Source organism: Patella vulgata, chromosome 3 (genome assembly GCF_932274485.2).
Source record: "Patella vulgata chromosome 3, xgPatVulg1.2, whole genome shotgun sequence".
Lineage (NCBI taxonomy): Eukaryota > Metazoa > Mollusca > Gastropoda > Patellidae > Patella > Patella vulgata.
The window spans coordinates 6,763,167-6,987,612 of NC_065881.2; the positions used below are offsets into that span (position 1 = coordinate 6,763,167).

The following is a 224,446-nucleotide window of genomic DNA, read 5'->3' on the forward strand; positions in this document are numbered from 1 at the left end:
ATTGAGTTATACGGTTAAATTAAACACTTTTCTCATGCTAAATTTTCAAAGTTTAATATTAGAAATATGAAACTATTTTAATATGGGAACTTTTATTGGTCTATTTTTGGAAAAATATGTGTTGCAATAGTGTTAGATATAGGCTTACTGTACCATGTGGATTAATATATCTGCGATTTTATTGTCAACATAGCTTTTATATATCATACTGTCAGTGAAGCATTGTGTTAATGAATTTAAACTTTAATAATCGGCATCTAAAATAGGAGGGAACTCGTTTTACGAATAGTGATGTAAGACAGGCCATCTGGGACAGTGGTTTTGATTCCCCAGTTGTATGTGATACGGAGTAGGGTCGCCTGTCCAACCTCGTAGGGTTTTCTCCGGGTCCTACGGTTTCCTCCCACTGCTAAAGAACCCTACACTCAAACGAATTATTGAAATACAATCCAAGACTGTGACAAATTGACCCCTTACTGAAAGTTCACTCATCATGGGATGAAGAAACCCCTTTATAGTTCATCAAATTAGATCAAAACTTGTTATAAAAATGTACTTACATACATTTATACTGTTCAATATCAAAAATTATGTTTTCCAAATTTAGCCAACCCCACACTTTGTCTATTTTACTGTCTAACTTTTCTGAATATTGTGCATTTTGTGTAATATATAAGATATGAAGAGCCCCAGGGAAGAACGATTTAAGTCACTTTTTCAGCGTACCCCATCTGGTAGCAAATTGTATAAGCTGTCTGTGGAAAAGTTGATTGAACGTAAAAACGATCGGACAAATACGTCCATCGTACCCTTTATTTAACCTTAATTTGCCTGAAAATTTGAAAACAGTTGTACCGGAAATTATGATTCGTATTAAACATCATTTCGAAGTTGTAATTAAACCCACTCGTTGTTCTGTTCATGTCAATCATTCTCATCCAAAAGTCTGTTTTGCCTTTTATGCAAAAAGACAAAAATGTGACTTAGATCGTTCTTCCCCTGGACTCTTCAAATATTTAAGCTTCAATATAATATAGGATTATGTGTGCGAGTCTGATAATCAAACCCACCTAAATTACACTTTTATAATATTCCACATTCTTTAGCATGTCATGAATTTGTAAATTATTTTGCCAAATTGAATATAAAAGGTGTTTTGTTTTTTGTTTTAAATCAGGAATTGTGTAAAATAGATTGTGGAAATATATGGTTAAATGTTGAATGAAATATTTTATATATGAGTGTGCAAGTGAAAAGAAAATGTCTATTAATAAACTTTAGTAAAAATATAATTCTAGGACTATGTTATTTTAATCTTTAGCAAATTTTGTCTGTCATAAATACATGTGTGTTAATAAACGTATGTAAGAATATTCTTACAATTCCGAACATGATGTGACTACATTATTTGAATCTTTGACTGTCAAAAACGTTTTTTGAAGTTCCAAATAAGACATTTTAAATCCTGTTCAAGGCCCCTTTACCATGTACGCATTTCCGCTGGCAAAAAAGTCGATCTAATGCAAATGTAATTGGACCGTTTCCACGTAACCAGCGAAATTGCGGACATGAAAAACGTGCCTAATTGTTTAAAATGTATGGTTTTTGTTCCTAGTATAAAACTTCAACAAACACGCCTTGTCTTAAAGTTACAATTTCATATTTTTAAGTTATATTTTTAAAATTTATTAAAATAAAGCCCTAAAATAGATGGTATCTATAAACAATCCTACCCTGTTAAAGAATTATCCTATTAATCCTATAATTCACTATTACCAGTTGAGAAATTGACAAAAATATCATTTTCAACTTTAAATTCAAAAGTTTGAAGATAGCTATTCCATGGGGGGGAATAGAAAAACAAGGGAGTTAATTGTGTTATTATTTCTGGGGTCAAAGGATTTTTAAGTGGGAGAATAATACCTATGATCGTATAATAGTGAGTTGACAACCTATTGAGCAAAAGACATAGAAATAATTATGTTTTGGCTTTCTTAGAAAATATGAAATTATCGCTTTAAGATAATTATGTGTGTTGTTACGATAGATATATTAAATTTGATTACTGGATTAATTCATGAAATAAATTGAATCAGATTATCATTATCTATGGTTATTTTAACATGTATATTTCATAAAAAAATTGAGATTCGTTTTGGTTTTTTTAAAATACAATTGTGATATTTAGGCTATACAAAAGAAATATTCTGGTTCTCCAACAATCCCCAACCTCGTGGGTTTTCTCCGGGTCCTCTGGTTTCCTCCTACTGCTAAAGACCCCTACGAGCAAGCGAATTATTGAAATAAAATTAAACCATATGTTAGTCCCAAAATGACCTAGTTTGTGTCGAGTGGACTTTAAACCCCATTTCTCTCTCTCTCTCTCTCTCTCTCTCTCTCTCTCTCTCTCAAACAATCCTTTAAGAAAGGGGGTGGGTGGAGGATGGCCGAATTGTTAGCGCATGCGCGTTGTATCATAAAGTCTGTCATTGAGTCAACTGGCGTGATTTCGATTCCTCGGTTTTACGTGACAAGGAGTAGAGTCGCCTGTCCAACCTCGTGGGTTTTCTCCAAGTCCTCCAGTTTCCTTCAACTGCTAAAGACACCTACACGCAAGGGAAATATTGAAATAAAATTGAACCATGTTAGTCCCGAAACGACCTAGTTTGTGTCAGTGGATGTTAAACACCATTTCTCTCTCTCTCTCTCCCCCTTCAAGAAAGATATTTCAAATATCTACATTTAATTCATCATCTGTTTATGATTATCCAGTATGTTTTTTTATGAATGTCAATAACATTTATTAAGATTGTATACTTGATAACTGGGGCTACAGTATACATTTGATTTCAACTAGACATGTTTTATATAATATCTTCCCTTTACGTGGGGAAATATGATTGTATGATAATTAATACTAATGTTTTTATTTATTGCCTCTTTTAAAAGACATAGCGTATTCAGAGAACTGGAATATTTTTTTTAATATAACCTTATTTGAATCTCTTTATGATCTCGGCAATAATTTGTTTCATATGCTCACATATGTTTTTTTCGTTATTTTATGTAGATCTGTAATCAACAATCCATTTCTCTGCCTTAGGGGCCATCGCAAAAATTCAACACTTGTGTCAAATCGAATAACCCACAGGACTGTGTGGGTAGGCCGAATGACACTACGGATAGAAAATGATATATTGAATGTTGAGGGGGTTTTTGTTGTTTTTTTTGATATTGGATCACCATCAAAAATATGTCAACATTTTTTTTACTCAGTCGACGCAGGTGGGTGGTGTTGAGATCCATCTGCAGGCTGTTTACTTCAACCTAAGTGTTAAATTTTTATGACTGTTCCTTAACATTAAACATATATTATAGGAGATTAGATAAAAAGCTGGTTAAAAACTAGATAATGTAAAGACAATTTGCTGAAAATTTCAGTCAAATTGATCCATTCTGAACCAAGATTTTAGCGATTGAATTTTCGGTCTAGCCTCGGTCATCATTACTAAAGTCGGTACGATAAAAAAACACAGTCTCAATCATCCACTTTTTGATTTAATCAGCATCAGCAGACCGGGTTCTAATCCAGTAAATATCACAGGCTAGTGATGACATCGAGAGTTGATTATGGTCTGGATAAGTTAAATAATGTCTAATTAATAACTTAGATAACATTTCAGGCCTAAAGAAAGACCTGCAACAGGCAGATTTAGCTCTTGCATAATGCATGTTTAAATTATTGTATATTAATAATGCTAAAAACACTAATCATTACCGTTCTCATTCATTTCTTAAAGGTGCAGCCCCAGATTACAATTTGTAAATCAAATGCCAAGATCTGACGATAATACGACAGCCTATTAAACTTGTCGAGTCAAAAATATTCATACAATTTGAAATGATAGCTAGAATTGCCTAATCAAATTTTATTTTACCATTGTATGGACAGTTTGATTATTATTATTACCAGGATTTCAAAACATTTATACAGCTCTTGTCGTGACCAAAGTTATGTGATGCACTTTAAATACCTTTGGATATATTTTAAAGATGGATGGTTTTCAAAACTTGGTTATTGTGTAAATTAAAAGGAAGACTGTTTGATTATTTTGGAGCTTATGCATGGGTTGCTCCTTTAAGCCTATCATAGGTTCATTAAAAATATTTGATTTTGCAGTCATATCTTGTTTTATGATCATTCATTGGTTGATTCTTTCATATCTTGTTTTATGATCAGTCATTGGTTGATTCTTTCATATCTTGTTTTATGGTCCGCCATTGGTTGATTCTTTCATTTTCATATCTTGTTTTATGACCAGCTATTGGTTGGTTCTTAATATAAACTTACAAGTACAATTAATTATTCCTGATTGATTTTATAATTTATTTAATGTTGACTTGATAGAATATTTTGTATTTTGTCTTGTTTTTATTTTGTCTTCAACTTCAGTCTCAAATTTGTCACTGTCCATATCCGTTTTCTTTTTCTTACTGCTAAATCTATTTGTTAAGGCCAGCTGAATTTTTTGTCAAGGTCGTTAAGATGTAAATAAGGTTAGGGCACGTAATTGTGGGTTAGGAAAAGCATTGTACCTAGATCCAGGGTTAGGATTTAGGGTTTGGATTAGCACTAGCCCTATTTACATCTCATGACCTTTGACGAAAAATTGAGCTGGCCTTATCATTTAGCCGTAACCCTGATGATACACCAGATGGACTTGTACCACCATATGAAATATTATTAACTTACTGTTTGTATATAGAAAGTGTATAGCTTATGTCTGTATGATATGTATCTATGTAATTTGACTGTGTTAATATATGTGGTCATTAAAATCTTATAAAATAAGAATACCAGGTTTCTTGCTAATTTGGAGAGAGAGAGAAATGGGGTTTAAGTCCACTCGACACAAACTAGGTCATTTTTGGAATAACATATGGTTTAATTTTATTTTAATAATTCGCTTGCGAGTAGGGGTCTTTAGCAGTGGGAGGAAACCGGAGGAACCGGAGAAAATCCACGAGGTTGGACAGGCGACCCTACTCCTTGTCACATACAACCAGAGATTCGAAACCACGCCAGTTGACTCAATGACAGGCCTTATGATACAGCACGCACGTGCTAACCATTCGGCCATCCAACCCCTCTTGCTAATTTGGGAGCAGTGTGATGTTATTTCCTACAAGGAGCTACGGTGGCTCAGTGACTGAAATGGGGGATTGGATGGCTGAATGGTTAGCGCATGTGCATTGTATCATAAGGTCTGTCATTGAGTCAACTGGCGTGGTTTTGGTCGCCTGTCCAACCTCATGGGTTTTCTCCGGATCCTTAAAGACCCCTACGCGCAAGCAAACTGATGAAATAAAATTGAACCATATGTTAATCTCTCTCTCACTTGATCTGCAGGGGGGTTGGATAGCCAGATGGTAACGCGTGCGCGTTGTATCGTAAGGTCTGTCATTGAGTCAACTGGCATTGTTTCGATTCCCCGGTTGTACATGACACGGAGTAGGGTCGTCTGTCCAGCCTCGTGAGTTTTCTCTGGATCCTTTAGTTTCCTCCCATTGCGAAAGACCCCTACGCACAAGCGAACTAATGAAATAAAATTGAACCATATGTTAATCTCAAAATAACCTAGTTTGTGTCCAGTGGACGTTAAACTCTCTCTCTCTCTCTCTCTCTCTCTCTTTCAGTAAAATGTTTGCTTGCTGACATGGATGTCCCATGTTCGTAAATTTTGGCATGGTTCCGATTTGACAGGACAGAGGACCTGGCAAGAAACAACGTATAGTCATTCGGATGGGACAGAAAAACGAGATGAAATGAAATGAAATGAAATGGGGTTTAACGTCCTACTATTCTGCTCATATACTGGGCTAATGAAGACGGGCATACGCCATACAGTGTGCTATGAGGGAAATTTTGCCTGGATAGCGGCGCTATCGCCTACTCTTATATCGAATTCCAACTGCCAAGGGATCTTTTACGTGCATTCCAATGTATACACGGGACCTCGGTTTTTCGTATCATCAGAAGGACTAGACAGCTGTCCTTGTCAGGCCCTCCGTTCTGCACCACTGACAAGGGGAAACCACGTGAAAAACGAGATCTCTTGAACTCATTGGAGTGCACACGTAAAAGAACCCTTGACAGTTGGAATTCAAAAATTCCCTCATGGGTATAGTGTAATCAAGATATTTAAAGATACATTATGGGAGATAGGATAAAGAGCTGGCAGTTCTCGCTATAATAGTTAAAAACTAGATAGTGTAAAGGTAATTTGCTGAAAATTTCAGTCAAATTGATCCACTATGAGCCGAGAAAGAAGCGGGTGAAATTTTGGCATAGTCTCGGTCATCATTACTAAAATCATTAATATAAACAGCATGGTCTCGATTATCCACTTTTTTTTTATTTAATTATCAAATTAGCGGCATATAGGAATCTAATCCAGCCAACATCGAAGGCTAGCCTTGACATCGAGAGTTTATTATGGTCTGGATAAGTTAATTAATGTCTAATTGATAATTTAGATAACATTTCAGGCCTAAAGAAAGACTTGTAATAAGCAGATTTTGCTCTTGCATAATGCATGTTTAATTGTGTGCTTTATAAGATCTATCTTGAAGTAATGTTCTACAGTTTCGATTTAATCAGGAACAATGCGCCCCACACCCCTTACAGGTACCCTTATCCAAGGTCCGTGAGCCAATGTTTCTCCTTTCAGATCGACGCTAAGATGTCTGTTGTGTTCCTTCTACCGGACATAATCCAAATCTCTCTATGTTTTTCGTTGAAAGATACATTATGGGAGATTAGATATAGTACTGGCCGTTCTCATTATAATAGTTAAAAACTAGATAATGTAAAAGGAATTTGATGAAAATTTCAGTCAAATTGATCCACTCTGAACTGAGATTTAGCGATTGAATTTTCGGCCTAGCCTCGCTCATCATTACGATTACCCATCTGATAAAAAACATAGTCTCGATTATCCATTTCATGATTAAATCATGAATGGAAGTCGAACAGCAAATTGGAACCTAATCCAATAAACATTGCGGGCTAGCAATGACATCGAGAGTTGATCATGGCCTGGATCAGTTAATTAATGTCTAATTAATAATTTAGATAACATTTCAGGCCTAAAGAAAGATCTGCAATAGGCAGACTTAGCTCTTGCATAATGTATGTTTAAAGAAAATAAATTTGGTAAAATTGTTGACGGGTTATATGGTAAAGTCTTCACCTGAAATACGTACACTCTTAAAGTTGAGCGCATCCTGGACGTGTCAACCTTGCAAAACCTTGCAAACAAGCAAATTAATCAACAGAAAGAATTGCCATATTATGTTCTGCTTGAAATGAATAACAGTAATTGATGTTGAAAGGAATTACCTTTTCTTCTAATTATTAATCAAGATCATATTTCTCTCCGGGTGTTGGTCGAGATAGTTTATTGTCAGTGGTGCTGGACGGAGGCTTGACAAGGACAGCTGTCTAGTTGTTCGGAAGGGATAAAAAACTGAGATCCTGTGGACATATTGGCATGCCCGTAAAAGAACCAATGGCAGTTGGAATTTGATATAAAATTAGGCCATAGCACCGTTTCCCGGGCAAGATTTGCCTCATAGCACATTGAGCCAAGTGGAGTGGTTTTGATTGCCCGCTTGTGGGCTATGTGTGAAAGAGTAGGATGGCCTGTCCAACATCGTGGGTTTTTTCCAGTCCTTCAGTTTCCTCCCACTGTAAGTGAGATACTGGGAAAAAAATTGTACCATATGTTAGTTCCAGATTTACCTAGTTTGTGTCGAGTGGACGTTACCCAACCCCCACCGCCACCACTCATTTCTGACATAACCTTGTGGGTGTCCTCTGCCCCGCCCCCCTGCTGAAGAACCGTAGGATCATGTGAATTATTGACATAAAAAATGAACCATGTTAGTTCCGAAATGACCTAGTTTTTGTGGAGTAGACGTTAAAAAAAACCCTCTCTCTCTCCCTCTCTCTCTCTCTCTCTCTCTCTCTCTCCCTCTCTTTCTTTTCGTTTCTAGCTGTACAGTTATCGGACATCTATGATTAAATACAGCTGTAAAATACACGTTTTCAACTTCATACAAATTACATGTAGACCAGACTCGATCAATTTATCAATGACACTTTATAAGGCGTAGATTTATCGCTCTTCGGATTCAGTCATTTTCCCGCCAATTCCCACGAGACTATTTGCAATGACGTAAAACATAGATGAAAGATGAGCTATTATCGGTTAGATCTGGAAGCGGCTGTATTCTAGCTAAATCTATTTGTTAAGGCCAGCTCAATTTTTGTCATGGTCGCTGAGAGAGAGAGAGAGAAATGGGGTTTAACGTCCACTCGACACAAACTAGGTCATTTCGGGACTAACATATGGTTTAATTTTATTTCAATAAATCCCTTGCGCGTAGGGGTTTTTAGCAGTGGGAGGAAACCGGAGGACCCGGAGAAAACCCACGAGGTTGGACAGGCGACCCAACTCCTTGTCACGTACAACTGGGGATTCGAAACCACGCCAGTTGATTCAATGACAGGCTTTATGATACAGCACGTACGTGCTAACCATTCGGCCATCCAACCCCCCCGTCTTGGTCGCTGAGATGTATATTAGTGCTAGTCCTGTTTACATCTCGTGACCTATGAAGAAAAATTGAGCTGGCCTTATCATTTAGCACTAACTCTGTATTCTCGTCGACACGAAGTGTGTTTTTATAATCCCAAGTGGTTGAACATTTTTATAACCACTTGCACTTCAGCGAAACAGCTTTGAATTTTTTAAATCGCGTTTTTAAGGCTCATATTGTTATTTTAATGGATGATTTTAAACCTTGACTAGTTTTTCAACATACGTAGGCTAAGATGTGACCAGTGCCGGATTTAGTTTCCATTTTTTTTTTCTTAGCTATATGGCTAGTGTAGGGCCCTTGAGAGGAAAGAAATGTGCTGAGGCGAGACCTTTTTTTGCCCAAACCCGATCCGTTTCTTTCCAACACGAGTCATATCTCATATCTAGACGATTGCGATAAAGTGAAAACTTTTGTACATACTTATATAAGCTTCAAAGGAACAATAAAAAATTCATGCATAATTGCCCATTTCAATTTTGACCTTTGATATTCGTGGGCCCTGGACGAAACGTGTTTGGGGACGACCTGGTACGAACTTGTGATAGTTGGAATACGCTGTGTTCTGATTGGTTGTTGTGTGCATGCTTTTGATAATCCCATAAATTGTACACTCGGCAAATCTCGACAGATTCCGGTACCCTACATCTAATCTCGGCTGTATGACAGTAAGTGATATATGCCTACGCCCATACATTTGCGATGCGGCTACCGGTTTACTTTAAACAGGAAAACGTGTCGATTTTACAAAAAAGTCCCAAATTGCGTCTTTTGTAGAGTGTATATACCTAAATGAGCAGAGATATTGTCTCAAGGCTGCTGGTTTGATAAAATTCCCTGGTAATTCCCCAAACCCAATGCCAAACGTGACGTTTGTTGATATAATACACTCTCCACAGAAATCTCCATGGGGGCAGCCATTTTTAATTCAAAACCTTTAAAATAGTTCAAATATGGCGGAAATGGTCACACAGCCGAGATTAGATGCGTAGAATCTGTCGAGGTTTGCCGAATGATCAATTGTAATTACTTGAATAAAATCAGATTGTCCACCGAAGTCGTTGTTGTTGGTTGTTTTCTCTCTCCCAGACTTCCTATCGCATCGAATGTTTTGTTCATCGCTTTATAGGCCATGATATGGAGAGCTATTAGAATGTTTATGGGCTCAGCCTTTGCATCGTCACCAGGTCCCATAGACTCTTATGGGCCCTGGGGTGGCGCACCGGCTGCACCCCTCTTGTCACCAGGCCCCATAGATTCTTATGGGCCCTGGGGTGGCGCACCGGCTGCACCCCTCTCGTGAGGCCTGGGCTAGTGAGTGTTCGTGACGGCAGAGATTGAAGATAATATCATGACGATTGTAATCAAAAATGCCAAGTTTTCAATGTCCCTTGCATAAATATTTAATACAAAGTGGTGTTACCCGGAATGTGAGGAATCCTTCAATTTCCTCCATCAAACTGAAATGAAGGCCAGAAATGTCACAGAAGTTGTCTTATTAATAATGGTGATGGGAATTCGGATATTTGTTTCGAATTAAATCGCTAACCTCAGGAGAATCAACAGATACCATCCGAAAGAATGGCGCAAATGCTTATTATATTCATGGGCACAGATCGTCAGGTCAATAACCCAAAAAGGGGGATTGGATGGCCGTATGGTCAGCACGTGCGTGCTGTATCATAAGGTCTGTCACTGGGTCAACTGGCGTGGTTTTGAATCGCCGGTTGTGTCGAGTGGACGTTAAACCCCATTTCTCTTTCTCTCTCAGCAACCCAAAAAGATCACCAGTGGAGTGAGGTAAACGGATGAGCACTGCGCCCTCCATGCAAGACAATAAAAAGAAACTTTGCATAAACGGAATTATACCTTCTAAGGGCTCGTGGAAATGAAATGAACTGGGGTTTATTGTCCTACTTTTCTATGGCTAATGGAGACGCCATGCGACGGGAATTTTTGCCCAGATAGCGGCGCTACGGCCTACTCCTATTTCGAATTCCAACTATATCAAGTGTCCCTTTACGTGCACACCAACGATTACAAGCACAGTGCTTTGGAATTCTCTCCCATATTCACTTAAAAATATTAAAAATCTTCATTTATTTAAGAAAAATATCACTATAGGCATGTTATTTCTTCTTCTTAACCTGTAGCCTATATTTAATATATCAACTACTTACTACATATTATCTATCATATTACTTTTAGTTTTAAAGTTAAACTATTAAGCTTATCAGTATATATTTGAATGTTTTGTGTGTGAGTATTTGTTAAGTGTCTTGTTCTGTTACTGTCTTTTTCATTTCTTTGTTATAAAGGGCAAAATTGTAAACAGGCTCTAAGCCTAATTTTTCACCTTTGAAAATAAAGATATTATTATTATTATTATTACAAGAGAGAGAAATGGGGTTTAACGTCCACTCGACACAAAATAACCAAGACTGCCATTCAATTTGGACTATTCGCGTATTTCGCCGAACAGAACTGTAAAATAGAAACGATTGAATGTGAATCAGTTTATATCCATTCATATTACATTATTATATGCGTTGCGACCCATCCATTTGAGTCAATTTCTAGATGCCAAAGAATAGCGATTGAGTTCATTTAAATCGACAGTTAGTATAATAACAATCTAATCATGCTGTTAATAAATACCCTTAAGGTAATGTTAAAAATACGATGGTCATGTGATCAATCATATTCACAATCTATAATATACCATTAGGCAGTCACATGACAATATCAATTACTGTCTCTGTAAGTATAAGATTCGTTCCAACACAATGACGTGTATACGCTCTTTTGGAACGCTAAATACTCTTTTTTAGAACACACGGGGGCCACGATGGCTAAAGCGGCGTTTACACGATACAATCAATCCATACAACCGTCGGATGCAACATATTGGCGCGACCGTTTACACGATACAATGGTTCTAGGCGGTTGTATGGATTGATTGTATCGTGTAAACGCCGCTTAAGTGAGTAGGACGTTGACTCGCTAAAGTTGGCCGAGAAAGTTCATCGATCAATTTTTGAGTCAAGTGTTGTGCTTTCGATTCCCATTTTATGCGTGACAAGGAGTATGGTCGCCTGTCCAACTCCGTGGGGTTTCACCGTCTTCATTAGCCCACAGTGCTGGACAAACTATTAAAGAAAATAAGCACGTGCATAGGCATCATATGGTAATGGGGGCACCACAGAATGTCTGCTTTGTTAGATGCCCAATTTAGAATATTTAATTTAAAATTATGACAGTCACGACATGCGCTAGTTTCTGTTGGATGCTGTACGTGACAAGGAGTATTGTCGCCTGTCCAACCTCGTGGGTTATCTCCGGGTCCTCCGGTTTCCTGCCACAGCTAAAGACCCCTACGCGCAAGCGAATTATTGAAATAAAATTGAATATGTTAGTCCCGAGATGACCTAGTTTGTGTCGAGTGGGCGTTAAACCCCATAAAACTCGACAAGCTTGTTCCTTGGACATTGCGCATCGGTTGACGGACTTGGATTTTCAATTACAAGATGGTTGTGATGACGTCATACCCAAGATGTTTTGGTCATACCCAGTTTCTGGCCCATTATACATGTATAGTATGCTGGTACTCGTTTTCATAGACTGGATAGGGGCAATAGAAATCAATTCCAAGGTGGGGATCATGGTGGCTAAGTGGGTAAGACGCTGGCTCGCTAGTCTGGAGATCGGGTGTTCGATCCCTGCATTGGCCGAGAAAGTTCATCCCATTTTTCCGGCGTGGTTCTCCCTTGTCAGTGATGCAGGACGAGAGCCTGACAATTACAGCTGCCTAGTCGTTCGGGTGGGACGAAAAACCGAGGTCCCGTGTATTCTTTGGCGTGCACGTAAAAGATCTCTTGACAGTTGGAATTCGATATAAGAGTAGGCCGTAGTACCGCTGTCCGGGCAAAATTTCCCTCGTAGCACACTGTATAGCGTATGTCCGTCTTCATTAGCCCAGTTCGGGGCAGAACAGTAGGACGTTAAACCCAATTTCATTTCAATTCCTGGGTGGAGTTTTCTATAGTTGACTGAGTGTTCGAGAGCAGAACGGTCTAAAGATATAACATCACTTTTTACACTAACGGAATACGTAAAATCAATAGTTCTATTTACTGTTAACCTGTGACATTTATATATCAATAGCTGTTTATATATATATATGTTAATTATATCAGGTAAACTGGTGTAAGTACATATATATATTATATACATATATTATATACATTATTTCAATGCTTTTTTATGTTGTTAGTGACTACCACATTGTCTCTTGAAGGGTGTCCTACGACACGATTAATGTCGCTAATATAAACAACTTATATAAAAATATATACACATTTCTTTTGATAACTTTACCAGCTTGTTGTTTATTGTTGTTTGGGGAGCTTTGTTGTAAGAAGTCCAACAAACGTCTCCAGAGGACTAAGCCCCCGGGAAAGTTTTGAGATTTTGCTGTTACAATTTCTAGCTGTGTGCAAACCTTTCTAAGGAATCAAATATTTATCACCTTGGCGCACCTGCTGAAAACTATACCCAATGGAATTTTGGCGCCCCTGTTAATTACTTTACAAGGGGGGGGGGGGCACTGCCCCCCCCCCCAGCCCATGCTCCCGCAACACCCTGAAGAGAAAGGATAAATAACAAATTAGAATTATATTAAGAATGAAAATGAATTGAAAGAAATTAAAATTAATTGAAAGACAACCACTAGAAGCCGGGGGTGGGTGGGTGGATGGTTGAATGGTTAGCGTCCGCGCACTGTATTATAAAGTCTGTCATTGAGTCGACTGGCGTGGTTTCGAATCCCCGGTTGTACGTGACAAGGAGTAGGGTCGCCTGTCCAACCTCGTGGGTTTTCTCCGGGTCCTCCGGTTTCCTCCCACTGCTAAAGACCCCTATGCGCAAGCGAATTGCTGAAATAAAATTGAACCATATGCTAGTCCCGAAATGACCTAGTTTGTGTCGAGTGGACGTTAAACCCCATTTCTCTCTCTCACCACTTGCTCGCTAACCAAGAAGTCTCGGATTCGCCCCCGGTGTTGTCAGTGATGCAGGTTGGAGGGACTGGCAAGGACGAAAATTTGAGGTCCCATGTACACAAGTGCGTGCACGTAAAAGAACCGTTGACAGTTGGAATTTGAAATAAGCACACTGTATGGTGCAGGACCGGGGGCCTGGCAAAGGACAATGTATATAGTCTTTCGAATGGGACGAAAACTCGAGGTCCCAGGTACATATTGGCATGCACGTAAAAGATCCCTTGACAGTTGGAATTCGATATAAGAGTAGACCGTAGCGCCGCTGTCCGGGCAAAATTAACCTCATAGCACACTGTATGGCGTATCCCCGTCTTCATTAGCCCAGTCGGTGCAGAACAGTAGGACGTTAAACCCAAGTAGAATGTTAACCCCTAGTCCTTCTTTAGAAAGTTTTAAGAAGACTTTAAAAACGTATCTATTTCAAAGAACGTTCGACAAATAACAATTTGGATTCTGCGTTTATTTAATTTAATTTATGTATGTATGTGTGTGTGTGTGTGTATATATATATATATTGTTCATGTAAAGCGCCATTGAATACATCAAAGATGTAATAATAAGCGTTATATCAAATTCAATAAACATAAACATTGTATTTGGCGATAAAAGATTTCCTTAACAAGTCAAATTCTTCTACCTTAAATGCATAGGAAGCTATTTTTTAAATGTGCATGTATTTATTTTGGCGCTAGCGTCATGGAGATCAACATTCATATAACGACATCAATTTGACATCTATAATATTCGTTACTTTTTTTCTGTCTTAAATCGGACATATTTAGGGGGGTTGGATGGCTGAATGGTTAGCGTGTGCGTTGTATCATAAGGTCTGTCATTGAGTCGACGGGCGTGTTTTCGATACCCCGGTTGTACGTGGGGTTTTCTCCGGGTCCTCCGGTTACCTCCCACTGCTAAAGACCCCTACGCGCAAGCGAATTATTGAAATAAAATTAAACTATATGTTAGTCCCGAAATGACCTAGTTTGTGTCGCGTGGACGTTAAACCACAACTCTCTCTCTCTCTCTCTCTCTCTTTGCCAGAGATATTTACTATAGGCTGAACCTCCTCGTTTACATAATTGTTCTTCTATTTTTCGCGTCACTGTGATGATAAGGACAAACAACTTATCCCGATATTAAACCAAACTTAGAAAAGAAGAAAAATTGCCGACTGCACCCATTCTTCAAACAATCTTCTTCGGCCTAAAATTGATTTCTTTCTCAAAAATGTATACAAATGAACTGAGAAATTTGTTGAATGTGTGTAAGTTCAACAAATAACATAAATTCAACATGAGAAAAACGGTGTGAAACACGAAATATCTCGACATTGGGAAATTTATGGATTTATGTGTTTCTACGATGAAAGCTAACTTTAATATATATTTCAACATCAAATATTGACTGGTGGATATTATCATCGGTTGCGTGTGAACTTCAAGTTTTATATTAATGGGAAAATGAAATGAAATGTAGTTTAACGTCCTACTTTTCTGACCCGACTAGTCAAATTAAGAGGCACATACGCCATGCAGTGATGCTACGGCTTACTCTAATTCCGAATTCCAACTGCCAAGGGTTCTTTTACGTGCACGCCAATCATAAATCAACTGAACACATAATTTGTAAATGAGGGAAGAATGTCATATATATAAGATATGAAATAAAACTTTTCGGTTTGTCGTCCCATCCGAAGGACTAGACAGCTGTCCTTGTCAGGCCCTCCGTTCTGCACCACTGACAAAGGGAAACCACACCGGAAAACCCCGATGAACTTTCTCGACCAACGCAGGGATCGAACGCGTGACCTCCGAGTTAGCGAGCCTAATGAAAATGAAATGGGGTTTAACGTCCTACTGTTCTGCTCCGACTGGGCTAATGAAGACGGGCATACGCCATACAGTGTGCTATGAGGGAAATTTTTGCCCGGGCAACTGCCAAGGGATCTTTTACTTGCATTCCAAAGTATACACGAGATCTCAGTTTTTCATACCACCTGAACGACTAGACGCTGTCATTACCAGGCCTTACGTCCTGCACCACTGACAAGAGGAAACCAAACTTTCTCGACGAACACCGGGATCGAACCACCTGGTTGGCGAGCCAGTTTCATAATTACTGAGTCACCGCGGCTCCCGACATTATGAGGAAGAAAGGCTGAAAATGTAGGCCTAGTATTAATATACCGATGTGACGTCATCCTTTGATGTTGGCATACCATTATTTCAAAAAATGGTACGGACAATGTGCCAAGCGTACATTATTTATACTAGTTGAAATTTTGGACCCGCGTGACGTATTTCATTGCAAAGCACGTGCGAGTGTCTGTATTTTAAGTTGTTTAATGTTGTCAAGCTCAAGGGGGGTTGGATGGCCGAATGGTTAGCACGTGCGCGCTGTATCATAAGGCCTGTCATTGAGTCAACTCGCGTGGTTTCGAATCCCAGGTTGTACGTGGCAAGGAGTAGGGTCGCCTGTCCAACCTCGTGGGTTTTCTCCGGGTCCTCCGGTTTCCTCCCACTGCTAAAGACCCCTACGCACAAGCGAATTATTGAAATAAAATTAAACCATATGTAAGTCCCGAAATTACCTAGTTTGTGTCGAGTGGACGTTAAACCCCATTTCTGTCTGTCTGTGTCAAGCTCAAGCCATTGCGACCATTAAACAACTTAAAATACAGACACTGGTCTCAAGCCATTCTGAACATCTGAGACACGCTACCTGCGGAGAAGTATCTCAGACACAGTCAGTAGCCATGATATCCATAATATGTAACAGGCATTGCCTGAGTAGAGCTAAGCTGATTATATTGTCAAATATAAAACCTTCATAATTAATTTTCTCAACTGATACAAAAAATGTTAAATAATTTAGTTTTTCCAAATTGATTTTCATTTAGATCTAAATTGTAAAGATTAATTTTGTTTTTAAAAAAAGAACAAGAAAGTGTGAGAATATGCGAGATTTGGTAAGTTGACATGCGCATTGCCTGTTTTGCCCAGTGTATCCGGTTCCGGTCTGAATTTTTTTTTAATCAACAGTCTGTGGGTGACAATTTCAGTTACGCTCCTGTGTTACCGGAAAAGAGCTTTGCTCAAGCACCGCGCTTCGCGCGATGCGTTAGAGCTTCGCTCTATATCACGTGATCTACACATCACAGGTCACGACATTGGCGTCAATGGGTCATGAGGTCAACATTATAGGTTTATATCCAGCATTGTGTCCGTTGCACCCATAAAGACTATATAATTCGTACAGTCCCAACATGTTCTCTCTTCTTCCAATGATTTTTCACAAAAATAACATCTACAACTCATAGAATTGACGTTGTCTTCAATGACAGCGTCTGCGAGGGTTGTTCATAGAGGCCGCCATATTGCACTATTTTGTGCGTCGGTCGGGTCTATTTCAGATATACACAATCAATTCTGTTGATGTTTTTAGCGTTGGGATTGACTAATAGTTAATGTGTTTCAGTTCTAAAACAAATATTTTAAACTTTAACGCAAATTTAGAAAATAGCCAAATTCTGGCTGGGATTACTGAGCAAAATGGCCATTCACTGTATACGTGCGAAAAAAAAGCTAGCCACCAATTAATTTTCGTACGTTAGTTACGTACGGTCTCAAGCTCAAGCAATTGGGGGATCACGGTGGCTAAGTGGGTAAGGCGCTGGCTCGCTAGCCTGGAGGTCGGGTGTTCGATCCCTGCATTGGCCGAGAAAGTTCATCCAGATTTTCTGGCGTGGTTTCCCCTTGTCAGTGATGCAGGACGGAGGGCCTGACAAGGACAGCTGTCTAGTCATTCGGATGAAACGAAAAACCGAGGTCCCGTGTACACATTGGCGTGCACGTAAAAGATCCCTTGACAGTTGGAATTCGATATAAGAGTAGGCCGTAGTGCTGCTGTCCGGGCAAAATTTCCCTCATAGCACACTGTATGGCGTATGGCGTATGCCCGTCTTCATTAGCCCAGTTCGGAGCAAAACAGTAGGACGTTAAACCCCATTTCATTTCATTTCTCAGCCATTGCGTAATATAATGAAACGTCCCTCGTGTTATTTCAATATATTAGTTAATGTCTCGCTCTCGACCATTAAACTACACTTATTGTCAATCATTGATCTAAGATGAGACAACTAACTCAATATTCGCCAGTGTCTGAAACCTAGTAAACAATAGATAGTAAACATTGGAAATCGGTTAAATTTGAGGAATTCCTCTTGCAATAATAACTACAATTGGTATTGTCATAAGAAAGTATTTTGAGGATAATTGCACTAATAACCCTTTTTGGTGTTTGATACTGTTGAAAATCTATTAATGAAGAGAGAAATAAAATGGGGTTTAACGTCCTACTGTTTTGCTCCGACTGGGATAATGAAGATGGGTATACGCCATACAGGGTTCTGTGTGGTTTAATTATTGCCCGGACAGTGGCGCTACGGCCTACTCTTATATCGAATTCTAACTGTCGAGGGATCTTTTACGTGCACGCCAATATGTACACGGGACCTCGGTTTTTCGTACCATCCGAACGACTAGACGTTTTCCTTTGCTAGGCTCTTGGTCCTGTGCCACTGACAAGGAGGAACTACACCGGAAAATCCCGATGAACTTTCTCGACCAACGCCGGGATCGAACACGTACAACCGGGGAATCGAAACTACGCCAATTGACTCAGTTACATGTAGACCTTATGATACAATGCGCACACGCTAACCATTCGGCCATCCAATACCCTCGTTCTTAGGAGATCAAAATGGCTTTACCCCCCCCCCCCCACAAATAGACACACGATTATCAATATTATAGGCAGGAGGTATCTACAAGTAAGCGGCCGTCATTCTGTTTGAAACTAAAGTAGTAAAATTACCTCGCACGCACCCAAATGAACGCACCCCTTGTGAAACTGAAAAGATTGCATGAGGAAAGTTAAACATACATTATGCAAGAGCTAAATCTACCTATTGCAGATCTTTCTTTAGGCCTGAAATGTTATCTAAATTATTAATTATACATTAATTAACTGGTCCAGGCCTTAATCAACTCTCGATGGCATCAGATTTCTCCGATATTAGATAGATTAGAAAGGTTCAGACATATTTTGATTCAATTTAAAAATGAGGAGGGAGACTTAGCTTCGAACAACCAGTACGGTGGTTGAAATTATTGCACATGTCTTGTCAAACCTTCAAAGGCTAATATTTTCGCTCGCAATAGAGTAATTTGAATGAAATTTTCAAATTATTCATTGGACATTATCTATTTCCGAACTATTGTAGCGAGAACGGCTAGTTCTTTATCTAAATCTTACATAATGTATCTTTAAATATTGTTTTATTTTTTTTCCTAATCATTGAGATAATTTATCATCAAATAATCAAAGATAGAATGATAATATTTTTTTTAAATCTTCGAGATAATATTTTTCATTAAGTAATAACAAATGATAACATGATTTATTTTATGATCAGTAGTGGAATACCGCGTATAGAAACATTATGTAAGATTTAGATAAAGAGCTGACCATTCTTGCTACAATAGCTCAAAAACAGATAATGTAAAATGAAAATATTGAAAATTTCATTCAAATTACTTCATTCTGAGCCCAGTTATCACTGTTTGTAGTTTTGACAAGATGTGTGAATTGTGGTAACCAGTGCACTGGTATATTCGAGACTATAAAAGTGTAAGCGTGGTGATAATTCAGGAAGTTCTTATTCCACTTCTGGCGATCCTTTGTTTGGTCACAACTAATTGGTCACGATTTCAGAAGGATTATTCTGAAATAGTAGTGCTGATAAAAGTGATTTAAGAAGCTAAATCAAGTTTTGTGTGGGAAATCGTGAGTCACGTTTTGAAAATTTTTTCGGAACCCAAAAGGGGCAAATACCTATCAAAAAACCTCCGGAAACCGTACTTCGTCATTAAAACCTTAAAATAGGCCCTGCAAAAAGGCCTTTGATACGTTATCTAAAGTTAAATTTCAATTCATTGGCAAACAATTGAACTCATTCATTGACTCTGCATACTTACCATTGAATTTTGTATTTTTAAAACAATTATTCAATTGTGTCCCGAACATTTGGCATTTATTTACATTTAACGCCTAGAACACATTTATAGAGAGAGAAATGGGGTTTAACGTCCACTCGACACAAACTAGGTCATTTCGGGACTAACATATAGTTTAATTTTATTTCAATAATTCGCTTGCGCGTAGGGATCTTTAGCAATGGTAGGAAACCGGAGGACCCGGAGAAAATCCACGAGGTTGGACAGGCGACCCTACTCCTTGTCACGTACAACCGGGGATTCGAAACCACGCCAGTTGACTCAATGACAGGCTTTATGATACAGCGCGCACGTGCTAACCATTCGCCCCCCCCCCCACACACACACATTTATAGAACGTATTGTTCTTTTTAGAACACTCTGGTTATTCTGGTTATGTCTTATGGATACTGGAACACGTTAAAGAATTTCAGAACACATTTAAAAAACAAAACAAAACAGAACGCAGTTGACGCGTCCGGGATGCACCTAGTTCAGCTCTGAACGTAGGTGTCATTACACTCGGTTCAGAGTGGACCAATTTGACTGAAATTGTCAGCATATTCTCTTTAAGTTATCTTTAACAATTATAGCGAGAACTGTCAGCTTTTTATGTAATCTACCATAATGGCATTAAAGGCATTAGAAGGCTTTAAAAGGCATTAAAACCTGGCATTTTGGCGCGGAATCTATGTCGACTACAAGCAAGTTAAAAATAAACTAAATATAATATAAATGTATAGCGACCATATATTATTTTATATGGTGGCCATTTGACCCAAGTTTCCCCTCGACATAATCAGGTATCGGGTTTTGAAATCAAAGTCCAAAATTTAGCTGGAGACCTTAAAGGGCTAATCCCGATAATTTTTTGGAGAATAAAACTGTTTAATTTTGTTTCAAAATCCCTTAAAATCCTCTACCTAAGGGCCTAGCAACTAACTCAATATTTGTGATAAGATTAAAAATAACTGAAACCCGTCAATCTTATCTGGAAATGGAGACCGGTGTCCCAAGCTGTATTATGTGGTGTCTAGATAAAACCAGACATTTTTTGTATAAAAATAATGTGTAGGTGAAATTTACCTTTCGTTATGAAGTACAGCATTTGGGTTATTCACTGTATAGACCTCTCAATGGACGGGAATCGATTATCAGGTCTCCCAACGAAAAAATTGACTCGAAATCTTAAAAGGGTTACGTGCCCGGATAAGCACTTTTGACGGTCACGTCCAAACGACTCAATATTTTGAGCTGAAATTTTGAGATAAGGTCAATAAACCATTCATCTATATTTTGGCGTTTAAATTTCATACATACTCAGACTTTTATTTTTGAGACTGTTCAAATAAGGGAAAGTCCCTTTAAGTAGGATTCAGCAACCACCGACTCATAAGAAGTTGAATAATAAAAATTGGGTTTAACGTCCTACTTTTCTGCACCTACCGGGATAATGAAGACAGGCATACGTCATACAGTGTGCAATGTGAGAGAAATATATAGCCCGGACAGCAATTGAATTCCAACTGTAGAGGGATCTTTTATGTGCACGCCAATGTGTACACGGGACCTCGATTTTTCGTTTCATCCGAACGACAAAGCGCTGCTTCTTGTCAGGTCCTACGGCTGGCACTTCCCCGGCCAGGAGGAACTACACCGGAAAATCCCGATGAACTTCCTCGGCCCACACGGGATCGCCAGTCAGCCAGTGTCTTATTCACAGAGCGCCACGTCCCGTCCCGTCTCGCCCACTCGCCCCGTCCGTCCCGCCCCGTGAAGACCCCAATAGGGAGGTTATTCTTTGACATACCCTTTTATTTAACTTAAAGTTAGTGTAAATTAATTTTTTTTTTAAATTTTTAAATCTTTTTTATCTTCGATTAATATACAAACCAACTCTATTCAATGCAGTAGATTTTTACATTATACATTAATATTACAGGTGTTCCAATGTTTCAATTTCATTTTTTCCAATGCTTCAAATTCATTTGTTCCTATGTTTCAATTATATTTGTTCCAATGCTTCAAATTCATTTGTTCCAATGTTTCAATTATATTTGTTCCAATGCTTGAATTTTGTTTGTTTCAATGTTTCAATTTTATTTGTTCCAATGTTTCAATTTTATTTGTTCCAATGTTTCAATTTCATTGGTACAAAAAGCCATTTTTGTAATTCTATACTAATCTCATTTAAAAAAAAAAATAAGGTGCGGCAAAACTAAATTAGGAAAAATAACAAAGTAGAAAAAAAAAACCAAACCAAAGATAAATGTTATTTTCTTATGTCGTACATTTTCGGCTGACAACCCCATAGACCAATTTAAAAAAAAAACAAAAACAAATGTCGCTTTGATATTAATTGATTGATGACCCAAAAAAGCGACAGGCGGGTCGAATAGTCGAAAATTTTGTTTTTCTTAATTAATGTAATTTCATAACAGTCCTAAAAAAAAGATTTAAAAATATTTTCTTATTAAATTATGTAATGTCCAATATACAAATACGATAATACTTCCATCTCTCTGTTAAAAATCGCGGCTTGAATTTTATCGAATCGGTCTACTTTCGATTTCCTTTTGGTCCAGGAAATGATTTTAGACATTGGCGGGTTTTCCCATAATTCCCTATCACGCATGCGCAACTTCCGTTTCGCGTGTGTGAAGTCGCCATAATGTCGAAACAGGTACAATACTTTTTAACTTTACTTGGTTAGTTTTTGGCCAATTGAACTTTACACTAACTTTATTTCTCTCTTTTCAGATGTACACAGAAGAAGTTAATCCCCGCACTTTGTAAGTATATCGTTAAATATTCTACTTTTAGAATGTAAAGTTTTCCTCGACACCGGATTGTTCTTCCGTTTTACGATTTGTGTGCATTTACCTCGCTTCAACAACTATGCCGATCTTCACAGAAATTATTTGTTTTATTTGATCGATTTCAGATATGTGGGTAATTTAGACCCAGCGGTGACAGAACAACTGATTATTGCTTTATTCGGACAGATTGGCCCGTGTAAAAGCTGTAAAATTATTCACGAGGTAAGTTTGTGTTGCTAAAATTTACACCGGAACTTGTGGCAGGGAATGTTTATCAGTTATGATTGATTCGTGAAACCACGTTGTCTAATCTCACTGGCTCTCATCATTTCTCAGGGTTTCATTATTAATATAAACACTTCAGTTCAATAGTTTTGTACACTTTAGATTGATATGTAACCTGCTTGATTCTTTACATTTTAAAAAGATCCAAGCTAGGGCATTGATTGTTGCAAATTTTTTTTGTTTCATTTCATTTGGAAAATGTCAATTTGTCAGACAATAAGCCCCTCAACTCACAATAATGGGGTGCTGTGATTAAAGTTAAGTATTAACAGAGCAGAAAATTTGACACACATACAGGAACCTTTGTTAATTTTGGTTGATTTTAGGTAAAGATTCGCAGGGAAAGAGGATTCATATTATGGTTTCACCCTCTTTTGTCTTAGTCATAGGCCTATGTCTTACACACCCCAACAGAATTGCGAAGAAGTTGGGTACCAGTACCATAAGTTTATCTTTTTAATAGCAAATATGGAAACAATTGCAGATTTACAGATAACTGCATTAGTGTAGCAGTGTCTTGTCCGTTGTAACAATTAATGTACTCTTTAAGGCTTTGCGCAAGTAAAAATAGCTTCAAACGCACAATTTACAACAAATATCACAGTTTGTATTGAAATAAGTAATTCTATCACAAAAAGTGAAGAGTGGACCACTAAGATAGTTACTGAACAGTTTTTCTTTGTGGTAATGCGTTCTACATTTTCGAAGCAATATTTCGAATGATGTACAGGATGGCTTTGCATCACCCAGGTGAAATCTCGCCAAATATGTCGTCACATTTACCCCCGTTCATCGCTTTCCTTATACAGTTTTGTTACTGTATACCACTACTATGAGAGAATATCGGAACTCAATGATGTCAGTGACAGGAATCACATGTTTTTGGTCTTTGAAATGAAAACTATTATTAGACTTTGTCCAAAATGGATGAATACTGCAACTTTCGCAAATCATTCACAACTAGCAAGCCATGTACCAAAAGGTCATTATTTACCAAGGCTGTGGATGACTAAATCTAATTGTTAAGGCCATTTCAATTGGTCATGGTTGCTGAGATGTAAATAACGTTAGGGCACGTGATTGTTGGTGAGATTGTAGGTTAGGGTAAACATTGGGGCTAGGTCCAGGGTTAGGGTTGGAATTAGCATTCGCCCTGTTTATGGCTTATGGCCTTTGACCAAACTTGAAGTTGGCCTTATCAAATAGATCAAACGGTTGTGGGTAGGTCTAGAACCGACAAGACCATCAAAGATGTATTGGAAATTGGAAGAAGAAAATGGCATCAAATTTCCCTCATAGCACACTGTATGGCATATGCCCGTCTTCATTAGCCCAGTCAGAGCAGAATAATGGGGCGTTAAACCCTGTTTCATTCATTTATTTATTCAATTTTGTCAACTTTTGATGGATAATTCTTACATCTAATAGGATAACAAATGTTATAGATTTGCCAAATCCAGTTGGCAAGCCGCCCATTACATCAATTTTTTGAATAACATAGTCAATAAACAACTTTTGTTCGTGTTTGAACGAGCAATTAATAATAATACCTATCCTCCGCAACATATGGTCTATTATTATTTCGGACATTTTAAGATGGAAAGGAAAGAATTGGGTTATTATATGTTAAAACTTTCACAAAGGAAATCCTTAGAACGGCCCACTACTGTGACAGGAGCAAGACGGAAGACATCAGTAGCGGAATCGTTTCTAATATACAGAGTGCAGCATATGCAGAGATCGTACAATTTTATAGGAATATAAAAAAATATGACATTGACAGGCTGCACTTGGTAAACCTCGGCAGATTCCAGTACCCTACATCTAGCCTCGGCTGTATGATGAAGTCCGCCACTGGAACTACTAATTACAGGGGGGGGGGGGATATGGCCGAATGGTTAGCACACGCGCGCTGTATCATGAGGCCTGTCATTGAGTCAACTGGCGTGGTTTCGAATCCCCGGTTGTACGTGACAAGGAGTAGGGTTGCCTGTCAAACCTCGTGGGTTTTCTCTGGGCCCTCCGTTTTCCTCCCACTGCTAAAGACCCCTACGCGCAAGCGGATTAGTGAAATAAAATTAAACCGTATGTTAGTCTCAAAGTGACCTAGTCTGTGTCAAGTGGACGTTAAACCCTATCTCTCTCTCTCTCCCGGATTACCAACGGCGTTGCCCATGACAACTTCTTTGAAGAATGTTTGATCATAAAATATTTCAAAGTCTGGAGGTGTTTTTGTTTCAAGTTTTTCCGATTTTCTTCAAACAAGGACAACTTTGATAACTTCTTTTTAAAAGCTGGAGTTTTCCTAATAAGTAAAGTGGTACCGCATTGCAATTGTATAGGCGTAGGTACATATGACTTATCGTCATACAGCCGAGGCTAGGTGTAGAGTAACGGAATCTGCTGAGGTTTGCCGAGTGTGACAGGCTGATAGGCAAGGGATGACAAAATATGAATATATATAGGTTGTTAGAAGTTTTGTTTATCACCCATAAAGGGGGGTCGGATCATCAAATGGTTAGCATGTGTGTGCTGTATCATAAGGTCTGTCATCGAGTCAACTGCTGGGGTTTTGATTCCCCGGAGTAGGGTCACCTGTCCAGCCTCGTGGCTTTTATCTGGGTCCTTGTTTCCTCCCACTGCTAAAGACCCTTAGGCGCAAGCGAATTATTGAAATATTATTAAAACCATATGTTAGTCCCGAAATGACCTATTGTGTCGAGTGTACGTTAAACCCCATTTCTCTCACTCTCTCTCGCTATAAATGTGATTGATAAATTAAGAATTTACGGTTGACTGAACATTCAGTTTAAACAACAATGAAAAAGAAAATTCCACAGAAAGCTATTGAAGCTGTTATTTAAGCTTACCCATTCATTTAATTTTGAAATTCATTTGAACCTAAATGTTTTAAGAAATAAATTTAGGAACAAAATCTTTTTAAAATGATTACCAGCTTACTTTTGCTGGAGTTTCTTTCAGATGGGTTGCCTGTCCAACCTCATGGGTTTTCTCAGGGTCCTCCGGTTTCCTCCCACTGCTATAGACCCCTACGCTCAAGCAAATTATTGAAGTAAAATTGAACCATATGTTAGAGCCAAAATGACCTAGTTTGTGTTGAGTGACTCTCTCTCTGTGCGGCTATCTAGGCAAAATTAACTTCATACTATAGCACACCATATGGCATATGCCCATCTTCATTAGGGGGGTTGGATGGCCGAATGGTTAGCACGTGCGTGCTGTATCATAAAGCCTGTCATTGAGTCAACTGGCATGGTTTCGAATCCCCGGTTCTACGTGACAAGGAGTAGGGTTGCCTGTCCAACCTCGTGGGTTTTCTCCGGGTCCTCTGGTTTCCTCCCACAGCTAAAGACCCCTACGCGCAAGCGAATTATTGAAATAAAATTAAACCATATGTTTGAAATGACCTAGTTTGTGTCGAGTGGACTTAAACCCCATTTCTCTCTCTCTCTCTCTCTCTCTCTCTCTTCCATATTCATTATCCCAGTTGGTGCAGAAAGTAGGATGTTAAACCCCATTTTCCCTTTCATGGTTTAAGGATGAGTTTAAAGTCCCAACTTCCCATGTAATTTTAATAATGCTGGCAAGAAATATCTTTGAATCGATTTATCACGATTTGCGCATTGAATCGCAAGATGCTGAATTATGTTTTCTTTGTCGCTTCAGCAAGTAATCTGTCAAACTTAATTGTTCACATCACACATTATCTACGACACCAACAGGACTTAAAATATTAATTATTCATTTTATCCTGTTGTTTTCTTGGTAAATATTGACCTGGTAGCACCTGAATCGCAATTTGTTGAAATAAAATTGAACCATATGTTAGTCCCCAAATGATCTAGTTTTTGTCAGATGGATGTTAAACTCTTTCTCAAGTTAGCATTAAATCCCTCTAAAAACATTTAATGCAGTAGAAAGCTAACCCATGCCACGAGAATCTATTTTTTTTATTCTTTGTTTATCATTTGCCTTGATTGTGGGAGAAGCCATTTTAATTTTGAATTTCTTGTTAGTTGCTTTCCATTTACTAAAACATCGAAATAAATTCCTGAATTATCCCCTGTCAACTGTTGCTGTCCATTTACCATAAATATCAAAGTAAATTCCTGGATTATCTCCTACCAACTTTTTTTTTTCCGACATTTAATTCTCTCAAGTCGTGGTTCTCACTACCAGTATCCATTAGATCCACACATACAAGAAAGAAGTGCCTTTTATGTCAATCTATGAGACAGACTGCCATTTATGGATACATTTAATATGCCCACATGGTCGTTCGTATGTTGCCGTCGCCCCTATACGTACATCTATACGTCGGTCATTGACAATTTTTGGTGAACACCCTACATACTTACTATATTATCCGATTTTTCTGAAATTTATATAGGTTATAAATATTAGTTAGACGAAGACGGCTATTTAATTTCAACAATTTCCGTTAATTATTTCTAGAGTTACGGGCAGCGAATTATTGAAATAGAATTGAACCATATGTTATTCTCAAAATGACCTCGTTTGTGTCAGTAAACCTCTCGCTCTCTCTCTGCCCCAGGGGGGTTGGATGGCCGAATGGTTTGCACGTGTGTGCTGTATCATAAGGCCTGTCGTGGAATCAACTGGTGTGGTTTGGATTTCACGGTTGTACGTGACAAGGAGTAGGGTCGCCTGTCCAATTTGTGGGTTTTCTCCGGGTCCTCCGTTTTCCACCCACTGCTAAAGACCCCTACGCTCAAGTGAATTATTGAAATAAAATTAAACCATATGTTAGTCCCGAAATGACCTAGTTTGTGTAGAGTGGATGTTAAACCTCATTTCTCTCTCCATATAAATGAGACCTGGGTGTATACTACCCCATAGAGAACTGTATATACAGTGATAGCTGATAACTAAATCAGTGATAAGGACGGAGGGCCTGACAAGGACAGCTGTCTAGTCGTTCGAATGGGACGAAAAACCGAGGTCCCGTGTAAACATTGGCGTGCACGTAAAAGATCCCTTGACAGTTGGAATTTGATATAAGAGCAGGCCATAGTGCAGCTGTCCGAGCAAAATTTCCCTCATAGCACACTGTATGGCGTATGCCCGTCTTCATTAGCACAGATCGGAGCAGAACAGTAGGACATTAAACCCCATTTCATTTCATTTCAAATCAGTGATAAGACTTCAGGTCAACATTGATTTCCCCAATGACTTTAATATTGTCTCTTTGACTAACTCATTAACTTTTTCCAAGTTTTTTTTATGAGTTGCACACTCCACCGCTGGACCAATATGTGACAACCTTTTACTGAATTGTATGAGGTTCCCTGTGGAAATACTAAAATACAAAAACTGGAAATGGCACACTACTACTAGTAAAAATATGTCTAATTTAAACTCAGATCCTATATCGTTTCGTTTTTTTTTCATAGTTCAAAATTTCGTTTTACTTGTCTTTCCTACAGTCATAACCTGGAAGTGTTGTTGAATAACCCATGTTCTGGGTAATGTAGGGGATTAGCCAATCAAATGGTTTGTTCCGTTAAGCTCTTATTGTGTGGCGTGGTGCTGTAGATAGACATTTGTTGCGATATATCTGTATTTTAATCAGAATGAATACCATTTCAATGTAACCAACCCCTTGTTGTTCTTCCTCAAAATCTGCACCAAAACCTTGCAGAAAATATTATTTCAGACCCTTGTGTTCTATTCTACTTGTGGGGGGTTGAATGGCCGAATGGTTAGCATGTGCGCAATGTATCATACGGTCTGTCATTGAGTCAACTGGAGAGGTTTCGATACCCCGCTTGTACGTGACAAGGTGTAGGGTCGCCTGTCCAACCTCATGGTTTTCTCTGGGTTCTCCGGTTTCCTCCCTCTGCTAAAGCGATTTATTGAAATAAAATTGAACCATGTGTTAGTCCCGAAATGACCTTGTTTGTGTCGAGTGGACGTTAAACCCCATTTCTCTCTCTATTCTTCTGATAAAAGTCAAACAATAAGCATACGCAAAAGGGAGGGAGTGGGGGGAGAGGGAAGGAACTCCGTGTGCACTGATTGAGGTAATATAAAGAGGGAAGTAGTGGTAGTCTGGATCCAATAAGTAATAATATCTCCATGGAGTTCGGTCCCTTTATGAATTTCTTTTCTCTTACTTATAAATAAACAGTACTAATGTTTAAGGAAGTCCTATTGAAACATTTTTCTTAAATGTAATTTTAGATTTTAATTACATCACCAATCGTGATGATAAACCATTCACTAATATTGATCCATTGCTTGTGTGTGATGGGGACTGAAGGGTCTAATGTGAGTTCTTTATATCATAAGGTCAGTGATTCTCAACCAGAGAAATTTGAACGGCACACTCAGAAAATTGGGGGGTTGGATGGCCAAACGGTTAGCATGCGTGCGCTGTATCATACGGTCTGTCATTGAGTCAACTGGCGGGGTTTCGATTCCCCTATTGTACGTGACAAGGAGTTGGGTCGCCTTTCCAACCTCCAGTTTCCTCCCACTCCTCCAGTTTCCTCCCACTGTTAAAGACCCCTATGCACAAGCGAGTTATTGAAATAAAATTGAACCATGTGTTAGTCCCGAAATCACCTAGTTTGTGTCGAGTGGAGGTTAAACCCCATTTCTCTCTCTCTCTCTCTCTCCATTTCAATGTAATCAACCCCTTGGCCTTGTTATTCTTCCTCAAAATCTGCACCAAAATCTTGCAGAAAATATTAATTCAGACCCTTGTGTTCTATTCTACTCGTAAAAGTCAAACAATAAGCACATGCAGTAGCGGGGGGGATCTACATATACATTAACTGGGGTAATCAAAAGAGGGAAGTAGTGGTGGTCTGGATCCAATAAGTAATAATATCTCCATGGAGTTCGGTCCCTTTATGAATTTCTTTTCTCTTAGTCTTACTCATAAACAGTACTATGGTACTAATATTTAAGAAAGTCCTATGGAAACATTTTTCATAAATATAATTTTAGATTTTAATTACATCATCAAACGTGATGATAAACTATTCACTAATTTTGATCCATTGCTTGTTTGTGATGGGGACTGAAGGGTCTAATGTGAGTGCTTTATTTCATAAGGTCTGTCATTCACATGACAGGACAGGGATTCTCAACCAGAGAAATTTGAACGGCGCACTCAGAAAATTTCTCACTAAAGAAGCCAGCTATTTGATGAAATTCAACACACTGCAAAAAAGTTAGTTCATAGCTGTGTCTCTCTTTATTTAGTTTGACTGAGAGTCATTCTAAGTGTCTATGACTAGTCCCTGTCTACGGCTGCATGCCGTCTATGACTTGCCCTGTTTTCAATTTGAAAATTCAAATATTTTTCATGTATATTTAGCCTGGTGTGCCACTATTTTTTCATGTGTTACAAGGTGTGCCGTTGGCTAAAAAAAGGTTGAGAACCACTGTAACAGGGAGTGGGTGGTTTCCTTCCAATGATAAAGACCCCTATGCGCATGCGAATTGTCGTAATAAATTTGTTTAATATCTTAGTTCCGAAATGACCTAGTTTGTATTGTGTGGACATTACATCCCATTTCTCTCATGCTTTTTTTATGTGACAGCAATGGGAGTCAAATTAACTATCAGGCCTCTTCATACCTGTGGCTTCAGTAAATAACTGGTCACTCTCAATTATCAAACTCAAAGACTAATCACATCACACATATCCATACATGTAGGTACACACACACGTGGTTAGGTCTTTGACGTACATTGCTCTATATAAATATCGTAATATGAAAATTTTTTATTTCTTCGACATTGGATTGCCTAAAAGTTCTTGAAAGTCGGCGAATCTGCTTTGGCTCAGCGACTCGAAGATTCGTACAATTCTATCATCCGTATCGACGTGAATTCCGCAATGTATCATGGTACCACACTTCCGTACTAAATCGAATACTCGCCGTTGAGTTGTAGAATTCAGATTTTAAAATATCCGTAATAAATTGAAGATCAAAACACAAATCACACCTGTTCATGGCACCGTATTTACATCTACCGCGTGCGAAGGACAGATAACGCCACCTGGAATTCCCTTCTCACATATCCGGACTATATTTACACTACAAATTATATTTATATGTGAAATATTTTTCCGACCTGATTTTTTGATTTTGTCAAATTGTCTTATAAATTATTCATAGCCTTTATTTATGGAAATTGTTTAAAACTTTTTAAATGATTAAATACACCAAGCAACGAGCCGTGTGCATTTCCATTCCAACCACTACTATATTTACTGTGGTGTCGTTACGGCAGAATTATTTCAGGTGACTTGGGGGTGCGTTTTAATTTATTTAGATATAATACTCCATAATGCTATAAACTAGTGTCAAGCAGATGAAAACTAGCGTAGATGGTGTGAAATTCATTGATATAAAATTGTCTACTTCCAAACTGTGTGAGTAACTGTAGCCTACGACAGAGCGAAATGTAAACAGTGCAAATGGCGGCTTTTCGCGGTTAATCTGTGCTTGATTCTTGCATTTAGAAACAAATAATTAAATGTACGTGACATGGACGTGAGTATTGTGGTCAATTTACTGAACATCAAGTAAAATTAAGTCCACCTGTCGCAAGCGACAGGTAGTTTTATTTGCTACCTGTCAGACGAAAAAATCGCCTGTCGCCGACAAGTAGACAGGCGAACATTTCGAGCCATGACTATACATTTGACTTGTTTAGACAGAAGTGAATTGAATTCACACACAACGCCATGACAGAATGTTCCATTTCTGGTTAATTACTATACTGTATTAATAGTATAACTTTACAATTTGGATTCAGTATGTTTGAAACACTAATATAATAAGACTGCTTTATACAAGAAATATATAGACAAATAGAACAATGTTTGTTTTCCCTGTTGAAGATCATGGTAAACGGAATGAGACAAGGGAGCTCATTCATTCACACAACTCTTCATAAAGAAATGACCTACACTGTAACCATCGTATTATTTAATCTTGTGTATTTAGCACTAATTTCTTTCACATTCATTTAAAGATACATTATGGGAGATTCGATAACGAGTTGGCAGTTCTCACTATAATAGTTAAAAAACTAGATAACGTAAAGGCAATTTGCTGAAAATTTCATTCAAATTGATCCACTATGAACTGAAAACTAAGCGAATGAAATTTCTGCCCAGCCTCGGTCATCATTACTAAAGTCAGTACAATAAACAGCATAGTCTCGATTATCTATTTAATCGTTTAATCGAGAAGGAAAGTTATGCAGTAAATCGGCTCACAATCCACTTAAGATCGCAGGCTAGCGATGGTCTGGATAAGTTAATTAATGTCTAATTAATAATTTAGATAACATTTCAGGCCTAAAGAAAGACCGGCAATAGACAGATTTAGCTCTTGCATAATGTATGTTTAATATCAAATCTTTATTTAAATATTTGTACTTGGGTCCAGTTTAAAGCTGACTGATTAGTTTTGATAATGAGTGTCCTATTTACAAGTATTTAATTTCCTGACCACTGTTCAAAGATTAATCATTATGCATCAGTTATCAATTGGGTTGTTTATTTTTTAACAGTGATTGGGAAATTAAATACTTGTAAATTGGACACTCATTATTAAAATTGAATGGTCAGCTTTAAACTGGACACAAGTATAAATTAGATGGTTTTGTGTGATGTTAAATGATTTTTATGAATTTTTAAACAAAGATTTGATATTGAATGAATGTTAAAGAAATTATTGCTAAATACACGAATGGTTAGCATGTGCACGTTGTATCATAAGGTCTGTCACTGAGTCAATTGGCGTGCTTTCGATACCCCAGGGCTTGCCACGAGACGCGAGCAACTGCTCGCGCTCGCGCTGTGCTCGCGTAAATCTACATTTACGCGAGCGGTTCGTTGCTCGCGCAAAATTTTAAGAAAACCCAGTAAAAATAATCAAAATATTGACAAGTTTATTGCCGAAACTAACCCAACAATGTCAATAACGTCATAAATTCGTCTGTCAAACTGAGATTCACCCAGCTGCACTCGGCATTTCCTCCTGAAATTTGATTGGCTAATAAAGTTACTCGCAACTTGTGTTACTAAAAATACACTTTAGACCTGAACGTCATGACTGGTTTTCCCACGAACACCAGTAACAAACACGTGATAATCAAGTCTAAAGTAAAGAATGTTTACATCTGGCATTTGGCATTCACGCTAAATGAACACGTTTCGAACTAATATTTATCGGTATTTCCTATTTTATCAGAACTTCGGTTTTTATTCTTTTGTGCAGTCGTATAATTTTCAATCTAAGCGTAATAATGGCCAAAGGCAACCTGATTGCCCTATCCACATTTATTTCGTGGGGTGAAGAAATCCATACGGAAATTGGTTTTAATAAAGAAGAGTACGTATGACTGTCAAAAACAGAAAGCGATGGTCACACATGTTTACTGCAAACTTTGTGCCAGGAATAGCAATTTTCTTATGATTTTAAATTGAAACAATGTTACAAAACGTGTGCTCACGCAAACAACATTTTGCGTGAGCAATTTTTATTGCTCGCCTTGCTCGCCCAAACCTAAATTTGCGTGAGCAGTCATCTGCTCGCCATCAATTTATTCGTGGCCAGCCCTGATACCCCGGTTCTACTTGACAAGGAGTAGGGTCGCCTTCCAACCTCATGGGGTTTCTCTGGGTCCCCGGTTTCCTCCCACTGCTAAAGACCCAAACGCGCAAGCAAATTATTGAAATAAAATTGAACCATATGTTAGTCTTTCTTTCTTAGCAAGGTAGTCCTATCTTTATCATATCAGAACATTTAAACAAAATCCAAGAATTGGGCCAAAGTATTTCATAGTAAAATTAAGCTTAGAGCTCAGTATGAGTGAATAAGGCTATAGGGAGTCATGGTGGCCCGAGAAGGACAGCTGTCTAGTCGTTCGGGTGGGACGAAAAACCGAGGTCCTGTATATACATAAGCGTGCATGTAAAAGTTTGATATAAGAGTAGGTCTTTAGGTTTCTGTCTAGTTAAAATTTCCTTCATAGCAAACTGTATGGCGCATGCCCGTCTTCATTCGCCCAGTAGGAGCAGAACAGTAGGACGTTAAACTTCCATTTCATTTCCTTTCTTTCTTCTTTTTTTGTTAATTTATACATGTATATGTACCAGAGCAGACGACTGTGGCCATGACAAGTGGTTGAAAATAAAAATAGTTAGTGTTAATTACTTCCCAAGTTGATGCCCCAGAGATTTTTCTACGGCAAGTAATTAGTCTTTAGCCTGACAGTCTGACAATTAGCATCAATAAAGAAAAGCTGTCCTCTCCTGAGATTCTTTTTCAAGATCTAAAATGATAAACATTGGTTTGAGGATCTCTTGAGATAAAATCTGAAGTCTTTTAGGTGTCAATGATTTTTAACCAAGAGCTAAAATGTATTATAGTTGACACACGCTTGGCATTTCTTTTAGCTGTTTGCTTGGAACTAGAATAAAGAGTTCTGAGATCTTACTAGACCCGGACCCTTATTCACTGAAAAATATCTTAAACCTTGAAGTCTATTGGTCACTATTCGGTGTGAGCTACCTGTGTCCAGGTACCAGGCTTCTAAACAACTGTTGGTACGACTGGCTCCACAAGATAAACCAAGAAATTGATTGATGGAAACTTTCTGCCCTTCACTAAATTACGACAATTTTGAGGTGCGGAAGCCATGTATTTGTTAATGTATTGATGAATCTTTTTCATAGTTTTTTACTTTAGGACATTCTTTCTATAGTTATTATCATGCACTGTTTTGTGCGGTTGGGGTGGATGGCTGAATGGTTAGCATGTGCGTGCTGTATCATAAGGTCTGTCATTGAGTCAACTGACATGGTTACGATTCCCCGGTTGTACGTGGCAAGGAATAGGGTCGCCTGTCCAACATCGTGGGTTTTCTCCGGCTTCTAAGGTTTCCTCCCACTGCTAAAGATCCCCACGCGCTACAGAACATGTTTCAGCATCAAGCCTTATGTTACAAAAAGCCATGTACATACTGGAGTGCACATACAATAACCGTTTCACGAAGAGAAGGTGAAAGTGATTCACTGTCTGAGCAAAATTTCCCTCCTAACACACTGCATGGCATATGCCTGGCTTCATTACGCTGGCCCTGTTTGACCCCTGCATTGGCCGAGAGAGTTCAAGATTTTCCGGCGTGGTTTCCCCTTGTCAGTGGTGCAGGACGAAGGTCCTGACAAGGACTGCTGTCTAGTCGTTCGGATGGGACAGAAAAAACTTCCAGAGGTCCCGTGTACACATTGGAATGCACATAAAAGATCCCTTAGCAGTTGGAATTTGATATAAGAGTGGGTCATAGTTCTGCTGCCCGGACAAAAATCCCCCCCATGGCACACTGTATGGCGTATGCACGTCTTCATTAGCCCAGTCGGAGCAGAACAGTAGAATATTAAACCACATTTCCTTTTCATTAGGCTGATAGGTGCTGAAAAGTGTTATTTCATATCTTATTTATGTGACATTCTTCCCTCATTTACTCATTTACAAATTATGTGTTCAGTTGATTTATAGTTTTATCAGGTCAAAAGATATCTGAAGTATTTAAAAACAAATGTATAATGTAAATTGTGATGAGTTTTTCAACCCAAATGTTAAATTGTTTGATATGATGAGAAGTGATGATATAATACAATGTTATGACCCCGGTTTGTCATAATATTTGATGTGTTATAGATATTCAGTTCATACTTCTAATGTTGCAATGAACCAGGTTAATTTTAATGATTCATTACATCCTAGCCTTTATATCTCTCTTGTTACAAACTCAAAAACCACAAAACCGAGGATATTGCTCCCATTTGTTTTTCAAACCTCTGGGATTTGGAAGTATCTTGAATTGAATTTTTTAAGTTTGATATGGATTTACCGTTACGTTGGCTGTATACTTGGGATGTCGTGGTTGTAAGTTTGTTCTTTTTCTATTGTTTGTTTATTCTGCGCATCATAGCTTTCAAACTTGGATTGATTACAGACCATCGAGATTTAATACAAATAGTTACCACCTAATCTATTGGTGTTGTCTGCATTCTTGTCTTCTGTTGAAATCTCCACATTTTTGGGGTCAATTTGTGAATTTTTTATTTGATCAAGTGTAGATGTACCTACCAAATAATCTGTAGCCAAATAATTCTTAAGCTGGTGTTAGAGGTTGTATGGGTAATTGAATTTATATATTAAAGATATATTATGGGAGATTAGATAAAAGAGCTGGCAGTTCTCACTATAATAGTTAAAGAATAGATAATGTAAAGGGAATATGCTGAAAATTTCAGTCAAATTGATCCACTCTGAACCAAGAATGTCTAATTAATGTCTAATTAATAATTTAGATAACATTTCAGGCCTAAAGAAAGACCTGAAATGGCAGATTTAGGTCTTGCATAATATATGTTTAAAAATATAAATGTATTGAGTTTTAAAGAAGTTACAATCGGTACTAAAAAAAAAATTAAAATAAAAGCATTGTTTGACAGGTAACGGGTCTTACGCCTACTAACAGCTTAGTCGTCCAAGCTGTGGATAAAGATTTTTTCCCATACTTTATGTTTCAATATATTTTTTTGTAAGAATTTTTTCAAAAATTCAAAATGTTTGCAAATAATTGGTTACATGTGGATGAATAAAAAAAACCTTATGTTTGAAAATATGTTTTGAGCATATTTGTTCTGTGAAATTCAAAATCAATAATTTTCTTGTCCTTTATTGAATTTTTAATACTTTCATCAGTAATATAACTGATACAAGTTTGCAAATAATGGGTTACATGTGGATGAATAAAAAAAAACCTGTTTGAAAATATGTTTTGAGCATATCTGTTGAGTTGTGTGGAATTCAAAATCAATAATTTTCTTGTCGTTTATTGAACTTTTAATACTTTCATCAGTGAGGTAACTGATACATACATATTGTTAAAGTAAAATAGTCTAGCCATCTTAAACATGCATTATGCAAGAGCTAAATCTGCTTATCGCAGGTCTTTCTTTAGGCCTGAAATCTTATCTAAATTATTAATTAGACATTAATTAACTTATCCAGACCATAATCAACTCTCGAGACTATGCTTTTTAACGTACCAACTTTAGTAATGTTGAACGAGGCTAGGCGTAAATTTACAAAACTGATATCTCGGTTCATAGTGGACCAATTTGACTGAAATTTTCAACAAATTCACTTTACATTATCTAGTTTTTAACTATTATAGTAAGAACTGTTCGCTCTTTATCTAATTTCCCATAATGTATCGGGGGGTTGGATGGCTGAATGGTTAGCGTGCGCGCGCTGTATCATAAAGTCTGTCATTGAGTCGACTGGCGTGGTTTCGAATCCCCGGTTGTATGTGACAAGGAGTAGGGTCGCCTGTCCAACCTCGTGGGTTTTCTCCGGGTCCTCTGGTTTCCTCCCACAGCTAAAGACCCCTACGCGCAAGCGAATTATGTAAATAAAATTAAACCATATGTTAGTCCCGAAATGACCTAGTTTGTGTCGATCGGACGTTAAACTCCATTTCTCTCTCTCTCTCTTGTTTGTTTATATTTATTTGAGGTGAATTGTTTGTGTCGAGTGGACATTAAACCCCATTTCTCTCTCCACAATGTACCTTTAAGTATACTTTATTGACATTGAGTAGAAGCAGGAAGTATGATGGAGACGAATGATGTCATACACATGAAGAAACAACAAAGAATAGCTACACTAGTGACCGAAATGGGTAGCGCATGCGTTCTATTATAAGATCTGTCATTGAGTCAACTGGCATGGTTTCGATATTCCGGTTGTATGTGACAAGGAGTAAAGTTACCTGTCCAACCTCGTGGGTTTTCTCCATTTGCTCTGCTTTCCTCCCACTGCTAAAGACCCCTACGTGCATGCGAATTATTTAAATAAAATTGAACCGTGTGTTAGTCTCGAAATGACCTGGTTTGTGTCAAGTGGACGTTAAACCCCATCTCTTTCTCTCTCTCTCTCTTGAGACCTGTCTTATCAGTGCACATGTCCAGTGGTACACACCCAGAGAGGATCGAATAGCAGATGATAAAATCAATATTTATATTACAACATGTTATAAAATATATATAACTACAATACAGGTATTTAATTACAGGTAAAACCACCTGGAAAATTAAATTATATACTTCCCTATGATTTTACATTTTAATAAAACTGAAGACTAGATGTAATATGAATAAGGTCACACCTACCTGTGCACACACTGTAAACCTGGTTATCATTTAATCTTGTGTATCTAGCTCTAATTACTTTTACATTCGTTTAATATTAAATCTTTGTTTGAAAATACGTAAAAAATGTTTAAAATCACCATAAATCGTTTAATTTGTACTTCTGTCCAGTTTAAAGCTGACCATTCAATTTTAATAATGAGTGTCCAATTTACAAGTGTTTAATTTCTCAATCACTGTTAAAAAATAAACAACCCAATTTTATATAGAGCTTTGCGATATAATTCATCTGACTTTACTTATATTACTTATAAATTATTTATTATTGTATATACTATTTCGCAATCTTGTTTGTATTAAATAATGTCTATCATTTCTATGTATGGAAAGGGCTTTTCTAAGTTTTTGAAACTTGTGCTCAATCCTTTTGATATTTGTCAATAAAATATGTTTAAACAAAATTGATTAATGATGTACATGTATATAATGATTAATCTTTGAACAGTGGTCAGGAAATTAAATACTTGAAAATTGGACACTCATTATCAAAATTAATCAGTCAGCTTTTAACTTGGACATATGTACAAATTAGATGATTTTTGGGGATTTTAAACAATTTTTACGAATTTTTAAACAGAGATTTGATAAATGAATGTGACAGAAATTAGTGCTAGATACACAAGATTAAATGATACCCAGGTTACAGTGGCACCTATTGAATTTTCTGTTCTTACCTGTTAAAAAAAATTTCCTTCATATTTCTTTGGGGGAAAAAGACTAATTTAGAAACCAGAAATAAAAAGAGAGAGAGATAAATGGGGTTTAACGTCCACTCGACACAAACTAGGTCATTTCGGGATTAACATATAGTTTAATAGAGCGTAGGGCTCCTTAGCAGTGGGAGGAAACCGGAGAACCCGGAGAAAACCCACGAGGTTGGACAGGCGACCCTTCTCCTTGTCACGTACAACCAGGGATTCGAAACCACGCCAGTCAAACCAATGTCAGATTTTATGATACAGCAAAAAACCAGAAGTACTTGGTTGCGCTTTTCAAAAGCTTTTAATTCAAAAGTTTTGAAGTATTTAATTTCAGACTAATTCCTGCTTCATTTTGTTTCATTTATTACTTTCAGCCTGGCAATGACCCCTATGCCTTTGTTGAATTCTACGACCATTCATCGGCCGGTGCTGCACTGGCAGCAATGAATAAAAGAATGTGTATGGGCAAAGTAAGTAATTTTATTAACCAGATCTAAACTCTAAATTTTGTCTGAACCTTAATTTTTGTTTCAAAACAATGCTGTTGTTCAAAGTACACACATTAGTTTTTAATCAGAATGCAACCGATATGTTCCAACTGCAGATTAAATGCCCATGATACGACTGAAAAAATGGCACCTGATGTGTCTGTCATTCAAGTACATGTCCGGCATCATTTTCCACACAACTTTTGCTATCCAACATTCGGCTCTGCCGTGGTCTTGTGCACTGCACTTGTTGACCCAGAGGACATTGGTCACGTCACATGATTAATTACGTGATGAAAAGTGTATATCCTGGTGTTTATATACACTTAATGATGAATTTTAGTCAATTTTTTTTTTAGTGGAAAATGTCATCAATTACCACCCCTTTGGAAAAAAAAGAAAAGAAAATCTAAATTTTTGCATGTTTCGTGTGGAAATGTATTAGGCCTTACAATCACGTTATAAAGGTAAACAGATCCACATGTACATATTCTAAAATTAGCACAATGACATGCACAGTTTGTGATTACGACCCTTTGGTCCGACACAAGCATCAAAACTGAAATTATTGTCTCTTCCCTGGGTAAATGTCACATATTTTATATTTTACATTTCTGGCCTTTCACAATGTCTTCTTCAAAATAAACTAGATAAGTTTGTCTAGGAGGTTTAGCTTAAATTCATTCAAAAACTGAAATTAGAAATGTGTATTTTATAATGAATATATTTGAAGAGATACAGTAAGGTAAGTAGGCCTACATGTTGTAGGTACATTGTTTATTTGTATGCGAGTCATTTAATCTTTCTATATTGGAAAAGGACTATGGAGGGCAGTTGTTTTAGTCCAATTATCTACGAGTTTCATCTCATTAATTCGTTCTGTAAGAAATAGGTATATTAGACTTTTGGCTATTGAAAAGCGTGACGAATGACAAAATAAATAAATGTTAAACAATGAGATATAAATAAAAAAAGTTAGTAAATTAAGTTTGTTGAAAGAGTATAAAGGCACATGATATTCTTTCATATCGTTCATTGCTCACTATATTACGCTAGAAAGATGATCGAGTCTAGATGACTTTTTAAAATTATCCACGTGACCCTCTTTAAGTCACTTGGTTAATTTTAAAACGTCATCTTTGATCCGATTGTCTACCTAGCGAAATATTGTGAGTATTGCCACTAGTTGATGGAATCAAGAGTAGTGAACTTTGATCTCAATTGAAGAGTCCAGGGGAAGAACGATCGAAGTCACATTTTTGTCTTCGCATAAAAGGCAAAACAGACTTTTGGACGAGAATACTTGACTCAAACAGAACAACGAGTGAGTTGAATTACCACTTTAAAATGATGTTTAATACAAATAGTAATTACCAGTACAATAACTGACTTCCACTTTTCAGCCAAATTGGTTCGATGTGACTCTGATCGTTTTTACCTGAAATTGATTGTTCCACAGAAAGCTTATACAATTTGCTACCAGATGGCGCCATTAACTGGGATTCGTTGAAAAAGTGACTTATATCGTTCTTCAATTATTTAATTCCAATCCGTTTCTCACCTTATTATTATATCTACTGAAAGGGGATCGGTTTTAGACGCGTTATTTGCCCCTGAGTTAGAAATCGGAATCATACCAGTTATTTGATAATCTCGCTTACATTCTGATTATTTGCCCCTGAGTTAGAAATCGGAATCATACCAGTTATTTGATAATCTCGCTTACATTCTGATTAAAACACAGATCCTATTTCGTTTCGTTTTTATAGTTCAAAATTTCGTTTTACTTGTCTTTACTACACTAGGATCTGGAAGAGTTGTTATCATTGACATGTTCTGAATGGTGTGAGGGATAAGCCAATGAAACCGTCTGTTACGGTGCGCTTTAGGCATGTTTTGCACGGAATTGTGGTTAATCCACTAGTAACAGCAATGCTGAATGGTTAATCACATCTCTGACATCATAGGGTTAAAAGGCGCTCATATGACGTATGAAGCGACCTATCTCTAAAACCGGTCAGATCTTCATGTAGTGCAGGCCATCGAAAGTATAAAAAAGCGAAACGAAATATAGATCTGTATTTTTATCAGATTGGCTTACAAACATGGACGTAACAGATTTTAGACAAATACATAGTCATAGTTTTTTGTTATTTTTGAAATATTTTCCATGTTACAGGCCACTGTGATAAAAAATCTTGTTATTTTGTTTGATTGTACAGTAATGCATTCAAGATCTACACATCAGGGAATGATAAATGTAAAATCAATATTTTCAATTGGCCTGTAATTGTTAGCTATGTGCTGCATTGTATTTTGATGCAAGTCAAGTAAAATGATATTACATACATGTCACATGACCTAGATTTATTTATGTGGTTTGGGTGTGTAAGGTACTGGTAGTCCATTGTCCTTTCCAACAGAAACTTAGAGCACTTGGACGTCTTTCCTAACCTCACCCACCCCACACACCTGTAACAAGAAAAGCCATATACACATGCATCAGAAAACTGTACTAATAAAGCTAAGAAGAGAAATGTTTCAATTTTAATAACTGAAGTACTGGTAGGCCTACATGTATATGGGGAGTGCAGAGAAACGTCTTGAAGCCATAGACCCCGCCCTCCCCCCCCCCCCAAATTTTAATAACTGAAGTACTGGTAGGCCTATATTGGGAGTGCAGAGAAACTTCTTGAGGCCATAGACCCCGCCCTCCCCCCAAAAAAATCAACCCACCCCCACCCCAAAAAAAAACAACACAGGAACATGCTAACACTAACACGGAAACTATTTTTAGTTTACATTAGGAGCAAAACATAAATTAGCTAGCAGCTAAGTTGATAAGAGGTAAACAAATCTAATTTTAAAAAAAAAGTTTTTTTTGTAAATATTTTATTTCAAATTTATTTCAAATCAAAGGGATCAGCCATAGCCTATATCACCCCTCTCCTCATACAAGTTCGGGGGTGGGGGGGGAATGGCCGAATGGTTAGCACCTGCGTGCTGTATCATAAAGCCTGTCATTGAGTCAACTGGCGTGGTTTTGAATCCCCGGTTGTACGTGGCAAGCAGTAGAGTCGTCTGTCCAACCTCATGCGTTTTCTCTGGGTTCTTTCGTTTCTTCCCATTATTAAAGACCCCTACGCCGCAAGCGAATTCATGAAATAAAATTGAACGATATGTTAGACCCGAAATAACCTTGTTTTTGTCAAGTGGAGGTTGAACCCCATTTCTCTCTCTCTCTCTCCCCCTCCCCATAGATGCCCCCCCCCCCTCCCCACACACACACATACACAAAAAACCCCAAAAAACACAGGAACACAACTAACACCTAACACCAAAAATATTTTTTTAAACATAGTTTACATGAGGCAATATAACCTCAATGAAACATAATCCTACACTAATACCAGAATTTTCAATATTATTCATGTACATTGTACTGTAGTCATTAATTATATATGCATGGATCAACATGATCAAATTATACACTGTTGTACATGCTTCACATGGGCCATAAACATTAATTATAAACTCATGGTGTAAATTATTAATGAGTAATGATTAGGATAACCTTTACTAAAAATATTTATTCTGTAATTATATAAAATCTCCTGCCTAGAGTATTTTATAGTTTAATTAACAAAAGATTCTATCTTGGTATATTTTACGAAATTCTCTTTTCAACGTTGGAATCAGAATTTCGAATCAAACTCTTTTATTGATATTATTTCAAAGTGTATATTTGTTGTTCCCAAAACAATATGAGTATTTCTATGAAAAAAAAAAAAAGGTCTGTCTTTGACTCAACTAGCGTGGTCCTGTTTTCCCCCATTTCTAAAGAACCCTTCGCTCAAGTGAATTATTGAAATAAAATTGAACTATATTTTAGTCTCGAGATGACCTAGTTTGTGTCGAATGGACGTTAAACCCCATTTCTCTCTCTCTCTCTCTCTCTCTACTTCTAGATTATTTTGTCTTTCATAATGCAAGTCTAAAATTCTATTCACTCTTGCTTTGCTTCATGTCAGATTATCGAACCTTTGGTTTTTTTTAAGTTCAGATCTTAATGTGGGTTTTCTCAAAGTACATAGATTCTCCATTTGCTTTTATGACTACTTCTTTTTTTCATTCCTGAATCTACAGTGTAATCCTCTAAGTATTAAGCATGGATTTTCAGTTGTAATCAAACAGTTTTATGACTCCAAGTTAATCAAGAGTTATCTCCCTTACAAAGCTTAGCCAAGAGCCATAAAATACTAAGAAAAAAATCAATTTCTGTTCCATTGGTCATCAACTAGAACAGATCAAATGAAAACACCTTGGGATGGTTTGATCTTTTATCAAATGGAAGAAGTAGAATTAGCAAACTTGTTTTACATTAGGACAGGAAACTCGTGTAGCACAAGTGTGAAAGGATCATTTCTGTTAAACCTCCATTTTAACGGAAGTTGTGTGTTCTCCTTTCTCCACACTCATCAGCATGTCGTTGTTTCTGTTTAGAGAAAACTCGTATTAATTGAATCGTCTTCCTGATTTAAGTAAACGGCCTTACAGTTACACTTATACACATAAATCTAGTGCATTGGGTTTTTAAAGTGAGTTTATAGATTAAGGTTTTCATTTTAGAAAAGGGCAAAATGGCATAGGTAAGAAAGTTGACACGATTATGATGAATCCAAAAGTGTCAACATTAAAATAAAATTCTGTCCTAATATGGTTTAATGGAGATGTACATTTTAATACATGTAATTAATGTGAGTTTATCATAATATATGCTTCACATATCTTTTATAATCATATCCGTTTTTTTGCTCGAATAAATTTTAATTGAATTAGTTGGTTGATTAGGTACCAAGTTCCGTGAAACTCGTCGACCATATACGAGCCACAGGGTGAACAATAAGAAAATGTCCTTTTTGATTAGAAATATGTAGATGATATTCAAAAAGAATACATACAATGGTTCATTTAAAAAAAAAGAAATTACTTTTAATAAGATACATAAAAATTGCAATCGAATATATAACACGGAGCGGGAGCCAATTGTGTTTATATCATTTCATTGGCAAGCATTTTTTGAACGGAAGAGCCGTTTTCAATAACAATATTGTTTTTAAATTGAATATTGCACATTTTGTGTATTCAACCACTAAATGTCATTTAAACAAAACATTATTTTTGCTTTATTAAAAAATTTCCAAAAATGAATATTGCACATTTTGTGTATTCAACCACTAAATGTCATTTAAACAAAACATTATTTTTGCCTTATTAAAAAATTTTCAAAAATATTTATCCTTAGACGATGAATCGAAATATAAAAGAAACAAAATCTCAAAAGTATCAGTATTTATTTTTGAACCATGCTGATATTTTTTTTATCGGGATTTAGTTTTATGATCTTTGGGTCTAAAGATAGAAGACACATGTTAAAAAAAAAGAAGAAAAAACCCCAAAAAACTTGGTTAGATCAGAAACAGGCTGTAAAAATGTTTGATCAGTTCCCTTGGTTTTTTTTTTCATTTTCATCTTTTTTAATATCTGTTTTATTACATCTGTTTTGGCTGGAAATAATTAGAAGTTTGTTATAAAAACTCGAGTGGGTAGCATAGATGAGAGTCCATTATAGAAATCGGTGACACATGATAAATGAGAATGACAATAGATTTATTTTTCTCCGAAAGAGTACAAGAATGTCGAAAGAGTACAAAAATGTCGTTGGTTCTACTAATAATTAAGACCATATTTGATACCGTAAAAACTATTTGACACAAGCCGATGGTCACTTCTTCGAGGTGATCGGCCAAACATGGTCCTCATACACTGTAACCCAGGTATCGTTTAATCTTGTGTATCTTGCACTAATTTCTTTCACATTCGTTTAATATGAAATCTTTGTTTAAAAATTTGTAAAAACTGTTTAAAATCACCATAAATCGTTTAATTTGTACTTCTGTCCAGTTTAAAGCTGACCATTCAATTTTGATAATGAGTGTCCAATTTACAGGTGTTTAATTTCTCAATCGTTAAAAATTAAACAACCGAAATGATTAATGATGTATAATGATTAATTTTTGAACAGTGATTAGGAAATTAAATACTTGTAAATTGGACACTCGTTATCAAAATTAATCAGTCAGCTTTAAACTGGACACATGTACAAATTAGATGATTTTTGGTGAATTTAAACAAATTTTTAAACAAAGATTTGATATTAAACGAATGTGAAAGAAATTAGTGCTAGATACACAAGATTAAACGATACCTGGGTTACAGTGATAGTAATTAAAACCGTATGTGATACTGTAAAAACTTTTTGACACAACAGAGAACTTTGATTTGACCCATATAATAATCAAGACCATACGTGATACTGTAAAAACTATTTGATACCGTAAAAACTATTTGACACAAGCCGATGGTCACTTCTTCGAAGTGGTCGGCCAAACTTGGTCCTCATAGTAATTAAAACCGTATGTGATACCGTAAGAACTATTTGACACAAGCTGATGGTCACTACTTCGAGGTGGTTGGCCAAACTTGGTCCGGGATGGTCCTCATAGTAATTAAAACCGTATGTGATAACGTAAAAACTATTTGACACGACAGAGAACTTTGATTTGATTAGAAGCCGATGGTTACTCCTTCGAGGTGGTCGGCCAAACAGAAGTTAATAAATGATGTATGGGGAATTGTGGTGCTATACATTTTGAAGTAAAAGTGAAGGTGAATTAATTTTATTCTCAAGGGATAACGACACCATGTTAATGACTACATTAGTAATGAGTCTGCTGGTGCTGGCACCATGGGACCCATTCCCTACAAATTACCTACCATTTTAAGTACCTAGTAAGCCTTTCAGCATCCTTATAATTAGCTTTTTATTGTTTGCAGATTAAGAATGCAACCACGAGCAGGTGAATCTGACTCTGGATTAGAAATAAATTTCTGAAAAAAAAAATTCCCGACTTATCTTGTTGTGATAGAAAGTGTTGTATGAGAAAACCACGGTAAAAGAGTTGCCTCGGGCAAGAAGAGATAAATTGCATCTGGTCCTTCAATCTAGTGACAACTCTCAATGACACTGACTTCCCTCCGTCTCAAATTACGGAGCGTCTGGTCAGAAAATTACTCTCTAGTCGCTAGGAAAATCGACATAGGACAAAAATAATGATCTGTCTAACTGGAAATCATAGGAAGCTTCTCAATCACATAATGGATAAACTTATTACAAACTGGAAAGCAATATTTATACAGGATCAGTATGTCGGAGATCAATCCTTTACATTTATCCTCGTGCAAATTTCCACGATGAGCAGACACACTTTGTTTACCCTCCATATCGTACATCTACGAACAATACAAAGGACTTGAAACGTGCCAAAAAACGGCCATGCATACCGTGAAAAACATTAAATGTAACTTAAATATATTTGAACCACCAGACCAGAAAATCTATTCTTTGATTGGATATGGCTTTTTTACTCCAGTTATCAGTTTGTTGATGGATACGGAGCCACTATGAAATTAATTATTGCTTTGATATGATTGTTAGTGCATTATAATAAAATTAATGAAAGTTTGATATATTTTGCGTGCAAGTTGTATCATAATGTCTGTCATTGATTCAACTAGTGTGATTTAGATTCCCTGGTTGTACGTGACAAGGGGGGTTGGATGGCTGAATGGTTAGCGTGCGCGCGCTGTATCATAAAGTCTGTCATTGAGTCGACTGGCGTGGTTTTCGAATCCCCGGTTGTACTTGACAAGGAGTAGGGTCGCCTGTCCAACCTCGTGGGTTTTCTCCGGGTCCTCCGGTTTCCTCCCACTGCTAAAGACCCCTACGCGCAAGCGAATTATGTAAATAAAATTAAACCATATGTTAGTCCCGAAATGACCTAGTTTGTGTCGAGTGGACGTTAAACCCCATTTCTCTCTCTCTCTCTATACGTGACAAGGAGCAGGGTCGTCTGTCCAACCTCATGGGTTTTTTCCTGGTCCTCAGGTTTCTTCCCACTGCTAAAGACCCCTAGGCATGAGTGAATTATTGAAATAAAAATTGAACCCGACTCTCCGTCTCTCTCTCTCTTAAAATTTTATACAAACAATTTTGACTGTATTTTAGTATGCATTAAGTCGTGTAAGATGGAATATTTCCCTACAAAAAATGACATTAATAGATTCATATAAGTAGATTTAAATCTGTTTTGTGGTGGATGAGGTTACGGTAAAAATGGATAATCAAGACTTTGTTTATTATCGTAACAATGGTAGTAATGACAATCGAGGCTACACTATAATATATCGTCAATACCTGGGAGTTGGGTGGCCTGTCATTGAGTCAACTGGCGTGGTTTCGAATCCCCGGTTGTACGTGACATGGAGTAGGGTCGCCTGTCCAACCTCGTAGGTTTTCTCAAGGTCCTCCGGTTTCCTCCCACTGCTAAAGACCCCTACGCGCAAGCGAATTAATGAAATAAAATTAAACCATATGTTAGTCCCGAAATGACCTAAACCCCATTTCTCTCTCTCTCATCAATACCTAGACTCCAGGTGAAGTAATTTGACTGAAATTTTCAGCATATTCTCTTTTCAGTATCTATTTTTTAACTATTATCGCGAGAACTCTCGGATCTTTATCTAACCTTACCTAATGCCACTTTAAACATTTATTAATTTAATGATAAAATGAATAATCAAGACTTCTTACGACTATAAACAATCGGCGCTACAACTTTTAAACATTCATAACTTCACTCAGAATAAATTAATTTGAATGAGATTTTCAATATATTCATTTTGGATTATCTATTTTTGAACTATTATTGCAAGAACTGCCAGCTCTTTATCTAAATTTTACATACATGTATGTTTAAGTTTGATCGTCTTAAGGGAACACATGGCTAAGTGGGTAAGACGCTGGCTCGCTAGTCTGGAAGTCGGTTGTTCGATCCCTGCATTGGCCGAGAAAGTTCACCGGGATTTTCCGACATGGTTTCCCCTTGTCAGTGGTGCAGAACGGAAGGCCAGACAAGGACAGCTGTCTAGTCCTTCGGATGGGACGAAAAACCGGGGTCCCGTGTACACATTGGTGTGCATGTAAAAGATCCCTTGGCAGTTGGAATTCGATATAAGAGTAGGCTATAGTGCCGCTGCCCGGGCAAAATTTCCCTCATAGCACACTGTATGGTGTATGTCTGTCTTCATTAGCCGAGTATAGGAGTAGGACGTTAAACCCCATTTGATTTCATTTACATTCATGACTTTGCTCAAAATACATGTAAGTAATTTGAATGAAATTTTCAATATTCATTTTGCATTATCTATTTTTGAACTATTATTGCAAGAACTGCCAGCTCTTTATCTAAATTTTACATACATGTATGTTTAAGTTTGATAGTCTTATTTTTAAAAAGTAGAAGAATTTTATGGAATACAAAGGTTCATTTGGCAACAGAATTTGACAGAAGAAACGCAGTGAATTAAGATTTATTGACAATTGCTATAGGCAATCTGTGAGAGGAGGTGACTAATTTACATCCACTTATTGTCTGTAATTGGCATTTAAAGTGACACTTTTCAAACCTTACTTTTCTCCTTTAAAAAAAAACATTGTCGAGTCATCTAAGTTGGGTCTTTGCTTTAAAACACGTTGGTAATTGGACTAATTGTTTTTGTACGTATACAAATATAGATTTATGTGTACTGTTGTACGAATCATAGTATTTAACAGAGACAGAAAATAGAACACTTTGGAAAACCGGCTATATTGTTGCTTCCAAACCATGGCTTCATTCAGTATTGTATGTTTTCCACCCTGAGGTAACTAATTTACGTCATTTGAAAATAAAAGCCTGTAGGAGGATGCCATGCTCCTTAAATCCATATATCTTCTTGTTTTTCCTGTAATTCAAAGTAATTGTTCGTAATTTACCAGAAGTAGCCCCATTTTCATGCAGTCTTGAATCCTTTATGGCGATTTGACCTTGCATACTTACAATACAGGTCGCATGCAAAATAGTATACAAATAAAAGGTATTAATTTCAATTATTGACGACATCTTGAATATCTATTATTTGGTCGGGGGAGAGAGAGAAATAGGGTTTAACATCCATTTGACATAAACTAGTTAAACACATTGTTTAACTTTATTTCAATAAATCGCTTGCGCGTAGGGGGACTTAGTAGTGGGAGGAAACAGGAGGACCAGGAGTTAGCGCACGAGGTTGGACAGGCGACCCTACTCCTTGTCACGTACAACCAGGGAATATTATTCTATCGGATACATCTGCATAAACTTTACATTGGAGTGTATGTTAAAGTAGGAATTCGAGATAAGAGTACCGGTAGGCTGTATCGCCGCTGCCTGGCAAAATTTTCCTCATAGCACACTGTATGGTGTCTTCATTAGCCCAGACAGTGCAGTGCAAAAAAAGGGGGGTTGGATGGCCGAATGGTTAGCACGTGCGTGCTGTATCATAAAGCCTGTCATTGAGTCCACTGGCGTGGTTTCGAATCCCCGGTTGTACGTGACAAGGAGTAGGGTCGCCTGTCCAGCCCCGTGGGTTTTCTCCGGGTCCTCCGGTTTCCTCCCACTGCTAAAGACCCCTACGCGCAAGTGAATTATTGAAATAAAATTAAACCATATGTTAGTCCCGAAATGACCCAGTTTGTGTCAAGTGGACGTTAAACCCCATTTCTCTCTCTCTCTTTAACTCAATATCATTCACATTTCTCTCTCTCTCTTTAACTCAATATCATTCACATTCTTCTACATTGAAAACATGACTTATTGGTCAATTTAAATCAACATTGACGTTGTTGTTATCTTACCGGGAAAAGATGGACTTCTGGTATCCAATATTAAAGGACAATATTGGTGTCAGTCATTATCACATATGATAGAACTAATTAAACACGTTCCAAATATAATTTTAACACAGAGACCATTGCTACGATGACTGAGTAATATAAGTTTCCTGAATTGGAAGGAATTATTAGTGAGCAGAAATTCGGCCGTGTATCTGTTATCACTCGTCACATCAGTCAGTTAAATAGAGGTATGACTCGTGTTTTCCTTTGGCGTTTGTCACTTCCGATTCAGGAAATCTGTATTACTCAGCTATCGTAGCAATGATCTCTGTGTTAAAATTATATTTGGAATGTGTTTAACCAGCTCTATCACATATGTGATAATAACTGGCACCAATATTGTCCTTTAAGACACAATGAAAACTTAGCATACAAATAGCGTGTAATGAAGTGACTGGATGAACAAGGCTAAACAATTACCGGAGTAGACTGGAACAATCAGATGCCAAACACTGCCATTCAATTTGCGTATTTTACTGAAGATAATTAATTAGTAATTAGTGTAAAAATAGAAACGATTGAATGTAAATCAGTTTATATACATTCATATTACATTATTGTATGTGTTGCGACCCATTTGTGTCAATTTCTAGGTCCCAAATATTAGTGTTTTAGCTCCTTTAACACAATTAAAAACGTTTATTTAATCGTTGTGTGCATGACAGATGTAAAACGGAGTAAAACCGCATTACAAAATAGTATATCAATTTTAGGTATGGCTGCCATTCATATTACATTATTATATGCATTGTGACCCATTTGTGTCCATTTCTAGGTGCCAAAGAATCTGTTACATTTTGCTTTAATCCAGTTTGGTTGCATATACATCGTCAGCTTATATTATTAACTGTGTCAACATATCGTGAACACGCTAAGCATACAGTCAAAGTATACACAGTAGACCCTTTATTTCTGGAAATTAGCACGGCTTAATGATTACCATTACTTTGCAAGGAAACCTATCAAAATAAAATTGAACCATGTGTTAGTTCCGAAATGACCAAGTTTGTGTGGAGTGGACGTTAAACCCTATCTCTCTCTTTCTCTCTATAAATATTTTGAAAGATTTTTATGTTATCAACCAGTTTCTATGTAAAGAGTGTACAAGGTGTTGACTTTCTGTAATTGATTAGTCAATAGTTTTGTGCTTTAATGGCTTTATAAAAGAAAATCTTATTACCATTTGTTGTGATTCACTGATTTTCCTTTTAAAGTGTTACTATTACTTAAAAGAAATATTTCCATGACAATAGATTAGAAATAATGTAGAGTGTATTCTTTTGTTGAACTCGGCCCTGCGTTGTACTAGGTATTTATATTTAAAGGAAAGTCGTTTTTCAGTTTAATTGTTATTTAAACAGCAGTGGTTAATTTTCTATAAAAAGTCAATAATAGCTTTCAGATGCAGATATAAAGGATTTTATTTGCTTGGAACTGCTGCTGACATGGCTAGTTCACTGATTACTGTGTTCTGGAGACAAGAACTCGTTCCCTCGGGATAATAGGTCAAGACATGACTGCCACAGTCGACATCTACACACCATTGTCACCAGAGATGGTGTGCTGTCCATAGAGATGCGCTGTGTTGAAATGTCATGATTGATTTCGTCACCAAGAACTAAAGAATTAGAAAATGTCCTCCCTCGACAATCGTGCTCATTGGTATTCATGGTAAATGTCCCTTCGTTCCACTGCTTCGTTAGTTTTTAACCTATAGAAATTCAAGATGGTCATAACTTTTCCTCTAGACTCATTTGAAAACTAAATAAATGCTTCCAGAAATGATGAATTCTGTCATTTCTTAACCTTGGAGTTAATGCACTCTGCTCTTTCTTTCCCCCGATTTGAATTTGTTATTCTTTTCGTGACAAGTTTATTGGCAGTTTATGCAGAAAAGTTGTAATTGTGTGCGAAAACATATGTTTGATTAAAGAAAAAAAAGTGGATAATTTGCGACGATACCATTCATCACCGTTAATACACGTATAATGATTATAATACCATCTGATTTATGACCAGCATAAATTGGGCTTTTATTTCTAAGTACTAATTATCCTTGGAATATAAAATGGATTCCATTTGTAGCTAGCACTTACTAGAGCAGTGCTATTTGTTTAAATGGGTAAGGTGTAATTATATTTCCACCATGAGAGAGTTTTGCCTGGTGATTATATTATCTGATTAATTTCATTGTATCTTTTGACATGATTTAAAGGAAGGAATAACTGATTAAAAATAACTACCGCTTGGAAAAAGTAAATGTCGCACGTACATAGTGGATTGATGAAGGGACATTTGATCTCCATTCCCAATATTCAATTCCCCAGTTGTATGTGACAAGGGTTAGGGTTGCTTGTTCAATCTCGTGGGGTTTTCCTCCGGTTTCCTCCCACTGCTAAAAAAAACTCTATGCGCAAGCAAATTATTGAAATAAAATTGAACCTTAAGTTAGTTCCAAAATGACCTAGTTTGTGTCGAATGGAGGTTAAACCTCTCTCTCTCTCTCTTCTCTCTCTGTATACTTCAGTATATTTTTTTTGTTTGTTTTTTAATAAATAAATTTTGTTTTTATCGCCATGTTAAGCAAGACATTTAAATTGATTACGCGTAGAAATCAATATAGATCATTATCGTATCTTGTATTCATTAATATAATGTGGAAGGTAATGGTCTAAATTGTTCAATATTGAAGAACAATATCTTCTGTCGAGTTAGTTGTAGCATGGTGATCTTTCAATAAGCTACAGAGACACCTCTAATGGCTCAATAATATTTGCTTACTATAATCGAAGTGGGTAGCCTGTTCCATTAAATACGGTGTTATATATGGGGATATACAGGTCGTATTAACTATATTGCCCGTCGACAGATCAATATATACCATCACAAAATACAAATATTACTTCTTTCCTCCTAAAAATATCCATCTATGTGGGTGTTCTGTTCATATTCAATGTTTTAAATGACATATATTGATAAAATGGCCATATGAAAACTATTTAAAGGCAAACATCTTTTTATGATGTTAGACAACTTTAATGTCACGTTTTGTAGAGGAATGGTAGATTTATGTTCTTGTAGAAAGGTGGTTTTATGTTCCTGTTACATTGTATTACCTCCTCCGTCGTTGCTCAAATACCCTCACCATGCCACCCACCAATCTTTATCTGATATCGAAACAGTTAGATTATCGATTGCTGTAGTGTTTCCAAAACTCTGTCCAATTGCGCAATTGGAATGAAATGAAATGAAATGAAATGGGGTTTAACGTTCTACTGTTCTGCTCCTAACCTGGGCTATTGAAGACGGGCATACGCCATACAGTGTGCTATGAAGGAAATTTTGCCCTGGCACCGTCGCTACGGCCTACTCTTATATCAAATTCCAACTGCCAAGGGATCTTTTACGTGCACGCCAATGTGTACACAGGACCTCAGTTTTTCGTCCCATCCGAACGACTAGACAGCTGTCCTTGTCAGGCCCTCCGTCCTGCATCACTGACATGGGGAAACCACGCCGGAAAATCAGGATGAACTTTCTCGGCCAATGCAGGGATCGAACACCATTCGGCCATCCACCCCCCCAACCCCCCAGTTAGGATGAAGCTGGCTTACTGAGCATTTGTTCCCCCTAAAAATTTCAACAAATTGTGCAGATAAAGGTAAAAAAAAAAAAATCCCAAAAGACCCTGTGAGGTTATAATTTGACCAAGATAGAAACTCACTTGTCAAAATTTTTAAATCATTCTATCAAAAATTGTGACCTGTTTTGTGTTGAGGAGGAGGAAGAGTTATTTTGTCTAGTAATTCTTTCCTGTCAATCATTTACAAAGATACAATGACATAAATTCAGAAAATATAATTATACATTTCCACGTTTAAAAAAATAGTACAGCTCAAGTGCTGGTTACAAATGGAATCAATCTGATATTTTGAGAGATAATGAGTACTTGAAAATGATAAAATGTACCTGGAAGAGGGCATTGTTATTTCATTGTTTTCAAAACAGAAAATATTTGTATTCAATTCATCTGAAATATAGTATCAAGGTCAAATAGGTGCTCATAAGGTCAACCGGTCAAAAACTCTTGTGGCCGAAAATTTTTGCATTTAATTTTGCATGTTTTCTTCAGGATTCCTGAAGGAGCCTGCAAAATACCACAGGGTTAAGTTCGTTGGGGAAAGCCTACATTTATTTGCGGACAGTTCTGATAGATGGAAACCAATCATCTATAGGTAACTGACCAAAAGAATCGCAGTAGTTTTACAGGCGATCGGTCTAATAAAAAATATACATTTTGTTCACCTGAGGGGTGGGAGTTGGATGGTAAAATGCTTAGCGCGTTGTATCATAAGGTCTGTCATTGAGTCAACTAATGTGGTTTTGATTCCCCGGTTGTACATGACAAGGAGTAGGGTCGCCTGTCTAACCTCGTTGATTTTCTCCGTGTCCTTCTGTTTCCTCCCACTGCTGAAGACCCCTACGCGCAAACGAATTATTGGAATAAAATTGAACCTCATGTAGTCCCGAAATGACCTAGTTTGTGTCGAGTGGACGTTAAACCCCTCTCTCTCCCTCTCTCTCTCTCACCTGAGATAATAAGCCATATTTCTAATTCTTGACGGATTACTTGTCAGTTTTAACTGATTAAGATACTTAAAAACTTTTAATGATTCTAGAATTACAGCCTGCGAGTCGGGCTTTGATACTCCCTGTGTTCCTGCATCTGAAATTAATGTGACATTTTTAATCAGGTTGGTGGTAGATATAAGCACTCAGCAACTGCACAGAGATTAGAATATGCGAGCTTGTGAAATATGTGGTATTTTTATGCCTTTAATTCCCTTGATAATGGATGTGATATAACATATTCAGTAACTAATCGAGTTCAGATGAAATTGTCCAGGAATTTGGCGGAAAGACAAGCAAAGCTTCTACCAACATGTCTGTGCTATTTCCATGATTAATGCCCTCTGGGTTTGAAATTGTTTCTCATTGTGGCAGCTAATCACATGATTATATGTAGATCTGGAACCAAAATTGATTTTTCAATTCACACATAAACTGAAATGTTTTAACACTACTGGTGGCAATGTCTGAAACTATATCAAACAGATCTTTAAAGTTTTCCTTATATCATACATCGATTATTCAATTGTTATTTCTTGTTTGTTTATATTTATTTGAGGAGAATTGTTTGGCCGATTGGTTTAATGATTGTATATTTTGCATAATGTCTGTCATTGATTCAGTTGGTGTGGTTTCGAATCCCTTCTTGTACATGACAAGGAGTAGTGTCCCTTGTCAAACCTTGTGGATCCTCCATTTACCTACCGCAGCTGAATTATTGAAATATAATTAATGTATAACCTTATGTATGTTGAGTGGGCATTAAACCACTCCCCCGCCCCCCATCCTCTTTAGCGAGGGTAAATAGATCTAATAAGATGGGGGAGCCACTGTTTGATCCCGTATCTTGGCAGATCTTTCAGGGGGGTGTCAGGAATTTTCCTGCCTGCTTTCCCCTTGTCAACAATGCAGGATGGAAGGCTTATTAGCAAGGAAGAAATGTCAGGGACTGCTGTACTTGAAGTTGACATTTAAAATTTTGTGCCAGACACTTTCAATAGAAGAAAAAAAAAAAAAAAAAAAAATAAGGCCCTGACACAGATATTTGTGCCTGAATATGTGCTTGACATTGTCTTCTATCAGGTGTAAATGTATAGTACTGTTACCATTTATCAGTGCCCGAGAGAGCGGGCGATGGCATTATAACGCCGAATGGATGGTTAGCACATGCGCGCTGTATCAGAAGGTTTGTCATTGATCGAGTCAACTGGTGTGGTTTAGATTCCCTGGTTGTACGCAACAAGGAATAGGGTTGTCTGTCTAACCTTGTGGGTTTTCTCTGGGTCCTCCAGTCCCCCCCCCCCCCCACACTGCTAAAGACCCCTACGCACAAGCGAATTATTGAAATAAAATTGAACCATGGGTTAGTCCTAAAATGACCTAGTTTGTGTCAAAGTGGACGTTAAACCCCATTTCTCTCTCTCTCTCTCTGAGAGGGATGCCACTAATGGTCTACTTTTTCTTTATATTAATGGATCGAGGTGGGAGGAAGGGGTTGTCAAACATTTGGCCTAGTATCTATTTTCTATTGCCGCCATGTGCTTAAATGGACGTTTTAACAGTTTCTAGGTTTCGTATTTAAAATGTATCGTACGGAGACTCGCAAACTTGTATTCCATTAGAAGATCACCATAGCCCGTCTTCATATTACAAGTCAGAGTAGAACAGTGGGACTCCCCCTTTTCAGTGATGCAGGACGGAGGGCCTGACAAGAACAGCTGTCTAGTCATTCAGATTGGACAAAAAACCGAGGTCTGTGTACACATTTACGTGCACATAAAAGATCCCTTGAAACTTGGAATTCTATATAAGAGTAAGCCGTAGGGCTGCTGTCCGGGCAAAATATCCCTCATAGCACACTGTATGGCGTATGCCCGTCTTGATTAGCAGAACAGTAGGACGTTAAACACCATTTTATTTTATCACAGACATACTGTCCTCGTCTTGTGCTTTGTGAAGTATTTATTTAAACACTTGTTTCTTTGGCGTTGTGATAAAGGAAACAGGTGAGGGAAATGATTCCTCTTCTTTCCTTCAGCAGGAAGCCATGCACTCACATTTGAGCAGCCATCACTAAACTTTTATACACATCTCCATCAAGGGAATGTACTTTGAGTTGTCAAACTATTGTTTAATGTATCTTAAAAACTACAATGTTAAAGATGCATTATTTAAGAGCTTTTAAATGTTACTATTATTACAAGTTTTTTTTGTGCTTAAAATGTTATAAATTATTATTTTTCATTTATTCATATGACGAGCCTATAATCATATGGATTAAAATAGATTGAAATTTAATGATTTAATCTAAAAAATGGAGAAGCAGGGCTGAGTCTTAACAAGTAACTTTGCCAAACAGTGATAAAGTCACTCAGAATAAAGTCATTTGAATGAAATTTTCAATGTTAATTTTGAATTATGTCTTATAGCAAGAACGGTCAGCTCTTATCCAAATCATATATAATGTATCGTTAAGACTGATTATGAAAACTGAATTTGTAGATCCTTTCCACAATATAGGGGCGGTGGATGATTGAATGGTTAGCCTGTGTGCGTTGTATCATAAGGTCTGTCCTTGAGTCAACTGGCGTGGTTTGATTGGTTTCAATTCCCAGATTGTACTTGACAAGGTATAGGGTCAAGTTCACACCCCCAGTTCACAAAACATTCTCATACTTAGGTTACGTGACAAGGAGTAGGGTTACCTGTTTAACCTTGCGGGTTTTCTCCAAGTCCTCCGGTTTCCTCCCACTGCTATAGACCCCTACACGCAAGCGAATTATTGAAATAAAATGACCTAGTTTGTGTTTATTGGACATTAGACCCCAATTCGCTCTCTGTGTTAAATTGGTATTTGAGGTAGTTTTACAATCCCACATCTCTATGGAACTTAATTAAATTTATCTAGAGACTGACCCAAACATTACTTCACAAAAATATGACAAAGTCAATGTATTGGAATGCTAAATGTATGCAATAATTTATTTGATACTTTTCTCCTATTTATTATGTAATGAAGCTTAATGTAAAGTAGATCCGATACCAATGATATCAGACTCATTTATTCAATTAGTTTTACGAGGGCAGTTATATAACTTCAGTACTAAAAGGCTCTTTTGTTTCGGTATGCTTATTCCCCATGGAAGAAGTCAACAAGAGCAGGCCTTGTCTGAAACGAAACAAAAAAAATTAACAAAATATTGAAAACATTTTTTGAACTCAACCATATAAAATCTATAAGAGTCTTAGTTTTTCCTTGAGATAAACCACTTACTGTGTATTTTTAATCAAATTATTTTGGGATTTTATATCCCTTTTCCCCCCTGTTAATTTGTTAGGGCCATTCTTTTAATGTATTGGGGGATCACGGTGGCTAACTGGTAAGACACTAGCCTGGAGGTCGGGTGTTTGATCCCTGCATTGGGCGAGAAAGTTCACCCAGATTTTCCAGCATGGTTCTCTCTTGTTAGTGATGCAGTACGGAGGGTCTGAAAAGAACAGCTGTCTAGTCGTTTGGAAGGCACGAAAAAAAAAAGAAGTCCCATGTAAATAAAAGATCCCTTGACAGTCCAAATTCAATATAAGAGTAGACCGTAATGCCGCTGTCGGGGCAAGATTACCCTCATAGCACACTGTATCGGGGTTCCCGCGGTCCTTGAAAATCCTTGAATATCCTTAAATTTAAAATTTCATTTTCAAGGTCTTGAATATCCTTGAATTTCGCGGAAATAGGAAAATATCCTTGAATTTCAGTTGAGATCCTTAATTTTGTTTCAAATGTCTTCAATTCCTTTTAAATATGAGATTATAACGATAGTTGGTAATGTTTTGGTTATTTTTAAGATGAAAAATTGTAGCTTTAGACTAAAAAATGTCCTTGAAAATCCTTGAATTTGACGTATATTTATCTTTGAATATCCTTGAAAAAATGTTTGACGAAGCTGCGGGAACCCTGTGTATGGCGTATGCCCGTGTTCTTAGCCCACTTCGTAGGGCTGAAAAGTAAGACATTAAACCCCATTTCATTTCAAGGTATTGATAGTAGAGTTATGAAATATTGATTTTGCTCTCATCTTTCTAAATGGCATTAGGGGGGTTGGATGGCTGAATGGTTAGCGTGCGCGCGCTGAATCATAAAGTCTGTCATTGAGTCGACTGGCGTGGTTTCGAATCCCCGGTTGTACGTGGCAAGGAGTAGGGTCGCCTGTCAAACCTCATGGGTTTTCTCCGGGTCCTCCGGTTTCCTCCCACTGCTAAAGACCCCTACGCGCAAGCTAATTATTTAAATAAAATTAAACCATATGTTAGTCCCGAAATGACCTAGTTTGTGTCGAGTGGACGTTAAACCCCATTTCTCTCTCTCTCTCTCTCTCTAAATGGCATTAGAAACAACAGTTGATAGATTAGATACTATAAAAAAAACATTTGGAGGAATTACTGCAGGCATTATTTGACCATACCGTTGTATAATTAGCCAGTACATAGAGCTAGAACTAATAATTGAATTATTGTACAATTGCCTGAGATGGTTGACCGATATTGATTACCAGAGACACAAAGACTACTGATGTTAGAACTACCAGAGCTTGTCACAAAGGAAATGGTTGAGGAAGTGATAGAACAATAGATCTAGGTTTTATATATCTTTAGTACTACTGGTAGAGATGGCATGGATAGTTATAATCAATAGTAAGCTGTTAATTGTATACCCAATGAATTAAACTTTAATATATCGCAATGTTATGTTCTAGTTATGAATGATGCTGTCATGAAAGAGGAATGTTCGATCCATTTTGTGCAATTCTAGATACTTCATCTGTTAAAGTTTAAGAGTTTCAGTCACGAAATGAGAACCAATGCACTTACTGTTCTAGGCTTGTCTGAAAGCTAATTCGGCAGAACATCATGATTACAAATAGCTCTCCTTGTATGGGGGGTTGGATGGCAGAATGGTTAGCATGCGCGCGCTGTATCATTAAGTCTGTCATTGAGTCAACTGGCGTGGTTTCGAATCCCCGGTTGTACGTGACAAGGAGTAGGGTCGCCTGTCAAACCTCATGGGTTTTCTCCGGGTCCTCTGGTTTCCTCCCACTGCTAAAGACCCCTACACGCAAACGAATTTTGGAAATAAAATTGAACCATATGTTAGTCCCAAAATGACCTAGTTTGTGTCGAGTGGACGTTAAACCCCATTTCTCTCTCTCCCCCTTGCTCAGTATTGGCTGTGAAAATTCCTCGGGGGTTTTTAGACGCAGTTTCCCCCCTTGACTGGTTGAAGCTGCAGGGCATGACAAGAATGGTATCTATTTGTTTTGGATATGACGAAACCTTAAGCCCTGTGTACACATTGTCGTGCACATAAAAGATTTGGGGGTCGCAGTGGCTGAGTGGGTAAGATGCTGGCTCGCTAGCCTGAAGGTCGCGTGTTCTATTCCTTTATTGGTCGAGAAACTTCATCGCAATTTTCCGACGTGATGCAGGAGGGAGGACCTGACAAGGGCAGCTGTCAATTCATTTGGATGTAATGAAAACCTGAGTTCTTTTGTATACATTGCCGTACACGTAAAAAAGATCCCTAGGAAGTTGGAATTCGATATAAGAGTTGGCCATAGTGCCGCTGCTCGTGCAAAATTTCCCTCATAGCACACTGTATGGCATATGCCCGTCTTCATTAGCCGAGACGGAACAGAACAGTAGGACGTTAAACTCCATTTCATTTCATAAAAGATTTAATAACCATTGGCAGTTTGAATTCTATAATAAAAAAAGTAGTCGGTAGCGCTGCAAAAATTACATCATAGTGCAGTTCATGATGTAAGCCTGACCGTCTGCTTTAGCTAAGTCAGTACAGAAGAGAAGAACGTCAAACCCTATTTTATTTTAACAAACAATTTTATAAATTACCAACTAATATTGAAGTAATGGAGTACTTAAAGACCACACAGTGTGGAAATCACACAAGATTTTCAGTAGCCATATTCTGATATCCCCATGGCACCCTTCATTTTGTTATCAACTAAAATCTAATTGTAGGCCTGTATTAAATGCAAATAACACACTATTTTTGGATAACAATTACTGTACATATTAAATTCGATTGAATCCAATTTGGGATCATTTAGTGTTTGTATTTTGATGTTTTCTTAGTTAATTGTTAAAAAAAAATCAGTCAGGGTACATATTAGCGTGGATTAAGTTGTTAGAAATTTGATACTTTAGCGACAAGAACCGATGACCCATTGTTACTTTAATAGCTACTATTTCTTGGTTTGAAGGACAGATACCAGTGCACATCCTCGACAGATGCGCACGACACCTCTATTTTGAGGTTTGAAGTCAACATTAAAGACATCTGTTTACCAAATATTTGTGTAAGAACAAATAGCTGAACTCACTGTGAAGCGCTTAGAAATGACCAGTGCTATACAAGACGATTTATTATTATTATTATATTAAAATGATGATTATTTTGTTTACATAAATGATATAAATGATGATTATTTTGTTTAAATAAATGATTATTTTGTTACATAAATGATGATTATTTTGTTACATAAATGATGATTATTTTGTTTACATAAATAATGATTATTTTGTTTACATTTTTAGATAAATTCAAAACCGTAATGTGTTTAAAAAGAGAATATTAGATTTGTATTTAATTAATTTGTGAAAAATGGTGTTTATTTTGTAAATAGAGACAGTTGTTTATCGTTGTGTTACAAGCTCTCATTTTGATAGATATTGTGCATTTAGCCTCAAGCCACAACTATAAACTGCTAGTAATTTTGTAAATTACTAATTGATAGAGGCAGAAAGGAAAGCTTCATTGTTAATAGACTTGTGTTTGGGTTTGGTTGACTGAACTATTGATCTGCGGTGGTTTGTGATGTTGATCTTACCGATCTACCTAGTTTTTCCGACAACTGGTATAATCTATCTTTATACACACCAGTCTTGGTAATATTACCAAACTTAAATCAACCGTAACAGTCTCCTGTCGTACACCATACCTATCCATCATCTTTCTTTCACTGTTCATTATAAATAATTAAATATCGCAACCTTGTGACATATTGTCAGTGTTTCGCTGTGATGATTCAACAACAATGCACATTAGATGTAGAATTATTTCAGGGAAGAAAGGAAAAATTCTCTTTTGTTTTGTTTCCTGGATGAAAAGACCAAAGGGAAATATTGAAGAAAAAAAAAATGTTGACAAAAAGTATACTGATTAAAGCCTTTAGGTTGAGCCTGTCCAACCTCGTGGGTTTTCTCCGGGCCTCCGGTTTCCTCCCACTGCTAAACCCCCTACGCACAAGCGAATTATGTAAATAAAATTAAACTGTATGTTAGTCCCGAAATGACCTAGTTTGTGTCGAGTGGATGTTAACCCATTTCTCTCTCTCTCTCTTTCCCAGCCTGTGTGTGACAAGGGATAGGGTCGCCTCTCTAACCTTGTAGGTTTTCCTCCTACTTCAAATATTTTTAAATAAAACTGAACCATGTTAATCCCAAAATGACCTAGTTTGTGTTGAATGGATGTTAAACCGCATTTCTCTCTCACCTTCCCCGATTAAAGCCTTTTCGAAGGGAAAGTTAGAAACAATGATGAAAGTCTCCTATTCTAGATAAAAGCCTTTTCATCCGTTAGTGTTATATACAGATGATATCTAACGGTACACATGACGATTGAGACTAGATATTTGTTAGATAATAAACTTACATGTCACTTGCATCCGTGGACAAAACAAGCATGATTTTTTTCATTATTTTTTTTTCTCTTATCCAATTTTGTGTCAAATCGTCTCAATACCACCGACAGAAAGTATTAACCAGTCAGGCAAGCTAAGTTGTTGATCGCGATCAGGATAAGTAAATGAAAAATTTATAAAAATCAATTAGTGATGCATTGCATCCGCTGAAAAAGGTGTATCCCCTTGGGACTTGTATACAGAAACTTTCATCTATTTATTATAAGTTGGAAATGGTTGTTCTTTTTATAATGGTTAAATGGAATGTTGGGAGAATCAACTAAAGCACCACACTTATTTTGATGGAAATGGATGTTATTGAAAAGCTGACAATGCAAACACTATGTTTAATTAATAAGATCATAAAGTGAAAAGATGTGACAATTGTTCCATGTTGGGTGATCTGGCTCGTAGGGTAGTTGAGATAAAAAAGAAAAAGAAAATAAGATTGGTTCTGCTTCCCTAATCTATCGGTACTGCCATTGTTCTTTTGTTTAACACAGAATACTGGTCACTTTTAATCTTGTTGCGGGGATTGGATGGCCGAATGGTTAGCACATGCGTGCTGTATCATACGGTCTGTCATTGAGTCAACTGGCGGGGTTTCGATTCCCCGGTTGTACATGGCAAAGAGTAGGGTCGCCTGTCCAACCTCGTGGGTTTTCTCTGGGTCCTCCTGTTTCCTCCCACTGCTATAGACCCCTGCGCACAAGGGAATTATTGAAAAAAAAAATTAAACCATGTTAGTCTCTTGCTCTCTCTCTCTTTCTCTCTCTCTCTCCCCCTCTCTCTCTCTCTCTCCTCTCTTTCTCATCTTATTAGCCTGCTTCAATTTGCAGTAACTTTTAAAGGATATGTCTCGCAAAAAGCCCACTCACTCTTTAATTTTGTCACTTTGTTAAAAATGAAAGTTACGGTTCTGTAACCAATTGTAGATCAAAGCACAACATCCCATGTGTGCTAGTAACATACCATGATGCTAGGCCACACCTTTCTGGCAATTTGTGCTTAGTTCATATTCGCACTTACTATGAATAATATTTATCAAATATACTTTGTATCACTCTGTCGCTGTCATGGCCATATTTTATTTATTCGTAGCACACAGCATGAAATATAGCTGTCTTTATTCGTCTGTTTGGTGCAGAAAATAAGGACGATAAACCACATTTTATTTCGTTGTTGTATTAAAAATAAAGTCCTGGGTTGTTTTTTTTCCATAAAATAATTGTTTTCAATTCCGTCAATCAGATTTATCGTATGTTATTAACTATTATTAAGTGTGGTTTTTTTAGCATAATTTACTGTTTGTTGGACTCAAGAAATGATTTCCTCAAGACATAATAACACAAGATTGTTATGTTTTATTGTATTAGTTTTCTTTTTGATCGAGTAAATAAGTTTATAATTAAGGTTTATAGCTGAACATGTAATGTTCAGTAATCGAACACTTAGCCTAATTATACCTCTAATAGTGGCTATCAGGGGGAATTAGCTGTACAACTGATTTAATTAAATGTTGCCCTTTTCTTAATGAAATAATTTCTAACAACTGTTACATTCATGAATAACAACATGTCCTTATTGTCATTTATAACCTAAGTTAATGTCACATAATATATATAATTTATAATCATCTGTTGATATACTGTATATATTCTTGCTTATATTTTCAGCAATGTCCAATGTTTTGAATTCTAAAATCAATTTTACAAATGCATCAGTTCCAAGAGTTTAGAAATAATAAATATTAAAATACCCATACTAAATATTTGTACATGATTTTCTATGTACATAATGTTTCCCTGTGATTCGATAGAAGGAATTTGCGAGAAAGATAACTGGATGGCTGAATGGTTAGCATGTGGGCGTTGTATCATAAGGTCCGTCATTGAGTCAACTGGCATGGTTTCTATTTCCTAGTTATATGTGGCAGGTGGGTTTTCTGCGGGTCCTCTGGTTTCCTCCCACTGCTAAAGACCCCTACGCGCAAGCAAATTATTGAAATAAAATTGAACCATATGTAAGACCCGAAATGAAAGTTAAACCCATTTCTCTCTCCATCTTTTATTTTAGCCTAGCAATCTTTCTTAAAAATAACTGTAGTAAGGGTTGGGAGTCATATACAATCCGGACGAAATAAACATATTGTGTGATATACTTGTGTATAACCACTATTTTATATCTCTCTAAACCTACAGAACATGACTTGATCATTTCATATCAATCACCTATATTCATTGAATTGCATGACTAGTAAACATAAATGATTTTTTTTTTATCATTTGACTTTCTGCTTCAGTCACATGTGCTAGCTAGCTAGCTAGCATACGCTTCTTGAATTAATAATAGAAATGGTTTTGTTTCTATAAACTTCCGTTCATTATGTTTGAACGAATAAAAAGATAAAATGAAACAAAACAATTTTATATTATTGCTTTATTAATGACTAGATAAAAAGAAAACATTTCAACATGTGTCAAAATGTAGATAATGATCAATATGAATTTCAATAAAATAAAACCCCACTGAATTCATGCCATGAAATAAAGTCAGTGAAGCGTTTCAGCTTATTTGATATAATATATAAATATATATGAGTGTTATGTTCACTTATAAAAATGTCGATTAGTATGTTTAGATATTTAGTAAGTGTTATTTAGATATTTAGTAAGTGTTATTCAAATATGCATGTAATAGATAGGCTTGAAGTGTGAGTCACCCTTCACAACTCTAATATATTTTGTTCTTCCTGCTTATATGCTGCAGGCCCGATTAACGCTATGCTTCACTGATTTCTCAAATCTGTTTGGGTTGCCTTTTGATCAGGTTCACCAATAAATACCTGGAAGCCGGTGTCTATTAGTTATTGGGTGTAAAAGAGAGAGTGATTGGTGGTTAGTCTCTTAGATCAACGATTGATTGATTTGATTCAATTTGTTGTTCACACCCTTGCCTAAAAATATCATTTAAACTGTAACCTTTGTATGGAATAGATCTACTCTAATACTAACCAATGATTTAACTAGCAGTATTTCCTTAGTAATACACCTTCATTGAAGTAACCTGCAATAATTGCAACTGGTTTTGTATAGAGGAAGCATAACAAAAGGCTGTATTGAACAGCTTGTCAATACCAGACCAACGCTCGCCAAGAGAGAGAGCTTATGAGCCGGCCCATTGCACAGTCGACGCGATACTCTGATACTACTACAGTTTGTCCGGCAGGAGCCATTCGCTTGAAATCATTGAGGGAATAACTAGCAACCTGATACCTCGCACGGTCCTAGTCAGTCGCAACCGGGCCCGAGCAAGGATGCATCCCTATTATTATGTGCAGTATATACCAATGAGTTTAAAGCCAGAACTGGTGAGTACATTGAACATCTTATCTGCCAAACTCTCCCATGCTCCATTGATTTTTGTTTTGAGTGGGAAGATTACGGTGTTAAAGATTGCTATCATGTTGTGAGGGCTTGCCTACTTTCTGCTTGATGGCGTTGTAAAAAAGCCTTTAGACATTTCAGTCCTTAAGCTTTTAGGATGATATTATTAATAAGACGATTGTTTTAGATAACGGCCATATTGACAACGATTTAAGACAAGTCATTGGCTTTATTTATGTTGTTTTCCTATTTTGATTACTGTTATAGGATTAAAATACAGGGGGGTTAAAATGACACCAGTACAGTTTTAAGTTGATCAATGGATAACTTGAATCGTTAAACTTGTATTTTATGTAGTCAATATGTTTATACAGTCTAAACAAATTGACGAGGAAGTGATTGTTGTTTAAATTATGGTAATATTTAAAATATGTAATATTATGATCACCTTCATGTCTCGGGTTAAAACTATTCTCACACAATTTATTGATTTTCTGGACACCAAGTCCTGTTATCTTTGTTTTTAAAACATGGGCACATTATTTCTGAATATAACAGTATATAATTTATATTTAATGTTATTTGGATTTGAATGTGGAGCCATTACTTCTTGTTGGTGTTAGTCTTGACTTCTGGTTTTCAAAACATGGGCTCAATAACGGTATATAATTTATATTTAATGTCATTTGGTTTTTAATGTGGAGCCATTACTTCTTATTGGTATTAGTCTTGACTTCTGGCATTTCGTTGTTTCTAAATGTGTAGAGATAGGCTTATTAAATTACATTTGATACAGAAATTAACATTTTATGAGGAAATAATTTGATAAATTCTTGAAATGTTATGTTTATTTCTTATTGCGCTGTCTTAAATGTTGCAAAAAATTACCTCAGATGATTGATATTGTTCGAGAAATGGAGGCTGAAAAAATAGTTTTTGTGAAAGATGAGTTGAGATGCAGACACTCTGGACATATTGATTGCTACAATGTACCCATATTATAATTTTCTTTATTTGCTCAGTGGGTATTTTGTTTGTGAAAAATGTTCATAGATTTACGATGATTAATAAACAAAGATGCCAGCAAATACACAAAGATCTTTAAAAGATGTAGATTTATTCTCTGATTATTTTTTAAGAGCAATTGCCAGATAAAAGAATATTAATAAAAGTTAACGTTTTGTCCAAATGTTCTTTTTCATTAATTCGTCGAATATTTGTTTAGCAAATGTGTCACAGATGGACAGTCATAAAATAAATGACGTCTGAAGGTAAAGTGTTTAAAATTTAGTGGCTTATTGTTAATGCACTTGACTATTGGCAACAGGTGTTAACGATAGTACGAGTTATAACATCATTTGTTTTGGCCCCGATAATGGTGTTAACATTTATTTCAATTTGAATATGTGAGGTTTAATTCATAAGGTCTGTCATTGGGGGTTGGCTTTCCGAATATATCATAAGGTCTGTCTTTGAGTCAACTGGTGTGGTTTCGATTCCCAGGTTGTACGTGACAAGGAATAGGGTCACCTGTCCAACCTCGTGTGTGTTCTCCAGGTACTTCAGTTTCCTCCCACTGTTAAAGACCCGTATATAGCGCAAGCGAATTATTGAAATAAAATTGAATCATATGTTAGTCCCGAAATGGCCTAGTTTGTGTCGGGTGAACGTTAAACTCCATTTACATGTATCTCTCATTGAGTCATTTGGTTTGGTCTTGATTCCTACCTTTTTATGTGGCTTTGGGGTTAGGGTCGCCTGTCCAACCTCATGTTTTTTCTCACAGATTCCTCCCACTTCTATAGACTCCTACGCGCAAACAAATTAATGAAATAAATTTGAACCATAATTTTATCTTAGTCCCAAAATGACAAAGTTTGTGTCAAGTGGACATTAAACCCCATTTCTCTCTCGTTATTTCAATTTGGTTAGATTTTATTCATAATGTCAATCGATTGGATAACCATAGTTGTATTCAGTATTGCATCCAACCAATACCACATCATATTGAAATAAATAACTAGTCAACCTCTTTGCGATCAAATATATCGATTCCTCATTTATTTGAATAATTTTTAACACCTTTATAACTTCCACTGAAAAGAGTTTGACATTGTGAGAACGGTTTTATTCGTGTAGAAATGAAAATGGATTATTTGATTGAATAAAGAACTAGTCATGCTCAATATCCATCTTATTACTGTTCAAATATTTGAACTTTTTTTTTTCCTTAAAGGCTCGAGGTTTTCGTTGAACTGTTATTTTAATCTTTATACTTTTACTTCAAGATGAAGGGAAAATATTTAGTTAATAGAAAAACTGTGTTTTTTTTTGTCTTAGACATTTAGTTCTATCTATATAAGGAAGAGCTGGATGGTTTTGAATACGAGGACCTGTCAGAACGTGTAAATTCTAGCCACAGCCAACAGATCTAACAATGCCTGTTTATATACTAGACTGGTTGTTATATAGACTTGATTATCATTGCCACTGGGCCATTAACAAATCAATATCACAAATCCCAATTTATCTGACACTATTTGAAAGTATTTTCCATATTGTATACATTTGAATAAAAACTTTCGTTAATATTAAAACGGCATGATTTATTGTCCAACCATATGCTGTTAATATATATAAGAATAGGTTGACTTTAGTCATTTGGTAAATATGGTTAACCGTCCATTATCGTTCAGTCAGTAAGGTGCTGGCACACTAACCAGTCCAGGTTTTGATGAAAGAGAGAGAGAAATTATTTTCCATATTGTATGCATTTGAATAAAAACTTTTAATATTAACATGGCATGATTTGTTGTCCAACCATATGCTGTTAATATATATAAGAATAGGTTCACCTTAGTCATTTAGTAAATATGGATAAGCATCCATTATAATTATCGTTCAGTCAGTAAGGTGCTGGCACACTAACCAGTCCAGGGTTTGATGAAAGAGAGAGAGAAATTATTTTCCATATTGTATGCATTTGAATAAAAACTTTCGTTAATATTAAAATGGCATGATTTATTGTCCAACCATATGCTGTTAATATATATAAGAATAGGTTCACCTTAGTCATATAGTAAATATGAATAAGCGTCCATTATAATTATCGTTCAGTCAGTAGAGAGAGAGGGAGTTGCTATTGTTCAAACATAATATATCGGTATAATAAGAGAGAGCGAAATGGGGTTTAACGTCCACTCGACAAAAACTATGGTTCAATTTTATTTCAATAATTCACTTGCGTGTAGGAGTTATTAGCAGTGTCATGTATTTCAATAGGTTACATTGAATTTCACCTAAAACAAGCCTAGAATTCGAAACAACAATTGGAAGTAGAACTACTGTCCAGCCAAAAATTTCCTTCATAGCACCCTGTATGGCATATGTCCGTCTTCATTAGCCCAGTCAGTGCACAACAGTAGGACATTTAACGCCTTTCCATTTTAATAGGTTACAATATGATGTATACTACTGTCTTAGAAAAAACAGCAATTCAGTAGGCTGTAGAGCCGCTGTCCTGGCAAAATTTCCATCATAGCACACTGTATGGCTTACACCGTCTTCATTAGCCCAGTCAGTGCGCAACAATAGGACATTTAACCCCTTTTCATTTTAATAGGTTACAATATGATGTATATACTACCCAATGTTTATGTTGTCTTAGAAAAGACAGCAATTTAATTTGGTCCTTCTGACATTTTTGGTTTAGAGAACAATAATGAGAAGTCTGGGACACATACTATTGATTGGTCGCGTTTTTTGGAAAAGATCGACATAGAATACTTAATTAAGACCCGTGTGTGTTAAGACTTGTGCCAAATAAATTAAGGGAAAATGATGTGATATGTCAAATAGTAAAGAAATAAATGCTTGAACATAGATAAATTGACCCTAGGTTTAGTCAGAACCTACTTTTTTTTTTCTTTCTTTTTGTATGGACATACCTATTTTGTGTATAGACAGACCTGTCCAGACATATATAAATCTTTTAAAGAATTATCTTAAACATACAGCTATTTGTCCAGATTAGAATATGAATATTAAGTACTTCTGTCACCTACACTAAACCTAAACCATGCCTATATAAATAAAACATCTAGCGTTTTATAGTTCTGTATTGAAATCAAACAGCTTTCTATATTGTATATATATATATAGTTTAGGTATTGAATATATAATATCCCTATTTTTCTCTTGTTGTTGGGTCTGACTAAATTCAACTGTTGTCCTGTGCGAATTATCCCCTTATATTCTTCTATCCATTGTCACTAGTTACAATCAGGCTTTCATACTACTAAAATACGCTAAAAAGAACATCAATATCTAAAAAGCGATTCGATTGTTGTAAAGTCGTGAATAGCGTTTAAATTTGTTCTCAAACATGTACGACCATGTTCTACTAATATGAATTCATTTTTTCTTACTTATTTATTACGAGTGTTATAAAGGATTAAATCGGTTCCCTGTCCAACAAATCCCTCTTACTGTACACAGATTAAAGAATATTATTCCAGTTTATAATTTATTTTTTTGAGATCATTTAGTTTGCTTTGCTGAAGTGAACCTAGATATAAAAAGTAAACATTGACTTTTCTCCTTAATAATCTAAATCTAGAAATAATAGATCTTTTAAGAGTCAATTATTAGGTATAGAAAAATAAAATACCCCAATAAATGGAGCAGTATAGAAAGAGAAATAATTCATAATCCTTAATGTTTGTCGGAGATATGTGTTCCAATTATTTTTATTTTGGTCATTTCCTTATTAACATGTATTATTAGACCATGTTTTCTACTATTTACTGATGGCAAGTTTTAATTTGTTGACAAATTTGCATTAAGTTGTTTGTATTATTTTGTAGTTCACCTTCAGCTTAGCTGCTACAAGTTATATTGAGTAGCAAAATTCTTAACTAATTTATTTATTTCCAGTATGAAGTGTTTGCTCAGCCATCTCAATGCTCACATTCAGATTGTTTCTGGTGACTTGAACAACTCTTCATTGATAACAAGTATATTTGTCTTCAGGACTTAAAGGTGTTGGGGTTTTATCTTGAATACTGTGTACAATGAAATCAGGCAACTTTATTTGCTGATTATCGTATAGAAAGGGAAGGTCTATAATCTATTTATGTTGTCTACGATACCACACTTGGTGAAAGCTTACAAAAAACCTCAGAAACGAACGAACCAATCTATTTTTGGTAATTTCAAAGCAATACTTATTCTTGTTTATTGTTTATTTGACCCAATGGAGAGGCCATGGATACCCGATTTTAAGAGGGAGTCCAAGTGGTTCAGAGAGTCGAGCTCGGGCCCCCCAGTTCACAAAGCATTCTCAGACTTAAGTTACGTGACCAGGAGTAGGGTCACCTGTCTCACCTCGTAGGTTTTCTCCAGGTCCTCCAGATTCCTCCCACTGCTAAAGACCCCTACACGCAAGTGAATTATTGAAATAAAATTGAACTTTATGTTAGTCCCAAAATGACCTCTCTCTCTCTCTCTCTCTCTCTCTCTCTCTTTTTTTCCTCCAATAATGTAATAATAGTGGAAGATCGCATGATACAGTTGTATAATGGTGAATGGAGAAGTACAGACAACAAATGTAATATTGGTTTTGGCCAGGTCATCGTGATCATCATTTTGTTCTACATCCAAATGAAAGTTTGTTTTTTTTGTGGAAGACTGGTATTTGCATTTTACTTGTGCCTTTACTGTTGAATTTTCTTGCAATTTGATTTGGTAAAAAGCTTGTTTTTTCTCAGTTTGCATTCAAAGAATTGCATTAGAGTTAGAGGTTAAATTGCTGACCTTTTAGAAGTTAGTATTCAGGGAGTAATTTCTACTTTGTTTGGATTTGTCCGGTCTTCAATAAATCAATACGCAGTTAGAACATGAACTAACTTAACCCTAAATCTGAAATACATATTCAATCAATTAAATTTGATTCTCATCAGTGTCCGTGCTGTATTCTTTGAACTGGTAGGATGATACATGTTACATTATCCCCTCTAATGCTTTCCAAATCATATTTGTGAATGTATTTTTGATCGTTGACCTAATTGAACTTGTAACTTAATATTAAAGCTTTCAAACAAGGAAAATTTAAGCTTTATTAATGCAATTCTGAAGTGCATTTTGTGGTGTGGGTATTTATCTTATGTCGAAGGTCGAAATATAAAACATGGACGGGTAAAAAATCAATTGAAATATAATTCCATCTTTATTTGGGGGGTTGGATGGCTGAATGGTTAGCGCGTGCACGCTGCATCATAAGGTCTGTCATTTAGTCAACTGGCATGGTGTCGATTCCCTGGTTGTATGTGACAAAGAGTCGTGTTGCCTGTCCAACCTCGTGGGTTTTCTCCGGATAAAACCCGGATCATCCGGTTTACTCCCACTGCTAAAGCCCCCTACGCGCAAAAAGATTTATTGAAATAAAATTGAACCATGTTAGTCCCGAAGTGACCTAGTTTGTGTGGAGCTACCCCCCTCTCTCTCTCTCTCTCTCTCTCTCTCTCTCTGATCTGAAATATCAAAATTCCTATTCATTTGCTTGCTTTTTGATTTTCTTATGGAACAAATGATTTTATTTTTTTTATTTTTATAAATGTCTCAAGTATTATCAATATTTTCTCTTATCACGATAAATCTTCTTTCCGAGAAATGTGCTGTTTTATTTTGTAATAATTGTGATTTAAAAAAACATATCTTAGATTTCTTTGTTTTTGACATGTGCCTGAGAATTATAAGCAGGTTCCGATCGTTATGTCTTGAAATAAAAGGTTCAGATCAATCCAGTTATATTGACCTGGTGTGCAATAGGATTTTAAAATCAGATAGTTGTTTCTAGACCTGTAGTTTTCAACTGCCTCTGTTAATGATTAAATTCAATAAGTATTTAACACAGTGGTAGTGTTGGTTCTTAGTTATTGGAAGAAAATTATTTTGTTTATTTATTCAAGGGGTCCAATTTGATTAAAACACAGATCCTATTTTTTTATAGTTCAAAATTTCGTTTTACTTGCTTTTACTACGATGGACATATATTAGTTCGAACATATAAAATAAGTTCACATTTCCACCCCCATCCTTGCAATGAAATTGAATCTACCAATATGTAAAGTCTCAAAATGACCGAAATATTGTTTTGTATCATTATTCTGTCATTGTTCGGCGGATCACGCGGCTAAATGGGTAAGACGCTGGCTTACTAGCCTAGAGGTCGGATGTTCAATCCCTGCATTGGCCGAGAAAGTTCATCCAGATTTTCTGGCGTGGTTCCCCCTTGTCAGTGGTGCAGGACCGAGGGCCTGGTAAGGTCAATGTATAGTTGTTCGGATAGGATGAACAATCAAGGTCCTGTGTACACATTGGCAAATGCGTAAATGATCCCTTGGCGGGTGGAATTTGATATAAGAGTAGGCCATAGTGTTTGGGCAAGATTTCCCTCATAGCACACTGTATGGCGTATATTCATCAGACAAGTCAGTGCAGAACAGTAGGACATTAAACCCCATTTCATTTCATTTCATTTTCGTACCATTATTTACTCAACTAATACAGAATCACAATTTCTTCCAGATTGAGGGATTTTTTTTTATCCATACGAGTAGATGTTAATTTATAAACTTTTGTCAAAGTAGATAGATTGATAGTATTGACACAATCAAAAAAATGTGTACATATTGTGATACAGCTGTGTAAATCAAGATGATGTCAGTTTTATCGGACATTTCTTAGATGTTGTTTTTTTTTCCTACTTCATTCATAGTTTGTGAGCGAGTGAAAATGATTGATAGCACTAGATCCATGGTATTAACTTGTTCAAATAGTAACAGACCTTCATCGCTCCAATCAGCTTTTATAATATCCTAGATTTTATCAATAACCAAAAATACAGCAATGATTCAATGATGCTAGATGAATAGCCTTAAAATAGATAATATAATAACTATTTCCCTTGTACACAGAGAACAGTGGGAGGTTCAGACTGACCAACTTGTTAGAACTTTGAGTTGGTGAAATGATTTGGTTTGAGGCTGGGTGCGTCTCTGGAGTGAAAGAATTACTCCACATTAAAGATCTGGTCCGATATGTTGGTCTGGTTGTCTACCCGGCTTCTCCTATGTATTAGTTGATCTAATCTTTTCTGATGTATACATTTCGTCACTAAAGCTGTGTACATATTAACTGATAATCAACCACAGTTTTAACTTGTCTTGACTTGGAATCCGTCCAGATAGGATGGATAGAAATTCCAAACTCTTGTGCTTTATCCCAGTGCATTATTGTAATTGCTCTGACCTTTGTCTGAGCAGTTGTTAACCCCTCTGGCAGACCCATAAATTATTAAACACTGGATATCAATTTCTCGTTGCAATTAAGCACAAATATTAATGAACATCTCTCTATGAAAGGTTTTTTTTTTTATGTGTGGACGTAAATATATATTGGGTGAAATGAAGTGATTACGTCTCCATTCTTTTTAACGAAGTATTGTGGGTTGATCCATTGAGAAGGATTATTATGCTTTTAATAGTCTATTACTATTGATGACCTATTAATTATTAACCAGTACTAGAAGCTTTTTTTCTATTCTTCATGTGTTAAATATTTGATTGCACCAAACCAACGTTAAGCGCTGTTATAATTCCTACATTGTCTTTTCATGTACTGTACAATGCTTTGTGTACAGAGAAGCATATGTCACTGTAGTCCAGGTATCATTTAATCTTGTGTATTCTTCACTAATTTCTTTCACATTCATTTAATATCAGATCATTGTTTAAAAATTTGTAAAAATCATCTAAATTCATGTAATTTGCGCTTGTGTCCAGTGTTATAGTTTGTATATTGTCTTTATATGTACTATTGAATGCTTTGTGTGTAGGAAACTATTGTTAAGTTATAAATCCAGTGCTTTCACACTTTGTCTTTCAAAGAACTTTTAATTTTAATTATTTTCAAGTTTGTGTCTAGTGGATGTTAAACCCCATCTCTCTCTCTCTCTCTCTCTCTCTCTCTCTCTCTCTCCCCCCCTCCCCCATTGGCCGAGAAAGTTCATCTGGATTTTCCGACATGGTTTCCCCCTGTCAGTGGTGCAGAACAGAGGGCCTGACAAGGACAGCTGTCTAGTCTTTCGGATGAGACGAAAAACCGAGGTCCCGTGTATACATTGGAATGCACGTAAAAGATCCCTTTGCAGTTGGAATTCTATATAAGAGTACCCGGGTTAGGAGCAGAACAGTAGGACTTTAAACCCCATTTCATTTCATTTCATTTCTCTCTTTCCCCCCCACCCCACCCATTTGTACCCGTAGTCGATGTGTATTTCAAATTGTGAAGTGAAACTAATATAGTTGATCAATGGAAATGGATGGACAAGAGACAAATTATACCAAAAAAAAAAAAATCAACAATGTGATGACATTGATAGAAATATATTTATGTCAAATTCCAACCAATAAACGTGGTACTTAATTAGAACCAGATTAATAAAAAAAAAAAAAACATGTCAGAATTTTGATGCATGTGAAATGTGAGTAATTTGTGTCGATAATAATTTGCGGAGCGATAACCATTTAGATTCAGGTGTGAGAAAAACATGATTTCTAAACAGATGTATGGAATGATATTGATTGCAGCATCACCAATAAAACGGACACAAGTTATGGTTCCTTAAATACACACAATAAAACATATTCCAACTGAATGTGAACTTCATTCCAGTCGATAAAAACATGCTTGCTTTTGGATATCCGTATGATTTTAGAGAACTAGGCGTTCATTGTTAATACTACAGTAAATACAGAGAACAGGTTGCAAATTATTTCTGGTCTTGGTAGCCATTATCAGAATTCCGTTGTTTATTGGATCAATGATGAATAAATACTGGTTAACTGGAATATAATTAGATTCTGTATAATGAATAGTAATGGCAATGCTTATATTAATTGGAGCCCATAGAAAAATTCCGTACCCAATAGCTTTGTCAACACAGACAGGGAGATATATTTTGACACTTCAGTTGTGAAATAATCTTGTATGAATCGTTTATAGCCTTGACATTATCACAATAAAATATCAATTAGATTGCTTTTTAATCATTTGTCGCATTTGGTGCAGAATAGAAATTGGCTGGAGTTGGCAGTGGTTTTCATTGTAAATCCTCACTGCCTTGAGGTATACAGGCAGTCTTCTAAAGTTTATTCAAAGAGTTTATTTTAAGGTGTACAGAAGAAAACTAGAGAAAAGAATAAAAAAAAAAAAATAACTGTTAACTGACTACAGTGTTTAATCAGTAGTTATACACTTTCTCTTCTCACAAATCTTGGCCACAGGGTTTGAATGTTTAATGTTGCGAAAAGATGAGATAAAAGATTACTATGTAGGTGATATCCTTACAGTATTGTCTGATTGCTCTCGTTATTACCTTAAAGCTTTAAATATTAGGTAAATCCTGTTCTAAAGATACCTCTTAACTATTAACTCCAATTAACTACGTGAATGAAATTGAAGCTAAAAGATGCCTTATAACCAACCTTAAATAGTTTATGTGTAACATTGGATGAGTTTGAGAATAATTACTAATGAATAACAGTATTTTTAAGCTAGGGAGATGAAAAGAATTTCTTCTTTATAGAAATTCGATAATCAGGAAAATGCACATCACATGGCTTGTTTATTCCTCGATTCATCTTATTTTCAAATCTTATGTCGGCGGTGCATGGAAATATACAATCATATCTAGATCAGTCCATCATATTTCAGATTGGCGCTTCACAGAAATTAAATGTTACGCAAGTAAATAATGATCATTACAAGTTCATTATCATGTGCTTGTACAAATAGGAAGTCCAGATTTTCAGACACATTATGTAGAAGTTTTGATGAGAACTCGGATGATTATGATAAATCTTGTCTGATAGAATGTTATTAGGTTAAACCTTATTTGATTAGTGCAATGTATTAAAATAAAGTAGAACTTGAGGCTATTTATGTTGATGATCGACAACTATAAGAGTAGATATCACTGTAACCAGGGTATCATTTAATCTTATGTATTTAAGATTATTTCTTTCACATTCATTCAATATCAAATCTTTGTTTAAAAAATTAATACTTTTAACCCGGGTATCTTTTATTCTTGTGTATTTAGCATTAATTCTTTCACATTCGTTCAATATCAAATCTTTGTTTAAAAATTAATACTTTTATACACTGTAACCCGGGTATCTTTTATTCTTGTGTATTTAGCATTAATTCTTTCACATTCATTCAATATCAAATCTTTGTTTAAAAATTAATACTTTTATACACTGTAACCCGGGTATCTTTTATTCTTGTGTATTTAGCATTAATTCTTTCACATTCGTTCAATATCAAATCTTTGTTTAAAAATTAATACTTTTATACACTGTAACCCGGGTATCTTTTATTCTTGTGTATTTAGCATTAATTTCTTTAAACATTCATTCAATATCAAATCTTTGTTTAAAAATCAATACTTTTATACACTGTAACCCGGGTATCTTTTATTCTTGTGTATTTAGCATTAATTTCTTTAAACATTCATTCAATATCAAATCTTTGTTTAAAAATTAATACTTTTATACACTGTAACCCGGGTATCTTTTATTCTTGTGTATTTAGCATTAATTCTTTCACATTCGTTCAATATCAAATCTTTGTTTAAAAATTTATACTTTTATACACTGTAACCCGGGTATCTTTTATTCTTGTGTATTTAGCATTAATTTCTTTAAACATTCATTCAATATCAAATCTTTGTTTAAAAATTAATACTTTTATACACTGTAACCCGGGTATCTTTTAATCTTGTGTATTTAGCATTAATTCTTTCACATTCGTTCAATATCAAATCTTTGTTTAAAAAATTAATACTTTTATACGCTGTAACCCGGGTATCTTTTATTCTTGTGTATTTAACATTATTTCTTTCACATTCATTCAATATCAAATCTTTGTTTAAAAATTAATACTTTTATACGCTGTAACCCGGGTATCTTTTATTCTTGTGTATTTAGCATTAATTCTTTCACATTCGTTCAATATCAAATCTTTGTTTAAAAATTAATACTTTTATATGCTGTAACCCGGGTATCTTTTATTCTTGTGTATTTAGCATTAATTCTTTCACATTCGTTCAATATCAAATCTTTGTTTAAAAATTAATACTTTTATACACTGTAACCCCGGGTATCTTTTATTCTTGTGTATTTAGCATTAATTTCTTTAAACATTCATTCAATATCAAATCTTTGTTTAAAAATTAATACTTTTATACACTGTAACTCGGGTATCTTTTAATCTTGTGTATTTAGCATTAATTCTTTCACTATCAATATCAAATCTTTGTTTAAAAATTCATAAAAATCGTTTAAAATCACCCACAATTATCTTAATAATATAAACGCTTATAAATAATAATAATAATAATAAATAATATTTTCATTATAAATTATCTATTTTTGAGCTATTAATTATAGCAAGAATGGTCAGCTCTTTATCTAAATCTTACATAATGTATGTTTAAATGAAACCAGGGTTACTGTGATGTATGTATAACTTCAAGCAATTCAGAACGAGGAAGAGTTAAAAACCAGGAAAATAAATTCTCGTTAATTGATATTATGTAATGCAGCTGTAGGATGTAGACATTTTACACTCACTGAAATATACGAGCCATAGATCGTTAGAACATGGATCAATTTTCCTTTTATAATATGTTCTTCTCAATAAAAAAAAAATGAAACTCTATTCTGCCATATAATATATCGGTCAACTACATGGGTTGATATAAAATATTAATTTGTTCAGTCTATTATGATGAAAGTTAATTATACAGCGAAGATCTGGGGATTCTGTCTATTGTTTTGTGAATTAAGCTTATTACGCGTCTCAATTTTCAAAAAGAATTGTATTGATAGAATTTTTTTTTTTATGATAAATGATCTTGAATAAAACCAACCCAAACCAACATACCATTACAAACACACAAGATAGTAATTAGTTTATGGAACAGATCCTATTTCATTTTGTTTTGTTTTTTTTATGGTTCAAAATTTTGTTTTACTTGTGTTTGTTAAACACTAGGATCTGGAAGAGTTGTTATATAACCTGCGTTCTGGATGATGTGAGGAATTAGCCAATGAAACGATCTGTTATGGCGAGTTTTTGGCATGAGGTGCACAAAACTATGGGTAACCCACTAGAAACATCAACTCTGATTAGTTAATCAAATGTCTGACATCATAGGGTCAAAAGCCGCTTGTATGACACAGGACACAGCCTTCCACTACAACCGGTCAGATCTTCATGTAGTGTAGGTCATCGAAAGTATAAAAAAAAAACGAAACAAAATATAGATCTGTATTTTAATCAGATTGAACCAATAACAGCGAAACTGGGTGGGTGGATTGAACGACATTGCAGATCATTAAATGTTGAATCGCAAATGGAAACGTGAACATTTTCTATGTGAATTAAAATTATTTTTATTCATTCCCAGGTTCTTTCTCTCAAGCAATTTGATAATTTTGCTAAATTAAAAAAGTTAGAAATTTTTTAGATACAAAAAAACCTGTAACCAATTCTCTAAAATATTGAAGTAGGGTGGATTGGATGGCTGAATGGTTAGCACGTGTGCGCTGCATTGTAGGGTCTGTCGTTGAGTCAACTGGCATGGTTTCGATACCCGGTTATACAGCTAAAGACCCCTACGCGGCAAGAAAGTTATTGAAATAAAATTGAAACATGTATTAGTCCCAAAATGACCTAGTTTGTGTTGAGTGGACGTTAAACCCATCTCAGATTTAATAAATTGCTACATGTGACATATATAGCCATAAATGTTGTGTAAATTGAACATGGCCAGTTTGGGAAACAATTGGTATAATTTGTTAGCTTACAGCAGGATATTGTATAGATTTACAGAGACTGATAGTGTCATGATTCATGTTCTACACAAGGAAGTTAAATGTTTTAATTATTCTAATCATTGTAGAAATTGCCACCTGCACATTCAATAGAAAATAGATAACTTCTTGATCGCTTCTATATGTGATAGAAAATAGACCGCTTCTTGGTCCTTTTTATAGTTGTATTGTTCTTGATAAAGGAAACGTTTTTGGTTGAAATATAGACATAAAAGTATAAACTTTGAAATTGCGGTGAGTATGTTAATTCATTTGTTTTAGGATGCTCCATGTTAAGAAATTGAAATGAAATGGGGTTTAACGTCCTACTGTTCTGCTCCAGACTGGGCTAATGAAGACAGGCATACACCATACGTTGTGCTATGAGGAAAATTTTGCCCAGCAGCGGCACTACGGCCTACTCTTAAATGAATTCCAAGGGATCTTTTACGTGCACGCCAATGTGTACACGCAACCTCGGCCTTTCATCCCATTCAAATAACTAGACAGCTGTCTTGTCAGGCCCTCCGTCCTGCTGCATGTTAAGACTTTGTAGCTAAATGTGTGTGTTATTAATAACGATTATTTTAGGAGGGCCTGACAAGGACAGCTGTCTAGTCCTTCGGATGAGACGAAAAACTGAGGTCCCGTGTATACATTAGAATGCATGTAAACGATCGCTTGACAGTTTGGAATTCGATATAAGAGTAGGCCGTAGCGCCGCTGTCCGGGCAAAATTTCCCTCATAGCTCACTGTATGGCGTATGCCCGTCTTCATTAGCCCAGTATAGGAGCAGAACAGTAGGACGTTAAACCCCATTTCATTTCATTTTACGATTATTTTAATCTGAACTGAGATCTGTTTCTAAACATAAGTTAATCTATAGAAAGGTCATGAAACAGAAAATCTTTATTCTTCCCTTAGATATTCGATTCGAGCTTTGTCTATTGGATTTATATTAGAGAATTTTACCAGGAAAAATGTATTTGTATTCTTTTGCTTGAGTTGTTCATTGAGTCTTTTGTACGAACTATCTGTGGTGAGATCTTGTCTGCTTACAGGAAATAATGAAGATATAATGACCCTAGGTATCAGACACATTCTTTCTAGATCACTAATCAAATAATTCTAAAAACCGGGATAAAAATTCTTGGATTTAAATACTTAGATAATGAAACGTTAATGGCGTTTTCCACAACCCTTTTCTAGATCAAGTAATCAAGTAATTCTAAAAACGGTTATAAAAATTTTTGAATTTAAATAATTAGATAATAATCCACAATTGAAATTTCAAATATAATCAATTCTTTCTAGATCACTAATCAAATAATTCTAAAAACCAGGGCCCTTATTCACGAAATTGGATATATGCAAATTGATTTTACTGGTCAGCCAATTGAATTGCAGTATTTCTTAAAATTTCAATTGTATCTTAGTTTAAGTTTTTGTGAATAAGGGCCAGGGATAAAAATTCTTGAATTTAAATAATTTCATAATCAAACATTAATGGCTTATTCCACAGCCCTTAATTTCAAATATCTATTTTTTCTAGGTAACTAATCAAGTAATTCTAACAACCGGTATAAAAATTCTTGAATTTAAATACTTAGATAACAAAACGTTAATGGCATATTCCACAACCCTTATTTTCAAATATTTATTCTTTTTAGAATCAAATAATTCTAAAACTCCGCTATAAAAATTCTTGAATTTAAATAATTAAATAATTCACAATGGAAATTTCAAATATAATCAATTCTTTCTAGATCAAGTAATCAAGTAATTCTAAAAACCGGTTATAAAAATTCTTGAATTTAAATAATCAGATAACAAAATTTATTGGCATAATCCACAATGGTTACAACCTGTAGATAATTGGTATCTGAACTGCATATTTTTTAACCTTGTTGATTGTATGGATTCGAATGTGACAGTCGGGGTGAAGGGTTACGAGAATTCCTTGAGAATTGAATAGACTAATTCAATATAGTGTTTGGTCACCAACTGATAGCAAGCATTCTAGACCCTTATGAAATTATTCGTATGAAATCTCCTTTTTTTTTTTCGATGTTATTTCAGATGTTTCTGAATGATGTAGTCTAGATGTTTCTCATCAGTGCGTAAAGATAAAGCGACCCAATATTTTTGTATCGAATGTGTAATTGTTTGTTTGACAGGCTTTGACAACATCATGCGATGTTTAATTCTTTGCTTTACTGAATCATCAAGTACTTAGCATTAGACATTGGATTGTTAAAAATCCAGAATTTCTTATTCAAAAAGTCATTGTTTAGAGCAAACAATAGCTTCAGCTACCATAAAAAGAAACACTTATATTGGTATCTAGCATGACTACAATCCCTGGCTGATCTTAGCAAGGTATTTGTAGCTTGCACGCAAACACAGTTAAATAATTCATCGTTGATTTCCCTGCAGAACTGAGAGCTTTACAGTTTTCTAATTTAATGACACAGGCTGGCGGTGACGGCAAGATCTTGCAGGCAGAAAAAGATACTTGTTGAATCCTGTCCGCATACATTGTTATGTAAATTATTGAGCACAGGGGTCTAATAAGCTTAAATTTAGCACTTCTTGGTAAAGCTTGTGATATACGAAGATGAATGTGTCGATCTGCTTGACGGTGTTAATTACTGTTCGGTCCAAGCTATGAAAAATCACTCCATTAAATTCTCTCCTGCTGCTTTTTCTCTTCATAGAATCAGACTTGCATTAAAAACCAATATATACTCTGCCAATTGGGATGCCATACAAAATTAGTTTTTCTCTTGATCTGATGTTTGGAAAATACAGAAGTCGACGACGCGTCTACAGATAATTAATAACAATTTTAGTCTTAGTCGTTATATTTTTGTAAGCTTGGAAGATAGTTAATATTGTATCTTGAATTTAATAGAGCATTTTAATAAGCTATTAAAACGATTTACGAATGTAATATAATTTTTAAATACAATTACTGAGCTACGTTTCGACTAGGCTTCTGTAGTCATTATCACGCAAGATAAAATATGACAAGACATTACTTAGTTGTGTACATGGGTTGGATGACCGAATGGTTAGTACGTGCGCGCTGTATCATAAGGTCTGTCATTGAGTCATCTGGCGTGGTTTCGATTTCTCTGTTGTATGTGACAAGGAGTAGGATCGCATGTCCAACCTCGTGGGTTTTCTCTGGTCCCTCCAACTGCTAAAGACCCCTACGCGCAAGCGAATTATTGAAATATAATTGAACCATTTGTTAGTCCCGAAAAGACTTAGTTTGTGTCAAGTGGACATTAACCCCCATCTCTCTCTCTCTCTCTCTCTCTCTCTCTTGTCTGACTTGTCCAGTGTTGTGTCGGAATGAATCAGATTGTTAAAGATCATGATTGAGTACTGAAGACGGAAGCTGTTGGTTTTCTCACAGTTTTCATCTGAGTAAAAACCAGATTAGACACTATGAAGCAGGTGATACAATGAATAGTCTGTGTGTGGAGGTGTTATACACTAATTTCTTCTGACAAACTACCTTTAGGCTGATAATGTCAAGAATTGTCATTATTTAAAGATACATTATTCAAGAGCTAAATCTGCCTATTGCGGGTCTTTAGGCTTTTAATGTTATATAAATTATTAATTACGACATTTATTAACATGACAAGATCTTAATCAACTCTCGATGCCATCGGATATTCAAGATTTTAATTAGATTAGAACGGTTTGACCATTTAATATTTTGATTTAAAAATGGGGAAGCAAGACTAAGCCTCGAATATCCCAGTTCCCAGGTTACGGTAATACACAATAAATACACACATCTTGTCAAAACTACAAATTTGAATGAAATTTTCAATATATTCATTTTGAATTATCTATTTTCGAACTATTATAGCTAGAACGACCAGCTCTTTATCTAAATCTTACATAATGTGTCTTTAATCAGAAGTCTTCAAAATGCACTATACATCATCTAAACATTGTCTGTTAAGCTGTTTTACCACTTACGAGAAGGATATTATGTAACATACTTACGGGTGTAGATTATCCAACTTATTGTTGACATTCATTATAAAATAAAATGCGATTTAACTGTCTTACCATTCTGCTCTGACATAAAATAAGAATAATATATAACAGAAAAATTTGCGACGGACATAATATTAGACACCAGTAGAATTTTTTCCCCGACTATGTCTGTGACCGGAAAGCATACCATAAGGTTTTTCATTGAAACAACTGGCGTTGTTTCAATTCCCCGGTTGTATGTGACAAGGATTAGGGTCATCTGTCGAACATCATGGGTTTTCTCTGTTTCTTCCCACTGCTAAAGATCCCTACGCGAAAGTGAATTATTGAAATAAAATTGAACCATATGTTAGTCCCGAAATGACCTAGTTTGTGTCGAGTGCTTAGCGCACATGCAGGAGTGGTGCCTGTGAGAGGAAACTGTGGTAAGCCCACAAGATTATGAAGGCACCCCTATCTCTTAAGTCGCATTCGCTCACACCATGGATCGAAACCACGACCACAAGCCAAAGGTGATTGGCCAGCGAGAGGGAGAGAAATGAGGTTTAACGTCCACTCAACACAAACTAGGTCATTTTGGGACTAATATATGGTTTAATTTTATTTCAATAATTCGCTTGCGCGTAGGGGTCTTTAGCAGTGGGCGGAAACTGGAGAACCCGGAGAAAACCCACGAGGTTGGATAAGGCGAGTACAACCGGGGAATTGAAACCATGCCAGTTGACTCAATGACAGACTTTATGATACAGCACGCACACACTATAACCATTTAGCCATCCAACCCCCCCCCCCCCCCCCCCCCCACTAGAGAGAGTGATGGGGTTGAACGTCCACTCGATACAAACTAAGTCATTTGTAATAAATCTTATGTTGATTTAAGTTTTTAGTTGGAAGTTATTAAATTGAATATTTTAGGTTTTATCACTTTTAATCTATCAAAAGAAAAGTCCAGATAATTAATTTGCATTTTATTGGGTCAAATATTGATTTCGTTGTTTCCTGGACTGTTTTTGGATTTTATCTCTAAAAACATTTTGTGAAAACTTGAAATTAAATAGATTAATTAAAAAAACTGCCGAGTTATTCTTTTCTGTTATAAATGGAGTAACAGTTAGGAGTTTTCAATACGGGGGATAAAAGCACCAATAATTATTTGATTTCCTCCTGGCGGTCGGGTGTTCTATCCCTGCATTGGCCGAGAATGTTCATCCATATTTTCCAGGGCCATTCGCCCTTGTCAGTGATGCAGGACGGAGGGCCTGACAAGGGTAGCTGTCTCGTCCTTCAGATGTGACGAAAAAACGAGGTCCCATGTACACATTGGCGTGCACGTAAAAGATCCCTTGACAGTTGGAATTCGATGTAAGAGTAGGCCGTAGTGCCACTGTCCGGGCAAAATTTCACTCATAGCACAATGTATGCCCATCTTCATTAGCTCAGTTCGAAGTAGGACGTTAAACCCCATTTCATTTCATTTCTTTGAAGAACATTCACCTATATATCATTGTTGATTTAGAGGATTCGAGTTGTAGACAGTATCTATTGGCATTTCTATTTTTACTATGAATAAGATCTTTTCTTAAAATAGATCAGAGCACCACAAAGTCTACTTAATAAAAACTGTTGTTTCCACTGCAGGGGAAAATTTGAAGATCCATATTTTAAGTAACAATGCTCTTGGACTCAATTGTATTATAGATTTATCAATATTGAAATGACTTTACACAGTTGAACCATATGTTAGTCCTGAAATGACCTAGTTTGTGTCAAGTGGACGTTAAATATCTCTCTCTCTATCTCTCTCCCCCCCACACACACTCTCTCTTTCCCCCCTCTCTCTCTTTCCCCCTCTCTCTCTCTGACAATTTAATACTCGCATTGAGAAACCCCCTTGGAGACTTTATGCCGAAACATCAACATATATAAATTTTATTACGGCAGTAACCAATGACTATTAATTTATCATCTAGGAATTGAAATGTGGAAAATATAACCAGACCAAATGTCCCAAGAGTTTCCATACCAAATTTATTGTGAATAATTTTTCTGTTTTTATTAATGTATGTCGAATAACAGTATCTTGGAATATCCGAGGGATTTCGATGACTATACATCAACAATCTTGAGTCTCTAATCGCCTCTAAACTCTGTACATGGATCAATAAAAACTAGTTAAGACGAAAGAGATAAAATTGAAAAGTGACAGAGGTGCTACCATTGCATCACACTTTTTCATATTTTTCCTGCCAGACTGGCCAGTTCCAAATGATTAAGTAGATTTTGTCAGGCTAAGGCTATTGACAAAGCGTTAGTGGCTTTGTGGATTCCTTTCGCCAGAAAACAGCCTTGTATAAAGCGTTTTTTGCGCAAGTCTTTTAGGCAAATTCGTCCCTACCGTGCCTTGAAACTCTAATTAGACCAATAAAATATATTTTGTATGTTCTCCTCCAGTCTATTGCCATCGACTCTGAATAATGAGTGATTTGGTTGATATCATCAATTGATCACAGTTTTATTTCTCGCCTATAATGAAACCGGCTGATATTCCATGCCACTAATTTACTTGTAATAAAAAATACAAGAACAGCCAGTAATGAGCACTAATGATTTTAAACCAAGTACCAGTTTCATGTTAGTTATATTGGATACTTTTTCTTGCTTTCCTATAACAAGTTCTTTCCAATCAGTTTTAGTGTTCGCTTCCTTTATATCGTATGGATACTAATGATAGTAAAAACTGACTTGAATATCTGAAAAGTACTTAAAATGAAAAAGAGACAACAACACTGTCTATCGGTATGCTAGATGTTATATTTTTAGATCGAAAGAATAATTCAAATTACAATAATTTTTTATAGTTTGCATCATTATACATTTTTTTATCATATCTTTTAATATTTTAGATTTACAATGGCGTAAGTTTTTTTTATTTTTTATTTAATTTTGAAAATCTTATCAAAAAGAATAGAGAACGAAAATAAAAATATTAAATTGTTCTGCTGGAAAAACTCTGACAGTAAGTGTTGGGACTTGTGAGACCCATTATTTTGTAGCCTCTAAGGACATTGCTTTTGCTTAGACTTTGTTAGATCCATTATTTCTGTGTCAATATAAAAGGTATTTTAGCTGCTATTAATTATCTTGTGTAATAGGTTGTGTGTTCGATCCCTGCATTGGCAGAGAAAGTTCATCAGGATTTTCCGATGTGGTTTCCCCTTGTCAGTGGTGCAGGACTTAGGGCTGTCTAGTTGTTTGGATGGGATGAAAAACCGAGGTGGCATGCACGTAAAAGATCTTTTGGCAGTTAGAATTTGATGTAAAAGTAGGTCATAGTGCCGCTGACCAGGCAAAATTTCCATCATAGCACACTGTATGGCGTATGCCAGTCTTCATTGGCCAATTCAGATTAAAACAGTAGGACGTTAAACCCCATTTCATTTCATTTCAGATAGTAAAAAGTACCTATTTTTATACTGCTGAGCTATTTGTCAACCACCTGTCATTTTGTGGTTTTAAACTTTAATAATGTCTATTTCAAATAATAATTTCGAAACTATTTCCATCCAAACCATTTTATTATACATTTTTTGTGTGATAAAAGATTGTAAACAGGACATGTACATTTTTTTTTTTTATATTTGTGGACCTTCTGGCGTTGTGGGATGTTAATATTGTCTGTGTGTGTGTGTTCACTTAATTACATTGTATTAAATTGTATTGTCACCACAGGTTAGCGTAGAGCATTTAAAATACAACAATACCATACTCACTTTTTTGGGGGGTTAAAAGCGTTTTAGCACCAATGAATCAAGAAATGGGGTAAACTCCAATAATCGAAGCTTAGTCGTGTTATTAAAACACCTTTCTGGAGTACAAATCAAATAAGGACGAAAACAATTAGCCAAAGCAGCATTAAAAACCCTACATAATTACTTGAAAGGTTTTGTTTGTTTGTTATTATTACGTTAGTGTCATGAATGGGGATTGTACAATATTACTTTTCGCTGATAAAAGGCATATTGTTTGCTCTAATCTTTTTTTGATCCTATTTATCTTGCAGAAACAATTCAATATCACATGATGGATGCTACAGACATGCTCTTGCTCTCCATTAGTGAAATCATTTTCGGTCAGGCATAGAGTCCATATTATGATTCATATTCCTCCCGATAAATGAAATTTGATTGGCATTGGCGTGGTTTAAAAATACCTTCGATTAAGCTGACATTATTAAAAGAGTAATAAGTTATTTAAAATGATAGATTATGCTGTATGCATTAATTGTGTTATAAGTTATAATCTGTGTTTTGTCTCGTATCCATTCATTTGATGCACGAAGTAGCATATGAATTATGTGTAGGATAAAGCAGAAGATTTTTTCATGGGTTATTTTGTTCAATCTTTCTTTACCCAGCATAACCTCAGTCTCTTGTGCTTTATCTTGCTGGTTGGTTGGATGGCTGAATGGTTAGCACATGCGCACTGTACCATAAAGTCTGTCATTGAGTCAACTGGCGTGGTTTCGAATCCCTGGTTGTACGTGACAAGGAGTAGGGTCGCCTGTCCAACCTCGTGGGTTTTCTCTGGGTCCTCCGGTTTCCTCCCACTGCTAAAGACCCCTCCCTACTCGCAAGCGAATTATTAAAATCAAATTGAACCATATGTTAGTCCCGAAATGACCTAGTTTGTGTCGAGTGGACGTTAAACCCCATTTCTCTCTCTCGTGCTCTATCCTGCTTATAAACCGTCTTATGTTTACATGTAAGCAAAATGAGAATATCTCAAAAATCCCATAAGAAAATCCTATTATGTTTTCTTAAGAGAAAAAAAAAAACCCTACCCTGGATAAATAAACCGTTAGAGGTTTAAAAAAAAACTTTCAGAAGAATAACCCGAAATTTCCCTATATATATCCAAAGCTGCCCCCGATTTTTAGACTGCAATTTTTTCCGGGCATAGAATATACCCCAAAGAGATTTACCATTATAAGTTTATAATGAATGATTAAAGCCTTACATCCGTCAAAACCTTAATTTAGTAGCCAATTGATGTAATGACCAAAGTAAGATTATGTTCTTTAAGTTTGACTTTAAAAGACTATTTTTTTTTTTTATCATACCGACTGATGATTGAGGTTAGGCCCAAAATTCAATAGCTAAATTTGTGTTTCAGAGTTGATCAATTTGACTAAAATTTTCAGAAAATTCCCTTTACATTATCAAGTTTTTAACTGTTATATTGAGAACTGCCAGCTCTTTATCTTATCTCCCATAATGTATCTTTAACTAAATGTTAAATAATGAATTTGAGTAGGTGTTTAGCTTGGATTATATAAGTCATGAAAAATTAGATATTGTCCGATAAATACAAAATAATATTTTTTGAACGATGACATTATCGGAATCGAGACTTATTTGTCAGCGTTATATATTATAGATAGCGTATATTATGTAGCAAAATAAAACCTGCTAAAACCTTCATCAAGTGTGCATTGAGAAGTCATGTTAATTTGATCTCTTGATGGGCATTAAACGATTAACTCTCCAGAGTTGAGTTAAATTTCCATACTCACGACATGACCCCAACTCAACCATAATAGATTCAATATTTGTGGCTCTGCGACTGATGGTGGGCCTGCTGCTGCCTCTATTCTGTCAAATTTTAATGTCTCTTGGGATTTCAAACACTTTGAAAGGATCTCTAGAGAAATCAGGAATATGGAAGATACCCCAGGCAAAACTATAGTGTCAAGTTGTCATAGCCCGGTTCGTCTGCCGCCCAACAAAAGTCTAATACGAATGGACGTAGAAGTCTTATTATAATTTTTATATAGATGATCAAAGAGAAGTCAACCATTCACAGAAAATAATGTCTTGAAATGAAAGAATAATTTTTCGTCTTGAATTAGATTGGATTAAGTCGTTCTACTGGGTTAAGAATTCTGAATAGTTATTTCATCCTCAATTTTTAGGTTGAAATCAGATCAGTGATTCTGAACAAGTATCATCTTCAGCGATTTCTTCCATTTAATTTATAACCATGATATTAAAGTCAGGAATATATGTCTCTTGAGTGTAAGGTCTGTTTTTTTAATTAAAGAACTTTTATTACAGTTATTTTCTTCTCACAATAAAAGGTTCATGTACATGATTGAAGCATAAAAATTTGAGTGTCCGAGTTCAAATTTCTGATTGTTCTCTGTGGAGATTTAAATAAGGAAATAAATAAAACTATTGTCTTTCGGATGAAAAACGTGAACAAATTTAATTTAACATGTTATTCTATTGAAAAATTGCGGAAAGAATCACCAATTTGTTCTTATTTTGTACGTAAATTTGAATTTCATTATATTAGTTTCAAATTGCTTTTTGAAATGAATGCAATATGTGTGCAGACATTTTTTATGTCTGTCTAAATTGTGTTAAACTTCTCTATACATGATTAATTTTAACAATTCTTTAACAGCAGTTCCGTATATATTGTTATCAAGGAAAATGGTTGTATGTTTAATTTGTTTAAATATTTAAAAAAAAAAAGTGTAATATTTTCTTATCTAAGTACTTTAACCTCAGGGTATAAAACAGGTTTAAAGATTTTAAATATATTATACAAGAGCTAAATCTGCCTATTGCACGCCTTTCTTTAGGCCTAAAATGTTATATTAACTATTAATTAGGCATTTATTAACAAAAAAAACCAAAACCATAATCAACTCTCGATGGCATCAGATGCTCAAGATTTTAACTAGATTAAAACGGTTCACCATTTACAAATTTAATTTAAAAATGGGAAAGTGAGACTAAGTCTTGAATATACCAGTGCCGTGGTTACCACAATGCACACATTGCATAATGTATCTTTAATATAAATAGTCTGAGTTCCCGTGTATGGTAATGAACAGTTTGTTAAGTTATTTATACAGTCGCGACATCCAATTACTTCCAGAAAATTACTCAATTTTGATGACAATCTACGACTGGATCTTGTTAACAAATACTTACAAATATCAATACCAAATGATGGGCAAATACTTTATAATCAAAAAATTTGTAGTGTCCATTTATAAAACATACTATGTACAAGCGAATTATTGAAATAAAAGTTAAGCATGTATTAGGCCTGAAATAAACCAGTTCGTGTAGTGCGGAGGTTTGACCCCCAAAAATTTATAATCAAAAAATTTGTAGTGTTCATTTATAAAACATACTATGTACAAGCGAATTATTGAAATAAAAGTTAAGCATGTATTAGGCCTGAAATAAACCAGTTCGTGTAGTGCGGAGGTTTGACCCCCAAAAATTTATAATCAAAAAATTTGTAGTGTTCATTTATAAAACATACTATGTACAAGCGAATTATTGAAATAAAACTGAAGCATGTATAAGGTCTGAAATAAACCAGTTCGTGTAGTGCGGAGGTTTGACCCCAAAAAATTTATAATCAAAAAATTTGTGGTGTCCATTTATAAAACATACTATGTACAAGCGAATTATTGAAATAAAAGTTAAGCATGTATTAGGCCTGAAATAAACCAGTTCGTGTAGTGCAGAGGTTTGACCCCCAAAAATTTATAATCAAAAAATTTGTGGTGTCCATTTATAAAACAAACTATCTACAAGTGAAGTATTGAAATAAAACTGAAGCATGTATTAGTCCGGAAAACCCCCCCAAACTAGTTGGTGTAGAGCAGAGGTTTGACCCCCCCCTCTCTCCCTCTCTCTCTCTCTCTCTCTATCTCTCTCTCATTTAGATAGTGCTGGGTATCAAGTCATTTTTACTATAATCGGCATTCAAATGTCCATAAATAGTATTGAAACAAACTTATTTTCACAGTTATAATCTTAACTGGATTATGTGTTTAAAGGTCAAAACCATACGATGTTGCAATAGATGTATTTTGTTTGTCTTATTAATAATAAACTTTCTCATATTACGTATAAAATAATGTAGCTTTCGGAATGAATAAATACTGTTAATATATGTGTTGAGGATAGTGCTATCGACGGTGCTTTTTTGGCAGGTCTAAGCGTTGCTATTGATTTATATGGATATTTAACCTAGCACTATTACTAAAACTACTTAGGTTTATGTGGTAGGGGTGGATGGCTGAATGGTTAGCACGTGCGTGCTGTATCATAACGTCTGTCATTGAGTCAACTGGTGTGGTTTCGATTCCCCGATTGTACGCGAAGAGGAGTAGGGTCACCTGTCCAACCACATGGGTCTTCTCCGTGTCCTCCGGTTTCCTCCAACTGCTAAAGACCCATATGCGCAAGCGAATTATTGAAATAAAATTGAACCATATGTTAGTCCCGAAATGACCTAGTTTGTGACTAGTGGACATTAAACCCCATCTCTCTCTCTCTCATGAAATTTAGCTTGGAACTGGTAAGAAAGAAGAAAACCTTCTATTGACCTTCTAGTGGACATTAAACCCCATCTCTCTCTCTCTCTCTCTCTCATGAAATTTAGCTCGGAACTGGTAAGAAAGAAGAAAACCTTCTATTGACCTTCTTTCATTTAAGTTAACGTTCAGGATTTGATCGAAATTTGATTGGAAGATAAAGTTGTTAAGGTCGCACATCGGTGACCAGAAATGACCCACTGGTCTGAGATATTAACAGTGTTGGTCAACAGACGGTCCCACTAGGATGTCTACTGTCAATTGGTCAGTTCACTTATATATTAGTCTGTGGCACAATGACTTTAACCGATAACAAATCCGATGGACATTCATCAATAGCCAAATCAGTGAATGAACCAATTCATTTCATTCTCATACACTGCTTGAAATACACGTAACAAGCATGTCAAATCCACGAATGTTCCTTTTAATGATGTGAATGTTCCATTTACAGTTATCAAATTGATCAAATTTCAAGCAGAGAATCTTCTTTGGACTGACCCAAATAACTCGATTTAGAAATATAATTCCTGTCTAAATAAATCAAACAGCCGTTGAATTTTGATAGATGCGTATCTTTTTATTTATTAAAAGTAAATTATTTGTCTATTGCCTGTAAGGCCTCGTCTATAAGCGTAACAAACTTCTATCTAATATTGCTATTGATCGGTAATGATAATTCTTATCCTTTGATTGGCCCCCGTCTCTTAATATGATGGAATGTTTAGATGTCTGATTAAGTTAACCCTATTTACTAGTAGTTATTGTATTACTTCAGTATCAATATATTATCAAACATTACTTGAAGCCCTTCATAGAATATCAAGTAGAAATAGAGGATTTACGAAGATACAAGAAAACGATTGGTCGTGAACAAGCAATCCTTTAGAGATAGCTTGATCTTGCAACAAAATCATTGGATTTACTGAATATATTCTGGATTAAAGTTTCTCAAAGGTTAAAGAAACCTTCTTGCTTAAGAATTAAATGTCACGAAGCTCACACATTATTTGAATAAAAACTGAATACCAATTAGAATTTTTATATGGCTCTGAGAATTTCACAAAATTTCACAGAATTTCAATTATTTTCTTGTTGTGAATTCTCGGGATGAATTATTATTGTACTTTAGTCTGATCGGAGTATATTAAGGAATTCCACCTGCTCGCCTTCTTTATTGCCATGATATATTTAGATGGATGTTTTTGAAAGTTCAGTAGACAAGTAGGTTAACCGTCATGGGGAAAGAAAGACTAATCTATTTTAGATAAAGATAATTCAGGACAGTAAGGTAGAGACTTTTGAAAATAAGTATGAATTTAAAATTCAATATTATAAAATGAAGTAAGAATTTATACTGCTAAAGACCCCTACGCGCAAGAGAATTATTGAAATAAAATTAAACCATATGTTAGTCCCGAAATGACCTAGTTTGTGCCGAGTGGACATTAAACCCCATTTCTCTCTCTCTCTCTCTTTGAGAGATATTTAGTAAAACTGGGTATGGCAGTAAACTCGTAAAACACATTTTGGCAACATTACAAATATTCGTATCAAGCTGCTGATACATAATATATCTGAAAATATTACATGTAGCTATTTTATAAGGTCTGTCCTTGAGTCAGCTGGCAGGGTTTCGATTCCCTGGTTGTACGTTACAAGGAGTAGGGTTGCCTGTCCAGCCTCATTGGTTTTCCCCGGGTCCTCTCTCCCACTTTGTTCCAGGGTAAAAAGATAAACAGTGCGCTGATACAAGCTGTTATCAACACTGGTTTGGTGGCCATGGTGGCTAAATAGGTAGGACGCTGGCTCACTAGCATGGAGGTCACATGTTTGATCCCTGCATTGGCTGAGAAAATTCATTCTGATTTTCCAATGTGATTTCCCCCTTGTCAGTGGTGCTGAACGTAGGGCCCAACAAGGACAGCTGTCTAGTCATTCAGATGAGACAAAATCAAAGTCCTGTGTATAGTTTGGCGTGTACGTAAAAGATCCCTTGGCAGTGGGAATTTGATATAAGAGTAGGCCATAGTGCAGCTGCCCAGGCAATATTTCACTCATATGCCCGTCTTCATTAGCTCATTCGGAGCACAACAGTAGGACGTTAAACCCAATTTCATTTCATGATACGTCGGCAGTTGAACTACTTTTTCTCTCATCTGGTAGCAGAACAGTAGAACGTTAAACCCTCTTTGATTTCATTTCTCTCATCTGGAAAGCTTTACAGAAATAATGTTGTCTATGTGTACAATTAGAATCTTAATGAATAAAATTAATGCCTGTGGAAAAACATCTTTGAGGTCAGCTGTTGTTACTAAATTAATTGAATGTAGACATTAATTTCATGTTTTAGAAAATTTTATTGACTTATTAAAGAATTGAAGCCTAGAGTAAATATGATGCAGAAAAAAACAAAAAAAAACAATCTTTTGAATTATGTAGACTAATTGTGTTATCCAGACGGTAATAAATGTAGAGAAAACGTTAAAACAAAGCCAGATTAACTCTTTTGTTGTGGCTGGACGTACTTTAGTTGACACATACAATTGCTGTTGAAGGGAATTGAATTGATTGCTTTGAATTGATGGCTATAGTTGACAATTGGCTGATCACTGGTTTTAGATTGGGAATAAAAGTTTATTTTATTGAGGGATGTGCATGGGAATCCCTTCTTTTAAAAAAATATTATATTGACAGGCTGATAAGCAAGGGAAGACAAAATACGAATATATATATATATATAGGTTGTCAGAAGTTTTGTTATCACCCATAAAGGGGGTTTGAATGGTCAAATGGTTAGCACGTGCGCTGTAAGGTCTGTCATTGAGTCAACTGGCTTAGTTTCGATTCACCGGTTGTATGCGACCAGGAGTAAAGTCACCTGTCCAACCTCGTGGGTTTTCTTCTGGTCCTCTGGTTTCCTCCCACTGCTAAAGACCCCTACGCACAAGCGAATTATTGAAGTAAAATTGAACCATATTCTAGTCCCCAAATGATCTAGTTTGTGTAGTGTGAACCTTACCCCCCTCTCCCTCCCTCCCTCTCTCTCTCTCTCTCTCTCTCTCTCTCTTATATTATATATAAGGTGTTTAAACAATAGCATCAAGATCGAATGGTTTTGGATAAAAAGTAGACATTTCAACCTTTGAATCTCAGAATATGAAGATTTACCCATGACAAACTACAAAGTTGTAATTAACTCGGAATGTTCATAACAATTCACCACAATATTCCAAAAAAGTAACATGTGCCATTTTGTGATAATTCACTGGATTTAAACAGGCATGGTACAGTCAGATAATGTCAGAAATGTTAATATAAAAAAGATAACATAACCCAAATTAGTAAGATGCCAAGATTTTTAATTTTATCTGTACAATTCCAAAGTTTAACCATTTATAACTGAATTGGTAAGCACGGTCGCATGGAGCAGTGAAGGAATTGAAAAAAAAAAGATAATTGAGCTGGTTTCTTCCATGAACAGAAAGAATAGTTAGAATCATTATTTATTAATTGAGCGCTGGTCTTGTGTTATTGATCTAGCAGAAAAGTTTATGAAAATTGTTTTAGTTTTCTCCTGTTATCTTTATTCAACATTAAGTTATATCTTTTTAACAAGTGTCTGTTGTGGTGGAACAGATTAAATAATGCTAGGAATTTATCCAATATGTGCTGTTTGCGTCTCTTCGCTTTAGTTGTAGAAGTATATGGCGGAGCTGGCCGTATGTGAATCAGAGAAAAGTCTTAATGCATTACAATTGCGAATGCCAATAAGTTGTCAAGGGCGTTTTTTACTTGTCACCTCCCAGGGGAATGAGAGCATCCATTAATGAGTGCAACAGTGAAACGATGATTGTAGTAATGCTTACTGGCAATCAACTCAATTCACCCGCTTCAATCCGCCTAGTGTAGTAGATTGCAGTGTAGCGTTGTGGCTATACCAAGTGCGTTATTGACGATTCATTCTCTCCACAGCTCAATATCTCTTTCTCTCATTCTCCCTCTCAGTGCTTTCTAAATAATTTATGAAATTTTATATGGTGGTGCCAGAAATACTAAGCCTTGGTCAGACAATAACTTGGAGTTGTAGTAGCAAAATTTTAGGCTAATTGTAGGCTAGTGTTTTATCTTATTAAATATTTTCCAAAAATGTTGATGGAAACTGCCACTCAAACACCGCCGGTAAGATTATTTCAATTATTCTGTATTATCTTGATCACTCAAATGACCTCTATTGACATTTATACATTTATCTCTTTTGGCATAGAAACTGATCGATAAATATTAAAAGATTGTTGTTTTACTTGCTGGTATAATATGATTTCTAAGATTAACTTTTTTTTTCTCACTAAGAAGACAACTAGTCTTAGTTACTGAATAAATTTGAAGTCACTTGTAATTTTTAAAACAAACATTGAATGAAGGATAAGTCGCTTGTGTATATTTTTGTTTTTGTTTTTTATATATATATATATCTATTTTATATAGAAATATTGAATGTATTTTAAGTTCCTTGTATTAATATTTTTTTTATTTATTTTTTTTTTATATAAATGAATTATTCATATTTAATTGTGTAAATGCTTTGTTTATTTTTTCTTTCATGTGTGATGAATAAGATAACGAAATTATATATAGATACTTATACAAAAAGATACATTTGAATAAAATTATTTTAATTGTTTAAAAAGTGAATGATACTTAAACTGATTCAAATGTTAACTAACAAAGCATTCTGCAATAGATACATACATATACATCTCAAGTATAAGTAAAGGGGGTTACGGTGGCTAAGTGGGTAAGACGCTGGCTCGCAAGCCTGGAGGTCGGGTGTTCGATCCCTGCATTGGCCGAGAAAGTTCAGCCAGATTTTCCCGGCTTGATACCCCCTTGTCAGTGATGCAGGACGTAGGGCCTGACAAGGACAGCTGTCTAGTCGTTCGGATGCTACGGAAAATCGAGGTCCAGTGTACACATTGGCGTGCTCGTAAAAGTTCTCTTGACAGTTGGAATTCGGTATAAGAGTAGCACACTGTATGGCGTAGGCCCGTCTTCATTAGCCCAGTTCGGAGTAGGACGTTAAAACCCCATTTTATTTCATTTCAAGTATATGTAAGACTGATTTTGTTTCCTCCCCTGAGATAAAACATATATTTTACAAATGACTTCTATATGATTGCGTGTAAGATGATACATGCTCTGAGAGCAGGTGATAATGTAATATAAATCCCTGTGTATACTAGGATGGTTATAAATATTTAATGCACGACTGAAGCAAAATGTCAAATTCTGTGTTAAATTTAGATTAAGAAGAATTATTTATGGCAGTAGATTATTACTGTTTATTTCTTGGTCTATTCACTCATTGTACTAAAGTCATTAATGAAAAAGATAATTTAGCTACTTGAAGTAAAGAAACATGTCCGAGGCTATAGAATAAGCTTTAGAAACCTAAATGTCTAAACCCATCATTCTAGATCAGATAGTTTGATGTAAAAGATGCGTTATTTTCCCCCCCCAGTCATTAAATTTCATCATCTGATGTGAACAAGTACACAAATCTTTTATATCAATTCTGAAAAACCGTTAAAAGTTTCTGTGTGAAACAATGTTTGAAAATATGCCTGCTGATAACAGGATTAGAGTTAACCAGGCTATTTAGAAAGTGACTGTACATTTCTTTATTGAGAGTGATGTGTGATTGATTGATTCTTCATCATTGATTATTTCTATAGCATAGGTTATTGATCCAACTAAGCGATATCAGACTGGCTTGAGCTGGGGGCTCGCTACAAATTTGACATAGTTAATCTTCAAGAACGTGGATAACTACTGCAACAATATTTGGTTTCATCTATTCATAGCCCAAAAATCAGTTGCGTTTGTCAATTTAGCTTCTTTAACTTTGCCCTCCCCATTTATGTCATAGAAAATTGGAACTTTTGTGGGGGAAATCAGGCCAATTTATCTGATTATTGTACCAGGAGAAATTGATTAGGAATCTATGTAAAAAGAACGACTAGTAATTCTCGTCTGAACATCCATATTTTATAACACCAATGTTAATTCCATTATGTCTCCATCCCAAGTAATTTAGAATCATCAATTCTGTTTATAGACTTAGTTGAGATTGGGGATTAGTACTGCTTTGATTGTTCATGTTGATAGACCACACACAAAAAAAAACATCGATTTATTTCTATAAAACATATTAAAAGTTTAATATTTCAGTAGATGCTTTTATAGATTTTATAAGATGAATTAACATTTACAATACATTGAACAATAGATCAAACTTTTACATTGTTGGGCTTTGTCAACACATTCTTGTCCATCGAGACATAATGAAGCAAATCTCTTATCCTTTAGTTTTGAATTAAAAAGTAATTCTATGGAATTTTCTAGACGAGGGAATATGATTACCTTGTACCGCGGGAGTAATGGTACTTGCATAAATAATAAATGAGATGGACTGAAATGGTAGGGATATGTTTGTCAATAGCAAGACAAACATCGGCAGACATCTTGTAGATGTTATCTTTGATAGTTGCTAGTATACTGTGTATAGTTTAAACAACAAAATCATTATAACGTAAGTTTACACTAAATAAAAGCAACAGCTCGTTATTCGTATTGCATGATAACTTCAAGTGCATTTCAAATATCAAACGTGGAAGGAACTTTGAAGACTGTTTTTTTATGAGGAAAAATATTGATTAAGTATTGATTCGATCAAATGATTACTTGAAGCGGAAAGACATGTATTTGATATTCAAGTTATGTAGACAATCTATATTTAACCTTTTGTCCTTGAAAGTCTCGCGGAGACGGTTCTGATTTTGATATTTGTGTTAATCATGATGGTTAAATATTGTGTGATCCCCGATTGGTATATCGTCGGGTCAGAGACTTGTTTAAGTAACAATGAAATCTAAACAATTGATTTTATTTACTCCGAACTTGTCTTTACTAGTCAATTAGACGCGGAGTCGGTAGTTGCCGTCATGATGTCACTGATTATCTTCGTACAACGGAGCACAGATGCTAAAGCTGGCTATATCAATACAATTGCTTGAGGCCATAGAAATAAGATCGGGCCTACGAAAATCTGGTTTAAAAAAGAAAGGAACGTGTTAATTGGATCGGATGGTCAGTTGACAACTGAGACTCGAAGTTTCAGATATCTTGGGTTTTTTTCCAGCAATGCAGGATAAATGTAATTAAAATGTCGAACAGTGATTTTCTGATTATTGAACACCTTCAGAACATAGCCATGTTTGTTGATTTCCAATCGGGATGGCTTTATGCAGAACCCGGAAGAAACTAGCAGCTTTTCTATATACAGACAATCATGGTGACATTCACTTGACTTGACTTTTTACCTTCGGAAACAAGGCTGTCACAAACTAACTCTAATAGACACCATTAGGTAGTCAATTCTCGGGATTAGCTGCTTCTGTTGATGAGAGATTGCTGGCATTCAGGAGCCTAAACTGTTGGAGATTTATATTGGTCATCAAAGTTCCTTTAACTCACTTTAAATCTTTTACTTGCTCTATTAAAACCAGTCTACAAAAGAACCGGTTATTTATATCTTTTCAAAATGCCATTTTATTTTCATTGGTGCCTCGATTGACTAGTTTAATCATCTTCAGATAATTGTTCAAGTCTATTGTAAAACGGGAATGATGTGCTGGGTAATCCTTAGGTCAAGTGAAATTAGGTCCGCCTTGACTTAGATTATCATCCAATGTAAAAGTTGTCGGTAGTGGTGGAGGGGAGACTGGGAGTGTCTGAAGGATTACTCTAAAGATCTTTCTTTATCGCTACACTTATACATTCCACAATTTTATCGCTGCCGGACTGAGTGAGATTTTATTTTTGGCCCGGATTGTCTTGCACAGCATCAAAACGGTGAAATAAAAAAAAAATAACCCAAATTCCTTATATGAATGACTTGACTTTCATCGGGATTATTTTGTATGTTGTAATGATCTTTTCCTGCATGTGTTCTGTCACTGTTAATTGTTGGTTTTTATGTCAATACTGAGCTGTTTTTAAACATTTGTCTCTGTGTTTTATTAAGAATTTCATCAATAATGTAATGCACCTGATGGGGTTAAGAATTTGCCCCATTTCTCATGGAAGTCACTCAAGTCAAGGCATGAAGGAAAATGAACCATCAAGTTTTAATTGTTTACTCACAGCAGTGCATTATGTTATGAATGTAGGTCTTGTTTTGAATGTAAATATAGCCATTTTATATTCAATAGAACAGCAAGAGAACATCCGGATCACAAACCTTTCATATTGATAATCATCGTATATATATAGTTGTTTATAAAAGGGTGGACGTTAAACCCCATTTCTCTCTTTCTCTCTCTATGAAATGTTTTTCTTATATGTTAAGATACTGGGGATTATAGATGGTGGAGATTGATTATTTTCATATTTGAAAATCATAATATATAGTTGTTTATAAAAGGGTGGACGTTAAACCCCATTTCTCTCTTTCTCTTTCTATAAAACGTTTTTTTATATGTAAAAATGGGGATTATAAATGGTGGAGATGGATTATTTTCATATTTGAAGTTTGTTGAACAGGTAAAACATAACAAGGGAACCAGGAGCGTGTGCCTTTCATCTTGTGTCGGTTTAACAGTACACTTAAGATAACAATAAGTTGAAAGAGCAAGTAAAGCATCGAGTGTCAATATTTATGGAGTGTGTGAATATTAAAGACACAGAGTCCGCTATAAGATAATTAAATGTAAACATATGTGACTGTATAATTGCAATCAATATTAAAGATGGTCTGTTTCTTACTATAAATAACGCTGTAATGTTTCCAGTTTTGGACTCGTTTTATACGGAACTCATCAGACAAGGTGAATTATATTTTAACTTCCCCCCATAAAAATGTCCCATGATGCCTCGTAGACGGGAACACTTTGGGTGTGTAATAAATCGTAGTAATTAAAGATCAACAGTAATAACCATTACTAGGACTTCAATCAGTAATGGGTAATAATCTCTATTTGTGTGACTTATGATGGGAGCTGTGGAGACTCAATTAGTAAGTATCATAAGGGTTGTCATTGAGTCAACTGGCGTGGTTTCGATTCTCCGTTTGTACGTGACAAGGAGTAAGGTTGCCTGTCCAAACTCATGGGTTTCCTCCGGTTTCCTCCCACTGTTAAAGACTCGTTATGTGCAAGTGAATTATTGAAATAAAATTGAACCATATGTTAGTCTCGAAATGACCTAGTATGTGTCAGGTGGATGTTAAACCCCATCTCTCTCTCTCTCTCTCTCAATGAGTAAGACACTGGCCCATCAACCATGAGGCCTCAGACTCTCTCTGGGTGTTGTCTGAGAAAGTTCCTCCAGATTTCAAGGCCGAGTTTCCCCTTGTTATGTATAAGGAAGGGTCTTACAAGGAGATGTCTAGTCGTTCTAATAGTATTGCGTATGCCCACCTCCATTAGTACAGTAATTTCATTTCGTAGAATGATAAAATAAATTCTTTGTTGTTGATCTTATTCTTTATACTCAAGAAATTCTGTATATCGCAATGAATATTACATTTTATTCTATCAAATAAGATATAGACTGAATCATATAACAAATTTTTATGCCAAAAACCGAAAAATATAAGAGCTTTTGGCACTTAAAATATTTTCTGTCATCTTTGTGAAAAATTTATTGAAGAGTTTCATTGTAAAATATTTATATTGTATTGTTTCGATTTAGCGACATTCTGAGATAACACAATGTATATCATTACAATATTACTACACATAGCTTCCCCCTAATTCCATTAAGAAAACAATAATTGTATTTACTGGTTCCTAAAGTTGGACATGTGCTGGTCTGGTGGGACAATATTAATTAGATTTTCAGCAATTGCTAAAAAAGGCACGTTGCCACTGAATCTAGTAATTATGTCAGTTCAGTAGGCTGTATGCTGCTGATTATGATGATAATACGATCCTCTAGAGACGAGAGGGCAATTAATCCCTGCAGGTAATGGCTACCAAATACAGATGGGACCAGCCCTTGGACTGAACCAGGCTTGCCTTAATATGATTAGAGTCGAGTCAGAATGGGTAGATATCTTATATTGTAGAAGTATCTTTACATATCTCAGTCAAAACATTTCCCTTGATAGATATGATCGTGACGTACAATATCGATTCACAGTTAAGTTTGTTTCAAACTCATGAACGTGAACGTGTAGTGAGACAACAATTATTAGTTACCTTAGTAATAAGACAACTGATATAAACCAATCAGTTTTTACCATATAACTTGGAAAGTAAGGATATTAGGGTGGGCATCGATGTTGGGATGTCACTACTCCATGGAACGTACAAAATAAATTTCTTTAATAGCACATGTAAATAGAGATATATGGATGATCTTGTCACCACATAGAACTCAAATATATAAAAAATATAGAGCAGCACATGAAAAGAGATATATAGATGTCCCTTTCTCATCAAGGGGAGTTGGATGGCCGAATGGTTAGCACATGCGCGTTGTATCATAAGGTCTGTCATTGAGTCAATTGGCCTGGTTTCGAATCCCTGGTTGTACGTGACAAGGAGTAGGGTCGTCTGTCCAACCTCCGAGTTCTCCGGTTTCCTCCCACTGCTAAAGACCCCTACGCGCCAGCGAATTATTGAATAAAATTCAATCATATGTTAGTCCCGAAATGACTTAGTTTGTGTCGAGTGGACATTAAACCCCATCTCTCCCTCTCTCTCCCTCTCTCCACATAGAACTCAAAAATATAAAAATATGGAAGTGACTACAGCTATTGGCCCTTTCATCGGTTTGGAAAATTATGATGTCTCTCTTCTCCACATAAACTCAAAAATATTAAAATATGGAAGTTCCATGGAAGTAACTAGTGACTACAGCTATTGGCCCTTTCATCGGTTTGGAAAATTATGATGTTTATAGTTCATCAAGCCAAGAAGAAAACTCGTTTAAGTAATAAAACTCATTTAAGTAATAAAACTCGTTTAAGTAATAAAACTCGTTTAAGTAATAAAACCCAAGGAAAAGAACTTAATCTGATTAAATGAAATTAAAACAAGCCATAAAAAGTTCCCTCTTGTTGTCTTCAACCTAGTGTTACACCAAGATATCATTTTATACAATCCATATTTAATTCTGGTAATACCAAGATAATAATTTTAACAGTGAAAATTGCCACAATAATCTCTTGTAATGACTTTTTCTTTGTGGGAAGGCTGTGTCTCGTACTTCAGTTTGAAGTCTATGCACATTAATGGTGGTTACGAAGGAAGGCCATGAACTGTGTGTAAATTTCACCGAGGTAATATTTATTCTTTTTACCACATTAGTTGGATGATATTGATTATATTTTCTTTTACTCTCTGACCAAACAAACCATGGAATAGCCAACTAGCAGGCTTGCGTAATAGAGGCCAGTTTGGGTGACTGCATCTAATTGACTGGCATAGACCAGGATAATTTGATTTCAACCAGCCAGCAAAGAAACTGTTTAATTTACAGCAAATTCCTAATTGTTAAAGGCCACCTTCATTACGTTTGCCGTCAATTAAATTGTTTCTTCTATCTGTTGTTTGCTGATTGTTCTTGCCCATCAGAGTTGCAGGTTTACCAACTGCCTGCAGTGTGCTGGTTGTTGAATTAGGGCAATGTTTTGGAATTAGTTTCCGAGGTTAGGATGAACGAACATTTCTCCACAGAGCTGTAAACGTGAGCTATAAGCTGTTCGAAGCATTAGAACATTTTCTCATCTTATTGCTGGCACGAACTCAACCACTGACCATATTCCTTGATTTCTCTACAACCAATATTGTCAAGAAAGGACAGTCTATCTTATTAGCCAAAGTTTATTAGCAGAATGTTTGTGCAACAAATTACCTATCTTTCATTTGGACATGAAGTGACCGGTCCAAGTAGTATTCGGTTTCATTCTCATTTCATTTCATCGGTGTAGTCAGTTTGAGACCAATAGATTGGGGGTGTTGGATGGCCGAATGGTTAGCGCGTACGTAATGTATCATAAGGTCTGTCATTGACTCAGCTTGCATGGTTTCGATTCCCCGGTTGTACGTGACAAGGAGTAGAGTCGCCTTTCCAACCTCATGGGTTTCTCTGGGTTCTTTGGTTTCCTCCCACTGCAAGTGAATTATTGAAATAAAATTGAACCATACGTTAGTCCAGAAATGACCAAATTTGTGTCGTGGATGTTAAACCCCATTTCCCTCTCTTCTTATGGTTATTTTTATTCTCAGTTGTCAAGGAGATTTTTTTTTTACCAGGACAGCACAGAATTTTGGTTATTCGTCCTTTGAATTCCAGCTGTTTAAAATTCCTTTACTTGCAAACCAACATGTACATGGTTGGACTCTTTATTTCATGACCGCCAAATGACTAGGAACATTGCTTATGCGCTCTGCAGGCATTTTCCTTGATTTCATTGATCTCTATTTATCACTTCAAAAACCTATAAACTTGTTATTTTACTTGCTATCACAAGATGGAAATATTGAACATTAGTCTCTGTATCATATGAAATAAAATGAAATGAAATGGAGTTTAACGTCCTACTGTTCTGCTCCTAACCTGGGCTAATGAAGACGGGCATACGCCATACAGTGTGCTGTGAGGGAAATTTTGCCCGGGCAGCGGCACTACGGCCTACTCTTATATCGAATTCCAACTGCCAAGGGATCTTTTACGTGCACGCCAATGTGTACACGGGGCCTCGGTTTTTCGTCCCATCCGAACGACTAGACAGCCTTTTCTTGTCAGCCCCTCCGTCCTGCATCACTGACAAGGGAGAACCACGCCGGAAAATCTGGTTGAACTGTCTCGGCCAATGCAAGGATCGAACACCCGACCTCCAGGCTAGCGAGCTAGCGTCTTACCTACTTAGCCACGTGATCCCCCTCTGTATCATATGACATTGGTTATGATGTTAAAGATGTTCAATATTTGCCCAGTTCATCATATCCCTTTATCAATACCATCGTAATCGAGATGCAACAAGTCTATCAGTTTCACAAAAATTAATAGCCTGAAAATGTTGAATTGTTCATATGTGAAGTTATGATCAAATTGCCATCAAGTTTGTCACAATATGAAGCTTCCGTCCTGCCTTGATCAATACATATAACGCTTTATTTTTATGACATATTGCTTTTTGTGGTTGCACCAAGGTTTATACTTGCCAGAAAGATAATATTTGATCTTCTGTGATCAATAGGGTGTTTTCTAAAGAGCCTCCTGCTATCATCTCACTCTAACATAAATACATTTCCATGTTTCCTTTGATGTTAGATTTTGTTTTATTTGAGGCAGGGTAGTTGATCAATGGATTCTATTTGTTTTCTATGCAAAAAATTATAAATGTAATATACCATGGTGCATGAATTTTGATGGGTTCCGGAAGAAGGAGAACACGGGGGTCTTAGTTTGTTTTTGGATTCACCAGAAAAGAATTGTTATTAGCCACGTATTTCTGTATAGGCCATCTTTACATACCACTCATATCCTATCAATAGTTTTCTGCAGACATTAAGTAGCCAATAATTTTGACATGAAAATTTATTAAGTGTGCCGTGGTCAATAACTTGTAATCATTTCTAGATAATCTCCAACAAGAGCTTCGAGGAGATCAACGCCATAAAATCCTCAATGGTTTTTTTTTTATTTTCCAAATAAAATATTGTGATATCTCTTCATTAGAAAAAAATATTTATCTTTCTAAGTAATCTTCATGCATTTTAAAGTTATTGAAATTGGTGCTGTTAAAAAAAATTTTTTTTTTTTTTTAAATTATGTTCTTTTAAGTTTCTTGAAGAAAAACATTTTCAACAAAAGCTTCCAAAAAATCATAAAATCCTTGTATTTTTTTCTATTTCCAAATTTTTCATAAGAAAAACATTTTTACCTTCTAAGTAATCTTCATGCATTTTAAAGTTACTGAAATTGATGCTGATTATTATTTAAATTATGTTCTTTTCAGTTTCTTGAAGGAAAACATTTTCAGTTTATAAAAACATAAAGCAGTATTATAAATAATATGGGGGCCACAATGATAAGGGCACTAGACTCTTGATTAAATTATCTTAGTTCCCTCTGTCTAGTTCCAAAGTAGTTGCAGGGCTGACAAGGAAGGGTTTCATCGTTTGGACTGTCTTCATTAGCCCAGTCGGAGCAGAACAGTAGGACGTTAAACCCCATTTCATTTTATCGTTTGGATGGTATGAAACATTGGCCTCCAACTCAAAAGCATGTACACATTGCTGTGCATGTAAAACAACTCCACCATACCATTAATATAGAATTCACATATATTCTGAATGTTTTCAAAGGTCACTGCACATAGCCACAAGTACACAAAGTTGTCCAATGTTAAAGTATAGCCACAAGTACACAAAGTTGTCCAATGTTAAATCATTATCTTTGTTTTGTGTCTAATAAAACTTGGTGGTTGGATGGCCGAATGGTTAGCACGTGCACACTGTATCATAAGGCCTGTCATTGAGTCAACTGTCATGGTTTCGAATCCCTGGTTGTACGTGACAAGGAGCAGGGTCTCCTGTCCAACCTCGTGGGTTTTATCTGGATCCTCCCGGTTTCCTCCCAAAGCTCAAGACCCCTACGCACAAGTGACTTATTAAAATACAATACAACTATACGATAGTCCCGAAATGGCCTAGTTTGTGTCCAGTGGAGTTAAATCTCATCTCTATCTCTCTCTCTCTGGTGCACAAAAGTAGGAATTTTAACACCATTTCATTTTATTTACACCAATGATGTTGTTATAGTGGAAGATGGCATGATACAGTTGTATAATGTAGTAATAGTGGAAGATGGCTAGCGATTTATTAAAATAAAATTAAACCATATAGTCCCATTTAAACCCCATTTCTCTCTCTCTAATAAAACTTGTAATGATAATACTTTGCTTGATTAGACATCTTATCAACGCTATTAAAATGTAATGAAATGGTTCTTTGTATTTTTCAGGAAATGAAAGTCAATTGGGCCACATCGCCTAGTAACCTTCCCAAACAGGACACAAGTAGTAAGTCAACCTTTTATATATCACCTTAAAAAAAACATAGTTCGCTCTAATCTGTGTATTTTAATGTTCAAATTCAGCTCGATTCTCTAAAGAGGTCAATGACTTCAGTTGCCATTGGAAACACCATTGTTTTTATGTGCTCTTTATCGTCTGTAAGTTTGTCTACAAGATAAAAGTGTATAATTGTAACATTAGTCAACATGTATTTTCATTGGTTTTAAAAATTACTCAAACGTAAGGTTTAATCATTTTTTTTTGTACTTTTAAAACAAAACATACAAAAAGAAAAACGTCTCCTATACCTGACAACAATAAAAAACCCAAATAATTTAAATATTTAATTTGCTCATCAGACGGTTTGCTAACAAGCAAACAATTGTTCATGATAGCATTCAAACTCAACTAGACTCTGGGGAAAATTGAACCCAGCTGAATATATCTAAGTGGAATTCCATCCTGGTTATACCTGACATTTCATTTCATGTCATTCCATGTCCATGAGAAGTGTACTAATATATTATTAATGAATTACCAGAATTTGATAGGGTTTGATGGCGCATATAACGTCCCCCCCCCCCCCTGAAAAATGTCAACGAGCATTGTACTAGCATATTGTTAATGAACTACCAGAATTCGATGGGGGTTCATCCAATTAGTTCAGTGGCACAAGATGAACCACCATGAAAACACAGTCTTGAATTTAATTGGAGGGAGAAAGATGAGTTGTCTGGCAAAGTAATCATTATAATGTGTTCCCATCATTGGCAATCTGATTAGAACACAGATCCTATTTCGTTTCTTTATTTTTATAGTTCAAAATTTCGTTTTAACTTGTCTTTACTACACTAGGATCTAGAAGAGTTGTTATGTTACCAGTGTTTTAGTTGAAATGAGGGATAAGCCAATGAAACGGTCTGTTATGGCGACTTCTTGGTGTGCCATGCAAGGAACTGTGGGTAAACCAGTAGAAACGTTAACACTGAATAATCAATGTCTGACTTCATAGGGTCAAAAGCCGCTCGTACAACCCCTGACACAACCTTTGAGTACAACTTGTCGGATCTTCATGTACATGTATTGTAGGCCATCGAACGTATAAAATAAACGAAATATGGATGTGTATTTTAATCAGATTACATCATTGGTATCTAAGTAACTGGGCCCTGTTTCTCGAAATCTTAACGAACGGTTAGCGCGCGCTGTATCATAAAGCCTGTCATTGAGTCAACAGGCGTGGTTTCGAATCCCCGGTTGTACGTGGCAAGGAGTAGGGTCGCCTGTCCAACCTCGTGGGTTTTCTCTGGGTCCTCCGGTTTCCTCCCACTGCTAAAGACCCCTACGCGCAAGCGAATTATTGAAATAAAATTAAACCATATGTTAGTCCCGAAATGACCTAGTTTGTGTCGAGTGGATGTTAAACCCCATTTCTCTCTCTCTCTCTCTCGAAATCTTAACTAAAGATAAAATTCAAATTTTAGTAGATAATTCAATTTTGATTGGCTAAGCACTAAAAACAATCTAATATTATCCAATCAAATTACTAAAATTTTGATTTTATCTTAGTTAAAATTTCGTGAAACAGGCCCTTGGTTATTATTTAAGTTGGCTGTTCAAGCAGATAAGGTTAAAGGTTTAAAGCCCCATTTACATTAGCCTGCATTGGCCGAGAAAGTTCATTGTGATTTTCTGACGTGGTTCCCCCCTTGCCAGTGATGCAGGGCGGTGGGTCTGACAAGAACAGCTGTCTAGTTGTTCAGATGAAAACCGAGGTCCCGTGTATACATTGGCAGTTGGAGTTCGATATAGTGTGGCTGCCCGGGCAAACTTTCCCTCGTAGCACACTCTATAGCGTATGCTGGTCTTCATTAGCCCAGGTTAGGAGCAGAACAGTAGGACGTTAAACCCCATTTCATTTCATTTCTATGGCGTATGCCCGTCTTCATTAGCCCAGTAGGATGTTAAAGCCCCATTTCATTTCATTCTAAAGAGTTGAAGATAAATAAGTTTGACATTGATATGGCGTTTTGAATAGAGTTATATAACAGCATTAATATTATTATTAACTGTTGATATTGGAGCTGTTTTTTTTTTTTAACTATTGTATTGAACAGTATTTATAGCGTCATTGGATAACATTTCCAATACTCTTTTAGCTATGATTGATATTTTTCCTATCACTTGATGCGGTAATCAGGTTCGTTATTAATTTCCAGCAGTCAATGTAACTGTAATATCCGTTAAACAGCTTGACTGACGTGTGTTCCTCTTCGCTCTACATTTTACCATAATAGTGGATTGGCAATTGATAGACTTAGACATGCATGATTTCACTCTTTTGTGTCGTGTAATTCCTTTGTCGGGGCTATGGAAGCTTTCACCAATTGACTGCATTACTCAATTGCGAAAAGAAAACGGTAGATGTACGCGAGTTAAAAGATTGGAGAATGTCATCGCGTTCTGAAAGGCCAAGTTTTGTAGTAGATTTTGTGTGTTGATGTTAGTGACAACTTGTTGGAAAGGCATTGATATAATCTCCTAACATCTGAATAATATATTAAGCTCTTTAAAACATTTAATGGCAGGTTTTAACTCCACAGTTTTATAAGATTATGAATGGTCTACTGCTTGATCAATTATGATTAAATTTAACCTTTGATTTTTTTTGGTTTAACATCTTCCAGTAATGTTCAGACAAAGATGGTTATAACTCTTAAAATTAATATAATTTTCTTCCGTCTAGTGAGGGTGTCTATAAGTGAAAGTCCGTTAAATACAAGCTAGTACAGTAACTACAGTTATAGCTATGTTCCTGAACAAAGAGCATTAAGTCAAGATGTTCAAAGGAATCTTTTTGAAGAATGTTTCTTGCTTGATTGAAATATCTCCTCGGAGAATTCTCTTTGTTTCATTTCTGATATGAGAAATAAAACCTATCTGTCATTCTTGTCAATTTTGATTGTAATCAATGGTGTTGTATTTTTGATTTCAATAAGGAATTATTGATCATGTAATATTGTTTAAGCATCGAGAGGGAATGTATATATTGGCTGTTGTGTTGTTGATAATCAAACACCTGAGATGAAATGACCCCCTGGGAATTATAAAATTGATGCATCAGAATTTTATACAATTTTTTTCTGTCCCTAGTTGCGGTTTGTTGACCAGAATTTAACGAAGTTATCTGTGCAATAATTTTAAAGAATATCTTGAAAATCGTGTTTTATGAAATTTTTTATGATATTCTTTCATTCTCTATTATCAAAGTCGTTATTTATCGGTAATATTATAAAAGCAATGTAGGCATTAACTGAATACAATGCTGTGAGTTGAAGCGAAAATATCAGACGAATTAAATTCAATGCACAAATGAAGCATTGAACCAGTTAACCTCTATCACATCTATCGGTAGATGAGATTTTGATGGATCCCCCAAAAACATTAAAATTACAGTTATTTAAATTGCATAGATTATTGTTTTGAGATCTAAATCGGAGGGTTGGATGGCTGAATGGTTAGCACATGTGCGCTGTATCATAAGGTCTGTCATTGAGTTAATTGGCATGGTTTGAATTCCCCGGTTGTACATGGCAAGGAGTAGGGTTGCCTGTCCAACCTCATGGGTTTGTCTGGGTCCTACGGTTTCCTCCCACTGCTAAAGACTACTACGTGCAAGCGAATTATTGAAATAAAAATGGAACCATGTGTTAGTCCCAAAATGATCTAGTTTGTATCGAGTGGACATTGAACCCCATTTCTTTCTCGAAGATCTAAATCATTCATTAAGCAATAGTTTTCTCCGGGTCCTCCGGTTTCCTCCCACTGCTAAAGACCCCTATGTGCAAGCGAATTATTGAAATAAAATTGAACCATATGTTAGTCCCAAAATGACCAACTTTGTGTCTGTGGATCTCTCTCTCTCTCTTATTAGCCTGTGGGAGCAGAACAATCAGACATTAAACCCCATTTCATTTCATAGAAATAGAGAGTTTCTGCTATTGCCATAAGGTATCTGAGGTATAAGGTAATGAGTTTAATGTATAAAATTATTAATGTGTGAACCATCTATAGTCGGTGTTGCGCGATATATCTACTTCCTCATTGTGTATGTCAATATATGACAGATGGGTATGACCAATTTGAGTAGGATAATTAATAAATATTGATAGAAACATGTTACCTTTAACCCTTTGGTCTCCAACACTTACAACTTGCTAATTAAATAGATAAAATTTTATTACATATTAGACCTTCATCTTAATTAATAATCAGGCACCAGGAAATGATAAAAGATTTGTCATCCATATGTAGATGTTCAGATAATAAATGGGACGAAAACTGAGTGGTACATAACACTGTAACCCAGGTATCATTTAATCTTGTGTATCTAGCACTAATTTCTTTCACTTTCGTTTAATATCAAATCTTTGTTTAAAAATTCGTAAAATCTGTTTAAAATCACCATGTATCGTTTAATTTGTACTTGTGTCCGGTTTAAAGCTGACCATTCAGTTTTGATAATGAGTGTCCAATTTACAAGTGTTTAATTTCTCAATCTCTGTTAAAAAATAAACAACCCAATTGATTATTGATGTATAATGATTAATTTTTGAACAGTGGTCAGGGAATTATATACTTGTAAATTGGACACTCATTATCAAAATTAATCAGTCAGCTTTAAACTGGACACAAGTACAAATTAGATGATTTCTGGTGATTTTAAACGATTTTAAAACAAAGATTTGATATTAAATGAATGTGAAAGAAATTAGTGCTAGATACACAAGATTAAATGATACCTGTGTTACAGTGTAAGATCCCCTGACAATTGAAATTTGATATAAGAATAGGCCACAGTGCCGCTGCCTGGGCACACTTTCCCCTCATAGCACACTGTATGCCCGTCTTCATTAGCCCAGTCGGAGCAGAACAGTGGGACGTTAAACCCCATTTTATTTCATTTCATTTCAAATCAATAATTGTTGGCTAAAAGATTTTAAGAAAAATCTAAGAGGTTGTTAAACTGTGTAACAGAAAAACGTTTCTTTCATGTATGGTAATGTTTTACTGTTATTAAATCCAATCATAGAAATTAGTTGATGTTTGATAAAACGTGGACCATGATGTAGTTCTGTATGCCCCCAGGTTTATTATAGAGTGGGATTGAAATGATTAAGTTTAGCAAACTTTAAAACACAAGTGGCTGTATTTTTCAAACTGGTTTCATTACATGTTTCTCCCATCCATTTCCGTATTTTTATGTCATTGATTGACCTCCATACCATTGATTATTTTGAAACAAAGTTATAAATATGAAATCATTTTGTCTACCAGAAATCATTTAGTCAGTACCATCTGATTCAAATAGATCTGATTAAAATTGCTAATATCAGTAACAATTTGTTTACTTCTAGTATATAAACACATTGATGCCATTGCTCTTCTGATGTAAAATTACTAAGTGGGTAAGATGCTGGCTCGCTAGCCTGGAGGTCGGGTGTTCGATCGATGCATTACCTAAGAAGTCTAGTCGTTCGGATGGGACGAAAAAAACAGGTCCCCTGTACACATTGGCATGCACGTAAAAGATTCCTAGACAGTTGGAACTGATATAAGAGTAGGCTGTAGTGCCGCTGTCCAGGCAAAATTTCCCTCATAGCACACAAAATTTCCCTCATAGCACTCTGTATGGCATATGCCCGTCTTCATTAGCTCAGTTCGGAAATTTCCCTCATAGCACACTGTATGGCATATGCCCATCTTCATTAGCCCAGTTCGGAACAGAATAGTAGGATGTTAAACCCCATTTCATTTTCACTGATGTAAAATTACATTTTATACATATTACCGGTTTTAGATATTTGTTTTTAAGTTATTGCTTTGAATTTGATAAGTTTTACAAAGAATATATCATTTCCTTATTAATAATTTGGCTTTAGTCACATAGAATAATATTTTTTTTAAGTCCAACATGTAGTTATTAAGGACACTATATAAACATTTAGTATTAAGTTGAAAAGTGCTGACATTATTGCAGGTATTGAGGCTTCACCCTGAAGAAGGACATACAAGTTAAGTCCATCCACATAAACAATCGCAAGGATAGAAGTATGCCTTTTCTTACTTGTTTGTTTTGTTCTCTTTTTGTCTTTTTCAGGCAGTCGACATAAGTCGTATTAAAAATTTGTCCTTGTTTTAAAACATGCAAGAAACGTACAAATATCACCCTCAGAAAAACAGGGTACTTTTCAGTGTTCTGGCTTGAATCTGAGAATTAAATATTAACCTCAAATTCCCAACCGTACTATTTGGAAGTGAACATTTAAACTTGTTCCTTGACAGTTTGTAGGAATTTAAAAAAAGAAAAGAACGAAAATAAAATGGCATACTATAGACCACTTCCATTTGACTAAGCCCTTAGATATAGGATATTTTGTGTAAAATATATGATCGTGTAATATCTCATTTACTTGTCTTTTTTTCAGAGCACTACCATATATTTGTTGGTGATCTTAGCCCCGATATAGAAACACACCAACTGAGGGATGCATTCAAAATTTTTGGAGAAATTTCGTAAGTTTACTTTGCTTTTCTTTAATGTTTTGTAAATTTTAAGACGAGTCTTGGACAATTGGCTTTGTTATGGTTATATATTAAAAGTATTGTGTAATTCGTTTCACGGTACATAATAAAGGAATATTAAGAAAAAAATGGAAATAGTTTGGTTTATGCAATGTCCCTGCTACTTTCAGCAAGCAGCTATATGTAAGGAGAATTAAATGACCAGTGTCTTCATAGGTTATAACATTAACTTAAGAATACCTAGGTAAAGATAATGTTGAAAATACAGCCCTATTTTATACAATATTAATGTTGAAACCAAATTGGCAAATCATTTGTAGGTCGTAGTCACGGTGGTTAAGTGGGTAAGACGCTGGCTTGCTAGCCTGGACATCGCGTGTTCAATCCCTGCATTTGCCAAGAAAGTTCATCAGGATTTTCCGACATGGTTTCCTCTTGTCAATGGTGCAGGACGGAGGACCTGACAAGGACAGCTGTCTAGTTGTTCGGATGTGGTGAAAAAAACAAGGTTCCGTATATACATTCGCATGCATATAAAAGGTCCCTTGGCAGTTGGAATTCGATATAAGAGTAGGCCATAGTACCGCTACCCTGGCAAGATTTTCCCTCATAACACACTGTATGGCATATGCCCGTCTTCATTAAGCCCAGTCAGGAGCAGAACAGTAGGACGTTAAACCCCATTTCGTTTCATTTCATTTCATTTGCAGGTCAAACAAATACTATATGAACAAAAGATGTGCAAACGCATACATGTATATTGTCATGTATTCCACGTCTCATTTATTATTAATAAATCCCAAATTCATCTCACACACAATTTTTTTTCTATGGTTTTGTACAAAAATCCAATTTGCCAATGCCATGCATTTTATGAATTATTTATGCCCCTTGGTTTCACAGAGCAGTGGAAAATGAAATTTAAGGCAAGAGGTTTGACATGGACAGAAAATAAATGAAGGGCTGTGGTTTTTGTGAACCATATTTATTGATTCCATGTAATTAACTATGATGATTAGTAAGCCTACATAAATATATAGGCTAGCTTGAATCATTTGTCCCCCACTGACGCCCAACTTTTTATATGTGAACGTATCCATATGTTGCATTTTCTTAACAAAACCATGAACTAATTATACAAAATATTTGAGTTAATTTAAATACCAGACAATTAATCATATGAATTCCATTGTTGTTTTATAAAAAGGAATGGTATATTTTAGAGACCATATTCACTTAAAATGAAATAAACTAGCCAGCTGTTCTGCCTATTGTAATTAAATTGCTCATTTTTCTTCAAATATTGAATATTTTGTCGATGTACCTGCATAATCTGGAACAAATTGTTGATACGCGTGGCTGAAATTAACATGCAATGCAAGCACATGTACATGCGTAAAGCAATTCGCATTTTCTCTTAAATTCCTAATATTGGTGGATCTTTTGTTTTTAGCTTATGTCATACCTCTTTAAATGGGCAAATTGACCCACTTCACACATACAAATATTTCAAAGTCTGAAGCTGTTTTTCTTTCTAGTTTATCCGATTTTCTTCAAACAAGGACAACTTTGCACTGAAAATTCTACACACGCTTTGAACGACACAATTTTGATAACTTTTTTTTAAAAGTGGCAAGTTTTCCTAGTAAGAAAACCGGTGCTGCATCGCAATTGTATAGGCGTAGGTACATATCACTTACCGTCACACAGCCGAGGCTAGATGTAGAGTAACGGAATCTGCTGAGGTTTGCCGAGTGACATTCTCCATGGATTTTGTGAGATGGGATGAGGCATATTTGTATTTGATATTTCTTGATCTGTTGACTCCGACATTGGGTAGATTTTAAATTTGAAAAAAAATTGGTTTTTATGTCTTTTTCTAAATAAAGTACTTGATGGATTTCATCCAAATTTGACATGTTGTTTTGGGGTGGAATTTGCTCCTGGTAGGAATTGGGCAACAAAAAAACCCCTCTCCCTAGTTTGTGTTGAGAGACCAAACTCTATATGTACTCAGGGTTTGAAAGGTCTCCTTGGATGTTGAATAAACATAACAATTATTTTTATTGAAGCTATAAAATTAAGTTATGTAGACTGACAATAAATTGTTATAGCTATCCCTGTGGAAAATAAATTTACATGCCATGACTTGGAAAACCACATTGTTAAGGAATCAATGATACTGGAACTTGAGTTTTTATGGGAATCTTTTATCAAATGGTAATCTAACCCCACTGTCTTGTATCAAACCTAGTTCAATTATCATTTGATTATGAACTAGGAGATTAGAATACATAGATACAAACCAGACGAGAGTCTAGCTAAAAAGATCAAGTACGATTAGGAATTCAAATTTTTTTTACTGTCATTTTTCAAATTACAATGTCTGATTGTTAATTGGGTTCCAACAAGTGGTGACTTCTTAGTTTGGTTTTTTTTTTTGGACTAATTCTTAATCAGATTCCGAACATAATCAAGAGATGGTGCTTGTACAATTGACACGATACATCCACAACCATCCATCATCATAAAAAATCAAAGCTGCGTGGCTGTCAGGTATTGATAAGGGTTAATTCATAGTGGAAATTCTGTTGGTAGTCAATGATACTGTTAATTGAGCTTCTTAAATCAGGCTTTCCCATCTCCTAAGTCTTGAGGATACAAGATGTTTGATTGTCTTAAGACAGTACATGGTGAGGCTCTAGACAAGGATTTGCTGGTATTTGTGGAAAATTTACAAGATGATTTTGCTCTCATTGTTTCTGATCCTGTCCAGCTTATGAGATGATTGAATTTTAGGATGTACAAGAAGGAAACAATTGATTTTTGAATCGAGATAAAATCTCGTAAAAATAAAACAAAAATGAATTATTATAATGTGATTCATTTCATATCTTCCTGTTTGAGAAGTTTCAATTTCTGTACCATTTTTTTTAAAAATAAAATTCCTTCCATTTGATAATCACGATGCGTTGATTACTCCTGGGGGAGAAGGTTATGATTTTACTACAGAATAATTTGGTTTTTTTGAAAGTTTCAAAGTTTGTAAAATGGACCTTCATTAGATTATAGTTACATAATATATAATAAATCAGCAGTAATCTTGAATTTGTCTTTCGTTTTTTTTAATTTTAAAGCTTGCAAAATTAATTTTCATTAGATTATATTTTCATGTACTTTACTATTATAATCGCAAATCAGCAAGTCTTTGTTTTTTTGGATATACAGATGAGACTAGTTTTTAGCGCAAATTAAAGTCTTACAATTAGTAAATCAATCTTCGATGAGTAATTTTCTGAAATTCACTGAACTATGAACGACATCTAGTTAAAAATGACATTTTACAATTAACGATTCTTTTTATTTTACCTTAAAAATCCATTTAGTCTTAATTGGTTTTCAGTATGCACTCTAGTTTTTAACAATTTAAAAAAAAAAATTAAACAAAAAATGATTTCCAAAAACTAAGTCAATTGTAAATTGAAAAAAAAAAAATGATTTCCAAAAACTAAGTCAATTGTAAAGGGTTCTGTATTGTGAGAAGAATTGTTTTTATTTGATGTGGCATTAGTAATATTAGGGTGATGAAAAATTTCTTTGAGTTTTTTTTATGATGTCCCATGCTGATAAACTGAAATAAATGTTCTTCATTATCTTTGACAACTCTGTATAAAAAAAATTTGATCTTTACTCATTTTGACAACTTGAACAATTTGTTCTTTTTTCTTCAGTCTGTGTAAAAGACATTTTTAGTTTCAGAACGAATTCAAGCAGTAATTGTGTGTTGTGTGTACCCAGATCTTTGAATTTGATATGTTGAATACTGTACAGTCTTGGTTGGATGGCCGAATGGTTAGCATGTGTGTGCTGTATCATATGGCCTGTCATTGAGTCAACTGGCGTGGTTTCGATTCCCCGGTTGTACGTGACAAGTAGTAGGGTCGCCTGTCCAGCCTCATGGGTTATCTCCCGGTCCTCTGGTTTACTTCCACTGCTAAAGAACCCTATACGCAAGCGAATTATTGAAATAAAATTGAACCATATGTTAGTCTCAAAATGACATGGTTTGTGTTGAGTGAACATTAAACCCACCTCTCTCTCTCTCTCTCTCTCTCTCTCTCTCTGTGTTTCGAGTAGACGTTATTGAAATAAAATTGAACCATATGTTAGTCTCTAAATGACATGGTTTGTGTTGAGTGAACATTAAACCCACCTCTCTCTCTCTCTCTCTCTCCCCTCTCTCTCTCTCTCTCTCTCCCCTCTCTCTCTCTCTCTCTCTCTGTGTTTCGAGTAGACGTTATTGAAATATAATTGAACCATATGTTAGTCTCAAAATGACATGGTTTGTGTTGAGTGAACATTAAACCCCAACTCTCCCCCTCTCTCTCTCTCTCTCTCTCTCTCTCACTCTCACAGAAATGAAAGGGGTTTAACATTCTGTTTTTCTACACCAACAAACACAAGGAAGGAAATTTTCCCCTGATAGAAGCATTTTCGATTACTCTTCTTCAAATTCTGTCAAAGTTTCCCTGAATGTACCTGCCAATTAGTACCCAGTTGGACCTCAGTTTTTAGTCAACACTTTTTCTTGCTCGATTCTTCGTCCATGCCACCAACACTAAGATAGAACCTAGAAACTTGTGGTTAGTGAATCACGATCATACTCGATGAGCCACCGCGACTCTTGCCATCTTAAAGAACTGTTTTGGTAGGTACTACATGAAGATAAAAAGTAAAACTTATCCATTAAGGGCCGGGGGGTCTGGATGGCTGATTGGTTAGCATGTGCGCGCTGTATCATAAGGCCGGTCATTGAGTCAACTGGCGTCGTTTCGAATCCTCTTGTGTACGTGACAAGGAGTAAGGTTGCCTGCCCAACCTCGTGGGTTTTCTGCAGATCCTCCGATTTCCTCCCACTGCTAAAGACCCCTATGTGCAAGCAAATTATTGAAATAAAATTAAACCATATGTTAGTCCCGAAAAGACCTAGTTTGTGTCGAGTAGACGTTAAAACCCATTTCTCTTTCTCTCTCTTTCTCTGCATTAAACATGTGAAGCCACTCCGCACAAAATTAGGGTTTACACAAACAGTCAATATATAATTCGGTAAATACACAGAAAGGACAAATAGGTTGACACGAACAATACTAAATCGGATCACGAGTGAAATTTGTTGCCTTTAGTAACATGTTTACACACACAAACACACTCAAGAAAAAAAAACGAAACACTTAATCTTATCTTGTTTCAACAGAACATGCTTCTGGAATGATGAAATAAAAAATAAAAAAATCCCTCAAAATCTCATTATTACATTACCAAAGGTTCCTATGAAGAAATGTCTTGTCTTTAATGGAATTATATCTAAGGTAATGTGGTTACATTTGTGTAAAATTGGAGTTTGGAGATTGAAACGAGATTTTTAGGCAATTAAGGAATGTGAAGAAATTGTTTTGCTGTGTTTTTGGTTATGTTTTACCTCGAAGCGCGAAAAGGACAATGACAAATTTGTATGATATGCCCCCCAAAAAAAGAATTTTCTTTATTCAACTCAACTATAAATGACGACAAGTTGTGTTATGAGTTTTTTCCCTGGTATGTCACTTTTATATCATGGCCATCAAGTCATTTTGTCCTGGTTACTGCCATTTTATTATTCCAAGATATCAATCATTTAACTCGAACACTTGCAGTTTTACAATTGACAAAAAATTCAAAGACATTTCTTTATTCATGAAAGACATTTTGTTAAGATAACAATTTGATTTTCAAGATTTTTTTTTATATTTTGTTCTGAAAATGTTTAGAGAGATCAGCACCGTATTTGTTACTCTTGTCATTTTGTTTTTTGTATTTTTGAGTAACACAGAACAAAAGATGAATTTGTGTCAATCTGGCTCTGAATATTAATTTTCGGTCCTGAATCCAAGAAAAAAAAACACACATTGCAACGAACATTATTCATAGTGTTAAAATATGACAATACTTTACCTATCCAAAGAGTCTTTCCTAATTAGGTGACTTTGAGATAATTCAGTTTAGAATTCAGTCGCTATAATACAATGGTATTGATATATTTATGTATCTGGCAGGGTTGGATGGACGAATGGTTAGCGTGTGGGTTGTATCATTAAGTCAACTAGCATGGTTTCGATTCCCTGGTTGTATGTGACAAGAAGTAAGGTGGCCTGTCCAACCTTTTTATTTTTTTTTTCTGGGTCCTCCGGTTGCCTCCCACTGCTAAGGCGAATTTTGAAATAAAATTGAACCATAAGTTAGTCCCTAAATGACCTAGTTTGTGTAGAGTGGACGTTAAACCTCATTTCTCACTCCCATAAAAATTTAATGACTGGCAATATATCTTGCATTAAGAGCATTGTATTCTGCTAGCTTACGGATACCCAAGATATGTTTAAATTAGATAAAAGTAGTTGACCTTCGGATCTATTATTAAAGATGTAAAATGGAGAAGATAATTGTTTTTTTTATCTCAATTGTTGATTGATGGCACGAACCTTCCTGCTGATCATCATATTATTATCTACATCACAATTCACATACTTGTATGACACAACACATGGGAAATTAAACTTTGATGAGAGTGGAATTCATAGTCGGTAGTTTTTCACCATTGTGCTTTTTTACTGATGAAAATACTGACTTGAAACCTTCTCTAGGGTCGTAAAACATGACCAGGGAATTGTCTGCCAATTGATTTTTTACTCTTTCCAACTGCACGCAATCATGATAATATTTTACTTAGGCGTGTATATACCCCTAGAGAAGGAGATGAGTGAGTCGCTACCTTTTTTTTTTTTTTTTTTTTGTATTCTCTGATCAAAGTACATTTATGCATCCTGCATTTGGTATAGCAAGGACTGAATTTGAAGAGCTGGTTAACTTTGGAATGGAAATATAAATATGAATTAATTTACTTTTTGGTCATATCTGGATCATATCATTTTGAGCAATAATTTAAATGATATCAATCATATTTTTTTTGTAGAATTGTAATTATTGTATACAACCTCATAAACCGGTTCTTTGGTAAAATTATAGCTTTTTTTTTGCTTTTTTTTTTTAAGAACAATATTTTTATTCAGAATATCTGATCGGAATTTGGGAACAGGCTTAGCCTATTTAAAAACCTGCTGGTTGGATGGCGGATTGGTTAGCACGTGTGGCTGTATCATAAGGTTCGCCTGTCCAACCTCGTGGGTTTTCTCCGGGTCCTCTGGCTTCCTCCCACTGCTAAAGACCCCTATGCGCAAGCGAATTATTGAAATAAAATTAAAACCATATGTTGATCCCGAAATGACCTAGTTTGTGTCGAGTGGATGTTAAACCCCATTTTTCTCTCTCTATTTAAAATCTCTCTCCCTAATGTAGGTTATTGAATATGTCATGATTATTCATGTAAAAATTTATATTTTGATCGTATTTCATCCTCCAGAAAGATGTCCTCAGAAAATGCAGACTACCAACTTATAAGGCTCTAATATATGACCACATATACTCAGGCAAAAAACACATCTTGTAAGAATTTTCAATCAAGTTTCTTTAATTATTAGCTTCTTATTTTTCATTACATTATATATTTTTTTTTTTTTTACAATACAAAGAATTAATCTTTTTTTTTTTTTTTTCATTATTTTATATTATTAAACTAGTATGATATCGAACTCACTTTTTGAATTTTGAAATCTCATCACTGTGTGCTTTCAAATTTGAAACATTAAAAAAAAAAAATTAGAAGTTTTTGACTTGATTTTTGTATTATTACTATTACACACTTATATTTTTTTGTATTTTGAAACAATTACTTGATTAATAATCTACTAAATTTTCTCCGTTTTTTGTTTCATTTGGTTCTTCAAAGTATGTAAAAGTAATAACATATTTTTATTAATTGATCTTTTTTATTATTATTGCTGAGTACCATGTGTCTATATTAATTAGCTTTATTCAAGTGGTATGTTCTAAAATATTCATGTAGTCAAAACTTTAATTGTTAATCTAACCCAATATAATAATAGGTTAATTTATAATTGTTTTAGAAATTCTTTTTTTTTACTGAATAAGAAAAGATAAAGCAGAAGATTTTGTAAAAGCTTGCTTTCTTCATTCAGTTGTTTAGAGTGTTTTATTTTGTTTCTTTATTTTTGTTTTTTTGAATGTTTGTTCTTGTAACTTGTTCTTGAATGTTACAATGTCGTCAAATTTGTTACCACGTTTTTATAGTATATCAATTTTAAGATACAATTTCAAATTGTCCCCATTGTTCTTCATTTTGAGAAAAGCAAATAAATTCTTAAACATACATTGTGCAAGAGCTAAATCTGTATATTGCAGGCCTTTCTTTAGACATTAACTAACTTATCCAGACCATAATCAAATCTCGATGCCATCATTAGCCTGCAATATTTACTGGATTTGAATACATTTTGTGATGGATGATTTAACGTCAAAATGGATAATCAAAACTTTGTTTTTTATTGTACAGACTTTAATGATGATGATCGAGGTTAGGCTTAAAAGACAATCACTAATATCTTGGTTCAGAGTTGAGCAATCTGACTAAAATTGTCAGCATATTCTATTTATGTTATCTATTTTCTTAACTATTATAGCGAGAACAGTCAACTCATTAATCTCCCATAATGTATCTTTAAGCTTGGTGAATAGACCAATCAAAAATTGAGTGTCCCTTTAAATTAAGAAAGTTTGACGTCAAAGTATATTTAGAAAATAAAATTCTTGAAACGACACAGTTTAACTAGAGAAGTATCGGAAAGCATTGAAATTTAATACCTTTTTTTCTTTTTTGGTGGTAACATTTTGAAGTTGTCGCATTGTGATGCACACTTCGTGGGTTGTAAGTAATAAAACCGATTTCCCTAGCGATTCACTTTTATTTAATCAACATATTTTCTGTCACAGCTGCATGTCATGTGATTGAATTGCAGGAAATTTTACTTCCATCAGTCTTTTACTGACGGTTATTTCCTTTCATTAGATTCACGAATAAAAATATATATTTTTTTAAATATCATTAGTTGTCAACTGGCCATTAAGTCAAATGCAGCTCGTGTTTTGTCTTGTCATGAATACAATTTTTAAGACAGAGTGGAAGCATTTTTTGGTGCTAATTTGTTTCCAGTTCAAACTAAACCATCATATTCTAATCATAGGCTTGCATGTGAAATAGGATGTCTGGCATTACAAATTAAATCATATGTTAGTCCCGAAATGACCTAGTTTGTGTCGAGTGGATGTTAAACCCCATTTCTCTCTCTCTCTAATCATGTACTTGCGTGTGAAATAGGATGTCTGGCATTACAAATTCGATGAAGACGGACAAAATTCTTTTTGCATTGCCCATGGAACCATTGGAATGAAATGGGGTTTAACGTCCTACTGTCCTGCTCTGAACTGGGCTAATGAAGACAGGCATATGCCATACAGTGTGCTATGAGGGAAATTTTGCCCAGACAGCGGCACTACGGCCTACTCTTACATCGAATTCCAACTGCCAAGGGACCTTTCACATGCACGCCGATGTATACATGAGACCTCGGTTTTTCTTACCATCCGAAAGACTACAGCTGTCCTTGTCCTGTCAAGGGATCTTTTACATGCAAGCCAATGTGTACACGGGACCTCAGTTTTTCGTCCCATCTGAACGATGCAGGGATCGAACACCCGACCTCCATGCTAGCGAGCCAGCGTCTTGCCCACTTTGTGGAAACATTGAAACAAAACATACCCCTTATCAGCCTTCTGCATTGACCGAGAAAGTTCATTGGGATTTTCCGATGTGGTTTTCTCTTATCAGTGGTGCAGGACGGAGGGCCTGATAAAAGCAGCCGTCTAGTCGTTCGTATGGTTACGAAAAACCGAGGCCCCGTGTATACATTGGCGTGCACATGAAAGATCCCTTGGCATTGGAATTTCATATAAGAGTAGGCTGTAGTGCCACTGTTAGGGTAAAATTTCCCTCACAGCACACTGTCTTCATTAGTCTAGTCGGAATAGGACGTTTGACCCTATTTCATTTCACAAACATTAGTTTTGAGAAACATAGAATGTTTTACAATAGAGGTTAGTGCATTATAAAAATCAGTTGTGTAACATCATTAATAGATCACGGTGGCTAGGTGGTTAAGACGCTGGCTCGCTAGCCTAGGAGGTCGGCTGTTCGATCCCTGCATTGGCCGAGAAAGTTCATACTGATTTTCTGACGTGGTTTTCCCCTAGTCAGTGGTGCAGAAAGAACAGCTGTCTAGTCCCTTCGGATGAGACGAAAAAACCGAGAGGTCCTGTGTATACATTAGAATGCACGTAAAAGATCCCTTGGCTGTTGGAATTCGATATAAGAGTAGGCGATAGTGCCGCTGCCCGGGCAAAATTTCCTTCATAGCACACTGTCATGGCGTATGCCGTCTTTATTAGCCCAGTATAGGAGCAAAACTGTAGGACGTTAAACCCCATTTCATTTCATTTGTTCCTTCTACATAATAAGATGGCGAATTTTGACTCCCGAGAATTTGGATTAATGTCAACTGATTTTGAGAATTAATGTAAACTACTTTCGAACATGCAATTGTACCGTTAAAATCTCTACCCAAGTTCATGGTGGTAATTGGCGATCGTTAGTAAGATGTTGTTAAACATTTATTCAGAAATGTGTTTGTCTTGATCATGTTTTGGCACTTAACTGTATATTTAGTCAAAAAATGTTCACATCGCACTCTGTTTTTATTCAATTATTATTGAATTCTAATTATTATTAGGGGGGTTGGATGGCCGAATGGTTAGCACATGCACACTGTATCATAAGGTCTGTCATTGAGTCTGTTCTGATACCCCGAGTGTATGTGACAAGGAATAGGGTTGCCTGTCCGACCTCGTGGGTTTCCTCCCACTGCTAAACATCCCTACACGCAAGCAAATTACTGAAATAAAATTGAACCATGTGTTGGTCCCGAAATGACCTAGTTTGTGTCAATTGGATGTTTAACCCCATTTCTCTCTCTCTCTGTCTCTTGTTCTCTCTCTCTCTCTCTGTCTCTTGTTCTCTCTCTCTCTCTCTCTCGTTTGTGTCCAGTGGGTCTCTCTCTCTCTCTCTCTCTCTCTCTCTCTCTTGTTCTCTCTTGTTCTCTCTCTCTCTCTCTCTTGTTCTCTCTCTAATTATTATTTTAAGTTAAAACTATTGAAAGGATATGATCACTCTTCGGCCATTACTGACCCTATTTGCTCAAACAAGCAGACATTATAGAATGTTATGTTCTCTCTTTCTCAGGGTATATCTCCCATTTATTGCTCTTGTCCTTACGTTTATTACCAACAGGAATGATGGAATGAAATGCTAATGTGGTGCCATTTTACTAATTGCTTATTCTCATGGCTAGTTTTTCAGTACACCTGTACTTATTTTGGTCAGTGTGATTGATACACGGATCCTCCGATTTTCCGTCATAAAAGTAGATTCTTGAAGAAATTTTGAATAATCTGAGCTCCCGAAGAGAAAAGAGACAAGATCAGCCAATGAAATGGGTTGTTTAGTCAGACTTTTGGTAAAGTGCAAAATTGAATATTAATAGTTTATATCTATTCAAACTTCAGTTTTGTGAACCACGATTTGACCTTTATCCTAAACCTATTACAGTATATTAACATACACTGTAACTCAGGTATCATTTAATCTTGTGTATTTAGCACTAATTTCTTTAAAAGTGATCGAGAAATTAAACACTTGTAAATTGGACACTCATCAAAATTGAATGGTCAGCTTTAAACTGGACACAAGTACAAATTAGATGATTTTTGATGATTTTAAACGATTTTTACAATCTTTTAAACGAAGATTTGATATTGAATGTATATAGAATGGAGGTCATAAAAAGTATTTAAAAGATTAAAGACAAAATTTAGATCTTTATTTTAATTAGATTATTTAGTCAAATACTGTAATACAGTAGAAGACCTTAAAAGTTAGAGGTTTTTTTTAAGATATTTTTTTGGGTCAAATCAGTATAACACTATAAAAGTAGATGATTTATCTTAACATTTTGATTGTTAATCCATCATTTTGTGACAAATGTTATATTTATGATTGATATGCCCAAATGCTGATGCTCTTGGCTTGCTTTTTACATGTACAATAATTTGAAAAATATAAAGTCTAAATTGCAAAGGTCTAGTAAATAAAATGGATTATTGGCTTGGTTTATTGTTATTAAAGCGGAAATTGCAAATTTTTAAGTTATATTTTTAAAATTTATTAAAATGAAGCCTGAAAATAGATGGTATTCATAAACAGTCCTACCTTGTTAAAGAATAATCCTATTAATCCTAAAATTCACTATTGCCAGCTGAGAAATTGGCAAAAATATCATTTTCCTCTTCATTTTCAAACGTTTAAAAAAAGCTACTCCATTGTGGAGAATAGAAAACTAGGGAGGTAATTGTGTTATTATTTCCTGTGTAAATGAGTTTTAAGTGTGAGAATGACACCTATGATCGTATAATTGTGAGTTGACAACCAATTGAGCAAAAGACATAGAAATAATTACATTTTGACTTTCTTAGAAAATTTGCAATTTCTGCTTTAAGAGACTTTTTATACGTCCACATTTTCATGTGGACGTTTTTTGTTGTTGCCCATGTCCGTCCCTCCACAATTTGTTTGCGGACACTCTACAGGTCACAATTTTTATCCGGTTTTGACGAAACTTGAAATAGATCTCCCATAGATTGGCATATCTGGACTTTAACTTCATGTATTATGGCCCTCAGCACTGATTGTACGAAAAATCAAGTTTTTTGCTTGTGGACTCTCGAGAGGTCACAATTTTCATCCAATTTTGATGAAACTTAAAAAACATATTTTTGTATTCCAAATAGATCAGTCCATTTTGATATTCGTGAATTGCTTTTTTCTTCTTTTTTTTGAGCTTGTACTCTATCCATCTCTTGCAAAATGTGGCACACATTAGATCATAAGGTCTGGGATTGAGTCAAGTGACATGGTTTTGATTCCCCAGTTGTACGTGACAAGGAGTAGGGTCAGGTCATCTCTCAAACCTCGTGGGTTTCCTTCCACTGCTAAAGACTGCAATAACAAATTATTGAATTGAAATTGAACCATATGTTAGTCCCAAAATGACCTGGTTTGTGTCAAGTGGATGTTAATCTCTCTCTCTCTCTCTCTCTCTCTCTCTCTCTCTCAATATTAACAGACTTATCTTTATTATTATTACCATTTGAATGGATTGAAAGACTGGCAACTCCCTTTATTCATGTGTGTGTGGATTCAATAACAAGTTTATTGATGTTTTATTGGCGTTTTATAAATACCAACCAAACTACATCCAGTGTTTCTTATTATCAATAGCTAGGCAGACGTCCAATCAACCACAAAAATTCTGCCAAGAGTTTGTAATCTATGCTTGCAGACTGACAATTTCTGTCCTGATGTGTGAAAGTGGTCAATCGGTACCGATAAATTTCGGTAGAAAATTGTTACTTGAATGTCAATCCATGGTAACTCTGAGATTCTGTCACAGATTTATTTTACAACTAGTAATAATAAAGCAGCCATTTTAATTCTCCTCTAGTGAAGGAGCTTGCATTGATTAATTGTGCATCAGATCCAAAACTTAAAGAAACATTCATAGCCAAACAGTCATTTTCGGTTGAACATGGCGGAAATGAATTACCATTATATATCTGCTAGTGTTTTGTTGACTAATACATTATAACACAAATTGGAGCCACAGTGGCCAAGTGGGTAAGACGCTGGCTTGCTAACCTTGGGGTCAGGTGTTCGACTCCCGCATTGGCTGAGAAAGTTCATTAGATTTTCCGACATGGTTTCTCCCTTGTCAGTGGTGCAGGAACCAATTTTTGATTGCCCTCCTTTTTTTTTTAAAAGTCTATTAAAGCCAGACTGGGAGATTGTCGATCGTATATATTTTGTTTTCGTAACTGAAACCTGTAAAAACTTACATATTGCCCAAAAATGCAAATTATGATCCGCATGAATCCAGTAAACAATTCCTGTTTTAGTTAAGTTAGCCAATATTGTTTTCATTACTTAATTTGAACATTTAAAGATTTTTATAAATTGTATACCTGGAATATAATTTGAGTCTTTAAAACTGTCACCCGTCCATTTAAAGTCTTTATGAACATTTTGGAATTCTTTCATTCAAATTTTGTGGAGTTGCTGCACCTTCAGAGAAACCTTACTAAACCTCAGAAGGTCATATTTAATGCTTAAATGACTCACTAATCTCATCCAGAAATGGAAGATGACAAAGCTGCTGGTGGGTACATGGGGGTCATTGTCTGGCAATCAGATTTAAATGTCATAATTGACTCTATTGTTTTAAAAAAGAATTAGTGTATTTTTAAGGCATTCGATCGATATGGTACCGCATTCAAGTACTTATACGACAGCATAATAAAGCTGTGCACAATATTTAACTTAACATGGGGGTCATTGCCTGGCAATAATATTTAAATGTCATAACTGGATCTACGGTTTTAAAAACAAATTAGTATATTTTTAAGGCATTCAATCGATATTGTACCTAACACGACAGCACAATAAAGCTAAGCACAATATTTTATTTACGCTTCTTTTCTTTTTTCAGTGATTGTAAAATAATTCGAGACCCCCAGACATTAAAATCAAAGGGGTATGGCTTTGTCTCGTTCGTCAACAAAATGGTAAGTACCTTGGATTTATCTTGTGTTTTATTTATGTATTTAAAAAGAAAAAAATATTTATACTGTCGCTACTAGTTAGTGAGACATTGGAACTAATATTATACTTGTAAATGGATTCACACTTCAATTGACAAGATTTTATGAAAGGGATGATAAAGAAACAACCAATGTTGAAGAGTAACACATTGTATTTTTTTTTCAAACAAGAAGACATAGACCGTCATCTTGTCTGGTAACTAATTAATGTTTTATAAAAAAAATACATCATCTTATCTGATGTCTCGAAAGGTTTAGAGGATGGCATTGTGTTTTTCTTCCCCTTTATTGAACAGATTTTTTTTAATACCCTTTTTTCTCTATGATTATTTTGTCACATGTTGCTAGCAATTACCGTTCTGCCAAGCCTCAGAGTTAAAAAATAAACAACTACATTTTACACAGCTACAGATGTCCCCAGTATAATTTATTCACAACTGGTTTCCTGTGTGGGCCATGCCTATGAATTTTTAAAGCTAAAAACACAAGGATTATAGTTTGAAGCAGAGTGCTTAATCTGCTGTTTTCCGGAGTCTGTAGCCCTTTCATGAAACAAAGAACCAGTCAATGTGTATCATAAATCAATCTTTCAGTTCGATTACAAAGAATTAATTATTATTTGCTAATCATTAAGAGCCCTACCTTTGTGAAAATCAGAAACATGGCAAATGCGGAGTTCATTCACTTATAATAATAATAATTAATTTATATATGACCAACAATTCAACTCGATGAGCTGCTCGCAGGCGCTTTACATAAGTACAATATAAAATTAGAACAATCACAACACCTTAGTCCATAAAAAAGACATAAACAAAAAACAGGGAAGATTGTTTAGTGCACATGGTAAAAGTCTGACACAAAGACATCTAGAACCGTATTTCAATCAGATGTATATTTACCCCCACTACTAAAGACCCCTACGCACTAACAAATTTTTGATATAAAATTGAACCATATGTTAGTCCCGAAATGACCTAGTTTGTGTCAAGTGGACTTAAACCCTCTCTCTCTCTCTCTCTCTCTCTCTCTCTCTCTGTTAAACCACATTTCATTTCATAACATTTGTTTGGAATGTCTCTTTGGTATCTGGCAAAAGTTAGTTCAAAGTGAGACTTGAATTAAATTAATAAAATTTGAGTGCCACACGTGACATTTGAGACACTGAACACATTTGGTTTAGTTAATAAACAAATCCATGTTTTATTGTAATACTTGAATTTAAAAACATGCCATTTTTTTTTTAGCATCCTCCCAAAATGTAATGTTCTTAAAGGCTCAATACCATTCTTGTTGTAACTGAATAATATGTCCCAATCTTTATTCTAGTCAACAAATTGTACTATTTTACAATATTCCAATTAATTGATGATACAATATTTCATCTTAACACACCTAATTTAAAAAATTGGAAAAATTCAACTAAATGATTTGAAAAGCCTAACGTAAACCTTTTCAAATATTTTCGAACCCTCTGGACAAGTAAAATAGGATGTAATGGATAATTTACACAGCAGGTAGGACAGTTAAACATCTAATACTTAGAATAAGGCTATTATTTATTTGCTGGAGCTGTCAAGCCAGCAAGAGTGTTATTGTCCCTTTAATGCTATATCCACATTCTTCTATGCATATATAATAAAGACGAAGCCACTGAGGCTAAGTGGGTAAGAGTAAGACGCTGGCTCGCTAGTTTGGAGGTTGGGTGTTCAATCCCTGCATTGGCTGAGAAAGTTTATCAGGATTTTCTGACGTGATTTTCTTTTGTCAGTGGTGCAGGACAGAGGGCCTGACAAGGACAGCTGTCTAGTTGTTCGGATGGGACAAAAAACGGGGTCCTGTGTATACATTGGCATGCACGTAAAAGATCCCTTGGCAGTTATAATTCGATAAGAGTCGGCCATAGTGTCGCTGCCTGGGCAAAATTTTCCTCATAGCACACTGTATGTCCGTCTTCAATAGCCCATTCGGATCAGAATGGTTGGACGTTAAATTCCATTTAATTTCATATAATCGAGAAGTGGATACATGGATGAGACTTTATCATGTGATGATAAATGATCCGTGTGTAGAGAATCTTTCTTTTTTTTCTTTTTTTTTTGATGTTTGAATTATTAAGCAGGATAGTACGAAGGTCTGGGTTTTAATTATAAGAAATAATAGAGTTCTGAAAGCTGCAAGGGAAATGTGAATGGAAACGGTGACATGTTTGTGACTTTAGGTTGTGGAAGGGGATAAGCTGCAATCCCTAATGACCAGTTGCTGATATACTACTCTGTCACTGCGACAGTTACTATAGCAACTGGAGAAAATTGAGAAAAAGAGGGTGATTTTCTCTGTTCCTGTGACAATTCTCTAAGCTTGTGTGATATCACTTCATGTTAGTGTTTATATATCATTAAATATTTTACAAAGATTCTCATTTAGAATACGATAAACGCTGGCCGGCTTCACCACGATATTATTAACCAAGTTAACAAATTAGTAAAGAATATAATACCAGGATATAGAGGGTTTGTTTGTCATTCCATTAACGCCTTGGATTGAACTTTGCATGTAAAAATACCATTAGCTTGAAGCAGCAACAGCCTAAGCCGCGCTGAAACAGATTTTTAACACCTTATTCTCTCGGATAGCCTGTGTCAAGATACATTAATACATTCAATATTAACCAATGAAAAAGATAATTTGCTCATGATTATTGCCTATAGAAACGTATCGTTTGAGTGGATTATGGTCATTTGGATATTTAGTTGGATGTTGAATTCCCGTAATGTAACAAACATTATCAGTCGATTTGCAAGCTTACTGACAATAATGATCTTGTTATGGTAGTTTATTTTGATAGGTCTAATTCACTTAATGATCTGTTTTTACCTCAAACAAAGAGGAAAGGAATTTAGCAAACAAGAAATCTCTATATTCCAAATTTATAAGAATTTGTTAGAAATCATAAGGGATGGGTATTGGGTTTTCTATAATCGCAAATTTAATAAGTTGGTGTGAAAAGTTAATTCTTTGAAGTGTGCAACATGTCTTGAAATTATCAGTGACAAGAGACCGTAATTTCTTTTTCTTTCTCATCAAAGCATGTCATTGCATCATGAGATTATTCTCAATTTTCTTGAACATCCAGGCTCAATCTGGCAAAAGGAATAATAAAATTTTCTTTTCAACTTTGTAGCTAAAATATTAATTTATCTAGAAATAATGATCTATGAAACTGCCAATGATAACCAGTTCCTATTTGACAGGTCTTGGTTTTTAATTGTAAAATGTTTTCAGTATAGCCCACATCTGTAAATGAAACAGGGTTTAGCATCCTCTACTTAAAAATTTGCATCGTCTTGGCTAATGGAAGATGGGCATATATAGTGTCCTATGAGGATAAATTTGTCCAACAGCAGCACTTCGGCCTATTCATATTTCAAATTCCAACTGCTAAGGGATCTTTTATGTGCATGGCAATGTATACACGGGACCTCGTTTTTTTGCCCCATCCCAATGCCTAGACAGCTGTGACGCCTTCCGTCCTGCACCAATGACAAGCGGAAACCACGTAGGAAAATCCCTATGAACTTTCTCGGCCAATGCCATCCGTCCTGCACCACTGATGAGGAAAATCCAAGGAACTTTCTCAGCCAAACTGGTATCGAATCCAAGACCTTTTGATTCGGAAGCTCCCTATACATCTATACGTTACAATGATTTTAAAGTAAATTATCGGTAATTTCTCGATCAATTAGAAGTACTGACTATTCATAATCTATTGGGTTTTTTTCTATCCTTAAATTAATAAATTTGCCAAGTTTTAATAGGCAATGCATTACTTGTTTGATATAATCCAGTTGTTCAATACCTCTTGTCCGACTTTTCTTTTATTTAAATCGAGTATTAAAATGATTGATATATTTAACTGTAAATCGTGGGCTTACAATTGAGACAATGACTGGGGACGACTAGGGAAACCATTAGAATTAAGAGATAAAGAATGTAATTATAGGAATTAGTAAGATTGATTTAACCACAAAAAGTGATTAATTTGATTGACTTTCTTTTCCTTGATTTATTTCCTGGCTTTATGTCATGAATATTTCATTATGTATTCCCCAGAAACATGTTGGAAACTTGCTTTCCTCGGCTCTAAGCTTATTTGATGGCATCTGCACGTAAGGAAGCTGTTACTTCGATACGAAATTAAAATGGCTACTTTGGAAAAAGGAACAAATTTCTAATCTAAATTTTTTATATCTAATGTGTCTCATTATTTATTGTCTTTTCTATGAACCCCCCTGTGTATCGCCGGGATCCAAGTACAGATGTCTTCCGATCACTAATCTCCAGCTATCTCAGACCCCGAGTTCACAAGATCTCAGACTTAAGAATTTACTCAAAATTGTTCGTCTTATTTTAACTAAAATATAGTCCGTTATTAAACTTTTGTTTTAATGCATCAAACACATCAATAAGAAACTTACGTGCAAAGAATTTACTCAAAATTGTTCGTCTTATTTTAACTAAAATATAGTCCGTTATTAAACTGTTGTTTTAATGCATCAAACACATCAATAAGAAACTTACGTGCAAAGAATTTACTCAAAAGTGTTTGCCTTATTTTAACTAAAATATAGTCCGTTATTAAACTTTGGTTAAATGCATCAAACACATCAATAAGAAACTTGCGTGCAAAGTTTTGTGTTTCTGGATCAAAGACATTTCTCATAAACAGTGATTGAAAGTTGAGTAAATTCTTTAACTTAAGTCTGAGAATGCTTTGTCAACTCGGGGCCTGACCTCACTTTAAGAGAGTTGTTGTAGTCTTCTACTTAAATTTTTATAAATATTAACTGAACAATTTTTAAACTTTTTTTTTCAAATTTAAACCTAATTTTTCAAATTTTATCCATATTTTCGATCATTGAAGTTAGATTTCTTTTTTCCCCCTGTTCTTTCGTCTGACTTTTTGGTTGATTGAATTAAGGTATCTATTTACAACCTATCGATAAGCTTTTTTTGATTTAATTATATGGGAATAAAGTACACCTGTTTCTTTTTCCGAAAAGTAAATACGCAGTCGATAAAGATATCACCCAAGTGTTCTTTACTTCGTCTGGATAAAAAAAAAAGGTTTTATGCAATTGCTTTAAAAAAAAATCAGTTCTGTACATTAATTAGGCCACTTCAAGTTGATTTTCTATTCTGCGGTTCAAAATTTGGAACTAAAAGCTTCTGAACCTTAAAGACACATTCCCGCGTACACACTGGGTGATTTAAAGACACATTCCCGCGTACAAACTGGGTGATTTAATGGTATATATGGACTAAAAACATATTCAAACTAATTAATTTGTCATAACTTTGCTTCAAATCCTTCTCAAACTTTGTAATTGCGAAGGAATGTCATGATATACAAATTTTATCAAACTAGGTCACGTTTACGTCACGTGTTTACCTCTCTTGGAAGTCAGAGGAGAATTCATTTTCATACATAATTATAAGACGATGTTGTCTTTAATCGCTTACTATTTATTACAAATATCGAATCCAAATTAAATTCTCGGATTATCCACTACCCGTGTCTTTTCCCGTCATTTTTATCTCAGAAGGTGTTGTACGTCTAACTCTACATAAAGTTTATCAACTTGTACATCAAGCGCTCAATGTTCGCGTGTGACCTTTGACATCACGTGTGCAGAAATTCCTAATCGTCGGGCTGTTGATTAGGGGAACCCTTACATTTTTGTCATGTATGCACTCCATGAGTGCTTTTTGGGGAATCCAGTATTTTTCTAGTAAGATTGGATATCTCTACTTTCCATATATACCAAAATTACCATACTTTTATTGGAAATAACCACACGATAAATACTTTTCTGGGAACCCATCTTTAAAACAAAGTACTTGAGGCTTTTAGATAAGTCTCTTTTAGGAAGAAATAATATGGACAATTTTAACAAGTGTTCTTGAAGAACAGAAAATCAAACTGGAATGGCCTTAGTTCAGCGCTGAACGTAGGTCTCATTACACTTGCCCTGTACGTTCAGGAACCGTCCAATTGAAATCCTTGAGAAGATGAGAATCTACAGTCATTTATTGCTTTGCCTAGCCCAAATGCAATAATTTACATTCTTCAGGCGTTCACAGGGACTGACACATGACCGTTTAGCAGTAAAAAGTTGCCAAGTAAAATTGACTGGGGCCGATTTTAATTTCAATAGGAGGGTTCCTGAACGTACAGAAGAGTGTAATGAGACCTACGTTCAGAGCTGAACTAGGCCTTACTTAGCCTATATTCAGATGATAGGTCCCATTTCTTGTCAGTTTTGCCGGCCAGAACAATTTGTCTTTGAGTTTTATACTAACTGAATGTCTTACGATATATTATTCTTTCTGAACAATTTCTAATAAGACTATTACTACCGATCTCAGACGCTAGCCTGGAGGTCGGGTGTTCGATCCCTGCATTGGCCGAGAAAGTTCATCCAGATTTTCCGGCGTGGTTTCCCGTGTCAGTGATGCAGGACGGAGGGCCTGACAAGAACAGCTGTCTAGTCCTTCGGATGAGACGAAAAACCGAGGTCCCGTGTATACATTGGAATGCACGTAAAAGATCCCTTGGCAGTTGGAATTCGATATAAGAGTAGGCGATAGTGCCACTGCCCGGGCAAAATTTCCCTCATAGCACACTGTATGGTGTATGCCCGTCTTCATTAGCCCAGTTTAGGAGCAAAACAGTAGGACGTTAAACCCCATTTCATTTCATTTCATTTCCCTTTACACATTTACCGACTTCATAACCAAATGGCAAGATACATGTGCCTGGATTCCCACTCTGCAAACCTCGGCAGATTCCTCTACCCTACATCTAGCCTCGGATGTATGACAGTAAGTGATATGTACCTACGCCTATACATTTGCGATGCGGCACCGGTTTACTTATAAGGGAAACTTGCACGCGTTTAGAAAGAAGTTTTCAAAATTGCGTCGTTCGAAGAGAGTGTAGAATTTTCAGTGCAAATTTGTCCTTGTCTAAAGAAAATCGGGTAAACTTGAAAGAAAAACAGCTTCAAACTTTGAAAATTTTGTAAGATAAAACATTCTTCAAATACGTCGTATTCAATCACGTCATTGATCATCATGGACAACGCCATTGTAACCCGGGAACTTGAAAGTAGTTCTAATGGCGGACTTTGTTATACAGCCGAGATTAGATGTAGGGTACTGGAATCTGTTGAGGTTTGCCGAGTGCATGGATTCCTTGTAACCCCTTTAATGATTTCTCTCTTGTAGATATCAGAGTTAATCTGTAGCGTGTCAATCAGTTTTATTTCTGTACCGAGACCTTTATGTAGATAAAATGTCGGAACTTGTAAGTAAAAGTCTGAAACCTGTTTATAAAACAAGATTTTATCTACAGAAATCATTTTTATTGTTGATTACTTGTCTCATCTTTTCTTGCCATCTTTATTTAAAATTGCACGTTACCTAATTGAACCACAGTATTCCACACAACTCAATAACAGACTCTTAAATATTTGCTGATAAAAGGTTTAATTAAGAAGTCTTAAAGAGAGATTCTTAAAGAAAAATATTTTGTTCTATGATTTCATGCTGAGCGTTAATATAGTTAACGGTTGTTTGTGGACGTGTTTTAATGATCATTTTGATTCACTTGGTGTGAAAATGTTCAGAAATTCTGAATCTAGAAAATTTCATTTGTTCACAGCGCGCATGTATTAAATTTCGCTCTTTTAATGTCTAAAAACTATTCGAAACATTCAGACATCATAGATATTAATGGTTATTGATACTCATTCTGATTGAAATACAGATCTATATTTCGTTTCATTTTTTTATACTTTGGATGGCCTACACTACATGAAGATCTGACCAGTTCTTGTGGTTATAAGATCGGCTTTTGACCCTATGATGTCAAAACATTTGATTAACCAATCAGCGTTGATGTTTCTAGTGGGTTACAACTCGCCGTAACAGACCGTTTCATTGGCTAATCTCTCACATCATCCAGAATGCGGGTTATATAACAACTGTTCCAGATCCTAGTGTAGTAAAGACAAGTAAAACGAAATTTTGAACTATAAAAAACGAAACAAAATAGAATCTGTGTTATAATCAGGTTGATTGGTTATTAAGAACAAGATCATCATTTAAAGTATTAAAGCGCAAGACCAAATAATTTCGGGGGGGGGGGGTGGATGGCTGAATGGTTAGCGTGTGCGCGCTGTATCATAAAGTCTGTCATTGGTTTCGAATCCCCGGTTGTACGTGGCAAAGAGTAGGGTCGCCTGTCCAACCTCGTGGGTTTTCTCCGGGTCCTTCGGTTTCCTCCCACTGCTAAAGACCCCTACGCGCAAGCGAATTATTGAAATAAAATTAAACCATATGTTAGTCCCGAAATGACCTAGTTTGTGTCGAGTGGACGTTAGTCCCCATTTCTCTCTCTCTCTCCAAATATTTTCAACCAGGTTTCCATAAATTTTAAATCTATATTTAGAGTTAAACATGCATTATTCAAGAGCTAAATCAGCCTATTGCTGGTCTTTCTTTAAACCTGAAATGTTATATAAATTATTAATTAGACATTTATGTGTTCGATTTTCACTGGATTTGAATCTGATCTGATGATTAAATGCAAAAATGGATAATCGAGACAGTTTTTTATCGTATCAACTTTAGTAATGATGATCGAGGCTAGGCCTTAAATTCAATCGCTGATATCTCGGTTAGAGTGGAGCAATTTGAAACTTTTACCATATTCTCTTTACGTTATCTAGTTTTGAACTATTATAGTGAGAGCTGCCAGCTCTTTATCTAATCTTCAATAATGCCCCTTTAATTGCTTCTGCAACACAAGCAAATAAGGTTTTGTAAACAAGAAATGAATTATTAAAACCGGATGTGATGTAATTGGTTCAACAAAATAAGGAAATAAGTTTGTTGTTGAATAATTTCCTCAAATCGTAAGCCCTACGTTACCCTATAATTATAGAGTAATGTCTTTAACACAGAAGTGTAACTTCAATATGTTGGACATTAAAAACCCAATTTCATTTCATTTGTAACTTCAATATTAACAAAAACTCAACAAAATAAAAATTCTGAAACATCTTTCAAGCACTGAGGTTGAATAATGTCGTCAAACGGCATGCCCTGAATTTCAATGTAATATATTGATGTGTTGTGCACAGAAGTGTAACTTCAATATTAACAAAAACACAAAATAAATATTCTAAAACATCTTTCAGGCACTGCTGTTGAATAATTTAGCCATTCCAATCAATTTACTCAATATTATTGAACAATAAGCGCGATGTAAAAATTACGCTTACTCAATTAATAATGAAACATCGACTGATTGTAAACATTACTTTAGGTCCATTCACTGGCCGATCGCTATCGGAATATTGAAATAAACTCTGCTTGAATTATTTCTGATAATGTGTTTATTTGGAACTTACACGGCTCAGTTTTTACGCTTCTCCGGAAATTAGTCGAATATATTGATTCAAACATTGGATCTCATCTTCCTTTTAACATGTTGAAATGATTGAAGCAGAAATGAATCGAAAGTGCCGAACATAGAGCATGTATTGTTTCGTAACATGCTAGGTGAACATACAAACTGAATTTACTAATGATTAAATCTGTCGCATTCAATTGTCATACAAAAAAAAAATGTTATTCGTGTTTGCAATACTAACAAGTATTAATTAATGAAAATGAATATTAAAGTCCATTATGGATGTGACAAGTGGGAAATGTAGAACTTGTGTTACTTTGGAAGTGTTCATCCTGACATAGTGTGTATTGAATGGGGTCAGTGTCTCACATTTCCCTGTAAAGTTTGTCTGAGTCCGGGGAGCCATGGTGGCTAAGTGGGTAAGATGCTGGCTGGATCCCTGCATTGGTTGAGAAAGTTCATCCAGATTTTTCCGTCATGGTTCCCACTTGTCAGTGATGCATGATGGAGGGCCTGACAAGGACAGCTGTCTAGTCGTTCGGTTGGCAAAAAAAAACTGACGTCCCATGTATACATAAAAGATCCGTGGGCAGTTGAAACTAAATATACCCCATTCCACTTGATTTACATTCGTGCTGTTTTATTGTAAAGCCTGGTTTTGATGCATTATGCAAGAGCTAAATATGTCTATTGCAAGTCTTTCTTTAAGCCTGAAATGTATCTAAATTATTAATTAGACATTAATTAACTTATCCAGGCCATAACCAACTCTCGATGTGATCTCTAGCCAGCAATATTTACTGGATTAGGATCTGATTTGATGCTCAACTTTCTTTCATGATTAAATCATGAAGTGGATAATCAAGACTGTTTTTTATCGTACCGACTTTAGTAATGATGATCGAGGCTAGGCCGAAAATTGAATCACTAAATTCTCAGTTCAGCATGGATCAATTTGACTGAAATTTTCAGCAAATTCCCTCTACATTATCTAGTTAACTATTATAGCGAGAACTGATAGCTTTTTATCTAATCTCCCATAATGTATCTTTAATGTATTATTTTACTGCACAGTACTTAAATAAATAGATGATGTTCACCATGTTGATTAATGTAGGATCTGGTTTCTGTATTCATTGATTTTGAATAGTTGGGATACAGAGAATTGATTCACTAAGACAAACAACAAATTTTGTTAATTGATAAAATAAACAAGGTTATTTCAACATCGAATTTCAATTAGATACTTCAGTTAAACATACATTATGCAAGAACTAAATCTGCCTATTGTAGGTCTTTCTTTAGGCCTGAAATATTATATAAACTGTTAATTAGACATTTATTAACAAAACAAGACCATAATCAACACTCAATGGCATCGGGTACTCGAAATTTTAACTAGATTAGAACGGTTCGCCATTTAAGAATTTAATTTAAAAATGAGAAAGCAAGGCTAAGTCTCGAATATACCAGTGCGCTTGTTACCACAATGCACACATCTTGTCAAAACTAAAAACAGTGATAACTTAGCTCAGAATGAAATAATTTGAATGAAATTTTTAATATCTTCATTTTACATTATCTATGTTTGAGCTATTATAACCAGAATGGTCAGCTCTTTATCTAATCTTACATAATGTATCTTTAAATAAAATCTTTATGTAGGGTTAAATTTGTTTTTTTAACCCGTTAAGCGTGACGTTTTTAAAACGTTAACTACCCCCTATTGTGTAATTGTGACGAAGAACTATGCACTATGTTCTAAGAATAGATTGGGGAAAATACCTCCAAGGCGTTATATTACGCCCTACGCACAGTGAGTGGCAGTTGTCCAGGCCGTAATATAACGTCCTACACATGCTGCGATCGTGGGGGAATTCCCACAAGTGACGAACTATGTTCTAAAAATAGGTTGGGAAAAATACCTCCAAAAGGTTAAATTACGTCCTACACACAGTGAGTGGCAGTTGTCTAGGACATTATATAACGACCTACGCACTTAACAGGTTAATTTGATTCTTTATGAGGAGAGTATGTTGCTGCTGGTTAGTGCTAAATGATAAGGCCAGCTCAATTTTCCGTCATAAGTAACGAGATGTAAACAGGGCTAGTGCTAATCCCAGCCCGAACCCTGGACCTAGCCCCAATGCTTACCTTAACCGTAAGCTAAAATCTTGCCAACAATCACATGCCCTAACCTTATTTACATCTCAGCAACCTTGACAAAAATTGAGCTGGTCTTAACAAATAGATTTAGCCATTGCTGCTAGGAAGATGAAATTAAAAACGAAGATTTCACTACAAGGTTACTGAGTAACTAACCTTTGCTAGGGTTCTTTTTATGCTTTAGCATCCCAGACATCTTCGAGTTTTAACTGGCTTCAAGTTAATCATTAATTGGACTCTGATTCCCCCCGTTTCAAAGATTTTTTTTAGAAAAATCAATTGATTCAGCTCAAACATATTGATCATATTTCATTGAAGCTTTTAAAAAAAAAAGCCGACCCCCCCAAAAAGCTTTGTAGACCTGATGGAGAAAGTAATGTAAATGCACCAGACAATGTTTCCGAAACTAGGATTACTACATCCAATCTTTTTTCACCAAGTCTTATATAACATGTCAGTATATCGTGGGCTTTGATCGCAACCATCCAGTGGTTCTAGGTGTTGTCTTGGCACTTGTCACAATCTGGAAATTGGCCAATCAATCAAATGAGAAATTTGATGGCTTGCCGACAGCCTGAAATTGAGCGATCATCCATTGGAGAAATTCGATGAGGATTTGTCTAAAATAGCAGTTCAAACAAGTTTATAGGAAACTTGGTGTCAGATGATTGACTCTTTATCAATATTGCTTTTAAGGTGATTATTTAGATGCTGGGTCATTTATGATGGTGAATTGTATAGTAATGCTCTTGTTACCATCAATGCACATGGTTAATTACAGAGTGATCAGACTTTTTAAGTTCGCACTTGGTATCTTAAGTAATACATTTACGGGCAATTGGTGATGTAGTATCTTTCTGTCAATAAATGTGGGTTGGATCGTCGAATGGTTAGTTTGTGCGCGTTGTATCATTAGGTCTGTCATTGAGTCAACTGGCGTGGTTTCGATTCCCGTGTTGTATGTGACAAGGAGTAGTGTTGCCTCTAGCTTATTGGGTTTTCTCCGGGTCCTCTGGTTTCCTCCCACTTCTAAATGCGCAAGCGAATTATTGAAACAAAATTGAACCATATGGTAGTTCCAAAATGTTAAACCCATCTCTCTCTCTCTCAATAATTTTTTTTTTTTCATATTTTTTCAGGATGCGGAAAATGCTATTAGTAATATGAACGGTCAATGGATTGGTAGTAGGCCTATTCGAACAAACTGGGCCACACGAAAACCCCCAGCACCCACAGTTAAGGAATCCAGATGGCCACCAGGTAAAGAAGACTATGCAGGTCCTTGAAACTTATTTCCTTTAACGTTTTCGAATGGGATTGGGGGTAAGGTTGACAAATGATCTAACACGTACGCTTTGGATCATAAGGTCTGTCCATGAGTCAAGTGTTGTGGTTTCGATTCCCCGCTTGTGACAAGGAATAGGGTCGATTGTCCATCCTTGTGGGTTTTCTATGGGTCCTCTGGTTTACTCCCACTTCTAAAGACCCCTATGTGCAAGAGAATTATTGACATACAACTGAACAAAATATATAAGTCCCAAAATGATCTAGTGGGCATTAAACTCCATTACTCTCTTTTTCAATTCAAATGTCTTAATTTTTGCTTATTATAATATTAAATGATATCTGCTTATTAAATGATATTTTCTTAATTTTTTAATATTTTCTTTCCATATGTGTATAATATGTGTATAAGTAAAAAGTTTATTTAGATAATTATTAAGATTTGTTTTTTTGAAATGATAACAGTAGGTAATGATTTTTTTATTTTTTTTATTTATAGATGCTAAACAGTTGTCCTATGATGAAGTGTTTAGTCAGTCGAGTGCCACAAACTGTACAGTCTATTGTGGTGGTGTGACAAATGGGTTGACAGGTATACCTAACTTTGTATCATTATAATAAACATACATTATACAAGAGCTAAATCTACCTATTGCACAGCTGTCTAGTCGTTCGGATGTGACGAAAAAAAATGAGGTCCCGTATACACATTCAATTGGTGTGCATGTAAAAGATCCCTTGGCAGTTGGAATTCGATATAAGTGTAGACCATAGTGCCGCTGTCTGGGCAAAATTTCCGTCATAGCACACTATATGGCGTATGCTCATCTTCTTTAGCCCAGTATAGGAGCAGAACATTAGGAAGTTAAACCTCATTTCATTTCTGCTTATTGCAGGTCTTTTTTGGGGCCTTAAATGTTATCTAAACTATTAATCAAACATTTATTAACATGACAAGACCATAATCGACTCTCGGTGCCATCGGAAAAGTCCAATTTTAACGGTGGTAACAATTATTGCACACACCTTGTCAAACCTTCAAAGGTTAATATCTTCGCTCAGAATAAAGTTTTTGGAATAAAATTTTAATAAATTTTTCATTATCTAATTTTCTTTTTATTTTGTTGATATATCTGAAATCAAGCTCAGTCTCTTTTCATGAACTTTGGGCCTAATGTAATATTAACAAGTATCAATTTTTATTGTGGTTATGTTTTCTACAAATTTAATCTGATTTTGATGTGAAATAGTATTCTAGTTTGCAATTAGCATTCTTAAAGCATTTCAGCGAACAATGATGAAATAAAATCAATACCAGTGCATGATTTTTTTTTATATACACTTATAAGAAAATTCTTTATCCATGCAATTTTAATCATGTGTGATTAATTTAAAACATCTTGCAGTTAAACAGATAAAAAGTACATGAATCAAATTTATCATAAATTAATTGCATTTAATGTCCGGTTCAGACAAAGTGAGAGAAGTTCAAACTGTTTTTCCAGGTTTCCCAGACGTTGTCTGGGTAATTTGATGGCAGATATCTAATAAGTTGTCATAGAGAAGACAATATAGCAGTAATAAGCTAGTCTGGAATAGGTATATCTCTTGTAAAATTATCTTTGAAGTTGAATGTCTAAAGAGCCATTCATCTTGAAATGGTTTGGCTTTGAGACGGATGTTTTCAAATTTTTAAATGGAAAATAAAACATTACTGTGCAACAAAGATGATGGATTAACCTTTAGTGTGTATTTCTGTACATGCCTGAATATATTGTTTGCAAATTTTTGCTGTAAGGAACTTTTTCAAAAAAAAACTTTTGACTGTCCAGAATCAAATGCAAGAGATTCTATATCCCTAAAAGTGATAGCTAGTACAAGTCCATTGTAGTTGAAAGAAAAGATGTTTACTCTGTAGATAAGGATTTTAAGGGTCACTGATAGATAAAATGGAGACAGAGTTCAAACACTGAATTCAGAGTCAGAAATGTAGAAAAATAGTATTGAATTATTTTCTGAGATGACAATCTCTGTGTGCATTCAAAATTTTATGTCCATGGATAAAGTGGATGTGGAGATATAATCGATTCTGTACTGCAATAAACTAAAAATTAATTAACGAATGATAAAAAGACATAGTCTCAAGTATCCATGTTCAGATTTAATCATAAGCAGCAGACCGAGTTCTAACTTCTAATCCAGTAGATATCGCCTCCTAGCGATGACATCGAGAGTTTAATATGGTCTGGATAGGTTAATTAATGTCTAATAAAGAATTTAGATAACATTTCAAGCCTAAAGAAAGACCTGCAATAGGCAGATTTAGCTCTTGCATATTATATGATTAATATACCATTTTATACAGATTTATTTTATTGCTCTGTATACATGTGATTTCGATACTGTTCATAACTATTCGTCAAATTTATAAAAGTTTTAGTTGATGTGTCCAACTGGCCTTCAGTCAATAAATAACTAGAAATACACAGACAACTAGCCGCAGATCGTCTGATATACGATCAAATAAAATAGTCCAATATTGATAAAGTATTAATTCAATAATACATGTTCTGGTATATTCACTGATATACTTTACACCGACCCTAACCTTTTATGTGGAAAATTGGTAAATCCATAGAGCATACATAGACATTGTATATCTAAGCTTTAATATTTCCGAAACTCTTTATAATTGCATTGATATTCATATCCAGACGCAGTTATTATGGAAATCAATAGAGGAATATTAGTATATCATATTTATAGTCAAAATTCTCTGTTTTTATGTGGAACTTATTACTATTTTTGATTTAATGATATTGTTCCCTCGACATAGTAAAAATACAGATGTACCAATTGTCAATTTACCTTTTTGTAATTTTTAGATAGAAATAGATTTATATTAAGATAAAAAAAATTGATTTAGTAAGTGACCTTTGAGAGACACTAATACTTTTAAAAGATTTATGGGTAAATAACAAGCTTCTGAGCAAAATATTTATGTTAAAGGGGCAAAAACATATTTAAGATTAAAGGAGCTAAATCACTAATAATTTGGACCTAGAAATTGACACTAATGGGTCGTACCGCATATAACGGTGTATTATGAATGTATATAAACTTATTAACATTCAATCGTTTCCGTTTTTACTCAAATTTCAAATCAGTTATGTTCGGCAAAATACACCAGAAGTCTCAATCGAATGGCAATCTCTAGCGTCTGGTTATTCCAGTCTGCACTGATAAGAATATGGTGTCACCGTTTGACATGACTTGTGGAATATCTCTAGCCTCGTTCTTTGAGTCCCTTGTTACAAATGGAGCTGAAACGCATTATGGTACATGATTCGTGCACCAATGGTAAAATGTTTATTTTGTCTTAAATATTGAATATCAGAAGCCCACCTTTTACTGGTAATATCACAACATCAATATTTTAATTTTATAAATAATTCATGTTTTCATTGACAAAGACTTTGGATGATACTGAGTTAAAGACTTAGCTACTTTAATGAAATTCACTTAAACAATTAAATATACAAGAAATGTTCGATTATTTGAGTATTTAGAGTGCTGTAGTTTCCAGTAAATTTTAAGTATTCTTAAAAATCCTTTTTTTCTTTAACCTTAAATCATTTTTTCTATCATCTGAAAATTTAGAAATTGTTTTAGGCGTGAAATTGAAAAGCAAGAAATTTTTTTAAATCGTAGCGTGATTTATTGTTAGATTTTCAACAAATAATGTTTCGTAGTTTACTACATGTGATAAGCTTTTTTATTACATTTTGTCAAATGTATTTTCGCTGTAGAATATTTTGCCATCTTTTGTTCGAGAAAAACTGAACGAGATCAATATTTCTCACTCTATGCCTTCATTTTGCTATTAAATCTAAGAATATACAATGTCCCTAATTGAGAAAGTGTGACCTGAATATGTAGATCTCGGTAGATTGTAGTACAAAGTCTATTTCTGGTCATTTTTATTTCCTGTACATGGCTTTTAAACTCGCTGACATTAGGTTTGAATGTGTCTAAATCACAGCTCAAAATACGTATAAATGAACTAAAAGAATGGATGTCCATTAATTTTTTAAAGTTGCATAATTTAATTTGTTCAAAACCATTATTGTCTAAATCACAGCTCGAGATACCAATAAATGAACTGATAGAATGGATGTCCATCAATTTGTTAAAGTTACATAACGACTAAAAAAAATTAATTATAATTGGTTGAAAACCATTATTGTCTAAATTACAGCTCGAAATTTGTATAAATGAAGTAAAAGATTGGATGTCAATCAATTTTTTAAAGAAATTGATTATAATTGGTTCAAAATCATTATTGTCTAGAATAACTGCCATTGATTTAACAGTTTGCATTGGTTCACATTCTGTTTCCCCCGTCTAAAGTCAATCCGCAACATTGGTGTAATGTTTGACAACTATTTAGCTAGATAATCCAATTCAAATTCATAGAAATAGAAACTAATATCAATTTTGTGACATGTATTTAGAACCGATATAAACCACTTCAAATTTATAGAAAAGAAAAACCAATATCAATTGTTTTATAACAATTTTGGAGACAATTATCAAATTTTACTGTGTATAAGTCCTGACGGTCGGTCTGTACTTACACTTCAAATTAATAGAAATAAAGGGGTGTTGGATGGCCGAATGGTTAGCACGTGCGCGCTGTATCACAAGGCCTGTCATTGAGTCAACTGGTGTGGTTTCGATTCCCCGGTTGTACATGACAAGGAGTAGGGTCGCCTGTCCAACCTTCTGGGTTTTCTCTGGGTCCTCCGGTTTCCTCCCACTGCTAAAGACCCCTACGCGCAAGCGAATTATTGAGATAAAATTAAACTGTATGTTAGTCCTGAAATGACCTAGTCTGTGCCGAGTGGACATTAAACCCCATTTTTCTCTCTCTCATAGAAATAAAGACCAGTATCAAGTTCTTTGTAACAAATATGCGACATGTTTTTGGATCCGATATTATACCAAATTTTACAATTCAAATTTTTGCTCACTACACTTATTATTTTAGCGTTTTCCGAGATTCTATCCGGATTATCGCCTTTATTGTTAAAATTGTTTGAAGTTCTAACTCATGTCGTCAACTGGCAGACTATCGCCATTGAAGAGACGACCACTTCAAGATTGGTTGCATTATTGCTGTTATGTCTTTTTTGTAAAATTGTTTTTTTTTTTTTTTTTTTTTTCATTTTTAGTGAAGCCTGTGCCATAACAGGCCCAGGACCGTACAGCGCAGTGGATGCTTACGGCTGGCCCCCAGATCCATTCACTTGATTTGATAATTGTTTATTTGGTGCAATGTCTATTTTCTGTCTTGTCTACAGGTTTATCTTGTAGATTTTTGTTTTGCGTGTAGTGCGGTCCGCCTGCACTTAATAATAGATATCAAAACCATTATCAATATTGTTTATATAACAAATATTCAACATGTATTTGGAGATGATACCAAATTTTATCTGTGTATTAAGTCCTGGTGGTCTGTCCGTACTTACGTTTCAAATTCAAAGATATAAAAACCATTATCAATATTTTTATAACAAACATGCGACATGTATTTGGAGCTGATATCAGACTGGTGGTCTGTCCGTACTTGCGTTTCAAATTCAAAGATATAAAAACCATTATCAATACATGGTGACATGTATATGGAGCCGATATCAGATATTATCTGTGTATAAGTCCTGGCCGTTACACTATCCAGTTTCTGTTTGATTAGGACATTGTCAGTTTGTATTGTTTAAGTACAAATGGTGCTAAAATGTTTTTACAATCTTGGGTTTTCATTCATTTAAACATAATCTCACTTGAACTTATCAGGAAATCTATACACGTTATTGGCATCACGATTGTCTGAAAGGTTGACAAAATATGAATGTAAAATAAGATAAAAGCAGAATACTAAAGGCATTGTAGACCAAGCGGCTTCGTATTTCTCAGATAAATCAAGAGTTATGAAATGTTTTTAAATATAAAAAAAAAATATATAAAAAAAAAGATTTCAAAACTTTTATTTTGTGTATTTCAGATGAAACGATGAGAAAAACTTTTACACCATTTGGGAATATTCAAGAAATTAGAGTATTCAAAGATAAAGGATATGCCTTTATAAGGTGAGTTACTTTTGTTGTGTTTTGCATATGGTCGTATTCTGACCTCTCTTCCCAGGGAGGTTGGATCGCCGAATGGTTAGCATGTGCAAGCTGTATCATACCCCCGGTTGTACGTGACAAGGAGTAGGGTCGCCTGTCCAACCTCGTAGGTTTTCTCCAGGTCCTCCGGTTTCCTCCCACTGCTAAAGACCCCTACACGCAAGCGAATTATTGAAATAAAATTAAACCATGAAGAGGTCAACTTTGTTATAGATGATCTGAAAGAGAAATAGACCAATAATAATTTTGCGTAGATCTCAATTTTTGTTCTGTTCTGGCGTGTGCCTGTCTTCATTAGTCCAACCTCGTGGGTTTTCTCCGGGTCCTCCGATTTCCTCCCACTGCTAAAGACCCCTAAGCGCATGCAAATTATTGAAATAAAATTAAACCATATATTAGTCCCGGAACAACCTAGTCTCACTCTAATCTTCAAAAAGGAGTTAGTAAAACATGTTAAATCTTTTAACCCTTGTTAATTACTGTTGTCCTCTGAATCAATGTTTATTCTCCATTTATTTTTCTTTCTTGTTTGTTTGATATTTCTTTATTATAAGCTTATAAATTATAAAATATGATATATATTCACTTTGTAAATATGTGTAAATATTGTTACCGTGTGGTTGCTAGTTTCATAGAGTTGGAGGGACATGTTGGATGGCCGAATGGTTAGCACGTGCGCGCTGTATCGTAAGGCCTGTCATTGAGTCAAATGGCATGGTTTCAAATCCTCAGTTGTACGTGACAAGGAGTAGGGTCGCCTGTCCAACCTCATGGGTTTTCTCCGGGTCCTCCAGTTTCCTCCCACTGCTAAAGACCCCTACTCGCAAGCGAATTATTCAAATAAAATTAAACCATGTTAGTCCCGAAATTACCAAGTTTGTGTCAATGGACGTTAAACCCCATTTCTCTCTCTCTCTCTCTCTCTCTCTCTCTCACTGTTATTATAAACAAACATAATGGCAATAAATTATGCTTTATAGGATTCACAGAAGTGTGTAGACATGCTTTTTTTATTATTAACAAACGTGTTGGGTTTTTTTCATACATTTTCTATAAAAATCAACTTGTAATAATTTATTATTCATCACGTCATACCTCAGTTGGATGGTACTTGTCAAGGGCAGATAGTTTCTTTCATCAAATATATACCACGACAATCCCCACTCGATATCTCTCTGTGGCTGTGTTTTTACTAAATACCTCGTCATGTGTAAACAAACGTCCATGTTCCACTGCACAATTATTATCTTTTTCAATTAGATCAGAGAACCCAAAAAAGGCTGTAATTCTTTTCAATTTGTGAAATGAAATTAATGTAAAAAGAATTATTGATAGCTGCGAATGCGAAGAGATAATTACATTATTGGGTATAGATCTGTTCTGCTGTATATCATTCGTTATACATATAATGATTGATAACGGTTCAATGAAATTATATTACATAGTTTTTTTATGCTTTTTTTTTTTTTTTTTGATTACAATTTTATTGCTGTACTATTGTTAATCGAACATGTGTGAACAATACTCAGAAAAAGAGAAAAGGACACCCACAAAGACTGCTTTTCAATTGTTATAGACTGAATTATTTTATTGTTTGGCTGTATTTAAACGTATAATACACCTGTCAGGTGATCATATCTATGCTATCACAACATATTTATCATTTTACCAGTTTTCAAACCCCAAGTTATCCTGCCAGTTGATTTATAGTACAATGTATTTTTAACGAGCTTTCAAAATGTCCCTGTCACATTTATTTTATAGCTGATAGGACACTAGGGATTTCCTTTGAAATTTGTTTTATTTGCGGCTGATAGTTCATTGTCGAATGCATAATTTATGATAGGAGTTAGTGACACGCAATGGGCAGATACTGTTTCAAACTGGCATGATAATCAACCATATCACACATAAACAAGTATTCGTGTTTTTCTATATAACTTACTTAAATCATTATGTATTTATCATCAAATACAACAACTTTTTGATAAAGGTACCTTGCAAAAGCTTATTCCAATAAATATTATTTAAGAAACTTACACTGTAACCCAGGTATCATTTAATCTTGTGTATTTAGCACTGATTTCTTTCACATTCATTCAATATCAAATCTTTGTTTAAAAATTTGTTTAAAATCACCAAAAAAATCATCTAATTTGTACTCGTGTCCAGTTTAAAGCTGACCATTCAATTTTGATAATGAGTGTCCAATTTACAAGTGTTTAATTTCTCGATCACTGTTAAAAAATAAACAATCCAATTGATTATTAATGTGTAATGATTAATTTTTGAACAATGGTCAGGAAATTAAATACTTGTAAATTGGACATTCGTTATCAAAATTAATCAGTGAGCTTTAAACTGGACACGAGTACAAATTAGATGATTTTTTTGGTGATTTTAAATGATTTTTACAAATTTGATATTAAATGAAAGTGAAAAAAATTAGTGCTAGATACACAAGATTAAATGATACCCGTGTTACAGTGTTAATTCCTGGACCTTTTACGATTTTGTTTGTTTCTGTAACCGAATAATATCACATAGCGTGTTTATGATTTTTGCCTGTTTCTGTAATGGATAAATATCACATAGCGTGTTTAAAGGCATGATTAGGTGTCATTTAAGCTCTTTCTGATTAATTGTTTTCTTTCCTGATAAACATTTTAAGTTTGACAAGATGAACAAGGTTCATGACTTATTGACACTCTTCTAACTGAAGACAATTACTTCCTTAATTGACAGTGGGGTTGGATGGCCGAATGGTTAGCACGTGCGCACTGTATCATAAGGTCTGTTATTTAGTTAACTTGCGGGGTTTCGATTCCCCGGTTGTACGTGACAAGGAGTAGTGTCGCCTGTCCAACCTCGTGGGTTTTCTCCGGGTCCTCTGGTTTCCTCCCACTGCTAAAGACCCTTACACATAAGCGAATTATTGAAATAAAATTGAACCATATGTTAGTCCTGAATTGACCTAGTTTTTGTTGAGTGAACATTAACCCCTCTCCCTCTCTTGTTTTTGAAAGACCTACATTTATTTGAATGTTTCTGTTGCTCTCTCTCCCTCTCTCTCTCTCTCTCTCTCTCTCTCTTTAAAGTTACTATTTCATATTTTTAAATTATATTTTTAAAATGTATTAAAATAAAGCCCTAAAATAGATGGTATCTATAAACAGTCCTACCCTGTTAAAGAATAATCCTATTAATCCTATAATTCACTATTGCCAGTTGAGAAATTGGCAAAAATATCATTTTCAACTTCAAAGTCAAACGTTTGAAGATAGCTATTCCATGGTGGGGAATAGGAAAACTTGGGAGGTAATTGTGTTATTATTTTCGGTGTGAAGATTTTAAAGTGTGAGAAAGATAACCTATGATAGTATAATAGTGAGTTGACAACCTATTGAGCAAAAGACATAGAAATAATTATGTTTTGACTGTCTTAGAAAATATGAAATTGTAACTTTAACTGACTGCCTGAAATAGTGAAATAGACATTGATAAGTATCACTATCTTGAAGAATCTGCTCACATTTAAACAAACTGGTTAACTACATTAGAACCTATAAGTGCAGCATACAGTTGATTTCTTTTATATTCAGAATTTTATTAAAACTAAACAAGAAAATTAGCTTTTAGATCTTATTAGATTACATTTCAATAAACTTTCTGCATTTGTAGCTTAGATTTGAGAATTTCAAATTTCTTGACTTTCAAGGAATTGAATATTGCCGCAAACATCTGTACCTTGTCAGAAGAGATCTGGGCTTCGTCAATTTCTATTGGATTTAAAGCATGGCATACTTGTCAAATATTTTTATTTTCTATGGATTACAAAAAGAGCTTAAACTGTCATCAGAAATAGTATTTTGGACTGTTTCCATGCGTATTCTTGATTTTACAAATTAAAAAACGTGGAACACCAGAAACCTTTTATTATAATCAGATTATGAAAATTCTAGTTGAATAAACATGAAGAAAAGTAGATTTATGATGATGCCTGTTGACAGAAACAAAAAACTTGACAAGAACAGACAAATAATTCTCTTTGATATATCAAATGAAATGAAATGAAATGGTGATTTTCTGCAACAGCTTGACGACTGAAGACTAGCATACGACATACATCAGTTTCGAACTGGCTTGTGGGGGTTGGGTGGCCGAATGGTTAGCGCGTTGTATCATAAGGCCTGTCATTGAGTCAACTGGCGTGGTTTCGAATCCCCGGTTGTACTTGACAAGGAGTAGGGTCGCCTGTCCAACCTCGTGGGTTTTCTCCGTTCCTCCGGTTTCCTCCCACTGCTAAAGACCCCTACGCGCAAGCGAATTATTGAAATAAACTTAAACCATATGTTAGTCCCGAAATGACCTAGTTTGTGTCGAGTGGACGTTAAACCCCCATTTCTCTCTCTCTCTCTCTCTCGAACTGGCTTGTGTATTTTTACGTGGTTGGACCTTGGTCTTTTTTTGGGGTGCCCATCTGAGTCATAGTGCTGGCCCGATATATTGTTTAATCGAAGTATGGCGAGACACTAAACCAATGTATCGCAATTGTTTTGATTTTTTTATTTTGTTTTATTTTTTGTCGCTTCAGTAAGTAACCTGTCACTCTTAATTATCCATGTCACACATTATCCATAGGTACACCAACACTCTTTTAATTGTTTTGGTCCTCGTTTTGATCCACATCAATATCGAGATATAAAACAGTTTTTTTTCTTCAACATCGACAGGACTAAAAATATCAATTATTCATATATCCAGTTGTCTTCTTGGTAAATATTGACTTAGTTATGAATCGTGATCCTATCATAACACCTAAATCGCAATATGTATCATATTGTGACTGCAGTGGCAACACCCAGCACCACTGAATGACTAAACATCTTGCAACACTGACAAGGGAAAATCATGCTGGAAAATCCCAAGAAATATTTTCGACCATTATCAGGATTAAATCAAGGTTCGAGATACATCTAGCTGACATAAAACATAATCCTTAAATGGCGTTTAGTAATGGAGAAACACATTAATGAAACACAATCGTTTCCTATAAAAATTGTTTTCGGATATAAAGCATTTATTTCACATTTACTTTAGATTTATAGTTATAGAAGGGCCGAATGGTTAGCGCGTACGGTCTGTCATTGAGTCAAATGGTGTGGTTTCGATTCCCCGGGTTGTACGTGACAAGGAGTAGTTTCGCCTGTCCAGCTGCATGAGTTTTCTCCGGGTCCTCCAGTTTCCACCCACTGCTAAAGACCCCTATGCGCAAGCGAATTATTCAAATAAAATTGAATCATATATTGGTCCCGAAATAACCTAGTTTGTGTTGAGTTCGAGTTAAACTCTCTCTCTCTGGCACTCTCTCTCTCTCTCTCTCTCTCTCTCTCTCTCTCTCTCTCTCACTTTCTCTCGCACTCTCTCGTTATAGACGAACCTACATTTATTTGAATAGACCTACATTTATTTGAATAGACCTACATTTATTTGAATGGACCTACATTTATTTGAATGGAGATTTATTTGAATGGACTTAAATTCATTTGAATATTTTGGTTGTTTGAGGGGGAGGTGGGGGTGTTGTCATAGTCTCAGAATAGTATCAACCGTTCTATAGCACACATGGATAGAGTTTGGTTATATTGGAATTCTATAATGCCAATTACCAACTGTGAGTCATGTTTGTAAAAACCTGATTCAACTCGTACTCATCCTGACACAATAAATATAAACCAATTGATAACAGAGTTTCAGCAAAAAAATATTGGGGATAGAATCGAGGAAAAATCAATTTATACAATGACAACAGGAATTGAAGAGAAAATGTAATGTTATGGTGGTTGAATAAAGAGAAAATCAAGATGGTCGTTAAAAAAAACAGAGCAAGGTGATAAACCTAGATTGCTAAATGTCAAACAAAGCAAAGACATCAATCTGGAAATTGCATTTGCAGATCTAAATAATTTTGTTAGAGATTCTTGGAAACTTAGAACAGTAGGACGTTAACACACACACACACACGCAGGCACACACACATACCCTTCCCAATTTTATGGAATTTAGAACAGTAGGACGTTAAACCCCCATTTCATTTTCAGGAATATCAGGAATCTATGCTATAAAGATATAATTGAGTAATACATTAATTGACTCAAGTCAGTAATGTACCAGAATTTAAGTCCATCAATTAACCAACCATGTGTATTGCCAATACATTTACTTCTTTTAGTTCTATATGTTAGTCCCGAAATCACCTAGTTTGTGTCGAGTGGAAGTTAAACCGCATTTCTCTCTCTCTCTCTTTCTCCTGGCCCTTCGGTTTCCTCACACTGCTAAAGACCCCTACACACAAGCACTTTATTGAAATAAAATTAAACCATATGTTAGTTCCGAAATGACCTAGTTTGTGTCGAGTGGACGTTTAACCCCATTCCTCTCTCTCACTTTAAGTTCTATTCACCTTGGTTCTTAATGAAATGTAATGGATACAACTTATTTTAGAACCATGCTTCGTTCACCTTTGTCGATAGTAGCACACGACGTGCGCCAGGATAAGAGTTCATTGAATCCAGGTTTCCAAATGGAAGGTAATCAATATCCAAAATTCACAAAAACTATTAGAACATTGGCTAGAATAAAACAACTAGTTCAATAAGTGAAATGAAAATACCATGGGTTTTTTTTTGGTCCCATGTTATTGATATTGAAATGGAAAACATGGAAGCCTTAAGGAAAGATCAACAAATGTATTTAAAAAAAAAGGGCAAAATAAAAGATAAATGTTGAGATAAAATAATTGATAATCTGTGATCACTTTGATTCAACCCCCCTCCAAATCCATTCATTTTATTACCCTAAAAAGTCTTAATACCTTTTCCAAATCGCCATGCTAGTTGCTAGCATATTGATTTTTATCCAAGAAGAAAGTCTGAATATTGGCTTTGTGGAAGCAAAATTTTCTAAATTATGAGCTTGACATTCTAATCGTTCTGGCACTCAAATAGTCCTATGTGTTATTGGAAAAAGTCACGCTTTCTGGTTTGAAAGGAAAAATATAATAGAGAAATGTTCCGTTTGTTAGAAAAAACTATCAGGAAAGCTAACCCTGGATAAAAAAAATATGAGTCATTTAGAAGATATCTGTACTCTGATTATAGGGATGAAAGGCTACTGTTTATTATTAATATAATATGGGGAAAATACGGGAGACGTATTTGATACGCAAAGTTTGAATAATAAGTTCGCGAAACAGATGCTAGGCTTATTGATTCTTAATTATACAGTGTAAAACGGATGAATTATGGAACGGGTGTTTGTCAGCAATATTCAATTAAATAGGAATTTTGTAAGGAGAACAGATTGCTCCAGTTGAACTGGTAAAACCCCGCTATAAGTCTGGACAGTGTATAACAATGTAGTCGGTTTATTAGGAAACATTTGTGAGTTGTACCATAGTCTTATTACATTGACAGAACCCTTTATCTTTCCCGCGACCAAATCAAGTTTTGATAAAAGTCGGTGAATGTTGGGAGTGTTGATAATATCCAGTAACCTCTTGTTGAAAGCTTAGCCCAGACAACCTAACTAGTGTTTGAGTTAGGTAGGCACATGAATGGTAATTGATTTCTTTTATATTGAATGATGGTGGAGAACTATTAATCCTTCACGCTGTCCCATTCATCTTTCATCATCTTAATTGTATTAAAGAAAAACAAAAGATCCGTACATGTGTGCAGCTAGTATTTATACCAAAAAATCAATCCTGTTCTTCCGCATATAAATAACTTCAAACATTTTTCATTCGTTTTATTTCTATGTCAATGCCTTTGACCGTATGTTCTGACAACGCAAATTATATATGCCAGAAGATGCCCTGAATATAGCTTAGAATTTATGGATTGTGGAAACTATGGCTTTAATGTTTCTGTTCATAACGTGACATACTGTACTATGACAGTTACGCAAGACAACGTGTGGGCGAATAGATACAAAGTTAGCAATTATTTTCTCTTGTTGAGTGGGGTTGGATGGCCGAATGGTTAGTGCGTGCGCCCTGAGTTTAATGACCCCTATGCTCAAGCGAATTATTGAAATTGAAGCATAGGTTAGTCCTGAAATGACCTAGTTTGTGTCGAATGGATGTTAAACCCCATTTCTCTCTCTCATAACATGACATACTGTACTATGGCAGTTTCGCAAGACAACGTGTGGGCGAATAGATACAAAATTAGCAATCATATTGTTATTTTCTGTTATTGAGCGGGGGTGGATGGCCAAATGGTTAGTGCGTGCGCCCTGCATCATAAGGTCTGTGTCATTGAATCAAGGGGGTTGGATGGCCGAATGGTTAGCATGTGTGCGCTGTATCATAAGGTCTGTAATTGAGTCAACTGGCGTGGTTTCGATTCCCGATTGTGACAAGGAGTAGTGTCGCCTGTCCATCCTCGTGGGTTTTCTCCGGGTCCTCCAGTTTCCCCCCACTACTAAAGACACCTACGCGCCAGCGAATTATTAAAATAAAATTGAACCATGTGTTAGTCCTGAAATGACCTAGTTTGTGATAGTGGACTTAAACTCCATCTCTCTCTCTCTCTTTCCCCCCTCTCTCTCTCTCCCCCTCTCTCTCTCTCTCTCTCTCTCTTCCCCTTTCTCTCTCTCTCCCCCTCTCTCTCTCCCCCTCTCTTCCCCTCTCTCTCCCTCTCTCTCTCTCCCCCTCTCTCTCTCTCTCTCTCTCTCTCCCCCCTCTCTCTCTCCCTCCTCTCTCTCTCTCTCTTCCCTTATTGATTTTTTTTTAGCCTAAAGGTTATCTAGTAATAATGGGAGCCACAGTGGCTAAGTGGGTAAGACGCTGGCTCGCTAGCCTGGAGGTCGGGTGTTCGATCCCTGCATTAGCGGAGAAAGTTCATCTGGATTTTCCGACGTGGTTTCCCCTTGTCAGTGGTGCAGAACAGAGGGCCTGACAAGGACAGCTGTCTAGTCCTTCGGATGAGACGGAAAACGGAGGTCCTGTGTATACATTGGAATGCACGTAAAAGATCCCTTGGCAGTTGGAATTCGATATAAGAGTAGGCGATAGTGCCGCTGCCCGGACAAAATTTCCCTCATAGCACACTGTATGGCGTATGCCCGTCTTCATTAGCTCAGTATAGGAGCAGCACAGTAGGACATTAAACCCCATTTCATTTCATTTCGTTATCAAGTAATGCTTTGGCAGTTTGTGCCCAAATGAAGGAACTAAAAACAAAGATGCTTGTTTTAGCATATAAAAGTAGACTATCGGAGATTGGATCTAAAAAAAAAAGAAGAATATGTCGTTTGCGATGATGTGCAGGTGTAAAGTTGGTATTAGATTAATCCGACATTATTACACTTCACAATATACACATGAGACTGGAAGATTTTATTGTCGTCTGACTGCGTTATAGTTTCTCACAGCCATTCATTACATCTGAAATGGAAACCAGATAATAACGCCACCTTGGAAGTGTTCCATTAATTCCCACTCTTTTATCAGATATTGTCAACTGTCTACAGTTTCACAGACAACACATACATAAGTTGATTATTTACTGCCATTTTAGTCCATTTCATCTCACAACTCACGGCTGTTTTTTAATACTTGGCTAATTTTTCATCTTTTTAATTCTGTCCTCGAGATAATATCTGTAATAGTTCATAAAGTGGAATAGATAAGTGAAATGAAATGGGTTTTATGGCCCGCTTTTCTGCCCGGATTAAGCTCGTTGAATACGGCGCAAAGTAGCGCTACAGCCTACTCTTATTTCAAACTCTAATTTGTGTGGAGTGGACGTTAAACCCATTTCTCTCTCTCTGGGCCCTTATTCACGAAAACTTAAACTAAGTTACAACCGAAATTTTAAGAAATACTGCAACTTCATTGGATATATGCAAATTGATTTTACTGGTCAGCCAATCGAATTGCAGTATTTCTCCTGGTCTTCAAACTCTAGCTGTCAAGGGTTCTTATACATGCCAGTATATACACTTTTCGTACCTGACAAGGAGTAGGGTCGCCTGTCCAACCTCGTGGGTTTTCTCCGGGTCCTCCAGTTTTCTCCAACTGCTAAAGACCCCTATGTGTAAGTGATTTATTGAAATAAGATTGAACCATGTATTAGTTCCAAAACGACCTAGTTTGTGTGGTGTTGAGTGGACATTAAAATCTCTCTCTCTTTCTCTCTCAAAAAGTGAATACATTAAAACGATAGAGTAAATAAATGTTATCTAGGTGATTCTGTCTGGTCATTAAAAAGAGAGAGAATTGAGGCCTTATGTTTAACGTTTCGAGGATGTACATAACTTTACTCTCTAGTTTAATGTAGGTTATTTGGTCTTGTCTGTGTTAGTTAGTGTGTTAGGTTAGAGCTTCTAGTGTTAAGATTGTGATCAATGATGTGTTGGGGGTTTTAAGCCTCTGTAGATTACATGATCTCAGGAATCATTCTCCACAACCTTTAGTAACATGTCAATTATATCTATTGGTATATCAGTTCTCAGCCTTTCAGCCACAGTGGCTCAGTGAGTAAGATGCTGGCTATCTAACAAGGTCTTCGATTCAATCGGTGGTGTTGTCCCTTTTACAACCTTTAGTAACATGTTAGTTATATCGACTGGTACAGGGGGGTTGGATGGCCGAATGGTTAGCATGTGGCGTGGTTTCGAATCCCCAGTTGTACATGACAAGGAGTAGGGTCGGCTGTCCAACCTCGCAGGTTTTCTCCGGGTCCTCCAGTTTCCTCCCACTGTTATTGAAATAAAATTGAACCATATGTTAGTCTTGAAATGACCTAGTTTGTGTCAAGGGGACATTAAACCCATTTCTCTCTCTCTACTGCTACATCAGTTCTCAGCCTTTCAGCCACACTGGCTATCTAACAAGGTCTTGTGTTTCACTCCTAGCGTTGTTCCTTTACAACCTTTAGTAACATGTCAATTGTATTTGCCATTACTTCAGTTCTCAGAGGGAGCCACGGTGGCTAAGTGGGTAAGACGCTGGCTCGCTAGCCTGGGTCGTGTTTTCGATCCCTGCATTGACTGAGAAAGTTTATCAGGATTTTTCGACATGCTCTCCCCTTGTCAGTTGTGCAGGACGAGGGGCCAGGCGAGGACAGTTGTCTATTCGTTCAGATGGGACGAAAAACCAAGGTCCCGTGTATACATTGGCGTGGACGTAAAAGATCCCTTGGAAGTTGGAATTCGATACAAGAGTAGGTCATAGTGCCGCTGCCCAGGCAAAATTTTCTCTCATAGCACACTGTATGGGCATATGCTGATCTTCATTAGCCCAGTTGGAGTAGGACGTTAAATCCCATTTCATTTGTCGCCTGTCCAACCTCGTGGGTTTTCTCCGGGTTCTCCGGTTTCCTCCCACTGCTACAGACACCTACGCGCAAGCAAATTATTGAAATAAAATTAAACCATATGTTAGTCCCGAAATGACCTAGTTTGTGTCGAGTGGACGTTAAACCCCATTTCTCTCTCTCGCTCTCTCTCTCTCTCTCCCTTTTCATTTGATTTAAACTTCTTTTTATGTTCTGTTTACCATTTCTTTTCATGTTCTGTTTACCATTTCTGCTGCCATTATCGGATACTATTCATTCCAATCTTTTCAATCCAGTTTCACCCATCACCACTTTGTCAATGGAATCTAAAAATTCTGGTCGATTCAATATAAAATGAGAGACTTGTTTTTATTTTAGATCAATGGAACTTGGACTATAAATGCAAAGAGTTGAAACTTAATTTCAATTCGTAGCATTTCTTGAAACAACTCGTAGCATTTCTTAAAGCAACATATCCATGATTTGTTCAAAGGGTGCGATGACCGAATGGTTAGCATATGCGTGTTGTATCATACGGTCTGTCATTGATTAAACTGGCTTGGTTTCACTTCCCCGGCTGTACATGTACGTGACAAGGAGTAGGGTCGCCTGTCAAACCTTGTGGTTTTGACTTTGGGTATTCCGGTTTCCTCCCACTGCTAAAGACCCCTACGCGCAAGCAAATTATTTAAATAAAATTAACCATGTGTTAGTCCCGAAATGACCTAGTTTGTGTCGAGTGGACATTAAACCCTCTCTCTTTCTCCGAACAATCCGCCCACCCGTTCCCTGCGTCTGTAAGTGGTGACTGGCGCCCTGCGAATGGATTTTTCTCTCTCTGATTTGTTCATGTTTTTATTTTTTATTTTCTAGATTTGGTTCGAAGGAAGCAGCTGCTAATGCAATATGTGGTGTTCATGGTACTACGATAATGGATCAACAGGTGAAATGTTCCTGGGGAAAAGAATCCAATGATCCAACACAGAGTGGTTCCGCTACACCACAAATGGTAGATGTAATAAAAGCGTTTCAATTTTTATTTACTTTTCTCCCTTCCTTCTGTTTATTGAAAACACAACAAATTTATATGGAAAAAAATGATTGGTTTGTACACCTATATAGTACAATCATATATGAATTGCATGTTTGTTCCATCTGTGCATAGGCCGAGAAAGTTCACCAGGATTTTCTAGTGTAGTTTTCTTGTCAGTGGTGAAGGATGGAGGGCCTGACAAAGACATTGGTCTAGTCGTTCGGATGGTGCGAAAAACCAAGGTCCTATGTACACATTGGCATGCATGTAAAAGATCCTTTGGCAGTTGGAATTAGATATAAGAGTAGGCCATAGCGCCACTGTCGGTGCAAAATTTCCCTCGTAGCACACTGTATGGCGTATGCCCGTCTTCATTAGCCCAGTTGGAGCAGAACAGTAGGACGTTAAACCCCATTTCATTCAACGCATAAACAAATCCTCTGAATCAAACCTATGGTGATCAAATGTTTAGCATTGCTGCTCCAACTCTGTAGAGTGATAAACAATTGACCAGTTCCATCATGAGTGCCAAATCATTACCTGATTTTAGCAAAAAGTTAACACACCTGTTTCAACAATCTTGGGGGGTTGGATGGCCGAATGGTTAGCTTGGTTGGTTGGATGGCGTTGTATCATTAGGTCTGTCATTGAGTCAACTGGTGTGGTTTCGATCCCCCGGTTGTACGTGACGAGTAGTATAGTCGCCGGTTCAACCTCGTGGGTTTTCTCTGGGTCCTCCGGTTTCCTCCCACTGCTAAAGACCCCAATGCGCTGTCTCTTTTTCAACAAGCTTATCCAGAGTAACATTTGAAGTGCTTAGAGCATGGATTAGGTTCTATAGAAATAACTTTAGTATAATGTTATACCAACTGTTTTCGTGATAAATCACTACTCTATGTATGTGTACAAACCAATTATTGAAATAGATGTCGTTTTTTTTTTTTAATTTGCTGAATCGCTATATGCCATTCAAGTATTAATCCCAGTAGATGACAGGATGTGACTTAATAGATATTGGCAATAAGTCATTTGGTTTTGAAGAGATCTCTATATATGTTGAGAGATCTGTCATTTATCTAGAATTTTTTATTGATTATTTCAATGTCAATTCTTAATTCAAATCGTATTTAACCCATTTTGTCTTATTTGAAATATACATATTTAAATCATGATTCATTTCAACACGCGTGGGGTGGGGGGTGAATGGTTAGCGTGTGCCCGCTGTATCATAAGGTCTGTCATTGAGTCAACTGGTGTGGTTTCGATTTCCCGGATTGTACGTGACAAGGATTAGGGTCGCCTGTCCAACCTCGTGTGTTTTCTCCGGGTCCTCCGGTTTCCTCCCACTGCTAAAGACCCCTACACACAAGAAAATTATTGAGATAAAATTAAACCATATGTTAGTCCCAAAATGACCTAGTTTGTGTCGAGTGGATGTTAAACCCCATTTCTTTCTTTCATTTCAACAAAATCTTCAATTATTTATATTTTTTGGGAATATAAAGAAAAGAATATCTGATTATAATACAGATCTATATTTCGTTTCGTTATTTTATACTTTCGATGGCCTACACTATATGAAGATCTGACCGGTTGTACCGGAAGGTGGCGTCGCGTCGGTCGTCGTACAAGCGGCTTTTGAATCTATTGCGTCAGACATTGATTAATCAATCAGATTTGACCTTTCAAACGGAAAGAAGTCGCTGTAACAACCGAAACGAAACGAAATAGAATCTGTGTTTTAATCAGATAATGGAATAGACAAATATTTTGAATTTTCTTCTTTTTTTTTTTCAGCAACAACAGTCGTTCCAATCTCCTAACTCGGGTGGTGGTTATGGACAGTTTTATAACGTGGGATATTGGGGAAATCCAGCCGCTTATTCTGGCTATGGTAATGTTGCCCAGGGTGGCTATCTACAGTCTGCTGCTGGTGGTGGAAACCAATGGCCTGGATATAATTATCAGGCGTACGTATTAATATATTTCATTCATCCCAGAACGTTTCAACCATATTTTGATTTAATCTAGAAATGGAGGAGCGAGACTTAGCTTCGAACAACGGTGGTTGAAATTATTACACACGTCTTGCCAAACATTCAGACGCTAATATTGTCGCTCGCAATAGAGTAATTTGAATGAATTTTCAAATTATTCATTTTACATTATCTATTTTGGAACTATTATAGCACGAATGGCTAGCTCTTTATCTAAATGGGGATCACGTTGGCTAAGTGGGTAAGATGCTGGCTCGCGCTAGCCTGGAGGTCGGGTGTTCGATCCCTGCATTGGCCGAGAACGTTCATCCAGATTTTCCGGCGTAGTTCCCCCATGTCAGTGATGCAGGACGGGAGGGCCTGACAAGGATAGCTGTCTAGTCGTTCGGATCAGATGAAAAACCAAGGTCCCGTGTACACATTGGCATTCACGTAAAAGATCCCTTGACAGTTGGAATTCGATGTAAGAGTAGGCTGTTATGCCGCTGTCCGGGCAAAATTTCCCTCATAGCACACTGTATGGCGTAGCCTCGTCTTCATTAGCCCAGTTCGGAGCAAAACAGTAGGACGTTAAACCACATTTCATTCTCTATCTAAATCTTATATAATGTATCTTAAATATATTTCATTAATCCCATATTTTTATTACGCTTGTCAGTGTTGATTCAGAGATTCATAATTTTAAAGATACATTAAAGGGGCATTATGTGAGATTAGATAAAGAACTGGGCCCTGTTTCACGAAATTTTAACTAAAGATAAAATCCAAATTTTAGTAGATACTCCAATTTTGATTGGCTAAGCACTAAAATCAGTCTAAAATTATCCAATCAAATTATAATAGTTAAAAACTAGGTAATGTAAAGGGAATATGCTGAAAAATTCAGTCAAATTGTTCCACTCTGAACCAAGATATTAGCCTCAATCATCATTACTAAAGTCGGTATGATAAAAAAAAACATAGTCTTGATTATCCATTTCTGTCAGTGTTGATTATGAGATAGTTAGGCTTCAAATCAGGGGCGGAAAAAAAAAAAAAATTGAAACCACTAGCCCAGGACTAGTGGTCTACTGTCAGACACTAGCCCGGATTTAACAAGGTTCGCACACTCCTTGAAACTCCTTGAAAATCCTGGAAAAATGAAAATGTGATTTCCAATGCTGGAAAATCCTGGAAAAACAGGATCACTCCTTGAAACTCATGGAAAATTAACATTTGTGGTTAAGCTATATATTTTAAGATATAAAACTGAACAGTCATCAAATGTTTCTTCAAAAGTTCACGTTCATCGCTGTAATGGACTCGTCTTCAGAATTTCATTCATAAAAGCCATAGTAAATCTGTAGTATAATTAATAAACTCTGTTGAAATCTAATTTTGATGAGATCCTTTATTTCTTCGAGTCAGTCGAACAAAGTTCTTCAAGCATTAAAAAAAATACATTATGATGTAGAATTCTATATAACTTTAATCTTCAATAATGTGCACTGCAGATTTTCGACAATTTGACCACACTGTATGGCGTATGCCCATCTTCATTAGCCCAGTTCGGAGCAAAACAGTAGGATATTGAACCCCATTTAAAAAAAATATATATATTATGTAATCGTGTTGGTGTAATTTGTTTCTGTTTGTTCCTTTTAGAATGAACATGCAGATGCAACAACAATGGGGCCAACTCCAGATGCAACAAGGTGGTCAACAGCAACAGTTTAATGGACAAGGCCAAGGTGTGGTGGGATATCCTATGCAGCAGGGTGAGACAACCAATTTTCATACTGTGTATTGAAGTCAGTGAGTCTGGCATGTATCTCCTCACGTTAATAACGACACATTGGCTATAGACTGATCTATATAACATTAATAGCATGAATGTCGCAGACAGTACTAGTGTTTTACTCTCATTTGGCACCATTCGTGCGTGGGCCATAAAGATTTCCCCAAATCTTGTGAAGATCCTATTTACGAGGAGATCACGGTTGACGGAGATAAACATAAAAGGGATTACTAATGTCAGTCGATGCGAGACCTATTTTACACAGTACTGTCTGAAATATATCTTTTCATTAATTTTATTTAGATCAGTCCTTAATTAATCACAGAACCTGTATTCTCTTCTTTTAGTACTAACCTTAGTTGTATACTAAAAACCCTGACCAACACAATCTTTGTCTACATATTCACATCCGTGGAAATGTTTCTGAAGCAAGGAACAGGCTTGTTGTCAAGGAGATAACTTTTGTTTAAAGTAACGATGCTCCATTAGCAAAAATCAAATTTCTCATTGCTTAATCCATGCTGATATGTAATCAAATTGATTAATTAACCTTTAATTTAAGAAAACAAAATCAAAATACCAACACTAGATAATGTCCCGGCTTGAATTTGAAATAGGCTTATTAATTCTGTTCACCCACAACAAAATGGTCTGTAGCTTATTACATGGAAATATGGGTACACTGTAATATGTACTCAGATTGATTATTTAATATTTAATTAAGAAAAAAAATCAAAATACCAATGTTAGATAATGTCGCAGCTTGGATTCAATCGGTTTTATAATAGTCCTAACAAAAGGTTAGCATGTGTGCGTTGTATCATAAGGTCCATCATTGAGTCAGATGGCATGGTTTTGATTCCCCGTACGTGACAAGGAGTAGGGTCGCCTGTACAACCTCGTGGGTTTTCTCCAGGTCATCCGGTTTCCTCCCAGTGCTAAAGACCCCTATGCCCATCGAATTATTGAAATAAAATTGAACCATATGTTAGTCCCAAAATGACCTAGTGTGTGTTGAGTGGATGTTAAACCCCATTTCTCTCTGACAACAAAATGGCAGTGGTCTAATGAAATACTGGTGTAGTTTGCAAGTTATTGTTTTTGCCACGGTGGCTAAGTGGGTAAGACACTGGCTCGCTAGCCTGGAGGTCATATGTTCGATCCCTGCATTGGCTGAAAAAGTTCATCAGAATTTCTGTCGTGGTTTCTTCTTGTCAGTAGTGCAGGACGGAGAGCCTGATAAGTACAGCTGTCTAGTCCATCGGATAAGATGAAAAACCAAGGTCCTCATGGCACACTGTATGACGTATGCCAGTCTTCATTAGCCCAGTCGCAGAAGAACAGTAGGACGTTAAACCTCATTCCATTAAAAAGGCGCATTGTAAACTTTAAACATTAGTTTCACAATCTCCTGACACTAAGCTACTTCTGAACTAACAATCACAAATTTCACTAAAATATTCTAAATTTAAGAGTTGGTAGTCACAGATCAGAATACATGTTAGAAATTAGTGCCCCATAGAATAACTTTTCGTATGTGTCTAGATATAGCCATTGTGCCATATTAAAGTGAATGTATTAGGGATTGGTCTTCTGTAATTATGTATATACATTATTACTTATCGACTACTATGTACTATCCACATGTTATTATATAGGATTGTAATGTTTGGTGTGCTGTGACAAGTAGATGCTTATTATTATATTCCATTGCACTGTCTATGTAAATCAAAGGGAAGCAACTCCATTTAATATAGTTGGACACAATTGTGCTTTTGTGTTCTGAACATTATCTGCTAATATATTATAAAATGAATGCTGATTGCTTAGTATCTCACAATGTACATTATCAAATAAAATTTTTTTATAACATTTGATTAAAAATTAATGTCACAGAAGCACCAAAAATAAAAAGTGTGAAAATGTGTCAAATTACGGATAATTAAAGTCCTATTTAAGCCATATCTCACTGATTTATTACACAGTATGGTATCTTTTTTTAAAATTTTAAATTTTATTCTTTTTTTTTTCTTTAATATTATTAGTTTGAGGTACAATATTTTTTTTTAATTCCTGTGAGTGTGATTAAAGTTAATATGTTCTTGATATTTAAGGAATTTTTGAATCATCTCGACAATTCAATTAATAACCTTTTTTCTCTCTTTTATTTTTCATATTTATTGTCTTTCCCGGCGAATGTCAACAGTTAGTAAGACTTGTTACAAAAGAGTGATATGATAAAAAGCTGGAATTTTTGGATTTTTAGTTTATTTTCATTTGTTTACTACATTTTTTAATTGCTTTATTTTTTTTTTATTTTTTTTTCGTTTTCGTTGATTTTTTTTTTTCTTTTATTTGATTTAAAATGTTCTAAAGAATGTGTTTGCTGTTCTCTCGTTTCTTTAAAATTGCTTTAAAATTAGGTGCTAATTGGTTTCAACTTAGAGACTGTTTTGCTTATGTTATGAAATGCAAAATGATTAACATTTCAGAAGTCTATGTTGCTTATATAATGAAATGCAAATTGAATAACATTCGATTAAGTCTGTAACATATAGACAATTTAGAATTGCATAATCTGTGGTGTATTCAATATGCAATGCAAATTCACTGGTTTAGAATTCTTTATCTGAATATTTTCTTAACTACATTTTCTTAATGTCTAGAAATTCCAGCTTTTTAAGATTTAGAGTATAGTATATACAAAAATATCTCTCTGTATACTTATAACCCTCAATATATACTATTCATACATAACAATATTATAATACATATTATATTATATACATCAATAAGCTAGTGTTGTTGGCAATCTGATTAAAATACAGATCTATATTTTGTTTCGTTTTATACTTTCGATGGCCTCTACTACATGAAGATCTGACTGGTTGTAGTGGAAGGTCATGTCAGAGGTCATATATATACAAGCGACTTTTGACCCTGTGATGTCAGAAATTTGATTAATCAATCGGCATTGATGTTTCGAGTGGGTTACCCACAGTTCTGTGCACCTGACGTCTAAAACTTGTCGCTACATTGGCTAACCCCTCACATCATCCACAACGTGGGTTATATAACAACTCTTCCAGATCCAAGTGTAGTAAAGACAAGTAAAAAGAAATTTTGAATTATAAAAAAACGAAACAAAATAGGGTCTGTGTTTTACTCAGATTGTTTTGTTTGAAGTGAAGTTTCAGTTTGTTTCTCTATAAACTAATGGCTTGCTGTGTGTTTAAAATTAATTATAAAAAATATATTCCAGTTAAACAAAAATAACAAAGACCCTTGCGCTCTTTGATTTCATAAGTTACGCTCTTTGATTTCATAATTAATAGAGTGAATATAGAGAGAGAAAACATCTGATTAAACTTGAAATGCAAGCAAAATATATAATTTAAATTAACGGTCCATAATCACTCTGTTCATACAACTCACATTTATTTCTTTACACAGATGTTTGTCATTGTGCTGTCACCTTTCCACGGGCCATGCAATAAATATTTGACATGCTCGGACATCACACATAAATGCCGGCCTTAGGATGTTAGAGCCATGTGAAGCGTAAACCGTACGCGAGCTAAGTTTTTCAACGTGGTATTTAATTGTACAGTGTACTCTTGTCAATTCTGATATCTTACGGGATTGGATACGATATGCCGGATTACACAGCATGTCGGAATACTCAATTGCCTCAATACAGATGTCGTTAGTGACAGAGTCCACTGTAGTAGTTCCAAGTAAAATTCAACTAGAAATTTGATTTTAAGTACAACGGAGCAGAATTACGGATGTTTGATTTTAAAATATCCGCATCGAAAAAGAAAACTGGACTGAAAGGCCCAACCAATAATAAAAATATTTTTTGGGGGCATTTCTGTTAAATTAGAATATCCACATCGAAAAAGAAAAATGGACTGAAAGGCCCAAACAATAATGAAAATATTTTGTTTGGACATTTCTGTTAAATTTTCTGGCATTACACAGTTCACACCCTCCTAAGGCTGTCAATACACACACATGTAGAAGGAATACCACACAATCAATCCTGGTTATCCCCCCCTGACAAGTAGACATCCTTATCCAGCCCGCTTTTCTTCAACTCAAAATATGTTATGATTCGCAATGGTTAATTAATGTGACATTGAAAATCTCCAAATTTATATTTCAACTAAATGAAATTTATTGCAAATCTATTTTAAAATAATGTTTAAATTGAACTTTGGAAACATTGAATAACGTTTTTTCCAGGGGTAGTTACTGAAAGCATATTTCGATTGTCCAAACTAGAATATATTATGGTCAAGTTCAACTTTCTTTTTTCTATTCTTTCTTAAGAATCTATTCAACAATAATGCAAATAATTTATAGCTGAAAGTGAAAGTACACAAAAAAATAGGAATTTCAGAGCTTTTTTAAAAATTTATACAAAATTCTATAACAAAGGTGGACAATTATTAATAAGTTTTACCACAGAATTTTATACTGTTGTGGATAGTTCTCGTAGTGGGCCTTTAATTTCATCAAACCCCATTTCTGGATTTAAAGTAGCTTGATCAAGGCTTGTGTGCATTAAAGATACATTATGTAAGATTCAATAACGAGCTGGCAGTCATTGCTATTATAGTTCAAAATATGTAATGAGAAAATTGCATTCAAATTACTTTATTCTGAGCTGAGTTATCACCGTTCGAAGTTTTGTAGCATGGATTATTATCATAGCAGTGGTGACTAAGTCTCAATTATCCATTTTGCTATTAAATTTTAAAATCTCATAGGTGTTCAAATCCACTTGAATCTCGGTCAGTTGATTGTAGGCTGGTCATGTTAAAGATATATTATGTAAGATTTAGATAAAGAGCTGGCCATTCTTATTTTAATAGTTTGAAAATAAATAGTGTAAAATGAATATATTGAAAATTTCATTCATATTGCTCCATCGGGAATCACGTGGCTAAGTGGGTAAGACGCTAGCTCGCTAGCCTGGAGGTCGGGTGTTCGATCCCTGCATTGGCCGAGAAAGTTCATCCAGATTTTCCGGCGTGGTTCTCCCTTGTCAGTGATGCAGGACGGAGGGGCTGACAAGGAAAGCTGTCTAGTCGTTCGGATGGGACGAAAAACCGAGGTCCCGTGTACACATTGGCGTGCACGTAAAAGATCCCTTGACAGTTGGAATTCGATATAAGAGTAGGCCGTAGTGCCGCTGTCCGGGCAAAATTTCCCTCATAGCACACTGTATGGCGTATGCCCGTCTTCATTAGCCCAGGTTAGGAGCAGAACAGTAGGACGTTAAACTCCATTTCATTTCATTTCATATTGCTCCATTGCGAGCGAAGATATTAGCGTTTGAAGGTTTAACGAGGTGTGTGCTATAATTGAAACTACCGCACTGGTTGTTCGTGACTTAGCCTCGCTTCACCATTTTTAGATTAAATCGAATTATGGCTGTACCGTTCTTATCTACTTAACACTGAGATATCCGATGGAATTGAGAGTTGATTATGGTCTTGTCATGTTAATAAATGTTTAATAGTGTGGTTTCAATTCCCCGGTCGAACGTGACGAGGAGTAGGGTCGCTTGTCCAACCTCTGGGTTTTCTCCGGTTTCCTCCCACTGCTAAAGACCCCTACGCGTAAGCAAATTATTGAAATGAAATTGCACCATATGTTAGTCCCAAAATGACCTAGTTTGTGTTGAGTGGACGTAAAACCCCATTTCTCTCTCTCTAATTAATAGTTTATATAATATTTCAGGCCTAAAGAAAGACCTGCGATAGGCAGATTTAGCTCTTGCATAATGTATGTTTAATAAATGTCTCGATAATGATTTAGATAACATTTGAAGCCAAAATAAAGACCTGCAATAGGAAGATTTAGTTCTTACATAATCTATCTTTTACTGTTTTAATTTTACCCCCCCCCCCCCCCCCAACAAATTACATCGATTTAAAGACGATTTTTGTTTTTCAATCTATGAAATAAATTGCCCACCGTGTTCTAGAAATTGGAGTTAGTATTTGTGTTTAACCTATAGTTCATGTTATCCTGTTGGTTGTGGTCAATATAGCTTTATATTATTATATTTAGCAGGTTCTATTTTATTTCAGAGGATACAAATATTCACAAATAATTTGTTGCCTAGCAATTCAAATTATAGTACCTCTAAGGCCATATCAATTTACAAATATTCAAAAATTGTTTGTTGTTCAAATTAAATTACTTCTAATTCCATACCAATGTACAAATATTCACAAAATTGTTTGCCATTCAAATTAAATTACCTCTTTAACTCCATACCCATTTACAAATATTCACAAAATTGTTTGCCATTCAAATTAAATTACCTCTAATTCCATACCTATTTATAAATATTCACAAATTTTTTGGCCAATTTCAAATTAAATTGCCTTTAAGGCCAGATAAATTTATAAATACTCACAAAATTTTTTGGCCAGTCAATTCAAATTAAATTACACGCACCTCGTAAGGCCACACCTGTGCCAATTTGATTTTTTGTTCTCTGTGAACACCTGTAAAAACTCTACTTCATATTTGTTTCGGAAAAAGACTTAATTAAGACTTGATTAAAAATTAAAAATTGTGCTGTTCAGTAGCTTTTAGTCGAAGCCTTAAAGTTTTGAAATTTTAAACTAAACATTTTTCACATGATTCAAGATGCTATTTATTTGTTAAGACTAGATGAAATGAAAATTAATTTGGGGGGGCCAAAATGTCTAAATCTAGTCCACAGAATTCATACCATATACTCACTATAAGACTTAATAATGTATGGAATTGTTTTAATTTTTTTTCTTACTTTAATCTCAAGGTTTTTTATTACGATTTAAGAAACTTATTTTTTTTTTTTTTTTTTACATTACATTGTTTTTGATTAGGTATTTATAGTAATATCTTTAAATCCCTTGATCCGATTTGTAAAAAACATGTTTAATTTTACTTCATATTAATTCTCCTTTGACTTATGTTCAAAAACCGTATAGTCTTAATTCAATATTTACGTTTATTTCTTTTATCATCTTTATATTTCATATTTTAATATGCAATACCAAATAAACCTTCAGAGAGAGAAAAAAAAAAAATCGTATTTGTAATAAATGTACATGCCGATCTATAATTTTTGTGATTGTTTATTTTTCAGGCTACCAACAAGCCCAGTGACGTTCATCTAGAGTAGGCTCAATCAACCAGAGTGAAACTGACCCCCATATTAACCAATCAGCTGACTGATGTATAGTTTTAAACATATTGATGGGAAGAAGTATTATGGGCAAAGATAAATTCATTCATATTTGGGGGATGGGCTGTCCAGTGTTGTGTGGAATGTTGCACTCATTGTATATAGTCGTTAGGAAAATTAGGTAGAAATTAAAATACATGTTTAGATGTTATTTGTGGCGTTAATGTTTGTATTTGTCCCGTCTAAATTTCATACCTGATACTGGGAGTTGTACAAAAAATGGAAAAAAATTTAAATCATATTTTCATACCATTTAGGCTTATATTTGACCTTATTTTATCATGTTTTTTTTTTTTTTCTTTTCTTATTATTGCGCATTGGTAAATTAAATATTAGATCGACTCAGTTCATTTTATTAAGCAGGAAAATTACGACTTTGTTTATTTTCCTTCAATATTATTATTATGACCGGTGCCAAAGATTTCTTCGTTCGATTTTATCACCAGGTTCGTCTTTGTTGTGTCGTTAGATTTTTTTTTTAAACGCTAGTTTCGGTAAATCAATGAAGTTGGCGTGAAGTACAAAACCTAAATATTAATACTTTAGTTATAAATGAATATCTATGTGTAAATAAATTTTATAGTGAGAGATAATCCGCTCATATTTATTATTATTACTTATTAGCTAGGAAACGAAAAAAAAACAACATTCTATCTTTTTGTGCATAGTAATTATTTGTTCATGAGTCGGCGTTTTGATAACTTTATACGATATAATATTTATTATAACTTTAATAGTACATATAGCTTCATTACTCATGATAGCGTTTTACTTTTTCTTTAATTCAAGTGTATGTAAGATCATTTAGAAGTTTATTTTATTATCCTGAAGCAAAATGAAGGCCCAGAAATTATGTTTTTGACTTTTTACTTTTTGAATCGTTATGTACAAAGTCAAATATGCACTGTATATTTTAAAGACATTTTTTAAAAAATTATAAATCCTTTTTCTTTTTTTTTCGCCATTTAAATCAATTGTGCGCTTAATTGGAATGGTGTTATTTTATTTTCTTTTTTTTCTTTTTCATATTAATTACGTCTTAAATGATTATTATAATATAGATATATTTCGGTTGATTAATTAAGGGACCGTTGCTACATGTATAGTATTTATTTATAGACTTATTATATAAACAAGTTATTTCAAGTTTATAGAATTTATGAATGAAACATACCTCAGGTTCCATTAAAATGAACTACTTGTTGATAATGTATTCCTTGTTATTTATTGAGAATAATTTTAGGGCCTTCATCGAACTGTGTGATATATTAACCCTTCTGTTCCGTGTTTTTTTTTCTTCTTCCTTTATAATGTAATATAATAAACCAGTTAATAAATGCCCAATTCACCATCATAAAATAAATAAATACTTGATGTTTAATGTAAAAATATCGTTACATGAAATATTTCTATTTGTTTTTATTATTATAATTTTTTTTTTTATCTTTTTTTTTCTATTTAGCCTCATTTGTAATAAAATTCATATGTATTCATATTGAAGCCCAGTTATATGGACAACGTACATTTTGTCTGTTCGGGGAAATAACATGTCGTCATTGGTTACCTATATTTTCATATGATGTATAATTTGATGGATTTAAAAAAAACAAACAAAAACTTATTGGATATAGACATCTGTAAATAGTCCCCGTCTCCTGTTATTTGTTAAAAAAAAAAAACTATATATATATGTGATGTTTTTTTCCCTGTTGTAACATGTGTTTGGGTGTGGAACTTCCCTTGGTCCATTATATATATAGATGTCCTTTGTACAATGTACATGTAGTTAAACAAAAACATATAGTACATGACCATATGTATGATTTCGGGGCCGGGTTTACTAAAAGGCATGGTAGGATTAGGGGCCCTATGTTTTTAACTAAAAACATACAAATAATACATGGCATATGTATGGTTTCGGGGTTGGGTTTACTAATAGGCATAGTAGGATTAGGGGGCCCATGGATCCTGTAAAATATATTTATATATTGGGATACTGAAGCATGCCAACATCTCGATCAATTTAGGGGCTGACGTAGGTAAATCCGATCCTGTATGGTTTGATAGGGGCCCCTTTGGTTCCATAAAATATATTGGGATACTGAAGCATGCCAACATCTCGATCAATTTGGGAGCTGACGTAGGTAAATCCGACCCTGTACGATAAGATTAGGGCCCCTTGGGTTCCGTAAAATATATTGGGATACGAAAACATGCCAACATCTCGATCAGTTTAGGGGCCGACGTAGGTAAATCTGACCCGGTATGTATGATAAGATAACAAAACGAGCTACATATGTATTAAATATATTATAAGGAATGTTGATATCGGATGTCCTTAGTGTCTGTTAAATTTATTGCCCTGTTTGTAACCACTTGTTGCAAATAATTTCTTTTTTTTCCGTGTGATGATTCCATAATGTTGAGTGTATGCTGGAGACCATGTTTTTTTGTATAGAACCGTTGTCTGTAGAGTAGTTAGTAGTAACTTTGGTGGGAGGGACAATTTTGTACATATTGTATGCTGGCTGCACCCTTTATAAAGACCTTGTTAATTTTGTGTGACAATTTTCCCCCAACAAAAAAAAAGAAAAATAAACAGGGTCTTTAACTTGGCGCTTTGATGACGAACTGGCTAGATCATCCCATTGATTTATAATTGTCTCATGTGAATAGAATACAGAGGTTTTCGTTTATTAATATTCTCCGTGCGAGTTTGACCAACTAATTATGGGTCTTTATTTATAGAAGGGTTGTTTTAGAGGATCAAAGCGTTCAAAACACAAAAAATCTTCTTAAATCAAAAAAAGCAAAGACCTAATTAATTTCCAGCCAGTTCATCATCAAACCGGTCAATATTTTTATCTGCAAAAGGTGGATTTTATGATAAAATGTAAATTTAGCTGTCAATTGTTACATTTAAATCAAGTACCTGGGCCCTGTTTCACGAAATTTTAACTAAGATAAAATCCAAATTTTAGTAATTTGAATTATTAAATTGATTTTAGTGCTTAACCAATCAAAATTGAAGTATCTACTAAAATTTAAATTTTATATTTAGTTAAGATTTCGTGAAACAGTGCCCTGAACCTATACCATTTAGATTTTACGTTTTCAATTAAAACTTTGTACATATTATAACCATCTAATATGAAGGGTTGATAGTAGATTATTCATTTCATCATGTTATAACTGTCTTCTATAATACAAAAATTAATATAATGTAATCACATCAATTATCTTTACGACCAAGTATGGTAGAAAATAAACTAAGATTAGACTTGTCTCAAGAAAGACAACTCTATTCCATTGGACTGAAGTTTGAACACTGATGATATTCATCAATCATGTGGAGTTCGTTGGGTTTTAATTAAAAAAAATTGATATTAGAGATAAAATCGAATACAGAAGAAAAGAAAATAACCGAAAGTAAATTTATGTTCGGAAATAGTATTTAGAAGTAGATTTCACATAACACGCACAATTTTATGGTTGGGTTATTGCATTGATTGGTTAAATCTTGCCTTCACACATCCAAAATATCTTCGGTTAGGTATCAAATGGAGTTTTGGCGGAATAAACCTTCCATACCATTGAATTGTGTAGGTTATTACCCCAAAAATATATCAATTTTTAAAAGTTTGCTAAGACATTATTTTTCAAGATTTTTCTCTTTTTTCTTCAAACAACTGATCTCAATTTTTAGTTTTATTTCTTCTCTTTGTTCATCGCCGACCTTCAATGGAATAATTTAAATTATTTTCAACTGTGTACATATTTATATATAATAACATGTATATCACCATACAAAAATCTGAATGATGTGATAATTTTAGCAATTTTTTTTTGACCCTCCTCCCTTGATCATGATTTGCCCCCCTCCTCCTCTTTCTTTCCTTCCAATGATGTTTAATTAAATCAGTGCTAATTGAACATTCGTCAGTCATTCCAGTGAAGGTTATACATGAAGGAGAGGCCTCATTACTTTTAGTTTTAAAGTTTTGATTTTAAGTATTATTAAAAGGCTATCATCTGTTTTTATTATTAATATTATTAAATGTATAATGAAGAACAATTAGATCACTATTCGAGGCTCAAAGTAAGATTTTTGTACCGATTTTACTAAGAAAAATAAAGACAGTTATATTATTAAGTACGGTCTATGAATATTGATGAGCCCTGTTTATGAATATTGATGAGTCCTGTTTATGAATATTGATGAGTCCTGTTTGACAGATGATAGACTGATTATCTTTGAGTAAAGAAATAAAGATTGATCACCACCATAAATACCTTTAATTGTTTTTTTGTTCAGGGTGGGTGGAGGGGGGTTGGATGGCCGAATGGTTAGCCATGTGTGTGTTGTACCACAAGGTCTGTCGTTGAGTCAACTGACGGGGTTTCGGTTCCTTGCTTGTACGTGACAAGGAAAAGGGTCGTCTGTCCGACCTCATGGGTTTTATCCGGGTTTTTGTTGAGTGGACGTTAATCCCCATTTCTCTCTTGTTTTTGGCCCACGTCTTTCGAAGAAAACAGGGGGGGGGTTGCATGGCCGAATAATTAGCAAGTGCGCCCTGTTGATAGGGTCTGTCTTTAAGTCAACTGGTGTGGTTTCAATTCCACGTGACAAGTAGTAGGGTCGACTGTCCAACATCGTGGGTTTTCTTCTGTTTCCTCCCACTGCTAAAGACCCCAACGTACAAGTGGATTATTGAAATAAAATTGAACCATGTTAGTCCGGAAATGACCTAGTTTGTGTTGAGTGGACGTTCAACCCCATTTCACTCTCTCTAGCTTTTTGCCCCTGTCTATCAAAGGCACAATTCTCACAAACCTACATATTACAGATTCGCCGGTTCGCCAGAAAAGCGACGTAGTCCACCAATACCCCTTATCAGGGTTAGGGTTGGGGTTCGGATTAGCTTTTTTGATACTCATATTTATAGTATTTCTTATGGCTCAGTGCAATCTGATTCAAATACAGATCTATATTTCGTTTCGTTTTATCCCCGGTTGTACGTGACAAGGAGCAGGGTCGCCTGTCCTACCTCGTGGGTTTTCTCCGGGTCCTTCGGTTTCCTCCCACTGCTAAAGACCCCTACGCGCAAGCGAATTATGTAAATAAAATTAAACCATATGTTAGTCCCGAAATGACCTAGTTTGTGTCGAGTGGACGTTAAACCCCATTTCTCTCTCTCTCTCGTTTCGTTTTTTTATACTTTCGATGGCCTACACTACATGAAGATCTGACAAGTTATAGCCATAGGTCACGTCAGAGTTCAAAAGACCGACTTATGACCCTATTATGTCAGACATTTGATTAACCAATCAGCATTGATGTTACTAGTGGATTACCCACAGTTCCGTGCAAAACACGCCTAAAGCTCGCCGTAACAGACCGTTTCATTGGCTTATCCCTGACACCATTCAGAACACGAGTTAAATAACAACTCTTCCAGATCCTAGTGTAGTAAAGACAAGTAAAACAAAATTTTAAACTATAAAAACGAAACGAAATAGGATCTGTGTTTTAACCAGATTGGGCTCAGTGAGTAAGATGTTGACTTGCTAACCACGTCTTGGGTGTCAGTTGGCAGAGAAAGTTCCTCAGGATTTTCCTGTGTGTTTGCCCCTTGAAATGAAATGGGGTTTAACGTCCTACTGTTCTGCTCCTATTCTGGGCTAATGAAGACGGGCATACGCCATACAGTGTACTATGAGGGAAATTTTGCCCGGGCAGCGGCACTATCGCCTACTCTTATATTGAATTCCAACTGTCAGGGGATCTTTTACGTGCATTCCAATACATACACAGGACCTCGGTTTTTCGTCTCATCCGAAGGACTAAACAGCTGTCCTTGTCAGGCCCTCCTGCACCGCTGACAAGGGGAAACCACATCGGAAACTGCGAGGCTGGCAAGGACTGTCTAATCGTTTGGATGGGATGGAAAACGGGTCCTGTATGCACATTGGCCTGCACGTAAACGAACCATTGACATTTGGAATTCGAAATAAGAGTAGGCTGTAGCGCTGTTGTCGGGGCAAATTTTTCATCATTGCACAGCACATAGTTGACGCCCTTGACTTCATAAGCCCAGTCAGTGCAGAAAAGTAGGATACTAAACATCGGTGTGTTATGCAGGCCGGGGGGCTTGGATGACTGAATGGTTAGCGTGTGCACGCTGCATCATAAAGTCTGTCATTGAGTCAACTGGCGTGGTTTCGAATCCCTGGTTGCACGTGACAAGGAGTATAGGGTCGCCTGTCCAACCACATGGGTCTTCTCCGGGTCCTCCGGTTTCCTCCCACTGCTAAAGACCCCTACGCGCAAGCGAATTATTGAAATATAATTAAAACCATATGTTAGTCCCGAAATGACCTAGTTTGTGTAGAGTGGATGTTAAACCCCATCTCTCTCTCTCTCTCTCTCTCTCTCTCTCGTTATGCAGGCCCGTAACTAAGGGGGGGGGGGTGCAAAGCCCCACCTGCAAATAGTTCCCCCCTGTGAAAAGATTGTCGACCATGAAAAAATAGATATACATTGTCCGTCAATTTTACAGCACCCCTGAGAACCCCCCCCCCCCTCCCCTCCTCTCCCCTTCCCTCCCCAGTTGCTCTGAGCTAGTTACGGCACTGGTGTTATGAGGGAAATTCTGTCCAGACAGTGGTGGTGTTAAGGTCTAATCTTCTATCAAATACCAACTCATTGTCACGTACAAGCCTGAGTTTGGACAATCTGGTTAAAACACAGATCCAATTTCGTTTCGTTTTTATACTTCAAAATTTCGACTTTACTTGTCTTAGTGTAGGCCATCGAAAGTATAAAAAACGAAACGAAATATAGATCTATATTTTAATTAGATTGGAGATTGGAAAGATGAACTGACTGACAGGTGGATATACATTGGTAGAGACAACAACAGTTATTTAAAAAAAAAATATATTTTAATGATTTATACATATATATATATTTAAAAATAAAACAATTTATCTGTGTATATAATATATCTGTCTAAAAGTATATTCTAATTTTCTATTTACATAATTATAAAAATAAAATCTATTTTCCCATATTAAGACACCCAGGGCAGGATTAAGACCAATAGAGGCCGTAAGTACTTGACAGATTTTGGTGCTCCCATATATATGGAGAGAGAGAGAGAGAAAAGAGAGAGAGAGAGAGAGAGAGAGCAGGATTAAGACAGAGGCCGTAAGTACTTAACCGATTTTGGTGCTCCCATATAATATATGGAGATAGAGAGTGGGGGGGGGCAGGATTAAGAAGACAGATAGAGGCCGTAAGCGCTTAACCGATTTTGGTGCTCCCATATATTATATATAGGTAGAGAGAGAGAGAGGTGGGGTTTAAGTCCACTGGACACAAACTAGGTCATTTCGGAACTAACACATATAGACATGTATGTTATTCCAAATATAATAAACCATAATATGAATATGTAATTTTCACAATGCAGTTTTATACACGTCATAATTGAGACAAAGCAGAAAAATAAGGAGAAAAGCTCATTAAAATTCATTTTTAAATAACATACTTTAAATTTGTCTCTTAACAAAAAACATTCCCTAAGCACGTGCTAATTTTGCTTAATGGTCAATCCATCCCTGGGGTCACCGGTGTATATCGCCACCGATTCTGTTAGCTTTCACTGGTAGGTTGTTGATTAACAACCGGATAGTAAAATGGACTCGGAAACCAGTGTTCTGTGGTTATTAAACTAGAAGAGCTGTTCCATTTTGTACCGGAACTGGTGCTGTTGGGTTTGTACCCACCGTAGCTGCTGCAGCTGCTGTACCATTACCTTCAGTCAAAGCCACAAACCCAGCTGTAAATATATATATATATATTTATAGTCTACATAAGCAATAGAGAGAACAAAATGGGGCTTAACATCCACTTGACACAAACTAGGTCATTTCGGGAATAACATATGGTTTAATTTTTTTTCTTCAGCTGTGTGAGCTTACCGAAGAAAACCCCACTCTGACCTGGGCTAATGAAGACGAGCATACGCTATATAGTCTGCTATGAGGGAAATTTTGCACAGATAGTGGCACTACAGCCTACTCTTATATCGAATTTTAATTGTCAATGGATCTTTTACGTGCACGCCAATGTGTACATGGTACCACGGTTTTTCGTCCCATCCGAACGACTAGACAGGCTGTCCTTGTCACCCTCCCCCCCCCCCCCCGTCCTGCCGAGCAAAGACATGAAATAATTAGGGTGAAGTCAAGAAATCGGTTCATTATTGACTTCGTATTGATAACTCATGGTGAAACGACGCTGCAAAAGAATTAGGTTTTTTCTCTTTCCCCCTGTGCCTCGCCAAGAATTTCGGCTTGTGGATTTGCTCCATATTCTAACAATAATAATTATGTTAATATAGGGGGCGAAGGCATTATGGGAGATTAGATAAAGTCACTATAATAGTTTAAACCTAAATAATGTAGAGGGAATTTGCTGAAAATTTCAGTGAATTTGATCCACTCTGAACCGAGAATTAAGCGATTGAATTTTAGGGCTAGCCTCGGTCACCATTACTTAAGTCGGTACGATAAAAACATAGTCTGGATTATCCATTTTTGGGGCAGCAGATCGGATTCAAATCCAGTAAATATCGCAGGCTAGCGATGCCATCGAGAGTTGAATATTTCAGGCCCAAAGAAAGACCTGCAATAGGCAGATTTAGCTCTTGCATAATGTGTGTTTAAGATATTAGCAATAAAACAAGTTGTGCATTGTCAAATTATACCAGCAACCTCAACTTTGGCTATTATTTTAGATCAGAACATTTTATCCATTTGTAGTCACTAAATGCAAAATGTAATATATGTAAAATTTATTTGATTATGTAGTTCTGTACTTACCTCCTAAAGTATCAAAGCCAAGGCCTCCTATGCCAACCTGTCCTACTCCAACAGTATTTACGGGGCCATAATCCATCCATCCATTATTCATACCAGCATTATTTAGTCCGTCAAAATTCGTACCAACATTATTTAGTCCGCCATTATTCATACCAGCATTATTTAATACGTCATAATTCACTGCAGCATTATTCATACCAGCATTATTTATTACGTCATAATTTACTGCAGCATTATTTAGTCCGCCATTAACCATACCAGCATTATTTGATACGTCATAGTTCATACCAGCATTATTTAGTCCGCCATTATTCGTACCAGCATTATTTAATACGTCATAATTCACTGCAGCATCTAGACCGCCATTATTCATACCAGCATTATTTAGTACGTCATAATTCACTGCAGCATTATTCATACCAGCATTATTTATTACGTCATAATTTACTGCAGCATTATTTAGTACATCATAATTCACTGCAGCATTATTTAGTCCACCATTATTCATACCAGCATTATTTAATACGTCATAATTCACCGCAGCATCTAGACCGCCATTAACCATACCAGCATTATTTAATACGTCATAATTCACTGCAGCATCTAGACCGCCATTATTTAGTCCGCCATTATTCGTACCAGCATTATTTAATACGTCATAATTCACTGCAGTATCTAGACCGCCATTAACCATACCAGCATTTTTTTGTACGTCAGAATTCACTGCAGCATTATTTAGTACGTCATAATTCACTGCAGCAGTATCTAGACCGCCATTATTCATACCAGCATTATTTAGTACATCATAATTCACTGCAGTATTATTTAATACGTCATAATTCACTGCAGCAGCATCTAGACCGCCATTATTCATACCAGCATTATTTAGTACGTCATAAGTCGCTGCCGCATTATCTAGTCCGCCATTATTCATACCAGCATTATTTAGTACGTCATAATTCACTGCAGCATTATTTAATACGTCATAATTCACTGCAGCATCTAGACCGCCATTAACCATACCAGCATTATTTAGTACGTCGTTATTAAACCCACCATTATTTAGTGCGTCCAGATCCATTCCAAGATCACTAGTGACTTGGATACCATTATGCACCCGCTCATTGCTAGCAGAACGCATTGGTCCAGCTCTATTTAAATTACGTGAATTAAATCTCGACATGGCAGCCATTGGTCCAGCTCTATTTAAATTACGTGAATTAAATCTCGACATGGTAGCCATTGGTGACGGAAGGAAACGACGAAATGGATTAATTAATGGTGTAATTGGTCCTAACATTGGTCTCATCATTGGTGCAAACATTGGCGCTAATGGTCTCATAAATGGAAATCTACGCAGAAACATGGCTCGTCGAAGTAATGGCGGAACTATTGGTACAAGACAAGAGACAGCTGGAAGACATATCAGAGCTAACACAATAATCTTCATCTTAAAATCTGAAAGAGAAACAACACACACAGTTATACGTTTAAGGGATTGCGGTTAGAGCATTGGTTTATCTTTCAAGGAAGGGCGGTGGATGGTCGAATTGTTAGCACTTGCGCGCTGTGTAATGTCATTGAGTCAATTGGCGTGGTTTCGATTCCCGGGTTGTACGTGACTTGGAGTAGGGTCGCCTGTCCAACCTCGTGGATTTTCTCCGGGTCCCCCGGTTTCCCCCCACTGCTAAAGACCTCTACGCGCAAGAGAATTATTGAAATGAAATTGAACCATGTGTTAGTCCCGAAATGACCTAATTTGTGTCGAGTGCACGTTAAACTCTCACTCTCTCTCTCCCTCTCTCTCTCTCTCTTCCTCTCTCTTCCTCCCTCTCTCTCTCTCTCTCTTCCTCTCTCTCCCTCTCTCTCTCTCTTCCTCTCTCTCTCTCTCTCCCTCTCTCTTTCTCTCTCTCCCTCTCTCTCTTCCTCTCTCTCTCTCTCTCTCTCTCTTCCTCTCTCTTCCTCCCTCTCTCTCTCTTCCCCCCTCTCTCTCTCTCTCTCTCTCTCTCTCTCTCCCTCTCTCTCTCTCTCTTCGAATCCCTGGTTGCACGTGACAAGGAGTATAGGGTCGCCTGTCTAACCTCGCGGGTTTTCTCCGGGTCCTCCGGTTTCCTCCCACTGCTAAAGACCCCTACGCGCAAGCGAATTATTGAAATATAATTAAAACCATATGTTAGTCCCGAAATGACCTAGTTTGTGTAGAGTGGATGTTAAACCACATCTCTCTCTCTCTCTCTCTCTCGTTATGCAGGCCCGTAACTAAGGGGGGGGGTGTGTGCAAAGCCCCACCTGCAAATAGTTCCCCCCTGTGAAAAGTTTGTCGACCATGAAAAAATAGATATACATTGTCCGTCAATTTTACAGCACCCCTGAGAACAGATCCCCCCCTCCCCTCCCCTCCCCAGTTGCTCTGAGCTAGTTACGGCACTGGTGTTATAAGGGAAATTCTGTCCAGACAGTGGTGGTGTTAAGGTCTAATCTTCTATCAAATACCAACTCCTTGTCACGTACAAGCCTGAGATTGGACAATCTGGTTAAAACACAGATCCAATTTCGTTTCGTTTTTATACTTCAAAATTTCGACTTTACTTGTCTTAGTGTAGGCCATCGAAAGTATAAAAAACGAAACGAAATATAGATCTATATTTTAATTAGATTGGAGATTGGAAAGATGAACTGACTGACAGGTGGATATATATTGGTAGAGACAACAACAGTTATTTAAAAAAAAAAAATATTTTAATGATTTATACATATATATATATTTAAAAATAAAACAATTTATCTGTGTATATAATATATCTGTCTAAAAGTATATTCTAATTTTCTATTTACATTATTATAAAAATAAAATCTATTTTCCCATATTAAGACACCCAGGGCAGGATTAAGACCAATAGAGGCCGTAAGTACTTGACAGATTTTGGTGCTCCCATATATATGGAGAGAGAGAAAAGAGAGAGAGAGAGAGAGAGAGAGAGCAGGATTAAGACAGAGGCCGTAAGTACTTAACCGATTTTGGTGCTCCCATATAATATATGGAGATAGAGAGTGGGGGGGGGCAGGATTAAGAAGACAGATAGAGGCCGTAAGCGCTTAACCGATTTTGGTGCTCCCATATATTATATATAAGTAGAGAGAGAGAGAGAGAGAGAGAGAGAGGTGGGGTTTAAGTCCACTGGACACAAACTAGGTCATTTCGGGACTAACACATATAGACCTGTATGTTATTCCAAATATAATAAACCATAATATGAATATGTAATTTTCACAATGCAGTTTTATACACGTCATAATTGAGACAAAGCAGAAAAATAAGGAGAAAAGCTCATTAAAATTCATTTTTAAATAACATACTTTAAATTTGTCTCTTAACAAAAAACATTCCCTAAGCACGTGCTAATTTTGCTTAATGGTCAATCCATCCCTGGGGTCACCGGTGTATATCGCCACCGATTCTGTTAGCTTTCACTGGTAGGTTGTTGATTATCTATGTCTTTCTGTTTTAAAATCAACAACCGGATAGTAAACCAGTGTTCTGTGGTTATTAAACTAGAAGAGCTGTTCCATTTTGTACCGGAACTGGTGCTGTTGGGTTTGTACCCACTGGAGCTGCTGTAGCTGCTGTACCATTACCTTCAGTCAAAGCCACAAACCCAGCTGTAAATATATATATATATATTTATAGTCTACATAAGCAATAGAGAGAACAAAATGGGGCTTAACATCCACTTGACACAAACTAGGTCATTTTGGGAATAACATATGGTTTAATTTTATTTCTTCAGCTGTGTGAGCTTACCGAAGAAAACCCCACTCTGACCTGGGCTAATGAAGACGAGCATACGCTATATAGTCTGCTATGAGGGAAATTTTGCACAGATAGTGGCACTACAGCCTACTCTTATATCGAATTTTAACTGTCAATGGATCTTTTACGTGCACGCCAATGTGTACATGGTACCACGGTTTTTCGTCCCATCCGAACGACTAGACAGGCTGTCCTTGTCACCCTCCCCCCCCGTCCTGCAGAACAAAGACATGAAATAATTAGGGTGAAGTCAAGAAATCGGGTCATTATTGACTTCGTATTGATAACTCATGGTGAACGACGCTGCAAAAGAATTAGGTTTTTTCTCTTTCCCCCTGTGCCTCGCCAAGAATTTCGGCTTGTGGATTTGCTCCATATTCTAACAATAATAATTATGTTAATATAGGGGGCGGAGGCATTATGGGAGATTAGATAAAGTCACTATAATAGTTTAAACCTAAATAATGTAGAGGGAATTTGCTGAAAATTTCAGTGAATTTGATCCACTCTGAACCGAGAATTAAGCGATTGAATTTTAGGGCTAGCCTCGGTCACCATTACTTAAGTCGGTACGATAAAAACATAGTCTGGATTATCCATTTTTGGGGCAGCAGATCGGATTCAAATCCAGTAAATATCGCAGGCTAGCGATGCCATCGAGAGTTGAATATTTCAGGCCCAAAGAAAGACCTGCAATAGGCAGATTTAGCTCTTGCATAATGTGTGTTTAAGATATTAGCAATAAAACAAGTTGTGCATTGTCAAATTATACCAGCAACCTCAACTTTGGCTATTATTTTAGATCAGAACATTTTATCCATTTGTAGTCACTAAATGCAAAATGTAATATATGTCAAATTTATTTGATTATGTAGTTCTGTACTTACCTCCTAAAGTATCAAAGCCAAGGCCTCCTATGCCAACCTGTCCTACTCCAACAGTATTTACGGCGCCATAATCCATCCATCCATTATTCATACCAGCATTATTTAGTCCGTCAAAATTCGTACCAACATTATTTAGTCCGCCATTATTCATACCAGCATTATTTAGTCCGCCATTATTCGTACCAGCATTATTTAATACGTCATAATTCACTGCAGCATCTAGACCGCCATTATTCATACCAGCATTATTTAGTACGTCATAATTCACTGCAGCATTATTCATACCAGCATTATTTATTACGTCATAATTTACTGCAGCATTATTTAGTCCGCCATTAACCATACCAGCATTATTTGATACGTCATAGTTCATACCAGCATTATTTAATACGTCATAATTCACTGCAGCATTATTTATTACGTCATAATTCACTGCAGCATTATTTAGTCCACCATTATTCATACCAGCATTATTTAATACGTCATAATTCACCGCAGCATCTAGACCGCCATTAACCATACCAGCAGTATCTAGACCGCCATTATTCATACCAGCATTATTTAGTACGTCATAATTCACTGCAGCATTATTCATACCAGCATTATTTATTACGTCATAATTCACTGCAGCATTATTTAGTACATCATAATTCACTGCAGCATTATTTAGTCCGCCATTATTCATACCAGCATTATTTAATACGTCATAATTCACTGCAGCATCTAGACCGCCATTAACCATACCAGCATTTTTTTGTACGTCAGAATACACTGCAGCATCTAGACCGCCATTAACCATACCAGCATTATTTAATACGTCATAATTCACTGCAGTATCTAGACCGCCATTTACCATACCAGCATTTTTTTGTACGTCAGAATACACTGCAGCATTATTTAGTACGTCATAATTCACTGCAGCAGTATCTAGACCGCCATTATTCATACCAGCATTATTTAGTACATCATAATTCACTGCAGCATTATTTAATACGTCATAATTCACTGCAGCAGCATCTAGACCGCCATTATTCATACCAGCATTATTTAGTACGTCATAAGTCGCTGCCGCATTATCTAGTCCGCCATTATTCATACCAGCATTATTTAGTACGTCATAATTCACTGCAGCATTATTTAATACGTCATAATTCACTGCAGCATCTAGACCGCCATTAACCATACCAGCATTATTTAGTACGTCGTTATTAAACCCACCATTATTTAGTGCGTCCAGATCCATTCCAAGATCACTAGTGACTTGGATACCATTATGCACCCGCTCATTGCTAGCAGAACGCATTGGTCCAGCTCTATTTAAATTACGTGAATTAAATCTCGACATGGCAGCCATTGGTCCAGCTCTATTTAAATTACGTGAATTAAATCTCGACATGGCAGCCATTGGTGACGGAAGGAAACGACCAAATGGATTAATTAATGGTGTAATTGGTCCTAACATTGGTCTCATCATTGGTGCAAACATTGGCGCTAATGGTCTCATAAATGGAAATCTACGCAGAAACATGGCTCGTCGAAGTAATGGCGGAACTATTGGTACAAGACAAGAGACAGCTGGAAGACATATCAGAGCTAACACAATAATCTTCATCTTAAAATCTGAAAGAGAAACAACACACACAGTTATACGTTTAAGGGATTGCGGTTAGAGCATTGGTTTATCTTTCAAGGAAGGGCGGTGGATGGTCGAATTGTTAGCACTTGCGCGCTGTGTAATGTCATTGAGTCAATTGGCGTGGTTTCGATTCCCGGGTTGTACGTGACTTGGAGTAGGGTCGCCTGTCCAACCTCGTGGATTTTCTCCGGGTCCCCCGGTTTCCCCCCACTGCTAAAGACCTCTACGCGCAAGAGAATTATTGAAATGAAATTGAACCATGTGTTAGTCCCGCAATGACCTAATTTGTGTCGAGTGCACGTTAAACTCTCACTCTCTCTCTCTCTTTCTCTCTCTCTCTTCCTCTCTCTTTCTCTCTCTCTTTTTCTCTCTCTTCCTCTCTCTCTCTCTCTTCCTCTCTCCCCCCTCTCTCTCTCTTTCTCTCTCTCATCTTCCAAGCCGGTGGTTCAGTGAGTAAGACCTTGGCTCGCTAGAACCCGAAGGTCTCGTGTTCGATCCATGTGGTGACCGAGCACTTGCCTCCAGGTTCGCCCCGGACCTCCAGGTTATCGAGCACGACGTCTTACGCATCAATTTTTATACCTGCTGCGTTTTCATTGCTTCTCAGTGTATACAAATATAACAAAATTCAATATGACATACCTTTTCGTTGTTGATATCCACAAGATCCGGCCAATTGAATGCATCAGAAATTGTACACTGGACTTTTATACATGTTTCGTCGTAGCAGTCTGTCAAGGTAAGACAATAAATCTCCAAGTGACAATGACATAATGACAATAATTAACAGGTAAACCATGACATATACCTATCAATATATTTACCACCTTTGAAGTGGACAGATGATAAAAGATAGACAGCTATAATGTCTAATAAGTGATAATGATTTGTTTGATTAACTTACAGGCCAGTAGACAATGGGGGAGGGATTCATTTCTTAAGCCCCATTTAGTAACTGTTATGAGCATATCACTTGACACACTTATATGCTGGTTACTTAAGAAGTTTATTTCTGACGACATTTTGTCTGCGATATCACCTCGGTGGAAGCGGACGTAAAATACAACTAACTCATCATCATCGACGACATTTTGACGAGAGTCGTCTGATTCGTCTCTTCTTCTTCAAGCAAGATTAAATAGAGTTTAAATGAAATGGGGTTTAACGTTCTACTGTTCTGCTCATATACTGCGCTAATGAAGACGGGCATACGCCATGCAGTGTGCTATGAGGGAAATTTCGACAGGGCAGCGGCACTATCGCCTGCTCTTATATCGAATTCCAACTGCCAAGGGATATTTTACGTGCACGCCAATGTGTACACAGGACCTCGGTTTTTCGTCCCATCCGAACGACTAGACAGCTGTCCTTGCCAGGCCCTCCATCCTGCATCACTGACAAGGGGGAAACCACCTCGGCCAATGCAGGGATCGAACACCCGACCTCCATGCTAGCGAGCCAGCGTCTTACCCACTTAGCCACGTGACCCCCCCCCCCCCTGGCTAAGACCCCTAGGCGCAAGCGAATTATTGAAATAAAATTGAACCATGTGATAACCCCCCACTGCTAAAGACCTCTACGCGCAAGAGAATTATTGAAATGAAATTGAACCATGTGTTAGTCCCGAAATGACCTAATTTGTGTCGAGTGCACGTTAAACTCTCTCTCTCTCTCTCTCTCTCTCTCTCTCTCTCTCTCTCTCCCCTCTCTCGCATTCTATACAGTGTTCTGGAGAAAATTTTGCCGGCATTACGTCCTACCTTTACACCGAATTCCAACTGCCAACAGGTACGCGGGACCTCGATTTTGCGTCCCATCCGAACGAATATACGCTTTCCCTTGCCAGGCCCTCTGTCCTGCACTAATGATAAGGTGGAACCACGCCAATAAATCCCGATGACCGGGATCCCTTGGCAGTTTAGATTTGTAAACAGAGTGGTATTTTTTTTTATTTTTCCCTAATGTTATCAACGAAAGGTGTAATATTAAAAAATGATATTTATAACAATGTCATCAATATACATAACAAATAAACGGGACTACAAAACGGACCCTTGTTGGACACCAAGGTGGAAATGAAATGAAATGGGGTTTAACGTCCTACTGTTCTGCTCCTATACTGGGCTAATGAAGACGGGCATACGCCATACAGTGTGCTATGAGGGAAATTTTGCCCGGGCAGCGGCGCTACGGCCTACTCTTATATCGAATTCCAACTGCTAAGGGATCTTTTACGTGCATTCCAATGTTTACACGGGACCTCGGTTTATCGTATCATCCGAAGGACTAGACAGCTGTCCTTGTCAGGCCCTCCGTCCTGCATCACTGACAAGGGGAAACCACGTCGGAAAATCGGGATGAACTTTCTCGGCCAATGCAGGGATCGAACACCCGACCCCCCGGCTAGGGAGCCAGCGCCTTACCCACCAAGGTGGAAGTGGACGTAAAACGCCAGGAACGAACGAACGACACCAAGGACACTGTACAATTATATAACAGAGATTAGTAGCACGTGACACAGTTATATGACACAAAAGACACGTCACTGAGCACCACGCCGTGCAATTACATAACCGAGGAATAGTAGCACGTGGCACAATCATATGGAATACAAGTTACAAAACTTGTGTAGAATCCGCGTCCAACAGGAATATGAAAACAATGGGTCGAGGAATCCAATACGGAAGTGTTCTTCACTAGATAAATATTAAAGTTGATAAATAAAAGAGACACTAACACTGTTTTCATAGTCAGATATTATTACACCAACGTTTCGAAACGTTGGTTCAATAATATTTGACGACGAAAACAGTGTTAGTGTCTCTTTTATTTATCTACTTTAATACAAGTTGTTTTAGAAGTTTTTTTCTGGCGGATGTACCCTCATCAAAACGTCGCCAGAAACAATTTAATAGAGGAATAGTCCAATATCTCATACTCGTACAATTATTATGTATTTTTACCACTTTTTAACTGGCAGAAATATTTCCAAAGTTATAACTAAATTTTGACTTTGCATGTTATTTCATAGTCTGTAATGTAACTTTACCTATATCTATTATAAAAATGAAATGAAATGAAATGGAGTTTAACGTCCTACTGTTCTGCTCCTAACCTGGACTAATGAAGACGGGCATACGCCATACAGTGTGCTATGAGGGAAATTTTGCCCGGGCAGCGGCACTATCGCCTACTCTTATATCGAATTCCAACTGCCAAGGGATCTTTTACGTGCACGCCAATGTGTACATGGGACCTCGGTTTTTCGTCCCATCCGAACGACTAGACAGCTTTCCTTGTCAGCCCCTCCGTCCTGCATCACTGACAAGGGAGAACCACGCCGGAAAATCTGGATGAACTTTCTCGGCCAATGCAGGGATCGAACACCCGACCTCCAGGCTAGAGAGCTAGCGTCTTACCCACTTAGCCACGTGATCCCCCCTATCTATTATACATCCAAGGTAAAATTACATATCTGTAATATGAGTGCATGTATAATTACCATGCTGTTAATTTACATAAATTGCTACAATAACATTTAAAACAAAAATCATGTTGTGTATTAATGTAATATTACCTCATAGCTAGTGTAGAATTACATATTATGTAATTTGCCAAGGTAAAATTACTAAAAGGAATGTGTTTGTCCCCGCTTGGCTAATTAGTCCTAGGTTAGATCATGGCGAACACAGAAAGTTTTGCGGACCTTTCAGTGGAGCATGTAAAACAACATTCCATATGAGGTTTAATGTCCTAATGTTCTGCTACTTACAATGGACAGAGTAGGTGGCATGACACGGTCCAAGCAAACTGTCCCACACAACCCAATGTATGGCATATGCCTGTCTTTATTAGCCAGTTCAGTGCATTCGGATTTTGAATAATCTATTTCTCTAAAATGGATCGACTAAACTGACTGACAGAACAGTAAATATTTCATATTTGGTCAAAGGGGAAATAACCGATGTGACCACTATTTGACTGGAAATTTACAATTCTCTGTAAAAAATAATATACTCTTCAAAAAAAGTAGGGGATATTCAGAAACAATACAAGACTGCGGAAATGCACTGCTGTTTTTATTAGAGGTAACCAGTGTATGCTAATAACAGGCCAATTGCCTACACATGAACATAAACAGTTTATATGGGCGACTTATCTGACGGCCCCATTTCACTCGTAAAGAGATACACTGTCAAAAGTGAAAATGGACGTTTTGATTTTTGTCTTAATACTGAGTAATTGCTCCACCAATCCTCAGACATTCAGCAATTCGTCGTGGCATGTTCCTAATCAACCGTCCAATCACGATTTGGGGCAATCTGACCCACTCCTCTTGCAGTGCCACGGCCAATTCTTGCAGTGTTGTCGGTTGACGTTGAAGTCGACGAACACGTCTCCCGGTCATGTCCCAGACATGCTCTATAGGGGAAAGGTCAGGACTCATGGCTGGACAAGGCATATGGACAATATGGTAACGCTGGAGGTAGTCATTCACGACACGAGCGCGGTGGGCACGGACATTATCATCTTGAAAGACGAAACGTCGACCTGCACGTTGAGCAAAGGGCTAACTATCGGTGCCAGGATGTGGTCACGGTAGTACACACCAGTGTCCCTTCCTTGAACAATATGCAAGTCTGTTCTGCCAGTCATGGTGATTCCTCCCCACACCATAACAGACCCACGCCCGAATCTGTCATGCTGTCTGACCTTAACGTTAGCGTGAGTTCATTTACACGCCCCCAAACGCGAGCACGCCTATCGGTGAAAACCAGAGTAAATCTAGACTCATCTGAGAACATTACACGTGCCCATCGACGATTACCCCAATTTCTACGCAGTTTGCCATGTGCTGGCGAGTTAATGGAGACACAACACGCGGTCGTCGCGCATGCAAATGGGCTGCAGTTAGCCGATTTCTAATCGTTTGGGGTGTAACACGAATTCCTGTAACTTGGTACAAGTTTACAGAAAGGTGATTGGCCGTTTGTCCTCAATTTCGCAGGACCTACCTGTGTACGAATGTATCGATCCTGGGCTTGTGTAGTGGCTCTAGGACGACCTGAACGAGATCTATCATCAACATTGTTTGTTTGTTGGTACCGGTTCCACAATGAAGTATGTTGGTTACTGCTCGCCGTTTAGAACCCATTTGAAGCATGCCAATAGCACGTAAACGTTCATCATGTTGAAGACGTCTCATTGCAAATTAAACGTAACGATGGGCGTCACACATGGGGGGGGGGGGTGTCCCCCAATTGTTTTTCAGGCGGGGGGGGGGGGGGGGCGGGGGGCTGAATATACTTGCCCCCCCCCCCAATTTTACATACTAGGCCCTAACTCCTATTTATTTGATTTATTTACAACAATTATTAGGATTAATTGTGCCCATACAAAACACTTACCCAAAAACTGGTAATTGTCTCGCCCTAATAGTTAACACATTTATACTTTCTATATAAAGAAGAGTGAGGTTAAAGTTCCCTTCAGACATCATTTAAAGATCCCAAGAGAGGCATTGTTCAGAGTTCCCAGGGGAACATCATACCCACAGCCTCCTTAGAGGCCGGAATGGCTCTCGCCATGATAGAGAACTTATATTTAGCTTGTACTTAATGTCATAACTGTGTGTGTGTAGTTTCTTGTATGTAACATTTGCATTATGGATGTTAAAAAGATATTAAAAACATAGTTAACCAACAAAGTGTTCCAGAGTCAATTGATCATTGAAGTTTTATACACAACGTGAAGGGGGGTTGGATGGCTGAGTGGTTAGCGTGAGCGCGCTGTATCATAAAGTCTGTCATTGAGTCGACTGGCGTGGTTTCGAATCCCCGGTTGTACGTGACAAGGAGTAGGGTCGCCTGTCCAACCTCGTGGGTTTTCTCCGGGTCCTCCGGTTTCCTCCCACTGCTAAAGACCCCTACGCGCAAGCGAATTATAGAAATAAAATTAAACCATATGTTAGTCCCGAAATGACCTAGTTTGTGTCGAGTGGACGTTAAACCCCATTTCTCTCTCTCTCTCTCACACTACGTGAAGTAAAAATTAGTTCCTAATTGATCGTAGTGTCACCGACTGTTGTTTTTTCTTGGCCCCGTAGTGTCACAGTTTAACTATGTTTTTATATCTTATAACATTGTTACATACAGGAAACTACACACACAGCTATGACATTAAATATAAGCTAAATATAAGTTCCTTATCCCCTAGCTTGAGTTTTGCGGCGGTACGCTCTTCTTTCTAAGTCTACATGGTGATCTCTCTCAGTTCCTAAACCGAGGCGACTAAAGGTACGTTCCTCTAGAAACACTACGTGTCGTCTCTAGTTCTCCTAAGAACTCCGCATGATGTCGGTATCCTGGCCTCTAAGCCGAGGCGACTAAACGTCCACTAGAACCGCTCCATGATGTCTGCATGATGTCTGAATGATGTCTTCACCCTAGCCTCTAAGTCGAGGAGGCCGTGGGTATGACGTTCCCCTAGGAACTCTGAATGATGTCTGTTTCCTAGCCTCTCAGCCGAGGAACCCGTGGGAACGTCCTTCTGAGAATACTAAATGATGTCTAAAGATACTTAAATCGCGTTCTTTTCTTATAACGAGGATAAGTGCGTGATGTCATGGACTGGCTCCCGGGAATTAGACCAGGCACTTACTTTATCTGATTGGTCAGCTGCTCAGAAGTTACCCGGATTTAAATACAATTTACTAATATGGGCACCAAGGAGGACGGGTGTTCACGTTTCTAAATCGGGGGCTACCATATTTGGATTACCAGATTATGATGTCATTGTCACTTGTACTAGCTAACGACTTCAAAACATTAAACAGAGCATCATTTAGAGAACTTAATTAACCTCTTCAATATATATAGTATTGCACCAGTGTCCTAAAATTTCTCTAATACCACTGAAATGAAAACGAGAGAGAGAGAGAGAGAGAAATGGGGTTTAACGTCCACTCGACACAACTAGGTCATTTCGGGACTAACATATGGTTTAATTTTATTTCAATAATTCGCTTGCGCATAGGGGTCTTTAGCAGTGGGAGGAAACCGGAGGACCCGGAGAAAACCCACGAGGCTAGAAATGAAAAAGAAAAAAATACATCTTTTATAAAGGAGCTTAAGATGTGCAATTCAGTGTTAAAATTATATTTGGGATGTGTTTAAAGGAGGCAAGTCGCTAACTCAATATCATCCACAGTCTTCGACATTGCAAACACGACTTATTGGTCAATTTAAATCAACATTGATGTTATCTTACAGTGAAAAGGTGGGCTTCTGATATCCAATATTTAAGACAAAATAAAGGTTTAAAAATTGGCACAGAATGATTTTGGGCACCATTTGTAATGAACAAACTCGATGAACGCGGCTAGACATATCCCACAGGAGACTGGAATGACCAGACACCAAAGACTGCCATTCAGTTTGAACTATTCGCGGAAGATAACTGATTAGAAATTACAGTAACGATTGAATGTAAATCAGTTTATATATATTTATATAAATCAGTTTATATATATTCATATTACATTATTATATATGTTGCTACCTATTTGTATCCATTTCTAGTTGCTCAAGAATAGAGATGTAAAGAATGTGTAGCTGCTTCATTGGTGTATTCCCGCGAAGGCGCAGTTACAGAGCGTGACTAAAATTAATCCTTCCCGCAAAGGCGCAGATATCGACGTGTCGGCTTTCGTTTGAAGGGAGACATGTTGTTATTAGGACCCAATTAACGGTGTTAAAGATTTTATGAATTTATGTTCACTCTGAATTTTATTCACCAATTGACAACTAATGATGGATATCATCAAATCATCCAAGTAGTGTTCACCTATTCGCCCACTCACACAATCAGTCTCATTTTTAAAGATATAAAATCCCGTTACACTATCCGAAATTCAGATAATATTCTACAATGGCAAACGCACAACTTGAATTCAGCTTTGTACCTACAAATCGCGGAGGGTCAAGAAGCTAGTTGGAAAAGCCCACCCTAATGTTTTTGAATTGATCACATTTTTGCAACAAGAACAAAATATTAATGAGATAAGAATCGTCCAATATGCTGGGGGACAGGAACCACCAAGGAAAAGATATAAATATGCTCAAATTCAAAGCCAGCTCGAGGAATTGAAACGAAGACACCAGCAAAATGAATTGACATTAGTCGAGTATTTAGACAGGGTGTCTTATTTGGCGAAATTGAACTAATTTTTGTTATATTATAGTTGTTTTTATTGGCGAAGTTAAATTAATTTTTGTTATAGTATAGATATGTTTTTTATTTATTTGACGAAATTAAATTAATTTTTGTAATATTATAGTATAGTTATGTTTTTTATTTCTTATCTGATGCTAAAATGTTGGTTAATTAGTTACAGTGGGGATTATGAAAGTGTAAATTCTTATCATAACAATCTATAACACCATTGTTACGTTTTTAATCCATTTAATCCTTAGGGCTGGATTCCCGCGAAGTCGTCGAAAACGACCCTTTTTAATCCGTTACGGTCAATAACTGCGCCTTCGCGGGAATAAACCGCTTCATTAACCAATTCTATCACATCTATGTAACATTGGTGAACACTAACATTGTCCTTTATACATCTATTTAAATTTATGATCATGAACTGTATGAAGTGAATTTTTTTGACACGATCTATATTGCTATTGCACTATCCCAAAAACCTGTGGAGTGGTTCTCTTCATATATAAATTGTTTTATTTAATGAACAAGTAAATGAAATTAAATATCTGTATGTTTATTCATCTCTTGAATCACAACAGACTAGTGCAGGACTAGTTGTGCCTCACACTTTTAGGTAGAGGGGTTGGATGGCCGAATAGTTAGCATATAAGGTCTGTCGTGGTTTCGATTCCCCGGTTGTACGTGACAAGGAGTAGGGTCGCCTGTCCAACCTCGTGGGTTTTCTCCAGGTCCTCCGGTTTCCTTCCACTGTTAAAGACCCCTACGCGAAAGCGATTTATTGAAATAGAATTGAACCATGTGTTAGTCCCGAAATGAAAGGAGGACCTGGCGAAAACCCACGAGGTTGGACAGGCGACCGGGGAATGGAAAAGATGGACTGACTAAATGCTGGAGATATATTGGTAGAGACAAAAACAGTTATTTAAAATAAAATTATATTTTAATGATTTATAAATATATATTTAAAACACAACAGTGTATCTATATCAATTATATTTTAATGATTTATAAATATAAATTTAAAAATAAAATTATAAATATATATTTAAAACACAATAAATAAATATATATTTAAAACACAATAAATAAATATATAAGTATATATTCTAATTTGCTATTTAAATTATTAAAAAAATAAATTCTACTTTCCCTTATCGGGAAACACAATAAATAAATATATAAGTATATATCATAATTTTCTATTTAAATTATTAAAAAAATAAATTCTACTTTCCCTTATCGGGAAACACAATAAATACATATATAAGTATACATGTATATTCTAATTTGCTATTTAAATTATTAAAAAAATAAATTCTATCGGGAATATATAAATATATATTCTAATTTGCTATTTAAATTATTAAAAAAATAAATTATATTTTCCCTTATGGAGTCTCCGGTGTATCGCCATCGATTCTGTTAGCTTTCACTGGTAGGTTGTTGATTATCTATGTCTTTCTGTTTTAAAATCAACAACCGGATAGTAAACCAGTGTTCTGTGGTTATTAAACTAGAAGAGCTGTTCCATTTTGTACCGGAACTGGTGCTGTTGGGTTTGTACCCACTGGAGCTGCTGTAGCTGCTGTACCATTACCTTCAGTCAAAGCCACAAACCCAGCTGTAAATATATATATATATATATATTTATAATGAACATGAGCAATAATGGGGAGAACAAATGGGGTTTAACGTCCACTCGACACAAACTTGTCATTTTCGGAACCTTTGTGCCCTTAACTCGTGGTGAAGCTGATGGATTCTGTGTTTACTGGTGGTTACTAGTATTCAGCCATTATACTGGGCTAATGAAAACGGGCATATGCCATACAGCGTACTATGAGGGAAATTTTGCCTGGGCAGCAGCACTACGGCCTACTCTTATATCGAACTTTTACGTGTACGCCAATGTGTACACGGAAGCTCGGTTTTTCGTCCCATCCGAACGGCTAGACAGCTGTCCTTGTCAGGCTCCCCGTCCTGCACCACTGACAAGGGGGAACCACGTCGGAAAATACCGATGAACTTTCTCGGCCAATGCATGGATCGAACACGAGACCTCCAGGCTAGAGAGCCATTGTTTTACCCACGCAGCCACCGTGGCTCGACCTTTGGTGACGGATGGGGATAACCAGAGAAGACAAGACGAGTAAATTCATCTGCTTTTTAATGACGGACAATTACAGGAAATAGTAATAACGGTTGACTCCCTTGGGGCAATTTCGTACCATTTTAAATTTAAAAGAAGATAAAACGTAACCACTATTTATATAATATAAGGATTGGTTTACTACCCAACAGAAGCAACGCAAGCAAGATTTCTCCCCTTCTTCCTTGTGCTTCGCTACGAGTCTATTGTTCAACCTAAGACTTTCGGAATCCCAGGTACCATGCATGCTTCCATGGAGATTTGGTTTGCTCAATATTCTTACAATAATAATTACGTTAATACAATTTTGGCCATTTGTAAGGGTAGTCACTAAATGCAGAATGTAATATATGTCAAATTGATGTGATTATGTAGTTCGGTACTTACCTCCTAAAGTATCAAAGCCAAGGCCTCCTATGCCAACCTGTCCTACTCCAGCAGTATTTACGGCGCCAAAATCCATCCATCCATTATTCATACCAGCATTATTTAATACGTCATAATTCACTGCAGCAGTATCCACCCATCCATTATTCATACCAGCATTATTTAATACGTCATAATTCACTGCAGCATTTAGACCGCCATTAACCATACCAGCATTATTTAGTACGTCATAATTCACTGCAGCATTATTTAGTCCGCCATTAACCATACCAGCATTATTTGATACGTCATAATTCACTGCAGCATTATTTAGTCCGCCATTAACCATACCAGCATTATTTAGTACGTCATAATTCACTGCAGCATTATTTAGTCCACCATTAACCATACCAGCATTATTTAATACGTCATAATTCACCGCAGCATTATTTAGTCCGCCATTAACCATACCAGCATTATTTGGTACGTCATAATTCATACCAGCAGTATCTAGACCGCCATTAACCATACCAGCATTATTTAATACGTCATAATTCACTGCAGCATTATTTAGTCCGCCATTAACCATACCAGCATTATTTAATACGTCATAATTCACCGCAGCATTATTTAGTCCGCCATTATTCATACCAGCATTATTTAATACGTCATAATTCACCGCAGCATTATTTAGTCCGCCATTATTCATACCAGCATTATTTAATACGTCATAATTCACTGCAGCATTATTTAGTCCACCATTATTCATACCAGCATTATTTAATACGTCATAATTCACCGCAGCATCTAGACCACCATTAATCATACCAGCAGTATCTAGACCGCCATTATTCATACCAGCATTATTTAGTACGTCATAATTCACTGCAGCATTATTCATACCAGCATTATTTATTACGTCATAATTCACCGCAGCATCTAGACCGCCATTAACCATACCAGCATTATTTAATGCGTCATTATTCATACCAGCATTATTTAGTCCGCCATTATTCATACCAGCATTATTTAATACGTCATAATTCACTGCAGCATCTAGACCGCCATTAACCATACCAACATTATTTGATACGTCATAATTCACTGCAGCATTATTTAGTCCGTCATAATTCACTGCAGCATTATTTAGTCCAGCACTATTCATACCAGCATTATTCAATACGTCATAAGTCGCTGCAGCATTATTTAATACGTCATAATTCACTGCAGTATCTAGACCGCCATTAACCATACCAGCATTATTTAATACGTCATAATTCGCTGCCGCATTATTTAATCCGCCATTAACCATACCAGCACTATTCATACCAGCATTATTCAATACGTCATAAGTCGCTGCAGCATTATTTAATACGTCATAATTCACTGCAGTATCTAGACCGCCATTAACCATACCAGCATTATTTAATACGTCATAATTCGCTGCCGCATTATTTAATCCGCCATTAACCATACCAGCACTATTCATACCAGCATTATTCAATACGTCATAAGTCGCTGCAGCATTATTTAATACGTCATAATTCACTGCAGTATCTAGACCGCCATTAACCATACCAGCATTATTTAATACGTCATAATTCGCTGCCGCATTATTTAGTCCGCCATTAACCATATCAGCATTATTTAGCACGTCATAATTCACTGCAGCATCTAGACCGCCATTAACCATACCAGCATTATTTAATACGTCATAATTCACCGCAGCATTTTTTAGTTCAACATTATTTAATACGTCGTTATTTTTTAGTGCGTCCAGATTCATTCCAAGGTCACTAGTGACTTGCATACCTTTATGCACCCGCTCATTGCTAGCAGAACGCATTGGTCCAGCTCTATTTAAATTACGTGAATTAAATCTCGACATGGCAGCCATTGGTGACGGATGGAAACGACCAAATGGATTAATAAATGGTGTAATTGGTCCTAACATTGGCCTCATCATTGGTCCAAACATTGGCGCTAATGGTCTCATAAATGGAAATCTACGCAGAAACATGGCTCGCCGAAGTAATGGCGGAATTATTGGTACAAGACAAGAGACAGCTGGAAGACATATCAGAGCTAACACAATAATCTTCATCTTAAAATCTGAAAGAGAAACAACACACACAGTTATACGTTTAAGGGATTGCGGTTAGAGCGGTGCCTTATTTTCCAAGTTCAAACAAACTTCCAACAGGAGACTTCCGATGAAAGGCCTACCAAGCGAGGGCACCATAGCCATTGAGTTATCGTCTGTCAATCAAACAATCGGCAATTCTCGTAGACGGTGCGGACACAACTGATGCCTATTTCTAGTCCTAACTTCCAACAGTGACAACTCCGTTCAGAATAAAATAATTGGACTGACATGTTCAATATTTTCTTTTTTTATTATCTATTTTTTAATTAATATATCAAGAATGGACAACACTTTTTTAAACTCTTAACTAATGTATCTTTAAGCAGCGTTTACACGATACAACCAATTCATACACAGCTATATGTTTGAGGGAATTTTGGTGCCTTATCTTCAAAACAAATAATTGTAACACTAGTAAAAATTGTCGCGTTGACAATGCACCCGATTAGATTTTATTACATACTTCGAGAAGGTATTTGTTGAGTAATAAAACCTTCTAGTAGTGTATCGAGGGCTGGCCGTCCTTACCGCACGGTAGAAATAAAACCTTCTAGTAGTTTATCGAGGTTCGGGTGCTTCCGGAGTCCAAAATGGCCGTATTATATAAATGAGAATTTTGGGGATAACTAACCCGAACCCAAAACAAACCATATATCAAATCCTATGCCTAACCGTTAGTAATTAAAATCAATTAGATATAAGAATCCCTAGCCGTAACCCGGTGATGTGGAACAAACACGATTTTTTTTACAAAATCCAATCCGTTGTAGGAAACACACTAATGTGGCTCTCTCCCGAGAGCCTCAAATTTATTTTCTTTTTTCTTCAGAAACAATAATACCAGAATACCAGAAGCACCACCCAAGGAAGACCATCAGCGCCACCAACACCAATAAACAGTGAAATCGCCTTTGTATATAAATCTAATGTATTGTATGTATTTTAATAAAACTAGGAAATATCACGAACTAATTTTTCATCATCCTAGGTCAGTGCTTATGTGGAGACTTAACCTTTCCCCCCAAAGTCTTAAACCTAACCCTTTTTAAAAGACTGAACTTGGGTCTAATTTAGTTTTTACTTCTCTTAAAAGGGTTATGGTTAGGGTTCGGGTTAGTATTCCCATAAATACTCATTTGTATAAAGCGGCCATTTTGCTATGAGTTCTGGCTTGTTCTGGAATTTGTTGCTTCTAGTGGTGATAATATTTGTACCGTGCGGTAAGGACGGCCAGCCCTCGATAAACTACTAGAAGGTTTTATTATTCAACAAATACCTTCTCGAAGTATGTAATAAAATCTAATCGGGTGGAACTTCAGTGTCTTGAACAATACTGCCAACGCAGTCGCGTGTCCAGGAATTTTGCGTGAAATCTGGGGGGATTGCCCATGACAAGAGTCCTGCTCATTTAGATGCATACATGTCAAATTAGCATGAAGTGAGGCAAATAGCTCCGTTTGATAACAGACACTAAGCTAGTTGACCGACATTTTAAGTCCGAAATCGACGATTTTAGTCGAAAACACTAAGTACGCTTCGAGAAGTTGAGTATTTATTCTGCATGCTTCCTTTTAATAAAAGGTGTGTGTGTGGGTGGGGTGGGTGGGGTGGATGGCCGAAAGGTTTTAATTAGCACATGCGCGCTGTATCATAAGGTCTGTCATTGAGTCAACTGGCGGGGTTTCGATTTCCCGGGTTGTACGTAACAGGGAGTAGAGGGTCGCCTGTCTAACCTCGTGGGTTTTCTCCGTGTCCTCTGGTCGCCCCCCCCCCACCACTAAGGACCCTTATACGCGGAAGCGAATTATTGAAATAAGATTGAACCATGTGTTAGTCCCGAAATGACCTAGTTTGTGTTTAGTGGACGTTAAACTCTCTCTCTCTCTCTCTCTCTCTCTCTCTCTCTCTCTCTCTCTTTATCTCTCTTAATATAAATTAAAAGGTTTACATAGTCTTTGTATGTTCGACAGACGTAGAAACCCATTAACTAATATTTGGATATGGCGGCCATTCAGGACAGAGCTCTATTCTCGAAGAAGAGTAGAAACTTCTCTGTGTGCAGAAAGTCCGGCAGTGGGTATTCAGTAGTACTGATGAACGCACGTGGATACCTCACGGACAGAATAGCACAAATGAGGCAAGCAGGCAATGGATAATGTCACGCATTCCCATCCAGACTTTGGCCGACCGACCAGTCTCAAAATTTTATCCAAACCTGCGGGCGACGGCCATTAAACTCATTTTATACCCTATGACTGCACTATAAAATCGCGATTTTCCACATTTCTATTCTGTTGGAATTTAATTTTAATGTTTGAGAAAATTAATTCGTGGTGCAATATGCGATCGTCTAAACATCATTCTCGGGATCAGTCTGCACAAAGAGATTCATCTACTTCATACTTCGAGAATAGATCTTTGTCCTGAATGGCCGCCATATCCAAAAATTAGTATATTGTTTTGCAATGCGGTTCTACTCCGTTTAACATCTGGCATGCACAAAAAGACTAAATACAACTTTTAAATTCAATTAAATGGAAGTCGAATAAATACTAATCAAATTTCTTGAAGCATACTTAGTGTTTTCGAATAAAATCGTCGATTTAGGACTTAAAATGGCGGTCAACTGGCTTAGTGTCTATTCTCAAGCGTAGCGAAATGTTTAATATGATGTTGTTGCATCCAGAATTGCAAAATTAAAGTTGTAGGGCCATTCTATGTCAAGTGGACCAAATTTCGGAAGTTGGGAACATGGTCCCCTCCAAAAAATTATAAAAAATATAGGTTATAGTATATGGCCTTAAGCTAACAAAATGAAATTATACCTCTCTAGGTCAAAAACTCGCTGAGATATGGATTGATCCGTTTCAACTGCCTAGAGGGGTAAAATTTTGGATTTGTTAGCTAAAGATTATGTACTATAACATATATATATTTTTTATAATTCTTTTTGGAGGGGGTCATGTTTCCACCATTGGTCCAGTTGGTATGGAATGACCCTATACGTTTATCCATTTATATATATATACATTTCGCGTTTTCATTGTTTCTCAGTATACATGAATAACAAAATTCAATATGACATACCTTTTCGTTGCTAATATCCACAAGATCCGGCCTGTTGAATGCATCAGAAATTGTTCACTGGACTTTTATACACGTTTCGCCGTAGCAGTCTGTCATTGAAAGACCAATAAATCTTTGGAGTAACAATTCAGTAAGTGACAATGACATACCATGACAAGAATTAACAGGTAAGTTGTGATATATAACTATCAGTATTTTTATTAGCACCTCTTGAAGTGGATAGATGATAATAGACAATCTTATATATTGGATAATAGGTGATAAACGAATTATTAATGTTTTGCTACATGAATACACAGACTCGTAAACATTTGGGCGGGGGGTCGGGGGAGGGAGGGAGGGAGGGGGGATTTATTGTTTAAACGGCGCGTGGCTCTATTAATGTGGGGGTGGATGACCGAATGGTTAGCGCGTGCGCGTTGAATCATAAGGCCTCTCCTTGAGTCAACTGGTCTCGATTTCCCGGTTGTGCTGCGTGACAAGGAGTAGGGTGGCCGGTCCAACCTCGTGGGTTTTCTCCGGGTCCCCGGAAATAAAATTGAATCATATGGATGGCATATTCATATTCTCGTTAGAGGTTTATTTAAGTGGCCTTTAGTAAATGAATGAGAACAACAAATGACAAAATTATTTGGAATACAGGCAGGGGCGTGGTGACTCGTGATTTTACAAGGTACACAAGATCCTATCTAGGCACCTCACAGCAAAACTCGCCGTAACAGAACCTTTCATTGGTTAAACCCTCACACCAACCAGAACGCAGGTTATATAACAAATCTTCCAGATCCTAGTGTAGTAAAGACAAGTAAAACGTAATTTTGAACTATAAAAAACGAAACGCAATCGGATCTGTGTTTTAAATAGATTGGTATTTTTTCATTTTGATCTAATGTCATCAACGAAAAGTGTAATATAGAAATTGATATTTATAACAATGTCATTAATATACATAACGAATAATGTTGGACACCAATTGGAGGAAACATCATGAAATGAAATGAGGTTTAATGTCCTACTGTTCTGCTCCGGCTGGACTAATGAAGACGGGGAAGAAACATTACTTAGACATACATTATTCAAGAGCTATATCTGCCTATTGCAGATCTTTCTTTATTATATAAACTATTAATTAGACATTAATTAACTTATCCAAACCATTATCAACTCTCGATGGCATCTTATGTGTCAGATGTTCACTGGATTTGAATCCGATCTGCTGCTCAACGCTCATTGATGATTAAATCTAAAAATGGATAATCGAGACTATTTTTTTTATCGTAGTAATGACGATCGAGGTTATGCTTAAAATTCAAAAGCTGATATCTCGGTTCAGAGTGGAGCAATTGGATTGAAATATTCAGAATATTCTATTTTTTAACTATTATAGCAAAAACTCTCAACTCGAATAATGTATCTTTAAGCTTGGTGAATAGACCAAACAAAAATTGACTGGCCCTTTAAATGAGCAAAGTTTGACCCCAAAATATATTTAGAAAATAAAATTCTTGAAACAACAGAGTTTAACTTGAAGAGAATTATCTGAGAGAGAGAGAGATAGAAATGGGGTTTAACGTCCACTCGACACAAACTAGGTCATTTCGGGACTAACATATGGTTTAATTTTATTTACATAATTCGCTTGCGCGTAGGGGTCTTTAGCAGTGGGAGAAAACCGGAGGACCCGGAGAAAACCCACGAGGTTGGGCAGGCGATCCTACTCCTTACCACGTACAACCGGGGATTCGAAACCACGCCAGTCGATGTCAGAACTGGAAGTAGGGTATAGGGGGTTATTTGGGCGGGGGGTAGTTTAGATTTTTACCTGTAGCCGATTTGAAATTGTAATAGCAACTTTTACACCTATATGGCCGTTGGCCTGCCTGACCCACGGGGGCATACTCTTGTTTAAAATACATATAGTTTCTAATTCAAAAACAGATCACGTTCGATTATCAGCAAGGGTAGCTTGGACTCCGTGATGAACATATTGGTCCCGTGTTCAATCCTGATGTTGGCCGAGAATGCCCATCGCGATTTTTCGGCGTGGTCCCTCATGTCGTTGGCACAAGACAAAGGGCCAGGTAAAGGACAGCGTATAGTCCTTGTGGTGGAGCGAAACTCTGATGTGCACGTAAAAAAACCCTTGATCGTTTGAATTCACCCATTTCACACTGTATGGTGTAGGCCAAGCTTCATTATCCCAGTCAGTGAAGAACAATAGGACGTTAAACACCATTTCATTTCATTTATATTTTAATGATTTATATCCTCGGTTGTACGTGACAAGGAGTAGGGTCGCCTGTCCAACCTCGTGGGTTTTCTCCGGGTCCTCCGGTTTCCTCCCACTGCTAAAGACCCCTACGCGCAAGCGAATTATTGAAATAAAATCAAACCATATGTTAGTCCCGGAATGACCTAGTTTGTGTCGAGTGGACGTTAAACCCCATTTCTCTCTCTCTCTCTCTTTAATGATTTATAAATATATATTTAAAACACAACTGTGTATATATATATAGATTAAATCTTAATGATTTATAAATATAAATTTCATATATTTTCATTAATTGTTCGGATGTCGTGAAGTACATGTATTAGATAATTAATTATGCTTCACACGTAGCATAATAGTATATTATTGGATGTACATATAGCTCTGGGGTAAACATGGCGAGAAAGGAAAACCCGCTAATAAAGAGTAATTACGCAATACAATGATGTAATAATACACTTGTCATTGTTTATTGTCGTCAAAACTCTGGCTTTTTCAGAAATTTTAAACGCCTGTTACTTAATTTGAATCTGTTACTACTACAATGGTACTGGTGTTTATAAGAGAGAGATAGATAGATAGAGAGAGAGAGAGAGAGAGAGAGAGAGAGTAGCTCATTTTGGTACTAACATATGCTTCAATTTTATTTCAACAATTCGTTTGTGCTTAGGGGTCTTTAGCTGTAGGAGGAAACCAGAGGACCAAGAGAAAACCCATGTTAGAGAGAGAGAGAGAGAGAGAGAGAGAGAGAGAGAGAGTTTAACGTCCACTCGACACAAAACAAGTCATTTCGGGACTAACACGCGGTTCAATTTTATTTCAATAATTCGCTCGAGGCTGCACAGGCGACCCTACACATTGTACGATACACTGCTGTACGATTTTCATGTGAGCTAAGCTAGCCTAGTTGTGGGGCATGGCATTTTGGGCGAGGATGACTACACCAGATACCCGGCAGATTTACATTCTGATACGCTCGTAAAATATAGAAGAAAATTGGTACAATCTTCTGCTAGGTTGTCCCATCTGGGCTCCTGGGGCCTGTTTCACGAAATTTTAACTAAGATAAAATCAAAAATTTAATAATCTGATTGAATAATATTAGATTGATTTTAATGCTTAGCCAATCAAAATTGAAGTATCTACTAAAATGTGGATTTTATCTTTAGTTAAGATTTCGAGAAACAGGGCCCTGGTCTATTCTTCAAGTTCAATAGATCGCCTTTTTTTTACGTATTCCTGAAACAAAATCACCCTTTTCCGATGTGGTTTCCTCTTGTCAGTGGTGCAGAACGGACAGCTGTCTAGTCCTTCGGATGACACGAAAAACCGAGGTCCCGTGTATACAATGGAATGCACGTAAAAGATCCCTTGGCAGTTGGAATTCGATATAAGAGTAGGCGATAGTGCCACTGCCCGGGCAAAATTTCCCTCATAGCACACTGTATGCCCGTCTTCATTAGCCAGTATAGGAGCAGAACAGTAGGACGTTAAACTCCATTTCATTTCATTTCATTTCACAAAATTACCCTTTCTTTCACCAACCCAAACGATTACACTTATGCTTACCAACTGTTCAACTAATATTATTCGAATGACAATCAAGAATATATTTGAAATATCCAAATCGTCGTAACAAGCTCTCTGGATTTCTTAGACCAACATACTCATAACAGACTAACACAGAAGTTGACTAGGTTATTTCATACTGTACCTTTGCAATTTTGGTGCACGGATTCACACAAATACATGTATTAGGTATTTGGGATTTTCCCCTTCTATTTTGGCATTGTTTGTTTACATCATTAACTGAGCCGACTGCAGAATGTACTTATTTTGAGACCGACTATTTTCTTTTCCCACGGGGGGAAACGTTTCTTAGAAGAACATGAACATACGCACAAGTCACAACAGAATCAGAGTGAAAAACATTTTTTCAAAGCGTGACATATGAAATTTAGGTGCACGGATTCACGCAAATACATTATTTGGGATTTGTTCCTTCTATTTTGGCATTGCTTGTTTACGTCATAAAATTATTTAGTCGCCGATGTATAATGTTTAGACCGACTGCACTTAGACACCCCACCCCTCCACCCCACGACAAATAAATCTAGTTATATCTACACAGACATGTTACTATTATCTGACCGACTCAAGGGCGCGAACAGTGTGGCATTGATAATTTCATGTCATAGAAAAAGTAACGGACATAGGCCTATGTTGATCATCAAATGTATACAGCCAGCTATCTTCTTTAATAGTCGGGGGGGGGGGGGGTGGCTGAATTGTTAGCGTGAGCTCGCTGTATCGAATCCCCGGTTGTACGTGACTCTGACAAGGAGTAGGGGCTCCGGTTTCCTCCCATTGCTAAAGACCATATGTTATTAAATTAAACCATATGTTATTCCCGAAATGACCTAGTTTGTGTCGAGTGGACGTTAAACCCCATCTCTCTCTTTCTCTCTCTCTCTCTCTCTCTCTCTCTCTGTCTAATAGTCTATAATATACGTTAGGTAATTTCAGATTATAAGGGGGTCGTAGTGGCTCAGTGAGGAAGGCGCTGTCTCGTTAACCTGTATCGTTTAACTGACATTGCCATTGGCTGATTGATCTTTGTCTGGCTAAACGAAGGGCACATCACATAGCCAGATATAAACGAAATGCAATGGGATTTAACATACTACTTCAGCGGCTTGGCTAATGAAGACAGGTATACGCCATACAGTGTGCTTTGAGAGAAAATTTGACCGGACAGCGGCACCATGGGCTACTCTAATATCAAATCCCAGCTGTCGTCAATTGTTCTTTTACGGGCAAATGTACACATACGGGACCTAGGTTTTCGTCCCATTCGAACGACTAGAAAGTATCCTTGTCAGGCTCTCCGTCCTGTATCACCGGAAAATCCCGATGAACTGCCAGATATAAGCTCGAATGAAGTGCCCGAAAAAATTGTGTGTTACAGACGGCGGTGCCGGTCGTCTGCGAGATGCGAAGGAAAGGAGATTACCGTGTACGACCCCCCCACCCCCACAGGAAAAATTGAAGGCCGCAAACGCGTTTGCCTGCAATTCCAGCCCGCGAATACAGTGTAATACTATAAGGGTTATTTTAGTTGTAAGAAAGGTGTTCTGTTTAATATATATAGAAATTCGTTACCTACATGATGTGTGACGAAAACTAGGGTAATGAAGTAGCTTGCATTATTCTACTACTATCTTAGACTAACTCACCGACAATTATGTCAGTATCCATTGCTAGAAGTAGGGTACTATAGGCCAGTCATCTCGTGCGCGGATTAGTACAATTAACTAGAATAGTGTTGACGTAAAGCGGTACATACGAAATACTTACCAAAAAATGGTAATTGTCCCGCCCTAATAGATGACGCATTATACTTTCTATATAGGAAAGAGCTGGTTTGATTTACCCTCAGACATCATTCGGAGCTCAGGAGAACATCATACCCATAGCCTCCTCGGCTTAGAGGCTAGGGTGAACTCATCATCCTAGCGCGAACCTTATGTAGAACTATCAAGAAGTATGTGGCTCTTGTCACGTTTAAGCCGTTAGGCTATTAAACTCAGACCGTGGAGATTTTAATAACTCGAATAGTACTATCATAGATATTGTAGTTTCCTGTATTTAACCTTTGTAGTTTGCTGTACGTGTTATATAAACATAGTAACAACATAAACAGTGTTTCAGACTTAAAAGATCATTGGAAATCGTTATCACAACGTGAAGTCGAAGAAAGTCCAAGACGAAAGTGTCACAGCCTATCTATTATTTGGAGTCCGTGACCAGGTAAGTCTTATTTGTCCCCATAGTGTCACAGTCGTCTTATTTGGTACCGCGACACAGGATAGTGTCACATCTAGTGCCACAACAGCAAATTCAAAGTTGTCTAATACAGCCTTACATACGTGGCTGACTCGAATTCCATACGAACAACGAATCGGTTACAGTCCACAGAGGCGGGGCCGTCGGGAGAGAATTTTGAAAAGTTAACTGCCACAAACGCGTTGTACTGCTATTCCAACCCGTGGATACAGAAACTTCAATCAAATGGGGTTTAACGTCCTACTGTTTGCCTCCTAAACTGGGATAATAAAGACGGGCATACGCCATACAGTGTGCTATGAGGGGAATTTTGCCCGGGCAGCGGCACAACGGCCTACTCTTATATCGAATTCCAACTGTCAAGGGATCTTTTACGTGCACGCCAATGTGTACACGGGACCTCGGTTTTACGTCCCATCCGAACGACTAGACAGCTGTAAACTTCAATGAGGTCCAATATAGCCTAACTTAGGTGAATGACCTGAATCCCAAACAACCAATCAATCGTCGCGGGATATAATGGTCTCTCGCCCTTCCCGAGATTATTTTGAAAATTTGACCGAAGCAAATTTGACCGAAGCATTAGAGCAAGCCGTTTTCAAGTGTTGCCACTTCTGTATTGGAGAGCGTTTAGCTCAATAACATTTATTTGGTAGGCTGCTTCCATTCTAATGAATTGTAGTTATCTCCCCTTAACTTTAACGACGCGCTAAAAACCGTTTATTCTCAAATCTACAGCCCCAGCTTTTGGTCAAATAAAGCCAGAAAAATGTTATTACAGGAGAACTAGCGCCACGCGAAGAGAGAAACACACACACAAACACAAACTAGGTCATTTCGGGACTAACATATATGGTTCAATTTCATTTCAATAATTTGCTTGCGTCTAGGGGTCTTTGGCAGTGGGAGTAAACCGGAGGTTGGGCAGGCGACCCTACTCCTTGTCATGTAGAACCGGGGAATCGAAACCACGCCAGTTGACTCAATGAAGACCTTATTATACAAGTTCATCCAAGTGTTTAAAAATGGCGGAATATTGTGTTAAACCACGGAGCTGTTCATCCAATTGTTAGTTTAAAAATGGCGGAATATTGTGTTGATGAGACGTTAAGCCACGTTCCATCGTAATAAAAATAACAGTATATTATAATCATTTCTACATTTTTATATAAAATATAAATTTAATCACAATCATCCGGAATGATAATTTCAATGAAATATTATAATTCAAGATGCATTAGGTAAGATTTAGCGTAGATAAGGAACTATTATCTTCTTTGATTGGCATTTAGTAATTAGGCATATTAACACAAGGTATAATTTTATGAATACACAATTACTGAGTTTAATACCTTGTACCCTGTGTTAAAGATTTAGGTCGTTCAAAAATAGATAATGAAAATGAATATATTGAAAGTTTCATTCAAATTACCGAGCAAAGGTATCAGTATTTGAAATTTTGACAATCGAGACTAAGTCCCGGTTATCCATGTTATCGTTACCATGCTAATCTATTTAAATCACGATCATCCGATGGTCTAGAGATTAGATTATTGGCAAGTCATGTGCATAAATGTCTAAAATAGTTAATATAACATTTAAAGCCAAATAAAGACCGGCAATAGGCCGATTTACCTCTTACGTAATGTATCTTTGATGTCTAATTAATAATTTATATTACATTTGAAGCCAAATCAAAGACCGATTTACCTCGTACATAGTGCATCTTTAATACAAAATATATCTGCAGCTCAGAGGAGAAGAACAGACAGTTGAGACATTTAAAATCCTTCTACAAATTAAGGTTCAAACACGCTGGATTCGGACGACATGGTTCGGGGGCTGTTTCTAGAGCTCATCATATTGAGGCCTGTAAAGAAAATAAACAACAAAATATTATAAAGAGTTTCCGCCAATCATAGGCTACCAAACCTGTCTAACCACGCCCAATGGCCTCGAGAGAGAAATGGGGTTTAACATCCATTCCACATAAAATAGGTGTTTCAGGACTCGCATGTGGTTTTAATTTTATTTCAATAATTCGCTTGTTGTTGTTGTTCTTAATGTTTAACGTCCGCTTCCACCGAAGGTGATATCGCAGACAAGTCTTATTTTTCATTTGTATTATCTTAGCGCACGCACAGTGGTCTTTCCTATAGGAGGAAACCAGAGTACCCGGAGTAAACCCACGAGGTTGAGAGGGCACCCCTATCTCCAAGCCACATACGAGGGATCGAAACCACAGCCGCAAGCCTGAGGTGACCGGCCAGCTAGAGGTCGAAGCTCGGCACTCTAGATCACCAGGTCATCCAAACCCTTGTGCGTGGAGGTCTTTTGTAGTGTGGGGGGGGGGGAATTTCCACCGCCAGTTTCTAAAGAATTATCGACACGTCAGTTAAACATACTTTATGCAAGAGCTAAATTTGCCTATTGAAGGTCTTTCTTTAGACCTGAAATGTTATCTAAATTATTAATTAGACATTAATTAACTTATCCAGATCATATAATCAACTCTCGATGGCATCGCTAGCCTGCGATGTTTATTGGATTAGGTTCCGATTTAAATCATGAAATGGCTAATCGAGACTATGATTTTTTATCCTACCAACTTTAGTAATGATGAAATGAAATGAAATGGGGTTTAACGTCCTACTGTTCTGCTCCTAAACTGGGCTAATGAAGACGGGCATACGCCATACAGTGTGCTATGAGGGAATTTTTGCCCGAGCAGCGGCGCTACGGCCTACTCTTATATCGAATTCCAACTGCCAAGGGATATTTTACGTGCACGCCAATTTGTACACGAGACCTCGGTTTTTCGTCCCATCCGAACGACTAAACAGCTGTCCTTGCCAGACCCTCCGTCCTACATCACTGACAAGAGGAAACCACTCCGGAAAATCTGGATGAACTTTCTCGGCCAATGCAGAGATCGAACACCCGACCTCCAGGATATCGAGCCAGCGTCTTACCCACTTAGCAACGTGATCCCCCTAGTAATGATGATCGAGGCTAGGCCGAAAATTCAATCGCTAAAATCATCTCGGTTTATAGTGGATCAATAAGACTGAAATTTTCATCAAACCCTCTTTACATTATCTAGTTTTTAACTATTGTAGTGAGAACTGCCAGCTCTTTATCTAATCTTCCATAATGTATCTTTAAACCCATAGCGGGCCGTCAGTGTATTTTCAACTCACACACCATTCTCCACGCAAGTCTCGCTATCCAGCATTCGACTCTGCCATCGGTTTGTGCACTACACCGGTCGCCCTAGCGGGCATTGGTCACATGATTAACTATGTCAGAAAAGTTCTTGGCGTTATAAACATTTCATGAATTTTAGTCGATTTTAGTGGTAAAATGTCATCAATTACTACCTCTCCGAAAAAAAAAAGCAGTATGAATTTGCACGTTTCGTGTGTAAATGTATTAGGCCTTACGATCGCGTTATAAAAGTAAACAGATTCGCGTGTATATATTCTAAAATTAGCATGATGACATGCGCAATTCGTATTTACGACCCTTTAACCACGTAAGGTTTCGTCAAAGAGTTCCCTGTATATTTGTAAATACTTTATTAATTTAAAATACGTATGACTCCATTTCTGTTTTATTATAGCAATAGAAATAAATATATTATCATTTATTTGGTTTCCATGGTATTGTTTATCACTGCCTACCGATATCAAGAATCTTTAAGGTAGCGTAGTCAAATGACCAAATGAGCCCGTTAGCAGAGGTTAGTGTGAACTGCAAGGGAAGACAACTCTGTTTAGGAGATGGCTCACACACATCACTCAAACAAAGGCATAGTCTCTAGGAGGACCAGGTTAACAACGAGGCATGGTGGGGCCTTTGGTCTCCGACATCAGCCCCCCCCCCCCAACCACACAAAAAAATCTCTGTTGCGGGAAAAGCGACGTGAGCATGGTCGGACCGATGACTACATCTGGAGTCCCTCCTTCGGTTTTTCAAAGTCTCGGGTAGCGGGGCCCATTCCATCAATTGTGGGTTCGTTGTGCGGTTGACATCCGAGAATTTGGTGTAATTCGGTGATGGCGCGTCGCACTGTCGACTTGCATCACTGTTTAAATAAAGGGGCATTATGGGAGATTAGGTAGAAAAAACTGGCAGTTCCCACTATAATAGTTAAAAACTTCATAACGTGAAGGCAATTTGCTGAAAATTTCAGTCAAATTGTTCCACTCTGAACCGAGATATTAGCGATTGAATTTTAGGTCTAGCCTCGATCAGCATTACTAAAGTCTCGATTATCCATTTTTTGTTTTTAATCATCAATGAGCGTTGAGCAGCAGATCGGATTCAAATTCAGTAAATATCGCAGGCTAGCGATGACATCGAGGGTTGATTATGGTCTGGATAAGTTAATTAATGTCTAATTAATAATTTAGATAACATTTCGGTCCCGAAGAAAGACCTTTTTAGCGACAACTTGTTGTGCTACTTGGAGGTGGAATCAAGGAACGCATTTGAGCTTTGAACACAGAATCTGTCAAAAATGTCATTGGTAATCTCCGAACATAGTTTTTTTCTTTTTGCTGCCGGTAAATCGAGGAACGCTGGTTTCTGGACTCGGTGTATATAATATGTGTAATTTCCGTATAGATTACATTATTTAATTATGATATTTCGACTGTTGTTTACACCAGAACGAATTTAAATTTGCAGCGAATGGAGGGTCTGGGACTGTTGTCATTATTTGATCGAAAAGTTCCATTGCCCATGTGAAACCGGGAGTTTGTTTTTTATATGTGGCTGATTATTCAGTACATTTGGCCAAGTCAAGTAAGAGTTGCACCCCTTCCCACAATAAATCCCATAATTCTTGCATTATTATAAACAAACATGACTCGTGACGACGAATTAGGATTAATAAAAACAAAAACCCAATAAATATGTCCCACGAAGAGAGAAATTTTACAATATAATAAAAAAAGAGTGTTGGATATTGAACTGGCAATGCAATCAAATGGATTTTCTGAAATGGCATTCCTAAATTAATTTCATGAGCGTCAACATCTGGTTTTAGGACTAGTTACCTCCCTTACACTTTCTTTATGATAATATAAAAGACATGATAATCTAGCCAATGACCTATCAATTCTCAAAATTTTTACAACCCATCAAGACTAATATTAGTAGAATATATTTCTGGATGATAGAGACAATGACCTATTACATGTATTCTCACTTCCAGCTTCGTATTTTTTCTGGATGATAGAGACTAGTTACATTTAGGCCTACTTACTTCGTTTACCACCACGTCTTCTAGCCGCCAATCCTCTGTATCCCCGGAAATTCACAACAGACCCATATGGATATAAAGGTATCACCGGCCGTCTTATCATTGGAGAAAACAGGGTCATCATTCCAAACAGTGGTCGAGATAAAAGTGGATACGGCATAAACTGACCTCTAGTTGGAAGGATTTGAAGGCAGAGCATAGCAATAAAGACTAGTTTCATCATTATGGAAAACTGAAAAATAAAAAACAATTTCAGATTGAGGGGTTGGATGGCCGAATGGTTAGCACGTGCGCGCTGTATCATACGGTCTGTCATTGAATCAACTGGTGGGTTTTCGATTCCCCGGTTGTGACAAGGAATAGGGTCGCCTCGTGGCCTCGTGGGTTTCCTCCGTGTCCTGCGGTTTCCTCCCACTGCTAAAGACCCCTACGCGCACAACATAGACCCCTACGCACACAACATAGATCGATATAACTACACGGAATAAGGTATTTGCGAGGGGGAATTCTGCCCAGACAGCGGCGTTACAACCTATTACAGCCTACAAGGGTCTTTAACGTACACACCAATATGTACACAGTTGGACCACGTTTTTGCAACTCATCCGAACATCTAGGAACACCTTCCTTGTCTGTCACCCCAATGACATTATGTGAAGAATAAACAGAATGTCGATTATCATGGCGCAGAAAAGAAGGAAAATAAATTGGGGTTTAGCGTCCTACATTTTGCACCTACTGAGGTGATGAAGATGTGTGCTATAGTAAGGAAATTTTGCCCGGGAAGCGGAGCTACAACACGCCCTTATTTCGAATCCCAACTGTCAAGATATATTTAACGTGCATGCCAATGTGTACACGTGACCTCATTTATTTGCCCCATCCGAACGACTAGACACTGTCATTTACCCACACCACGTCACCGCAGTTTCCAGAACAATAGGGCGTACCCCCCCCCCCCACTACAGAAAATACTTCAAACTCCATTTCATACCCAGTGTTAAGCCACTTCAGTTTTGTTTTAAATACAAAATCATACTAAACCAACACTGACCATCTACAATTAGCTCTGATTATGAACAGACACTCAGTTAATTGACCGACATTTTAAAGGAGCTAAATCGCTAATATTTGGGACCTAGAAATTAACAAAAATGGGCCGCAACGCATATAATAATGTAATATGAATGTATATAAACTGATTTACATTCAATCGTTTCTGTTTTTACTGTAATTTCTAATCAGGTATGTTCGGCTAAATACGCCAGAAGTCTCATGTGAATGGCAATCTTTAGCGTCTGGTTTTTCCAGTCTACACCGATGGTATTTATTGCGCATGCTCTCCAGATAAGAATATAGCGTCACCATTTGACATGACTTGTGGAATATGTCTAGCCCTGTTCTTTGAGTCCCTTGTTCCAAATGGCGCTGAAACGCATTATGGTACACGATTCGTGTACCAATGGTAAAAAGCCCATCTTTTCCCTGTACGATCACAAGACCAATGTTGATTTGAATTGACAAATAATTTCTGTTTTCAATGTCGAAGATTTTTGATGATATTGAGTTAGAAACTTAGCTACTTTAAGTAATAAATCGACGATTTAAGTCTAAAACATTACGTATATTTCGAGAATTTCTTATTCTGCTTTAATTCAATAAAATTAAAAAGGTTTAATTAGGTTTTTTTTTGTGTATATAACAAAGGCGCGCTTTGCAAAACAGTATACTGATTTTTGGATATGGCGGCCATTTAGGTTCGAGCTCTATTCTTGAAGTGGATAGTTCTCTATGTGCAGAATGATACAGAAATGAAATGAAATGGGGTTTAACGTCCTACTGTTCTGCTCCTATACTGGGCTAATGAAGACGGGCATACACCATACATTGATGTTGTGATCTTACAGGGAAAAGATGGGCTTCCGATATCCAATATTCAAGACAAAATAAACATTTTACAATTGTTACACGAATCGTGTACCATAATGTGTTTCAGCGTCATTTGTAACAAGGGACTTGAAGAATGAGGCTAGTCATATTCCTCAAGTCGTGTCAAACGGTGACTTCATATACTTATATGGAGAGCATGCACAATGAATACTACCAGTGTAGACTGAAATAGCCAGATTCTAGAGATTTCCATTCGATTGAGACTTCTGGCGTATTTCAACATAACTGGTTTGAAATTAGAGTAAAATTCGAAACGACTGAATGTAAATCAGTTAATATATCCATATTACATTATTATATAGTTGCGACCCATTTGTATCAATTCCTAGGTCCCAAATAATAGAGGGGTGTTGGATGGCTGAATGGTTAGCGTGCGCGCGCTGTATCATAAAGTCTGTCATTGAGTCGACTGGCGTGGTTTCGAATCCCCGGTTGTACGTGGCAAGGAGTAGGGTCGCCTGTCCAACCTCGTGGGATTTCTCCGGGTCCTCCGGTTTCCTCCCACTGCTAAAGACCCCTACGCGCAAGCGAATTATTGAATAAGATTAAACCATATGTTAGTCCCGAAAAGACCTAGTTTGTGTCGAGTGGACTTTAAACCCCATTTCTCTCTCTCTCTCTCCCAAATATTAGCGATTTAGCTCCTTTAAATTGACAAATAATTCGTGTTTGTAATGTCGAAGACTTAGGATGATATTGAGTTAGAGACATAGCTCATTTAACAAATAGATCGAGCCTGAATGCTACAATATAATAGTACTTACCTGAGGTCTATTCTAATATAATGCCGAAACGCCCGAAACTAAATATAAATGACCACTGTTGAGTTGAGCAGCCATACTTATATACAGAGACCGCCATTATCCAAGTTATGTCAGATAGATTTCGACAAATGACATCTATAAATTGTTAAAGGATTTGTTAAAGAACGAACCAGGACAGGATTATCTAAAATAGAAATGAATAACCCAATGCGACATAATATATATGTAACAATATGTAAATGTTTTCTGTCGCCATTATGTAATTATAAAATTATAAGCCTATTTGTTATATGTCGATGTCAATCGGAAAACAGGGGAATCACAAAGTATCTTAATTGATTACTTTTACGTTGATGGATTGGCGGATTTAACCTTTGACACTTGGCATTAAGTAGGACGATATTTGACACAATTAGTTAATGCATGATGTTGTTGTGACATATTCCTTGGCGCGTCATATTGAGCAGAATCCTAGTTCCCACCAATTTATTACACAAATTTGTGTGAAAACGGGATTAGTTGAAGTATTATGTTGTCAACGGGGGCTTAAGGAACGAGAGTATCGGTACCGCTGCAATATACGTTCACACTCCGCTGTGGCTAAATCTATTTGTTAAGGTCAGCTCAATTTTTGTCAAGGTCGCTGAGATGTAAATAAGGTTGGGGCACGTGATTGTTGACGAGGTTGTAGGTTAGGGTTAGGGTTAGGGCAAGCATTAGGGTTAGGTTCAGGGTTAGGGTTGGGATTAGTGCTAGCCCTGTTTTCATCTCGTGTGTCTTTTGACCAAACTTAGAGTAGGTCTTATCAAATAGATCTAACCAATTGATTGATATTCTACTTTTTAAAATGAAGAGAATGAAATATGAAGTGTCTGTAATATGACAAGAGGCAAAGAAGGCTAGGCGTAAGGTTTGTTTTGGCAAATTAATGGATTAAATATTACCAAAAAGGTGGGTGTGTCACCACCCCTGGGGTTTGGGCATGCACGAAAATCAATAGATGTTGCCCTTACGGTATAAAGAATAAAAACACCAAGTTCAAAGATGAACCATTCAGAATTGCAGCCTGTAAACATAAAAATTGCCCTGGTCTTCCCCTAGGGGTTGGACATGGACCAATATAAATAGCTAGGGGTTAGGGTTACAACCTCTGTATGACTGTTTTTTACAGAACTAAACAAATGATCCCTAGTATACTCTAAAAAAAAGTAGGGGATATTGAAATGCAAATACCTATGCAGGTTGTGATATGATAAATAGTCATGGACACTTGACATGATTTGAGAGTATGTTCACAGATGAAGAACTTATCGCCCCGACAGAACCACTAAGCTGCCCGTGCGACACGCAATAGCGCCATACACGTGGGAGGGGTTCATTGTCAAATTTGAAACTTCAAGGAAGGGTTGATGAAAACTGCCGCGTGCTGGTTTATCCTATCCACGTTTGCTTTCCTATCGGTTCTTGCATAAGATTTACTGTTTAGCGTATCTTTGCTTTAGTATGTTACGTTTAATTTGCAATGAGCCGTCTTCAACATGATCAACGTCTACGTGCTATTGGCATGTTTCAAATGGGTTCTAAACAGCCAACATGCTTAATGTGCCACAGTCTGTGATCAGCAAACACACAATGTTGATGATAGACCTCGTTCAGGTCGTCCTAGTGCCACTACACAAGCCATGGATCGATACATTCGTACACAGGTCCTGCGAAATCGAGGACAAACGGCCAATCAGCTTTCTGTAAACTTGTACCAAGTTACAGGAATTCAAGTTACACCCCGAACGATTAGAAATCGGCTACATGAAGCCCATTTGCATGCGCGACGACCGCGTGTTGTGCCTCCATTAACTCACCAGCACATGGCAAACAGGCGTCAATGGTGTAAGCAGCTTAGAAATTGGGGTAATCGTCGATGGGTGCGTGTAATGTTCTCAGATGAGTCCAGATTTACTCTGGATTTCACCGATAGGTGTGCCCGCGTTTGGAGGCGTGTAAATAAGCGTCATGCTAACGTTAACGTCAGACAGCATGACAGATTCGGGCGTGGGTCTGTTATGGTGTGTGGAGGAATTACCATGAACAATCTGATTAAAACACAGATCCAATTTCGTTTCGTTTTTATAGTTCAAAATTTTGATTTTACTTGTCTTTACTACACTTGGATCTGGAAGCGTTTTTATTCAACTCGTGTTCTGCTTGAAATGAGGGGTCAGCCAATCAAATGGTCTGTCGAATCGAGAGTTTGACCTTTTTTGCGCGGAACTGTGGGTAGACATTAGCGGCAATAGAAATCAAAACAAAGCAAAAGTAGATAAAAAATACATAGAGGTCGCTAATTGGTTAATCGAATGACTGACGTAATCGGGTAAAATGTCGCTTGCTTGGTACCTGACGTCATGTAGTGTAGCCCATCGAAAGAATAAAAAACGAAACGAAATATAGATCTATATTTTAATTAGATTGCACCATGACTGACAGAACGGACTTGCATATTGTTCAATGAAGGGTCACTGGTGTGTACCACCGTGACCATATCCTGACACCGTAGTTCTGCCCTTTGCTCAACGTGCAGGTCGAAGTTTCATCTTTCAAGATGATAATGCCCGTGCCCACCGCGCTCGTGTCGTGAATGACTACCTCCAGCGTCACCATATTGTCCATATGCCTTGGCCAGCCATGAGTCCTGACCTTTCCCCTAAAGAGCATGTCTGGAACATAATCGGGAGACCGACAACACTGCAAGAATTGGCCGTGGCACTGCAAGAGGAATGGGTCAGATTGCCCCAAAACCTGATTGGGCGGTTGATTAGGAGCATACCACGACGAATTGCTGAATGTCTGAGGATTGGTGGAGCAATTACTCATTATTAAGACAAAAATCAAAAACGTACATTTTCACTTTTGACAGTGTATCTCTTTACGAGTGAAATGGGGCCGTCAGATAAGCCGTCCATATGAATTGTTTTCGTTGCAGTGAAGGCAATTGGCCTGTTATTAACATACACTGGTTACCTCTATTAAAAACAGCAGTGCATTTCCGCAGTTTTGTATTGTCTCTGAATATCCCCTATTTTTTTTTGAAGAGTATATAATGGCGTGCATCGTAAATCGATTTTATTCTTCTTGGCCATGTGTCGTCGGTCAGCAAGTAGTGCACGTAACCGAAGATTATTGTGTGGGTGCGTGTGTCTGTGATGCAAGAGATAATATATTACTCTTCTGTAATGTGGGGTTGGATGGCCGAATGGTTAGCACGCGCGCGCTGTATCATACGGTCTGTCATTGAGTCAACTGGCGGGGTTTCGATTCCCCGGTTGTACATGACAAGGAGTAGGGTCGCCTGTTCAACCTCGTGGGTTTTCTCCGGGCCCTCCGGTTTTGCCCCGAAATATATAGCGGCAGCGCCGGAAAAATAAACTTTATCAGATAACGCCCGATCAACAGTCAGTAAAATTCGGTAAGAACTAAAATATTTACATTGACTGATCTCATACAGTCTGAATCAAATACAGATCTATATTTCGTTTCGTTTTTAATACATTCAATGGCCTACACTACATGAAGATCTGACCGGTTGTAGCGATAGGTCACGTAAGAGGTCATACGAGCGGCTTTTGACCTATGACATCAGAATTTGATTAACCAATCAGCATTGATGTTACTAGTGGATTACCCACAATTCCGTGCAAAAACACACCTAAAACACGCCGTAACAGACCGTTTCATTGGCTAAGCCCTCACACCATTGAGAACACGCCAATGATAAGAACTCTTCCATATCCTAGTGTAGTAAAGACAAGTAAAACGAAATTATGAACTATAAAAACGATCTCATCACACCCAATGTAAGATGCAAATTATTACTTATTGTCTTTTTATATATTTCGTTAATGTTAATTTTGTTCCACAATATTTTGGTCTAAGAATGCATAAATTTTTATCAACTTTGAGCGAGAAGGTAGTCTAGATTATTTAGGCCTGTCATTGTTTTAGTTTACTTAATTTGCGCCTGGATGTAGGAGACTGTTATTTAATTGACAACTTGTTCGCTTAAGCAAGCGTGGTCTTCAGCACCAGTTTTGTAACGCTTGGAGGGCATAAAACACGGTAAGATGAATTACCGCAGCATATTAAGTTATAGTTTAATCTAATCCATAAGTTTTGTAATGTGTTATAGTCATATATTGTTATTATTCGATGATATTGACAGTCGACATGCATGACTGATTTATCACGTGGTTGTGCAGGTCCCAGAAAATTCCAGGCACTCGATGCTATTTTATGTTTCTTTATTAAGATAGTTTATTGATAATTATTGTCAGGTGCTTGATTGGTTTATTTATCCTTTTCAGTCAATCACCACCAGCACCTCTACTCTAATGACCAGCCCACCATCACCACCACCGTCATCATTATTTATTAATATGTGGCCTATGTGAATGTCTCTAGTCTTGAAAGATCTTTGATCAACTGTATAAGATTTTGAGATGTATTAAACCTGTTACCAAATTAAACAATATTCTAAGAGTTTTGGTGCATTGTTGTTTGTGCCCTACACCCAATTTGAGTTTCTGAACTAAGCACCCTGAATCAAAATGGTGTGATTTTCTGTAACTCGAAACTCCGATTGGGAATTGCATCACCCACCCAATGGTCAGTAAAAGTCCCGATTTTCGGGCACTACATTTTACAGGATGGAATAATTTTCATATTTTTCCTTTTATTTTTTCATCATTTGGCCACTGCCCGAAAAATTGTTTTATTACTAACATACGGTTCAGTTTTGTGCGTAGTGGTTGGTGGGAGGAAACCAGAGGACTAAGAGAAACCCCACGAAGTTCGGCCCCACGACACCACTCCTTGTCAATCAAATGTGTGGGATCGAAATCACTCCACTTGACTGAATGACAAACCTCGTGATCTAAAGCGCATGCGTTAAACCAACAGACACGAGGAGTGTTTGGCAGCTTCACTGAAATTGGGTTAGGGCAGTGATTCTCAATCAGTGTGCCGCAGCACACAGGTGTGCCGCAACATCTTCCTAAGTGTGCCGCAAAATTTTGAACGGCACACTAAGAAAATGTCAAAAACCACGTGTTCCCAAATGAGTATTGACTAGTGTCTACTGATAAGTTCATAGCTGTGTTTTTCTTTATTTAGTTTGAGTCATTCTATGTTCTTATGACTATTCACTGTTTACGGTTGTGTTTTTATTTTGATAAATTCAATTATTTTTCATATATATTTAGCCAGGTGTGCAGCTATTGTTTCATGGGTTCTAAGGTGTGCCGTCGACAAAAAAAGGTTGAGAACCACTGGGTTAGGGTAAGGGTTAGGTCACTAAAGCTTAAAGAGTATCCCGTCTTCATTAGCTCAGTCGGAGCAGAAGAGTACGACGTTAAACCCCATTTCATTTCATTTCACTTAAAGAGTATTTTCGATCCCTGCGTTGGCAGAGAACGTGCATCTGGATTTTCCGGCGTGGTTCCCCATTGTCAGTGGTATAGGACGGAGGGCATGGCAAAGGGCAACGTATAGTCGTTCGGTATGCAAAACCGAGGTTCCGTGTACGCACTGGCGTGCACGCAACAAACCCCCTGACAGTTGAAATTCGAAATATGAGTAGGTCAAAATTGTCCGGGCAAAATTTCCCTCATGGCACACTGTATGGCGTATGCTCGTCTTCATTACCCCAGGTTAGGAGCAGAACAGTAAGACGTTAAACCCCATTTCATTATATTTTTGTCAACAACATTTATTTCTAGTTTTCATATAACAAATATATATTCATAAAATATAAAAATTGTACAACTATTTCATTTAACATAATATATACATTCATAAAACATTTTCAATTACTGTTCACAAAATTGTTTACAAACAGTAAACTTTGATATATACCATTTTTCTGCATTTTGCTATTAATAACAATGGCAACATATTGGATTTGTGAGTATTGTTACCATTGGCGATAGATCTGTCTATTGCTTGTCTTTTTTCTGGTTTTAAATCTTATTCAGAAAAGCCTATCATCAGCTCTCTAAACCATCGCATGACCGAGATTGAAACAGTCATCACAACATCGACCAGAATAAAGTAATTTGAATGGAATTTTGAATATATTTTTCATTATCTATTTGTGAACTATTAAAGCAAGGACAACCAGCTCTTTATCTAAATCTTACATAATGTATTTTAACCACGTATTTAGTTAATTCAAATGTTTATACTAAACAACTACTTAAGGGAAAAGCTATTCCTTTGGTTGGTTAATTCATTTCCTGTTAGGTCATGCCATAGATCTAAAAGAAAAAACAAAGCAAAATAAAAACAACGAAATCAAAAACAAATGAAAAGAGAGAGAGAGAGAGAGAGAGAGAGAGAGAGAGAGAGAGAGATGAGGTTTAACGTCCACTCGACACAAACTAGGTCATTTCGGGACTAACATATGGTTCAATTGTATTTCAATAATTCGCTTGCGCATAGGGGTGTTTAGCAGTAGGAGGAAACCGGAGGACCCGGAGAAAACCCACGAGGTTGGACAGGCGACCCTACGCCTTGTCACGTACAACCGGGGAATCGAAACCGCACCAGTTGACTCAATGACAGACCTTATGATACAGCGGGCAGGCGCTAACAATTCGGCTACCCATCCCCGCGAAACAAAGAAAAACAAGTGCTACTGGACCGGGGGTTGGGTATGGCGTCATTGCAGTCTTCTTGAAATTGTGACGTAAAAGTCCGTCAGTTGATGCCAAATTGTCAAAGGAACAATGCATGCCAAGTTTGTTGATGGGAATTTTGCCCGGAGAGCAGCGAGACGACCTATTTTTATTTCAAATTATTAACGGTGCATTTACGTACACGCCAATGTATAAACGGGACCTTGTATGCAGGGGTTCGGTCACATTGGAAAAATAAAATGCATGTAAATGACAAACCAAATTTATGGAATATACGTTGTGGTTCTGTTAGAGTAGATGTGGATGTAGGTAATCCTGGTAAATGTCGAATCGCCATGAGGAAACCCGTGTCCGAGGGTCGAGAACAATCCAGCCCGTCACCTCTTTAGCCATTCTTTACCACCGCACACAAAATGAAATGGGGTTGAACGACTAGTCTATTGAAGACCGTCAGATAAAAATACCGAATTAAAATGAATTAAATAAAAAATAGTGTTCTAGATATGTACCTTATATTTACCTTATAAATACGGACGACGAACGCCACCTTGGTTGAGGATCACCACTGGGTCAGGTCTGTCAAAGATTGAGGCGGGTTCATAGTTATTTTCATACATACTGCCCATTTCTGATCCAATAAATCCTCGTCCCATGCCCATACGGTTCATACCACCAAAACGACCCATTCCACCCATTCTACCCATTTCACCCATTTCACCCAGTTCCCCCAGATCACCCATTCTACCCATCATACCCATACCACCCAGACCACCCATTCTACCCATGCCACCCATCATACCAAGACCACCCATTCTACCCAGACCACCCATTCTACCCATCATACCCATACCACCCATTCCAAAGGGACGCATCATGAATGCTGACGACAGCGTGACCGTACAGGCAACGAGGATTATTAATTTCATCATGCTGATTTTCTGAAATATAGAATGAATATTGAGAGAGAGAGAGAGAGAGAGAGAGAGAGGGAGGGAGGGAGAGATAGATTGACACAAACTAGGTCATTTCAGTACTAACATATGGTTCACTTTTATTTCAACAATTCGTTTGCGCTTAGGGTTTTTTAGCTGTAGGAGGAAA

At 36.4% G+C, this 224,446-nt stretch overlaps 1 protein-coding gene across 7 annotated transcripts; it reads left to right on the plus strand.

The window, feature by feature from the left end:
• The first annotated feature begins 22,402 nt into the window (after window positions 1-22,402).
• On the plus strand, window positions 22,403-175,654 carry LOC126815928 (nucleolysin TIAR). 7 transcript variants are annotated; one of them, XM_050542038.1, is made up of 14 exons: window positions 22,403-22,463; window positions 22,541-22,572; window positions 22,725-22,821; window positions 39,261-39,356; window positions 107,430-107,487; window positions 113,970-114,057; window positions 128,727-128,802; window positions 141,625-141,763; window positions 142,269-142,361; window positions 147,834-147,918; window positions 160,176-160,317; window positions 162,133-162,305; window positions 163,977-164,089; window positions 171,266-175,654. In XM_050542038.1, the coding sequence occupies exons 1-14, from the start codon at window positions 22,452-22,454 to the stop codon at window positions 171,283-171,285; spliced, it is 1,224 nt and encodes a 407-aa protein (XP_050397995.1). In that variant the 5' UTR covers window positions 22,403-22,451; the 3' UTR covers window positions 171,286-175,654. The 7 variants fall into 7 exon arrangements, with proteins under 7 accessions (XP_050397995.1, XP_055955863.1, XP_050397994.1 ...); XM_056099888.1 differs by having other exon boundaries at window positions 163,977-164,085; window positions 171,263-175,654; XM_050542037.1 differs by having other exon boundaries at window positions 163,977-164,084.
• Window positions 175,655-224,446: the final 48,792 nt, after the last annotated feature.

What these genes read in the sequence shown, in the direction of transcription:
- LOC126815928 (XM_056099888.1), top strand. An exon ending in CCTGGATATAATTATCAGGC is followed by an intron (nt 162,306 to 163,976) that starts GTACGTATTAAT and finishes TGTTCCTTTTAG; the next exon opens with AATGAACATGCAGATGCAAC. An exon ending in TGGTGGGATATCCTATGCAG is followed by an intron (nt 164,086 to 171,262) that starts CAGGGTGAGACA and finishes TTGTTTATTTTT; the next exon opens with CAGGCTACCAACAAGCCCAG.